The sequence below is a fragment of the Myotis nattereri genome (assembly GCF_964212035.1).
Source record: "Myotis nattereri genome assembly, chromosome: 19".
NCBI lineage: Eukaryota > Metazoa > Chordata > Mammalia > Chiroptera > Vespertilionidae > Myotis > Myotis nattereri.
Genome location: NC_138095.1, coordinates 4,195,769 through 4,463,785, shown reverse-complemented (window position 1 = coordinate 4,463,785; position 268,017 = coordinate 4,195,769). Strand labels below are relative to the sequence as shown.

General features: G+C 48.1%; 5 protein-coding genes across 8 annotated transcripts; 4 read left to right on the top strand and 1 right to left on the bottom strand.

Annotated features, from left to right (window-relative positions):
• Nucleotides 1–25,156: 25,156 nt before the first annotated feature.
• CABP1 (calcium binding protein 1) lies at nucleotides 25,157–47,354 on the top strand. 3 transcript variants are annotated; one of them, XM_081113444.1, is made up of 7 exons: nucleotides 25,228–25,963; nucleotides 39,037–39,216; nucleotides 42,172–42,202; nucleotides 42,456–42,599; nucleotides 43,577–43,686; nucleotides 43,905–44,052; nucleotides 46,898–47,354. In XM_081113444.1, exons 1-7 carry the CDS (start codon nucleotides 25,313–25,315, stop codon nucleotides 46,921–46,923), a joined length of 1,290 nt encoding a protein of 429 aa, XP_080969570.1. In that variant the 5' UTR covers nucleotides 25,228–25,312; the 3' UTR covers nucleotides 46,924–47,354. The 3 variants fall into 3 exon arrangements, with proteins under 3 accessions (XP_080969569.1, XP_080969570.1, XP_080969571.1); XM_081113445.1 differs by lacking the exon at nucleotides 25,228–25,963 and adding an exon at nucleotides 34,005–34,377; XM_081113443.1 differs by lacking the exon at nucleotides 39,037–39,216 and having other exon boundaries at nucleotides 25,157–25,963.
• Nucleotides 47,355–62,426: 15,072 nt separating this feature from the next.
• MLEC (malectin) lies at nucleotides 62,427–72,501 on the top strand. Of its 2 annotated transcripts, XM_081114252.1 has the most exons (6): nucleotides 62,450–62,836; nucleotides 66,529–66,812; nucleotides 68,772–68,950; nucleotides 69,754–69,930; nucleotides 70,037–70,094; nucleotides 71,541–72,501. In XM_081114252.1, the coding sequence occupies exons 3-6, from the start codon at nucleotides 68,786–68,788 to the stop codon at nucleotides 71,768–71,770; spliced, it is 630 nt and encodes a 209-aa protein (XP_080970378.1). In that variant the 5' UTR covers nucleotides 62,450–62,836; nucleotides 66,529–66,812; nucleotides 68,772–68,785; the 3' UTR covers nucleotides 71,771–72,501. The 2 variants fall into 2 exon arrangements, with proteins under 2 accessions (XP_080970377.1, XP_080970378.1); XM_081114251.1 differs by lacking the exon at nucleotides 66,529–66,812 and having other exon boundaries at nucleotides 62,427–62,836.
• A 13,932-nt stretch (nucleotides 72,502–86,433) lies between these two features.
• Nucleotides 86,434–99,863, top strand: UNC119B (unc-119 lipid binding chaperone B). Its single transcript, XM_081114184.1, has 5 exons — nucleotides 86,434–86,703; nucleotides 90,615–90,728; nucleotides 93,309–93,417; nucleotides 93,537–93,709; nucleotides 95,469–99,863. Exons 1-5 carry the CDS (start codon nucleotides 86,460–86,462, stop codon nucleotides 95,579–95,581), a joined length of 753 nt encoding a protein of 250 aa, XP_080970310.1. The 5' UTR covers nucleotides 86,434–86,459; the 3' UTR covers nucleotides 95,582–99,863.
• Nucleotides 99,864–102,920: 3,057 nt separating this feature from the next.
• ACADS (acyl-CoA dehydrogenase short chain) lies at nucleotides 102,921–109,343 on the top strand. The gene is made up of 10 exons (XM_081114060.1): nucleotides 102,921–103,092; nucleotides 105,109–105,260; nucleotides 106,302–106,451; nucleotides 106,630–106,741; nucleotides 107,112–107,263; nucleotides 107,536–107,706; nucleotides 107,829–107,966; nucleotides 108,305–108,400; nucleotides 108,529–108,585; nucleotides 108,722–109,343. The coding sequence occupies exons 1-10, from the start codon at nucleotides 103,059–103,061 to the stop codon at nucleotides 108,872–108,874; spliced, it is 1,215 nt and encodes a 404-aa protein (XP_080970186.1). The 5' UTR covers nucleotides 102,921–103,058; the 3' UTR covers nucleotides 108,875–109,343.
• A 27,842-nt stretch (nucleotides 109,344–137,185) lies between these two features.
• On the bottom strand, nucleotides 137,186–243,925 carry SPPL3 (signal peptide peptidase like 3). Its single transcript, XM_081113442.1, has 11 exons — nucleotides 243,374–243,925; nucleotides 174,029–174,106; nucleotides 164,491–164,579; nucleotides 157,037–157,156; nucleotides 156,236–156,314; nucleotides 154,857–154,969; nucleotides 147,989–148,095; nucleotides 147,253–147,416; nucleotides 146,347–146,546; nucleotides 145,338–145,447; nucleotides 137,186–138,889 (listed from the first exon to the last, which is right to left on the bottom strand). Exons 1-11 carry the CDS (start codon nucleotides 243,394–243,396, stop codon nucleotides 138,818–138,820), a joined length of 1,155 nt encoding a protein of 384 aa, XP_080969568.1. The 5' UTR covers nucleotides 243,397–243,925; the 3' UTR covers nucleotides 137,186–138,817.
• Nucleotides 243,926–268,017: the final 24,092 nt, after the last annotated feature.

Here is a 268,017-nt window from a genome sequence, read left to right as displayed (position 1 = left end):
CCCTCGGCAGACTTCACCTTCATGACGGCCCCGGCTTCTAGGACAGCAGCCCCTCACTGCACACCACAGCTTTTGTTCGTTTCCCTTCCCTCCAGTCCCTGCTTGGAGACACCAGGCTCTCAGCTTCCACCCTGATGGCCTTTCAGATGATCCCCACCTTGACTGGCTCCAGCGTCTTCCCGCAGGAGCAGGAGTTATTTGGGGAATTTGATGGCTCCCTCTGGCTGCCTCTGACCCTCCCACCAGGTGCAAGCACCTGTCTAGTCAACCGCAGGGTTCATCAGATGCCTCCCAACTGCTCTTTTTAAAAAATATTATATATTTTATTGATTTCCGAGAGGAAGAGAGAGGGAGAGAGAAATAGAAACATCAAAAATGAAAGAGAATCATGGATCGGCTGCCTCCTGCACACCCCACACCGGGGATCGAGCCTGCAACCCCGACATGTGCCCCGACCTGGATCCAACCATGACCTCCTGGTTCAGAGGTTGATGCTCAACCACTGAGCCACACCAGCTGGCCCGACTGCTCACTTCTGCACCTGCAGCCCTCAGCTCAGACCCCCGCCTGACCCCAGCTTTCGCTCCCCTCCTCCCTGCCCCAAGGCCACTCCTGTCTTCCCCCTATTCTGCAAGAGTGGGGCATGGCAACTGCTTCCTAACCCTTGACCCCCATCTGTGCCTCACAGCAGTGACCTCCTGCCAGTTCCAGGATTTTTCCTGACTTGAGCAGAATCTCACACACCATTTAGACACAAATACTTTTGGCCGGTGTTCCCAGCCCCTGTTCCTGTTGGACTCGTCCCCAGTGCCATCCGGCCTGGGCTGGGAGCAGCTCAAAAATCCCCGAGGATATTTCATGGTACATATATTTGCCACAGTAAAAGTCCTTGAGGGGACGCAGGATGCCTCCCCCTCTGCCTCGCTGTTATATCACAGTGTGTGGGGCCCACGTCACAGGACGGGGCGTGGGTTCTGCTATAGCTGCCTGTTCCTCTCCCTCCCGGCTCTGCGCTCTGCCAGGGCCGCCCGCGGGCCTTGCTTGCTTTTCAAAAATAACTCTTGAATCTCTCACGTTGGTGGGGGCTGCTTCCTGGTGTCCCGGCCTGTGTGCTAATCCTCCCTGGCTGGGGCTGATGCTCGCTGGTGGGGCTGGTCCTCCCTGGCCGGGGCTGATGCTCGCTGGCCGGGGCTGGTCCTCGCTGGCTGGGGCTGGTCCTCCCTGGCCGGGGCTGGTACTTGCTGGCCGGGGCTGGTCCTCCCTGGCCGGGGCTGGTGCTCACTGGCTGGGGCTGGTGCTTGCTGGCCGGGGCTGGTGCTCGTGGCCGGGGCTGGTGCTCGCTGGCCGGGGCTGGTGCTCGCTGGACGGGGCTGGTGCTCGCTGGCCGGGGCTGGTGCTCGTGGCCGGGGCTGGTGCTCGCTGGCTGGGGCTGGTCCTCCCTGGCCGGGGCTGGTACTTGCTGGCCGGGGCTGGTCCTCCCTGGCCGGGGCTGGTGCTCGCTGGCTGGGGCTGGTGCTTGCTGGCCGGGGCTGGTGCTCGTGGCCGGGGCTGGTGCTCGCTGGCCGGGGCTGGTGCTCGTGGTCGGGGCTGGTGCTCGCTGGCCGGGGCTGGTCCTCCCTGGCCGGGGCTGATGCTCGCTGGCGGGGCTGGTCCTCCCTGGCCGGGGCTGATGCTCGCTGGCCGGGGCTGGTGCTCGCTGGCCGGGGCTGGTGCTCGCTGGCCGGGGCTGGTGCTCGTGGTCGGGGCTGGTGCTCGTGGCCGGGGCTGGTGCTCGCTGGCCCGGCTGCAGCAGCTCAGGCACTGACAGCCTCTCCCTGCACCCACCACCTTCAGGGAAGCAGGGTGAAGGTTTGTGGCCGCGAAGCCATTCCCTTGCCGGTTCATTATTCATTCATTCGTGGATTCATCCAACGAGCATCTGCTGGTGCCCTTTGCCTGCAGACACCTCTGGGCGGCCTCTGCTGCTTTCCCATTAGCTCCCGAGTCACCTCTGTGTCTCTGCATTTCCACGTCCTTCTGGAAAGTAGAGGAGTTAATTAGGGTGGCCAGTCAGTCCCGAAGGAGACAGATGGCTGCTCGAACTGGGTAACTTGAGAAAGGGGGATAAAGGGACTTACTGAGGTATGGGCAGGGCGGGGGCTAGGGGGGGGGATCGCAGGGTGCAGCCGGGCTATCACGGGGGGACTGACGGAGCAGTTTCACAGCCGGAAGGAGTTGCACCCCCGAGCCAGCTGTGCCCTGTGGAGGGACACAGGCTGCCGGAGGTGCTCTGCCGGAGGGAGAGAGGAGTAAATATCCTGACCCCCCCTCTTCCTGTCTCTTCCTGTCCCTCCATCCCTCCTGGGGGCCAGGAAACAGGGAAGACTGTGAGGCTCACAGGTCGGTCTCCAGGGCACGGAGCAGGTTAGAAAGGGGGTGAGTGGGTTAGCTACCCCACTTTACACCCACCAGCAGCCCGCACGGGCCACAGGAGGGAGCGCGCTCACAGAGTGTTGCTGCTCTCACCGCTCGTATTCGCCACTTTCTGCTGTGTAACAAATTGCCCCGCCACTTAGCGGCTGCCAACGTGAACGTTTATCACCCCACAGTTTCTGTGGGTCAAGAACTGGGAACAGCTGAGCAGGTGGTTCTGGCTCACGTCTCCGGCGGCGGCGACAGTCCGGCTGTCTCTCCGTCGTCTAAAGGCCTGGCTGAAGGAAGGACCCACCTGGCTCACCCAGGGCTGGCAGCTGGCGCTGGCTGCTGGCAGGAGGCCTCGGTGCCCTGCCACCCAGACCTCTCCCTACAGCTGCTGCGAGTCCTCGTGATGTGGTGCTGGCTCCCCGAGAAAGAGAGATTTAAGAGGCGCAGGCTCAGTGTGTGTCCTGGCCTAGTCTCAAGCCACAGACCGTCACTTCGACAATAGGCTAGGCACCCAGGAGCGCCTCTTCCATGTGGAGGGGCCACACGGGCAGGACAGCCCGAGGCAGGAGGCCTTGGAGGCTGGCTACCGCGCTTTGTAATAATACACTTGCTCATTTGATCCTTTAAAAAATCCTACGAGATTATCTAAAAACAGCAACAAACAAAAATACCAAAACAATGAGGCAAGCATTATTAATTATTGTTATTATTTTCCCCACAGTTGTGTATTTATTTATTTTTTAAATTTTAAAGGAAGCATTATTATTATTCTCACTTTTCTGTGAGGAAATATGGGTGCAGAAAAGTGAAATAACTTACCCAATATTACAGTTAATAAGGGGCAAAGCCAGACTTTGAACCCAGGTGGTCTTTTTTTTAAAAATCAATTTTATTGGGCTATAATATACATACAATAAATATAATATACATACAATAAAAAAAAAACCCCGCTCCAGTGGAGACATAGGACATTATTTATCCCTCCCCAGTCCCCTCGTGCCCCTCTGCCATCAGAACTCTCCGGGGAATTCCTGAGCTGCTTCCTGCCACGATTGTTTTGTCTGTTCTAGACCTTCATAGGAATGAAACCATACGGAATGCTGCATTTGTGACTGGCTGCTTTTGCTGAACAAAAATGTTTGCAAGGTTCATCTACATTGTTAAATGGATTGGCAACTCTTCTTCCATTTTTATTGCTTAGTCGTATTCTGCTGCGTAGACATAGCACAGTTCCGTGATGTCATTCTCCGTTGAGTGACATTTGGTTGTTTCCAGTTGGGGCTGTTATGAGTAAAGCTGCTCTGAGCCTCATGTACAAGTCGTTGTAAGGTTATATGTTTTCATTTACTTCAGGTAAATAGCGAGGAGTGGAATTTCTAAATCATACAGTAAGTGTATATTTAACTTAATAAGAAACTGCCAAACTTTTTCAGCGTAATTGTACCTTTGACAGTCCCCCAAGGAGAGGATGTGAGTTCCAGTTGCTCCACATCCTCACTGACATTTTGTTGTTTCAGCCACTCTGACCTGTGTGCAGGGGGAGCTCGTGGTGGTTTCAATGTGCACCTCCCTGTCCACCAAAAATAGTGAGACTCTTTTCGTACGCACATTGAGCATTTACCTGTCTTCTTTTGGGAAGTATTTGGTCAATTATTTTGTGTATTTTTTTTGAATGTTTTTATTATCTTCCCATGAACTTGTAAGAGTTCTTTACATATTCTGAATACAAGTCCTGTGTCATACATACACCCATAAAATGAATGTTTTCTCTCAGTCTGGGGCTTGCAGTTTCATTTTTTAACAGTGTCTTTTGAAGAACAGAAGTTTAAACATTTGATGAAATTGTATTTATAAATTGTTTTGAATACACATGCTTTTTTTTTTTTTTTTTTTTGGTAGCCTAAGAAATCTTTGCCTATCCCTGGGCCACAAAGATGTTCTCTTGTTTTCTAGAAGTTTCAGAGTTAGTTTTTGTGTATGGTGTGAGGTAGGGGTCACAGTTCATTTTTTCGTCTGTACAGATATGTTCCAGTGCCAGCTTCCTTTCTTCATTGAAGCATATTGGCGCCTTGGCAGGAAAAATTGATTGTATGTATGTGATCTATTTTTGGACTTGATTCTGTTTCATTGACCTACATGCCTATCCTGATGCTAATACCACACTGTTTTGGTTCCTACAGATTTATAGTAATTCTTGAAATCAAATAGGATTTAGTGCTGTAACTTTGTTCCTATTTTTCAAAATTGCTTTTGCTGTTCTAGTTGTTTTTTTAAAAATTGTATTTCCATATACATTTTAGAATCTACCTGATCATTTCTACAAAAGAAAATAAAAACCTCCTGGAATTTTCATCAGGATAGTGTTGAATCTATAGATCATGGCGGAGGGGGAGGGGGAAATGACATTTTTTTAAAAAATATATATTTTATTGATTTTTTACAGAGAGGAAGGGAGAGGGATAGAGAGTTAGAAACATCGATGGGAGAGAAATATCGATCAGCTGCCTCTTGCACACCTCCTACTGGGGATGTGCCCACAACCAAGGTACATGCCCTTGACCCGAATCGAACCTGGTACCCTCCAGTCCGCAGGCCAATGCTCTATCCACCGAGCCACACTGGTCAGGGCCAGGGGAATGACATTTTATGTTGAGGAAGTTCCCTTCTGTTTTCACACTGCTCGAGTTGGTTTTTCTTTTAAAACCATGACTTGCCAAAACCGGTTTGGCTCAGTGGATAGAGCGTCAGCCTGCGGACTGAAAGGTCCCAGGTTCGATTCTGGTCAAGGGCATGTACCTGGGTTGCGGGCACATCCCCAGTGGGAGATGTGCAGGAGGCAGCTGATCGATGTTTCTCTCTCATCGATGTTTCTAACTCTCTATCTCTCTCCCTTCCTCTCTGTAAAAAATCAATAAAATATATATATAAAAAAAATAAAAAAAATAAAACCATGACTAGGTAACAAATTTTTTTTAAAAAAATCATGAATAGGTGTTAATTTTATTAAATGTTTTTCCACATCAATTGACATGACATGACTATGAAGTGAACCCAAATATATTATTAAAAAAAATTGAGGTGAGATTCACATAACATACAGTTAACTCATTTTAAAGTGAACAAGTCAGTGGTATTGTACAATGACCACCTCTATCCTGTCCCAGAACATCTGCATCACCCCCAAAAGGGAACTCTTCATCCATAAAACAGTTACTTCCATTCCCCCTCTTCATAGTCCCTGGCAGCCCTCGGTCTCTGTTGTTTCTATGGAGTTGCCTATTCTGCACACTTCATAGAAATAGAATCATACAACATGCGACCTTTTCTATCTGGCTTCTTTCACTTAGCATAACGTCTTTGAGGTTGATCACATTGTAGCCCGTGTCAATACTTCATTCCTTTTAATGGCTGTATAATATTCCCCTGTGTGGACATACCACATTTTTAGGCAGATATCTTCACAACCACTATTCTATGCCATCTCCCCATGTACTGGGTGCTCTTTAGCTCTACAGATACAGCAGGGAACAAAGGACAAGTTCCCTTGCCCAAGTGGAGCTTAAGTCTCCTCTGAACTCAGGAGCTTCTGTGGCAACTATGTTTGTCCAGTTCTGACCCAGGGGCCCTGCATGTTCCTGCGAATTTGTCTCCATTGCGCCAGCGTCTAGCCCAGTGCTCTCAGCTGACTAGATGAGCTTTAGCCTGGGAAGTCTTCCTAGGAGCAGCTTTTGAGTAGAGACTTAGGATTTGAGAAGTTGCATGGTTTCCTTCAGCCCACAGTGACTAATAGCAACAGCCATTAAGCACCGACTATGAGCCATACACTGCAGTGAGCACCCTGCGTTCCCCAGGGCAGCCAGTCGTGAGAGGCAGCGGGGGTTTGGATTGGAATGCAGACCCACACCGTTAACGATGGCCGTCCACTGCCTTTCCAAGTCTAGTTCCAGTGGGCTCTGTCTTCTCCGTATTCTGTCTTCCTTCTTCTGGGAACATCTGAACAGGACGAGAGAGGGACAGAAGGATGGGCCAGGCCCTGGCTCGGGACACACCGAGTGTTGAGCAGGACTCTTCAGCTCTTACCCTTCTGGGTCCTTTCAGCTTAGCGGAGACCTGGGCCTCCGGAGGTAGCACCTTCCGAACACCCTTCCCTCCTCCGGCCCCCTCGCCCCTCCGGGCCTTGGGCTGTGCCAGGATCCGCGGGGAAAGGAGCAGGATTTCGGCTAAATATAAACCAGGCTGTTCCAGTTTCCAAATAGAACAAAGGAGCAGGGTGTTAAGTTGATTTTTATAAATAAAGAGGGAGGGAGTGAGAATATTTTTTCGAGATGTTTAATAAAATCGCCTTGTTAAAGGCAGGAAAACCATGGGCTGTGGCGGAGGGTGTGGAGGAGGGAGGGGAGGGGGGAGGGGAGGAGGGAGGGGAGGGAGGAAGGGAGGAGGGAGGGGAGGGGGGAGGGGAGGAGGGAGGGGAGGGAGGAGGGGAGGGGGGAGGGGAGGGGGGAGGGGAGGGGGGAGGGGAGGAGGGTGTGGAGGAGGGAGGGGAGGGGGGAGGGGAGGAGGGTGTGGAGGAGGGAGGGGAGGGGGGAGGGGAGGAGGGAGGGGAGGGAGGAGGGGAGGAGGGTGTGGAGGAGGGAGGGGAGGGGGGAGGGGAGGGAGGAGGGTGCCTCCTCCGCCTGCTGTGACACTGCGGGTGTCCTGTCTTCTTCCTGGGACCAGAGAGCGGTGGGCAGAGAGGGGCGAAGAGGCAGGCAGGGCATGGGGGTGCCTGGGGGGTGGGCAGGAAGGCTCATCAGCGTCGTACAGTTTCTGAGCATTGAGCACTTTCTATATGCCAGGCCCTGTGCTAGATTTATGCCTCATCTCACCAAATGCCCACAGCGTATGAGGTTGGGATTCCAGTCACTGGGTGCTCTGTGGTAGCCCCTGCCTCCCTCTCTCACCTCATCCCCTCCTTCCCTCCCTCCGCTCGCTCCACTCGCACCGCGCCAACTCTACTCCCAACTCATTCTCTCTTTCTTTTTTTAAATCCTCACCCGAGGATATTTTTCCATCGATTTTTAGAGAGTGGAAGAGAGAGGGAAAGACAGAGAGAAACATCGATGGGAGAGAAACACATCCATGGGTTGCCTCCTGCACGAGCCCCGACCAGGGCCCGGACCAGGGAGGAGCCTGCAACCGAGGTACGTGCCCTTGACTGGAATCGAACTCCGGACCCTTCGGTCCCCAGGCCAACGCTCTATCCACGGAGCCAAACCAGCAAACTCATTCTCTCCCCAAGGCCTATATGCAGGCTTATCATTCAGGTCTCAGAGTCACTGTCCCTTTCTCCCCGACCACTGCTTCTAGAAGAACTCACCCCCCCCCCTCCACCCTAGTGATGACCACCCACCTTGCTTCATCTTCTCATGGACATTCCACTTCTGAGATGATTTGCTTGCCCAGAACGCCTCTCCTCTCCCTCCACCAAAATGAAAGCCCCACGAAGGCAGAGTTTTGTCTCGCACCCACTGCAATAGCACCAGGGGCTGCCTCAGAGCCGGCACAGGGCAGGCATTGCCGAATATGCACTCCCCAAACCGGCAGTCGCCAGCGGGTGGTCCAAGGACCGCTGGTGGTCCGGGAGGTCCGAAAGGTTGGCGACCGCCGCTTAGAACAAATGGAGAAGCGAATGGGACTCAGAGAACTGCAGTGACTTGCCCGAGGCCACACAGCTGGTAATGAGCCAGGAGGCAGCCCAGCCGGTGGAGGAGGGGACTAAGGGGGTCTCTCTGGAACCTGGGGGCTCCGGGGGGGGGGTGACCAGACACAACCCCGAGGACCAAAGGGGGTCAAGGAAGCCAACCTGTCCCCATCACCTTCATCCTTAACGTGTGGACTGTATAAAACTTATTAAACAGCCTCTCTGGGGGAGCCATTCGGTAGTGAGAGTGTTACTCAGTGTCACCCAAGGAGGCTTTGGGGAGGTGACAAAGGGGTCACTTTAGGAGCGGGAGGGGGTGGCTCTAGGAACCTTGTGCCCCCGCCCGCCTGGCCCTCCTATTTCCTCCTCCCCAATTCCATCTCTAGTTTTTCGCGTCCACTCACAGCGGCATGCTGGGCATGGAGTGAGCGAGGAGCAGTGGTTGTGCCTCCCCAGGCCTCAGGGGGTGCGGGGATCCTCTCTGCTGCCATGAGGTCCTGCCTCCCGGGCAGGGTGTGGTCTTGCACACGTCGCCTGGTCTCTTCAAGTCTCCGCCGTTTCTTCCTGCATAAGACGGAGCAGCCCTGGCTGGTCTGGCTCAGTGAATAGCGTGTCAGCCTCCGGGTGGAAGGGTCCCGGGTTTGATGCTGGTCACGGGCACATGACCAGGTTGCGGGCTCGATCCCCAGTAGGGGGCGTGCAGGAGGCAGCTGACCCATGATTGTCATCATTGATGTTTCTATCTCTCTCTCCCTCTCCCTTCCCCTCCGAAATCAATAAAAATATTAAAAAATGAAAGGAGACAGTGAGATTTGCTGGTCTCTGAAGATTAGAGGGACTGCGTTATATGTCAGGAACCCATACTTCAAGCACATGGTAGTTACTCAGTAGAATGCGTGAGCACTGTCATTTTCGTATTTATATGACACTTCTCTGACTGTAATCAGAGCACAGGGACTGCCACTCTGTTAACTGAACAGTTACTGTATGCCAGGCTCTGGGCCCAGCACTCAGTGTGGGGTACCTCGCTGACTCCCCGTATGAATGCTACACGAAGTAGGTGCTGTTATTCCCATCATCCCCGTGATTCTGAATGAGGAAAATGGGGCTCCCAGGAGTGCAGCGACTTGTCCGAGGCCACCCAACGAGAAAGTAACAAAGCTGGACCGAAGTCCAGGTAGGCCCACGTGCAGATCGTGGGCTTTTAAATATTCACAGTCCTGCCTCTCTGGACGAATGAGCCGAGGGCGTGCTGTGCTCTAGGAGGTAGACCTGGGATAAGGAGGAAGTGACAGGGCCAGCGAGGGTCCTGGTGAGAAGCAGGGGCCCAGCCTCCATCAGGAAGTCAGCAAGAGCCGGCCAGTGTGGCTCAGTGGTTGAGAGTTGACCTATGAACCCAGAGGTCACATGCCCGGACTGCAGGCTGGATCTCCAGTAGGGGGCGTGCAGGAGACAGCTGAGCAATGATTCTCTCTCACCATTGATGCTTCTATCTCTCCCTCTCCCTGCCTCTCTGAAATCAATAAAAATATATTTAAAAAAATAAAAAGAGATCATTAAGGGAGTCCGGGGTAGAGTGGTGTGTGGGGGAGTGAAGCCGCGGGGTGGGGGCCTGCGGCTCTGAGCCTCTGACTCATTCAGACGCAGCAGCCACAGGAGATGCTATTTATAACCTGCAGGTTCTTGCAGCCTCTGAGCCAGAAGCCGCAGACACCTGGGCCCTTCTCCCTGGGCGCCGAGGGGAAGGTGGGCGGTGGGGAAGGCCGTGCCTGAGCCCCCTTTCACCTTGCTCTGGACTCTCCGATCAGCACCAAATTCACTGCCCTGTGGCTCGCGGTGGAGGGGTCCAGCTTGTCAGCAGTGCCTTGCACCTGCGAGGCGTGAATGAGTGAGTGAATGAATGAGTGGCAGTAGCTTCAGGCTTCTTAATTAGGCCAGATCATGTCATTTCTCTGCCTCAAACTCTCCAGTGATCCCCCATCTCATTGCAAGTCAAAGGGAAGGTCCTTACGGTGGCTACAAAGCTCGCACAGGCCCTTCTGCCCTCCCCTCCTTGCTCACCTCGGTGGCCTCTTGTTGCTTCTGGGAGCATACAGGGTCTGTTCCTGCCTTAGGGCCGTTCCCACCTCCGGGAGACTCTTTCCACCCGGATACTGGTATGTCTTCCTCCCTCACCTCCTTCCAGTCTGTGCTTAAATGCTAACTTGTCAGGAGGCCTTCCCTGGCCATTCTAGTTATACTCATGCATTATACTCCTTATACCCTTTCCCGCCTTAATTTTTCTCCATGGCACTTGCCATCATCTAACATAGTACATATCACAGTAGTCCCCCCTTCATCTAGAGGGGATACATCCCAAGAGCCCCCTGTGGATGCCTAAAACCACAAATAGCACCAAACCCTCTACGCTGTGCTTTTCCCACACACACCGAACTATGAGAAAGCTCACAGCTTCTCTTCGGCGTATCTGAATTGTCAGCACCACCACTCTCGTGCTTTGGGGCCATTGTGAAGATAAGGGTTACTGAACACAAGCATCGCGGACCACAACAGTCTACCCGATCACTGCGATGGCTACTACGGGACTGATGGGTGGGGAACAGCTAGAGCATGGACACGCTGGACAAAGGGATGATTCCCGTCCTGGGGGCGGGCCAGAGCGGGGCGGCGAGATCATCACACTACTCAGAACAGCGAGCAATTTAAAACATATGGCCCTAGTCGGCTTGGCTCAGTGGATAGAGCATTGCAGACTGAACGGTCCCAGGTTCAATTCCGGCCAAGGGCACATGCCCCGGTTGCAGGCTCCATCCCCAGTGGGGGGCGTGCAGGAGGCAGCCAATCAATGATTCTCATCATTGATGTTCCTATCTCTCCCTCTCTGAAATCAATAAAGAAATATATTTAAAACATATGAGTTTTTTCTGGAATTTTCCACTTAATATTCTCAGACCCCAGTGGACCACAGGTAACTGAAACCGTGGAAAGCAAACCGTGGCTAAAGGGAGACTACGGTAATGTCTGTCTGCTCCTATTAGAATGCCAGCTCCGGGAGGACAGAAGATTTTGTCTGGTTTGGTCTCTGCTGTGTTCCTGGTGCCTAGAACAGTGCCTGGCACACAGATCGTGCTCAGTGAACACACCTGGGCTGCATGCACTCACTGGGATTGTCACGGACCTGCGGTGGAACCTTGGACAGCTCACTTCACCTCTCCCGACCCTAGTCTGTGAGACTCAGCCACCTCCCTGTGCAGGCAGCCCTAGGGCTCTCTCCCTTCAGCCTAACTTTTAGGATTTTTTCCACATTTGCTGATGGGAGAGCTGGCCAAGGCCTGGCTTGGGATGGTTCTGCCAGATTCAGCTTCTCTGTGAGTGTTCCAGCCTGTGAGCAGCGATTCCACCACTCTTGCATCTATGTTAGGGGTTGTGAGCAGCTATTCCACCCTCTTGCATCTATGTCAGGGGCTGTGAGCAGCTATTCCACCACTCTTGCATCTATGTTAGGGACTGTGAGCAGATGCATTTGTGTGAACGAGCCTCTACATGTGTGTGGGAACCTGGCTGAGATGGGACTTTCAGCAAAACGTTAGCCCTGGTTCTATTTCTGTCCTCCTGCTTCTTTTTGTTTGCAATGGAGCAGGAAGCAGACTTTTCCAAGGGCAGGGCAGACCCTCCTCTAACTGATGGGAACACCCACTGCTCTGGAGAGGCAAGGGAGATCCTGTTGGCTGTGAGTCCTCACACCTGTAACAGGCTGTTTCCACTCCGCAGGAGCCAGCTGTGAGAAAGCCGCAGCGGAGCTGCCTACCTTTCAAGGAGGGAAGCCCACAGGAGACCTGCAGGCTTCCGTGGGGATGCCAGGGCCATTTTTAGATCTCATCTGTTCTTAGTGGGAAGTCGGTCCAAACTTGTCCAGGTTTTATAGCAATCCCTGGCATGCCTTCCTCTAGCTCTTCCTTCAGGTCTTTGCTCAAATGCAAACTTCTTTTCAAAAATATGTATATTTTTTATTGATTTCAGAGAGGAAGGGAGAAGTAGAGAGACACAGAAACATCACTGATGAGAGAGAATCATTGATGGGCTGCCTCCTGCCCACTCCACACTGGGGATCGAGCCCGAAACCCGGGCATGTACCCTGACTGGGAATCAAACCGTGACCTCCTGGTTCATAGGTCAACACCCACTGAGCCACGCCAGCCGGGCTCAAATGCAAACTTCTCAGTGAGGCATTCCCTGGCCATTCTACTTAAACTTACACCCATACAATACACTCCTTATTTCCTTTCCCTGCTTAATTTTCTCTATGACTCTTACCACCATCTAACATATTACATATGTTATTACTGGGTTTTTGGAATTTTTATCATGTTCACACACTATCCAATTTAATTACATGATCTCTTCTGTTTTGGTATACCCCGGCTTACCTCGCTTACTCCTGGCATCTGGTAGGCATCACTACATTTTGTTGGGAGAGTTAATTTTCATAAGAAATGGGCAGCAGGCAATACTGTCATTCTATCGAAGATGAAATTGAGACTCAGTGGGGACATGACTTAAACAGCGAGGACATGAACCTGGGCAGGCAGATGGCTGGGAACTACTGGGGAAGGAGAGAGGGAACCTCCTCCCAGTGGCAGCCACATTTGGGGAAACAGACTTTTGAAAGATGAGTGTGGCCCTAATAGAGCTTGGGCATTTGGGAGCCAGAGAAACTTGGGTTCAATCCCAGGGCTATCAGTACCTGTACCTTTGTGTATTTTTGTTGTTTGTTGTTGTTTTTTAAAATATATTTTTATTGATTTCAGAGAGGAAGGGAGTGGGAAAGAGAGAGAGAAACATCAATGATAAGAGAGAATCATTGATTGGCTGCCTCCTGCACGCCCCACACTGGGGATCAAGCCCACAACCTGGGCATGTGCCCTGACCTGGAATCAAACCTTAACCTAGGTCTGCGCTCAACCACTGAGCCATCTGGGGGAGGGGGGCTGTACCTTCGGACAAGTCCTAAAAACCACAGGAGCCTCAGTTTTCCCATCTGTAAGATGGGCACATCAATCCCTACTACACTAAGCCGCTGAGAATGTTCTGGAGATAATGCATTCCAATGACCGGCTCTAGGCGGTGCTCAATATACCCCAGGCCAGCCCGTGGCCTCCTGCATCCTTCTCCTACCCCCACACCACCTCCAGAAGCAGCCGCAAGAGCCAGGCTACAGTGGGGAGATCACGTGATAAGTGACCCTCCGCGCATGCGCAGCCTCTGCAAGTCACGTGGCCGGTGCCACACAGCCGGCAGGTGTGAGGCGGGAGGGCCGGGAGGACCGTCTGCTCGCTCTGTGACCCTTGGGCCCGTCACCGAGATGGGAGCTCCGGCTCCGGGGCGCCTGCATATGCGCCTGAGGTGGAGCGAGAATGCGACACCTTCTGGAATCCCCACCCAGGTTCCTTCCGCCTTTCCGCTGCCGGGAGGCTTGGCTGGGCCCCGGAAGGAAGCGAAGGAACCCCGACCAAGGAATCGGTAAACATGGCCGCCATCCGGCAGGACAGCCTCCTGTGCCGCCCTTCCCATTGGTTCAGGAGGTGTTGGGGCGGGGACACCGGGCCTTTCCCGGAGTGCAAGCGAGGAGCACGGAGGCTGAGCTGAGCTCTGGGGACGAGGGGAGGAAGCGCGCAGGGACCTGGGAACAGGGCGCAGGTGGGAGGAGGCCCGGATGTGGAGGGCGCTCGGGCGGAACCGGCCGGGGAAGCATCTTGGACTTGAGCCTAAGAGCAGTGGGAAGCCCTTGACGCCGGGGAATAATGTGGGGTATATATATATATATATACTTTTATTGATTTCGGAGAGGAAGGGAGAGGGGGAGAGAGAGAAACATCAATGATGAGAGAGAATCATTGCTCAGCTGCCTTCTGCACGCCCCCCACTGGTGACCGAGCCCACAACCCAACCCGGTACCCAGAATGGAACCCCAAGCCCCTCATTCATAGGTCAGCCTTCAACCACTGAGCCAAGTCGGGCTAATGTGATCCTTACAGTCCTGTACGGAATAATATTTTTGCCTGGCTTGCTCGTAAAAAAAAAAAAAAAAAAAAGGATTTGAATTCCACACCTGCCTCACTAATTTTTATTGTTTAATTTTTTCATAAGTAGAAACTAAGGGAATGGTAGAATATGTAGTTACTCCAGGATGAAATGTGCTAGCAGATGCAAATTGCCTAGGCTTCTGTATGGGGTCTATAAATAGTAATTCCCTTATCTTTCCTCTGAATTCCATAATTTCTGCTATTCCAGGAGCAACGGAGGAGACCAATCTTCCCTACAGACTGAAGATGCATTTCATTTGAAGTGCACTGGATGGATGAAAACTCTGCATTGGTTCAAAGATCAGATGGTGATTATTTTACATAATTATTATTCAAGTAGTGAGCTCCCCACGATTATACAACATATTTGATATATAGACATACAATTTGTAGTCATCTTTTTTGTTGTTGTTAATCCTCACCTGAGGATATTTTTCTCATTGATTTTTAGAGAAAGTGGAAGGGAGGGGTAGAGAGAAACATCGATGTGAGAGAGACACATCGTTTGGTTGCTTCCCACATGCATCCTGACCGTGGTCAGGGATCGAACCTGCAACTGGGGTATGTGTCTTTGACCAGAAACGAACCTGACCCTCCAGTCTGAGGGCTGACACTAGGGCTGTATTCAACTGTTAAAGAGCACATTTATTGCATAAAACAAGACCAAGGTTCACAAAGTACAAGCCCATTTTTTGTCTTTTTTAAAAAAAATTTGTTTTATTGCTTAAAGTATTACAAAGAATATTACATATGTCTCCTTTTTACGGTTGATCTCTTATCACTCCCCCCAACCCTCCCTGGCCTTCCTGCTGTAGTTTGACAGTCTGTCCGATGCTGCTCTGCCTCTGTATCTATTTTTGCTCATCAGTTTATAATGGTCTTTATTATCTATATATGAATGAGATCATGTGATATTTTTCTTTCATTGACTGGCTTATTTCACTTAGCATAATGCTCTCCAGTTCCATCCATGCTGTAGCAAATGGTAAGAATCCCTTCTTTTTTACAGCAGTGTAGTATTCCATTGTGTAGATGTACCACAGTTTTCTAATCCATTCATCTGTTGATGGGCACTTAGGCTGTTTCCAAATTTTAGTTATGGTAAAATGTGCTGCTATGAACATAGGGGTGCATATATCCTTTCTGATTGGTGTTTCTGTTTTCTTGGGATATATTCTTAGAAGTGGGATCACTGGGTCAAATGGCAGTTCCATTTTTAACTTTTTGAGGAAACTCCATACTGTCTTCCATAGTGGCTGCACCAGTCTGCATTCCTACCAGCAGTGCACAAGGGTGCCTTTTTCTCCACATCCTCTCCAGCACTTGTCATTTGTTGATTTGTTGATGATAGCCATTCAGTCAGGTGTGAGATGGTACCTCATTGTTGTTTTGATTTGCATCTCTCGGATGATTAGTGACTTTGAGCATGTTTTCATATGTCTCTTGGCTTTCTGAATGTCCTCTTTTGAAAAGTGTCTATTTAGGTCCTTTGTCCACAAGCCTATTTCTATGTTAACCCTCATTGTAAGATTATCTCTTTTTGGCCACAGAGGAGGCTTTTGAATATTTGTGGGATTGATTTAAATAATGGAATATGTTTTCTGCAAAATCTTAAGCTAGGGGCATCAGTTCTGTAGTTCTCTCTTTATAGTTAACATGAATTTTGATGGCATGGAAAAGCTTGTTCTCCGAATTATATTTAGCTCATACAAACTCTACCGCACAATTATGTTGTAAAGAGGATTAGGTTTTATCTTTAAGTTGTTATAGCCTTGGGAAAAGGTGAACATTAAGAATAACTATAAAGTAGTAGCATATTGTATTATTAATTTCGCTGCTTTTTTTTAAACTTCAGTGCAGGGCTGAGAACAGACTGACACATGTGGTAGGTGTATCAGTCAGGGTTTGCATAAGGAAACAGATGGCACGCTCAAGTTGGATCGCAGAGAAAGGTTTATAAAGATTCGGGTAGGGTGTAGGGGAACCATAAGGATAGTACAGGACCCGGGGGCTGGTAACAGCCAGAGTCTTCACTACTCCTAGATCTGCACGTTGAAGGTTAAGAAATAACAGAACTCAGAAAGAGAGCTGTGTGTGGACAGGGCTTCCTTGAGAAGGAGCTGTGACCTTTTATTAAAAGACACAACCAACCTGAGGCTATCTGGCAGGGAGAGAACTGGGGAAGAATAAATCCTTCCACCGCATTCTCCTTCTGCCCTCCAATTCTTGGCTGTGCCCAGTGGGAAGCTAGAGGGCAAAGGAGTGGCTGGTGTAGTCCAGACGGGTTAGCACCCCAGGGTAGAGAGCAGGATGGGTCAACACTGGGTCTCGAGGAGCAAGTGGGGAAAGTCTGGTACAGGAGGCTTCATTTTCATGTTGAATGAAGACTTGACATTTAAATCTTCTTATCTTAGTGAGACAATGAAACCTTCAGGAATGGCGTTATGGCAGCAGGTTCAGGGTCATCACTGGTTCACTCTTCAGATCTACTGAACATACTATAAAAAGTATTGTGCTGGGCATTTTGAGAAAAGGTTCCCAGAAATGCAATGAATCTCTTTCCTGATGGATGTATTTTTAAAGAACATATCCTCACTCTATCAAAGCACCCCTTTAGTAAATATGATCCCACTGGTCTTAAAATCAGGTTTTTTTTCCCCCCAAAGCAGGAGAGTTCAGTTCAGGTAAAACACCCCGGTTCTGAGTCTTGTTTATGGCTGACAACTGACAGTTATGTTCCTTGCCACGTTGGTACCTTTTAGGTAGTAGTTAAATAGTCACTTTTCAGGCAAGAGGATCAAAATAGGATTTATCAGTGCAGTTCTGGAAATTGGACTCACTTTCCTAAGAATGGAGTCGGTGGTCTCCCAGATTCTGAATCTGTGAGACCATTCTTTTTAATGAGGTCCTCTTGGAAGAGGGGGGAACGAGTCGCCTTTAGTGACATGACTCTGACAAGCAAATCAATTCGTTCCATTTGTTTCCTCTTTGAAAACAGCAATCCTCGAGCGTTACATAATCCAATCTTCATGCCTCGCTAGTTTGTTCCGTCCTCCCGAGGAATCGGCAGATGGTGCCAATGCGGAGACCCGCGCACACGCCTCGCAAGCCTCATGGCAGCAGGGGAGTTGCTCACAGTGTCTGTCTCTTTGCCGTGGGGTCCCTTGCTGGCATTTGTTTCCCTGGATCCGTTTGCTCTTTAGCATTCCTCAGGCACCACTGGCTTCTTGCCTTGGGCTCTCAATCGGAATTAATTGGAAATACTGAACGCAGATAAAAAGAGAACAGACAGTGAAGTTGAAAGGGCAGAGAATTTGCCAGATCTTTCCTAAACGCCAGATCTTTTCCTCCGTGAAAAGCTGGGCGTCTCTGAGATTTTAGCTCCAGACCTCCGACTTCCTCACCCTGCCTGGTCCCTCCTGTACATCCTGTTAACCGGGTTACACGCAGTCCAGGGACAGAGCTGGAAGACTGGAGATCCGCTTGATCAGGGCTCTGAACTCCGCTCCCCCACAGTGCGTCCCATACCTGCGCACGTGTACCTGATTGTCCCCAGATAGGGCAGTTGTCTAGAACCCACCTTCAGGCCAGCGATGTCACCCTTGCTAAAGGGAAGTTATCTCAGAACTCTGTACGGTGAGGAGCCGTCAGCCAAAACCATAATGTTTAGATGTCCAGGCAAAGACATTGCTTGTATGTCTCATCTAAAAACCCAGAAATGGCCCGGCTGGTGTTGCTCAGTGGTTGGGCATCAGTCTATGAACCAGGAGGTCACGGTTCCATTCCCAGTTCGGGCACATGCCCAGGTTGTGGGCTCAGTCCCTAGTACAGGGCATGCAGGAGGCAGCCAATCGATGGTTCTCTCTCATCATTGATGTTTCTGTCTCTCTCTTCCTCTCTGAAATCAATAAAAACATATTTTTAAAAATAAAAAAGCAAAAACCCAGAAATGGCAACTTTCAAGGAAGCCGAAGCTTCATGGACATTCTGTAGTGGGTATATTTCTACTGATACTTTGGACCGGAAATCAGCTGACATGTTCCAGTGTTGCCTTTCAGTTGTTGAAATATTGAAATACTTTCACATCAGTGGGAAAATAGTTATTTCTTTGAGCTCCCAAGTGCCTCGCATCCCTCTGCTAATATTTGTCTGTTGAGAGGGTCTTATTTTAGGTAATTTCATTCATATAGTTGTACCTTTCCGGGCAGCAACATGAGCTTCCTTTGCTGAACCCATTTTGTTTCCAACCATGTGGTACCAGGAGGTCTGCTTGGTGTAGGGCCAGGCACGATGCCAAGTGCCACAGATGTAACCGCCCTGCTCACAGACTGCACTGCTGGCTGACTCCGTTTTTTGATGGAACCCCCAGGCAATTAACACATAGAACCTTCCTGCCGTGGCAAAAACAAGCCTGGTCCTTAAAGGTCACCTGTGCCTTTATGCTGCTGGCCTCTCAGCACCCGGATTGTACAACAGAAGCGATCTGTCTGAAGGAGAAAAACAAACTAAACCAGGGTGAACCTTTTTTCAGTTTCATTTCCCCCCACTGAGTCTCAGCAGAGGGGACTAATCTCATAAAAACAATAACTTTTTGCTCCTTTTAATTTGTCACTCCGTCACAAATATTAGTTGAGCACTTACTATGTTATTATGCGTCAGTCACCGTGTTAGGTGTTGGATATCCAGGAGTGAACAAAACAGACCCTGCCTCTGCTTTCATGGAACGTACAGTCCAGTGGGGGTGACAGATAATAAAGGAGGGTTGCATTTCAACTAATGGAAACTGCGTGGGTGTAATGGTGACTTCCGGTGGGTAGTATGCTAATCCTATGTGTCTACATTGTTAGAGTTCAGGGGTGTGGCATCTGTGTTGAAGGAGTAATGGAATGGCGGGGTGATCACTTCCTGCCTCCAGTCAAGATCTCAGAGAGGCTGAGACTGCTCTGGATTAGGGAAAGAAAGAGAGAAATATTCTGAATGAGAACCATGGCGACTATATATTCTAATATTTGGAGACCAGATATGCTGTTCTGAAAGATGGTAAATTCTGACCAATCAGTTATCTGTAGGAAGTAGAATTTCCTTCATTTATGCCTTTTCTCTCCTTTGTCCTTGAAACCAGGTAACAAATACACAACTTGCTAGCTCAGATGAGGGGTATGAACTGTACCCACAAAACCATGGATAGCTAACGGCCTACGTAGGAAATCAGCTGCTGACAACCCTGGCCTCACTGTCAGAGTTTCTTACCCATGGAGTCCAGCCACCCTGCTTTGAAAATTATAATTCATATCTCTAAGACAGTCCAGAGTAGTTGGCTCTACTTGTTAGTATTAATTATTTTTGCTCTATTTGTCCTCTTGCTTGATTTTTCCTTTTATTGAATTATAATTATACACACTGAGATGTACAGTCTTCAGTGTAGAGTTCAGTTTTTTAAAAAAATATAGATTTCAGAGAGGAAGGGAGAGGGATAGAGAAAGAGAAACATCAATGATGAGAGAGAATCATTGATCAGCTGCCTTCCGACGCCCCACACTGGGGATTGAGCCTGCAACCTGGGCATGTGCCCTGACTGGGAATCAAACCGTGACCTCCTGGTTCATAGGTCAACACTCAACCACTGAGCCACACTGGCTGGGCTAGAGTTCAGTTTTGACACATGCATATATTCTTGTAATCCACATCCCTTTGCATTTTATTTTAAAAAATCTTCGAATCCTGTTAAATGGTGAACATTTGGGCCCAAAGGCAGATTTCTGGAAAGGAATCCCCTATTCAGTTCACTGACTGTCCCCCCCCCGCCCAAATTATTTTTATCCAATCTTTTCCTGGGTTCCCCAATCACCACAGAGGACTTAAAGCCATAAGAACATTTTGTAATCCCAGCTTTCTGAAACCTAACAGAGATTTTGTCATCTGAAAACAAGGGAAAGATTAGTGCAGAATTTGGTTCTGACAACAGCAGAAAGGAACCAGCTAGACCAGAAACGTCACAGAGAATTAATTCAAGTACCACCGTGCAAATGCTCCACAACCTTTTTCAAGACTAAACTCCTTCCATTCAGAAGGAGTAAGACAGTCCTGGTCAGGAAAGATCGGTTTTTAAAGGAGTTTGCTACAGGGCTGTGACATTATTAAACTGCGACCTGTTCAATGAGAGACCCCTGTACATTTTAGGAATTTTGTCCTTAACCCTGTCTTCCTCCTTCTGAATGGATTCTCTTAGAAATGAGACATGAAGACAGCTAAACACACTGATCTCTCTAGACCAGCGGTTCTCAACCTGTGGGTCGCGACCCCTTTGGCAGTAGAACGACCCTTTCACAGGGGTCGCCTAAGACCATCCTGCATATCAGATATTTACATGACGATTCATAACAGTAGCAACATTACAGTTATGAAGTAGCAACGAAAACAATTTTATGGTTGGGTCACAACATGAGGAACTGTATTTAAAGGGCCAGAAGGTTGAGAATCACTGCTCTAGACTGATGTTGTGGTCCCAGGCCCATCTTCTCTCTTTTATTGCCCTTGTCTATGGGATGTCTTTCCAACATCTGCAAAATAGCGCTTCTTTCACCCAAGGTTATACAGTCAAATAATGACAATTATTTAATAATTACAATTTGTATAACATTTAAAGGCAAGCGAGAGGCTTTTATATATATATGTGTGTGTATATAAATATATATTTTATTGATTTTTTACAGAGAGGTAGGGAGAGGGATAGAGAGTTAGAAACCTCGATGAGAGAGAAACACCGATCAGCTGCCTCCTGCACACCCCCTACTGGGGATGTGCCCACAACCAAGGTACATGCCCTTGATCGGAATCGAACCTGAGACCCTTCAGTCTGCAGGCCGACGCTCTATCCACTGAGCCAAACCAGTTAGAGCAAGTGAGAGGCTTTATGTGAAAATGCTTTTAAAGCTATAAAGGTATATACAACCCAAAAACATTATTTAAAAATTGTTTCTATGTGGCAGGACACTTTGCAGTTACTATATTCCCATTATATCTCACAGAGAGGCCGTTTGCATTTCTATACCCAAGACTTTCTATGTCGTACTGATGGTATTTCTGAACTATTTCCTGAGTCTGAGCCAGCCTCTACATTGTCCTTACCTCTGCACCAGACTTAAAATCCATAAAGAAAGGCACTGTGTTTACTTATTTACTGCCCTGTTCCCAATGCCTACCACATGGTGGGTATTCAGTCAGTTTTGTTAAATGAATGAACCTAATTTCCTAATTGGTTTTGTCTTTAGCGTCCTTCTAGTCTACTCCACAATGAGTCAGCATTATCTTCAACAACACAGTTCTGCTAACGTCCTGTATACACGCATAAAGCCTTCAAGGACTCTCTATTGTTTATAGAAAAAAGGATAAACTCCTGAATATCACCTTCAGGATCCTTCACAGTCTGGTTCCAACCATCTTTCTAGGCTTGACTTTCAGCCCTTATTACCCTCCTCCCCAGGCCACTAAACGATTCCCAAGCACATTATGCAGTGTCACACTCCCAAGCCTCCACTTAAGCTGTTCCCTCTGCCTGGAGTGACCTTCCTCTTACCTTCCCTATTCATCTGGCGGACTTTCACTTCTTCAAAATGCAGCTCAAATGTTACCTTCTCTAAGCCTTCTCCAACTTCCCTAAAGGTTCTGCATTGGTGATTCCATGTGACCTAGCATGTCATTCCCATTATATTTTGGTGGGTTTTGTTATTTGTTGTTGCTGTTGCAAATTCCTTGAGAGCAGGGACTAAGTCTTACTGTAATTCTTTACATAGCTTCTGAATCTGGTCAGTTCTTCCCACCCCCCTCACGACCATTCTAGTCCAAGCTGTCACTCTCTCACCTGTTCCATGTGACAGCACCTGACTGGCTCCGTATTGCCACACTGCTATCCAGCAGCGGACTTGCTGTGAAGCAGCCAATGATCCTTTAACAATGTAAACAACCATATGCCACTCCTCTGCCACACACCTGCTAGTGGCTTCCCTTCAGACTCGGGGGTGGGGGGTGGGGGGGGACAAAGTCCTTGGCGCTCTGGCCCTTGTTTTCCTCTCCAGTTTCATCTCTCCCACCCCTCCCCCCTTGCTCAGTCCAGCCTCATTGTCTCTGCTTCTCCTCGAATATGCCGAGAGGTTCCCTCCTCTGAACTGTCTCCTCTCTGCCAGGAAAGCTCTTCCCCCGGTATACGCGTGGCTTGCTCCCTTCTTTCATTGTGGCCTCTGCTCAAATGTCCCCTCTCAGAGAGGCCCTCCCCAATCACTGTCTACAGTAGCGCTCTCCATGAAGCCCTCCTCTCCTGCCTGCTTTATTTCTCAGCACGACATGCCACAGTTTGTCACCATTAATTTTCCATGCGTTTATAGAGTTTATTTGTTGCTGAGGATGGAGACTGTTTTGTTCATCACCATGTACTAGTATGTCCATGGTACCTAGGACGGTGCCTGACAAATAACAGTCACTCAAGTATTTATTGAATGACTGGATAAATCTTTGTTCCTCGGTATCTAACACAGTGCCTAGTTCTAGAAATATTTGTTAAGTGAATGACCAAATTAACACATTTTATAAATGAAATGGAATCTTGGCACATATCCAGGATTATCCAGGATCTGTGTGCATATGCCTCATTCATTCGCTCCATGAACATAATCTTGGTTTATTTTCTCTAATTTCATAGGTGATGTAAGCAGGTTTTTCACTTTTTCAGGAATCAGTTACGGACAGAGGTCTTGCCCAGACTATTTACGGAATTTCAGAAAGATAACCTCTAGTGCAGTGGTTCTCAACCTTCCTAATGCCACGACCCTTTAGTTCCTCATGTTGTGGTGACCCCCAACTATAAAATTATTTTCGTTGCCACTTCATAACTGTAATGTTGCTACTGTTATGAATCGTAATATAAATATCTGATATGCAGGATGTATTTCATCGTTACAAATTGAACATAATTAAAGCATAGTGATTAATCACAAAACAATATGTAATTATATATGTGTTTTCTGATGGTCTTAGGCGACCCCTGTGAAAGGGTCGTTCGACCCCCAAAGGGGTCGAGACCCACAGGTTGAGAACCACTGATCTAGTGGCACAGCAGGGATTAACAATACCCTTCAGCCCATTGCATCTCATCAGCTCCTGAGGGATTCTGATAAGGACTTTATCTCCTGGGATTTACACGAAATGTACATTTGTCGTTAATCCTGCCCAACACTGATTACTCTGAGACCGGAACAGGTAAGACACTGATTGACCCCCAGACTCTGAGGGGGGGACCTTTACACCCTTCACATCCGAGTGGACATTGCAGTGAGGCTTCAGGGCAGTGGCACCCCAGCCTGCCTCAGTATTTGTTCTATAGGCACCTGCGTAGCTTGGATATGGCAATTCAGTCCCTTATAGTAGGTGATCCAGGGAACAGTTTGCTATACTTCTCTTGTTCACTTTGGCCTATGGGCAGTTGCTTTCCCTGCCCATCCTGTTTTTCTTTTTAAAAAATATGTTTTTATTGATTTCAGAGAGGAAGAGAGAGAGAGATAGAAACATCAATGATGAGAATCATTGATCAGCTGCCTCCTGCATGACCCCCACTGGGGATGGAGCCCACAACCCGGGCATGTGCCCTGACAGAATTGAACCTGGGACCCTTCAATCTGCAGGTTGATGCTCTATCCACTGAGCCATACTAGCCAGACCCATCCTGTTTGTTTGTTTTTTAAATATATTTTATTGATCTTCTGCAGAGAGGAAGGGAGAGGGATAGAGAGCTAGAAACATCAATGAGAGAGAAACATCGATCAGCTGCCTCCTGCACACCACCCACTGGGGATGTGCCCACAATCAAGGTACATGCCCTTGACCGGAATCGAACCTGGGACCCTTCAGTCCACAGGCTGACACTCTATCCACTGAGCCAACCCGGTTAGGGCTCATCCTGTTTTTCTTAATTCCCTGCACCTGGGTATGTACCAGAAGAGGGCAGTGGAGAGAAGGGTGAGCACTTGGCATGAGTGATGTGGAGCATATTGGCAGTCAGCACACCTGTCCTCCTATTGAGGCTGACCAGACTTGCCCTATTCTCATGCATGGGTGGCATCAGGGCCAGAGACCAGAACAGGGAGAGCCTGGGAAGTTCACCCCTACCCCCTTTAACTCTCAAGTCTCCTTGAGAGTGGTCGCCGGGTCCTCAAAAGAGGGAAAGGAACTAGCTTCACTCATGGGTGTCCTGTTCTAAGCACTGGGCTAGGCCTGTGTGCATGGTGTCACCGGTGTGGCCAAGCAGTTAGGGTTATCATCTGCATTTAACAGAAGAGGCACACGAGGTTCGGAGAGGTGGATGGCACTGGCCAAGTCATCCAGATGGTAAGTGGCAGAGCTGGGAGTTGACAATAAAATCAGGCCTCTGTGACTCCCTGGCTGCCTACCAAGTACCAAGAGCAAAACTGTCTCCCTCATCTAGAAGGACATGAAGGAGAGGGGACACGAGAGCTGAGGGGCAGCACATGGGTCCTACCTGAGACTTGGGCATCACCAGGCCCCGCAAATCCAGTTAGGCATGCCACCTGGCTGCTCTTCTGTTCCGAGAACTGGGAACTCTGTGACTGATTTACCAGGGTCATCCCGCCCCACTCCGTGACCCTGGGACTGGATGACGTACCCACAGAGCGGAGCCTGTCCCTCCACGTCCGTCATTCTGGATGCTTGTAAGCGGTGATGTCAGAGTGCTTCATCGTCCGTGGCTCTCATCCTCCGTTCCAAAGTTGTATCCCCTGGGGAGTGCATCCCGCCTGCATTTCTGGAGGTTCCGGGGGTTCGGCTTCCCGTGGGGGCCTCCAGGCGTGTTAAGGGCCAGTTCCGGCGATACCAAAGACTGGACATCTTTGGGGCCCTTGGCCAAACCCCTTCCCTTGTGCTCCCTGCTCCGTGCCGCAGCGCCCCCTAAGCCGCCAGGGGCCGCCCGGAAGCGAGGCTCCTCGAGCGCTGGGCGGGGAAAGGGGCGGGGCGAGGCAGTACCTGGGCCGCCCGGAGCTGGGGGTGGGCTCTCAGGGGACAGCCGGCGGGCACCCCCACAGATCTGGACCGCCAGCCACCGGGGAGCTCGGGACTCCGGGTGTAGAGGCTGCGCTATCACATGGGTGGCGGAGACGGGGCCGCATTTAAGCGGCCCGGGTACGGCGCCCGCCTCCAGCGCGTCCTCGGGCTTGGCTCCCGCCGGACGCCCTGCTCTCTGCCCACCGGGGGCCCCGCTCGGTGCCGCACCGCGCCTCCGCTGCCCGGCCATGCGAGCGCCGGCCCCGCTGCGATGAGCTCGCACATCGCCAAAAGCGAGTCCAAGACGTCGCTGCTGAAGGCGGCTGCGACGAGCGGGGGCAGCCGGCTTCCCCGCCAGGGCCCTGCCCGGGAGCCAGGGCTGCCTAGCCGCCGGCTGCCCAGCACCTGCCCCGGCACGCCACCGCCGTCCGGGGACCCCAGTTTGCGGAGGCCCCTGTGCCGGCCGGCGCCGCGAGAGGAGGGCGTGCGGGGAAGCCGCTGCGGGCTCCCCCAGGCGCACTGCAGGCCCCGGGAGGCGCTGCGGGCGGCCGCGGCGTCCCGACCTTCTCCCCAGTCGCCGCTGCCGCCGGCCCGCGGGCGGGATGGGGAGGAACGGGGGCTGTCCCCGGCGCTCGGCCTCCGGTGCGCGCAGCGAGCCCCGAGTCGCGGGGTCTCCGCTCCAGCTGCCGCGTCCGAGGCAGACCCGTTCCTCCACCGGCTGCGCCCCATGCTCAGCTCCGCCTTCGGCCAGGTAAGGGCCGCACCTCCCGTCCGTCCGTGCTCGCTGGAGAGGCGCTCGGGACCCTGCCGCGGGCTGCGCCCCCACAGCCGTCCTCCTGCTGCCCGGGCCCCCAGCCACGCGCCCCTGCCTGCGCTTGCCTCCCCCGGTGCCTGCTTCAGCACCCTGGGCGCTGTCCACGCTCCGGCCTCTTCTGGGGCGAGGCACCCTGCAAAGCCGCCTTCCACCTGCCAGAATGGGCCCGTCCTGGGAGGGATCGACCTCCGCACGCCACCTGGAGATTTGAAGGGGTCACGGAGGGGCGCTCTGAGCAGGGGGCGCGAAACCCTGGACTCTGGCCAAGACCACCAGTGAGCAACTCAGGAGAGCGAAGGGTTTGGAGTCTTGGGGTCAAGAGTGGGGGACCTTGGGGCACACAGCCTTGCTTGGGGATGAAGGACCCTAATCATTGCCTGTGGTGGCCACAAGGCCTGGGGAAAGTTAGGAGAGCTAAAATATGGGAAGAGAGAAGTGTCTGGAGGCATGGAGGGCTGTGCAGCTACTCCTCAAGCTGGAACTTTGGGGTGTTTGACGGAGGTTGTTGCTTCGGGCTGCCATTAGGATGGCAGTTGGGCAGTTGTGAGTCAGAGGATGTGGAGCAGTACCCACGGCCGCCTAGCTTGAGGTGGTGTGCATTCTCGGGTCAGAAAGGTCACTACGGAGTCAGCAGTGGCTCCTTTGGTTTCCTAGGCCTTTCTCTCAAGGGTCCCGGGCAGCTGGGCAGCTGCCCTTTAAAAACAATCCCTTAGTCGTAATCCAGTTTGAGGGTGTGCTGCTGGGGAGAGAGGCTCGGCGGAAAGGAACCTGTGAACTCCCGAGCAAAGCCAGGATAGCCTCTGGTTCTGAGCCCATAATTAAATAACTCACTGCACAGCCTTGAGACAGTTCTGCGGCAGCGGGGGTGGGGGGGTGGGGGGGGATGCAGAGGTCTGACCAGGCTGTTTGCACGGTGTGTGGGGAAGGCGGCAGAGCCTGGCTGTGCTAGCAAGTAGCGTAAAGCAGCCGTTTGAAGCTCCCGGCTTGCCAGGCTGGATCAAGATTCCAAGGAGGCCGTGTGTGGCTTCAGATCCGCGCATTCCTTTTCAGAGTACTACTGCACAGCGGCTGATGCCGGAGGAGGTCTGACATGAAGGCAGCTGCGCATGGATTTGGGTTGCACGGGGCTGCTGTGGTGGGGTGACAGGGCTCCAGCGTGCGGCTTTGTTCCGCGGGGAGTCCTCCGACTTCGCTGGAAACAGTTCTCCGTCGTGGAGATGTGGATGCAGAGCTGGGAGAGTTAGTGTGCCGACGTGATGAGGGAGAAGTTCGCTGCAGGGGCGTATGTATTAGTGAGCAGGTGTAGGGCATTAGGGCATTGCTCAGGCGTTGGCCTGGCTTCAGGGAGACAACAGTGAACAAGGTAGCTGGAGTTCTGGGTATTTTATGTGTTGTTGTTGTTGTTCATCCTCACCCGAGGATACTGTCCCGCATTGATTTTTAGAGAGTGGAAGGGAGGGGGAGAGACACAGAGAGAAACATTGATGTGAGAGAGACATAATGATTGGTTGCCTCCCACACTCGTCCTGACCAGGACCAGGGATTGAGCCTCAAGGTATGTGCCCTTAACTGGAATCCAACCTGGGACCCTTCAGTCTGCTAGCTGATGCCCTTGAAGCTTACAGTTTAGCAGTTTGGAAGGGTAGGTTATTGGCCCAGAATCGCTCATTTTCTGGTTAGTTTGCTGGTGATCTGGCTTCATTCTTCATTCTCAGCTGCCTGCTTTTCTCCCCACTTCTACTTTTTCAATCATTAAACGGAGAATATTCTCCAGCCCCATGTTCTGAAATGTCACCAGAGTCATCTGAGCCAGGAAGAGCTGGGAGGCCCATCAAATATTTACTCCCTCCTCTGGAAGCTCTTGCCCTTTGGGCTGCAGACGTTTTCTTTAAAGCTGGGGCACATTCAGTCTGGGCTTCCTGCTGACAGCTCTCAGGCATCTTCTGCACAGCAGCAGCAACAACAACAAAGCCTGGCCTGGGACTGGTGTCAGCCTCTTGCGAGGGGGAATAAGGCTTCCTTTCCCTTCTTCTTCTTTTTTTTTTTCTCCAAGCACCCGCACCGGCCACCGCACTGCCGCTGCCACCCTTCCCTTCCCTTCTTTCTGCATTTAGATTTCTGCCCGCGGAGACAGGGTCAGGACCAAGGGAAGGGAAATGGGCTTCTGAGTACAGACACTTTCAGGTCGGGTCTGCTTAGGCAAAATATCACCCTGGGGAAGTATATTTGTCATGTCTTCCAAGTTCATATTTCTTTTTTTTTTTAATATATTTTGTTGATTTTTTTTACAGAGAGGAAGGGAGAGGGAGAGGGATGGGGAATTAGAAACATCAATGAGAGAGAAACATCGATTCAGCTGCCTCTTGCACGCCCCCTACTGGGGATGTGCCCGCAACCCAGGTACATGCCCTTGACTGGAATTGAACCTGGGACCCTTGAATCCCCAGGCCGACGCTCTATCCACTGAGCCAAACCACCTAGGGCCCAAGTTCATATTTCTTCACTTTAAGGGGCTCATCCTCATTAAGCCTGTTTCTTTATCTGCAAAATAGGGATAATTCATAGTACCTCACCAGGTTTAGGGGAGATTATATAAGGTGATATGTACAGAGCTTGGACCAGTGTGTGGTTCAGACCAAAGGCTCTGTCAATGTTATTATTATTGCAGCTGCTGTTGATTAACCACCAAGGTCTATGTCAGGCCGTTTTCCTTATGTTTGTAATAGAATAGGGTTCAAAGTGAAGGTACTAAGATAGACTCCTAAATTAGGGGGAACAGCAATTAGGATTCTTCTAGTGACCTCACAGGGCATCCTCACTGCCTGCAGGGAGACTAAAGCATGGGATGGTGGCTGGGGAGACAGTAGAGCTGCAGCTTCCAATCCCAGAGCCGTCATTGCCTATTGCTGTGACCTTGGGCCTCTTAATTTCTCTTTCAGTCTGGGTTCATCCAGAAATGAGGTTGACAGAAACTACCTTGCACAGTTGTGTGAAGTATACAAGACTCAGTACGTCAAATGGCCTGGCTCAGAGCGGGTGCTGGGAAAAGGGCAGCCTTCGTTAGTGTTATTGTTATTTAAAGAGTAAGTGTCCCAATGAGGGCCTGTACTGTAAAAGCTGTCTCTGAGCCAGGTGAGGAAGGATGTTAAAGGAAGGAGCTGAATGGCAAAGGACCTTTTCTAGTACCCTCTTAGTGGCTAGCTGCGGACATGTCACCCGGAGAGAAGATGTGGTACCAGAAATTAACTCAGAATAGACATGACTTAGGGCAGTGCTTGGCACTGGGTCTTGGAACAGTCTTTCTGCTCCTTACCTTAAATTTGGAAAGTAACACCCCTTGTAGAGGAGGCAAATGCAAATAAAACCCACAGCTCTGTCCCACCCTTCTTTTTCTAGCTGTAGAGACTCCTCTTTTGAGTTGGGTATGCTATTCCAATTCCCAAACTGCTTTGCACATAGTAGGATCACTGTGATCCTGTATCCTAATGAGTGAATCAGCAAATGAATGGCTGATATCTCCAGACACGGACTGCAGAGGGTTCTTAGCTGGGGAGAGAGGCTATGGTGGCTTGGGTCCTAACAGATTTAGTCCTACTAGGCCTATGTTTTTAGGATGGGGACTGAGTATAGTACTCACTCCTGCCTGGCCACCTTTCTCCCTCTGCACTCTGAGGAGGCTGGTAGCCCTAATGGCCTTTTCTCTGGGGCCTGAAAAAGTCAGTTGTGATTAACATAAATCAGAGCGAGTCCCCCAGGTGTCTGCATTTGCCTCTAGCTGTTCTGGGGAAGCAACAAGCGTACTTGAGACCTTAGTCTAGAGCCCACTAAACAATTGACAAAAAGTATCTTCTCATTATCTTAACTTCATAGCAACCTGTGAAGGTTAGCATTATCATCCTCCATTTTAGAGATGAGAAGAGAGACTCAGGGGAAATGGCTAGTCCGAAGGTCCCGCAGGACTGTGCTGTGGTCTGCCTCTCTGAACAGCCTGCCTGTGCCACGCCATGCTGGTTTGGTGGCAAGTCACCTCAGTGTGTTTCCTATTTGTCAGAAGCAACCACAAAGTACCTCTCAGGTAACAACCCAGCTTTCCCTGAGCATCTTAGCACTGGGCTGCCATCCAAGGTCAAGTGCAGCGATAGAACTGATCAGGGCCACTGAAGACCAGTCTCCCTCCTAATCAGGAATAATCAGCAACGGCTTTATCCTTCTCATCCCTCTGATCCTATTATTCCATTCATGAGTCGGAATCTCACAGTGTGGCTTCCACAGGCCCGGGGCCTGATGCCTCAGTGAGCAGGAATGGGGGTGGGATGGGGCTGTGTGATGCCTTTGCTCCTTCTAGAACCTCCCACAGTTCAGCCCTTTAAAAATTTTCTGCTGCCCTGGCCGGCTTGGCTCAGTGGATAGAGCATCAGCCTGTGGACTGAAGGGTCCCAGGTTCAATTCCAGCCAAGGGCACATGCCTGAGTTGTGGGCTTGATCCCCAGTATGGGGCTTGCAGGAGGCAGCCGATCAATGATTCTCTCTCATCATTGAAGTTTCTCTCTCTCTATTTCTCCCTTCCTCTCTGAAATTAATAAATAAATATATTTTTTTTAAAATTTTCTGCTGAAGGTCAAGCCATCTGCCCCTTTCAATCACCAGCACCCCTCCCGCAGAGCCAAACACAGCTTAAGCAAGCTCTAGGTTTGAATCCCTGAATCCCTTCCTGCCCTGAAGACTCAAGTCAATACTGCATCCTCTTCCCTAAAGAATGATGGGTTTCTTCAAAGTACCTGACTTTTCATTTAACAAGTTAAGATCAGGAATTTATTATTTTAATCTTTTTTTTTCCGGGTGACAAAGGAGGGCAGAAATAATACCTTACGTTGCAAAGCCTTTACTTAACAGCATTTTCATATCTGTAGCTCATGGTCTTCACCATAATCCTCCAAAATTGAAAGGTCAGGTCTTATTTCCATGTTATAATTAAGGAAACTGGGATCCAGAGAAATCGAATCACTTATACAGGCCATGTGGTTAGGAAATGGTAAACTGGGCCTCAAATCCAGCCATTGGGACTCCACATTCTACATTCTTTAATATCATACTAGCATTTCTTTTCTTTTTTTTTAAATATATTTTATTGATTTTTTTTTACAGAGAGGAAGGGAGAGAGATAGAGAGTTAGAAACATCGATGAGAGAGAAACATCGATCAGCTGCCTCCTGCACACCCCCCACTGGGGATGTGCCCGCAACCCAGGTACATGCCCTTGACCGGAATCGAACCGGGGACCTTTCAGTCCGCAGGCCGACGCTCTATCCACTGAGCCAAACCGGTTTCGGCTATACTAGCATTTATTGAGTGTCTACTATGTGCCAGGCTTCATGTTGAGGGGTATGATTTATTATCTTATTTAACTGTCCACACGGTCCATTACAAGCAAAACCTCTGACCCATATCCAAATATCTACACCCAAAGTGAGCAGCATTTTGAAGAGTGTGCCAGGGCGAAGTGCGTGCCTTTCCTGCAGGAGACAGCCGTACCGGCATATCACAAGGTTGACAAGTGGGTGCTGTGCTCTGGAATGGCCTGCAGGGGGCAGGAGTGGGTGCCCTGGCCATACAAGACCAATGCTTGTGGCACTGTGCCAAGCCCTTTGCATGCATTGTCTCGTTAACTCCGAAGAGCCCTTGAGGGAAGGGTTATTAGAGTACCCATTTGATCAATAAAGAAACTGAGGCTCAGAAAGATAAACTGTCCTCAAGATCAGCCAGTAGTTGCTAGGCAGCAGGGCAAGATTGGAACCCAGGTCTGACTCTGCACTCCAAGCTCTTACCAGTAGGCTGTGTCAGTAGTTCTCAACACTGGCTGCAGGTTAGAGTTACCTGGAGCACGCTGATCGGCAATGTCTGGAGCCCACCTGTGCCTGATGAGTCAGCATCTCCGGGGAAGCTCCCAGTGAGTCTCATCGGCGGCCAGGGGAGGGAAGCTGCTTTACACTGTGCTGCCTGCCTGCTCATGTATCTGCTCATGTAGTTCATATGAACTGGGTTCCTGTGTGAAGCTTAACCCCTTTCCCTTTGGGTTCCTGGTGAGTTCTAGCTTTACTTTTCTTTCTTTCTTTTTCTTTTCTTTTTTTTTTTACTTAAAATTTTCAATTTTAATTTTTTATTGAATTTATTGGGGTGACATCGGTTAATTAAATTATATAGGTCTCAGGGCTAATTCTATAATACCTCATTTGTGAGCCCTAGCTTTTCAACAGAATCTGCAGATGGCCAGTTTCCTGGCTTTGGTCTGCATGTCTTTTCTGATCTTCCTGAATTAAGGCGCATCCCTAGAGTTTTTGTGCTTCCCCTTCATAGCATGTAACTAACATGTAATGAAGTCAGTGTGTTCCTAGCCGTGTAATAGCTCTTGCCCACCTGCTAGAATGGAAGCTCCTTGAAAGCAGGGACTGTGTTTCTCTTGTTCCCCAGGCTCTCACGGCCAGGCACAGTGCCTGGCACATAAATACCGGACAAATGATCCTTCTTTCTCCATTTTAATAATTACTTCTAGAGTCCCCGTATGTGCCATGCACTTTGCCATGTAGGCATTTTAAGTAAGAGAGAGGAAACCCCATTTTCCAGGCACGGAAACTGAAGCTCTGGAATGTGAGAAGTCAGAAGCCAGCAGAGCCAGGACTCAACCCCAGGCCTGCTGATCCTCTCATTCATCTCCATTGCCCTTCATGAATGACCCTGACCGCAGATGTTGCTTTAAGCTATTTCCAAGGAACACGGCTTTGAAGAAGGCACTTAAGTTGGCTGCTTGCTCTTTCAACTCCAACTCCCCAGTGTCTTCACTCCTTTCTACACGTTGGGCGAAAACAACTCCCCAGCCTCCTCCATCGGTCCTCAGGGGGTACCCGTCCTCCTCCCATTCCCGCTCCGGAGGTTTGGCCCAAACACGGCCGCTGAGTAGCCTGATTAAACCCTTCGCATGTCAATGACATCGTCAGCCAGCGGCAGCTCTGTCGACAAGAGCTATCCAGGGACCTCCTTCCCCGGCTCCCTGGGACCAAGTCTGTGGCACCTTCTGGGCAAGGCCTCCCGCTCATCGTCCCTAAGGGGAGGTCTGACCAGCCACTCGAAACTGGGCAGAAAGCCCCTGGGAGAGGAGCCCCTCTGGACTGCCCGCTCAGGCCTGCGTGTAAGGGAGTTCCATCTGGGGCGGACCTGCCTCTGGCGCCCCCTGCTGGGGAAAGCTGGGTGCCGGGAATGGGACTTCTCTCTTGGGTCGTCTGGCTGGGGCTGTAGATCTCCACTGGGACATGAGGCTTGAGATGACTGACATCACAGCTGGAGCCTGGAGAGGAGGCAGAGCCAGTCCCCTCAAAAGTCCATCGTGGGACCTCGAAGGCTGCTTTGCCAAGGGCGGCCTCTCTGCTCCACGCCCCAAGGAAGCTGGCGAGCGATCCTGGCTCAGATTAGGCGGAGGATTACGAGGTCAGTGCCCCTCACTCACGCCCTCCGAGACTGCGCCCTGGGACTAACTGCTGTCGGCTCAGCTGAGCTTCCAGTCCCCAGCCTCATCCCATTCCCGGGCCGAGGCAGGTGTGGGAAACGAGCGTGATGGAGACTCACAACTCCCCCAAGCCCTCAGCTGGAGCTGCCTGCTCAATCCAGCTGCACTTGTCAGGAGGCAGTCCTGTGTTTGTCCCTGTGTGCTTTCGTGTGTGTGTGTGTGTGTGTGTGTGTGTGTGTGTGTGTGAATGCAAGCACACAGCTGGGAGGCACCCTGGCTTTGGGGACCCAAACTAGCCTGATTCCCCTCCTGGGTCTGCTGGCCTAATTCCCAGCTGCAGCTGCCCTTGGGGTCCCCTCCCCAGGCAGTGTCTCCGCAGCTCTGGCAGCCGCGAGCGGAGGGGCTGCGGGAAGGGGCCTGAGCGCTAATCTGGTGGGGCTGATCCGGCCGCCTTCTCCAGCTCCGCCGCCCTCTGCCAGCAGCTCTCTCGGTGATTTTCTCTGTGCCCTGCACGCTCCCCTGCTGCCTTCATCTCCTTAAGAAAGTGCCCAGAAAGTTAAACCCACACACACACAAACACACACACACACACACACATACACACAATCCACCAAAAAAAAAAAAAAAATCAGCAGGAGCCGGCAGACGAGTGAGAGAGCACGCGCGCAGGAGAGAGGGCTCAGTCCTGGAGGAAGAGCGGCGCAGGCAGAGGGAGGCTGGGCTTGGCAGGACCGGGACTGAGGTCTCTGAGCCCCAAGAGCCTCCTCCATGGACCCCGGGATCCTGAGAGGCGCTGCCTCAGCTTAGGATGGGCAACTGTGTCAAGTCTCCACTGAGAAATCTCTCCAGGAAGGTATGTTCCTGGACTTCCAAACCTGGGCTGGGGGACTGGGGCATCTTCCCATCGGCCCCAGCGGTTGGGCATGGAGGGGTGGGCATCTGAGGCTTGTCACCTTCCCTTGGGCTCTGCCTAGAGCTGCTGCTCTGTTCTGAGCTCCGGGTTACCTCCTGTCACAGTTTCCTATGTCCCAGGAAGTGGGGACTTGGAGCTGCATGGGGAACTGTGTTTGGGAATCGGTACAAGATTTAGGAAAGAGCCACATGGCTGCTAGGAAGTGAGTGAAAAGCGTGGTCCTTAGGATGTCAGAGCGGACAGACCCCGTGGCACTGGCAGGACTGGAAGGGGGTTGCGCTTTGACATTGCTGCTGCTAAGCCTCCTCAGCAGGATGGCCTCTGACCCTCCCTGGTGGACCCTACACCTTCAGGGCTGCGGATTGTGAAGTAGATCCTGTTGCCACTGAAAGGAACCAGGTCAGAGAATCTCAACGAGGACCAGGCTGGTTCAGGGACCAGAACTGTCTCCACTGACAAAGAGGATGTCGAGTCAGGGGGTCCGCGTGTCCCTTCCTGTAGCAGATTTATTGGTCCCACACCAGCACGCTGTCTTTTTGCAAGAATTCCTTTTGGAAGCAAGTAAGCACTGGGCTGGCATCGATAGGGCTTTGCTTCAAGTGCACTCCGCCCGTGTGTCCAGCCCTCTGTGGTCAGGCCGTGTAAGACACTCCTCGATAGCATCTAAAGGAAGAGGCATGATAGGGACGTTTTCCTGCAGGGCTTCCATTTCCCAGACAAGGAGCTTAATTGCCACTGAGGTTAAGGGACACTTACCACGGTCTCAGGTGAGCTAACGGCACCTCTGCCCCAGCCCATCCTCACTCCTCCGTCCGTTTGGCAGCCTCTCCATTTAGGGCATCTCAGGCTTCTCTGCTGCTCATCAGCTTCCTCGTGTGGCTAAGCTGCTCACACCAAATCCCTTTCCATCTTTGCTGCTCCTCACATCCTTCTGAGGGGTGACTGTTTCTTCTGTGCACCCTCCCCCCATCACCTGCTATCTTCTTAGTGGAGTCTTTGTACCAGAAGTGGCCTCCACACTGTTGCAGAGGAACAGAAACTGATCAGAATTAGATTAAAGGACCACAGGGTGAAAGCCCTCCCCTGGCTCTGTCCAGAGCTTGAAGAGGTGAGTTTAAGAATAAGAATTGGCCTTTGGTTCCACCCCACCCATCTTCCTTACGTAGCAGAGGGCTTAAGAATCAGGCTTCTCAGGTCTCCGCTTTCCAGCTGTGTGACTTTGGGCGAGTTACTTGACTTCTCTGGGCCCCAGTTCTTTCTTTGGTCCATCAGGTATAAATACTAGTACCCACCTTGCAAGGTGACCGTGAGAACTAAAAGTGTTGTGCACTATATGCACTGCCTGGAATACAGTTCTCAGCAAATGTTAGCTAGTAACATTGTTGTAATCATAATTTTTCCTCTCTAGGTTTTCTGAAAAGGGGGATGGAGGAAAAAGAATATAGGAGAGGTTTTGAGTCCATGGAGTAAGGTTAAAGATCATGCAACTTACTGCATTTAATTTCATGTTTTTAAATTTAAAACATTTAAAATTCATTTGAGAGAGAGAGAGAGAAACATCGATTTGTTATTTCACTTACTTATGCATTAATTGGTTGCTTCTTGTATGTGCCCTGACCAGGGATCAAACTCGAAACCTTGGTATATCAGGACAATGCTCTAACCAACTGAGCTACCCAGCCAGGGAAATGTCATGTTTTTTATAAAAATAATAATTGCTTTTCCCTGAATATTCACAATGTATCCAACTTGTTATCTTACTTTCTCTTTTCCACCAAATAGTTCTTTTGGCTGAGGCCACACAGCCAACTGGACTCTGAGCTGGGATTTAAACCCTGGTCTGTGTGAGTCCAGAGCTGGTATTTTTATTTTTTATTTTTGCCTTTCTCTTCTTCCTGCTGTCAAAAACGTTATTCTTAGATCTCTGAGTCTGCCCTCACACGTCATCTGGTCCAAATTCCCACCGGCTACAGCAGTCGCCTCTCCTACCTCACCAAGTGCTTACTCACTCAACTTCTCCTGAATCCCTCAGTGCGGGCAGCTCTGACCTGCAGACTCTTGGCCAGCTCCGTTGTTAGAAAGCTGTTAGGTCCTGAGGCATGCTGGGCCCTCCTGTTGCTAGGCCACACTCAGGGGACAGCCCCTCGGTGCCAGGAGACATGGTCAGCCTGTGGGCCGCTGCCCACTTGGCTTCCTGAGTGGTACTCGGGGACCTGGTAATGGTGAGAGGCGGCCGCTCCAGGCTCTGGGCAGGCAGACCAGGCTGTCAGGTGCCATCACTGGCCGGGAAGAACAGCCGCTTCCCGGGGCAGCGTGGTGCCAGGCAGGATTACCATCAAGAGATGCGGTGGAAATTCCTCGGCCACCACTGGCGCGTTCTCTGTGGGAGCAAATTCTCCATCCTTCTCACTTCTTTCTGATTGGCAAATGTTCTCCCACTTCCTCTGAGGCCAGAAGTGACTGCCTCTGCACCAGCATCTCTCTGAGTTACATCACTGTCACCATCGTCCCCGTGGCAGCTCCATCTATCCTGCTCTCAGCATGCGGTAGGCGCTGTGCAATAGCTCATGGACTTCTCGCAGGAATCCTGTGTGTGACCATTGCCCATGCCCATGCCCATGGCATAGAGAAGGAAATAGAGCACAGACAGGTGACGTGACCTGCCCAGGTCACAAAGCAAGCAGGTGGCAGAGCTGGAATTGGGAGCCCAAAGTCAGTGTACAAAGCACCTATCAGTTCTGCGCCTGCTGCCGTGTCACCTCCTGGGCTGTGTCACTCTGAGCCAAGTGTGTCTGAGTCACTAGGACCAAAGGCTGCCTCTCCACGGGCACCTCCGGAGACGGCGTCGGGGCTAAGCCACGGGATCCCAGGCTTCCCGGGGGCCGGCCTCAGCAGGAGGCTCCTCTGGCTCTGCCCTCACTCTAGCTACGTCCCCGAGGCCTGTGAGAGTGGCCGAGGCTTTGACCTCACTTGGCATAAATCCGAACGGCCGTTGGTCCACCTGACACCCCTTATGCTCTGAGACGCCCTGAGCCTGGCCCTATGGCACTCACTGAACTTGGGCCTTGGGCTGAGGTGCTTCACCGCGAATCTGAGCGGCTGCGGCACCTTCGAGGAACCAGAACACTGTCTCCCTCCAGGCCTGGAAGGGGAAGGGAGTCCAGTGTGCAGCCCACAGTGTGGGGCGTTGGGGAGATGGCACATGAGAGGACAAGGCGAGACGGGCAGGTTGTTCCGCTTCTCAGCCCGGGAGGACAGGCCACCCCTCTGGGTGTGGCCTTCATGGAGCTAGAGCAGTGGTTCTCAACCTTCCTAACGCCGCTACCCTTTAATACAGTTCCTCATGTGGTGGTGACCCCCGATTTCATTGTTACAAATTGAACATAATGAAAGCATAGTGATGAATCACAAAAACAATATGTAATTACATATGTGTTTTCCGATGGTCTTAGGCGACCCCTGTGAAAGGGTCGTTCGGCCCCCAAAGGGGTCGTGACCCACAGGTTGAGAACCGCTGAGCTAGAGGAACGTGGCAGGAAGGAGAGTGTGGCGAGATGAAGGGGTGGGTGTGGGGCCCTGGGCGTCTTGGGGAGCCGGGTCGGATAGAAAGTTGTGTCTGATGCTGATGCTGATGCTGCCCTGGGGTGGGGGTGGGGTGGGGGCAGTCTGTGGGCAGCGCTGACTTTTTATAGCTGCATGGGAACCGTCAGGGAGGAGACTGGATTGGCCGGGCCTGGGGCACAGCTATATTCGGTAAGCAGCGGCCCCTGTCTCAGCCTCAGAGGTCGCAGGCAGGCCGGGCCCGGCAGGGAGCCAGGGAAGGCGGGAGGGGAGGAGGCTTGCTGGTGAGAGTGTCCAGTGTCGAGGTTGCAAATGGTGGGATCCCACCCACAGGCGTGCTTTGTGTCGCCCGCGCCCACCGGAAGGTCTCTGGGCTGGAGTTCCGTGGTGCTGCTCCTGACGACGGACTCGCAGCGCCATTGAGTCCCCGTCTCCCACCCCTTACACCTGCGCTTCATTTGTTAGCTGTGGCCCCTGTGTTTGCAACCTCCAGTCCAGCCCAGCCTGCTCTCCACGTTGCTGCTCTGATTGTCCTCACTGCCTTCCAGTGGGGTCCAGTGGGGTCCAGTGGGGGTAGGGGCAGGAGTCAGTTTGGGAACTTAGCCCCTGGGTTTGTGCTGGGACATTGGGGCAATGGTTGGAAAAGGATGTATTCCATTCATCCCTTAACGAAAACTTCCCATTGGTGGGAACAGAAGCCTCCTGCTGCCTGCTTTTCTCTCTGAGCCTTTGCATGCACGTGAGTGTGATTCTAGGCACACGTATGTGTCGTGTGTGTGTGTGTGTGTGTGTGTGGGTGTGTGTGCGTGCGCGCGTGCACATGAGCCACCTGGTGGGTGCCACACCCAGCTCTCCCTGGAGCATCTGCTTCAGTCAAGGACTGGAGACTCCATCTGTTGGACCAATTGGAGGCTGCCCCCGTGCCCCTGAGGGCTCTCTGAACCTGCCGTTGGACTCCCAGGGTCTGCTCTAGGAGGCCCGGCCGGGCAGGGAGGTGATGCCTGCCTCTCTTTTGCTTTTGCGTGGCGCTGGCTGAAGATGCGCCAGGAGGAGACCGCCAGCTACAGAGTGGTGCAGACCAGCGAGGAGGGGCTGGCGGCCGGCGGCGAGCTCCCGGGACCGCTCCTGACGCTGGCGCACAACTGCGCCGTCATGCACAACCTGCTGGGCCCGGCCTGCGTCTTCCTGCGCAAGGGCTTTGCTGAGAACAGGCAGCCTGTACGTAAGTTGGCCCCCGTGGAGCTGCTCGACTGGGCTTCACGGGCGTGAGGAGGTGCTGGGAAGAGGAGGGGCTCTGTACACAGAAGTGTGCCTCCCCCCGCAGACACACCTCAAACCCTCAGTCTGCAAATCTGACCCCTGAAGTTTCCCGCTCATGGCTGCAGCGCACTGCGGAGCCCACCTCCACCAGCAAGGAATGATGACAGCAGCCAACATTGTGGGGATTTTAAATAATACACGTGTTTTTATTGATTTTAGAGAGAGAAAGCAGAGGGAGAGAGAGAGGAACATCAGTCAGCTGTCTCCTCTATGCACCACATCCTGACTGGGAGTTGAACCTGCGACCTTTTGGTGCATGGGATATGCTCAACCAACCGAGCCACACCAGCCAGGGCATGTTTGGGGAGACTTTTTGAACACTTTCTGTGTGCCCGGCACTGTGCTAAGAGCTTTGGCCCATTGCCTCGCTTAAGACTCAGAGCCACTCCAAGAGGTAGGTACTATTACCCCATTTTACAGATGAGGAAACTGAGTTGGAGAAGTAACCTGCTGAAGGAACAGCTTGTGGGTGAGGGAGGGAGGACTCAGACTCGGGCGTCTGACTACGCCTCCTGTGCTCTGAGCAGCAGTGCTGAGCACACAGCACTGTCCGGAGGACTTGCTGCCAGGATGGAAGCCTGAGATCTGCACTGTCCACTATGGCGGCACTGGCCACGTGTGGCCGTGGAGCACTGGACATGGGACTAGTGCAGCTGAGGAACTGGATGCTAATTCTGTTTCATTCCCATTCGGATTAAATGGCCACGTGTGGCTTCTCTACTGGACAGCCTCCTGCAGGCCTTGGACAGCCACAGGGAGGGGGGAACAAGGATGGTGTCACAGGTGGAAATGTTTGTAGGTTCCATTTCCTGAATGCCACGTGCTAAGCGCTACATGTCTTGTCTCACGGTATGCTCACTGAGGCCCTGGCAGGGGCCTGGCACTGACCTATTTACAGGTGCGGAGACTGGCTAGGCCACAGAAGTGACCTGCTCCAGGCCCATGGCTAGGAAGCAGCAGATCTGAGCTTTGCACCTGGGTCTGTGTGACTCTAGAGGCCAAGCTCTTCCCCCGGCCATTACGTTGGAGTGAAAGGAGTATGTGTATGCTCCATTCCACCTGCCCCGCCCCCCCCCCCAATTGCTCATGGTCTTCCTGCCACCCGGAAGGGCATCTCTGGCTCTACTCCAAGCACAATACACAACTCCCCCACTCTGCACCCAGGGTGGGGGCGACCCAAGCACCAGCCACCGGGACTCAGCCAGCCCCCAGGCCCCCCGCAGCGGGGCACCTGGCTTTCCGCTCCCTGACCCTGTCTATGCAAGATGTATGAGGAGGTGCAGTGGGGGCAGCAGCACCTCACTTCTCTCCAGTGCCTCCGAGCTGGGTCCTGGAGAAGTGGGGGCTGCTGGAGTCTGACCGGTGGAAAGGACTTGCTATATCTGAGTAACTTGTCCTAGCGAGAGCCCTCCGTGTGTGCGTGCGCGGGCACGTCCTCGCTTGCTCGCTCGCTTGCACTTACTGGGGGTGTGGGCACCGCAAAAACCCAAGCACCAAGTCTGAGTTGGAGCAGCCAGTGGGTGACAGAGGCCCGATTAGGTATGCGAAAGCGTAACGACCCGCACGACCCGCACGACCCGCACCCTGTGCACCGAAGGCACCTAACAGACAGACACACCTCAGTGACCCACCCTCAGCCAGAGACGCCACCTGCAGGACCCGGAGCTTGCAGCTGCCGGGCCCAAGCACATGGACACGCTCCACACTGTCCGCCACCTACAGCCACTCCTAAGCACCGGCCTGTGCACCTGCTTGTTCCACTAGCTGTTGCTCAGGAGCCGCTTTCTAGAAGATTCTCAGATTTTCCAGAGTCAGGGCCCCTTGCCCTGGGGCCAGTTTGGAGTGGGTGGGCACCCTGGCCCTGTTGGCTAGAACAGCCTGTGTGCACAGCTGAGATGCCTCCCGCTCACGGTGGCACACCGCGTGTCTGTGTTCATGACAGGTGGGCCTCTACCTGGCGTGCTTCCTCAGGGCGGGCACACCTGCCCCATGTGCTCCCTGCCCAGAGGCAGAGAACTGTGCCATCTGGGGAGGGGGAGCCCCGTGGACCAGTTTGGGAGCTTACTAAGCAGGTCCAGCTGGGCAGCCATCCATGTCGTGCCAGTCTGTGTCCCTCCTGGGCAGGCCCGGGCAACGGGCCCCTCACCAGCTGGAGCTGCCCCCTGTGTCCTCCGGGCCTGCTCTTTCGAGACTCCTCTGCCATCTGCTGTGATGCCGAGACCCAGGGTCTCCTTGGCTCCCCAAGGAGAGCTGGGCCCTGATTGACGCTTTGGATGTGTGTTTTGGGGCCTGGCGGCAGCCGGAGGCACTGGCAGCCCCCAGGCTCCTATGCTGTGCCCGTGGCAGGGCAGGGTGTAGCATGGGGGTCAAATTGGAGAAGGTAGAGCAGTGCCCGGAAGCAGGGCGCAGCCCTAACCCTGCCTCCACACCTCGGGTCCTCCCCTCCGTCTCCCTCAGGCTGCCTGCCTGGTCCCTGCTTTCTCTCCTCAGCCCTCTCTGCTCCCATTACCTTGCAGGCCTCCTCTCCGCGGTGACCTCCCGCTGACGCTGTTTCATTTACAGGTTTTTGCCTCGGACCAGCTCTGTCCTCTGACACATTCTCGTGTCTGAAACAAGGGGCTGGGTGTAGAGGGCCTGTGCCCCGGCTGCATGGGGCTCTGGGGCCCTGGGCATCGGCCATGCTGTGGGAGATGTGGGGGTGCTCATTTCCCCCTCAAGGACACGGCCCAGGCATGCTCGGCTGCAGCCCCGCCAGCTCCACCAGCGCCTGCTGCCACTTGCATGGCCCTCAGGTTGGACTTTGTGACTCCGGGCCCCTGACAGCTGCTAATAGGACACGTTCTTCTGTTTCAGGACAGATCACTGCGGCCAGAGGAGATTGAAGGTGAGACCCGGCCCCTTAGGGGAAAGGGTGCCTCAGCCATCCAGGAAGCTGAGGGAAGGGAGACTGGTGGGAAGAGAGGCAGAGACCCCCTGACCTCCAGGGACAGGGCCTGGTAGGGAGCCGGGGTCAGAGGAGTGTACAGCCGGCAGCTCCGGCTCTGGCTGTCCACGCTCGTGGGCCCTATGTCTGCCTTTGGCTCCAGAGGCTCTGCAGCTCCCAGCCCCAGCCATGTCCACTTTCTTCCCTTCCCCAGAGCTCCGAGAGGCCTTCAGAGAATTTGACAAGGACAAGGACGGCTACATCAACTGCCGAGACCTGGGCAACTGCATGCGCACCATGGGCTACATGCCCACCGAGATGGAGCTTATCGAGCTGTCCCAGCAGATCAACATGAACCGTGAGTCCCTCCACTGGGCACTGGGCACCTCCCTCCCTCCCGTCCTCACTTCTGCAGCCCTCTGCAGTCACTCAGGCCTGGGTTCAAATTCTGGGCCCACATCTCCGCAGCTCTGTGGCCTGGGGAAAACCACGTACCCGTTTCCTCACCTGGAAAATGAGGGGTGTGTCAGGGGGAGAGAACTCAGGGAGTCACCGAGGGACTATATTTAAAGCAGCCCAATACCTGGCCCGCAGTGAGTTGAACAGAGATGCTGTTATCACTGTTTTCCTCTTGTCTGGGTTCTCAGGAGCAAGCCTGAGACAAGAACTTGAAAGCACAGGTCATTTATTTAATAGGTGATGAATAGGGAAGTGAGACAGGGAGGAGGAGGAGCCAGCAAAGGGTGTATTCTCAAGCCACTGACCCGAGTCTAATTCTGTTGGGGAACTTTGGGAGTCAGTGTAGCAGCTCCCCTCAGGGCTAGCCCATAGCCCTCACCTGGGGCACTTACCCCCCAAACTCCTGCCAGTCACTGGTGAAAGCTGTTGCTGAGCAGGCCTGTTAGCAGCTGCTAGGGGCCCGGAGTCACTTGTACCTCCTGAGAGAGCCTGTTGGAAGCTGAGCTTCCATTTGCACAAGGGTAAGGCTTGGAGCATGTGGGCCAGGCACCCAGAATTTCTGCTTCCCTCTCTGCCTTACTGCATGTGTCTCTGTCTCTGAAATTCTTTGCCTGTCTCTGTGACCTAATGTTTCTTTCTCTCATCCATATCTATCTCCACCCACTTCCTGATTTGTTCCCTTTGTCAACCCCTGGCCACTTCCCTGAGCCATTCTTTGACAAACTACCTGTACGTAGTCACCTCTCTGTCATCATTTGGCCTTTGGTTAAACCTTGGACCTGGCCCTGTGCAAGTCAGGGTGGGGTTGGTAGTACCTTCCATTGCCTAGGAGGGGAATGGTTAGATGGATGACCTAGCTCTTTCCTTTGTCCCCAGTGGGTGGCCAAGTGGATTTTGATGACTTTGTGGAGCTAATGGGACCGAAACTCCTGGCGGAGACGGCAGATATGATTGGTGTAAAGGAACTGCGAGATGCTTTCCGAGAGGTGAGTCGTGGCAGTGGACAGGCTGTTAGAAGCCCAACCCCAGCATGGCAACCTGAAAAGAACCCTGAACCCTGGGTCCCAGACCAGGAAGGAGCTTGGACAGAGAACAGTCTCCGGGGGAAAGGGGACAGTGACTCTGGAGAAGGAGCTCAACTTTGGGATCTGCTCTTGATGGTCTCCATGTTATAGCTACCTCTCCCTCCTCCTGCCCTGTCTAGTTTGACACCAATGGTGATGGGGAGATAAGCACCAGTGAGTTGCGAGAGGCCATGAGGAAACTCCTGGGTCATCAGGTGGGACACCGAGACATAGAGGAAATTATCCGAGATGTGGACCTCAATGGGGATGGCCACGTGGACTTTGAAGGTAGGTGGGCTTGAAAGTGGGAGAGAAAGGGACCATTCATGGAGCCCTCCAACTGTATATCCATCATGCAACCATCATTTCATTCCAACTTTCCACCCCCTACTCTTCCATCCTGCCATCCATGCACCACTTCAGTCTGCCTCCCATCTCTATATCCATCCATCCATCCATCCATCCATCCATCCATCCCATCTATTCACTTATTCATCTCTTCATCTGTCCTATTTATCCACTCATCCATCTCTAAACAAGTACCCATAGAACCATTTATCCATGCACTTATCTATCCACCCATGCCTAATTCTTCCATAATTCACCCATTCATTCATCCGTGCACCCATCAACCCATGTATATCTCTGCATGCATCTGTACTTCTCTACATTCATTCATATATTTATATATCTTTAACCACCTGCCTATATTTCTACCCATACTTCCATTGATCTAATTGTCTGTCTAGTCATTTCCCTATCAGTAACCATCTACTCATCCACACATCCGTTACTGTGTCCATCTTCCCCCACCCATCTCTGTCCATCTGTCTGTCCACATCCTCCATCCATGGAAAGTATTTTCTGAATGCCACATTCCTCACGATGACACTCAGGCCCCTAAAATCTGACCACAGCTCCCACCATTCCTTCGCTCCCACCGCACCTACAGCTGCACCAAAGTACTCGTGGTCCATGAACCTGCTAGGTTCCTGTTTAACACACGGTTCTTTTTATCAAGATGCCTTTTGTTCTGTTGTTCACTTGGGCTCAATTCTATTCATCCTTCAAGATCCAGCAGTGGGACACTTTGTTCAGCCCTGCGTCCCTGATTCTCCAGATTGAACCTTTGGGCCTCACAGCACCTCAGGGCCATCCTTGTCCTTCACACTGTCCTCCAAGGGCTACTATGGTCTCTCCACTTGACTCTGAACTTTTCCAGAAGAGGAACCTCCTTTCTTTATCACTGCATTTTCTACATAACTCAGTGCCTGGCTAATGCTACATGAACACTTTTTTTAAGGAATCAGAAGCAATTACAATAATTATCATTTATTGTAAGTATATGTACGAGTCACTGTACTGATTAGCTTTACATATTTTATCTCATTTAATTCTCACAGTCACTCTGTGGATTGCACTATTAGTACCGCATGAGATGAGGAAACTGAGGCTCAGAGACGTAATATAACTTGCTTGGGATTACCTAACCATGAGGCAGAGCTGTGTCATAAACCCAGGCCTGGACTCTCAGCCACGCATAACACGGTGCATGACACCATTTGGAACACTGTGAGATGCAGGGAAAAGACAGTAAGACGTTGACTCTGTACTCCAGATGCCTGAGTTCTAAGAAAGGCAGGATGAGTATGTGCCAGCCTGTGAGTGTGTCCGGAGCACAAAGGGGGGAGGACTTTTACGGAGAGTAGTTGTCCCTCACACTTGGGTAGAATGTGACTACATGGAGAGAAGGCTTTGCCACCACAAGATCCGAACATCTCCGGATGTCCTGTGTCCAGGTAAGTGGCCCTCACAGACGCCTGCTCTTCCCTGAAAGCCCAGGCCCCCCACTTATTCTACCAGCACGTATTGTACACCTCCGCGGGCTGAGACCGGACCCCCACCCTGAGGAACCTAAGACCAGCGAGGAAAACAGAAGCCAACAGTGTAGTTCCTGCTGTTCTGAGGGAGTGTATAGCAGGCGGTGGGGACAGGGGGGGCCCTGTGCCAAGCTGGAGGGGGATTCGGAAGGCTTCCTGGAGGAGGCTGTGAATAAGCAGAACCTAAGGAATGAGCAGGAGCTACCAGGGGAAAAGAAGGAAGAACTGTTTATCCAAATGAAGCCGGCACATGGATGTGTGTAGCAGCTTCATTCATAACTGCCCAAACCTGGGAGTAACCAAGAAGTGCTTTAGTAGATGAGTGGACTGTGGTCCACCAGACAATGGAATGGTATCAGAGAGAAGAAAACTTAAATCCATATTACTAAGTGGAAGAAGCCAATCTGAAAAGGCTGCATGCTGTGTGATTCCAACTATCACATTCTGGAAAAGGCAAAACTGGAGACGGTGAAAGGACCAGTGGTCGCGGGGGCTGTGCTGGGAGGGGGATGAGTAGGCCGAGCACAGAGGATTCTTAGGGCCGGGAAACGATGGTGTATACGAGACCATCATAATGGTGGATACGTGTCATTATACACTTGTCAAAGCCCATAGAATGGGCACCACCAAGCGTGGACCCTCCTGTGACCTGGGCTTGGGGTGGTACTGATGTGTCAATGTCGGCTCATCAATTTTAACAATTGTGCCACTCCGGTGGGGCTGTTGGTAACGGGGGAGGGTGTGCCTGTGTGGAGGTCGGGAGTATCTGGGAACTGTGCTTTCTGCTGAATTTTGCTGTGAACCTAAAACTGCTCTCAAAGAGAAAGTCTAGCTTGAAAAAGAGGAGGGAGAGGGGACAGTAGCCGGAGAGCTGGGAAGTGAGGAGGGAGAGGGAGCCGGCGGCACCTGAGGTGCTGGAAGGGAGAGCTGTGTGGCTGGGGCCTGAGATGGGGGTGAGGGGAGAGATGAGGCCGGAGAGGTCAGCTGGGGCCAGAAGTGGGAGGGCCTGCGGTCATGCCAGTATATGGGACCGTGGGGTCCGTGAGAGGTTTAAGAACGGGTCAGATATGCAGCTTGGAAAGCCCGAGCCGCTGCCGTGTAGAAGATGGACTGGAGGAGGCCGCCTGGGGTGGGGACCAGCATGGATTCAGGAGCAGGGGGATGGCGAGGGGACAGGTTGAGGGCGATTCGGAGGCAGGGTCCTGAGCTGGGCCCTGACGGCTGCTTTCTACCCCCCCTCCTGTACCCACCAGAGTTCGTCCGGATGATGTCCCGCTGAGGCCGTGAGGGCCCCTCCAGGACTGCCAAGCTCCCACCGGCGGGAGAAGAGGGGCGGAGCTCTTCTCGCTCCGCTGCTGTCGCTGCCGACAGTCCAGGACGGACTGGTGGAGGGGGCCTGCTTGCACCCCGGGGAGGTGCCCACCCCGGACCCCACTCTCCGCACTGTGAAAGACTCACAACTCCTGCAACTGGAAAGTGGGGCGCCCACCGACAAGGAGGCCACAGTGCCAAGCCACAGAGGTTATGCAAGGCGCCAAGTGCCATGTACCCAGCCGCTGCCGGCTGGACGGGCCAGGGAGCCCGCCAGCAGATCCCACATAGCATGTCTGCCCCAGGGCACAGCCTCTGTTGCCCTCCTCAGCGCTGCGCCCATCCCAGCTCGCCTCAGCCTTGTTATCTCAGAACCAATAAAAACATGCCCCAGAGCAAGGCCGCGTGGGGTCTTTCCGCCTTGGGCCTGGTCAGTGACGTGCTTCCTGAGTACCAGCTGCACGCCCGGAGCGGGCGGACCGTCCCTGCAGCCAGCAGGCCTTTATTGGGTGCCGCTAGGCACCCAGCCACTTCCTCACTGACCGGGAGCCAGAGCCCGGCACCTCCGGCTGCAGGGAGACGGGGTGTAGTAATTTAGCTGGGTGCGCAGCTGCCACAGTGTCAGGTTCTACAGCAAGTCCCTGCTTGATGGTGTCAATAGGTTCCGCTACTTTAAGTGAAACGACACATAATGATACCAGTTTTACCACAGGCTAGTGGGTCTAAGCAGGAGTTAAGTTCCCGAGCACCTCATCAAGGACCTGCTGTGTAAGAAAAAGAATGGATATTGGGTAAGCATCTAGAGGGGTCTGCCCACTTCCTGTCTTATTGGCGCTTTCCCACTGGTTAGGGAACAGACATAAGTAATTGTAATGCGACGTGATTACAGATTGTGGTGCTGCCATTAAGGAAAAAGGCAGAGACCGTCAGTCAGGTATAGTCAGGAGGCCTGGGGAGGTCAGGGAGGCTTTCCACAGGAAGTGATGACAAGGATTTTGCCCTGGAGGAAATCCCAGTGTGAGTGCGAGGGGACAGGTCTAGAAACAGCTGCCACCTCTCCACGAAGCAGGAAGCAGAAGAGCAGAGGAGTTAGGCTCCGGGTTTATTTGCTGTGTGACTTGGGGCCAGTCCTGTCCTCTCTCTGAACCTCAGGTCACTGAGATGTAACATGGGGATAATAAAGGGTAATGAAGTCCACACTAAGGGCTCTCAGGGCATAGCACTGCACACCTCCAGGGGCCGCTGTTGACATACTGCAGTGGAATTGTGCCACCTAACAATATTAATCCGTTAGCACCGTTGTAATTAATGCGGGTAAGTGAAGGGTTGAAGGAGCCCGAAGGGGAAGTCTGAGGGCAGAAGTTGCCTAGAGTCTTAGGTGTGGGGCATAATCAGAGCGGGGTATGGACGGACTCAGGCACCCAAGCCAGTGGTTCTCAAACTTCAGTGTGTGAAGAGTCACCTGGAGGGTTTGTTAAGCCACGGATCTGGCCTCCTCTGATGCGTGTGACTCAGTGTGAGGACTGGGGTCCATGAATGCGCGTCTCTAACAAGCTCCCGGGGGATGTGGATGCTGCCCAGGCTGTGGACCACAATTTAAATAACTTACAAATCCCAGGCTCGCGGAGGCAGGTGCCTTCCCAGGCAGCTGGGGTGGGTGCTGAGGGCTAACGGCTGGAAGTGGGAGGCGGTGGACAATCCCGGGCCCATAGGTTGCGGCTCAGGGACGATCCTTGTTCTGAGACCTGGCAGGGAATGTGGGCCCCTGCCAGAGGCCTGGGTAATCCCCATGTCCCTGTGGGCAGCAGGGCTGGGAGCTCCACTGCTAATCCAATCCTGAGACAGCCTCGGCTCTGTGCTCTGCAGCAGCCTGCAGCACTGCCTGCTCCCTGAGACCCCAGATCTACGGTGTCAGAAATGCAGTGTTTTGGAGGGCTTCTGTGGACATCTCTGTAGCTGACCGGATGAGCCCCTGCGGGCACCGTAGGAGGAGTAGAGCCAGGGCGTAGGGTCTGACCCTCCTGTCCCTGGTACGGCCTCTTGGGAAAAAGAAATGGACGTGGTGCCTTTGACCTAATGACTCGGCAATACAGCCAGGCCACTGTTGAGAGGGACCCTCCTGCTCAGGACAAGGGGGCCCGGAGGGGGCGGCCTCTGCCTCCTCCAGTGCTGAATCTGGAACTCCTTGCCTCGAGCGTGTCTTATATTTGGGGGGTGGGGGGGGGCGGGAGCGGCAAGATTGCTGACCGAAAGGGCTCTGCTGCTTTCCGAGACTGGGACTCAGTGTCCTAGAAGAGATTTTTTTTTAAATCCTCACCCAAGGATGTGTGTGTGTGTGTGTGTGTGTGTGTGTGTGTGAGAGAGAGAGAGAGAGAGAGAGAGAGAGAGAGAGAGAGAGAGAGAGAGAGAGAGGTGAGAGAGAAATCGGTTGCCTCCCATATACAGACTGACTGGGGATTGAACCCAAAACCTAGGTGTGTTAGGCGTGTGCCCTGATGGAATGAAACCTGCAACAGGAATTCTTTCTGCAACCGGCACCGCACAACAGCTTGAATACCTCCTCTGGTGGGAAGCTCAGTGCATGTCATCTTAGAAGAGCTCTCATTGTCTGAAACTAAGCCCAGAACTGCCTCCCTGGGACCTGTGAAGTCCCATTCATTCATACGTGCATTCAGTTGATATTTATTGAGCACCTGTTCTGTGCCAGGTCCTGTGCCAGGGTCCTTGTCCTCAAGGAGCTCAGACTCTAGAAGGGAAAACATAAGAAAACAGACAAGTATCATGTACTGGCACTGAGTTACACCCAAGGTTAGTCTCAGAGAAGTAAGGCACGTAAAGGCGCCCAGTCCCCTCTGGCTGGTGGGGGTGGTATGGAAGGGACAGGTTTGCTAGGACCTGAGGATCAGCTGTGCTGAAGGGAGGTAAGGGGAGGAGTGTTTCTGGTTGAGGGAACAGCATGAGCAAAGGCCCAGAGGTCAGGAGGAGCATGGCCCCTTTGGGAAATGAAGCAGAATTCCACCTGCCGGGTGCACTGGGCGGGAGGGAGAGGCGGAGAGAGGTGACGCTCATCAGAGAGACAGGGCCCGATCCCACCGCAGGTCTTGGAGTTGGGGAGACGCAGGTGGGACCCCTGTGGGGCTGCTCCTGTGTGAGCCAGGCCCAAGGCAGGAGAAACCTGGGTGCCCCCAACAGGCTTGCCTTGGGGCAGAGAGGGGCAGAGGGCGGAGCCATCCACAGGGCGGCTGAGGGCAGCCTGAAGATGTCCCCGCAGCTACGTGGCTGAGAGCATGGCTGTGACCAAAGGCCAGAGAAACAGACACTCTGTGCCCCTAACAGAAGAACACCGCCTCGGGGTCTGGCCAAAAGGGTCCAACTTGAGCCTGATCGCGCCCTGGAGCCAGCGGGCAGTTGGCAGGACACTCAGAGACCAGTGGGACGAGGATGGTGCTGCGAGCATTTCATGGGCAAAATCAGACTGGGAAACTCCACCGGTCAAATGGCTCCAATTCTTCAACAGATAAATGACAAGAAAAGCCAAGAGATGGCGGGAGGACTTGTAGGTTAAAGAGACTTAAGAGGTATCAGGTTAGAAAAAAATGGGCCTAACTAACCAGTGCCTAGGCCAGTGATGGCGAACCTTCTGAGCTCGGCGTGTCAGCATTTTGAAACTAACTTAACTCTGGTGCCGTGTCACATATAGAAATTTTTTGATATTTGCAACCACAGTAAAACAAAGACTTATATTTTTGATATTTATTTTATATATTTAAATGCCATTTAACAAAGAAAGATCAACCAAAAAAATGAGTTCGCGTGTCACCTCTGACACGTGTGTCATAGGTTCGCCATCACTGGTCTAGGGTGAAAAAATCCCAAGGAAATTATTCCTGTAAAAGTTCAAATAGCAGTTGCTTGCAGAGAGTGGAGGGAAGGGCCGTCATTGGGAGAGGACACAGAGAAGGGGGTGTCAGGCGAGGTTCTATTTCTTAACCCTGGGGTTAAGAAATACAAGGGGCCTGAGCTGAATTGGCTCACTGGATAGAGCATGGGCCTGCAGACCGAAAGGTCCCTGTTTGATTCGGTCAAGGGCATGTACCTCGGTTGCAGGCCCTTCCCGGGGCCCGGCCAGGGCGCAGGTAGGAGGTAACCAATCGACGTGTTTCTCTCACCTCCATATTTCTCTCTGTCCTTCCTCTCTCTAAAAATCAATGGGAAAATTGTCTTAGGTGAGTATTAAAAATAAATAAATAAAAAGAAATATGAGTATTTGCCTTATAATAATTAACTGAGTTGTACATTTGTTTTGTATGTTTTTCTTTTTGTCGTATTTTACAATAAAGGGCTTTGTTTTTATGTATTTTTACTTTTAAAAAATATTTTTATTGATTTCAGAGAAGAAGGGAGAGGGAGAGAAACATCAATGATGAGAGAGTATCGTTTATTGGCTGCCTCCTGCACACCCCACACTGTGAATCGAACCCACAACCTGGGCATGTGCCCTGACCAGGAATCAAACTGTGACCCCCTGGTTCATAGATCGACGCTCAACCACTGAGTCACCCCAGCTGGGCAGGTTCTTTTTGTTTGTTTTTTAAAGTGAGCGCAGGAGCCAGCCACCTGGATTCAAATCCCGGCTCTGCCACTCACTAGCTGTATCATCTTGGGTACATTTTAAATCCCTCTGGGCCTCAGTTTGTTCATCTGTAAAATGGGATGATGTTATAGGTTGTTTTGAAGATTAAACAAGTCAGTGCCTGGCCCACAGTAAGCATTGAAAACATTGTTGCAGTTATTATTGCATTGTTATTCCCTATTTTCCTACCTCTCTCTCCGTGTGTCCTCCAGCTTCTGTGACTCCCCTCTCAAGGAAAGAGAAGGGAGAGCAGCCATGGCATTCCTTAATGGCTATGGAAGGTGACAAGATAGTCCCAGCTTAAATCTGGGATCTGGCTCTATGGCCAGGGGGTGACTGTCCCCACAGAAGGGTCCTACAAGGTGGCCCCGGTCCTGTGGACTGTGCCTGAGGCTCAGGTTGCAGGAATAGAATATCCCTCACTCCTCTGGAGGGGCCTGCCACCTGCTCCCCTTCTCTGCTGATGCCTGTCTTTCCCAGAGCGAGGACAAAGGGACAGAGTATCATGAGCGAGGCCTGAGCTTTGGCGGTAACGCGAGCCTTGGTTCTCATCCCAGCTCCGCCGCAGAAGGGAGTTAAGGGATGCATGTGCTGAGAGTCCCTCTTCCTCTTTGAGCCTCATTTTCCCTTAATGATAATAACTGCACCTCCCTGGGGGGTGGGGGTTGTGATGAAATAATCCATGTGTGATGCTTAGTAGAGGCCTGACCAAGGCCTTCACACACACTGTTCTCTCGTCGTGGAGTGCTTTTCCCTGCGTTCTGTGCATAAGCTGGATCCTTCTCTATTCTTGGGCTCAGATTAAATGTCTCCTTGACTCCTATTGAAGGAAGGAAGCCGCTGCCACATCTCATTTGTGTTTTTTAAAGCATATATGAAAGTTATGGCCCTGGCCGGTTTGGCTCAGTGGATAGAGCGTCAATTCCGGTCAAGGGCACATGCCCAGATTGTGGGCTCCATCCCCAGTAGGGGGCGTGCAGGTGGCAGCCGATCAATGAATGATTCCCTCTCATCATTGATGTTTCTCTATCTCTCCCCCTTCTTCTCTGAAATCAATAAAAATATATTTTAAAAAAGACATTTAAAAAAAGAGAAAGTTATGACCCGATGTATTTATTATATTGCAATATAGTTCTATTTATCTGCTTGCTGTTCGGTGCCCCCTGTCCCTCACGAGAGTGTAGGCTCCCTGTTGGCAGAGACCATCTTTACGTCGTTCACTGCGGCTTAACTCCAGTGTCTAGAATGCACTCGGCAAGTATTTATTGAATAAATGAACAAAATCCACAAATATATAAATGATTGGCTTAAAATTTTTTTTTATTGATGAGAGAGATAGATAGAGAGAGAGAGAGAGAGAGAGAGAGAGAGAGAGAGAGAGAGAGAGAGAGAAACATCCATGAGAGAGAAACATTGCCGGGAATTGCTCAGCCGGAGCCGGGAGCGGAGGATGCCGGTGTCGGTGATGCGCCCTCGGCGGCAGGCGGCAGGCGGGCTGCAGGCTGTCCCCGGCGGCTCCCCTCCCGGCCTCCGTCTGCCTCCTCCACGTCCGTCCGGCCTCGGGGACCATTTCCTCGCGCTGCAGGGGCTTCAGGTCGCAGGCCGGGCCCTGGAGCGGGAAAGGAAGGGCTGCGAGCTGGACAGGCCTAATTCCAGCCTTCGATCATTTACAGCCTCGGGGGCCCTGAGCCAGCTGATGAAGCTTCGGCTTTCTCTCCTGCTAAAGGACAACAACATCAGCCTGGAAGAGCTTTAGTGAGCACAGCAGGTGAAGGCACGGAAGTCCGATGTGAGCGCTGGCACCAGTGTGAGCAGCTGCAGAGCTTGAAACAGCCACCGAGAACCAAACCCGAGGGGGGACGGCATTCCGGGAGAGACGGCGGCGCTTCTGCCAGCGTTCATTCTCCCCATCTTCCTTAGGAATAAAACTCCCAATTCCTGTGGCGTTTCGAATCCAGACTACATTTCCCAGCCTCCCTTGCCTCTTGTAGCTGTAGCCTTGTCTGTGCCCAAGTTCTGGCTAGTGAGTAGCAGCAGGTATGTGCAATTCCTGACGACGGGTCCCTAGAAGGAGAGGCCTGGCCGCCCTTGCCTTTCTTCCTCCTGGCTGCCGGCTGGAAGTGACCCGAGGCCCGGGCTGGGGCAGCCATTCTGGACCACGAGGAAGGAGTCGGTGCTGAGGATGGGGAATAACCTATAGGAGGGGCCCCGCCAGGAAGCCACCCCCACGCCTTGGAGGGCCTCAGTCCAGACGCCTTTAGAAGGGAGAGAGAAAACGTGTGTCATTACAGCCATTATTACTTTGAATTTTTCCTGCAACCAAATTTAAATATGACTCATGTACTCCAGAAAGGAAGAGTTCACACAGGCGTGATGTTTTATTTTTAATTGATAAACACTTACATAACACCTGCTATGTTGCTGGCATTCCATTAAGCCCTTCCCAAATATTAACTTGTTAATTCTCATTATAACTCGATGAGATAGGAACGACTATTGTGCCCATTTTACAGGTAAGTCTTGAAAATTACATGGAAAAGGGCAGGAAAAACAGTTCTTGAAATGTTCTCTTTTCAGTTCCTGCCTCTGTCAGTTCTTTCATTCAACAAATATTAACTGAGCACAGACTATAAGCCAGGTCCTCTTCCGGGTGTAACGGACAGAAAGACAGACTTGATGACTGGTCTCCGGGATCTTACAGTCTAAGCTGCACTGTCCAGTAGCCACCGGCCATGTGGGCCTGTTTAAATTAGTTAATGTAGTTCCCTAGACATACCAGCTACATTTCTTTTATTTTTGTATTTTTAAAAAATACATATTAATTTCAGAGAGGAAGGGGGGAGAGAGAGAGAGAGAGAGAGAGAGAGAGAGAGAGAGAAACATCAATGATGAGAGAGAATCATTGATCGGCTGCCTCCTGCATGCCCCCTACTGGGGATCAAGCCTGCAACCCAGGCATATATATGCCCTTGGCTGGAATTGAACCTGGGACCCTTCAGTCCGCAGGCTGATGCTTTATCCACTGAGCCAAGCCGGCTAGGGCCCAGCCACATTTCATATGTCCGATAGCCACACGTGGTTGGTGGTTACTTTACCGGATGGGTCAGATGTGGTGTGTTCCCATCATGGAAGCAAGTTCTGTTCTAAAGGCACAGCTGACAGGCCCTGGCTGGTTGGAGTGTTGTCCGGATACGCCAAGGTTGGGGGTTTGATCACCGGTCAGGGCACATACAAGAAAGCAACCAACGAATGTGTAAATAAGTAAAACAACACGTTGATGTTTGCCTCTCTCTCTCTCTCTCTCTCTCTCTCTCTCTCTCTCTCTCTCTCTCTCTGACAAACTGGCCATTTACAATCCAATAGGCAACCTCTGGTTATTCTATTTCTTCTTGTTGCTTCCCTAATTCGCCCAGTTCTAGGGGAGAGCACGGAAAAAAAGCAGCTGCTTTATTTATTTGTGGGTGATGGTTGGCTTTGTGTGAAGTCCTCTTCATTCATCAGCTCACCCTATTGTACAGAAGAGGAGGCTGAGGTTCAGAGAGTACACCTATAGTAGATAAGAAAAACTGCCCCTGGTGTTCCTGGTCTCATAAATTGTCCTCACCACAATTCAGAGTCTGGGAGATGATGAGAACAGCCAACACATGCGCTTGCGACGGTCAGTGGGCACTGTCCTGAAGGTGGCTCTATATGATCTGCACCCTCACCCCAGGAGACGGACAATCCTCATCACCTCGTTTGCAGGTGAGAAACCACAGTGCAGAGGGGGAGTGACTGGCCCAAGGCCGTCCAGATGGGAAGGCGCTGGGAGTTTCTGTCCTTATTCTGGGCAGCTCTGGCCTGGCTGGCGTCTTCCCTGTGACTCACATCCTCCTGGGGGAAGTAAAGAAAAGCCAAGTCCATTCTCCCTCCTGGGAAGTTCGAGACCCAGCCAGGTCTCTCTTGGTCCAAGTTGCCCGCTGGCCAGGGCCAGGCAACACCGTGGCTCCCCGCCTCTCTGGTGGCGCCGGTCCCCCTGCTGTCCCCGCCCTAGCGGCCCTGGGCTGGGACACTTGGCTTTGGGACCGGACCACCCACTTTCGAGTCCCAGGGCTGGCAGGGCTGGCTTAGCAGGAGGCAAGGCTGGCCTCCACCTGCTTTGTGTTTACCTTTTGAACTTTCATTGTGAGCTTATCTTTAAGGGGGAAAATATTCCATAACCTTAAAATAGGCCAGACTCAATTAATAGCGTGCTTTGTTCTCCCGATCCTTATCTGCACAGGAAGACCCACCCCTTTTCGGTTTTGTGGGTCAAGGTGAAACTGCCTCTGGGGGCTCACCAGCAGCTGTTCCTTTTCCACGTCTGAACTCCGGTTCCCTTTGGCTTCTCCCTCCCGGGTGGAAGGGTTTTTCCCAAATCCTTAGCCTGAGCCCTTCGCCAAGGCCTTTGCCAACATGACACGCTATAAAAATTTCTAATCTAGAAAGTGGAGCTAGGGAGGCTGTGGACCCGGGTCTCTATGTCTCCGAGCACCCACAACTAATATTTATTGACCACTTAGCTATGGGCTCAAGAATCCCATGTGCTTTTAAAACATGTCCTCTTTATTTTCCTTATGTAGAATGTCTTTTATTTCTCACAATCCTATGAGGTACATACAGTTTTTCTCTCCATTTCACAGATAAGGAAACTGCGGCTCAGAGAGGCGAATACATTTACCCAAAGTCACACAGTGGATAATGGTGGAGCTGTGATTTTCATCAAGTTGTGTCTGATAGGTAGCCTGGCTCAGAGGAAAAGTAGTAAATTAAGAGCCCCCCACCCAAAAAAACAAACAAACAAACAAAACACACACACACACACCAACAAAACAAAACAAAAAAAACACCCTCCAGATTTGGGCTCCTCAAATGTGTGGGCAAATCACTTCTGGATTGTAGCTTTGCCTCTGTGAAGTGGAGATACTGTGTCCCCAGCTCCTGGGAGTGGCTGGAGGATCAAGTGTCTGGGACCAGTGCTATGGAGAGCCTGCTCCATCAGGGCCTGCATTTATCAGGGCCTGGTGAATTTTATCTTTTTAAAATTCTTTTCTGAGTTTTCCACAAAATGCTTATCTTTCTTCCATAAACAGAAAATAATTTATATTCATTTTGAAACTATCTCATTTAATCTTTACAACTGTGAGGTGAATCTTTAAATTTTTTAAAATTTTTAATTATTTTTAATTATAGTTAACAGACACTATTATATTAGTCCCAAGTGTACAACATGGTGATTCGACATTTATATACCTTAGCAAGTGATCACCACAATAAGTCTAGTGACCTCTGTCACCTTGACTTAGGTTATAACTGGAAGTTTGTACTTCATAATCCCCGTCCCTTTCTGTTCAGCCCCACCTTCTCCCCTCTGGCAGCCATCAGTTTGTTTCTCCTGTCCAAGGTGAGGTGGATGATCTTAGTATTTGCATTTTAGGAGAGAAGTGATTAGAGAGAAAAGGAGTGACATAGCTGGGAAGCCACTGAGAAAGGACCTGAACCCAGTTCTGTATGTCTGTCCTTGTCATTCCACGAAGGACAAATCCTCCATTCTGAGGGGATGCTGAAGGGATTGAAGCTAATTTTTAAGTAGACTTTATTTTTTAGGTCAGTTTTAAGTTCACAGCAGGTACATAGTGTTCCCACATTACCCCACCATCCACTGCCCCCACTCTCTATGCCCCCCACCAGAGTGGGACACGTTGACAACTGATGAACCCACACTGACACATCATTGTCTCGCAAAGTCAGTTGACGTTAGGGTTCACTCTTGGTGTTGTCCATCCTGTGAATTGGACAAATGGGCTTGGACACATATCCACATCACAGTATCACACAGAACAGTTTCCCGCCCTAAGGATCCTCTGTGCCTGCCTGCCTCTCCCTCCCGCCCCCATGGAACCTGTCATACAGTCAGAATCCTAAGTATATAGCGTTTTCAGATGGGCTTCTTTCACTTAGTAACATGCATTTAAGGTTCTTCCATGTCTGTTCATGGCTTGATAGCTCATTTCTTTTTTTAAAAAAAATTTAAATTCTTTATTGTTCAGCCCTAGCCAGTTTGGCTCAGTGGATAGAGCGTCGGCTTGAGGACTGAAGGTTTGATTCCGGTCAAGGGCACATGCCCAGGTTTTGGGTTTATCAATGATTCTCTCCCATCATTGATGTTTCTATCTCTCTCTCCCTCTCTCTTCCTCTCTGAAATAAATAAAAAAATATTTTAAAAAAATGTATGTATTGTTTAAAGTATTATATACGTCTCCTTTTTCCCCCATTGACCTCTCCCTGGCTGCTCCTACCCCCAGTTCATTTCTTTTTTTTTTTTTTTAGCACTAATATTTCAACATCTGGGCAGTTATTATAGACTAGAGGCCTGGTGCACGAATTTGTGCACAGATGGGGTCTGGCCAGCTCGCCCTGATCAGTTCCACTGGGGCCTGGCCAGCTCAGGGGAGGGGACACAGGAGGCTGGCCAGCCAGCCCCGCCCCCTGGTTGAACTCCTGGTCGAACTCCCAGTGGATGGGGACAATTTGCATATTAGCCTTTTATTATATAGAATTATTTATTCATCACCTACTGAAGGACATCTTTGTTGCTTCCAAGTTTTGACAAACATGAATGAAGCTGCTGTGAAAAGACCATGTGCAGGTTTTTGTGTGGATATAAGTGTTCAACTGCTTTTGATAAGTACCAAGGAGTTCAATTGCTGGATCTCATGGTAAGAGTATGTTTAGTTTTGTGGGTTTTTTAAAACATTTCAAAAATATGTTTTAAATTTGATTTCTGAGATGGAGAAAGAGAGAGAGAGAGAGAGAGAGAGAGAGAGAGAGAGAGAGAGAAACATCAATGATGAGAATCATTGATCCACTGCCTCCTGCATGCCCCCCATTGGGGGTGGAGCCAGTAACCCAGGCATGGGCTCCGAACAGCATGTGCCCTGACCAGGAATTGAACTGTGACCTCCTGTTCATAGGTTGACGTTCAACCACTGAGCCACACTGACCAGATGTTTGTTTGTTTTAAATATATTTTTATTGCTTTTAGAGAGGAAGGGAGAAGGAGAGAGAAATAGAAACATCAATTCTGAGAGAGAATCACTGACTGGCTGCCTTCTGCATGCCCCACTCTGGAGATTGAGCCTTCAGCCTGAGCATGTGTCCTGACCGGGAATCGAACCTTGATCTTCTGGTTCATAGGTCGATGCTCAACCACTGAGCCATGTCGGTCAAGAGAGTATGTTTAGTTTTGTAAGCAGCTGCCAAACTGTCTTCCGAAGTGGCTATACAGTCCCACCGGCGGTGAATGAGAGTTCCTGTTGCTGCACAGATTTGAAGTAATTGTTATGTACAGCCAGCCCCAGCTGAAGGAGGTGGAAATGCAGCCGCTGACAGTGTCCTTGGCGCTCACGTGGGGATGACCTTGCCCAGCGGGCAGGAGGGGTCGGAGACTGGAGCCCATTGACTGTAGAGAAACGACCTGGGCCCGGGGCCACTTGCGGACTGACCACCTTCTCAGCTTTCCCAGAGCTCAGACTCACTGCCTTGTGGAGAGCCAGCCCCGAGAGCAGGTCTGGGCTATTTGGGGACTCCGGTAGGTCAGCATCTTTGGCTATAATTCTGCCTTGGGGTCAGACCCTCTAGTCCGATTTGGCAGCTGCAACCCTAACCCCTTTGTCTACTGCCCCCACCTCCATCCCAGCCCTGAGTCCTGCTCTTAACATCCCTTCAGCTTTTTATTTTTTTTTTTAAGATTTCTACTGTTTTATTTTTTAAAAATAAATTTATTTAATTTTCTACAGAGAGGAAGGGAGAGGGATAGAGAGTTAGAAACATCGATGAGAGAGAAACAATCAGCTGCCTCCTGCACACCCCCCACTGGGGATGTGCCCGCAACCCAGGTACATGCCCTTGACCGGAATCGAACCCGGGACCCTTCAGTCCGCAGGCCGACGCTCTATCCACTGAGCCACACCGGTCAGGGCGCCCTTCAGCTTTGAGAGAAACTTGATGCCCCACCCCAGCCACCCCCTCCCCCCAGGGGACTATCCCTGAGCCAGACTCTCAGATGAGACGTCACCCTGGAGGCAACACCTTCTGCTGTGGGAGCAACGCCTGCCATTAGAAAACGCGGGACTCTGTCCTCTGGGCTTCCGTTTTCTCAGCTGTAAATGGGAGAGTAAGTTCTGGGGCTTTCTGTGGTGTGATAATCTCAAGAGGTAAGGCAAGAGAAAGAGCTTGGGGAATTGAGGGCCCAATGCTTCTGTTAGCAAAGTCCTCGACTGGTACCACCCATTTCCCTAGCCCCTGGGCGATAGGGTACAGGGTGCGGGAGACATTGCCACTCTCAAGGGGTGCAGGGTCCTTCCGTAGCAAGGAGTTTGAGGAGGCCGCACCTTCTGTGACTTTACTTACCATGGGCTCCGGCCATTCCTAAAAAAACATAGCTCTGGGTGCAAGTTGCAGGAAGCAAAAACCCAGGGGCCCCTTTAATTCCAGGAGAACTATCAGGTGAGCGCGGGCCTGGGCCAGGGACTGTTTTAATGACCATTCTTGCACTGTTTTTAGTAATTAGAATTTTTTTCAAGTACAGTTTACATTCAATATCATTTTGTATTAGTTTCCGGTGCACAACATAGTGGTTAGATATTCATATACTTTACCAAGTGTTCCCCCTGATAGTTACAGCCCCGTGTTTCCTATGCTGTACGTTACAGCCAGGCTGCTTCCACTTTCTGACTGTTATAAATAATGCTGCTATGAACATTGGTGTATATGTTTTTGTGTGAACATATGACTTCATTTCTCTTGGGAGAAATGGAATGAAATGGATGGCTGCATTACCTTATCTTATCCCACATCCATCCTTTGAAGTGGGGACTATTATTATGTCTTTCATAGCTGAGAAAACTGAAACCCAGAGAGGCATGTTCCTTGCCAAGGCCACACAGTACGTGGTGGGAGAGGGCTTGGGATCCAGGCCGGCGAACCCAGATCCCACGCTCATCCTGCCTCCAGGGTCTCAGAAATTTCATTTTACTTGAAAGGCAGCCTCAGCAGCTGAATCTCAAAAATGGGCCCAAGCCCTTCATTACAGAGGCAGGTGTAGAGCCTGAAGGGCCCCGTGGGGTTAGCCACCAATCTTGTTCACCTCACCCAGCGACCAAGGGCATGGAGGCTGAGAGAAGGCTTACAGTTAAGGCCTTTTGAGGAAGGTTTAATCCGTTTCTGTGAGTTTTCTCCTGAATTAGGCTGCCTTGAGGATACAGTAGACGTGAGCTCCTGGACGCAGTGCAGTGTCTGGTTAACTGCCTGGGGTGGGTGGGCACGCAGCCCCATCACCTCCGCTCTGGGGGTTATTTAAGCTCTAACTTGTCAGGTTCCTCCAAAGATGACAGTTTTCAGAGAGAAGAGAGTGGGATTAGAAACCCGAGTGCAGGGCCCCAGGGAACGCTGGGAGGGGAACCGTGACTGTGGGAGGAAGCAAGTCCAGATCCTTGCAAAACAGGTGGGAGGAGGGGGAGGGGAAGGACCAGGAGGGAACAGTCCAAGTTACTCCTGTGTGACCTGGGGGGGGGGGGGGGGCGGGGCGGGGCGGGGAAGGAATTCTGATGCATTTAAACCCCCTATGGAGGGCGGGAAGGGCTAAAAAAAAAATCCAGTCCTATCGATACTCTCCATTTCGGCGCCCCATTTTGTTCCTTCATCGCCCTCACCATTGTTCTAACTAAATAATTAATGGAATCGTGGGACTGTGATTCTCATGCCGGATACCCGGCGTGTTTCTGTTCGCCAAATTTAACTGGGCTTCCTGTATTTGATCCGCTAAATCAAACCGTAGACGTAGGGTCTCTATAAATGTATGTGGAACAAGTAGGTAAATGGGTGCTTGCCTTGGCTGCGCTCTCAGCTCGTTGCGTGACCCTCTGGGCAGCACTCGGGCCTGTGTCTGTGTCTGTGTCTGCGAAGTGGGAGTTCGGGCAGCGATCGCAGCGCAAGGATCGCCAGTTACGAGAGAACTGACTGACCTGTCCCGAGAGCCTCCTGGGAACTCCGGTCCTGCCGGGGCGGGACCTCAGGACCCGGCTCCGCCCGCAACTCTTCCCTCCCGGGCTGGGGAAACCCCGACCCCGCCCCTCCGACGCCGGGGCCGTCCCGAGGCCATCGCCTTGGCGACCAGGGTAGCCGGGAGCCCCTCCCCCACAAAGCCACGCGTTTCCGCTGTGTTGGAGCATTCCGATTGGACGGCCGTCTGGACGCTACCACCAGCCCCGAGCCCGCTAAGGGGCGGGGGCGGGGTCTTCTCCTCGTGGGACTGTCCTGAAGGTCCGTGCATGTGGCCTCTCTGTGGGAGGATGGATTTCCTGAGTCACGCGGGGAAAAAGACTCTCAGGTCGGAAGAGTGTCCATTGCTTCTTCTAGAGCTTACGTTCATGCCTCTCCCCAAGAAAGAGGGTGAGGGACAGTCGGCCACGCCCCCTCCAGAGCTATTCGGTCCCAGGATCCGGAGCACCGGAAGTTCTGGCGACGTGTCGGTGCGCTCTGTCCTAAATGTTCCTCCCTAGGCCACCTTTCCTAGTCAGCTGCCGGATTCCGGGGCCGCCTGGGCGCTGCACCCAGCCACTTCCGTATTGAACCACCGTTTCAACCGAACTCCGAACCTCTGCGCGCGCTCCCTCTGGTGCCTGATGGTTGGGCCGGCGCCTGGGACTAGCCACGCCCTCCCCCGCTCCTGGCAGCCAATGAGCGGACGTCTTCCCGCGGGGTGTTGGGTAATTAATGAGCGCCGGGCACTGATTGGCTGCAGATCGTGGCCGGGGGCTGGGCGCCGGGGTAGGTTGTTCCTGAGGTGGGAGGCGGCCGCGGTGGCTGGGAAGTAGGCCTGAGAACGACATGTCCCCGGCGGTTGAGGCAGAGCAGCTCGTGGCGCTGTTTCTCTGAGTCCAGGGCGGCCTGGAGGCCGGCTGAGGACGAGGGTTGGCGGAGGCTGCCCCCGCGGTGGTGGCCGCCATGCTGGGGGCCCGGGCGGTGGAGGGAACCGCCGTGGCGCTCCTGCGACTGCTGCTGCTGCTGCTGCCGGCGCTCGGCGGGCCAGGGCTCGGCGTGGTCGGCTCGGCGGGAGCCGGGCTGCCCGAGAGCGTGATTTGGGCCGTCAACGCGGGCGGCGAGGCGCATGTGGACGTGCACGGGATCCACTTTCGCAAGGACCCTTTGGAAGGCCGGGTGGGCCGAGGTGAGAGCCCCTCGCGGAGCCGCGGGGTCCCGGGCCTGCGGTGCGGGGGCAGCTGGCCGAGGGCTGCGGGCCCCGCGCCCCTGCCTCGACCCTGGGGCCGCGTCCTGGAGCGAAGTTTCTCCGCAGTTCCCTCAGGGACCCGGTCACAGCTCACAGCCCGGCCCTGGCTCGAGACGCCACCAAGAGCCACTGAGGCAGAGAGTTGGCGAAAAGTTCCAGTCGGACCTCGCCGCCTGCATTTTCTTAACCCCTCGCCTCCACCCGAGCTGAGAGAAAAGTACGGGCGAGGGCGGCCTGCTGGCACCTCGAGGCCGCGCGGGTGTAGGTTGTCGGTGTCCCCGGCCCTGGGGTTCTCTCCGATCGAGCCGGTCCTGGTGATCCCTGCCGACCTCCCCCTGCAGGAGCGGGATGGGTGCTCGGCCAGACGGCAGGGAGCCTGGGAGAGAGTGGACCGGGAAGTTTGGGCACTGCCTCCTCCCGCCCCCCTTGGCGTGAGGACGGTGTGAGTTAAAGGTGGCCGCTGCAGGCCCCCCGGAGGGTGGTGGTGTGCAGCCGTCCTGCCCGGGCCGTGGGGTGTCAGCGGGGGCGCCGGCGAAGATCCGAATGTTCCGAGTGTGTAGGACCCACCCTGGGTGTCCAGGGAGGTGGCTGCTCCAGCCTGGGGGGGACTGGCTCTCACTTCACAGATGGAGCGGCAGCAGTCCTTACAGAGCCGCACAGGCCTCCAGGCGGGTGGGAGAATTGCCAGGGGAGCTGGTTAAAATGCAAACCCCAGACCTAAGAAATGAAACCGGGCTCCTGCACCAGGGCTTCTGAGGTCGGCCCCCGGACCGCCCTCTGGGGAAATGTGCCCTGCCTGTTCCTTCTGGAAGGGGGTTGGGAGCCGGCTTGAGGAGTTCCCTGCTTCATGCGCTGTGTGCTGGGTTCAGAGCTGCCACCCTGGCCACGTGCATCTCCAGACAACCAGGAGGCCGGCTTTCGGCGCTCCTTTCCACCGCGCCCAGGTTTGGCTTCGCCTGGGCTGAAGCCTTGAACCTAGTTATTCCACGTTTGTTGCAGCGTCCCGGAGCTTATGGCTTACATACATGTGCGGGCGCTGGGACACAGGGCTGTGTTCTGAGGTTCTGTGTTTGATTTGGAATTATTTAGCCCTGGCCTGGAGGTCTCAGGAACCTGGGTTCAGCGGAGTCCGGGCCCCAGTCTCCAGCAGCTGTACCGGCCGCCAAAGCCAGACTTCGCAGCAGGAGGTCAGGCCGTCTCCATCCGGGACCCTTCCTCTTCCTCCTGGGGGTGCGCCCTGAGGAAACTAGAGACGTTGGTGGACTTTGCCTCTGGAGACAGCTGTGGTGATGGCTCCTTTCACAAACAGACACCAGACTTTCCATGGGTCACCTGATCCTTCTAGGCCCATCGGGCGGAGGAGGAAGTTAGGACCACACAGGTGTAGTCCCCTGCTACTCCTCTTATTCAGAAATCCCGGTTTTAATTTGCGGGAACAGGTGTTGTTTTTGGCTTTTGGCTTGATCACCAGTCACCAGGCGCCCTGTCCTTGGGTTATTGGCTCATGGTGGCAGTTCTTTGGCGTTTATTGTGGCAACTAGAATTTCAAGAGATCTACAAAACTCATGTGTCCTGGAGTCCGAACCAGACCCTGGCCTCGAGGCACTCTGTCAGTGGAGTTCCCTGCTCCAGCCTGTCATTTGGGTCAGAACTGTAGCAGCGTTAAGGCTGGAGAGTGGAACCTGCTTTCCCGCTGCAGCCTGGACCAGCCTGTTGAGGGCTGCACCTCTGGGTGCCTGAGAGTAGCGTTTTGCTGGCATTAGGTCTGGGCTGAGATGTGATTAAGCTTCCACTCCCAGGAGGCGGCTCTCTAGTTTCTTCTGTGCTAAGGAGTGGCACCACCCAGGGAAGTGCAGCTGTTCGCGCTGCTTTCCTTGGCTGGCACTGTTTGGAGAAGGGTGTGCCAGCTTCTTGGAGACCTCTGCCTCATGTAGCTGCTCACACTGATTGCAGTAAGAGCTGCATGGCTTCCCTCTTCCCCCAGGCCTGAGAGACTGTTTCCAGCACGCTAAAGAAAGTTCATTTTACCTTGAATGAATTCAGGTATTTGTTGCCAAGTTAATCCCGATAAGGGGTTGGCCTGCTTTTGAACTTGCTGTTTCTCTGTAGTGTCTTTGTAGTTGAGCATTCATGTAACTGTGAGTGGCCCAGGGCACCCAGTGGCTTTTGCTTTCAAAGGCCCTTCATAATGTTTATGGAACTTCGTTTCTGCCTTGAGGATAGTCAGTGTTCTAGGAGGTATGGACAGCTTGGGAAAGGCTTTTTCAACTTGTGTGATTCAATAGATGAAAGTGCCGCTGCGGAGGAGCATGATTCTCAGGCGCGCTCCATGTGGGATTGGCAGGCTGCGTGCTCCGGGTGCTTTGTAACGTGCGTGTTCTGGGTTCCTCTGGATTCTAAGGAAGAAAAACCTAGTTATTTGACCGGAGGGCATAGCGCTTGGCTTGGTTTGAGGAGAGGCTATTTCCTCTTCATAGAAAGGGAGCTGCTAAGCATTTGTATTACCTTGAAAAACTTACTTTACCTCTGAGCCTTATTTTCCTTCTAATAAAGCATCATGCTTTAGAAATCAGTGATCTGAATCTGAAAACTCTCCTGTCCAGAGTAGGTTAAAGTGTCTTATCTTTTTCTTTGCTTGATGACCTTTAATATGGAATTAAAAGTAGGGTAGCCTGGCCAGTGTATCTCAGAGGTTGAGCACTGATCCAGGAACCAAAAGGTCACTGATTCAATTCTGGTCAGGGCACATGCCCAGGTTGCAGGCTCGATTCCCTGTGGGGGACATGCAGGAAGCAAATGATCAATGATATTTCTCTCTCATCAATTTTCTATTTCTCTATCCCTCTCCCTTCCTCTCTGTCTAAAGAAATCAATCCTCTTATACAATAAAAGGCTGATATGCAGATTGACCAAACTGCGGAAAACCGGTCGCTACGACCTGTACTGACCACCAGGATGCAGAACCTCAATGCAGGAGCACCGCTCAGCCAGAAGCCGGGCTCACGGCTGGCGAGCTCAGTGGCGGTGGCGGGAGTCTTTCCCGCTGCTCTGGCAGCCCTAAGGATGTCCAACTGATGGCTTAGTTGGACATCCTTAGCGCTCGGGGAGTGGGCCTCAGTCGGACATCCCCCAAGGGCTCCTGAACTGCGAGAGGGCACAGGCTGGGCTGAGGGACTGTGCATCCCCCCCACCCCCACCCCCGTGCATGAATTTCGTGCACCGGGCCTCTAGTAAAAACATTAAAAAAAAAAAAAGTAGAGTAGAACATGGCTGCAGAGGGGGCGAAAACTGGCTAGGGGCCTAAGCCTATCGGATGACTAAGGAAGACCCTTTTCTGGGCAGCCTTCTTTTAGCTGGGGCAGACTTTGGCCTTGGTGAGATAAGAGCTTGAAAGATAGGATGCCTCCGGTTTGCTTAAGGCCACAGGATTTCTTTAGAATTCTGCCCCTAATACTGTCACCTAAGATGCAGGCTTCATTTGCAGCCCTTCTAAGTAGCAGAATTCACAAGAGAATTTAGGTAGGTGAAATCCCCTTGTTACAAGTGAGAAAACACCCAGAGAAAATAACGTGTTCTGAATCACATTGTAGGTGGCAAAGCCGGGATTCAGATCTACCTCTGTCTTTCTCTAGAACCTGGGCTGGCTACCCATTGTCTAAGAAGCAGCGGATACAATGTAGGCCCCTCGGCCCTTCCTTTCTGGCTGTCTGCGCTGTATTGTGCCAACTTCAGCAGCGTACTGTGTGCACTTCACTGTTTTTAGAGAAATCTGTTCAGCTGTGAATACATAAAGGCAAAGGACGGAAGAAAAAGTCCCTTTCGCAGCTGTATCTCTTGGGACTTGGGCAAATTCAATTTTGCATGTAGCAGATCTCCTGGGAATGCCACTTGGACTTTAAAGGGCAAATATTTAAAGGTAATTCCAAGGTTGTTAAGTAGTTTTTGTTCACATGGCTGAGTTTTCTTAGTTGTTGGACTGAAACTGCCAGAGATTACATTATTGTTAATTTCTCATTTTTTCCACTCTGCGAGAAAAAAATAAAAGGTTTCCCACACATGCACAAAATTTTCTGTGTATCTAAAAAGCAAATCTAGTTAATGTTCCAAATTTATGAGGATCTTGGTCCTCATGGAAGAAAGAAATTCTTAGAACTCAGTTGAAAGAAAAAATAGCAGTCTTAATCTTTATAGGTTTTTGCCCGGTGTAATGTCGTGTGAGCCTGGGAAAGCGCTGGGCACGTTAGCAGGACATCCTTTGTAGTGTTACTCAGCTATTCTTTGGTTTCTTGAGGAGAAATAGGAAGAAGAAGAGTCTGAAGACAAAAGTGCGGCGAGCTTCCTGGTGCATTGTTTCCTCAGTGCATCGATGGCAGGCTCCTGTTCACTTGCAGGCACGGTTAACAGTTATGTTTATTATTATTATTATTATTTTTGAGGGCTTGACCTCAGTCATTGGATCTCAGTTATTCTTTTAAAACATTCTCTCCCTTGGAGTTTTGGTGATTCGGAACACATGCCCAGGGGTGGCCTCTCCTAGACCTCTCCCAGAGGAGCTAGGTGCCAAGTGTCTTCAGAGTCACTGTGCGAGATGGGAAGGTGGCCTGAAGTCTTCATTCTGAGCCGGGGGAGAGGCCAGGCCTGGGGACCGAGGTCACTGTTCAGTCACTAGTTTGGAAAGCAGACTTGGAGCACTGGAAAGCCTCGCTGTGTCCAGGATAAAGGAGTCAGAGAGCCTCCTCTCCGAAGGGGAAGCATGACTGCTCCGTCTGGAGCTGGAGGTAGTACCTTACATTTGAGGAAAGACCCCGTTTGCTAAGTGGGGGGAAGGTACACATATGCTGTATCCTCTCCTACCAAGTTCAGGGGAGGGCTGGGGGCGGTTCGGTACCGACCCACAGGAAGTGTCTTTTGACTTGTACCCTGTCTTATTCCTTGTCAGTCTGAGATGTGGGAAAGGTAGCTCCCCAGCACTGGGTCATCTTAAGCCAGAGGCGCCATAGGACCTTAGCAGGTGTTCTTTCCCTGCTGGGATGGCTCCAGCCCTGTGGGGGAGGAGCATGGCTTCACTGCCTTGCAAGCACCTCCTTGGTTGCCATTGGTTCGCTCAGCAAATCATAGCAGGTGCCTACTTATGTGCCAGGGACCCTGTTAGGTGCTGGAGACACAGGAGAAAGTTTCTTCTTTTCCTTTAACTGGGGGAATGCTCAAGAGAGTGGGTGAGGCTGAATTTTGTGAGTCTGGGAAGTATGGTGCTCGGACCTAAAGGAAATTAGAGAGCGTCACACCCTTCTTTTTATAAGCATGTTTCTCCTTTCCAGCCTTCGAACTTTTCGAATGAAAAATCATACGAAGCAACTAAAGCTGGTATCTTACTTGTGGTAAAGACAATGAAGAACAACTTTCCTAACAGATACCCTGTTTTATAGTCTCTGAGCTTTTCTAAATGGGAAAAAACCATTCATTGAACTTAATCTTCTTGTGGAGTTCCTGGCCACCCCCTTGTTTTATGAGGCTTCTCTGAAGCGCTCCCTCGCAGGGAACCAGGCAGCTGGAGCCTGGTGCTTTGTTCTAGTAATGAGTTGGACTTGTTCTCTTCCCTACACAGTTGAGAAAAAGTCATTTCTGAAAGAAGAACTTTTATAAAGTCCTGCTCTGAGGGTGAAGGGATCTGTTGGGGTGATTAGTGTGTGGTTTCTTTCATTTGACTCTGGCTTAATACTGGTTCTCGTGCCTTTGGGGCCAGGTGCAGAGCGGTTGGCGCCTCCACTGGGGGGTTATTAGCATCGCCCTGGAAATGCCTCTGGCTGCTCTGGGGTCTCTGCTTTTCTTTTATGTTTTGCCTCTGATGTGGTTTCTCTTTGTCTTTTGTCCCCAGCCTCTGACTATGGCATGAAACTGCCAATCCTCCGGTCCAACCCCGAGGACCAGATCCTATATCAAACAGAGCGGTACAATGAGGAGACCTTCGGCTACGAAGTGCCCATCAGGGAGGAAGGGGACTATGTGCTGGTGTTGAAATTTGCTGAGGTCTACTTTGCACAGTCCCAGCAGAAGGTGAGGCCTGGTCAGCCCCCTGCCCCCACCGTCCCCCTGTGAGACATTGCCACTTTTGGATAGTCTTCTGCTGTGGGCCTCCCAGAATGGAAGAACAGATGAGCTTTGAAGGAAAAGCTGGGTTCCTTTTGCCCCAAAAAGCTGGTGTCCCATTGCTCACAAGGCTGCACTTGCCATGGGGGTGGTGACAGAAAGCAATACCAGAATCCTAGCTCTTTACAGACTGATCCGGTTAAGGCCCTCCCTCCAGGTGATCGCTCCTTCTTTGTTGTCAGCGCCGTCTTGGTTTCAGCCTTGTTCTTTTCCTGTCCCCTCCTGTGAATCTCCTCCTCTCCATGTTGAACTTTGTGCTTGTATTCTGTTTCCTAAGGCCAGTATGAGGCCTCCCTGACAGAGACGGGACATGGACTTGATTTGGATGAGGTAAAGGACTCCAGTCACCCTAGAGCAGGGGTGGGCAAACTTTTTGACTCAAGGGCCACAATGGGTTCTTAAACTGGACCGGAGGGCCGGAACAAAAGCATGGATGGAGTGTTTGTGTGAACTAATATAAATTCAAAGTAAACATCATTACATAAAAGGGTACGGTCTTTTTTTTTTTTTTTTTTTTTTTAGCTTTATTCATTTCAAACGGGCCAGATCCGGCCCGCGGGCCGTAGTTTGCCCACGGCTGCCCTAGAGTATATCTAGCCCTGTTTTTAAGTTATTTTTGAACTTGAAGCCCAAGCAGGTGCCTGTTATCCAGCTGCTGAAAGGGTGTGAAACGGATGGTTTGGACACTGTCTCCTTTTTTATCTTGGTAGGTATTTGATGTGCGGTTGAATGGCCATGTCGTGGTGAAGGACTTGGATATCTTTGATCGTGTTGGGCACAGCACAGCTCATGATGAAATCATCCCTATGAGCATCAGAAAAGGGAAGCTGAGCGTCCAGGGGGAGGTATCCACCTTCACAGGAAAACTCTACATCGAGTTTGTCAAGGTAACACTCCTATTCTGCCCTCCCCGCTGAAGAAGAGCGCACAGGAATGGGCGCAGGGGAAACGCTTGCTGTTGTGTGGGGCTGACCACTGTTTCCCACTTCCTAGGGGTACTATGACAATCCCAAAGTCTGTGCGCTCTACATCATGGCTGGGACAGTGGATGGTAAGTTGTTTTTGATCTGCGTTTTGACTTGGGCTGGAGGATGTGGTTGAGAAAACCCTTGGGGAATAATGGAGCTGCTCACTACTTGGAAACTATTACTTAAAGCCAGTTGTAGAGACGCCAGCATCAGATTGCTGGGATGGAGTGTAGCGTGGTGCTGGCCATAAGCTTTAGAGCATGATCTGTGTTTAAATTTTATTCCTGCCATTTAATCGGCTGTATGGTTTTGGACAAGTTCCTTTAACTTCATTGTAAATTGTGATTAATAATGGTACCTGTTGGTGTGCCCTGACCCTTACAGTCATTTGGAATTGCCTAAAACTTTTCTTTATTCTGTTTCTTTGATGTCTATTTCTTCGGGGGGCGGCGGGGGGGACAAAGGAGTTCTTCATGGTTTCTGTGTTCTCTGGAGTTTCCATCACTGCCAGACTGCACTGGACAGAAGTTCATGTATTAATGTCTCCTTATCCTTGTGATCCAGCCTCAGGGGATAGTTCCTTCTCAAGGTTGAGACTATGTTGGCCTCCAGCTTCCCAGGCTGATTTTTGCAGAGAAAGCTTGTATTTTAATGACTTTTCTCCCCATTCCACCTCTGCACCTTTTCCCAACTCATCCTAAATGCACTAAGGATCTCATCCTGTTGTCTTTGTTTAATTTTTATATTCTCACCTAAGGATATGTTTATTGATTAAAGAGAGAGAAAGGAAAAAAAAGAGGGAGAGAGAGAAACATCTATGTGAGAGACAAATATCGACCTTTTGCCTCTCATACGAGCCCCAGCCAGGGACCAAACCCCAGCCTAGGTATGTGTCCTGACCGGGAATTGAACCCACAACATTTTGGTGCACAGGATGACACTCCAGCCAACAGAGCCACCTGGCCAGGGCTCATCCTGTTGTCTTGATGTCCCCCACATGCTGATATGATGACATCTAGGAGGATGTCTTGCTACCAACAGATTTGTAGCTCGGTCCCTCAGGAGGAGACAGGGCAGAGGGGGAGTATGTGTGGGAACTCAGAACTCTGGATCAGCTCTTCCTCAGCTGCTTTGTGAATCAAAAGGGATGGATTATGGGAGGGACGAGGAGGGATTTAGAAAGGTTAAGTTTGGGTGTTGTGTGTGATCCCTGTCCAGTCTGTCCTTTTGGGGATCTGGAGAACTAAGACTGGAAGCAGAGATACTGACCCTTCCGGTGTGCAGGGCTCTTACTACTTTTTAGTTAAATCTAAAGAAGGCTAAAAAATAAAAATAAAATCAAACATCTAAGGAAGGCTAATGTTTTTAGGAATCTGCTGTTCTCCAGGCCAGAAGCTATTTCTGCTCCTTCTGCTCCTTTGGAGCCTGGTTAGGTCATAGCTTTTCGTTATTGTGACTCATTTACTGTTCTTAAGGGTCTTACTTAAATCCTGTAGGTGTTACTTAAAGGGTATCTTCTTTTATGTCAGATGTACCAAAGCTGCAGCCTCATCCAGGATTAGAGAAGAAAGAAGAGGAAGAGGAGGAAGAAGAATACGATGAAGGATCTAATCTCAAAAGACAGACCAATAAGAACCGGGTGCAGTCAGGCCCCCGCACGCCCAACCCCTATGCCTCGGACAACAGCAGCCTCATGTTTCCCATCCTGGTGGCCTTCGGAGTCTTCATTCCAACTCTCTTCTGCCTCTGCCGGTTGTGAGAACAAATTGCCATCCTGAACAGGGTGGAAGGGTGTGGGAAAGAAACCAAACATGTTGGTTTGGTTTCTGTATTTTTCATAGTGATTAACAAAAACAAACAAACTAAAAAAACACAAAAAAATTAAAGGAGATAAAAAGAGGCAGATTGAGTAGATAGCAGCCCTCGTTCACCACCTGGTCCCAGACCTGCTTCAGACCTAGTCCTCTCTTTGTGGCTGGCCCCCAGCCATTTCTTTCTTCTCTAGGGTACTTAGGGTAAACTGGGTCCTACCTGTTCAAGGATCCTCGTCTGTATACCTAGTGGAAAGGACTCTGAACTTGGAGCAGACACCTCTTTTTTGGTTAGAATTGAACAGCAGGGAAAGGTCATCTCCTTACCCGAGAGGATCAGTGCTGGGAGTTGGGCATGTTCTGAAGTTATGTCCAGGTACATTTCCAGATGCCCTGGGATTGAGAATGTGTGGGGTGTGTGTGTGTGTGTGTGTGTGTGTGTGAAGATGTATAATGCTTATGATAAAGATGAAAACAGAATGGGGTTTTTAAAAGGAAAGAAAAGTAGATACTTTCTTACTTGGAAGCCTTTCTGGTTTTAGCCCTATGATGGTTCCACCTTCAGTGTTTGAGCTTTATCATTGCTTGTCTCCCTAACATGTGCCAGTCAGAGGACTGTCTGGTATCCAAGACGATTAGTTTATGTCAGGTCCTCAAGTTGCCTCTGACTTGTTACCACAACACATCATTTTTATTTCAGTGCCTGTTGGGGACTTGATTTTCTTCTCTCTTTTTTTTTTTGTTTTTTTGTTTTATTTCCTTAATCTGGCTCATTTGAAATCTCTTGTCTCTCTCAACCATCTCACTAAATTATTGCCAAGAAGGGAAGGAGATGTGAGGACTTGGGATTCCGTCTGCTTGAATATCTTATCATCTACCACTTCACCTTGATGGTACCTCCCTCCCTGGGTCTCTGAGCCAGCAGCCAGCAGCCAGGAAGACCTGACCCAGCAGTTCTGTTACTGGCCCCTTTGTGGGGTCTTGCTGCCAGGAGACAGAGACGCTTTCTAGCCTGCAGCAACAGAACACTTGACCTTAAGAGTCTCTTCTGGTCTTGGGATTAGAAAAGGCTTATGTTAGCATAATTTAAGAGCACCCTCAGAGACTTGAGTCCTACTAAGTGACTGACCACTGTTTAGAGTGTCTAGAATCTGATGTTCATTTACTCCTATGTCCTTCTTTGTCCCAATTCAACCAGTTTTGGGCTATGCCTAGAGCTGCCCCAAGGAAATTGACTAGTTGTCTATATCCGACCCAGTGACACTGCTCACTGATCTTAATAGTATGCCCCTCTGTCCATTCATTTTCCTATCCAAGTAGCAGTCAGATTCTTGGTGTGACAAGGCTGAAAGATTTCCAGTCAGCCATAGTCCTGGCGGTTCTGAAGTCAACCTTAGCATCTAAGTGTCTGTTTTGAATTCCCTGGAAATTTTTCTGCAGAAAATGAAGCTTCCCTGAATTCCTCTTTTCTGGTCATTGTCACCTTTCTCCCAGCTACAAGGAGTTTTGTAAAGGGAAGGCAGCAAGATTAGTTTCTGCTTGAGCTAGAGCAGCAAAGAATATCAGGCCAGATCGATATTTTTAAAGAATATGTTTAATTTTGAGTTTCTCCTTTGAGGTATGTTTTTGAAGAGGCTCCATCTTTGTTAGTGACAAACTAAGTAGCTCTTGGGCTCATATCCTGGGTTTTGGCTTTTACTGAGTTCTTCCAGGCCAGCATTTTGTTCTTTGATTGTTGTAGTTCTTTATTTTAGCTGTGACATAGGCCTCAGTGCTAGGGTAGCGAGTCAGGCGGCTGGACGGCTGCGGCCTGGGCTGCAATCAGAGGAACACTTTTTGGAGTGCTTCACAAGCTCCCTGCTTTAAAGGATGTCCTGTGGCCTTCATCCTGGGACCACCTGCCTGGGGCAGTGGACATCCTGACTATTAACGGCTCTGACAGTGGCTTTGATTCCCATTCTGTCACAACTCCCCAAAGCCCGAGGCCACTGCCAGAACAGTTGACAAGACGAGAAAGGAAGACTTGCTGCCTCCGTTCTGCCTTGTTAGTTTGCCTGGGTCTCTCTGAGGAAGGAGGGGTCCCTGCCACTCACCTCAACCCATCCCTTCAGTGACTCAGAGTCTCAGAAGGAAACCCTGGCTCTTGGGGCCATTTCCTAACGGTACTGTAAGCCAAGCAGCTTTGCTTCTGCCTCTGTTTCCAAGCCCACCCTTTTCCCCTGAGCTCAGGGATAGGGATGGGCACTTTCCTCTTTGGTTGTGTCTGAAAGGAAGGAACATCTTTCTATGGCTGACAAAAACTAAAGGGGAAATGAGGGAACAGGAAGAGATGGTGGGGGCTGGGGTCAAGTCCCCTGGAGCCAAGGGCTGACACAGCTGGCTCATGATGCTGAACTTGAAAGCTTTTTTTTTTATTTTACTCCTCCAAGATGATATAGGTACATGAAGTTTAGGTTAAAAGGGTGGGATGGGGCACTCTTTATTTTTATTTTTGTATTGTTTGGGTCAAGAATTACTCTGTAGTTCATTTTTTGCTTTTTGCACTGTTTGTTCCCGTGCCTGTATTTTGAGCTAGTGCTAGGACTGAGAGCCTGCACTGCGGGGGTTCTGACTGGGGTTGGGGGTGATGAGTGATGCCAGTGAGGGGTAGGGAGGAGAAACCTGGGCTCTTCTACTGCATCCATGCTCTGCCTAGGTTTTTAGATCCCCCTGAGCCCAGCTCGCCGAAGCTAAGAGCGGACGGCCAAGGTGGAACTCCTTTTGCCAGAAGTGTGGCTTCAGTTCTGAGTGGACCACGCAAAGGGGTCTGCTGAAGATGGGCTGAGAGTCTGCAGTGTAGCCCTGAATTGGGTCAGGGGCCAGCTGGCTTCCAAGGGGACTTTTTTGGGCTTCACTCATGCGGAAACATTGTTCCAGAAAACAGTCTGTGGGACTCATGTCCCCTAAACCACATCCACTTTTTTCAGAAAATCTCCACGATAAGGAGAAGCTGCTCAGTGGATACGTTGAGTTCCAGTGACTTACAAGATGGTCATCTTTAGGTGTGAGTAGTGTTAGGCTCCAGGAGGACCCGGGCCTGCAGGTCCGCTGTTGGTTTGAGCGTGTGATCTTACTCTCTGTTCCCACTGTTTGCCTAAGAAATACTGGCCTGAAATTGGGGATCACAGGGAGGTCACTTAGGCTTTAAAGGGATGACGCGAAGTTTGAGTAAGTTCACCTTCCTCTTTCTGTGTCTGGGATTGTTTAATCCCGTTTCGGAGTTGTGATTTGACTTCTTTATCTCTTTGGGGAAGCTTTCATTTTAAGGAATTTCACTTCCTTCTTGTCCTGCTTGTACCCTCCTGGGAAGGCCTGCCTATGGCTTTTGGAGTCTCAGTTGGAAGTCAGAAAACAGCAGCAGTGTATTCCTTTTCCTAGCACTTACATACCTTTCCCTAGAAATGGACTCACCTTGGGAAGCCCAGGGAAAGAATCAGCAGGTTCTCTACCCTCCCTGGGGATTGGGGACAGACCCACCCTGCTCAGCACGTGCCTTTTCCTCTCCTGCTCTGAGCCAGGGTGGGCATTCCCTCTAGATTCAGGTCTGGGCAGGGGTCTTTCAGTCCCTGCCCTGGGGCTGCTTCCCCATCCCTTCTTCCCCCTCCCCTTTGCTGGCTGGCTCTGACCTAATTCAAGTGTCTTGCCTTGAGGAGCCTTAATGTCATCAAGTGGCAACATGTACCACTGTCCTCCATGCCTTTCCAAAAGGACCGAGGAGAGCAGGTGAACTTTCCAAAGCGAGACTAACAGATGCTTCTGTTTAAAAAAAAAGGGGCTGTGCTTTGGATCCCCTTCTGCTGTGGCTCCAGGGGGGAAGCCTGGGATAAGGCTAGTGATAGTGCAGAAGCAGAACCGGTACCACCTAGGATCTGTTCAGAAATCTTAGAGAAATCTGCTTCTCTTCGATGGAAAGATAAAATTAGGGATCAAGGAGCTCTAAGAAAATTGCAAAGAAGCCTTAATGTTCAAGCTTCAGAGAGCTCAGAGCGATTTTTCCCTTTCAGTTCAAGCGAGGACTCTTTTCTCTACTGAGACCTCTACTGGAGCAAGAAGGCTAGACTTCCTCATTTTGTTACGAGATTGGCAGCAATAGGTCAGCTGCCCAGCGAGGGCGGGTTTTTTCTTTGTACATGGGTGGCTTGCGGCTGATCTGGTTAGTCCTTCCCCAGCTGCCTTTTGGCTAGCCTACTTTAGGTCGCCAAATCGTTTTGATAAGAGCAGATGATTTGGGGACGGGCTGGGTTGGCAGGAAAAGAGCAGGATAGATCTCGGGATGGGTTCCCCCCAGGAGTATAAAAACAAGGAACCAGGACTGTGCTGGCAGCCAGGGAGACAGTAGTGCCTGTTAGAGTTGGCAGAGAAGGCCTTGGCACCTCTTGCATCCAGGCAGTCTTGTGAGATGGGGGCATGTAGCACCAGGCAAAGAAGAACTCCATTCTCACCTCTATTTTGAGCTTCAGTGCTGCACTTCAGTCTGAGAACAACAACAACAAACTGGCGTGCGCTTTCCGCCTGTCAAAGGACAACTGTCGGAAAGGAGCCGAGTTGCCAGGTGGGAGGGAGCACTGGCAGGGAGAGACGGTAAATCTAGGAATGAGACAGTCCCGACTCCTCTTCTCTGGTGTGTTGTGATCCAGGGAATGAAAAGGCATTGGACCCTGGGTCAGTTTCCTCCTTGTGTTTTTTCCCACCAAGTTCTCCCACACTAGGACCAGCTGCCCATTCTGAGCTGAGGGCAGCCACTCAACCATTAACCTGGCTTGTCAGGAAGCCAACCCCGCCCCTCCAGATTGGTCCTGGCTGCTCTGTTCTGTACCAAGTTCTGGAGAATAGTGTCAAGTTCTTAGTAGCCCTCTGTAGTTCCTACTCTCGATTCCCATCCTCTCCCTGCCGTGGCGAAACCAACTCTGTCTGCAGCCACAACGCGCATTTACAGCGGCACAGTGAGGTGTGATAGAGGGGCTTTGAACCTGGCTGGCCCGGGAAAGCAGTAGGGGTGGATAGAGCTCTCTTTCCTTCTGGGCTGTCTCCACCTGTCCCTACCCCTTCCATGCCCCATCCTATTCCCACCAAAAAGAAAAAAATTCAGGATGTTTTTCACTGTCCATTGCTTTGTGTTTTAATAAACAATTTGCAGTGACACTCTGTGTTGGGATTGAGTTTGAACTTGATTGCAAAGAGGTGAGGTGATGAGGTGGGAAAAGGGAGACCCTGGGGTTCATTTGGCTGCACAGGTTCTGTGAAGAGTCTAGGAGCTTTTGTCCATTTAGCTACATCTCTTGCTTTTTAAGAAATTAATTTTTTTATTGATTTCAGAGAGAGGAAGGGAGAGTGAGAGAGAGATAGAAACATCAATGAGAGAGAAATATTGATCGACTGATTCCTGCACACCCCCTATTGGGGATCGAGCCTGAAACCCAGGCATGTGCCCTGATCGGGAATTAAAGGTTCATGGGATGATGCTCAACCACTGAGCCACACTGGCTGGACACATGTCCCTTGCTTTTCTTTTTGCTGGGATGTTTGGTTAAGGAACTGAAGTTCTGTAAAGCCATGCCTGGCCAGGTCAACCAACAGCAAACTCAGGGAAAAATAAACCTTTTGTTTCCACTTTCACTGGAACACCAGACCAGGACTGTCTCACTCCCAAGGCACAGTGAGCCCGTCTCAGCCTCTCCTCTCCTCTTTCCCTCAGCTTCCTCCATAGCCTGTGGCACACTAAGCCATGGGGCAGTTTTTTCTGCTTTCTCCTTTTCCGGTTATCGGTGTTGAGTATACATTGGGAGGGGCAGACAGAGCAGGAAGGATTTCCCTCCTGTAATTTATTGCCACATTTACAGCCGAGGAACAGAAACCCAAAAAGCTTTGATAATTTATCCCAAATAGGCAAGCCAGGACTCACAGCCAGTCTACCTGCCCGCAAGCCTGTGTTCTTCCCAAGGCTGTAAGAATAATGATTGTAGGTATCGTTTCCTGAGCCCTTGAAATGGGTAAGCAGACAGTGCCAAGCACTTTTACAGATGTTATCTGTTTAATCTTCAACAAACCAGTTGGTATTAGCCTTTGAGGTGAAGTTACTTGCCCAAAGCCACACAACTAGCAGGCAGAGCTGGGATTTTACACGAGTGCTCTTCTCTTAGTCATTGCTCTCTACTACCTCCCATTTCCCCATGATGCTCTGGCATGGCTCCAGAGCCTACCTGCTGTATTCCACCAAGCAGGAACGGAGGCTGCTGGTTTGGGGCGAGGGAGGGATAGTTTGGCCACGTCCCTCAGTTATTCCCTGAAGGGCAGAATTCAGTGCTCGGCTCTAAGAATGAGGCCAGTGTTGATGGAGTCTGTTCTCGGGGCCCAAACAAGCCAGGCGGCCCACAGAGCTTCTTTCTTAGCTCGAGCCCACCCGTAACTGGAGTTCTTTACTAATTCGGATTTAGCTGTTACTATTTCCAGTAGCTTTGCATGGGCTGCCAAATGGGGAAGAGACGTGAAGAAGCCCTGCTCTAGGGAGCTGCAGGGAGGGAAATTGTCTGACAAGATCTCGGGCCAAGTGCTGGGCTGGGTTAAACCACTGCTTGGTCCAGATCTTAATCTCGCTGAGGAAATCAGGCTCCGGGTTGGCTGGAGCCGGTGTGTCGGACCTTTCTTCATACTTCGTACCCCACCCCCCTCATCCCCCATGGAGGAAGAGAGATGAGTTTTTCCAACATTTACTGGAAAGTTGTTGCTATAGCAGTGGTGAGGGGTCAAGGCAGAAAGGAGGTGGAGCAGGGAGGTTCTGGAGCGGGCTTGCCTCTGCTCTCCAGCAACCTGAGATGGAAGGCACCTCGCCGCAGTCTCCTGGCCCGGGTTGGCTGAGTTGAGTTTGTTGCTAGCCACTTGTATTAGTAAAAGTAACCTCACTTGCTTTTTGGCTTAGGCCATATACTAGGACTTGCTCCCTGGGTTTCCTCACTGCTTCCACTTGAAGCCAGCTGTTGCTTCCCCGAGGCTGCGTCCCCAGTTCCTTTCCTCTCTGCTCTGACTTGAGTGCTCTTTTCAGTTGCTGCACTTTCCAACCCAGCTCCATGGCTGCTCCCTGCCCAGTGTGCCTGCCCTCAGCAGAGAGAGAGGTCCTGGGGAAAGAGGTCACTGAAATAAATGGCTGAGCAGCCATTCAGGAGACCCCTCCACACTGTCCCAGCACCAGCCTAGTCCCGTGGTCGGCAAACTGCGGCTCTTTGGCCCCTTGAGTGTGGCTCTTCCTAAGCCTTAGGAGGACCCTAATTAAGTTAATAACAATGTACCTTCCTATATAGTTTAAGTTTAAAAAATTTGGCTCTCAAAAGAAATTTCAATCTTTGTACTGTTGATATTTGGCTCTGTTGACTAATGAGTTTGCCGACCACTGGCCTAGTCCTTTCTGTTGCTGTTTTTCATCTCCCCTTCACACCCTTAGGGAAGATGTGTGACTAGCCTGACTTATAAATGAGGAGACAAAGGCTCCCAGAGTCACAGAGCTGGTAAGTGGCACCGGGAGGACAGGCTACAAAGGCTGTGCTCTTAACATCCTTTTTTTAAGAGAGAGAAACCATGTGAGAGAGAAGCATGGATTGGCTGCCTTCCATATGTACCCAGAATGGGAATCTAACCGGCAACCTTTTGGTGCTCAAGACAGTGCTCAACCTACTGAGCCACACCAGCTGGGCTATTATGTTATTCTTTCTCTGAAAAAGAAAGTGACCTTTTAAGACTTAGTGATATGAGAGAACCAAGATGGCAGTGTAGGTAAACGCCTCCTACAATCACATCAAAATTACAACTAAAATACAGAACAACCATCATTGAGAACCACCTGAAAGCTGGCCGAATAGAAATGCTACAACTAGAGAAGTAAAGAAGAAAGCATACTGAGACTGGTACAAGGGGCAAAGGCGTGGAACGAGCTGGTCTGACACCCATGTGTGGCGTTTCTTTAATCAGGAGGGATATCTAATAAATAAACTGATGAATAAAATAGAATCAGAGGCATGGAACAGACTGACGAATCTCGGAAGGGGGGTAGCGGGGGTGAGAAGAGATTAACCAGAGATCTTATATGTATACTAGAGGCCCAGCACACAAAATTCGTGCATGGGTATGGTCCCTAGACTAGGCCTCAATCAGAACCATATTCCCTGGCTACTGGCAGCCGGCCCCACTCCCTGCCACTACCCACCCCCAGTTCCCCATTCACCATCGTGCGATTGGAACCTACCGGTGTGGGGGCGGGACCAAGAGATTGGCTGGCAGGCCCTGATCACCCGAGATCAGGACCTGCGGGCTGGGGGTAGCTCTTGCGTTGAGCGTCTGCCCCCTGGTGGTCAGTGCATGTCATAGTGACTGGTCGGTTTGCCCTTCATTAATTTGCATATTACCCTTTTATTGTATAGGATATGTTTTACCTATGGACACAGATAATAGGGTGGTGAAGGCCTGAGGTGAGGCAGGAACCAAGTGCAGGGGGATAATGGGGGGAAAAAGAGGAACATCTATAATACTCTCAATAAAGATTTAAAATAAAAATATTAATTTAAAAAAAGACTTAGTGATATAAAATGTATAAATAGCCCAGCTGGTATGGCTCAGTGGTTGGTTGAGTGTTGACCCATGTACCAGGAGGTCATGGTTCGATTCCCTGTCAGGGCACATGTCCAGGTTGTGCGTTGAATCCCCAGTTAGGGGGTGTGCAGGAGGCAGCCAATCAATGATTCTCTCTCATCACTGATGTTTCTCTCTCTCCCTCTCCCTTCCTCTCTGAAATCACTAAAAACACTTTTAAAAATAATAAATAGAATACATAGTGCATTAAAAAAATTATATGGTATGCAAAATGTAAAAACTCATCTTTCTCGTTCCTACTGCTCTATTCCCTAGAGTAGTGGTTCTCAACCTGTGGGTCGCAACCCCTTTGGGGGGTCTAACGACCCTTTCACAGGGGTCCCCTAAGACCATCAGAAAACACATATATAATTACATACTGTTTTTGTGATTAATCACTATGCTTTAATTATGTTCCATTTATAACAATGAAATTGGGGATCACCACCACATGAGGAGCTGTATTAAAGGGTCGTGGCATTAGGAAGGTTGAGAACCACTGCCCTAGAGGATAATACAGGTGACAGTTTGGTGTGTATCTTTTATATGTATTTTTATATCTATGTACATATATACACATGTTTATATATTTAAACATATTTATTGTGCACATGTGCAAATTTCTTTAGAATTCCATTAAGGAATTACTGGATCAAACAGTATATGCCTTACAAATTTTGAAAGTACTGCCTTTGACAAGGCTACCTGAATTTTCACTCACCAATCTTGTGCTATATGACTTTGGAATATGCCAGAAACCCTTTTGGAAACAGATGGGATATAAATAATAAATTCATGCTTTTACAAAATAGCCCTCAGCCAGAGAAGGAAGTGACATGGGTACTAAGGAAATTATTAGCTCTCAGTCCCAGACTACAAGGCATGCCTGCAGTCCCAGCCGGGACTCACTGATGCAATGCATGCCACCTTTAGGGAGGCGGTAGGAAGGAGGACTGAACTTCCCAGCCTCTGCAGAAAAAAAGCCCTCTGATATCTTGCTTACCTTGGCTGCACAGCTCAGGGCCCCACCTGCCTGGCCTGATTTGAGGCAGACTGCCTGACTGCCCTGGAACACAGGCACTGTCACACCTCCCAGTGAGAAAACACGCAGTGAAGGAGAGGAGCTCGCAGAGCACCCAGGGGGGTGGAGGGAAGCCAGCCTTCTACTCCCATCCTCCCAGGCTCAGCCCAGGGAAAGCTTGGGGTTATTATTTAATACTAGAGGCCCTGTGCATGGATTTGTGCACGGGTGGGGTCCCTCAGCCTAGTCTGTTGTAATCTGGGACCCCTCAGAGAATGTCGGATCCCTGCAGGCTAGGGATTGGCCGAAACCTGGCAGTCTGATATCTCCCCCAGGGATATAGCAGTGCTGAAGTGGCAGGCAGCCAGGGAGGAGCCCCAGCCGGGGTGGGCACAGCTCCACTGCGGCTCATCCTGGCCCCCACTGTGCCTGCTGCAGCCCCCCACCGCTGCCCAGTAACGAGGCCATGAAGGCGGGAGAGGCTCCGCCGCCGCAGCTGTGCTCACTGGCCGTGAGCCCTGCTTCTGGCTGAGCGGTGCTCCCCCTGTGGGAGTGCACTGACCACCAGGGGGCAGCTCCTGCGTTGAGCATCTGCCCCCTGGTGGTCAGTGTGCATCATAGCGACTGGTTGTTGCAGTCGTTTGGTCGCTTAGGCTTTTATATATAGACTAGAGGCCCAGTGCACAAAAATTTGTGCACTCGGGGGGGAGGGGAGGGTCCCTCAGCCCGGCTTGTGCCCTCTCACAGTCTGGGACCCCTTGGGAGATAACGACTTGCTGGCTTAGGCCTGCTCCCGGGTGGCAGAGGGCAGGCCCAATCCCTAGGTGCAGCCCCTGGTCGGGCTCAGAGCAGGGCTGATCGGGGAGTTGGGGCGCTGCCCCCTGTCATGCACAGAGCAGGGCTGATCAGGGGGTTGAGGAGCTCCCCCCTGTCACTCACAGAGTAGGGCCGATAGGGGAGTTGGGGCACTGACCTCTGTCACACACAGAGCAGGGTGGATCAGGGGGTTGGGGCGCCGCCACTGTCACACTCGGGGCAGGGCCGATGGGGAGGTTATGGCTCTACCCTGTCACACACACAGCAGGGCCCGTGGGGGGGGGGGGGGTTGGGGCACCGCACCCTGTCACACACAGAGCAGGGCCGATCAGGGGGTTGGGGCGCCGCACCCTGTCACACACAGAGCCGCAGGGCGATCAGGAGGTTGGGGAGCTCCCCCCTATCAGGCACAGAGCAGGGATGATCAGGGGGTTGGGGCGCCTTCCCCTGTCAGGAACAGAGCAGGGCCGATAGGGAGGTTGTGGCCCCGCCCCCTGTCACACACAGAGTCACAGGGCGATCAGGGGGTTTGGGCGCTGCCCCCTGTCATGCTGATCCCGGTGCCGGGAGGCCTTGCGGCTCTGCTGATCCCGGTGCTGGGAGGCATATTACCCTTTTACTATATAGGATAGAGGCCTGGTGCACAGGTGGGGGCCGGCTGGTTTGCCCTGAAGGGTGTCCTGGATCAGGGTGGGGGTCCCGTTTGGATGCCTGGCCAGCCTGGGTGAGGGGCTGATGGCTGTTTTCAGCTGGTCACACACCCTTCAGGGTGGGGGTCCCCACTGGGGTGCCTGGCCAGTCTGGGTGAGGGGCTGAGAGCCGTTTTCAGGCTGGTGGGTGACTGAAGCTCCCAACCGCTCCTTTTTTTCTTTTTTTAATTCTGGGCCAGCATTACCTCTGAGCCTTGGCTCCAGCTCTGAGGCCTCGGCTGCTGAAAGCAGGTATCTGTTTTGTTTGGGTTCTATAATCGAAACACTGTTTCAACTCCAGCTCTGAGATCCTGGCTGGCTGAAAGCAGGTTTCTGGGGTTTTGTTTAGCTTTTATATTTATAACAGTGTTTCAAACTGCAAGCTCAGAGGCCGGCAAGGCAGGCGGGGAACGTTGGCTTCCTCCATCACTGGAGTAAGCAAGCCTCCTGTTCGCTTCAAGCTGCCTGGCTGCCGGCCGCCATCTTGGCTGGCAGTTAATTTGCATATCGCCCTGATTAGCCAATGGAAAGGGTAGCGGAGGTATGGCTAATTACCATGTTTCTCTTTTATTAGATAGGATGGTAAATCTCAATTTTCCTTCAAACGGGGTATTAGTATATGTACCTTTTTTTCTTTTTGAATATATTTTTATTGATTTTAGAGAAAGGAGGGAGAGAGAGAAACACCAATAATGAGAATCATTGATTGGCTGCCTCCTGCATGCCTTACTGGGGATCGAGCCTACCGCCTGGGCTTGTGCCCTGACTGGGAATCAAATCCTACCTCCTGGATCATAGGTCGATGCTCAAGCACTGAGCCAGGCTGGCTGGGCAGTTTATGTACTTTTTAAAAAACATTTATTTTTATTTTTATTTTTTGCATTATTTAAAAATCTTTATTTCTTTTAAAAAATCTTTATTTCTTGATTTACAAATTTGAAACATATATAATTTGTCTTCCAGATTATCTCTGTCAACAATTTTATCAAATGATTAAGTGCCACATAAAAAAACCTTATTTAAAAAGAGGCTTTTGATGTACTTTAGGGAGATTAGAAGCTACGATCCTAGTTTTTCCTACTCCTTTTTAAAAAGAGGATATATAAATGTATATTTTTCTTTTTTGTGTTTTCTGCTTTCCTAAAGACATAGGAGGGCCACAATTCATAGGTAAGTGACTAGAGAGAGTACAGGCCCCAAGTCCCTTGTATGGCAGTATTTATTTAAAAATTTTTTAACAGAAAAAAAAAGTGATTTAGATTGAGGTTGCTTTTAATTTTAAGAGAAAATAAGGCTACTTTGGTTAGCCTCAGCCTTCCAGAAATAGATCCTGAGATTCTTTTTATATAAATACACAAGCAGCCCTTGATCATACGCTTGTTGTGATAAAATAGTACAGAAGTAGTTCTAAATATTGACATAGGTGAATAAATCCCCCTTTAGTCCCTTCCTAGAGGGAACCGTAGTTAACCCTTTATATCTAAACCCCTTCCATTGCAGTTACAAATACACATCTATATTTATATACCTTTTATTTTAAACAAATGGGATTCTATTTTCCTGCCGGTCTTAATATATCTTTGAGATCTCTCCATGCTAGTCCATATAGTTGTATCTCATTCTTTTTAATAGCTGCATAACATGAATGCAACTGTAATTTATGGTAATTTCTTATTTTATTTTTGTTAATCCTCATCTGAGGCAAGGATATTTTTTCCATTGATTTTTAGAGAGAGCTGAAGGGAAGGAGGGAAAGAGAGAGAGAGAAGCATTGATGTGAGAGAGACACATTGATTGGTTGACTCCCAGACGCGCCGCAACCGGACCAGGACTGAACCTGCAACTGAGGTATGTGCCCTTGACCAGGAATCAAACCCAGGACCCTCTGGTTTGCAGGATGACACTCTAGCCACTGAGCAACACCAGCCAGAGCCTTCATAATTTTTAAAAATGTTACAAATGGTCCTGCAGTAAAAAAAATCGTAGTGCTTACGTGTAGGCTAAGTTCCTGGATGTGGAATGGCAAGTAAAGGGGTTAATACATTTGTTATCCCTAGAAAGAGAAAAGCTAGGGTCCAGGTAACTCTAGTCCTGGTGCCCTGAGAACAAAAATCCAGTGAGCACGTGAGTGGGACGTGGCTGTCTGTGAAACCCCCTCTTGGTGATTCACAATCAAATAGCATATTAAAAGTTCTGGAAATTCTTCAGTAACCAATCACTGCTGGGTGGTTTAAAAAGAGTTGTTTGCAAAGGGAAAGACTTTAATTCTTTGTACACATCTATTAAAATTTCCCTGATGGTTTGGTAAGTGCCACCGGTGGTAATCTCCCAAAGACAGGACAGCATTTAGATAGGAACTTGGCCACATACTGTCCCACTAGGCTGGGCAACCAGGGTGGAGTCAGGTTTGGATTTTGTCCAAGAACCAGGCTAGGCCTGTCAAACCCTCCCTTGCCCCTCCCATCAGTTGAGAGGGACTGGGCAAGTCTTGAGGCTGACCATGGGGAGAGTTTCACCCTGGCCTGTCTGAGAGGTGAAATCGGACCTAGCTGACACGCTGCATCAGTCAGGCCCAGGCCTCCAACACAGAAGAGTCGATCCAGCATTCCTAGATGAGGAGCCACTTGGGGTATAGAAAGGCAGCCTTCCCCTCATCCCTACCCATCTGCTCCAACTGGTGGAATCACGGTTAATCAAGATTCCTGCAGAAGTCACCCGTGAGCTCTCCCTGACCCCCAGACCACGCCTGTGTACTCGGGTAGCACCGTTGCTGTACGTGCCCCTCCAGCAGCCAGCACTCTGGGTGTCCTCTGGTTCATTCACACTAGTTGGGCTGGTCAAGAGGAAGGGCCACATAATGAATGACGTACTTCACAGTCTTCCCAACAAACCAGGAGCTCCTCCAGAGCAGGGCACCGTCCAGGTTTCCCTTCCCTCATTCACTCATGCATCCAACCACTCATCACTATCAGGGGACCGAGAGTGTGTGGGTCTGTGGCTAGACTACCCAGAATAGTGGTGAGTGAGGCCGACGCAAACCCCTAGCCTCATTCACTTTATATTTCCTGGAGCCCAGCCCCGTGTCCAGCCCAAAGGGTTTAGCAATGAGTGTAATTGGAAAGCTGCTTTAAAGCACTTTTACCTTGCGTGGCACAGATTAAAACCCTTTTCTCCAGATTTCCGCCTGGTCCACAGTTTATATGACAGTCATTTGACCGTACGAGGTGTTTTAAAAAACATCTGGGGTGCCTTTGGGGTCCCAATAGAGTATGGGGGTACTCAATTCCCAGACACGCCCAGGGCCCACCACCTGGCAGGAACAGGACTGGGGAAGGGCGGGCCCTCCGGCCCCGCCCCCCGCCCAGGGCCGCGGCCCCGCCCCCAGGCGCCGCGGCCACGCCCCCCTCTCCATAGTTACAGCGCTGCGGAGGCGGCGGCCATCTTGGCGCCGGAGCGATGAGCGGGTCGAACCCGAAAGCGCCGGGCGCGGGCTCGACCGCCGGGCCCCGGGGGCTGGTGGCTGGCAAGGAGGAGAAGAAGAAGGCGGGCGCCGGCGTCCTGAACCGGCTCAAGGCGCGGCGGCAGGCGCCCCACCACGCGGCCGACGACGGCCTCGGGGCCGCGGTCACGGAGCAGGAGCTGTTGGCCCTGGACACCATCCGGCCCGAGCACGTCCTGCGCCTCGGCCGGGTCACCGAGAGTGAGTGCGGGCGGCCGCGCCCTCCCCTCGCGCCGACTCGCGGGCCCTGCCGCGGAGCCCGCTCGCCCTCCCTCTCCGGCCGGGCCTGCGGGCCATCAGCCCCCGCGAGTGGCTGGAAGGGGACCCCGGTGCTTAACTGCCTCTCCCGGGTCCGGCCCCACCGGTGCCCGTGCCCGCTGGCCCTCGGCCGGGCCGTTCCCTCCTCAGCGGGCTTGGCTGGCTGGGGTCCCCTTCGTTTCACCGGACCCTCCCACCTGGTGCGTGGGCCGCTGGCCCTCACCCTGGAAGCCCCCAGCCATCAGTGATGTTCCTGCTCAGCCAGCCCCACCCGTCCGTCCGTCCGTCCGTCGCCCCCCTGCACCTTGACCCCTCCTGTTTCCCGGCGTTTCCCTCCACCCTGTCCAGCCGCCCTGGCCCCTGCCCCCTCTGGTCCCAAGCGTCGCCCCTTTGTTTTTTTAAAAATATTTACAAGAAATATATTGGATCTGGATCTGATGAGGGAGCAAAATCTTCTTTGGATTCTAGCAGCTTTCCAACCCTAATTACACCCCTTTGAGGCCAAGCAAAAATAATAAAGGAGAAAAAATAAATTTCTCCAAAAGACCCAGGTAGTTATAAATATATGGTATGAAACACCTAACAGATTGACTACCCCTGGTGGGGTCCAGCCCCAGCAGGCCCAGGGGTTCCCCAAGGTGTGGATGGAGTCGGTGAAGAAGGAATGACATGGAGACAGCATTCAGGTGTTCATCATAGCCAGGTTCTTCTCTCCAGGATCTCCAGCCACGTTCTGTCGCCAGGTTCTGTTGCCATGTTCTCTCGCTAGGTTCTCCAGCCAGGTTCTGTCTAGGATCTCCAGCCAAGTTCTGTCCCGTCGCCCCTTTGTGTGCAGGTGGCTCTGCCTTCTTCTCACGCGTGGCCGTGGCATTTCACGCAAATTTTAAATAGTGCCACATTAAAAAAAATAAAGTTTCCGTTTATGTGCAAAATCTGAAAGGTGAACCCTGCTTTCAACACTTGTTCGAGTGACTTGAGGAGTATGGCAGGGTTTCAGAACTGCCTTCCTGGCACGGTGCAGCTATCCTCACCTTTTCATTGATGAAGGGGCGGGTGGGAGAAGTATATTGCCAAACCCAAACCTGGATCGCCTTCGTTTCTTCCAAGCCAAGCTCTGACTTGACGTCCTTTCTCTTGCTGTCTCCCCCCCTCCCCCCCCAAAGAATTTAATTTACAGTCGCCTGGTTAGGCCCTGCTTGCCCGGCCCCTCCCCCTGCAACCCCAGCTCTCCTCTCCCCTCTCCCTGACGGGGCTCAGGCCGTCAGCGGTTCCTGCTGAATTGCTTTACTTGTCAGCCCAGGCGCACCTCACACCTCAGGGAGCAGGCGGCCCCGCCAGTGATTTGGGGATGGTGGGTGGGGGGGGGGGGGGCGGGGGGCTTGGTCCAGAAAGGAATTCCCATCTCCTAAAAGAGTTTCCATGTGATTTGGGATAGTTGATGTCCCCATTCTTCATCACCGAGGTGGGACTGCCCTTTGTGTACCTGAGTGTCTTAGAGGTCTGTTCACTTTCTTTGGAACATTGTGAGAAAGCTGCCCTGTTCTGACCCAGTTTTACTTGGGATCTGAAGGTACAGAAGTGCTCATCACCTGGTCTTTCTAACCTCATGCTTTCTCCTGGTATCCAGGGTGAAGTAGGCCATTCTAATACCTGGCCTAAAGCCACATTCTTGGGGCACCCAGGTCCTGTGCAGGAGCTTGGGATTGGTGCTCTGCAGCTTCTGGAGAACGCCAGGGGTCAGAGCTCGGTGACCTCGGGATTGGTTACTGTTGTGTTTTTTTTATGTTATTTGTTTGTTTATACTATATTTTTATTGATTTCAGAGAGGAAGGGAGAGATAGAAACATCAATGATGAGAGAGAATCATTGATCAGCTGCCTTCTGCATGGCCCCTAATGGGGATGGAGCCGCAACCCAGGCATGTGCCCTTGACTGGAATCAAGCACGGGACCCTTCAGTCCACAGGCCGATGCTCTATCCACTGAGCCAAACCAGCCGGGGCCTGTTGTGTGTTTTTTTTTTAATCCTCACCTGGATATATCTATATCTATATCTATATCTATATCTATATCTATATCTATACCTATATATATGTATGTGTATATGTATATGTATATGTATATATATATGTATGTGTGTATATATATATATATAATCACCCAAGGATATTTTTCCATTGATTTTTAGACAGAGTGGAAGAGAAAGGGAAAGACAGAAATATCGATGTGACCGATTGTCTCCTACACGAGCCCCAACCAGGGCTGGCGCCGGGGAGGAGTCTGCAACCAAAGTACATGCCCTTGACTGGAATCAAACCTGGGGCCCTTCGGTCTGTAGGCCGACGCTCTATCACTGAGCCAAACTGGCTAGGGCCCAAGGATATATTTTCATTGATTTTAGAGAGGGAAAGAAGAAAGAGAGAAAAATATTAGTGTGAGGGAGAACATTGATCCGTTGCCTCCTGTACACACCTTGACTGGGGACCAAACTCACAACCTCATGTGCCCTGACTGGGAATTGAACCCTCGACCCTTTGAGTGCATGGGACGACAGTGCTCCAGCCAACTGAGCCGCCCCAGCCAGGGCTTGTTACTCTTAAAGTCTGTTCCGTTCAGCAGCAGCCCTGTTATGAGTACCTGCTAAAAGTGCAGAGCTAATCTCGGCCTTCTTAGGAGTTACAGAAATAATCAGTAGCTCTCAAGTTTGCCATCTTACCGGAGAGACAGCTGGTAAAACATGAAACAAGTAACGCACGCAGGGGAGATAAAGTGACAGAAGGAGTTGTGGATAAGACGCTGTGAGGAGTTATCGAAGAAAGAAATCAGTGAAGTTTTCTATGATCAATAGATGCTATTTTGATTAGCTGCTCAGTTGTTGTGGGCTCTTCTTCACTTTGGCCTAAACCCCTCACCACCAAGCCTGTCCTGCTCCTGTGCAGGTGTGGCCCGCCACCTGGTTTTGTACGGCCACAAGCTAAGAATGGTTCTTCCATTGTGAAATAGTTGGGGGTGGGAGGAATACTATCTTGCAACACATGGTTCTATCAAATTCATGTATTTGCCCATAAATAGTTTTGTTAGAACACAGCCAGGCGCGTCCGTTTTCGTGTCTGCTGCTGCTTTTGTGCTGCAGTGAGAGCTGAGTAGTTGTAACAGACTGAGCGGCTGGCTGCAAAGCCTAAATGATTTGTGATCTGGCCCTTTAGGAAAAATGTGCTGGTCTCTGCTTTGTGATACTTTGGTAAATAAGCACTGTGTTAGCCATAAGTGTTTTAAAATGAAGTTCAAATAAATTCTGGCCACCCTGACCAGTGTTCTCAATAGTTGGTGTCACCCCGTACAGCAAAGGGTCACAGGTTCGAATCCCAGTCAAGAGCATGGTGTACCTGGGTTGCAGGTTCGATCAGGGCCCGGGTCAGGGAGTATGCGGGAGGCAACCAATTGATGTGTTTCTTTCACATCGGTGTTTCTCTCTCCCTCTTTCCCTCCCTTCCACTCTCTCTTAAAAAAAAAAAAAAATCAGTGGGGAAAACAAAACAAAATTCTTTCCTTTTGTGGCATCCAAGTTGGTCATGAAGGGTTTGGAGGCCATTTTTGAGGTATTTTCGAAGAAATCTCCTTTTATTCCTGTTTCTAAAAATGTTACGGTAATCTTTCATCCACCCCAAGTCCATGGTCTTTTTCCCCCCCTTAGGTTCCCAGTTCTCTCCACCCACAGCTTTTGCTTATAACGTAAGTTTTTGTGTATATTTTAAGTGACCTGTGTTAGGAAAAAACCCAAGTTTGCCTCCAAACTTGAGAAATGCATGGTGGTTTTGGAGAATTATTTAACGGCATGGCCTCTCTCATTTTCAGATTATTTGTGTAAACCCGAAGACAACATCTACAGTATTGATTTCACCCGCTTCAAAATCCGCGACTTGGAGACAGGGACAGTGCTGTTTGAGATCGCCAAGCCCTGCGTCTCAGGTAGGCCTCGGTGCGGCCATGGGCACCTGATAGGTGGAGTTGGAGTTGCTGTGGCCTTTGCATCCTGTGTCTTGGACTCCAGTGTGTGCCACTCCCACGACCTCCTCCCACAGCCTGGCTGCCGGGCATGCTGTGCTGGGGGAAGCTGGGTGGAGAGCCGGTGTTGGGGCTGGGCGCTGCGTTCTGCTTTCTGCGTACACCAGCTCATGCAGTCCTCACCCCTCTGGGAGGAGTCATTGTTCCCATTTTACAAATAAGGAAACTGAGGCCCAGAACTTCCAAGTGACTTTCCTAAAGCCTTATGCTCTTTCATCTTACCACGTTGCCTCCCCTTAGGAAAGGAACCCTTGAAATTGAGCTCTGATGAGAAAAGCTCACCTGAGCCTTGAGCCTGGGGACACTCTAGAAGGGTGATACTGAGGATTCCAGTCCAGATCGTGAGGCAGTTCACCTGGCTTCTCACTCTCTCTTTAAACAGTGTCTCATATTTCCCAGTAAGTCCTAGTTTGGATTTCAGTCTCCACCATTTTCTGGATGAACAGAAAGCCCAGGCCTATGAACTCACCTCCGTGGGGTTCTTTAAATGAGCCTTGACTAGAGCTTCCTGTGCTGTGATACAGTTTCAGGGGGGTTCATTTCTGGCTGGGGGACCACACTGTCTTTGGAGCACAGCACTGGAGGTTTAGCACCCCCTGGAGGTGGGTGTTAGAACACCAGCACAGATAACCCTTCAAAGGATCAGCGTGGTCTTTCTGCAAAGCTTTTCTCCTCTGACGTGCTCCTCAGAAAGGGCCTGTGAATTTGGTAAGTCCAGAGATTTTCCTGAGAAAGTCCGTCTCCAGTTAGTAGCATAGTCAAGGTTAGAGCCCTGGTCTCCTTACCCCACCCAGTATTTGTGTGTGTGTGTTGGCTCTTTTCATTTTTTTTCTTTAATTCTTTATTGTTTAAAGTATTACCATGCCTCCCTTTCCCCCCATTGACCTCTCCCTGGCACTCCCAGCCCCCAGCACCCACCAGTATTTTTTATGCTGCCGTAGTCTGGTACTGATCAAGGCACCCGAAGGCTCAAGCTTGTGGGTGCTAAGCTTGTTTGGGAGGGTCAGGGCCAGCTAGTTTCCTGGCTGGGGAGTTCACATCCCTTAGCCACGTACCTTATACGTAGGATGGTTCAGGGACCCTAGGACTCCTTCATGTGTGCGGGTGTGAACTAGAATGGGCGCAGAGCAGTCATTTCAGTGCAAAACTGAGCCGTCTCAAGGCTGTCAGCGGCAGATGCCGCAGATACACTTTGCTTTTCAGCCTCTCCAGTCTCTGCCTTTACGGATCTTGGTTGACTTAGACCAGGCTCACCCTGAGGCGGTTCCCTCCAGCAGCACTTATTCGGACGAGTTGGAATCCCTGAGAAGATTTGGTCTGGCGCTCTGTTTTTTTGTTTTTCTATTAATCTTCACCCAAGGATATTTTTCCCATTGATTCTAGAGAGTGGAAGGGATGGTAGGAGGGGGAGAGAGAGAGAGAGAGAGAGAGAGAAAGAGAGAGAGAGAGAGTAGAGGAGAGAGAGAAACATTGGTGTGAGAGAGCAACATCAATTGGTTGCCACCCACACCTGCCTGACTGAGGCAGGGAACCTGCAACCCAGGTACGTGCCCTGGACTGGGAATTGAACCGGAGACTCTTAGTGTGCGGCCACCGCTCTAACCACTGAGCAATGCTGGTCAAGGCTGGTCTGACTCTCTTTGAATCATATGGTGAGAGCCAGGGCTTTAGAGTCTTTGGGTACGAACTCTATTCAGGCTGGTTGCCCAGTTGCTCTTGGGCTTGTCACAGCCAGAGATGTTTGATGCTAAAAGACTTCTCTATTGTTGCACCCATGTTCAGCCTAGACCTAGAGAAAATATCCTTGCTGGACACTGGTGGCTACTAGAGGGAACTGTCTCTTTGTTCACATTAGGATGGCTTTCTGATTCATTTTACAAATCTTTCATTTCCTGGGTTCAGGAATGGACGAGACCAGAGAGATCATTACCTCACTCAGGTCCACACATTGGCTCACTGCCCTCTGCTTCTCCCTTTCCCAGGCTGCCGGTGTTAGGCCTGGAATAGGATCAGTCCCAGGAAGTACCGTGCTCCAAGGCTGTGGGCCAGTGGCTTCCACTTAATCAGCAGAATCCTTCTAGGAGTTTGTCTTTGCTGCCTGTCAGAAATGTTTGCATTCTCTGAAGGAGCCTTTTGACTAGTCTCAACTTTTGCAACCTCATTCTTTTGGTTAGTGGCTGGCACATCAACTTGGTCAACAGGCCTTTAGTCAGACGGACCTGGATTCAAATCCCTGCTCCCTCATTTACTGTTTGGTGGGGCTTTGGACATGTCACTAACCTCTCTGAGCCTGAGCTTCCTGATGGTAATAGTAATGCCTCACAGGGCTGTGTGAGGACTCTCAGCAGCCTTCAGCCCAGGACTGGCACGTGACAGGTGCGCAGTAAAGATCGGCCATCCTGCTGCTGGCGTTAGTACTGTTGATTGTGCTGTTTGGACTGTGTTGCTGAGATGATGCGCTCAAGATTCTGTGTCCGCTTTCAGACCAAGAGGAGGAGGAGGAGGCAGGCGGGGATGTGGATACCAGTGCAGGACGCTTCGTCCGCTATCAGTTCACACCAGCATTTCTTCGCCTCCGGACAGTCGGGGCTACGTGAGTACCAGCATTCCCGGAGGGAGGGTGCTCTGCTTATTGACAGAGAAGAGTGGTCTCAGCTGGTTGGCTTTAGAGGAGAGGGGACAGACGAGGGCTCACAGAGGTTGATTTTGCAGGGTGGAGTTCACCGTGGGAGACAAACCTGTGTCAAACTTCCGGATGATCGAACGGCACTATTTCCGGGAGTGCTTGCTGAAAAACTTTGACTTTGATTTCGGCTTCTGCATCCCCAGCAGCAGGAACACTTGTGAACATATCTACGAGTTTCCCCAGCTTTCTGAGGATGTCAGTACGTATCCCTGACTTGTACAGCATTCTAGGTTTTGGGCCCAGTGCCCGCATTCTGCAGAGGAGGGAAATAGTGACAGAATGCAGCCACCTCTACTCGTTTGGGCGCAGGCTTCTCGTTTCCTGCTGCTCCTCCCTAACGTTTCAGACTCGGACACTGCCCGCCTGGGAGCAGGCAGGTTTGATAACACAGGCCGCCCCTTTCCCACCCCTGCTGTGGGAAAGCGAGTGGCCGAGGGAGATAAGTGGAGGCCATGGCAATCCCGGGACTCTGATGGACTCTGATTAGATGAGCGCCTCTCCTATCCCCCGTTAGTCAGGGTTCCTTCCCACTGTTCTGCTCATCTGCTCAGCACTCTCACTTTTCCCTTAATCACAGCTAGAAAGGAACTGGCTAAGTAGAATCATACGTCTCAGGACCTCCTCTTGCTCAGTCTCTGCAAGTGGAAGTTTGATTCGATAAACTGTTAGAATAGATCCATAGGAGGCAGGGAGCTGTACAGGTTTCAGGTTTTGGAGCAGGAGAGACGGGGCACAAGCAGAGTCTTCGGAAGAGAAACCCTGAGGTTGTTTGGAGGAGGAACTGGGGCAGGCCCCAGAGAGAGGGGCCAAGGCAAGGGAAGAGGTGGGCCTCCGAGGGGAAGAACAGGCTTTTCCCGTTTCTGTGACTTTGGTCCCTCTCAGGTTCGCATCCTCTGTTAGAAAATAGAAAATGCGCTGGAACGATGAGGGTGTGTGTGGGATCCTGTGAATAGAGGAGTTGAGTTGGCCTGTGGGGAAGGTTCAACTTATACTGACTAGTTTTCTCAGAATCCGAAGGCGCTTACAATTGTCATATTCTGACAGCCAGGTACTCTTTACTCGTGTGGCAGTGCTGTTCCCGGGTAGAATGAGGACTGCGGGATGTGGGCGGGGGTCGAGGAAACCTCTGATCCTCGTTTGAACCCCTCCCTCAGATGGACTGGAATCCATAGCTACTTGTAAGTAGAGATTATGTGTAGCAGGAGGCCAGCATTCTGCATATAAGCCAAGGAACCGGTCGGGTTAGGGTTCAAAGAAACTCACACAGTCAGTGTTACCTGTTGAGGACATTTCCTCCAGAAGACTCAGAATAGCCACAGTCATTACCTCCAGGCTGGCCGGAGGAGTGACTGTGTGATCAGCTTACCACCATCTGGTACAGAGGTGGTACCTGAGCAAACAAGATTGAGATCTGGATCCCAAGACAGACAGACCTTTCGCTGCATCATTTCCAGGTTAACAGCGAGCCATGTCTGGAGAGGGCTCCTTGCCCCTCGTCCCCTGCACCTCACCGAGGGTTTCTCTGGTTGCCAGGGGTGCCCGTGGGCAGTGGCCACAGGAGGCACAGCTTTTTGTATTTGGACCAGAATGTAGGGGATCAGAGAGACACTGAGTAAACAAGTTGCTGTGGTCTATGTTGGCAGAAAGGTAGGCGCATATCCTGGGCGCCGACTCAGAATCAGGCTGGGTGACAGGCAGGGCCTGTCGGCGAGTTGAGTGCATCGTATGTGCAGTGGGTCTCAGGTTCCGTTTTGAGGCCTCTGTGGTCCCAGTTCCCCTCTCAAGGGCTGGCTCCCCTGTCCTGCCCTCATTATTCTGGGAGAGTGCACTCATAGTTCCCGGAAGGACCAGCTTACTAGTATGCCTGGTGGCGGGGATGCTAAGTGTTTTGTCACCTAGCTCATGGGCAGACTCACTCATTAAGTCTTGCTTGCTTGTTTGCTTTCCCTAACTTGCAGTTCGTCTGATGATTGAAAACCCCTACGAGACCCGTTCTGACAGCTTCTACTTTGTTGACAACAAGCTGATAATGCACAACAAGGCCGACTACGCCTATAACGGAGGCCAGTGACTGCGGGGCTGGACAGGGGAGTGCTTTGCTGCCGCCCATGGTCCTGGCGCCTGGAAGTGGTTAAAGCTGCTGTATGTCACGCACCGGGGACCTGGCCCCAGGAAGCCACAGCTGGGGGGCAGTTTCCGGTGCTCCGAGAGAGATGCCAAGCAGCGCTGTTTCCTTCCCCAGTATTTTCTCTTTCCTCTTTTCCCTGCCCTTTAGGTCAGAGGTCCTATATAGTAAAGACTAGGATAAGGTCCCTCAAATCCAGATTGAAAAAGAAAGACTATTTTCATGTAGTCATAGCTGCCTAGTGGTTGTCCTGGCCAGCCGGTGTGTCTGCAGGGCTGTGCCAGGCGAGGGGCTCGGGCCTTCTGTAGGTTCCCGGGTCCGTGAGCTGCGAGAGCAGCCTCTTCGGCTCCGTCTCTTGTTCCTGGGGTTGCCATCGGCACCGTCTGACCTCAGCCTGTGCATAGTTAGAAACCAAATGGGAAGAAACTTGAAAGGGGGTGAGGGGAGGAATGGCGCCAAGAGGTGAGGCCTGAGGCTGGTAAGGCTGCCACACCGCAGGCCCACTGTATGGAGCGGCTGCTCACCTGTCTGACCGGCACGGTCCCAGGCAGCCCTCCCGGGGCCCACAGGTGTCAGCTGGCACCTTCCGACCTCGTTCCGAGGGGAGAGGAGCTTGCCTGCTTCGGGCTCCGGACTCACGTACCTTCTGAAACGGAACGTCATCTCTCTCGAGGCCGAGCAGGCCCGCTGTGTGCTGTCTTTCCAGGCTGCCTTTTGGGAGGTTGTATGAAATGTCAGTGGTGGCCCTGGCGTATGTGACGTGCAGCGGGACTTCTGCTAGCACAGTCCCGGCTCTTGGGGCTGCTCTGGCTCACACTGGGGCTGGTATAGTCACTGACCAGCCGCCGCTTCAAGGCCGCGTTGGATTTCCTGCTCAGCATGGCCTGGAGGACTGGCTTTTCATGGGGATTTGCCTCTAAAACTCTGTGGACTTCTTACTTAGGGTCTCTCTGTCTGCCTTTCTACTGAAGTTGTTTCTGGAACCATCCTGGCAGGTCAGATCTAAGTAATGCATATCGGTCCTTCAAACTGCCAGTTGGAATCTTTTTGGGTGCGAGGCGCCTCAGCCTGTTTCACCTGTTCCGAGGACGAGTTCTCAGAAAAGCTTCCTTGCACATCCGGCTCCTCCCCCCTCCTCCGCGTCCTGTGGTCTGACCGGGCCAGTGACCTCAGGGGCTTGGAGGTCGCTGCGGTGGCCAGGCTTCAGCACTGATAGGAAGGCCACTCGGGAGGCCCCAGGGATGTGGGGATAGTGACTGGCACCGACTCAGTGACTGGCAGGAGAGCTGTTTCCCGAAGCGCGTGGGAGGAAGGCCGAGAGGGGCCAGGGCAGGAAGGGCCAGTGCTGGGCCACAGGTGCCCTGTGCGTTCCGGGACCAATGCTGCTCCCATTTGGGTTCTAGGGTGTGAGTGGTCTTGAGCCTCGGCATGGTGCTGTGTGCCAGGCCAGAGTCCGGGCGGTGCCAGATGCTGACGCTTTCTCACCGAGAAAGCCCTTGGTTAGCCCTGTGTGCCAGCACCGGGTCCGACCAATGAGGGGAGGGAGGTCCGGCACTCTGCAGACCGGGAAGTCTCAGCACTGGATCGGATACAAACCCAGGTGCCTTACGTGGGCTCTGCCCCATGCTTCAGGGGAGGCTGCCACACCCTCGCTCCCCGGTCCGCCCACAAGCGGACAGCAGCCCTGCCTCTTGCCCTCACTGTGGCTCCGCTAGCACCTCATGCCTGTTGAGCTTCAGAAGCCCCATCTGTGACGAGCCCAGAGCCCCATCAGGAGGGTTCCTACCATCTGCTGTTTAATTTGCGTCAGGATGTGGCTTCTGGAGCTGCCCAGAGCTCTGCTCAGTAGAGGGCGTCTTGGAAATGTGTCCCAGGGCAGCCTGGGTCTGGCTTGAATAGCGCTGCGTCCTCTTCCCCACTAGCTTGCCTTAGTCTCCCTGGAGACCATGTTGAGGCCAAGTGCTCCCACTGCCCAGTAGGACAGGGTTGGCATCCTGTGCAACTGCAGGTCTGGTGCTCTGTGCCTGAGACTCTGGACTCTTGGGTCCCGCTGCTCAGGGAAGCTTGAGAAGCATCACCACTCTGGGTGTTAACCAGGGTGAGTCTGAAGTTCACGTTTTTGTTCCTGAATTGGGCAGAGAAGTGGAAGTCATACTTCCTCTGAAAGTATCTGAACCAATCAAAAGTTGAATCAGGGCTAGAGGCCAATGCTAGTGAGGAACCTGGACTGTGGGTGATACGATGGGAGGAAAAAAAAGCCCTGCAGCCCTGGCTGGTGTGGCTCAGTGGGCAGAGCATCGGCCCGAGGACTGAAGGGTCCCAGACTCAATTCCAGTCCAGGGCATGTACCTCGGTGGCAGGCTTGATCCCCAGCCCAGCCCTGGTCTCAGGGTGTGTGCAGAGGCAACCAATGGATGTATCTCTCTCACATCGGTAGTTCTCTGTGTCTCTCCCCCTCCCTTCCACATTCTCTGAAAATCAATGTGGGGGAATATCCTTCGGAGAGGAATTAATAACAACAAAAAGGCCCTGCCTGCTCTCTCTTCGTGGAGAGGGACAGCTCCTGGAGGGAGCACCTCCCCAGGGCTGGCCGCCCGCCTGCTGCCCGGGCCTGCTGCCTCCTGCCTTGCTCTTGCCCCTCTGCCTTGGAGTCTCCTGGGAGAGCCTCCCTTCTCCCGTGAGGCCTTCGGGCTCAGATGGGCTTCTAGCTTCTCCAAAGAAGACCCCGCTTTGTTTTCGTCTGTGTGCTAACGAGTAACTAGGCAGTAATTAGTGCCGGCTGCCCTCTCCTCGGGTGTTGCTCAGTTATCTCACAGAGGCGGCCGTTTCCAGGGGCCGGTAGGACTTCCTGAAGACACCCGTCATCTTTGGGCATCTGATTCCCAAGTGAGGCAGGACTTTGGAACGTTGGGCCTAACCGTAGACTGGCGATTCTTAAAATGGCAGTGACTGGGGAATCTTCAACCTGGTTTTTTCAGTTGAGGGTCCCGGATTCTCTGTGTGAGAGGACATACGAGGCTGTGTCTAATGTACAAACAAGGTGAGTCCTGCCGTAGTGTGTCCTGCCAGCTGGGGGCTCCCAGGGCCTTTCTTTCCTCTGTGAAGGAACCTTCTGGTGGCCACCGGAAGGGTGGGGGCTGGGGACGTCTGTGCTAGAAATCAGACGCTGTGCCAGTGCGCCAGGATTCTGACACAGAGGCGCTGCTGAACCCGCGGAGCCTGCTCGGAGCCGTCACGTTACATTCCATGCAATAGGCCGTCTTCGCCACGGGTCTGGCGGAGGTGGGCTTACCGTTTACAGGGTCATGTACAGCCACTGAAGCTGGGCGTCTCCTTTCCCTGTAAGTCTATTTTTCACAGAATAGAAGCAACATCAGTGACCTGAGCTGTCCTCCTCTTACCTTCACCTGAGGCCCTCGGTCCAGTTTTCATTCTTTTCTGTTTTGCTAATTGTTTTATAACCACAACAAATGAGTACAGAGAATGCCCTGTTTGAAACATCACAATAAAGGTTCAAGATCAAGGTGTTCCTTAGGCAAGGCTGAAGATTGCAGTCTCTGGTATTTGGAATTTAGGCTGCAATCCTTATTTTTGGATGGATCACGGTGTGTGGGACAGTCCCTGCTTTTAACCCGATTTGAACAGAAGAATGGCCACGTGGCCCAGGTAGAAGGAGATGAAGTGTTTGGTTTCATGTGTCACGTAACTACCGAAGCTCCTCCCCACGACGTAGTGCCAGCTGGGGCCGCACATCTTGTCAATTTTTTTTTTCTCAAATTACAAGAGAAAGTAGAAGTGAGCCAGCTGGACTGTGGGCTCAGGAAACAAGTTACAGAGGCAGAAGGGCTCTTGGAGGGGAAGGAAGGCAAGGTAACGGGTTGGAGGGGAGAAGGGGGACGGGAAAGGCACTGCGTGCTCCTGAGAGGGAGAACAAGCCTCAGCTCCCCTCACTATGGTCACAGTGTCCTCCATGTATGTTCCAGCACATTCCAGGAGTCCCGCAGCGTCTCCTCCACACGGGCGGGTTTGATCACCGCCTTCCTGTCACACATGATTACCGTGGAGCAGGGCTTGGCCGGTGGCAACGGCCTCCTGGGGGAGGGGCTGGTGCATCTCCCCCATTCCAGTTTTTATTGTCTTTGTGTCCAAAGTAAACTAGGTGACTAATTTGTATAAAATGTTATTTTGCCACAAGAGACAGAAATAAAGATTTTCACAGTATATGTACCCTCTTGTCTCCTGACTGCGCTTCTTGTGTTGCTAGAGGGAGCAGGTATGGGGTGGGGTGGCCTTTCTGTAAAAAGTTGGAGCATAGCTGGTTTCCAGGGAGATTGGGGAACAGTATTGGGCTTTAGGTTGAATATATTTGCTTTATTTTGTTGGGGGCCTTTGAGAAGTAAAAATTTATATACATATTTAAAAGTTAAGGTATGTTTTAACTATAATAAATTCACCTCATTTAAGAGTACAGTTTTATACAATCATGATACAGGGCATTCCCATCACCCCAAAAAATTCCCTCAAGTTCCTGGTCAGCTCTCTCCTTCCACTCCAGCCCCTTGCAACCATTGTCCGATTTCTGTCTCTATTGGAAAAACTGTATACCTTTAATGTAAAATGTATATTCATGTTTAAGGTCACAAATGAGTCAATTTTAAAATAAGTCTGGCTCTAACTGGTTTGGCTCAGTGGATAGAGTGTCAGCCTGCGGACTGAAAGGTCCCAGGTTCAATTCCAGTCAGGGGCATGTACCTTGGTTGTGGGCACATTCCCAATGGGAGGTGTGCAGGAGGCAGCTGATCGATGTTTCTCTCTCATCGATGTTTCTGACTCTCTATCCCTCTCTCTTCCTCTCTGTAAAAAATAAATAAAATGTATATTTAAAAAAAATAAAATAAGTCTGGTTTAGCCTGGCCAGTGTGGCTCAGTGGTTGAGCATCGACATACGAACCAGGAGATCATAGTTCGATTCCCGGTCAGGGCATGTGCCCGGGTGCAGGCCCAGTCCCCCAGTGTGGAGTGTGCAGGAGGCAGCCAATCAATAATTCTCTCTCATCATTGATGTTTCTATCTCCCTCTCCCTTCCTCTCTGAAATCAATAAAAAAAAATATTTTTTTAAAGTCTGGTTTAGATGGTCTGGGAAACCTGAAGCAATTACTGGCCTCTGTCCACAAATACCACTCACTTATTCCTCCTCTGCGTTCCCTCTTTGCCTCTACAGCAGCGGTTCTCAACCTGTGGGTCGCGACCTCTTTGGGGGTCTAACGACCCTTTCACAGGGGTCGCCTAAGACCATCGGAAAACACTTATAATTACATATTGTTTTTGCGATTAATCACTATGCTTTATGTTCAATTTGTAACAATGAAAATACATCCTGCGTATCAGATATTTACATGACGATTCATAACAGTAGCAAAATTACAGTTATGAGGTAGCAACGGAAATAATTTTATGGTTGGGGGTCACATGAGGAACTGTATTAAAGGGTCGGGGCATTAGGAAGGTTGAGAACCACTGCTCTACACAGAGCTAGTGGCCAAGGGGGGAGGGGGGACGGGGTTAATGGAAAGGTGAGGAAGACCTCAGAACATTTGCCAAAGGCAGTCCTGCATTTGGCCCTTGGAGCTTAGGGGAGAGAAAGGCAAAGGTAACTGCTTCGGGAGAAGAGGGGGAGGGAAAGGCTGTGGGCTAGGGGCTTTCCTTTAAATGGAAGCATTTCTTTCAAATGAAAGGTAACATATTAAGGACTTTGCTGTATCTTTTGATTGATCTCCAGGAAGTAGAACAAGGTCTTGGCAGAAGACAAAAAAATTTAAAAAATAAACAATAGAGGCTCTGGCCAGGTGGCTCAGTTGGTTGGCGCAACACCAAAAGGTTGCAGATTCACTTCCTAATCAGGGCACATACCAGGTTGTGGGTTCAATCTCCAGTCAGGTTACGAACAGAAGGCAACTGATTCTCTCACACTGATGTTTCTCTCTCAAAGCAATAAAAACATATCCTCAGGTGAGGATTTAAAATAATAATCCTATATAATAAAAGCCTAATATGCTAATTGTCTGGCTGTCTGTTCAACCAAAGCCAAATATGCTAAGGCAGCTCAACCACTCACCATGATGTGCACTGACCACCAGGGGGCAGATGGTCGACCAGTCACTAGGATGTGCACTGACCACCAGGGGGCAGGCGCTGGGACCGGTAGGTTAGCTTGCTGCTGGGGTCGGGCTGATCAGGACTGAGTGAGACCCGCTGGACACGCCCTGGAGCTCTCCCCCAGCCACCCGACCCATGGGCCCCCATCTGGGCGGACCAGCCTGACCCCACCCTTGCACAAATTCGTGCACCAGGCCTCTAGTAATCCTGTCTAATAAAGAGAGAATATGCTAAATTGACTCTTATGCCTTCGCAAAGATGGTGGTGCCCACAGCCAATGAGGAGGGAATATGCTAATTGCCCTGCCCTCAAAGATGGCAACGCCCAGTCCCCTCAGCCCTGCTGGGGCGGCAGGCGCCGGAGGCACAGGCCAGGCTCGGATGGCGGCTGCCTGGCTGCCCAGGGCTGCCCGAGGCGCAGGTAACCAGGGCGTTTGAGGCTGGTGCTGCCGGCAGTGGCAGCAGCAGAGGTGTGATGGGGCGTAGCCTTCCCCTGATCACCAGTGGCCTCCCGCCCGAGGGCTCCCGGACTGTGAGGGGGGCAGGCCGGGCTGAGGGACCCCCTCCAGGGCATGAATTTTCACGCTGGGCCTCTGGCTAATAATAAAGAACAGAAGTTTGCTTCCCAGGTAGAGGCTGGGAAGGCCAAGATCAAGGTGCTGCGCCCTTGGTGGAAGGGCCCGAAGGCCGTGCAGGCGGCGGGCGGCTGGTGCGGGGAAGGCGCCCGGAGGCGGCGGGGGCCTGGAGGGGGAGCGCGGCGGTCCCTGTGCCCAGCTGTCCCCGGAGGGCGCTGAGGGCCCCGCGCATGGCCGCAGGGCGGTCCCCCGGCCCCTGGCAGGTGGCAGCGGCGCCCACCGGCACAGCCGCGGGGGAAGGACTCCGTCCGGCAGCCCGTCCCCGGGGCTCGCGGGCGGGGGCGGGGGCGGGGGTGAGGCCTGCGGGGGGCACCAGGCGGCCCGGGCGAGCCCTGAGCCCGAAGGAAGGCGCACCCCCGCGGGAGCCGGTGCCGAGGCCCGAGCGGGGGGCGGGGCGGGGGTCGCTGCCCGCGGCCGGGCACAGGGGCCGGACGGCGGCCGAGGCTTGGGGAGGAGGCCCCCGGACGTCACAGAGGCGGGCGGTCCCCGCCAGGAGGGCGGGCGGGCGGGCGCGGAGGCCCCGCCTCGAGGGCGGGAACGGACCGCAGCGCCGACCCGCAGCCGGAACCGGGCCGCGGAGGCTGGAGGAGCGGCCCGTCCGTCCCGTGTCCGTCCTCACGGCCGCCGCCGCGATGCTCGCCCGGATTTGCCGGCCCGTCCGCGGGGGTGAGTCTCCGGCCCGCGGCCCCGGGCGGGCGGGTGCCCGGCGGGGCGGCCGTGACCTTTGCCCCAGTTTGGCCCGGCGCCTGCGCGGCCCGGGCTCCTCCGACCCGCGCTCCGCCGACCCCCGGTCCCCCCATCTCCGCCCCCCGCCCGGCCGCGGCCGCACCGCGCCCCTCCCCCCTCCTCCCCGCGGGGCTGGGGGTGCGCCCTGCGCGGGGCCGCCCGGCGGGGGCGCCCCCTGCGCGGTGACCTTGGCGGCCGCTGCCTCAGTTGGCCCCTGAGTCATGGCCGCAGGGGGTGCTGTCCTCGGTTGTGGGGACCGACCCAGCGGCCCAGCGCCGGCCTGGAGCGGAGCGAGCTCAGGGCTGCACCCTCCCCGCTTCCCCTCGCGTGCAGCGGGCGCGCGACACCCAGGGACACCCAGGGCCCGGCCGGACCCATCGCCCCGGTAACAGCAGAGGGAATGCCCGCGAGGGCCGTGCCAGGCCTTAGCTACAGTCAGTTCCTTCCTTTTTCCCCTAAATCAGTGGTTCTCAACCTTCCTAACGCCGCGACCCTTTCATACAGCTCCTCATGTTGTGGTGACCCCCAACCATATAATATTTTCGTTGCTACTTCATAACTGTAATGTTGCTACTGTTATGAATCGTCATGTAAGTATCTGATATGCAGGATGTATTTTCATTGTTACAAATTGAACATAATTAAAGCATAGTGATTAATCACAGAAACAATATGTAATTATATATGTGTTTTCCGATGGTCTTAGGCGACCCCTGTGAAAGGGTCGTTAGACCCCCAAAGGGGTCGCGACCCACAGGTTGAGAACCGCTGCCCTAAATGTTTCCAACTATATTATCTCTTTATTTTGTTTTCATTTTTTGTTAATCCTCACCCAAGGATATTTTTCCATTGATTTTTAGAGAGTGGAAGGGAGAGAGACAGAGAGAAACATCGATGTGAGAGAGACACATGGATGGCTTGCCTCCCACACTCACCCCAATCCAGAATCAAACCTGGGACCTTTCAGTCCGAGGGCCAACACTGTCCACTGAGCCAAACCGGCTAGAGCCAGTTGGTATCTCCTTAAATCTCCCTCTCTCTCTCTCTCTCTCTCTCTCTCTCTATATTCATATATATATATATATATATATATATATATGCACACACACACACACAAACATATATGTTTTTATTGATGTCACAGAGGAAGGGAGAGGGAGAGAGAGAATCATCAATGATGAGAGAGAATCATCAACCTGTTGCCTCCTGCACACCCCACACTGGGGATCGAGCCTGCAACCCAGGCATGTGCCCTGACTGGGAATCAAACCGTGACCTCCTGGTTCATAGGTCAGTGCTCAACCACTGAGCCACACCAGCAGGGCAGTATCTTCTTAATCCTCCTCTCCCCAGAGACTCAATAATGTCATCCTCCACACGGAGTATTAGCTGAGGCTCAGTGAGGTTAAGACCCTTTAAGGGCACAGCGCTGTGCTCTTCTTGTGGACAGCATCATCATCATCATCATTCTTATTGGTATTTTACTGAGGATGGGGTGGGATCATGTATGCAGAGTGTTTAGAAAGCATTGAGGTCACAGTTCAATTCCCAGAGTGGGGCGTGCAGGAAGCAGCCAGTCAATGATTCTCTCTCATCATTGATGTTTCTACCTCTCCCTCTCCCTTCCTCTCTGAAATCAATAAAAATATACTTTAAAAAAAAGCATTATAAGCAGTTATCTTGGGGGTTCTCAGTAGCAGCACTTTGACATTTGGGCGGATAATTCTCTGTGGCGGGGACTGGCCTGTGCATTGTGGGATGTTTAGCAGCCTCCCTGGTCTCCTCACTCCATACGAATACCATTTCCCATTCAGTGAGGACACCCAAGTGTCTGCGGACAATTCCCATGTCCCTCGGGGGCAGCACCGTCCCTGGTGGAGACGCGGAGAGAGTGGGTCCCTGTTGTCATTAACCAAGGCCTCTCGCACCCCCTCCCGCTACCGCTCCTGCTGGCAGCTCTCCGCCGGCAGTTGCACACTGTCTACCAGTCCGTGGACCTGCCCGAGACACACCAGATGCTGCGCCAGACCTGCCGGGACTTTGCTGAGAAGGAGCTGTTTCCCATCGCGGCCGAGATAGACAAGGAGCACCGCTTCCCCGCGGCTCAGGTAGGCGCCGCCTCAGCAGCCCAGGGTGGAGCGTGCCCTCGGCTGGGCTCCGGGGGAGTGGTGATGGTGACAGCCAATGACACGGAGACTCCAGTCAGGAACCCGAAGGCAGGTCTTGGGACCCAGAAAATGATGCTCTGGAAGTTCCCCGGGTTCAGCAGGAGGCCCGTGGCCAGGATTTAAGTTTTGGAATAACAGTAATAGTGGTGGCTGGTGGCCACGCTTACCGGGTAGCAGGCATGGTGTTAATAATAACACTCAAAACGCGCCCTTGCCGCGTGCGGGGCTCTGTCCCCTGCTTGGGAAGTGTGAGCTCCTCTGTCCTCACAACAGTCCTGTGTGCTGCTGTCACATACGTTGATGAAACGCAAGTTGGTGAGAGGGTTAAAAACGTGCCCGTCTCCCTCGCCTGCGACATGAGGCTGACTCAGCACCGTTCTCGGAGAGAGGCTGCACTGCGGGGACGCACACACAGCACTTCAGCAAAGTGGGCCCGTTTCTAGGCCGGCACTCGGTAATTCACCACCACGAGCACCGTTACCCCAAATGAAACTCCCCCGCTCTCCCCACTCGCTCATTCTCTCGCTGTCACTGGGAACGGAGCAGTGAGCAGGCACACCGTCTGCCCTCGTGGTCAGGGAGAAAGACCTTAATCAAAACGAGCACAGCAACAGGTGACATTCCCGCTGCATAAGCACTCAGGGGAGAGGCACAGGTGTGGCGAGACTGGGATGACAGCCCCAAGAAGTGATGGCTTGAGCTGAGAACCAAAGGGGAGGAGGAGATAATACCTAGTGGACAAAGGTCATGTCTGACCGGGAGCAGCATGTGCAAAGGTCCTGTGGTGGGGAGGGGTGTGTGTGGTATGCTTAAGGGACTGAGAGAAGGTCACTGTGGTACTTTGCTGCCACGCTTCTCACCTTGGAGGCCTCTGTGCCTTCTGCTTCTCAGTGGTTGTGGCTGCAGAGGTGAGCGGTGCGGAGTGTGGGCCAGGGTGGCTTGAGGGAGGTGTGCTGAGGGTGGCTCCTTCCCTGAGACCAGGTGAAGAAGATGGGCGGGCTCGGGCTCCTGGCCATGGACGTGCCGGAGGAACTGGGTGGTGCCGGCCTCGATTACCTGGCCTATGCTATCGCCATGGAGGAGATCAGCCGGGGCTGTGCCTCCACGGGCGTCATCATGAGTGTCAACAATGTGAGTCCCTGTCCCAGACCTCGGGGACCCGGGTGGCGGGGGGCTCCCCTGGGCAGGCACTCACCACGTGTCCGGCTCCTTGGTCCTTCGGGCTCTGGAGAGAACAGGCCTTGTGGTGGGTCCTGGGCGGACAGGTGCCTGGGCTTGAGGCCTCCGACTGCTCCCTCTGCCCCCACAGTCCCTCTACTTGGGGCCCATCATGAAGTTTGGCTCCAAGGAGCAGAAGCAGAAGTGGGTCACGCCATTCACCAGCGGCGACAAGATTGGCTGCTTTGCCCTCAGCGAGCCAGGTACACAGTGGGGCCGCCTCCGTCCCCTCCCCTCGCCTCCGCGTCTCAGCAGCGGGTGACAGACTGGAGCTGCTGCCCCCGGGGAGGTGGGAGCTGGGGCCTGTGCTGACTGGGAGGTCACCTCCGCAGTCACCTCCCGCTGGCAGGGACGCTCGTGCTGGGGTCCCCTGCCTGAAGCTGCTACACGCCCCTCCTCCTCCCCTCCCCCTCCCGCCTCCCCCTCTCCCTGCACTGAATGCTGTGGAGCTGGCGTGGCCTTGGAGCTTCCTCTCAGGGGCCTGGGGGTTGAGGTTGGGCTCCGGCCCAGTTGGCACCGGTGCCTGTGGGTGGCGGGGGTGGAGGTGGCCTGGACGAGTCTGTGTGCCCGCAGGCAATGGCAGCGACGCGGGAGCCGCAGCCACCTCCGCCCGGGCTGAGGGTGACTCCTGGGTCCTGAATGGCACCAAAGCCTGGATCACCAACTGCTGGGATGCCTCGGCCACTGTGGTCTTTGCCAGCACCGACAGGTCCCTGCACCACAAGGTGGGGACGGGAGACCACGGAGGCCTCGGCCGTCATTTCAGTTTCTGACGAAGCTCAGAGCTTCGTGCTCTGGGTCCCTGGGAGCTTTCCCCCTCCCCTGCCTGCCACTGGCCCGGGACTGGTGTCGGCACCTTCCCCAGAGGGGCCAGCAGAGGGCGTCACGGCCGAGGTCCTGAGGGAAGTGAGGGGAGGGACCCGGCAGGTGGCTGGGAGAGGGGCGTGGCCCGGGCAGCCTCTGGGAATGGCACCGACTGGGTTTTCTGCTCTTCCAGGGCATCAGTGCCTTCCTGGTTCCCATGCCAACGCCCGGGCTCTCGCTGGGGAAGAAGGAAGACAAGCTGGGCATCCGGGCCTCGTCCACGGCCAACCTCATCTTTGAGGACTGTCGCATCCCCAAGGAGAACCTGCTGGGGGAGCTGGGGATGGGCTTCAAGATAGCCATGGTGAGCCGGGCGGGGGGTGAGCCGGGCGGGGGGGGGGGGGGATGAGCCTGGCAGGGGGTGGGCCCCTGGGTCGAGGCCCTGGCATCCAGCTGGCCAGCTACTGACTGGGGCGGTCCCCACAGCAAACCCTGGACATGGGCCGCATTGGCATCGCCTCCCAGGCATTGGGCATCGCCCAGGCCGCCCTGGACTGTGCTGTGAACTATGCCGAGAATCGCAAGGCCTTTGGGGCGCCCATCACCAAGCTCCAGGGCATCCAGGTACCAGGTGGAGACTCCAGGAGCCTGGCCTGGAGCCTGGGAGGAAACCGGGCGACGAGGAGCATCCTGCTCCCTGCTGTCCTGCTGCTCCCTGCTGTCCTGCTCCCTGCTGTCCTGCTGCTCCCTGCTGTCCTGCTGCTCCCTGCTGTCCTCCTGCTCCCTGCTGTCCTCCTGCTCCCTGCTGTCCTCCTGCTCCCTGCTGTCCTCCTGCTCCCTGCTGTCCTCCTGCTCCCTGCTGTCCTCCTGCTCCCTGCTGTCCTCCTGCTCCCTGCTGTCCGCCGCGGGAGGGAGGGGGGGAGGGCAGGTGCTGACTGGCGGCCGGGGCCTGGTTGTTGCAGTTCAAGTTGGCGGACATGGCCCTGGCCCTGGAGAGTGCCCGGCTGCTGACCTGGCGCGCTGCCATGCTGAAGGACAACAAGAAGCCTTTCACCAAGGTGCCTGGGAAGGGAGAAGCTGGGGTGGGGGTCCCATTCCTGCTGCTCCAGGGGGCTCTCCCAGGCCTGCCCTCTGAGGCAGGTGCGGGGCACGTGGTGCCGTTTCTGACCCCTGTCCCTGCGGTTAGGAGGCAGCGATGGCCAAGCTGGCTGCATCGGAGGCTGCGACTGCCATCAGCCACCAGGTGAGTGTCCTGGGCGGTGAGGCCGGGTTGAGCAGTCGAGCCGGCCGCCCCTCCCAGCTGTCCTTGTGTGGCTGATCCTGCCCATCTGTCCGCCTGGAGGCGTCTTCTCCCCCCTGAGCCCTGCCTGTCACCGTAGGCCATTCAGATCCTGGGTGGCATGGGCTACGTGACAGAGATGCCGGCCGAGCGGCACTACCGCGACGCCCGCATCACCGAGATCTACGAGGGCACCAGTGAGATCCAGAGGCTGGTCATCGCGGGCCACCTGCTCAAGAGCTACCGGAGCTGAGCCCGGGGCCGGCCACGCCCAGCCCGCGGCTGCGGACCTGACTGTGGGGAGGACTCCACAGGGGCCAGGCCACCGCCCAGCCCTCCTGGTGTGGCCCCAGACCCACCTGCCGGCAGCCCTGGGGAAGGCGAGGCGAGCGCTGTGCCCTCCGTGAGGACTCCGCCCCACGCTCTGTCCTGGCGCTCCCCCTCACCACGTGCCTTATTCTTCATCCGGGACGGCCTCCTGAAGCCAGGGCCGTGGGAAGGACTGTGGCCACTGGGGGCGCCCTGGTTGCCGTGGGCCCTGGTGCTCAGCAGGAGGCCAGGAGGGCCTGGGGCTGCAGCGGCTGCTCTCTTCCCTGAGGTCAGGGGTCAGGAGGAGTGGGTGGGGCTGGAGTCACTTCAGAGCAGCAGGAGCCCACAGAGGAGTCGGGTGGGTGGGACAGGGTGGGAACTGAGAGCAATAAAGCGGACCTGTCCGAGCCGTGTCCTTGCCTGTGAGGTTGCCTGTGGGCTGCCGGAGGCAGATGCTCCTTCCCACGGCTTTCTGACCAGCGCCTCTGCCTGTCGCAGGAGGGCCTGGCCGCCCGGAGAGATCCAGTGAGAGGCGGGTGACACAGGCCTGGCCGCCCGGAGAGCTCCAGAGAGAGGCCGGGTGACACAGGCCGGGAGGAGCCGCTCCGGGGCCTCCTGGGTGTCAGGAGAGTGGCCCCCGCTCTCCCCGAGGAAAGGAGGTGCCAGATGGGCCGGAGGGGGCTGGGGGAGGAGCAGAGCTGTAGAGGCCCCGCGTGAGTGCTGGGGGGGGGGGGCTGGAGCGGGCGGGGGCAGCCCTGAGCCTGCCAGGAGGTCCTGGTCGGGGACCAGGCTTTGGGCCAAGGTGCCTGGGGCTGGAGCCCACGCTCCATCGCTGTGGCCCGTGAAGGGAGCGGAGAGAAAACGAGAAGGAAAGCAAACACCAGGCGTTGCTGTGAGGTCTGGAGGGAGGACAGTGGGGAAATGACCCATTTGGAGCGACCGCCAAAGGGGCGCCGGACACACTGGCCATCGCCACGCGTGGACTTCTGTGCCAGGCAGGCTGCTGCGCCCCCGCCCCCACCGAGACGGCAACTCCAGCCTCCCACTTGCCCACGCGTGGCAAGGCTGGCCTTGACCTTGGCCAGATAGAGACCTGGCGGGCAGTGCCCTCCCCTAAGCACAGGCTCCCTCGGCCCACTCGCTGCGCCAGCACCTGGCCTCGGTGTCCTGGAGCCGGCGGGCGGGCGGGCGGGTGGGTGTGGGGGGCGGAGAGGAGCTCCCCACGGGGAATCAGGTCCTGATTTCCACCACCTGAGGGCAAGCAAGGGCGGGGAGGCAGCGCGGGCCAGCGCGGGTGGTGTGGGCGCTCAGGTGAGGCTGCGTGCGCTCAGGTGAGACCCTCCTGATAATGACGCCCGTGGTCGGATCCGCTGCCGCCAGCTCTGAGGCCAGGCAGCGCCAGGGCAGGGCCGGCTGGTGGGGCTCCTGCCCCAGGTAAGCGCCCCGCCGACACCCTCAGGCTCCTGGGCCCTGGCTCGGTGCGGGAGCCGGGTGGGTTCAGAGCTCCTCCCAGGAGCGCAGGTGTGACCACCTCACCTGGGAGCAGGTGGAGGTCTGACCCCTGGAGTCCCTGACCCCCACGATCGGCGGGAGGGTGTCAGGTGGCTCCACCCCTGGCGCAGCGGAGGGCAAGGGACAGGGCGGTGGGCGTCTTTGGGCCACTCTCAGTGCCAGGGGCTCGGGCCGAGACTCGTTTTCCTGAAGAGCCGGCATTGGGGACACAGTGCAGGGTTAGGTTGGTTTTACTGGTTTTAAGTGGAGGCGTGAGTCACGTCAGGGCTCAGAGGGGAACGGGGAGCTGAGCTCAGTCCCAGACGGGCGGCGCTGGAGCCCAGCTCTCCTGCGGGGCCCTGGCCCCTCCCGGCTGAGCATTCAGGCCCAGAGGCCTCCGGCCACCGGGGTCCTACCTGCCGGAAAGCACCTGGGTCTCAAAGGGCCAAGGCAGCCGGCGGGGCCACCCTGTCCCCAGGGCCCAGGGCTGGCCGCAGAGGAGGCTGCCCAGCCCAGGACCTGTCGGTCCAGCGGGGCCTTGCTCCCTGCTCTCTGGGAAGCGCCCTCAGCCCCAGGGCCATTGTCCTCCGTTAGTAGCTGAAGGGGCCCGGCTCTGAGCCAAGGCCCCGAGCACTCGGGCCTCAAGGAGCTCTCGTGGGTCGTGGGTCGGAGGTCTTCCCGGGAGGAGAGGCGAGGCCCAGACCCTCGGCTTTAACGGGGAGCAGGCCGGTCAGTTACAGGCCCCCCAGCTTAGAACTCTGCCCCCGAGTCCATTTGAACGAGAACGTCTGAGTCGGTGGCAGACATGATGTCCCCTTGTGCCCTGTTGTTCCTGCGAGGAGCAAGGACAGCCGCCGAAGGAGACGACCGGGGCGGTGAGCACAGCACAGTACACAGGGGACGGCTGCAGCGGCGCACCTGAGACCCACACAGTTCATTAACCAGTGTCACCTCGACGCATTCAGTGCTAACAAAGGTGCTGCACTGAAGTGAACGAATTCACAGCAAGTGGGCACATTGGCTTTAGATCTTGGGGACCACGACCCAGGTCCACTGTGTGAAAGGGTCCCAGGAAGAAGAGGAAAGGGGCTTGTGAGCTTTTGTTTGATTCCTCTGCTCCTTGAGCGTTTCTTCCTGGGAGTCAGTTTCCTTGGGGAGAAGGCGGATATAAAAGATGGCCCCGCGGAGCATGAGGGCGCCTGGGTTAGGGTCGGGCCCGGGATAGATGCCGCTTTCTGAGACGTGAAGCTTACACATCCTTGGAGGGTCTCGCTAAGGAACATAAGAAAAGCACAGAATGAGGCAGAGCACCTCCGACGGAGCTCATTAGTCCCACGGCAAATCCCGCACTGGCCTGGGGTGGAGCGTGACTTGACAGGGCAGGTGTGTTTTATCACGCTATCCAGTGGTCGGCAAACCGCGGCTCGTGAGCCACATGCGGCTCTTTGGCCCCTTCAATGTGGCTCTTCCACAAAATGCCGACTTCTGCGCATGGGCCACGAAGTTTCAATCGCACTGTACGTGCGCGCCTGCACATGGTATTTTGTGGAAGAGCCACACTCAAGGGGCCAAAGAGCCGCATGCGGCTCGCGAGCTGTGGTTTGCCGACCACGGCACTATACAGTGGGAAGGCTGGAAGAATAATTCCCTATAGCAATGAGCCTCGGGGTCCCTAAAGAAACAGCTGAGCCCGGCTGGCATGGCTCAGTGGTTGAGCGTTGACCTATGAACCAGGAGGTCAGGGTTCGATTCCCGATCAGGACACATGCCCGGGTTGCAGGCTCGATCCCCAGTGTGAGGCCTGCAGGAGGCAGCTGATCAATGATTCTCTCTCATCACTGATGTTTCTGTTTCTCTCTCCCTCTTCCTCCTTGAAATCAATAAGATTATATTAAAAAAAAAAAAAAGAAATAGCTGAGAACAGGTCTGGGCAGGAAAAATACGAGGATGTCCAATGCCAGGCTGGGTCGGATGCAAGAGGTGCCCCAAGTTGAGTGGGGCCGCATCGAAATGACACGAGAGGGGGGTCTTTAAGCTTTTTGTCCAGCTTGCCTGGAGTGTTCACATACTTAAATGCTAACACAACGCCATTGTTCCTAAGCTTAAAAATTTTTTTTTTTTTTATCGATTTCAGAGAGGAAGGGAGAGGGAGAGAGAGAGAGAGACATCAATGATGAGAGAGAATCATCGATCAGCTGCCTCCTGCACGCCCCACACGGGATCAAGCCCACAACCCGGCTTTGCCCTGACTGGGAATCCAACTGTGACCTGCTTCATAGGTCGACACTCCACCGTTGCGCCACACCGGCCGGGCACCAGGCCATTTTCACTTTGTGAGGTTGTGTGGGAGGGAACTGACACCCTGATCGCCAGCGAGGCTTGGGAGCTGAGCTGGATCAAACGGGGAGGTGGGGGAGTGCTGAGAAATTCTCCAGGAGGAATGCTGTGAGGAGGGCCTGAGGTGGACGTGCCTGACCCGGGTCATAGCCGTGACGGAGGGACAGCTGGTCGCATGCCCTTCGCTGCAAACGCGTCCTGTTTTCGAGAGAATCCGTAAACTGGTGAAGGTGTTTCTTCGTGAATATCTTGATTGGCTGTTTCTTACCCAAGGAAAAAATCCAGAGTTCACTGTTCTCAAATTCTGTGTGTTTTTTCCTTCTCCTCTGTGTTATATTTCATTAATGAAGTTAATGTATTGTTTTCTCTTGTGTAAATGGAAATCGCATATTAATTAAAAAAGGAAAAGGACAGGACAGTCACTCACTCAGCAGGACACTTGGCAAAGCCGGAAGCTTTCGTGTGGGAAGCTCCTCGGAGGCCTCTTTGGCTGCTTTGTCTCGGGGCTGCCGTCGCCGACCTTTTCGCGGCCCAGGTGCCCGTGTGCTCGGCTGAGAGTTGCTCCTCCTCCACGCAAGGACGGGCCCTGAGGCAGACCGACCTGCTCTGCCAGGACCGTGGGATCTGGAGGCATCCAGCCCGTTGTTTTTAGATTGTCCCAGGGCTCTTCGTGATTAGGTCCATGCAGCGCATTTGTGGCAGCGATAGTGTTGTAAAATCCGTATTTTTAAAAATATGTTTTTATTGATTTCAGAGAAGAAGGGAGAGGGAGAGAGAGATAGGAACATCAATGAGAGAGAGTCATTGATTGGCTGCCTCCTGCACGCCCCCTACTGGGGATCGCGCTCACAACCCAGGCATGTGCCCTGACCAGGAATCAAACCATGACCTCCTGGTTCCGAGGTGAGCCACGCCGGCGGGCGTGAAATCCCTATTTTATTCCTGACTTCAGTTGTTAGCATTTGATCTTTTTCTCAATCAACCCGAGTTTTGTCAATTACTTGTCTTTCTAAAGAACCAACGTTTGACTTTATTGACATCCGGTATTGTGTTTTTGTATTTTAGTATTTTTTAAATTGCAGTATAATTGACACACATTATGCTGGCTTCAGGTGTATAACAATGACTTGCTAGTATATGACACAGGCATACCCCGGCTTATTGTGCTAGCGTTATTGAGCCTCACAGGTGTTGCGGTTTTTACAAATTGAAGGCAAGACCCTCCACTAGCAAACGATTATACCTCGCTTTATTGGGAGAGATTGTGAAACAGCCGCCACAATAAGTCTGGTTAACATTTATCACCATACATAGCTACACATTTTTTTTTGTCTTGCGATAACTTTTAAGATCTATTCTTGTAGCAACTTTGAAATGTGCAATACAGTATTATTATAGTTACCATGCTATACATTACAGCCCAGTGCTGTGTTTTTAAAATGAATATGATTTAAAAATTCTGTTTCCTTCTATTTTAAAATTCAATTTGCTGTTCTTTTTCCAACTTCCTGGGATGAGTGTTCACTGATTTTTCAGTCTTTGTTTTCTCTCGTAAATGAATTTAAAGTGATGCGTTTCCCTGCAAGCACGGCCAGCTTCGTTCGGTAGATTTTGATATATTGTACGTTTCATTCTCAGTTTTCTGAATCCCACTGTGCTCTTCTCTGACGTCAGTTATTTAGTAGAGCATTTGTTTATGAACATGGGATTTACTTGGTATTTTTTGTTACTGAGTTTTTAAAATTGTGGTAAAATGCATATAACATAAAAATTGCCATGCCAACCATTTTTCTTGAAGAAGAAAGAGTGCAGTTCAGTGGCATTTAGTATTGCAGCGCTGTGCAATCGTCACCACTATCTAGTTCCTGAGCATTTTCGTCACCCAAACAGGAAACTGGATACCCATGTTCAAACCCAGTGTTTGGTTCCGGGTTGTTACAGGTGTTTCCTCCCCCGCCCTCTCCTTCCCTCCCTGTCAGTCACAGTGAACTGCCAGGTACCTTCTCATCCCACGCCCCACCTACCTCCCCATTCTCCTGGATTTACTGGTGTCCTTACTCATCCCAGATGCTTCCCTGAGGTCGTTTGCAGAGTAAATGCTCTGAGAGCTCAGAATATCTTTGTTGTCTTGCCTCTGGCTCACTGTCAAGGAGTCTGGCGTTGACGCTGTCTTTTCCTTCTCCACGGCAGGTAAGCTGCTCTTTATCTCTAAAAAGCTTCCCATTGGTTTTCTCTTCACTCCCGATGTTCTCAAGTTTGGCCATAACGTGTCCAGAGCCGCAGTTCTCATCATTGAGCCTGTTTATCGCTCCTTGAAACTTTGTCTTTCTCTTGCTTTAATTCCGCAACATTCTTGGGTGTTTATCGAAATGTTTGTCTTTCCATTTGTGTATTTTTTCCGTCTACACACTACTGTGATGTTGACATTCAGTTTCCGGCTCCCACGTGTCCTACCTTTTTCTTCTACATCTTCTGTCTTCCGGTGCCTCCTGGAGGACCTCTCAGCCGAACCTTCTATTTGACTGTTTCCCCTCCACTTGGTCAGTGACACTATTTATTCCATCTGTTGTGTTATTTCAACTGTTGTATCTTTCTTTTTTTTTTTTGGCATTTTAAAAAATATATATTTTATTGATTTTTTACAGAGAGGAAGGGAGAGGGATTGAAAGTTAGAAACATCGATGGGAGAGAAACATTAGTCAGCTGCCTCCTGCACACCTCCTACTGGGGATGTGCTTGAAACCAAGGTACATGCCCTTGACCGGAATTGAACCTGGGACCTTTTAGTCCGCAGGCTGACGCTCTATCCACTGAGGCAAATCAGTTAGGGCAATAATGGCATTTTCCTAACATTTTGACAAGTTGTATGAATCAGTCAAATATTGGTAATTTGTATAACTAGTCAAATATTTATCAATAAAACATTTCAGTTGTATTTCTACTGTAATTAATTATAAGTGTATGTAGCTATATATGTTTATACATACATAGGAATTGTTATACTTTTCTTTCCTAATGATAGTTTTTAAAAGAAATGTAAAAATATGATGTTGTATACAAACATGAAGTAGAAATTTTCAAGCCAGACAAAAGGAAACTTGATGACAATTTTGATACATAAGGAAGCTTTTGTGTATTGTAAACTCATAGCATTCTATTATCTTTATATATATGTATATATATTATATATATCTTTATATATATTATAAAATATAAAATATATTTATATTTCAGAGAGGAAGGGAGAGTGATAGAGACATCAATGATGAGAGAGAATCATTGCTTGGCTGACTTCTGCACAGCCCCTACTGGGGGTGGATTGAGCCTGCAACCCGGGCATGTGCCCTTGGCCAGAATTGAACCTGGGACCCTTTATTCCACAGGTCTTCGCTCTATCCACTGAGCAAAACCAGCTAGGGCATCTTCAATGCAAATTACATGACTTCTGTTAGTCTTATAATTATTAGCTTCAATCGTCCATACAAGAAATCGATGGCTAATAAGTTGTTGGGGTCCAGCCCCAGCAGGTCCAGGGGTTCCCCAAGGTGTGGACGGAGTCGGCGAAGAAGGAATGACACGGAGGCAGCGTTCAGTTGACCAGCATGGTTGGGTTCTCTCGCCTGGTGCTATCCAGGTTCTCTAGCCAAGTTCTGTAGCCAGGTTCTGTCACCAGGTTCTTCAGCCAGGTTCTGTTCTGTATCTTAGTCAGCATTTCCACTTAGTTCTTGACCAGGACGGCCTGTGCCTGCATCGTGTGACCACTGTCCGTCCGTCCTCTCTTCGTGAACATTTGTGGTGTGTATTTTGAGTTCTCGATCTGGTTCATTAATTCTGGGTCATTTGCATAGTTGGTTCAGCTTGTCTCTCTCTTAGGGGTCATGCTCACAGGTCTGGTTATTTGGCCTTTGAACCCATCTTCCCCAGAGGGCATCAGCGATTGTGACCGAGTGTCCATGGCTCCCGCTGGGTTGAAACGGGGAGAGAGTTTGGCTGCAAGGAGGAAGATGCGCTCAGAGGCACTGCCACCGTCTGAGCCTAAGCCCGAGCAGGCCGAGACGGAGCTCGAGCCAGTGTCCACCTGACCCCTGGGGACTGTACCCCAGTGTCCGCCTGTCCCCTGGGGGACTGTACCCCAGTGTGCGCCTGTCCCCCGGGGACTGTACCCCAGTGTCCGCCTGTCCCCCGGGGACTGTACCCCAGTGTCCGCCTGTCCCCCAGGGACTGTACCCCAGTGTCCGCCTGTCCCCTGGGGGACTGTACCCCAGTGTGCGCCTGTCCCCCGGGGACTGTACCCCAGTGTCCGCCTGTCCCCCAGGGGACTGTACCCCAGTGTCCGCCTGTCCCCCAGGGACTGTACCCCAGTGTCCGCCTGTCCCCCGGGGACTGTACCCCAGTGTCCGCCTTCTCCCCGGGGACTGTACCCCAGTGTCCGCCTGTCCCCCGGGGACTGTACCCCAGTGTCCGCCTGTCCCCCGGGGACTGCACCTCAGTGTCCGCCTTCTCCCCCGGGGACTGTACCTCAGTGTCCGCCTTCTCCCCCGGGGACTGTACCCCAGTGTCCGCCTTCTCCCCCGGGGACTGTACCCCAGTGTCCGCCTGTCCCCCGGGGACTGTACCCCAGTGTCCACCTGTCCCCCGGGGACTGTACCCCAGTGTGCGCCTGTCCCCCGGGGACTGTACCCCAGTGTGCGCCTGTCCCCCGGGGACTGTACCCCAGTGTCCGCCTGTCCCCCGGGGACTGTACCCCAGTGTCCGCCTGTCCCCCGGGGACTGTACCCCAGTGTCCGCCTGTCCCCCGGGGACTGTACCCCAGTGTCCGCCTTCTCCTCCGGGGACTGTACCTCAGTGTCCGCCTGTCCCCCGGGGACTGCACCTCAGTGTCCGCCTGTCCCCCGGGGACTGTACCCCAGTGTCCACCTGTCCCCCGGGGACTGTACCTCTTCAGCAGAAAGCTCCCTCCTCCCCCACCCTCATGGTCCCCAGCACTAGAGAAAAGAGGGATTGTTTTGGGGCCAGACTGTCTGCACATATTCCTTTTTTTTAAAAAAAAAATATGCTCAGATATGCATGTGTTTTTTTTTAATTAAATCTTTATTGTTCAGATTATTACATTTGTTCCTCTTTTTTCTCCCCATAACTCCCCTCCTCCCAGTTCCCGCCCCACCCTCCGCCCTCACTCCCCACCCACTGTCCTCATCCATAGGTGCACGATTTTTGTCCAGTCTCTTCCCACATCTCCCACAACCCTTTCCCCCCCAAGAATAGTCAGTCCATTCCCTTTCTATGTCCCTGATTCTATTATGATCACCAGATTATTTATTCACTTGATTCTTAGATTCACTTGTTGATAGATGCATATTTGTTGTTCATAATTTGTATCTTTACCTTTTTCTTCTTCTTCCTCTTCTTAAAGGATACCTTTCAGTATTTCATATAATACTGGTTTGGTGGTGATGAACTTCTTTAGCTTTTCCTTATCTGTGAAGCTCTTTATCTGACCTTCAGTTCTGAATGATAGCTTTGCTGGATAAAGTAATCTTGGTTGTAGGTTCTTGGTATTCATCACTTTGAATATTTCTTGCCATTCCCTTCTGGCCTGCAAAGTTTCTGTTGAGAAATCAGCTGACAGTCGTATGGGTACTCCTTTGTAGGTAACTGAGTTTCTTTCTCTTGTTGCTTTTAAGATTCTCTCTTTGTCTTTTGCTCTTGGCATTTTAATTATGATGTGTCTTGGTGTGGTCCTCTTTGGATTCCTCTTGTTTGGGGTTCTCTGCGCTTCCTGGACCTGTAAGTCTATTTCTTTCACCAGGTGGGGGAAGTTTTCTGTCATTATTTCTTCAAATAGGTTTTCAATATCTTGCTCTCTCTCATCTTCTGGCACCCCTATAATTCTGATGTTGGTACGCTTGAAGCTGTCCCAGAGGCTCCTTACACTATCTTCGTATTTTCGGATTCTTTTTTCATTTTGCTTTTCTGGTTGGGTGTTTTTTGCTTCTTCGCATTTCAAATCTTTGCCTTGATTCTTGCGCTCCTCTGGTCTGCTGTTGGGAGTCTGTATAGTATTCGTTATTTCAGTCCGTGTATGCTTAATTTCTAGTTGGTTCTTCATCATAACATCGAGGGTCTCATTAGATTTCTTGAGGATCTCACTACATTTATCGGCAGCTTCTAGACAGTTCTTAAGAGACCTTAAAAGTGTGGTTCTGAACTCAGTATCCTCCATTGACAGTTTTGTCCTGTTTCTTTGTCTCCGCATTTTTATGCTTTCTTGGTGCACCCCCTAGTGGTCTTTGTGCGCAGTCTTGTTGTAGTTAAGCCTTGATTGTTGTCAGCAATACCAGGGGTGATTTGACCTCCAGGCTAACTGGCTATGAGAGTCCGCTGTGTCTGCAGTGGGAGAGCTTCTGTGCTGGATCTCTAGGGCGGTGCTAATCTAGCGTTTGCCTGAGGCTATCCGGCAAATGGCTCTGCACAGGGCTTGGGCGGGGTGGGTCCCTGGGGATCTACAGGGCGGGCAGGAGCGAGCAGTTATGGCTGCTCTCAGTTCCGTCCCTAGGGGCTCTGCCTCACAGAGTCCCAGCAACCGCTGCAAACCTCGGAGAGAAAGCTGCCTTCGAGTTCTGACCGAAGCCAGACAGTCCTGCTTCTCCCATTTGAGTCTGGGTCCCTAGAGACTCGCCCGGATCTGGAGCTCAGAGTCTGAAACTCCCTCCCGATTGAAAACAACAACCGCGCCCTCCGCTGCCAGCCCGCTCCGCGCGCACTCCGCATCTTAGTATTTCACTTCAGCACTGCGCCTCCTCTGAGTCTGGGTATGATATTCTCTTTCCTCCTAGTTGTAGAATTTCCACTCAGCCAGCCTTCCTGTGGTTCTGGATGATGTCCGTTCCGTCTTTTAGTTGTTTTTTGAAGTGGTTGCAATCTCCGGCATTAACCTATGCCGCCATCTTTGTTTCCAAGCCCCAAAGGAGATTTTCCAGATATGCATGTTATAAAATTTATCATTTTAATCATTTTTCTGTGTACAGTTCAATGACAGTTAAGTACATTGGCCTGTTGGACAACCACACCACGTATCCATCTCCAGAACCTTCTCTTCAAATGAAACTCTGTACTCGTTTACCACTAACTCCCTTCCTCCCTCTCCCAGGCACCGGCCGCCACCACTCGGCTCTTTGTCTCTCTGAGTTTGTCTCCTCGGGGAACCTTATGTGAGTGAATCATAGTGTTTTTTCTTTTGTGATTGGCATGTTTCATGTAGCATAATGTCCTCATGGTTCATCCAGGTTGTTGCATGTGTCAGAATGATTTCCTTCATTTATGTGAGTTATCATTATGGTTTGGATTTGCATTTCCTCAATGACTAAGGGTGCTGAGCATCTTCTCTTGTGCCTACTGGTTATTTGTGTATCTTCTTTGGGGAAATGTCTATTCAAGTCCTTTACTTAGTCATGAATTTGGTTGCTTGGGTTTTTTTGTTTATTTGTTTGTTGTTGTTTTTATCGAGCTGGAGGAATTATTTACATATTCTGGGTATTAATCTCTTACTAGATATGTAATTTATGTCATAGTGACCAGTCATTCCCAGTAGTTCTGCTGTTAGGGTCAATTTGCATATTACCCTTTTATTATATAGGATAGAGGCCTGATGCACGGGAGGGGGCTGGCTGGTTTACCCTGAAGGGTGTCCTGGATCAGGGTGGGGGTCCCACTGGGGAGCCTGGCCAGCCTGGGTGAGGGGCTGATGGGTGTTTTCAGTCTGATCACACCCCTTCAGGGTGGCGGTCCCCACTGGGGTGCCTGGCCAGCCTGGGTGAGGGACTGATGGCTGTTTGAAGGCTGGTCAAGCCCCCCCCCCCACAGTGGGGACCCTCACCCCATGGAGGTTTGGCCAGCCTGGGTGAGGTGCTGATAGCTGTTTTCAGGCTGGCCACACCCCCTTTAGGGTGGAGGGTCCCCACTGGGGTGCCTGGCCAGTCTGGGTGAGGGGCTGAGGGCCATTTTCAGGCTGGCCAAGCCCCCCGGCGATGGAAGCTCTCAGCCTCTCCTTTTTTTCTTTTTTTTTTTTATTCTGGGATTTATTTACTTTCTATAATTGAAACTTTGTTGCCTTCAGTGGAGCTCAGAGCCAGCCACGGCAGGTGGGAAGCTTGGCTTCCTCCATCACTGGAGCAACCAAGCCTCCTGCTTGCTCCAACTCCATGGCTGCTGGCCGCCATCTTGGTTGGGTTAATTTGCATATAGTCACTCTGATTGGCTGGTGGGTGTGGCTTAAGGCATAGCAAAGGTATGGTCAATTTGCATGTTTGTCTTTTATTAGTGTAGATTGTCTTATTTACTGTCGCTTTGTAGTGAATTTTTAATTTGGGATGTGTGAGTCTTTCAACTTTATTCTTTTCAAGATTATTTTGGCTATTTGGGCCCCTCCCTGTGCAATTCCTTTGAATGTGAGGATTGGCTTTTCCATTTCTGCTCTCACTTTTAACACGGTGTCGATAAACGTGGCAAGTGTGGGCATCCCTGCCTTGTTCCTGATCTTGGAGGAAAAGCTTCCAGCTTGTTACCATTGAGCATAAGATTCAGCTGTGGGCTTGCGCACTTGGCTCTGTTATGTGGAGACACATTTCCTCTATACCAGCTTCATTGAGAGTTTCTGTCACAAATGGATGTTGAATTTTGTCAAATGCTTTTTCTGTATCTATTGAGATGACTATATGATCTTCTCTCTTCGGTGTTGTTAATGTTGCATGGCACATTGATTTGTATCTCGAATAAATCCCACTTCATCATGGTGTATCACCCTTTTGACATATTGTTTAATTTTGATTTCTGTTGGTCATTTTGCTATTTGTTTCCTATTTGTCCATCTGTGTTTTCTCTATTTATTTTCCTGCCTTCTTTAAGTTCATTAAATATTTTTAAAGTTAATTTTTAGAGGGAGAGAGAGGGAAACATTGATTTGTTGTTCCACTTATTATGTATTCATTGCTTGATTCTCGAGTGTGCCCTGACCAGAGATTGAACCACTACCTTGTCATATTGGGATGTTGCTCTAACCGACTGAGCTACCCAGGCAGGGCTCAAATTTAAATATATATATATATATATATATATATATATATATATATATATATAGAGAGAGAGAGAGAGAGAGAGAGAGAGAGAGAGAGAGAGGGATTTCAGAGAGGAAGGAGAGGGAGAGAGAGATAGAAACACCAATGATGAGAGAGAATCATTGATTGGCTGCCTCCTGCACACCCCCCACTGGGGATCAAGCCTGCAACCCAGACATGTGCTCTGACTGGGAATCAAACCATTACCTCCTGGTTCATAGGTCAACTCTCAACCACTGAGCCATGCTAGCCAGGCTCAAATATTTCTTAATATTCCATTTAAATTCCTCTATTGGCTTTTCTTAACTATATATTTTGCATTTTATATTTTTAAAAGTATTTTCCTTAAGAGATTACAGTATACATCCTTAGCATTTTATAGCCTACCTAGAGTTAATATTTTACTGCATCACAAAACCATAAAAGCATTGCAACTGTTTAAGTCCATTTACCCCCAGCCCATATTTTATTTTGTGCAATATTTGTTAGAGGTACAAGCCCCACTATGCAATGTAAAATTTTTGCTCGGTTATATGTATATTAAAGAAATGAGGCCCTGGCTTGTTTGGCTCAGTGGGTGGATAGAGCATCAGCAGGTGATTGAAGGGTCCTGGGTTCGATTCCGGTCAAGGGCACATGCCTGGGTTGCGGGCTTAATCCCCAGTAGGGGGTGTGCAGGAGGCAGCCAACCAATGATTCTCTCTCATCATTGATATTTCTATCTTTCCCTCTCCCTTCCTCTCTGAAATCAATAAGGATATCTTAAAAAATGAAATGAAGAGAAAAATCTTTTATATTTAATCTGTGTATTTATTCTTGTCAGCCATATTAGTTATCTGTTGCTGCATAACAAATTACCCCATAATTCAGTGACTTAAAAAAACACACAAAACATTCCACAGTCTCTGTGAATCGGGAGTCGGCCTGGGCTTAGCTGGGTGGTCCTGGCTGGTGGTTTCCTAGGAGGTTGCAGTCAGGTGTTGGCCAGGGCTGTGGTCACGTGAAGGCTGACTTGGGGGTCTGCTTCCAGGCTCTCACCGGCCGCCGTGGGTCCTGGCTGTTGGTTGGCTGGAGACCGTTTCTCACCACGTGGACGCTCCACACGCAGCTTGTGTGTCTTCATGACCTGGCCTTTGACTCCCCCACTTCTTGGTGTGAGGGACCCAAGAAATTAAGACGGGAATGTCTTTTTTTTTTTTTAATTGAGATGTAATTCACATACCATTCACATACTCACCCTTTGAAAGTATACAGTGTCATGGTTTTTAAAAATATATTCACAAAGTTGTGGACTCATCTAATTCTAGGACACTTCCATCATTCCCGGAGGAACTGTGTCCCTATTAGCTGTCCGCCCCATTCACCCTTCCCATGGCCTCTGACAGCCACCCACCTCCTGTCTGTCTGCTCTGCCGACTTCTGACATTTTACATATAAGTGAACTCATATGGCGCCTGGCCTGCGGTGCTTGGCATCTTTTCCTTGGCATAACGTTTTCAAGGCTCACGGTGGTGTTTCTGTGTCAGTAGTGTGTTCCTTTACATGGCTGAGCGGTATCACGTTGATGGACATTTTGTTAAACGTCTGTCAGTTGCTGGCACGGGGTTGTGTCCACCGGGGGGCTGTTATGAGTGGTGCAGCCATGAACAGTGCACAGGAGCCTGTGTGGACATGTGTTTTGTTTTCTCGTGTGCGTAGCCATGCGGGGTGGCTGAGCCGCATGTGCCTCTGCTCTGCTTTCTGTGGAGCTGCCACACCGTTCCAGGGCTGCACCGCGTTATAACCCACTAGCAACACACGGGAGTCCAGTTTCTACTCACCCTACTCACCCTACATATTGTCTTTTTAAAAAATATGTTGTTATTGATTTCAGAGAGGAAGGGAGAGAGAGAGAGAAACATCAATGATGAGAGAATCGTTGATCGGCTGCCTCCTGCACGCCCTCTACTGGGGATCAAGCCCGCAACCGGGCATGTGCCCTTGACCAGAATCAAACTCGGGACCCTTCAGTTCGCAGGCCAATGCTCTATCCACTGAGCCAAACCAGCCAGGGTCCTAATTACTGTCTTTTAATTGTAGTTATCAAATGGGTGTGAAGTGCTATCTCACACCCATTGTGGTCTAATACCCTGAGGACTAATGGTGTTGAGCATCTTCTCATGTACTTATTGACCATTTACATATCTTCTTTGGAAAAATATTAAAATCTTTTGCCTACTTAAATAAGTGAATTGTTGATTTGTAAGAGTTCTTTATATATTCTGGATATAAAATCCTTATGTGATTTACAAATCACTTCTCCCATTCTTTGGACTATCTTTTTACTGTCTTGATTGTGTCCTGTAAGTCACAAAAGTTTTCAATTTTGTTGAAGTCTAGTTATCGATTGTTTTCTTTGGTTGTATGTGCCTTAGGTGTTATATCTAAGAAACTTTTGCATAAGTCAAAGTTATAAAGATTTCACTCCTAGCCTTGGAAATGACACACTATCACTTCATATCCTGGTGGTCACACAGACCAATCCTGAAACAATGTAGGAGGGACCATATACAGAACATAATAAATGGCAGGAAGGATTGCTGGGAACCACTTTGAAATTACTACACAGGTTGTCTTGTCCCTTCCCGTAAATCAGAATTCCCACCCAGTGCCATTTCCCTTGAGCAGGAAGAACTTCAGGTAATTCTTGTCACTTGGATCTATGGGTGGTAAATCATCTTTTTTAATTAATTTATTATTATTATTATTTAAAATCTTTATTGTTCAGATTATTACAGATGTTCCTCTTTTTTCCCCCCCATAGCTCCCCTCCACCCGGTTCCCACCCCACTCCAGGCCTCCCCACACACCCCACTGACCTCATCCATAGGTGTAAGCTCTTTGTCCAATCTCTTCCCACAACCCCCTCACCCCCTTTCCCCCCGAGAATTGTCAGTCTGCTCCCTTTCCATGCCCCTGATTCTATTACATTCACCAGTGTGTTCTGTTCATCAGGTTTTTTATTCATTTGATTTTTAGGTTCACTTGTTGATAGATATGTATTTGTTGTCACTTTGTTGTTCATAATTTTTCTCTTTACCTTTTTCTTCTTCTTCCTCTTCTTAGAGAATACCCTTCAGTATTTCATATAATACTGGTTTGGTGGTGATGAACTCCTTTAGCTTTTTCTTGTCTGTGAAGCTCTTTATCTGACCTTCAATTCTGAATGATAGCTTTGCTGGGTAAAGTAATCTTGGTTGTAGGTTCTTGGCATTCATCACTTTGAATATTTCTTGCCATTCCCTTCTAGCCTGCATAGTTTCTGTTGAGAAATCAGCTGATACTTGTGTGGATACTCCCTTGTAGGTAATTAACTGTTTTTCTCTTGCTGCTTTTTTTTTTTTTAATATATTTTATTGATTATTTTACAGAGAGAAAGGGAGAGAGATAGAGAGCTAGAAACATCGATGAGAGAGAGACATCGATCAGCTGCCTCCTGCACACCTCCCACTGGGGATGTGCCCGCAACCCAGGTACATGCCCTTGACTGGAATCGAACCCGGGACCCTTCAGTCCACAGGCCGACGCTCTATCCACTGAGCCAAACCGGTTTCAGCTCTTGCTGCTTTTAAGATTCTCTTTTTGTCTTTTGCCCTTGGCATTTTAATTATGATGTGTCTCAGTGTGGCCCTCTTTGGATTCCTCTTGTTTGGGGTTCTCTGTGCTTCCTGGACTTGTAAGTCTCTTTCTTTCACCAGGTAGGCGAAGTTTTCTGTCATTATTTCTTCAAATAGGTTTTCAATATCTTGCTCTCTCTCTTCTTCTGGCACCCCCATAATTCAGATGTTGGTACACTTGAAGTTGTCCCAGAGGCTCCTTACACTGTCTTCATATTTTTGGATTCTTTTTTCTTTTTTCTTTTCTGGTTGGATGTTTTTTGCTTCTTTGTATTTAAAATCTTTGACTTGATTCTTGGGATCCTCTAGTCTGCTGTTGAACTCTGCATATTATTCTTTATTTCAGTCAGTGTATGCTTAATTTCTGATTGGTCCTTTTTCATATCCTTGAGGGTCTCACTAAATTTCTCGGAGGTTTCTAGAAGATTCTTGAGTAACCTTATAACCGTGGTTTTGAACTCTATATCCAGTATTTTGCTTTCATCCATTTCTTTCATTTGTGACTTGTTTCTTTTTCTCTGCATTTTGGCTGCTTCCCTGTGTTTGTTTCTATGTACTTGGTAGCTACTAAGTCTCCTTGAGTGGCCTTGTGTGGTAGGTGTCCTATGCACCCTTTGTGGGCTGTGTGCACAGTCTTGTTGTAGTTGAGCCTTGATTGCTGTGGGTATCACTGGGAGGAATTGACCTCCAGGCCAATTGGCTGTGATGACCAGCTGTGGCTACACTGGAAGATCTCTTGTGCAGGAGACATGCTTATGGGGGCAGGAGTTGCTTCAGTGGGGCTTTCGTGCTCACTGAGTCTGCCTTTGAGTGTGTCTCTATGGATGTGAACAGTTGTAATCCAGTATGGTCTCACTCTGACTCTGGGTACACTGGCTGTTGGATCTCCAAGAAGGTGCAAGGTCAGTCCTGTTTGGGGCCGCCCAGCAGGAGCTACAGAGAGATCTGCAGATTCCTCCTCTTTGTATGGGGTTTGGAAGTGCCCAGACGAGGCCCAACTGTGAAGCAAGGCAGGCTGCTGCTGCTGGGCCTTGGGCCTCTTTTGGAAGCTCTGGGGCTCTCTGACCTGGCTGCAGTTTGACAGCTTTTAGGTGGAGAAAGGATGGGCCATTCGTATGCAAAAGCCGATGCACACAGCTTAGATGGGGTTGTAAATTGGGTGGGACGGGGTCTCTGAGAATCACCAGGGTGGAGCAAACAGCAATGGCTGCCAGTCAGCCCTGCACCGGAGAGGTTTCCGTGTCTCCGCGTCCGTGCCCCACACCCCCCCTGCAGGAACAATGATTGTGAGCACCTCTGAGAGAAAGCCGCCCTCGCGTTCCTTTCCTGATGCCAGATAGTCCAGTTTCTCCCCATATGTGTCTGGGTCCCCCAGAGTCTCGCCCGGAACTGGAGTTCAGAGCAAGTGGGAGCTTGTATCTCCCTCCCGATTAAAAGAGAAGCACACCCAGGTGCCAGCACTTTCCGCACCTCCACACCTCTTACCGGGACTTCCACTCAGCCAGCTTTCCCACAGTTCTGGATGGTAGTTGTTCTGACTTTTAGTTGTAATTTTGGTGTGGTTGTGAGAGTCAGCAAGTATAGGTGTTTACCTATGCCGTCATCTTGGTTCTTCCTCCTATATCTTCTTAATTATAGTTTATGTGAAAATGGCAATATTGCACCACTTTTGAAGAATGTTTCCACTGGATGTAGAATTCTGGGTTGACATGTTTTACTTTCATAGCTTTAAAGGTGTCATTACATTGTCTTCTAGTCTCTTTGCTTCTGCTGAGAAGTCTGCACTATTTCTCACAATTGTGTTGTCATTCTCCTATGTAACGTGTCATTTTATCTTGCTACTTTCAAGATTTTCTATTTTTAGTTTCCAGGAGTTTGACTATGAAGTTTCTGGGTGCAGTTTTCTTTGTATTTCTTCTGCTTGGGGTTTGCTGTGATTCTTGTACTTTTCCCAAATTTGGAACAATGTGGCCATTACTTTTTCCAAAAAATATTTCCTGCCTAATCCTTTGTCTCCTTTCATTCTAGGACTACAGTTATGTGTGTTAGGCTGTTTGATATTAGTGCCCCAGTCCACGAGGCTCTAAAATTTTCTCCTCCATCCTTCTCTCTCCATTCTTCACATTAGATGTCTACTGCTCCACCTCAGGGCTGGAGAAGTGATGGTCAGCCCCAGGCCACCCATGCATTTACTGTGGCTGCTTTCACGCTGCAATGGCAGTGATGAAGAGTTACATTGGAGACCTTTGACCCATAAAGCGAAAAATCTTGACTATCTGATTCTTTTATTATTATTATTTTAAAAATATTTTTATTGATTTCAGAGAGTAAGGGAGAAAGAGAAAGAGAGAGAGAAAGGAAGAGAGAGAGAAAGAAAGAGAACTAGAGAGAGAGAAAGAGAAAGAAAGAAAGAAAGAAAGAAAGAAAGAAAGAAAGAAAGAGAAAGGAAGATCAATGATGAGAGAAAATCATTGATTGGCTACCTCCTGCACACCCCACACAGGGGATCAGGCCCACAACCCAGGCATGTGCTCTGACCGGGAATGGAACCGTGACCTCTAGGTTCTTAGGTCGATGCTCAAACACTGAGCCATGCCAGCCGGGCACTATCTGATTCTTTACAGACAAGGTTTATAACCCCCACTTTTTCAAGCTTAATCATTCTTTCTTTTTTTTAAAATATATTTTATTGATTTTTTTACAGAGAGGAAGGGAGAGGGATAGAGAGCTAGAAACATCGATGAGAGAGAAACATCAATCAGCCGCCTCCTGCACACCCCCCACTGGGGATATGCCCGCAACCAAGGTACATGCCCTTCACCGGAATCGAACCTGGGACCCTTGAGTCCGCAGGCTGACGCTCTATCCACTGAGCCAAACCGGCTAGGGCCTTAATCATTCTTTAATATGTCAGCTTTAATGTGCTATTAATTCCATCTGTTGAATTTACTTCCGGTATTGTATTTTTCATTTCTAGAATTGTTATTTGGTTCTTTTTGTTACCATTTCTCTGTTGACAATTCCTATTTGTTCATTCATTATAAGCATTTTTTCCTTTACATTCTTAGGCATAATATAATAATTGCTTTAAAAATCCCGAGTTTTAATTCTAACATCTGGGTCACTTCAAAGTCAGTTTCCATTAATTGCCTTTTCTTTTGAGTGTGGATCGCAGTTTCTTGCGAGCAGTTAATTTGGCTGAACTCAGACTTAAAACTGATTCCCCGTGGCCGGCGGCAGCTGAAATGCCTGTTTAGCTCTTTCAGCTGACTGGAGTCTGATGTTTGTATTTAGGGATCACAGATTCGGGCAGAGCTCATCACAGAAGGTGGGGTTCCCTCCCTCCTTTCTGGATTTATTCCCTGACTTTTTAGGTGCTGGGGTCACTCCGAACCCCTTCCTTTGGTTATTGAAGCCAGTGAGGTTGAGGTTTCTATTTGAGTTTTCCCCATGGGACCTGTGCGCAGGCCAAAGCCACAAACCTGGAACTCAGCAGTGCCTTCCCTTCCGCCTTCAGCTCCCGCGTGTCTCGGGAATCTGGTGGCTCTTCCCTACTTCCACCCGTTGTTCTATATCTTTCGTTGAGAATTTGTAGTTGTCATTTGTGGGAGGGTTGGTGCCTCTACCACAGCAGAAGCAGAGCCTCTCCATGGTTTTCGAAAGATATTTTATCTACAAAATTATCTTTAGCAGGAAGACTGGTCTGGCTTACAGCCCACCATTACGGGAGATCAGAACAGCAGCTGTTGTTTGTTTGTTTTTTAAATATATTTTTATTGATTTTTAGAGAGAGGAAGGGAGAGGAATAGAGAAATGGAAACATTAATGATGAGAAAAACATTCATCTGCTGCCTCCTGCACGTGCCCTACTTGGGATGGAGCCCGCAACTCGGGCATGTGGCCTGACCGGGAATCGAACAGGTGACTTCCTGGTGCACAGGACAATGCTCACCCACTGAGCCACACTGGCCGGGCAGCAGTTGTTTTCATGGTCTGTGGTCTTATGATAGTCGGGGGGATTCACGATTTTAACATTGAAATCTCGTTGCTTCGAGTGCCTCAAAGAGGTCCTATTTGCTAGGTCCTGGCTTGCCCCGCGGCCTGCATCCTGGCCCCTCTCGCCTACTGTGTGGGAGGCAGGACCGCCTGTATGAACAGTCCCCATGGGGGCAGCGTCCCTGGGACAAGGTCTCTGCGTGCCCTGTACAGCTGACTCAGCTCAGGGCCCAGGACCACCAGCTCGGCCCCTGACAGGGCTGGGGACCCCACTCCGGGCTAGGGACCCCACTTCAGGGGAGGTCGTTTGCACAGTCCTGCCCTGTTCACAGAAAATCCCTCCCTTTAGTTTAAGCCAAACAAGGTGTGTTTTCAAACCTGGGTGCGACCAGCTACTGACAGCCTGGCTGTAAGCTCAGGCCGACCAGAGGCAGGAAGATGAGGGTGGGGTGGGGAGGTTGGGGGAGTAGCAGGGGTGGGGGTGGGGTGGTGGGGGGGGACAAATGGCAACCAGGAGACTGTGCTCTGGCCTATGAAATGGGTAATAAGACCTGCCCCGCCTACGGCAGATCAGGAGGTTTTGCTAAGAATCTGAGATGACTGACATTTGGCCCACAACTGGGAATATACGCTGGATGTGGGAGGACCAGGGCTGTTGCAACCTTTGCTGTTTGCAATGGGCAGAGGGTGCCTTCAAAATGTTTTGGAGCCAATAGGCCAGTAAGTCATCCTGCCGTGAGCGGTGACTTGTCTGTGTTCCCAGGGGGAGGTCTGTGAGGAGGAGGGAGTGCAGGGGGAGGAGGGAGTGCAGGGGGAGGAGGGAGTGCAGGGGGAGGAGGGAGAGCAGGGGGAGGAGGGAGTGCAGGGGGAGGAGGGAGTGCAGGGGGAGGAGGGAGTGCAGGGGGAGGAGGGAGTGCAGGGGGAGGAGGGAGTGCAGGGGGAGGAGGGAGTGCAGGGGGAGGAGGGAGTGCAGGGGGAGGAGGGAGAGCAGGGGGAGGAGGGAGTGCAGGGGGAGGAGGGAGTGCAGGGGGAGGAGGGAGTGCAGGGGGAGGAGGGAGTGCAGGGGGAGGAGGGAGTGCAGGGGGAGGAGGGAGTGCAGGGGGAGGAGGGTGTGCAGGGGGAGGAGGGAGTGCAGGGGGAGGAGGGTGTGCAGGGGGAGGAGGGAGTGCAGGGGGAGGAGGGGGTGCAGGGGGAGGAGGGAGTGCAGGGGGAGGAGGGAGTGCAGGGGGTAGGTCAGAGGCCAGCCTTCAGAGTCTGTCCTGCGGCCTCCCAGGTGATGTGGGGCCTGGGGAGTGTGTGGAACTGACGGTTGCAGCACCTCCGCGAGGCGTTCTCATGTCTGTCTCACTCGCTGGGGCTCCCATCCCTGTCCCCGTCTGATCGGACCTCCTGGGCTGGTCTGTGAGGGCCCTGGCTGCGTGCCTGCTCCTGGCTTCACATTCTCCTCACCTTTGCCAAGCTGGCGGCCATGTCCGCAGCCAGATTATCAAGAGAAGGTTCGGCAGGGCTGGGCTGCAGACGGAGCCGCGGACAAGCTTCCCAGTTACCCTCAGGCCCTTCCTCTGCTCATCGGGGTGAGGGGCCACCCCAACAGTGAGGGACCTGCTTCCGCAGGGTCCCGGGTGCTGTTCCCAGCTGGCCCAGGCTCAGAGAAGCTCCGGAGGCTCCAGCCGCTCTTGCCCTCCCCGTCTGCGGACTGACCTGAGCCAAGAGGCAGGGAAGGGCACTGCTCTTAATTTTAAAATAGGCTGGGAGGCTGGCCCACGAGTCCTTTGATCCAAGGGTGTTGGAGAAAAACCTGCAGGCGGAGAACCCGGCAGCTCCACAGTGTAGCATCACCTTTCCCCCAAACAGGCAGCGGCCCCTGAAGGACCGAAGGAAAAGAGGGCAGAGGTAGCGCTTATCATGGAAAACCCAGGAGTATAGAAGAATGTCATCGTTTATAGAATCAGGTTAGAGGTGATATTGGTGTTAAGCAACCAAACTGTTAAGAACCCATTAGCAAACCTCTGCCAACTGGGTCATGAAAGGGCGGCAAGGCTTCTGCACCTGCCCTGGGCTCATGCCCAGGAGTCCGCGTTGCAAAACAGCCTCCCTTGGCCTCGTGGACCTGAAACACAACAGCCTCCCTTGGCCCCGAGGACCTGAAACACAACAGCCTTCCTGGCCCCGTGGACCTGAAACACAACAGCCTCCCTTGTCCCCGTGGACCTGAAACACAACAGCCTCCCTTGGCCCCGTGGACCTGTAACACAACAGCCTCCCTTGGCCCCGTGGACCTGTAACACAACAGCCTCCCTTGGCCCCAAGGACCTGTAACACAACAGCCTCCCTTGGCCCCGAGGACCTGTAACACAACAGCCTCCCTTGGCCCCGAGGACCTGAAACACAACAGCCTCCCTTGGCCCCGTGGACCTGAAACACAACAGCCTCCCTTGGCCCCGTGGACCTGAAACACAACAGCCTCCCTTGGCCCCGTGGACCTGAAACACAACAGCCTCCCTTGGCCCCGAGGACCTGTAACACAACAGCCTCCCTTGGCCCTGAGGACCTGAAACACAACAGCCTCCCTTGGCCCCGAGGACCTGAAACACAACAGCCTCCCTTGGCCCCGTGGACCTGTAACACAACAGCCTCCCTTGGCCCCGAGGACCTGAAACACAACAGCCTCCCTTGGCCCCGTGGACCTGTAACACAACAGCCTCCCTTGGCCCCGAGGACCTGAAACACAACAGCCTCCCTTGGCCCCGTGGACCTGAAACACAACAGCCTTCCTGGCCTGGCCGACCTGTAATAGTGGCTCAAGGAAGGCCCTGGGGCTCTGGGAGGTGCTCCCCCAATCCACCCCGTGAGGCCCTGGCTGGGTCCTCCCGAAGGGCCGGGGCTCCCAGACGTCCTAGGACCCACGGACGTGGGAAACCTCCACAGACTGGCATCGGCCGCTTGGCACCCAGGGCCTCCGTATTTAGGAAAAGGTGAGACCCTGGCTGGGTCTGGCTCTCTCGCCCCCTGGACCGGCCCAGCTCATGGTAAAGCTCCTGCTGTCTCTTTAGATCCACTTGTTTGCAAGCCTGGACGGGTGCAGGGGCCAGCCCCCCTCACCCCAAGCCGTGGGGAGAGCTGTAGGGAGGCCTGGGTCTGGCAGGGCGCGGACTGCGTCAGGCTGGCTGTGTCACTGCCGCCGCCACGAAGCTGGTGAACGGTGTGTGGAGCCCGGACAGCAGCGCCCGATGCGCAGCCAGCAGCCCTCACGTTCGGTGAAGACTTGAAAAGAGGCACCTCATCCCCCTCCTGTGACGTGGCTCCGCGGGGCTGCCCCTCGCCGAGGCTGAGCGGCCGCATGAGGGACGGCCGTCCTGAGTCCCACTGGGCCCCCCAAGGCCTCATGCCAGTCCCGGCTGAGGCCTCCGTGCTGTGCTGTGTTTTTAGTTTTAGCTGCTCTGCTGGCTCACACAGCCCTTCTCAGCCTTTCTGTTTGGGCGACGCATGGTTCCGGTTAAAGCCCTGGTGCCGTCTTCATCCCCACCCTCTGCCTCCGGGCACCAGGTCCTGTCACCCTGACCTCCTGGCCCAGGCCTCTCACCTGCAGGGCCCTCTCACCTCCTGGCCCCTCTCACCTCCTGGCCCAGGCCTCTCACCTGCAGGGCCCTCTCACCTCCTGGCCCCTCTCACCTCCTGGCCCCTCTCACCTCCTGGCCCCTCTCACCTCCTGGCCCAGGCCTCTCACCTGCAGGGCCCCTCTCACCTCCTGGCCCCTCTCACCTCCTGGCCCCCTCTCACCTCCTGGCCCCCTCTCACCTCCTGGCCCCTCTCACCTCCTGGCCCCCTCTCACCTCCTGGCCCCCTCTCACCTCCTGGCCCCTCTCACCTCCTGGCCCCTCTCACCTCCTGGCCCAGGCCTCTCACCTGCAGGGCCCTCTCACCTCCTGGCCCCTCTCACCTCCTGGCCCCTCTCACCTCCTGGCCCCTCTCACCTCCTGGCCCCCTCTCACCTCCTGGCCCCTCTCACCTCCTGGCCCAGGCCTCTCACCTGCAGGGCCCCTCTCACCTCCTGGCCCCTCTCACCTCCTGGCCCCTCTCACCTCCTGGCCCAGGCCTCTCACCTGCAGGGCCCCTCTCACCTGCAGGGCCCCCTCTCACCTGCAGGGCCCCCTCTCACCTCCTGGCCCCTCTCACCTCCTGGCCCCTCTCACCTCCTGGCCCAGGCCTCTCACCTGCAGGGCCCCTCTCACCTCCTGGCCCCTCTCACCTCCTGGCCCCTCTCACCTCCTGGCCCAGGCCTCTCACCTGCAGGGCCCCTCTCACCTCCTGGCCCCTCTCACCTCCTGGCCCCTCTCACCTCCTGGCCCAGGCCTCTCACCTGCAGGGCCCCCTCTCACCTGCAGGGCCCCTCTCACCTCCTGGCCCCTCTCACCTCCTGGCCCCTCTCACCTCCTGGCCCAGGCCTCTCACCTGCAGGGCCCCCTCTCACCTGCAGGGCCCCTCTCACCTCCTGGCCCCTCTCACCTCCTGGCCCCTCTCACCTCCTGGCCCAGGCCTCTCACCTGCAGGGCCCCCTCTCACCTGCAGGGCCCCTCTCACCTCCTGGCCCCTCTCACCTCCTGGCCCCTCTCACCTCCTGGCCCCCTCTCACCTCCTGGCCCCTCTCACCTCCTGGCCCAGGCCTCTCACCTGCAGGGCCCCTCTCACCTGCAGGGCCCCCTCTCACCTGCAGGGCCCCCTCTCACCTCCTGGCCCCCTCTTACCTCCTGGCCCAGGCCCCTCACCTGCAGGTGTTGGTGAGGCCGGGCCTGGTGAAGGGAAGGAGGGTGAGGGAGCAGGGGAGCGGGGTGAGGGTGTTTCTCCATCCAGAGCCACCCCCCCCCCAGCCCTGTTCGCCACCGCGGGAGGGCAGCACCTCCCCCCTGCAGGGCCAGGACCTGCCCATGGGGCAGGCAGCGGAGCTGGCTCCCATCCCGAGGCTGGAATGCTGGCAAGTGTCCACCGTGCTGCCCTCTCTGCGTCTTTGTCCTCCGGACACCCACCTCCTGCCTGCATTCCTCTCCAGGGAAGCCCAGGCCCACGCGGCCATTTCCCGACCCCCAGGCTCCGTCGTTCCCTCTGCCTGACTCCCTCCTTCGCCTCGGCCGGGCCGTCCCAGGACCTGGGGCTGGAGCCCGCTCTCCGCTCCTCCGTGTCAGGCCTCTGTCCCCTGCACACAGGGCAGGCTCAGGTTCCCCGAGGGGAACAGGCCAGGCTCAGGGAACAGGCCAGGCTCAGGGAACAGGCCAGGCTCAGGTTCCCCGACGGGAACAGGCTCATTGGAACTGAGAACGGACAGGAAACCCACGTTAAAGGAGCCCTGCGCTCAGGCTGAGTCTGCGGGCGGGCGCCCGGCGTCCTCCGGCCCTGCACGCCCCTGGGCTCCTGCTCCGCGTGGTGAGCCTGGGGCCGTGTTACGTGGAGCAGTGTGCTGGGTCACCTGCCGGCGGCGTCCTTCAGGGCCGGCTCCTCCTGCCCGGTGGCCCCGGACAAGGAGCTCTCCCGCTTCTGTTCTCGGCTCCGGTCCTGAGAAACAGCATCCCCAGCGCGCTCTGTGCCCAGGGCCCGGACGTGCGATCGAAGCTCTGGGCAGATCTGTGTTGCGTCGCCCGGCTGCCACCTCTCCCCGCACGTCCAGCCCTGCAGCCCCGCGTGGGGTCAGGATGGGTGGTTCCGTGGACGAGCAGGCGGCGCCCACACAGCTCAGCTGGAACAGCAGGGACTGGCCTCACGTGGGTGGGAAGGGCTTTGAGCTCCAGGGAAAGGTGCGAGGAGACACGTTATGGCTGTAAAAGACCGGGAGAGGCCCCCACCCGTGAGCAGTCAAGAGATTAGAGCCTTGCCCGCTGGTGTGGCTCAGTGGTCAAGCGTCAACCTATGAACCAGGAGGTCACGGTTCGATTCCCGGTCGGGGCACGTGCCCGGGTTGCAGGTTCGATTCACAGTGGGGGGCGTGGAGGGGGCAGCCGGTCCATGACTCTCTCATCCTTGGTGTTTCTTTCTCCCTCTCTGAAATCAGTATAAAAAAATTCAGAGTCTTGCAAATAGAAAACAGCCTATGAGTTACGCAGAAATAAAGATCATGTTAGACTGAGAAGCTCTTCCGAGGCGTGGCCCTCCCGGATGAGGGCCTAGACGGGCAGCGCTTCGGGACAGAGGCCTCGCTCGGGCCCTCGCTCCGGAAGCGAGTCACTGCGGACACCGCCGGGGAACCGCCGGGGAACCGCCGGGGAACCGCCGGGAGGCCCGGGCTGCTCCCTCCGCTGCTCGGCTGCCCTCGCACACGCTGCCCGGTGCGCGCCGTGGACGCACAAACCGCTCCGCCCGAGGCTCTGACGCCGTCAGACTCCACAAAACACGTCCACCCCCCGCGCTGGGCCTGGCGGGCAGTCATGCGAGAGCTGCTATGCACACACGGCAGATTCTATTTTTCACACTTTTTTGTGAAAACAGACTCTTCCCTCCACCCTTACGGAGCTCAGTCTTTGTTTTGCGTGGCCCAGGTCCTCACCTGTCTGACCGGCGGCCCCTCCCCGTGGGCGCGGCTCCCACAGGGCGCTGTGGGCTGTCTTCTCCAGAAGAGGCCCGAGCTTGGTGCCCGCGATGAACACGTGGCTTTGGATCAACTTTGCTGCCTCATCTTCATTAGCGGAGCTCCCACCGGCAGTCGCGTGGGAGACCTCGGAGCAGCGAGGACGGAAGGGGCAGGTGGCGCGGGAACCTTGTGCACACGCCTTGCCTCATGCAAGACTTCTTAGATCACCCAGACCCAGAGCACTGAGAAGCGGGAGACGAGGCCACAGCACCTCAGGCGGGGAGCGGGGCGCGATGCACGGAGATGAACAGCATGTGGTTCCCCCTCCCCCGGCCAGAGGGCGCCGCGTGCAGGACTCGGGAACTCCAGTGTCCGCTGCGGTCCCTGTAAAACCACAGGAGCCCTGCAGTTCCTCGGCCGTTTTAAGCCCTTGTTCGCCAGGAGCGTCTGGGGCCTTCCCCACACGCCACGCGTGTCTATAAAAACAGTTTCCCTAAGAGGCAGCCCTGACTGACCAACTTTAAAATCATTTTTTAAAATTTTTCGTGAGAATTTTCAGCTGAAAATATTCAAGAACACCCGAATTGTGAGTAATATATTTATTTTTATAATATTCATTGCAAGTTGATTTTTTAAATTCAAAATATCGTGGGGTGGGGATGGTTTGTTTGGAGGCGTGGCAGTGTAAGGACTCTGAACTAGCAAATGGAATCCAAATCACATTCAGGGGCCCCGTGTATCCCCGCCCTGAACCTGCACAGAATTTCTTGAGAATAACGAGAAATCACGGTCCATTCCTTGTCTGTAATTTAGTTTTTGTATGAGAAGTTAGAAGTAAAATGACCGGCTGCCAGGATGACATTTCTAACTGCTGGCCTTGCCTTCACCCGGAGCCATTCTGGAAGCCACCCCGCCCGCCGCTGCTGAGCCACCAGCCTCCTGGAGTCGGGAGAGGAGCGCGGGCACCTCGCCCGGCTGGCAGCTCCTGGGCAAGAGGCTGCCTTCTCAGTCCCGCCTGGAGAGGGCCTCCCATTCGCATTCCGGTGCCGACAGAGCAGGGAGGCGAGGAGCCTGGTACCAACAACCAAAGTGAAGATGAGGTGGAAAAGTCTAGAAAGGAGTCATTTATTTTTAAAAAACAAACGAAACAGAACACAAGGCGGCCCTCAGCAGGATTTGAAGACACAGAGGGACGCACACCCTAATGGCTTCCCATTCCCAAGGCCACAGGCCCACGGCTGTCACTGGGCCTCCAGGCACAGGACCCACAGCGCACGGCTCATCACGCAGGTCAGGGCAGGCCAGGAGGGTCCTGCTCGCGGGAGGCCAGGACTGTGCCGCTCCAGCCTCCGCTGTCAGAAACGCAGGCCAGTTCCAGGCTCCTCTCTGCCTCTGGGCACTGGGCACTTCCTTACCAGGCAGGGCTGCTAGACAAGGCGAAGGCGGGCGCACGTCACTCACACTAGTTACCATGGGAACGCTGCTGCCGGCAAACAGGGCCGCTGGCTGGGACCACAATTCCTGGAATGTGGGGAGAGGGGGGCACGTGACATTTGTCCCCAATACCCAGTTGTCACCACAGGTAAACCAAGACTATAATCACAACAGCAAGGAGAGGATTGTGTTGTTTTTTTTCCTTTTTTTTTTCCTTAAAGGAGTGAGGGCATGGAAAATACAGCACACCAATGAAACAAAATGCCAAAAAAATACAAAAAAATAGAAAATAGAAAAATGTATTTACAAGTCGTCCATTACTATGATCAGAAAGCACAAAGACGCCTGCTGCTACAATACATGCATCAGTCCAGGAAGGAAGGACTAAAACCCTGCAAGGGAGGAGCCTGCAAAAACGAAAAGGGCCAAAAAGGTTTATCTTTTCATCCCTAATTTGCTATACTGACCACAACCAAATGAGACCCCTAACGCCCATGAGTATATCAGTACAAATACTATACTGGTTTTTAACTGCACGCTCAGTCGTGGAGGGAAAGACAGCAGCTTATCCATGTACAAGAAAGCCAGAGAAAACGGCTCTACATGCTAACAATCACAGCGAGCCCCTGTCTGCTACACAGCATGATCTTAGCAGGTTTTAGGTTTTGTTTATTCATACATATCTATGTGCGTGTGTATGTATAAAACCGTGCCCCCATTCACTGCCGACACATCTGGGTGGACGTGAACGCTTTACAACAATCCATATGTGTATGTTGCAAGAAGTCACTCAATGTCTGTGGATTTAATAAGTCATTTCACACCACAGAAAATATTTAATAAATCCAAAAAAGGAAAGAATATAAGGACAGAAGAGCTCTGTCTCAGTTCTCTGAAACTGAGTCCCCATTGGAAGCTGATCCCAACGTTCCTGAAGGTTCACTGAGGGAACTTCACTCTGCTCCTGTGTTCATCCTTTTAGTGTTCCAAAGGTACAGAGCGACTCCGCGCCGCCGTCAGTTTTAGTCCCACCTTTGTCTCCCACGGTGAGTCTATGCAGGTCCATGAAACCGGGAGGAGGAGCGCCGGCGAGGCTGTCACTGCCAAAAGGACTCCACTTCCACCGGCGGGAAGAGGATCCGGCAGCGCCCCAGCACCTCGCTCCTGCAGACAAGCTCCCCGCAAACGCAAAATCCAGCCCACGTCAGGTCCTTAAACAGGTACGTCTCCGAGGACCAGGCCAACTCCAAGAGGAAACGCGTCGACAGAAAAGACGAGGATGGCCATCTGGTCACTGCGATCCATCATACTTCCAGGAATCGGGAGCTGCTGGCCTTGGAGTGGAAGGGCTCAGACCACATCCGCCGCAGGTCACCCTGGGAAAAGGAACTTGACTAAGTTACAGGTTTACACGGAGGCACACTATCTACAAGTCTTTTCTGATTCTCAGTGTCAGGCTGCTTCCCTGGAGACTGGAACAGTAACCCACCAGTCTTTGAAGAACTCACTGGAAGCCCTAGCTGGTTTGGCTCGGCGGATAGAGCGTCGGCCTGCAGACTCAAGGGTCCCAGGTTCGATTCTGGTCAGGGGCATGTACCTGGGTTGCAGGCACATCCCCAATAGGCGGCGTGCAAGAGGCAGCTGAATCGATGTTTCTCTCTCATTGATGTTTCTAACTCACTATCCCTCTCCCTTCCTCTCTGTAAAAAAAAATCAATAAAATATATATTTTTAAAAAAAGAACTCACTGGAAGAGGTTAGGCCCCTGGGGCAGGGAGGGGCTTTTACCAATTCGATCCTGGTACAAATTCTATCACTTACGAGTCAGATGACCTGAACAAGTTAATTTACCTCTGCCTGTTTCCTCATCTGTACAAGAGTGAAAAAACAGAAATCCTGGGAATAAGATAATGCTCTTAGTTGCCGTTTTCTATTTCTAAATGTCATTCAGTTTTAGATTCCACATAAAAGTGAGATTATATGGTATTTGTTTTATTTCACTTAACACCCTCTAGGTTTATCTATGTTGTGGCAAATGGCAAGATTTCATTATTACTGCTTAGTAATATTCCATTACTATGCAGATTTATGAATATTGATATACATTTCTTTATCATTCATCTATTGATGGACCTGTAGATTGCTCCCCCACTTTGGTTACAATTAACAAAGCAGTGCACATCTCTTTCGGAATGAGGGTTTTGTTTGCAGATAAATGTGTAGAAGTGGAATTGTTAGGCCGTATGGCAGGCCTGTTTGATTTTTTGAGAAATCTGCAGACTGTTGTGCACAGTGGCTGCGCTAACTCACATCCTACCGACAGTGTCAAGGCTCCTCCTTCCACATCCTCGCCGGCCCTTGGTACTGACTGGTGACAGCCATTCTGACAGGTGTGAGGGGCTTGCATTGCGGTTTTGTGTTGCCCTGACGATTAGTGATACTGAGCATCTTTTCAGTACCTGCTGACCATCTAGCTGTATGTCCTTTTGGAAGATATGTGCATTCAAGTCCTCTGTCCATTTTTAAAATCGAATTGTTTTTTGGTGTTAAGTTGTCTGAGTTCTTTATATACTTTGGATATTAACCCCATATTGAGTATATCATTGAATATCTTCTCCTATTCAGTAGGTTGTTCTTGCGTTTTGTTGGTTTCGTCAAAAACATTTTAGTTTGATGTAGTCCCATTTGTTTTCCTTTTGTTGCCCCTTGTTCAAGGAGCTGTATCAAAAAAGATATTAAGACTAACGTCAAAGGGTTCACTGCCTGTGTTTCTTCTAGGTGTTTCATGGTTTCAGATCTAACATGAAGTCTTTAATCCACTTTGGGTTTATTTTTATGTATGGTCTAAGAAAGTGGTCCAATTTCATTTCGTTGCATTTATCTGCCCAGTTCGCCATATACTGAAGAGGCTGTCTTTACCGCGTTATGTATCCTTGCCTCCTTTGTCGCAGATTAATTGGCCATGTAAGTGGGGATTTCTGGGATCTTTATTCTATTCCATTGATCTGTTTTTTAAATGCCAGTACTACACTGCTTTGATTATTGTACCTTTGTGATATAATTTGATATCAGGATGTGTTCTTCTCAATATTTTTTTGGCTATTTGGGGTCTTTTGTGGTTCCATATACATTTTAGGATTAGTTGTTCTAATTTTGAGAAGAATGTCTTTGGTATTTTAATAGGGATTGCACTGAATCTGTATGCTACATTTTAACACTATTAATTCTTCTATGAGCAAGGTATATCCTTCCATTTATTTGTATCCTGTTCAATTTTTTCTTCAGTGTCTTTCAGTTTTCAGTCTTCAGGTCTTTCACCTCTTCGGTTAAATTTATTCCTAGGTGTTTTACACTTTTTGATGCAACTGTAAATTTGCAATTTTACAATTTCTGTCTTCATTTCTTCCGATTGTTCATTCCTGATGTACAGAAATGCAACTACTTCTGTACAGTGACTCCGTCCTGCAACTCCATGAAGTCACTTGTTAGTTCAAGTAGTTCACTGGTGAGGTCTTGAGGGTTTTCTATAATAGCATCATGTCATCTGCAAATTGAGAGTTCTGTTTCCGCCTTTCTCATTTGGGTGCCTTTTGTTTTTTGTCTGACTGCTGTGGCGAGGGCTCGTACTACTATGCTGAACAGAAGGAACAGTGGGCACCCCTGCCTGTTCCTGATCTTAGAGGAAAGGCTTTCGGCTTCTCACCACTGAGTATATTACCTGCAGGTGCTATGGCCTTCAATGTATTGAGAGAGAGATATACCTTCTCTACCCGCATTGTTGAGGGTTTTTATCATTTATTTTGTTAATGTGATGCGATGCATTGACTGGTTTATGGATGGTCAACCATCCTTGGGATGAATCCCACTTGGTCATGATGTATAATCCTTTTAATGTACTGCTAAATCTGGCTTGACAATTTTTCTAGGTTTACAGAGAGTACTGACCTGCCATTTTCTTTTTTTGTAATGTCTTTATCTGGTTTTGGTATCAGAGTAATCTGGCCTGTAAAATGAGTTTGTAAACATCCCCAACTCTTCAATTTTTTTGAAATAGTGGATAAGTATTAATTTTCTTCTTTGAACACTTGGTAGAATTCACCTGCTCCTGAACTTTTATTTGTTGGGAATTTTATTATTGCTTCAATTTCATTGCTAGTACTTCAAAGCCTGTTTACATTTTGTATTTTTCTTCCTGGTTCAGTCTTAGAAAGTTACATGCTTCTGGAAATTGACCCATTTCCTTTAGATTATCGTATTTGCTGGCATATCATTGTTCCTAGTATTCTTTAACGATTCTTTGTGTTTCTGTGGTATCAGTTATAACTTTCTTCATTCATGCGGGCTCTTTTGGCTGAGAGGCAGAAACTTAGTTCTGTGAGTTCTGGAGGCTGGAAGTCTGAGGCCCAGGGTGACAGCAGAGTCAAGTTCTGCTGAGAACCCACATCCCGGCTCTCTTTGCTGTATTAATCTTTTCTACTGTTTTTGTTTCCTTTCACTCTCATCTTAACTATTTCCTTCCTCCTACTTACTTGGGGTTTTGTTTCTTTTTCAGGTTTCTTTAAGTGTAGAGTTTAGATGGTTTGAGAGTTCTCTTGTTCCTTGAGGGAGGCCTGTACAGCTATGAACTTCCCTCCTGGAACTACTTTCGGTGCATACCACAAATTTTGAAAAGTTGTGATAAAATATTCTATTAAATTAATCTCATCTAATAATGACATTGAAGGTCATTATTTCATTTATTTTCTGTCTGGATAATTATCCATTGATGTGAATGGGGTATTAAAATCCCTACTATTGTTGTATTAATTTCTCCCTTTATGTCCATTAATAATTGCTTTATATAGGGTGTCCCAAAATTCATGCAAGATTTGAATTCTGCGTGAGCATTAACAACAACAAAAAATAAAAGCCTAATTTTACTTGGTTTATTGAATCAGATTCTAATATCTGTTGCCCTTTGATTTCAATCCCTTCAATTTGATAAGCATTACCAATTACCAATTATGGCCCAGGAGCAGGGACAATGAAGACCACGGCTTTGTGTATGTGCCAGCAAAGCTGTGGAGGCCATTTACCCGATGTGCTATTCTATACATAACCCTATACTATATACTTTATGAATCAATAAAAAATTTACAATTTTTAATTATAAACCTGTGTTTTCTATCAAAATTACTTCTTGCGTGAATTTTGGGACACCCTATATTCTTTAGATGCACAGATATTTACAATTATTATATCCTCTTCTTGGATTACTCCTTTACAATTATGTAATGTCCTTCTTTCTCTTTTTTTAATCTATTTAATCTGACATAAATATTGTTACTTCAGCTTTCTTTTCATTTTTGTTTGCATGGGATATCGTTTTCCATCCCTTCACATTCAGTCTATGTCTTTGAAATTGAAGTAAGCAGCATTCAGCCACCCTATGTCGTTTTATTGGAGCATTTAGTCCATTTACATCCTATATAATATACTAATTAGACTGGACGGCGGAACGACCTTTCGGAATGACCAGTGGGCAGGGCTGTGGGGCTGAGAGGCAGCCGGGGCCGCGAGGGCCGAGCCCCTTGCACGAATTTTGTGCATCGGGCCTCTAGTTTAAAATAACTACTGATAAGCATGTACTTAGGCCATTTTGTCCAGTTTTGTACTTGTCCTCTATTCCTTTCTTCTCTTGATCTCTTCCCTTGTGCTTTACTGGTGTGTTTAGTTTAGGTTTCTTTTTTTTTTTTCTTTTTTAATTTATTTTATTGATTTTTCACAGAGAGGAGGGGAGAGGGATAGAGAGTTAGAAACACCGATGAGAGAGAAACATCGATCAGCTGCCTCTTGCACGCCCCCTACTGGGGATGTGCCCGCAACCAAGGTACATGCCCTTGACCGGAATCGAACCCGGGACCCTTGAGTCCGCAGGCCGACGCTCTATCCACTGACCCAAACCGGTTAGGGCTAGGTTTCTTTTTGTATGTATCTTTTGTAGGTTTTCGTTAACCATTTTAAACTGATAGGTGTTAAAGTACAGAGGGTGAGGCAAAAGTAGGTTTACAATTGTGGGTATGTGGAAGAGTTTATTCTTGTATTATTATGTATTAAAATAGAGGCCTGGTGCACAAAATTCATGCATGGGAGGGGGAGAGGGTGTCCCTCAGCCCAGCCTGCACCCTCTCCAATCTGGGACCCCTCAGGGGATGTCCGACTGCCAGTATAGGCCTGATCCTGAAGGGACTCCTGGCTTCTAACCACTTGCCTGCCTGCCTGATTACCCCTAACCACTCTGCCTACTCACCTGATTGACATCTGCTCCCCTGCCAGCATGATCATCCCCAGCTGACTTCCCCTGTGGGGCTGAGGGGACTGGGGGACAGGCTGGATGCTGCGGGGGACTGGGTGAGGTGGGACTGAGGTTGGATGAGGCAGGGCTGAGGGGGCTGGGTGCTGCCATCTTGTGAGGGTGTGGCAATCAATTAGCATATTCCCTCTTTATCAGACAGGATATTTTATTTTTATACTGGAGGCCCGGTGCACAGATTCATGTACCGGTGGGGTCCCTCGGCCTGGCCTGTGGGGATCGGGCCGAAACTGGCTCTTTAACATCCCCTAAGGAGTCCCAGATTGTGAGAGGGTGCAGGCTTTGCTTAATTAATTGTGTGCGTCTTTTGGGCTCATCTTGTTTGGAACTCTCTGTGCTTCCTAAGCCTGGATATCCGTTTCCTTTCCCAGGTTAGAAAAGTTTTCAGCCATTGCTTTTTAAAATTTGGAACGATACAGAGAAGATTAGCATGGCCCCTGTGCAAGGATGACACGCAAATCTGTGACGCGTTCCATATTAAAATGAAGTTTATGTTCCTTTCTCTCTCTAGAATCCCTATAATGCAAACACTTGAGCACCTGATGTTTTCAGAGGTTCCTTAAACTATTCTTGTTTAGTTAATTATCTCCTTTGTTGTCTTGACTTTCTATGTTAGAGAAAACTGCCACCTCCTGCAGCCTTTGGGAAGGGCTCTGTGCAGCAGTGTGCTGTGTGTGGACTGTGCCTGCAGGGTGGTTTCAGCAGGTCGGCAGGAGCTGAGTGGCTGCTTAAGGTCTGGGGCAGTGGCCTGCTGAGCTGGAGCACCGCCAGAGGGGGAGGCCAGGTGCGTGCAATAATGGCCTGTTGATCCTGCCTGCTCCTTTGTTCAGGCAGAAATAGCTCCAGCCATGTGTCCAGGAACACAGTGCAGAGACCTTGCAGGCAGGACAGAGCCCTACCCACCGTACGGAGGTGGAGAGAGGAAACGTCAATGATGGTGCTCACTGGCCCTCTGACCCCGGGGAACTCCTCGGCTCCCTACTCTTTATCTGGTTTGCCGTACTGAGTGGTCCCCTGTAGGAGAGGCCTCTGTGCAGGCGTTAAGTGCCTGGTAGTTTTGGAAAGCCACGTGCAGCCAAGCAGGCCCTACAGCACCCGGGGCACTAGGCCTGCCTGCAGAGCAGCTCGCTGGAGAAGGGCCAGGTGGGTGTGTTGGCCCTGCTGCTTGCTCCTACTTCAAACCTGAATGCAGAGCATTAAAAGAGCTGCTGGTGGCAACAGGGTGCTGCTTTTAAGAGAAGTCTCTGAAGCTGCAGGATGCCCGTTAATAACCCAGGAGCAGGGGGCGCAGTGGTCTGACTCAGTGCTGCCAGAATCTGGAAGATGCTAATATCAGGTTAATAAAATGAAAGAACAAGACCCCACTGTCAAGATCAGGGGCTTAGGTAGAACCACCTCCTAAGGAGCATACATACCCAAATCCAGGACCAATGCCAAGCTATTGCTCTCACGGGTTTCTAACTGCTTCTCACCTTTAAGTAGGCCATTGTGAGGAGTGGCAATAAGGTAAATGGCACCAAATAGAGGAGGGCAGGCTGCGCTGCTCGGTGAATGCGAGACGCCACGGTGGCAGTGAGCAGACCTATGAGGAGAGAGAAGCATTCGAGAGTTAGGGCAAGGGCCAGCCCCGAGCGGAGACTCACGTTAGATATATACAAGCTCTGGTGCCAAGACACATCCAGGTAACAGGCATATCCATCCAATGGGTAGGTTATAAAATGTCCAGTTCGAGCAGTTTAAAGAAACATGGACAGCAAGTTTAAGAGGAAACCCTTCAATTCCAAGGACCCGTGACCAACTCCCACTGCAGCCCCCAGTGTGCCTGGCCTCCCTGTCTGCTGTGCTATGGATGTCAGACTTGGAAGGAGCAGAGTTCAAGTTTCAACTCTGCTGCTTCCAAACCTTTGTAACCTTGGTTAAGACCGTTCACCTCATGGAGCCTCCCCCATTTGTCTGATGGGGTGACCCCTCTGCTCTGCCCCCTTAGAGTTTGAGACGGAAATGAACCATGTACATGAACGTGCAATGGAATTAGTGAAGTCCTGCTGTAGGAGGCACTGCAGTGGCAGACGGTTACCACTATTCCTACCTGCCGGTAGGTGAGCTGCTGGAGAAAAGCTAGCCTAGGGAGAGTCTGATGTGACAGAACAAATGAAGGGAAACATACACGACTTCAATAAGCTTGAGGTTTTTAATGAACCATGTAGACTGACCCATGATCACTGTGTGGTGGGTGTTCTTGGCTTTGAGGCCAAACCGTACTCTTACTACGATGTTCTTCGGACAGTGAACTGGGCTGGCCAGCAGTCAGCACCTATCATCTCATGGGCTTGAGGGGCATTTTCCTGGGTGGTTAGCTATTAACAGCAAGCAGTTGCTGCTCTCCTTCTATCCCGGGTCTGCAGCTAGAAGACCTGGTTTAATTACGGGGGGAGGACAGCCAGAGAGGGGGTCCAAATGCAGTGTCTGATTCTCTCTTACCTACAAAGTATCCGATGAGGGTGCAGTGGAAGTAGGAGACCTTCTGCATGCGTCCAGAGATGTTGGCGGGTCCAGAGGCGCCGCAGGAGTCACCGTTGGCTTGTTTTTTGTAGTTGTCATAACGAAGGACAAAGCACAGCAGGAGTCCGGGCATCACAATGTCTCCAATGCCCAACATGGAGAAGTGGCTGCCAGTGGAGCTGGAAGGCAGAGTCACAGGTCAGGGATGCCACGCTGTAAAACCCCCCTCTCCTCCTCGGGGCAGTGTCAGCTTTTTAAGAAGTCAGAGAACGTATCTGAATGGCAGATGGGAATCGCTACCGGTTGCATGCGAGGTTTTAAGAGTTTAGAGATTAAAAGCCACGAGAGCACTAGCAATAGAAGTCTTCCCCCCGCCCCTCAGTGCTTCGGGGAGCACCTTGTAGATGACGGCATAAGCACTGCCATCTCTAGAAATGCCAAGCAATTCACTCTGTGTCACACCTTCACTGCTGAGACATCAAATAAGCACCCAACTACTACCAGACACAGGAGATTAAAGCAACACATTAATTTTTTCAGGATTCTATTACCAGGAACTGTGTAATTTAAGCATTAGGCCGTATTTTTACAAATGTCTTAGAAGTAAAAAGATCCAGAATCTCCTGTTAATATATTTTGAAGTTGGCTGGAGAGAATTAATAGTAGTAACCTATGGTTACTTGACAACATTAAGCAATAATAAAAAGCAGCACCTGTATCCCTTAGTGATAAACCGTTGCAAGTCAACATTCTCTTCCTTTTGTAAGATGGAGACGCTGACTCACCCTTTCTAGTCTAGGATTAGACTGTGGACGACAAAGACCGACTAACAAGGCACCGGAAGGCCGTGCGCTGTCTGTCATGAGCCTGGCGTGTCAGTCCTACCTCGGGAAAACCAGTTTTCCAGGCAGAGACAGGCGAGGAACGTCACGCCCAACATTGGGCCCCAAGTGCAGCTTCCGGGAAAGCACATCGAGGGGATTGTCAGCCGGCTGGGTGGCCACCTTCACCATGACGTTGCTATTGAAGATGTAGGCGGAGAAAAACACCTGGCAAGGAGAGAGTCTCCTTTAAGAGAGGGAGCTAGAGCAACCTGTCCTTTTTGTTCGTAAGAGCAGAGCTGCACAAAACTGTGACGGCAAGCCTTTGTTTTTGTTAATCCTCACCCGGGGATATTTTTCCAATGATTTTTAGGAAGAGACAGAGAGAGAGAGAAACAATGATGTGAGAGAGACATTGATTGGTTGCCTCCTGCACATCCCCAACATCAGGGCTGGCGATGGAGCCTGCAACCAAGGTGCCTGCCCTTGACCGGAATCGAACCGGGACTCTTCACTTCTCGGGCTGATGCTCTATCCACTGAGCCGAATCGGCGAGGGCCATCAAGCTTTTGTGACTGCATGCTTTGAGGCAGAGAACTCTGCCTACTCTTTCTTCCACCATAACTATCATGTATTGTCTTCTGTAACACATGTCAATCAGCTGCCGGCTCACCTTGTAACACAGACAGCTCAGGACTGGAGGGAGTGGCTGTAGACAGGAAGTACCCCGGCCAGCCAGACTTTAGATGCTTGACCCCAATTAAACAAAAAGGAGAGCAGTGGCTTCAACAGACACTTACCCAAAAGACATCATAGATTAGGAGCCCTGAGAGAAGCAGGCAGGAGACCTTGAGGCTGGGCAGGCGGACGAAGGCGATCATGGCGACACAGAGACCCATGGCCAGGGCTGGGGAGGAGACAGCAGTCAGAGTGCAGCACGGCCCAGCCCCTTCCCACACGCTATTCGCTTGTAAACCCAACGAAGTTGTAAGTCCCCTCAAAAACCAGGCAGCCTTCAGCTCTGGTCTAAGAATGTACACCCTACAGTGCAGAAGTGCCCACATCAGCCCATTGTGACCTGCTGGTATTCGGGGAAATCCCTTCTCTCACACTGTAGGACCCAGGAGGTTCTGTTTTGATGAAGCTCCAAGACAGGCTCAGCCTGCGCCTTCTGGCCTCTGCCTCCCCCATCGCTGCAGATTCATCATCCTTGCTCCTTGCTTTCAAGTTAACTCACCCTCTATGGCATCCCCTTTCATTTACTCAGGGACACTGTTCCAGCAGTTCATTCCTCTATCCTTGCACCTCTCAAAATCTGGTACATGATGAGATTTTTAAAATTCTCTCTCCTCACAACTAAAATGTAAGGTCCTTGAGGGCAAGGCTCCCATCCTATCCCTGGAGTCTAGGACGGCCTGGCAGATGAATGGTCTCTCCTTGCCTCCAGTTCTCTCCCTCCAGTCTTCTGAGAACCCAGGCCTGATTCCTACAGATTCCTGTGGGTTCTCCCTGAAGCAGATGCCAGGAGAACTGCTTGGCCAGGCCCTGCAGGAAGGAACAGGAGGGCACTCTCCACTGAGCAGCCCTTGCCCTCAGTGTGCACTTCCTGCTGCTCTGAGGCCACTCGAATGGGATGCACTGTTCAACTCACACCATGTTCCTTCATGCTCTGCCCACAGGGCCCTGACCTGGGCTTCTTCCCTAGAAAATTCATCCTCGTTCTTAAGAGGCCAGGACAGAAAGCCTCCTGACCTGGCCAGATGAAGTTGCTGTTTTCTTTGCGTCCATTTACAATAGTACCATTATTTATACACACATAGTTTATTTCCTAAGCTGTGTGCTCCTAGTAAACAGAAACCATGGCTTATCTGTTCCTGTGGATCCCCAGCAACTGACAGAGTAGACATTCGACAAATATTTGTTGAATAAATGAAAAATTATGTTCTATCAGCTTCAAATTCCAAATTAGTCTAAGAAAAGTGAGTAAAGCCATATTACAGGTGTGTATCATTTTAAAAAATTCGGTAAATTGTCAACGTATGTAACAAAGTGAGCAGATACAGGCATAGCTGAGAGGCATTATGGGTGTGGTCGCAGACTAGACTACCACAATAAAGTGAGTATCACAATAAAGGGTCATATTCTTTTTGCTAGCGGAGGGTCCGCCTTCAGTTTGTGAAAAATGCAGTATCTGTGAAGCCCAATAAAGTGAAATGTAATAAAACGAGGCATCATGTATAACAGTTGGGCATACCCAGGATATAGCACTTCAACTAATATTTAGTGAGTTCCTACTTCAGGCATGGTGCTGCCGAAACAGAAAAGTAACTCCCATCCCGACAACAGAGAAGGGTTGGAAAAACAGTAAAATTAGGAAGAAAAACCATCTCTATTCTTGTCATTTTTATTATCAGGCATTCACTGGGCTCCAGTGTGTATTTTGGAGAGATGTAATGAAGACCCAATGCCTGACTTTATAATAATCTAGATGCCATTTTAGTAGGGTCTCCTTCAGAACCAAACTGGTAAAATATATGCCCATTCATGCCATTTCACAGGAATCTAACGGACTGTACTAGTCAATCAGGCTTTGCAAAGACTGAAACTTTTCAAGTTGCAAGCTGAAATATGTTCAAGGCGTGAAGAAATGTACTTAGAGCCCCTTATAATCAACCCCCACTAATTTTTTAATAACGAGGTTTGGCTGTGCTGTCAATAAGTAATCTGGCAGCATAAGCTCTGCTGGCCCAAGGAGCAGGAGTGGTCAGTGAGGAAGGGAGCCCCTGGGACAGAGGCTAGGAACTAATGACCAGAGACCAGACCAAACTAGGAATGCTGGCTGCAGTGATGTTGATCTTTTCAGGAACTTACAAGTGAGTACATGGAGTGGAAAGCATCAAGGGAACAAAGGAAGAAATGAAGACCTGCGGTGGGCAGTGAGGGTCAGAGGACCGTCTGCTGATAACTGACAGAGGGTACGGGAACCCACTGGGCAGACAAGCAAAAGGGCAGGCTCCCAAGGTTCAATGTATCTGCCTCTAACACATGCAGGTGACTGGTCCATTCAGAACTTTCCTATTCAATTGACCATTCAATCACTTAATCCTAAACCAGCAGGAACCTTGACAGGTCTCTAAAGCATCACTCAATGCCTAATCACTCATCTTATGCTAAACCTACTTACCTAGGCCAAACCAAGCATTGACAAGACAACTGCTCAGTGACAGAATTTTCCATGACTCTAGACCAGCGATTTTCCAACATTTCATCTCATGGCACCCATAAACTAATTACTAAAATTCTGCAGCACACCAAAAAATATATTTTTTTGCCAATCTGACAAGAAAAATAGGTATAATTTTGATTACTTCACACTGGACGGCTATTGTTGTGTTGGCTGTTGCCGTTTTTTAATTTGACAATCTAAGGGAAAAGAGGTCCGTGCCCCTAACACTCAGGTATTGCGTGTTTTAAACATTCTCGCAAAAATCGCTGCTCTAGACAATGTCATTCTCTCTCTAAGCTTCCAAACAAGAAACTCTGAGTTCATTTTCAGGTTATCACGTCTTCATTTAGGTACCTCACTTGGGAGCCACTGTGTGGTGTGAGTCCTTATTGTTACTGAAACCTCGGTGGAGCTTCCCCACACTTCCTCTCCCATGTCCTCTGTGAAAATCAGTTCACAGCATGTCCTGCCCTAAGGCCCCCAGGCTCCCTCCTCTGAGGGGATCAAGTCTATGACACAGCCATGCACCCTCCGGCACAGCTCACACAGAAGAGTGCTGTGCACACAGGCGTGGCCACAGGATCCATCTCCCTGTATCTCTATTCTTTTCTTTCTTTCTTTCTTTTTAAAAAATTGATTTGAGAGAAGGGAAGGAGAGGGAGAAACAGAAACATCAATGATGAGAGAGAATCATTGATTGGCTGCCTCCTGCATGGCACCTACGGGGGATCGAGCTCACAACCCGGGCCTGTGCCCTGACCAGGAATCGAACCGTGACCTCCTGGTTCATGGGTTGACGCTCAACCAGAGCCACACCAGCAGGGCTATTCCTATTCTTCAACCTCTCCTCCTCTCCGGTGAGCAATAACCTCTTTCCGTGCCAAACAAGTCTCCCCGCTGTCCTTGAAGTTCCATGTTTGAAGAGGCAGAAACCATTCCTTTTGAGCACTTCAGAGAAGGTTCTTAATATAAGTCTTTTGATGAGTATCACTCCTACACCCAAATGAATATTGCTACCAGCTATGTCTTACCACTGAAACAACTATTCATCTAGTTTGCCTCTCTTTTTCTTCATTCTTTCATTCATGTAATTCTGAACAATCTTCCTTTCTCCTAAGGCAGTGGTTCTTAACCTTCTGGCCCTTTAAATACAGTTCCTCATGTTGTGACCCAACCATAAAATTATTTTTGTTGCTACTTCATAACTGTCATGTTGCTACTGTTATGAATCATAATGTAAATATCTGATATGGAGGATGGTCTTAGGCAACCCCTGTGAAAGGGTCATTCGACCGCCAAAGGGGTCTCGACCCACAGGTTGAGAACCGCTGTCCTAAGGGCTTTTCCCAGCCCAAATGAAGAGAGATGATGCCTCCTCTTGCTCCATGCTGCTTGAGAAGCTCCAAGACTCCCTGATGGCTTCACCAACAAACTTACCTTCTGCTTAAATGTAAATGAAGCAGCAGTGTTAGGAAGTAAATTATTAATCTTAGCTACTTCGCTATAATTACTTTCAATTTATTATTGATATCATCTCTGCTATTACCTTGTCTTCCACAACCAGCAGGCGAAGGACAAAGACAATGACACCAAACTGAGCTTAACTGTTCTTAAAAAGGATCATGTGACTTGTAAGGTCTTAAGCAGTCTTGCTTCTAAGATCTCTAGATATTAGATAGACTCTGAGACTCTGGCACTTAGAGTCTAGTATCTTAAAACAAAACAACTAATTTCTAGATTTCTGACACTAAACATTTTCCGATCACAGCTTAGAGGCAAGTGCTGTAGAGTGAAGGGCTGGCTAGACATCTGTGAAACCTCTTCCAGTCTCTGGACTGGTCAGGGGATGAAGACTGTGACCCTGGTCAAGCGGTCCTTGAACACTACGTATGTGGGCACAGATTCATCAGCTTTTCGCTAACACACCACACCGCCTACTGGCCAACCCTTCAAGCTTCCCCAAATTTAAAAGGTTCATTTACCAGATGAAACAGAGTAGATTTAAAAAAGCTCTAGATTTAGTTCAAGAAATCTGTGAAGTTTCTTCTTAATGCTTCTTAGTATAACCCTGAAAATATACATCATGCCTAGCCCTAAAACAACCACATTTACCATTCTGTTTTCACTCTAAATTAACTTCAAAGAACAGGCTTTAATTAAGAAACACTCATTTAAAAAAACTACCACCAAATCACTGCCTACCAGATGATTTCTGATGCTGCAGAGAAGTCTGGAAAGATAATTTCTCCATCAGAAAAACATATTTGAGAACGTTAAAGACCATGGCTAGAAAGCTACATTTCCTATAATAGGAGAAAAACACACACTAATCATTAATCTGAAAAACAATTAAAAAACTCAAAGGCTCCCCCCCACCGCTTTTTTTTTTTTTTTTTGAGGGAAAACTCTATACTTGTTCACAAGGGTAGTTTAACCAATGCAACCTGATAGAAGAAGACATTTTTGGACAAGTATTGGGAAATAGCAATAACGACAGAAAATGATGTCAAAATCTCCCATTCGTCCTGGGGGGGTGATTACTGCTTTATGTTCACTCTAGTTGAAAAAGTGGCACCTGGAGCTTCACTGTCTCATTTCACATAACGCTTGTGCAGGTGGAGTAAAATAAGTGCTCAGTTTATACCTGTGCTATCAGTTCACCCATCCTGCTACAGAAATCGAGTTAATCTCAGGAAAAGTCAAACACACCAGCCACGGCGTCACTCTCAACACCTAGTATACTAGTATATAAAACAGGCATCACCCTCCTCCCACAAGCTGGGCGAGCAGCGAGTGTGAGTCCTGGATGTAATGTCTGTTTCTCAACTTACTCTTTATCAACCTCCAGAAGCACAGAAGTACCAAACACCAATTGCTAAGAATACCGACAGCACTGATACTCCATTTGGAAAATGTAGCAGTTCTGACAAGCACTTGAACATCTGAAACACTGTGCTTCAGAACGCTTATATGCACAATGGGCACTGAAGTTCTGAAGCAAATGATCACAGTGAATATTTTTTATATGGCAATGTCTGATGCTAAAATAAGACCAAAGTTGTCAGAAATCAGCCAAGGTGAATCACAGCAGGGAGAAGGCACTGGTGATTTTGACCCGGTCTTCCCATTCTGCGTCATTAAAGACTGAATGTAAGTCTAAAGGTTAATCTGACCTGTAACCTCAGGGAACCACTTTTGACTTTGAATATTTGGTATATGGTAGGCACTCAAAAAAAAAATTTTTTTTTAATAACCATGACAACAAATATATACAAACAAATGATGTATTTATATAGTTAGAAATATATATGTTTAAAATTTTTAACGTTATCAAACAGTAAAATTGAGAGTTGTTCTTTAGATGTATGATTCTGTGAATTCTAACAGATTTACAGAACTACCACCACACTCAGTGTTTGGAACAGCTGTACCACCCCAATAAAATCCCTGTGCTATTTCTTTATATTCAAACTCTTCTCTCCACATCATCACTTATCTATTCTCCATCACTATAATTTTATCTTCTTAAGCAAAAAACATATTTAAAAATAAGTAAAGTAAGTATATCATATATTTTGTATGTTTAAAAAGTACTTTTTCTGTAATTATCACCTTTGATTAAAATAACATATGCCATTCAAATATAATTTTACAGAGCTTACAATCCACTCTATAGTTTCTTCCCTGTTAATATGCAGCTTCTTAGAGTTTTTTCACTAGTTAATTTGGTACATATAAATTTCAAATCCTTCCACTGGTTAAAGTAAGTTATGAGAGAAAAAAATCTCTTAAAATAGAAGAGTAAGATTTTAGTTTCCCTTAGGTTTAAAATTTCTTCTCTATTAAGACTATGTTATTGATTCTGGACTACAGGGGGAAAAATAGAGTTTAAAATCCTTTTTGTTAAATTCTATCCAGTTTGACCATGAGCAGAAGGACACCCTTGGTTCTGCACTGTCCAGAAGAGGCGAATTCAGAGACACAAGCAGACCAGAGGGTGACTGGGCCTGGGTGGGGGCAGGGAAAGTAACTGCTGCTGGGGATGTGTTTAGAGCAGCAGTCGCCAACTTCCAGACCGCACGGACCACCAGCTGGCTACCGCTGTTTTAGAGGGTGGGTGATAAAAATGCACTAAAATCGACTGTAGTGATGGTTGTACAACTCTGTGATTATACTAAAAACCACTGAATCATACACTTTAAATAGGTAAGTTATATGCTGTATGTATGTGAATTATACCTCAAACAAGCTCTTCTTAAAAAATCTTTAAAATGTGGGTAAAAATAGTAAAAAAACTCAGTAACACCACCTTTGGATACCTAATATCCATGGTAATCAAAAGTAGTATGACTAATATACAGACAGCAGAGGAAGGGGGGACCCCAATGTAACTACCTATAAACTAAATTGGAATTTTAACTTCTCACATGTTAGTTACTCACCATCCATGAGAAGCCAATGGCCAGTGAGAACCCAGATGAGGACAAGCATGACAGACAGAGAGAATGATAGCAGCTCAGCAGCAGTGAAACGTCCACAGCAGCCAAAGGAAATCCTGGAAACACATGACATTTACTGGACTAATGGGCAATAAATGTTATTCACTAACCAAGCTCTCTTCATGATCAGGGTTCATTAGGGCCATACTAGAGTAGGAGGCAAGTAACGAGATCCCTGATATAAAAATACCCAAACCTCTTTGGAGTAAACCAGAGTCTGAACCCATCTGATAATGTACTTTTAAAAATATATATTTTTATTGATTTCAGAGAGGAAGGGAGAGGGAGAGAGAAACATCGATGAGAGAGAATCATTGATGGGCTGCCTCCTGCGTGCCCCCTACGGGGGACTGAGCCCGCAGCCCAGACGTGTGCCCTTGACCGGAATCAAACCCGGGACCCTTCAGTCGGCAGCCCAACATTCACTCTATCCACTGAGACAAACTGGCCAGGGCTGATAATGTACTTTTTATCCCAAATTATCAACATGGGTTTTTAGAAAGTTAAAGTGACAACATCAATCTTTGAAGATTCTAAGTACAGGGGAAATTCTATTGTATGAGGAAAATATTTAGGAACGTTACTAATTCAATTCATTTAGCAAAGATGAATTAATACTATAAGATAATAAAGCTATCTGATTATCACTAATTCCTGGGAATATCAGCTGCCTCAAGTGATAGTTTCCCAAGTGCATACAGCACCTCCATCAACAAGAGACTTCAGTTTCCATGGAGCAGCTGTAGGGGTTAAGGTGTGAACAATGGGACTACCCTAAGTGACTCTAGGGCACCAGAGATAAAAGGCAAAGAATGTCAGTCAACCACTATTTTCAGATCCCACTCACTCACTAGTAAAAGAATGAAAGTGGTGCTTCAAAAGGAAAATTCTCATCTTTCAATAAGCTAAGCAGGAAGCATATTACGACGACTCTGACTTCCTAGGATTTGTTTATATTTCCTCTGCTATAAGAAGGTGCAAAAGGAAGTGCTACTATCTTCCAATTTTAAAAATCAAACATCTCACTTCCCAGTTTTCTAGCATGTGTGAGCTCCAGTCAATACAAGACCAAGAAATTTAGACCTGGCCCTGGCCAGGTAGCTCAGTCAGTATTGTCCAATATGCAAAGGTTGTGGGTTCCAACCACGGTCAGGGCACATACAAGAAGCAACCAATGAATGAACAAATAAGTGGAACAAATCTCTCTCTCTCTCTCATCAATCAATAAAATTAAAAAAAAAAATGTTAGGCTCCTAATAATGCTAGCAAGTGTGAAAAAAAAAACACACAAGTTTGTAACTTAGGGGAAATTCCCAACTTACTTGTTCTGAGGTGAACAGGGTCTTGTTAAATACTGGCACATCGGGAGAAGAAGAAAAGCAAAAGCTATCGTTGCAAGAACTACAGAGAGAAAATGTATAGTTAAATTTTGTTATGTATGATTTATTTTTCCATTATAAAAAATGGCATGACTTATGGAAACTTAATCATTTCCCAGAATACTTTTCTTGGCACACAGATACAATCAAATTAACCAGAGAAGAAAAGTATTTCCCTTTAGCATCGCACAGATGAGCTCTCTTTTTTTTTTAAGTGCCTGATTTGAACAAAGTAGGGGAAGCACAGGTAGATTTTCTCATTCTCTTCTATCTCAATAAGAAAAGATAAATATCGGGCAAGGGGGTTAACTCCTAACAAATCTAGCATTCTGTTCATATACTATACATTTCCATCGCTGCTGAGCGTAAAAACTGATCAGAGAGCCGACAGTTGAATTGCCTTGATTTTCTATCTGTGGAAACATCAGTCAGGGTTGCCGATGACCACTCAGCCAAATGGCTTCTAGTGAGCTACCAGACAAGGAACCACAGCCAAAGCGATCTGCTCTGGTGTCATAAAGCTCGCGAGGTTTCAACCCCTGGCCTTCTGTTCAGACATGTTGGCAGGTTTGAAATATGTGTTTCAAGTGGCTCAAAGAGGGGTGAGAGGAGGAAAAGCCAGACTTATGAAGAAAAACTTGATGAATGGCATAGTGTATAAATCTTAACTTTTGAATGATGATAAAAAATGGTGAACACATTTCCTTTCAGGTTAATGTTAAGAATAGACAGAAATTAATTTACCTGCTGTACATATTGTAAAAACTACTTGAACTGAGTCAAAGAAGAAGAACATAACTAGGAGAGAGACAGATGCTCCAATTGGAAGGAACAGGGCCTGGGTAGAGTCAATAGTTTGGATACCTAAAAGAGAGAAAAGGGACATATTAATGTACAGCATGCCATGTACTTTAGATACATTAACTTATTAGAATGCAGACAGTTCTAGGGACTAGTATATAAGACACAGATTCTGTAGGCCTCCTAAATCTTTCTTGCCCGAGGAGACTATAACTACCTGCTCTCCTCAGAATGCCTTCGTTATAGTAGCTGCTCAAAAAATACTTGAACTAAAGGTGCTGACCATCCGGGCGACAGGGCGCCAAGAACAAAAACAGAAACGAAATCAAGAACATTCGAAGGTAGTAAACATTCAGAGTTGTCAATTTGAGTGCATTTGGGGTTTTGTGTATAGGCTTGGTAAGAGGTAGTTTAAACCCACTGACTGAAATTATTTCTCATCATCTGTGGGTTTAATGTGCTGATGAATAACTCTTCCTCACTGTTGCTAATAGTTGAGGACTGACTTTGGGGGTGGGAAAAGGGAGAGAACAAAACATCTGAAAACAGCAGATCAGAAAAATTATCTTGTGGGAACATTTTAAGGAACAAATAGTATTTAGCACAGTTGTTCGCTGTTCTTGGCTGATCATCAGAATCACCTTAGGGAGTTTAGAAAAAATTACAATGCCCAGGCCCACACCCAGGATGAACATAACTAGACACAAAGGGTTGCAATTAGCAACCAACATTTAAAAATTGTTCTTTGGGCCGAAACCGGTTTGGCTCAGTGGATAGAGCGATGGCCTGCGGACTGAAAGGTCCCAGGTTCGATTTCGGTCAAGGGCATGTACCTGGGTTGCGGGCACATCCCCAGTAGGAGATGTGCAGGAGGCAGCTGATCGATGTTTCTCTCTCGTCGATGTTTCTAACTCTCTATCTCTCTCCCTTCTTCTCTGAAAAAAATCAAGAAAACATATTTTTTAAAAAAATTGTTCTTCAGTAAACTTACCCGTCCCTAAGAACATTATTTAGGGATTTTGGTGAAATAAAATATTAAATATTTCTACAAAACAAAACTGCTTATTAGCTGGGTAGATGAGTCAAATAATTCACTTAGGAATAGAGTAATTCAATTTAGGAAGAGTGATCCATATGTCAAGACAAACGGAAGCCCTAGCCGGTTTGGCTTAGTGGCTTGAGCTCAGACTGAAGGTCCTGGGTTCGATTCCAGTCAAGGGCACATGCCAGGGTTGCGGGCTCCATCCCCAGTAGGGGGTGTGCAAGAGGCAGCCAATCAATGACTCTCTCTCATCACTGGTGTTTCTATCTCTCTCTCCCTCTTCCTTCCTCTCTGAAATCAATAAAATAAATAAATAAATAAATATCCCCAGCCAATTTTGCTCAATGGGTAGAGCGTCGGCCTGTGGACTGAAGGGTCCTGGGTTCAATTCCCAGTCAGGGCACATGTCCAGTTTGTGGGCTCAATCCCCAGTAAGTGGCGTACAGGAGGCAGCCCATCAATGATTCTTTCTCATCATTGATTTTCTATCTCTCTTTCCGTTCCTCTCTGAAATCAATTTTAAAAAATTAAAAAAAAAAAAAAAGACATACAGAAACGATCTGGAGAAGAGGTGGATGCTGTATCTCACTATAGCCCACGGATCATTTGGTAGGGTTGGGGGAGGGGGTAGCTAATGGACATTTATAAGACAAAACTCTATGAAATCTCTAACTATATTTCACTTAGTTTTGTGGGGTTTTCTTAGTGTTCTACAATAGTTCAAAGAACTAGAGTAGGCAAATTTCAGGTGCCTTTCACAACAGAAAGTAATGGTTTCTCAAATGAATAATTTCTATTATAAGGTAAAAACAAGTCTTTTAAAAAATCTATAAATCTTAAAATACATCCCCTTTTCTGTAAAATGAAGCATCATATAGTCTACAGATTAATTGTATTCGTTTAAAATATGAACAGAAAAACTGAATGGCTGGCTAGAACAAATACTGTTTAGTAAGTCAGGCATGACAAGTATTTGTTTATAATAAATCTAAATTTTAGAAATTCATTCTGCAATTAAAACGCAAAACTGAATACAAAGAACCTTTCTTGAATTAGACTGAATGCAGTTTTTTCTTTTTTGAAAGCAGAGATTTTTAACTGGGGTGTTAGACACTGCTCCCACCATTAGTGTTAAGGAAGGGTGCCCAAGAGAGCTTACCAAACAGCAGTGTCACACGACAAGTTAAGCCCCTTTAGTTGCCAACATATGCTGCCTAATACAGTGTACACAATTTTAATACCACACTTTTAAAGGGCTGTAGAAAATGGTCCTGAAGGGAAAGGAGCTAGTAATTAACAATTTTAGCCAAAATCCAGGGACATCAAAACAAAACAACAAAGCAAACAGAGCAGCCATAATTGGGAGGACTTAAGTGCAGCTGCATTATATTTAAAGCCAACATCAACAAAAGAAAAATGCCTGGTGTTAGAATTACAAATTATGTACAGAGACATGTTTAGCATTCAGTGAACATGGCTATAGGCTAATTATATGTCTGGTCATATAATTAGCAGACATCAAGCAACACACCAGTGTACTGCTGATAACTGTTAAGAAAGTTATTGATTTTGTACCTCCATGAGAGAAGCATGCTTTTAATCAAGTATTTACTGAACACCTATTATCTAGTAGGCAACATGAGGAATTTTAAAAAGTCATTTCCAGATCTTACAAAGTTTAGAGTGTAGATGGGGAGATAAAGATGTATGTCCTTCTTAATGAAGAGAATTCCAACTGTATGTTTCCATCAATCCTCGTAGTTAAAATAAATTACATGAAAAACCTAGGAAAGGACTTCAATTTATTAGATAATGGGAAGGGAGGGGCACTTTAAAAAACCCCACTTAATACTAATTAAATGAAGGACTGATGTGCCAGGGGTAAAAATCTTTATATAGACTTCCTGGGGCAGGCGTAGTGATGAGAAAGAGCAAGAGGAGGGAAAATTAGAGAGGACCCTGAGGGACCGCTCCCTCTCCTTTCTAACTCTTTTTATTGTAAAACACAGCACACGTACAGAGAAGAATATGAAACAAATGTGAGGAGCACAGTGAATCATCACATAGCTCATTTCTTCCAGGCCAAGAAATAGAACCTTGCCAACCTCAGAAGTCTTTCTTGTGCCCTCCTCGTCACTAATCTCTCTCTCTTACCTCCAAAGGGTTAGCTGCCTTTCATGAGTCTTTCTTCTTTGCTTTACTTTATATGTTTTCTACCCAAGCATGCACCTTAAAATACTACTATATATTTATTTTGCCTTTTTAAACTTATTATATACATGGAATTACGTAATATGTATTTTTTTGTGTTTGGCTTCTTTCCACTCAACATTGTGGGAAATATCCATGCTGTTATGCCTAGCTGTCGTTCACTCATTTTGATGTCTTGATTCTTATTTATTTTGGGAGTAGGCAACTACAACCTTTAAGAAACCTCTTTCTACCATTCACTTTCTCCTTCAAACGGTTCAGAACATTCTTGCCAAAATCTTTCTTTTTCTAAAGATTTTTAAATTAATTTTTAGAGAGAGGAAGGGAGAGCGAAACATCGAACTTGACTGCCTCCTGCACGCCCCCTACTGGAGATGGAGCCCTAAACCAGGGCATGTGCCCTGACCGGGAATCAAACTAGCAATCTTTCATTGCATGGGACAATGTCCCACCAACTGAGGGGCACTGGCCAGGGCTCTTGACAAAATTTCAACACTAAATCCTTTTCTTATAAGCTTCCCCCCAGTTCTACACTGCTGCTCATTTGTGACTTCAATCAGTTTAGCACCTACCCAATCTCTTCTATTTCTCTGTTCATCTTTCAGGCTATCATTTCTTTGATTTTTGATAAATGCATGCCATCCCTTCAGTCTGGAATGGTGTCATGCTCCATAATCAAGTACTGGCCTTCTCTACAATGGTCATTTCTTTCATTATGTGGAGTGTGGACTGCATTCTAGCTTAATCTGTGCTTATCTTTTTGGTATCCATGGCCCAGATTAGGCACTGAAGAAACATATTTGTTGAGGATAATTCAGCATAACATAGGAGGTAGACTTCAGAAAATGACCATTTAAACAACCATTTCCTGTTTTTTACATGCTGATTAATGAGAAATTAAAAACTGATGTTGCAGATATCTTCTTTCCACTGTATGGACTAACTTAACCACTTATTTATTTGAGGATAAAATTGTACTTAATTTTATTTCTCTTAGATTTCTGTGATGCAATGTAGAACAGATTTATAATCTGGTGTAAGTACATCATTTGCATATATGCTATATAATACAGGATTTTTAAAAGAGTTTCAAGAGTACTAGTATAGCCCTAACCGGTTTGGCTCAGTGGATAGAGTGTCGGCCTGCGGACTCAAGGGTCCCGGGTTCGATTCCGGTCAAGGGCATGTACCTTGGTTGCGGGCACATCCACAGTGGGGAGTGTGCAGGACGCAGCTGATTGGTGTTTCTCTCTCATCAATGTTTCTAACTCTCTATCCCTCTCCCTTCCTCTCTGTAAAAAATCAATAAAATATATATTTTTAAAAAAAGAGTACTAGTATAAAGTGATTTGGCTTACAATGTTGATAGATAGCAAGCTGCTAATAATTTAACCTGAAAATCAGATCTTGACACTAGGGTTTACCTGGCTCCTGGTAATTTACTGGTATGGCATTCTATCTCCTACAAGGATCTATGTTATAAGTTTAAGAAAAGACTCATACTTAAATGATTCTACTCACTGCATTTATCATGCACACTTTATACTACTGGGGACATTTAACTGGGTGAAACTGGGCAAGTACAATTTCACTGGTGGGATATGACAATAACTAGAGAAACTGAAGTAGCTATTAAGTGGTCTCCAATGTAACCTCTAAGATCCTCCATATTTCTATCTAACTTTATATTCGATCCGTAGAATTTCCTCCTTGCTCAATGGTGATGTTAACCTGTAGGTCATACTTGCTCTCTGTACCTGCTGTTATGTCCTTCCCACCTGGAACGACTTCTCCACCAATCCAAAAGATTCACTATTTCAAGTGAAATTCACCTTTTCTAGGAAAAAGAGTCCCTCACTAATCTGATTCACTGTTGCTCACCCTGACTTGCCTTTCTCTTTACGCTTTCTTTAAAAAAATATATTCTTATTGATTTCAGAGAGGAAGGAGGAGAGACAGAAACCTCAATGATGAGAGAGAATCATCGACTGGCTGCCCCCAGCATGCCCCACACCGGGGACTGAGCCCACAACCCATGGGAATAGAACTGCGACCTCTTGGTTCATGGGTCTACACTCACACCACTGAGCAATACCAGCTGGGCTCTCTTTACTCTCTTTGTATATATATGTCAAAATGACTTCACCTCTAGTATTTCCTCTGATCTGCTGCTGGTAAGTGCTTGTTCAGAAGGATTCTGAGGCTATGTTAAGGGTCAGAAGTATCTACTGTAGGTATCAGATGGGAAGCAGTGTTTGCTATGTCTGTCTTAGCATTTATCACCCTTTGGAAATGATTTTGCCCACACTGCCCCTGGGACAGCTTGGGAACCAGCTCTTACACTTTTGCATCTTTCAATATACTTCAGAGAATGCCGAATGCATAGTAGATATCCAATACCAATCTCTTAATATTATCAAACCAAATCTCCTTATTGCTAATTCATTTTCTTATAATAAACACTAGAGGCCCAGTACACGAAATTATTGCACGGGGGGAGAGGGGTGTCCTTCAGCCCAGCCTGCACCCTCTCCAATCTGGGACCCCTCGAGGAAGCACTGCTGGCTCCCAACTGCTCGCCTGCCTGCCTGCCTGATTGCCCCTAACCGCTTCTGCCTGCCAGCCTGATCACCCTCACCCCCTAACCACTCCCCTGCCGGCCTGATCACCCTCACCCCCTAACCATTCCCCTGCCGGCCTGATCACCCTCACCCCCTAACCACTCCCCTGCCAGCCTGATCAGCCTCACCCCCTAACCACTCCCCTGCCAGCCTGATCACCCTCACCCCCTAACCACTCCCCTGCCGGCCTGATCACCCTCACTCCCTAACCACTCCCCTGCCGGCCTGATCAACGCCTAACTACTCCCCTGCCGGCCCAATAGCCCCTAACTGCCCTCCCCTGCCAGTCTGGTCACCCTAACTGTCCTCCCCTGTAGGCCTGGTCCCCCACAACTGCCCTCCCCTGCAGGCCTGGGTCCCCCCAACTGCCCTCCCCTGCCAGCCCGGTCCCCCACAACTGCCTGCCCTCCCTTGCAGGCCTGGTCCCTCCCAACGGCCCTCCCCTGCCAGCCTGGTCCGCCCCCCCCCCCCCAACTGCCCTCCCCTGCAGGCCTGGTCCCTCCCAACTGCTCTCTCCTGCTGGCCTGATCGCCCACAACTGCCCTCCCCTGCTGGCCTTCTTGTTTGTTGGAGTGATGGTCAATTTGCATATTACATCTTTATGAGATAGGATTACCAATTTTCTATCACTATATTGAGGTACAATTTATAAAATTCACTCGTTTAAGTGTATAATTCATTTTTTGTGGTAAGTTTACCAAAGTGTGAAACCATCCCCATAAAATAATTTTAGTACACTTTCATCAACTCAAGAAGATTTCCTCATGCCAGGTTAGTTAATTATTCCCATCCCTAGGCCCAGGCAACCACTAATCTACCTTCTGTCTCTCTGTATTTGCCTTTTTGGAAATTTCATATAAATGACTCATACAATATGTATTCTTTTCTGTCTGGCTTCTTTTACTTAACAGTGTTTTGAGTTCCATCCATAGTACAGCATGTACTTCAATCATTTCAATGCTGAACAGCATTTCATGTATATTATACATAAATAGGCCATATTTTATTAATCCATTCACTATCTTATGGATCTTTGAGTTGTTTCTACTTTTTGGCTATTATAAATAATGCTGCTGAGCATTTGCCATATACCACACCTTCTGTGTATTTTTTTAAACAAGTATTCTTATAGGATTTTAAATTCAGAAGAGATACAGTACTTAATTTTTACAAGTACTTCAAGTAGCTATCTTTAAGAGTCACAGAATGAATTTATGATTTACTAACAAAATTATCAGCCTCAACAAAATACTGAAATAAAGTCATATATGGGCAGATAGTCAACTACCTTGCTTATCTTTGGGAGGATAAAGAACCCCAGCAGCCAGCTTTTGGGCATGAGTTAGAAGCAGCACACAGGAAATCAGCTCAGATTCAAAACATAATAACTTAACAAAGTATACCATACAGATTAGATCTTGTTACAGCAAACGTACATCTTGAACCCAGTGGATGAACTGGGTTACAGAAATAATCAAGAAGCGACGACAGGCATGAAAGTTAACTGACATAAAGCGCCTTACTATTATTGCTGCTGTTGCCACCGAAAGACCCCGAAGAACTGTTACTGTCTTTCTCTTTATCTTGATTTTCAAAGTCCATATTAAGGGACCTGTGGAAAAATTGAATAGGTCACTTTTAGTTTTGCTTTAGGAAGAAGTAGGTTTAAAAAGTCAGTAACAAAACAGTATTTTTAAAAGCTAAGGTAACAGGAGAGAAAGGAAGGTCTCTTTTGACCAATTCTGCAAAATAGTTCTTGCCACATTTCAAAAACAATCTACATTCCTTCCAATATGTCAGAGTTCAAGAGTTTTAAAAGCGTTCCACTGTGGCTGAATCTTCTAGCACACCCTTAATTACTTCCGTATGTGATAAATACCTAGAGGGAGAAACGTCGAGTCAAAGGACAAGCACAATTTTGAGACTTTCACATACTACACAACTACTTCCAGAATGGACCATTTACTCAGTAGCAGGCTATGAAAGTACTTGTTTCTCTATACCTTGTCAGCTTTCTCAACAACAAATATCAGTTTCTATTGTATCTGGGACTGTTTCAGATACTGGAAGGACAATAAATAGTGAGTAAAACAGGCTTTACGTGGAAAAAGGGAGGGACTGACAATAAACAAGAAAAGTATGTTAAGCACATGGCCTATTGATGGTAAGAGCTAAGGAAAAAGGGCAGGAAATGGAGAGATTAGGCTTGAAGTTTTAATAGGGCGGGCAGGGAAGGCTTCATTGGTGTGACTGCTCAGTCAAGACCTTAAGGAAGTATGTCAGTATGGGGGACTAAAAATGCCACCTGTGTTTCTTTTTTTTTTTTTAATTGTTTTATTGCTTAAAGTATTATAAAGAGTATTACATATGTCTCCTTTTTTTCCCCGGCCCTTGACAATCCCCTGACCTCCCCTGACCCCAGTGTCTTATGTCCATTGGTTATGCTTATATGCATGCATACAAGTCCTTCGGTTGATCTCTTTACCCCCCCCCGCTCCTGCCCCCCAACCTTCCCCAGCCTTCCCACTGTAGTTTGACAGTTTGAGGCAGCTCTGCCTCTGTATATATTTTTGTTCATAAGTTTATAATGGTCTTTATTATCCAAAAATGAGTGAGATCATGTGGTATTTTTCCTTCATTGACTGGCTTATTTCACTTAGCGTAATGCTCTCCAGTTCCATCCATGCTGTTGCAAATGGTAAGAGTTCCTTCTTTTTTACAGCAGCGTAGTATTCCATTGTGTAGATGTACCACAGTTTTCTAATCCACTCATCTGCTGATGGGCACTTGGGCTGTTTCCAGATCTTAGCTATGGTGAATTGTGCTGCTATGAACATAGGGGTGCATATATCCTTTCTGACTGGTGTTTCTGGTTTCTTGGGATATATTCCTAGAAGTGGGATCACAGGGTCAAATGGGGGTTCCATTTTTAGTTTTTTGAGGAAACTCCATACTGTCTTCCATAGTGGCTGCACCAGTCTGCATTCCCACCAGCAGTGCACGAGTGTTCCTTTTTCTCCACATCCTCTCCAGCACTTGTATTTGATTGGTGATGATAGCCATTCTGACAGGTGTGAGATGTTACCTCATTGTTGTTTTGATTTGCATCTCTCGGATGATTAGTGACTTTGAGCATGTTTTCACATGTCTCTTGGCTTTCTGAATGTCCTCTTTTGAAAGGTGTCTATTTAGGTCTTTTGCCCATTTTTTTATTGGATTGTTTATCTTCCTTTTGTTAAGTTGTATGAGTTCCCTATAAATGTTGGAGATTAAACCCTTATCGGTGATAACATTGGCAAATATGTTCTCCAATGCAGTGGGCTTTCTTGTTGTTTTGTTGATGGTTTCTTTTGCTGTACAGAAGCTTTTTATTTCGATGTAGTCCCATTTGTTTATTTTCTCTTTAGTTTTCAATGCCCTAGGAGCTGTATCAATGAAGAAATTGCTTTGGCATATGTCTGAGGTTTTGTTGCCTTTGGATTCTTCTAGTATTTTTATAGTTTCCCGTCGTATATTTAAGTCTTTATCCATTTTGAGTTTATTTTTGTGTATGGTGCAAGTTGGTGGTCTAGTTTCATTTTTTTGCATGTATCTGTCTAATTTTCCCAACACCATTTATTGAAGAGACTATCTTGACTCCATTGTATGTTCTTGCCTCCTTTGTCAAATATTAATTGAGCATATTGGTTCGGGCTGATTTCTGTGCTCTCTATTCTATTCCATTGATCTATATGTCTGTTCTTGTGCCAGTACCAGGCAGTTTTGAGAAAAGTGGCTTTGTAATACAGCTTGATATCTGGTATTGAGATCCCACCTACTTTGTTCTTTCTCAGGATCACTGCAGCTATTCGGACCACCTCTGTTTCAATTCAGACTTCTTTAACTCTGAACAATTTTATGTATATGAGCTTGCCCACTTATTTCTTTGTGAACTACCTGTTCAAGTGCTTAGTTCATTTTCTATGTTCTTTTAAAGGGATTTGAGGGTGTTTGTGTGTCCAAAAGAACTTCCTGTGTTGGTGGAAATATTCTGCATCTATACTGACCAATGTGGTAACATTAGCCACATGAGCACCTGAAATGTGGGAGTGCACTGAGGTACTGAATTCTACATGTTATTTAATTTTAACTAATTAAATTTAAAGAATTTGAGAGCTAAAACTATAAAACTCTTAGACGAAAACATGGGGGTAAATCTTTGTGACCTTGGATTTGTTCAAGCCATTATAGCATCGCTGATTTTCTGACCATTTGTTCTATTCATTATTGGTGGGGTGGGGGAGTGTTGAAATCTTCAGCTACATTTATGGATTTATTTCTCTTTGCGGTTCTATTAGCTTTTGCTTCATGTATTTAAGGTATTTTAATAGATGTATAAACATTTAGGATTATTGTATCTTGGTGCATAATTGATCCCTTTATCATTAAACAACCTTCTTTGTAGTAATATGTCTTGCTGTGGAAGTTGCTTTATCTGATATTAATATAGGCACTCCAGCTTCCTTTTGATGAGTATAAGCAAGGTTATCTTTTCTCAATCTTTCACTCTAAGTATTTTTTCTGGCTTTATATCTATAGCAGTGATTGGATCTTGTTTTTTAATTCAATCTGATAATTCCTACCTTTTAATTGGGGGGTGTTTAGGCCAGTTTCATTTAATGTAATTATTGCTATGATTATATTATCATGTTATTATTTGTTTTCTATTTGTCCTTTTTTTTTTTTTTTGGTTCCCTTTTTTACCTGCCTTCTTTTGGATTAATACAGTATTTTTTATTTTTATGATTCTGTTTTATCTTCTTTGTTGTCTTATTAGCTATAACTCTTTGTTCTTTTATTTTAGTGGTTGCTAAAGTTTATAGTATACATTTCTAACCCACAGTTATAGTATACTACTTCATGGACAGTATAAAATCTTACAGTGGTTACATTTATTTTTCCCCTTTCCAACCTTTGTACTATTATTGCCAGGCATTTTACATGTTAAGCTATAAACTCCATGATATATTATTTATACAATTATCTTTTAAACAATTTTAGGTCAAAAAAACCCAAAAACCCTTTTATGTTTATCAATGTAATTACCATTTCTTGATCTTCATTTTTTGTGTGTGTAGCTCCAGATTTCCAACTGATACCATTTTTAATCTACTTTAAGTCCATCCTTTAACATTTCCTGTAGTGAAAGTTGGTAATGAATTCTTCCAGGTTTTGTATACCTAAAAGTATCTTACCTTGTCTTCATTTTTAGAAGATACTTTTGCTATAGGATTCTATGTTGACAATTTTTCTTTCTGTACTTTAAAGGTGTTGTTCCACTGTCTTCTCGCTTGTACTTGAATTCAATGAGGAACTAGATGTCCATTCTTATTTTTATTCCTATGTACAGAACATATCTGCCCCCGGCCGTGCTGGCTGCTTTTTGGTTTTCAATTTTATCACTGGTTTTGAGCAATTTCTTCCTGTTTCTTATGCCTGGAGTAGGGCTTCTTAGATCTGTGGGTTATAGTTTTCTTCAAGTGTGAAAAATTTTAGCCATTCTTTCTTTTTTAAAATTGATCTTAGAGAGAGAGGAAAGGAGAGGGAAAGAGAACCATCAATGTGAGAGCAAAACATCAACTGGATGCCTTCTGACTCATCCTGACCAGGGATGAAACCCGCAACCCAGGCATGTGCCTGACCAGAAACCAAACCCACAGCCAAATGGTTCCATACTCCAACCAACTGAGCCACCAGCCAGGGCGTGGCCATTCCTCCTTCGAGCTCGTTCCTGTTCCTCCCTTCCCTTTCCTCTCAGAGACTCCAGTTACTCATACATTAGGCTGCTGGAGGTTGCTGTTGGATGTTCTTTTCATTAACAATTTTTTTCACTTTTTCTCTATTTCATTTTGTAGTTTTTGTTGTATCTTCAACTTCATGATTCTTTTCTTCTGCAATGACTAATTGATGTTAATCCCATCCAATGTATTTATCTGAGATATTATTTTCATTTCCAGACGTTTGATTTGGGTAGTTTAGAGTATCTAGCTAACTTTTTATACATATGTAATAATTATACTACCTGTTCTGGTGTACTTCTCTGTTAATTCTAACATCTGCGCCAGCTCTGGGTTGGGTTTGATTATTCTCATTATTGGTTATGTTTTCCTTTCTCTTTGCTCCCTGGCAATCTTTGCTTGTCTGCCAGACTTGGTGAATTTTACCTCATCTCAATATTTTTATATTCCTATTGGCTGCCTGATAATTTTATAGTACTATAAATCTTAAGCTTTGTTCTGGGATGCTGTTAGTTACCTGGAAATAGTTGAATTTGTTCAGGTCCTGCTTTATATTTATTAGGCAGGTCTGAAGCAGTGCTCAGTCTAGGGCAATTATCTCCTACCACTGAAGCAGGACCTTTCTGAATTCCTCCCGATGCCATATCCATCCTCAGTTTTTTCCACTCTTGCTGAGGGAACAGGTACTTTTCCTTTTGGTTCTTCCACATGGTTCTTTCCTCAGTCTGAGCTCATTTCCTCGCATGTAGCACCAATCCACACTGATCAATGCTCAAAGGGTCCCTCTGCAGATCCGGAGTTTCTCTCTTCGTAAGCTTTCTTCTTTTTTGTATTCTGACTTACTAGCTCTAGCTGCCTCAGCTCCGCCTCCTCACCTAGGGGATCTTTCTCCCTGAACCACAACCCGGAAACTATCTTTAATTTTTGTTTAAAGATTATTTTTGACAAAAAATTGTGTACAGATGGTTTCCAACTTTATGGTGGTTCAACATGACAATTTTCAACTTCACGACGCGCGCAAGTGAACCACATTCAGCAGAAGGCGGCTCTTCCCCGGCCTCATCAGAAGAGAAAGACAGGGGTGAGCCTGGTGCTGTCAGCCCGCGTCACCCAGCAGCGCTGCAGCCACCCTGGCCCAGCGCATTCAACTATGTGCATTAATGGCAAATGCCCACCCAACCACTCTGTTTTCCTTCAGTACAGTATTTAATTACATGAGGTATTTAACGCTTTACTACAAAACAGGCTTTGTGTTAGATGATTTTGCCTAACTGCAGGCTAATGTTTAAATGCTCTGAGCACACTGAAGGCAGGCTAGGTGAGCTACGATGTTCAGTAGGTTAGGTGTATTCAATTCATTTCTGATATACGAAATTTTCAACTTACGATGGGTTTGTAAGGAGGTAACCCCATCGTAAGTCAAGGAGTATCTGTATATTTAAGGTACACAACATAATGTCTTTATATATGTATACAATGTGAAATAATTACCACAATCAAATGAATTAACACATCCACTACCTCCCTTAGTTGCCTTTTGTTTGCGGTCAGAACACTTATTAGTAAGATCTACTTTCTTAGCAGATTTCAAGTATATAACACATTATTATTAACTATAGTCACGGGGATATATACCCAGTTATTTTTCTCTCCCTCTCCCTCTCGCAATGCTCTCCTGTAGGTCTGTCAAACTCTTTGGGAACTTACTAATAAAATGAGTAATTATGCTATTTTGTTTCTGAACAGCTGGAAGGTTAAAGAGAGATGGGTGTCAGCTTTAAGTAATATAGGAAATCTAGTAAAGCTCAGTAAAGGGATGGTAAACATAAGGACTCCTAAATCAAGGATGTGCTTTGGCTTTTAGAATCTAGTGTTACTTGGTATCATTTCCCCTCTGTACTCAGAGATGTGAAAGCCTGGTGGGACATAGCAGTCCACTTCACAAATGTTTTATCCAATATTTTATTTTATTTTATTTTAATTTTAATTTTTTTAAAATATATTTCATTGATTCTCTAGAGAGAGGAAGGGAGAGAGAGAGTCAGAAACATCGATCAGCTGCCTCCTGCACATCTCCCACTGGGGATGTGCCTGCAACCCAGGTACATGCCCCTGACCAGAATCGAACCCGGGACCCTTCAGTCCGCAGGCCGACGCTCCATCCACTGATCCAAACTGGTTTCGGCTATCCAATATTTTATTATCTGCTTTTCTTATGGAGTTTTCCAGCTCAAAAATGGCACCATCTTTGGATCCAGGTGTTTAGGCCATAAACTTTGGGAGTCATTCCTGACTTCTCTCTCATACCAACTATATCCATCCCCTCAGCAATCTCATCCCTAACCTACTGACACCTCATCCGCCACTATTATCCTAGTTAAAGCCATCGTCATTTGTCGCCTGTACTAGGGCAACAGTCTCTCCCAGGTTTCCTGTGACACAACAGTCTATTTCCCACACACAACCCAGACAACCTTTCTAAAACACAAACCGGACAATGTCATCCACTGCATTCAACTCTGTCGAAGGCTGATTTTTCCAACTGCACATGAACAGCCTCCTGGATGGATTGTATGCTAAAACAAGCCTCAACAAATTTAAAAGGATTGAAATCATTAAAAGTATGTCTCTTACCACAACAAAATTGAATTAGGTGGTTGAAATTCCTTTCAACAGCAGAGAGAATTCTGAAATATCCTTAAATATTTGGAAAGTAATTTAAAAAACCATAGGTCAAAAGAAAAAAAAATCACCAGGAAAAGTTAGAAAACATCTTGACTTGAATGAAATTAAAATATAACATTTAGAGGATGCGGTTCAAGCAGTGCTTAGGGGGAAATTTGCTGCTTTAAACACCTATGTTAAAAAAGAAGACAAGCAAATCTTGAGAGACAAAGCTAAAGATTAGTGGTTACCTAGAGTAGGGGGAGAGGGGAGGGGAATGACTACTAATGGGTACAAGATTTCTTTTGGGATGATGAAAATGTCCTAAAATTGGATTATGGTGATGTTTACACAATTTAGTAATATTCTGAAATCACTGAATTGTATACTTTATATGGAAGAACTTAATGGTAGGCACATTATACCTCTATAAACCTGTGCTGCTGTTGTTTTTTAAAAAACACACCTTATCAACACTTTGGGGGAGGGGGGATAAAAGGTGAAACAAACTGGAAAAATCACGTGGCCAATAAGCACATGAAAAGATGCTTAATAGCTTTTCAGCATCCTAATCCCGGTTATTAGAGAAATGCAATCGAAGCCACAGAGAAATCATTCCACACCCTAGTATCAGAATGGTTATAATAAAGAGAGACAATAATGTGTTTTTAAAACCTTGTACCTGCTACTGAACTTTATTCTTAAAAACGAATAAAATGGTAAATTTCATTTTATGTTTATTTTACCACAAAAAGAAAAACATCCTTACCAGTACTTTTAAAAAATATATTTTTATTGATTTCAGAGAGGGAGAGGGAGACAGAGAGGGAGGGAGGGAGGGGGAGAGAGAGAGAGAGAGAGAGAGAGAGGGAAACATCAATGATGAGAAAGAATCATCGATGGGCTGCCTCCTGCACACCCCTACTGGGGATTGAGCTGGCAACCCAGAGAGGAGCCTGCAACTGAGGTACGTGCCCATGACAGGAACTGAACCCAGGGCCCTTCAGTACACAGGCTGACGCTCTATCCACTGAGCCAAACTGGCTAGGGCTCCTTGCCAGTACTTAATAATAATAATAAGAAAAAAAAAAGTGAACAAAGCATGAAAAAAACAATGAAGAATTTTTCCACAAAAAGCCAGACTTCAGATGGCTTCACTGGTGAGTTCTATCATATATTTAAAGAAGAAATACAAGTTTATATAATCTTTTTCAGAAAACACTTCTAAACTTATTCAATGAGGGCAATTTAAATGTATAATTAAAGGCATCACAATTTACTTTTTTGCAGAAATATATTACTAAAGTATAAAAGACATAATGTAGTGGGACCAACACCCTAACAACTGGGACCCAAACCAGACTCTGTCACCAAATGAGTTGTGTAATCTTTATCAAGTTACCTCATCTTGTTGAGCTTCAGTTTCCTCATTTGTAAGACAATGAAGTTCACCAGAGAAATCTTTTCCATTGATATAATTCTGTGGTGCATTTATAAGCATAAATTTTGTTTAAAACATGCATGATCCTAAATTGGTATAACCTGCCTGTAAAACAATACAGCACTATATACTAAAAGCCAGTTTATACTCTCTGCCGAAGTATTTCAAGTTTTGAATATTTAACTTGTATAATTCAACCAAAGCAAAAGAACATAAAAAGATGGTTACCTTAACAACCCACATGTCAAACAAGAGTGGAATAAGACAGTACCGCAAAGAAATACCAAATTACTAGTACTAAAAATTAGTATGAAGATGATTGTGGAAAATATTTTTGTTAGGTGAAAATAATCAGAATATAAATGATTTAAACTATAAAAATGTAACCAGTATATAAAATAGGCCAAACGAAAGGTCACATATACTAATGAAAGAACAAATAATGCCACCTATATACTAAAAGCCTAAGAGATCGTCACATCCGAAACAACCGAATGGACGACCGAACAGGCTGAGTGGGGCAACAAGGCCAGTAGGGGGATTAGTGAGGAATGACCAAACGACTGAACAGCAGGCTGTGTGGGGCGACCAGGCCGGCAGGGGGGGGGTCGTGAGGGGCGACCAACCCAGCAGCGGGGGGGAGTTGGGGGTGACCATGCCAGCAGGGGGAACAGTTGGAGGCAACCAGGCCAGCAGGGGAGGACAGTTGGGGGCGACCAGACTGGCAGGGAGGGGCAGTGAGGGGCAACCAAAGTCAACAGAGAAAATACTTGGTAAATACTAATGTCCATAATTACGCTGAACCATAAATTATTTGTGTAGGTCAAAAAAGTTGACTATAGGCAATTTCACATGGCTCTATATTAAGAAAAACTTTGTTCCCTTTGAGACTCTAAAATCACTGTCAAGGATTTTCTCCTTAACTTTCTCAATAAGTGTGTTTATGGGAGTCATTATTCTCAGAACCAGAATTTAAGCAATTCATGTTTCCATTAAAATTCCAAAATCATGTAAGTAAAACCAAGAAGTCTTTTAACAGCAGCCAAATGAAAGAAGAAATATCAGAATTATCCCGTTCTAACTCAGTTCCTGTCAGTCATATTTCTCTTCACAGAGCAGTAAGTTTTGGTGCTAATCTCACCTCCCACTGAGATTAGTCTCACTTTGAGAGCATCTTACCTGAAACTACCGTAGACTATCAGGAGAATGGAAATCAGAAATGTAGACACTTGACTGGAATCCACCAGGGAATAGGCCCTAGAAAAATGAGAAAAAAATTAAATCACATGGCAGCAAGTTCTCACACAATTGACAGTCTACAAACTTCACTAAGTTGTTATTTCATCTTTAATATAAAAAGGTATAAATTAGCATGAACAAAGTAACATCATTAAAATGAGATATGCTAGTTTTCACAGCTATTATTAGTTAATATTCTCAAGATATTGAAGATTAATGTAAAAATTCCATTTCTGTATGACATACAGTAGATCTTATCCACACCTAATTTAAAAATTACCATAATATCTACCTATTCTGTACCAACGATGAAGTCTCAGTGAGTAAACTTTTATCAGTTTACACTTGAATTACCAATAGTATTTTACTGGTGATGAGGTAAGGCCTGTATCTCTCTCCCAAATTCTATTTCCATTTTTTTAAAAATAATTTTTATTTCTTACAGTATTACAAAGAGTATTACATATGTCTCCTTTTTCCCCCCTTGACATTCCCCCGGCCGCCCCTACCCCCAGTGTCTTGTGTCCATTGGTTATTCTTATATGCATGCATGTAAGTCCTTCGGTTGATCTCTTAACCTCCCCTCCCCAAGCCCTCCCCAGGCTTCCCACTGTAGTTTGACAGTGTTCAGTGCTGCTCTGCCTCTGCATCTATTTTTGTTCATCAGTTTATATTGGTCTTTATTATCCGTTTCAATCTCACCAGGGCTGTCCCAACCTCACTGGGGCCATCCCAACCTCACCGGGGCCGTCTTGGCCTCACCAGGGCCATCTCGACCTCACGGGGCCGTCCCGACCTCACCGGGGCCGTTTCTGGCTCACCGGGGCCATCCCAACCTCACTGGGGCTGTCTCGACCTCACCGGGGCCATCCCAGCCTCACTGGGGTCTATTTCCATTTTTATAACTGCCTACTGGTTCTCTCCATTTCGGAGTCCCACGGGAAGTTCTTCAAAGTTAACAGGTCCAAAACTAAAGTCATTCTTCCTATTTTCATACCTGGTCCCCTCAAGGAACGGTAACATGATCCCCTCAGCTGTCAAAGCTGGAAATCTGTTGCATTCTTTTTTTAATCCTCACCCAAGGATATTTTTCCACTGATTTTTAGAAAGAGTGGAGGAGAAAGGGAAAGACAGAGAGAAATATCGATGTGAGAGAAACACATTGATTGGTTGCCTCCTCCACACGCCCTGACCAGGGAGAAGCCTACAATTGAAGTACGTGCCCCAGACTGGATTTGAACCCAGGACCTTTTGTCCACAGGCCTATGTTCTATCCACTGAGCCAAAGCGGTTAGGGCAGTTTGTTGCACTGTTGCCACCCCTGATCTTACCTCCCACATGTAATGACAGTTTGGGTCCTGCAATTCCACACCCCCAACTCCCCTACTTCTCTCAATCCTACGGCCAATTCCTTAGCTCCCTTCCAGGGCTCGACTCTCAGAAACCTTGCTTGTAAGTCTGTCTCTAGGAGTTCACCCTCCCACTACCCATTCTTGTTTTGTTAGGGGTTTTCCTAAATAAATTTCTGTTTCTTTTTCATTTAAGCAAATATTTAATGATGCCTCTGTGCCAAACAGACACTCTGCTAGCCACTGGGGATATAGTAACAAATAAGATTGTCTTGGTTTCTCCCTGAATGTCTTTTCTAAAGGAATAAAAAATAAATTTCAGGCTGAGGAATTAAAAAACCAAACGTTCACAAAGCAAGTGAATATAATCATGGGAAATGTTGTGAAAGGGAGAAGACAGTGCAGGACACGACGAGAAAGTGTGAGTAGAACTGCGGAGGCTGCTCTCCTTAGGGAAGATGACAGAGACACACACAGGACTTGGTGATGGTTAACTGGACGAGGAAGGTTCCCAGGTTTCTGCTGAGCCGCGGGTGGACGGCTTGTACCATTTAGCAAAAAAAGGCAGCATAGGAGGAGCAGGTTAAAAATTGGGTTTTAGATGGTTGCGATGGTTGGATATCTGGGTCTACAGACCAGAAGCTGCCCTAAGCTATAAAATATATATTGGGAGCTCCTCACCTTCTATGTGGTAACTGAAGCCATGGTGTGGAAAGACTGCCTAGCAGCAGTGAGAAGAGGATCCAAGATAAAACCCTAAGAAACCTCCAAAACCTAAAGACCAGGCACAAGAAGGAGCTGCAAAGAAATCCAAAGAGAAACAGAGAAAGAGGAAGAAAACCCAGGATCACAGGATGAGAGAGTTTCAAAGAGGCAGCAGGATTGGATGGTGTCTGAATTTAAACCCTTGATCTACCCCCTACTAAGATGGAACTAGTTACTTAACCTCTCTAAGGTCCAGCTTCATCTGTACAATGGGATAATGACAACAACCTATTTTAAAGAGCTGTTAAAGAATTAAATGAATAATTCATATGGAGAGCTGAACACTGTACGTACTCAGCATTCATTGTTTGTAGTAGGAAGGAGAGGTCACCTGTGACAAAGACTGCTGAGAGGTCAAGATGAAAACTGCAGTGTCCACTGGATTTATTTAATGTGCATGTCACTGGTGACCTTAGCAAAAATAGTCTTAGTGAAGTGATGAGGGTCAGACTGGATTATCTCTAGATAATCACTTTAAAAAAAGTTTTTATTGATTTCAGAGAAGGGAGTGAGAGAGAAACATCAATGATGAGACAGAATCATCAATTGGCTGCCTCCTGCATGCCCCCTCCGGGGGCTTGAGCCCAAAACCCGGGCATGTGCCCTGACTGGGAATCAAACCATGACCTCCTGCTTCATGGGATGATGCTCAACCACTGAGCCACACTGGCTGGGCAATAATCACTTTTATTAGTTTCTTTAGAGCATTCTCACCATGTCTTATACAAATAGCAAAATATTAAATACACAGCTCTGGCCTTGGCCAGTGTGGCTCAGTTGGTTGTGCACTGTCCCATGCACCAAAGGTTGCAAATTCGATTCCTGGTCAGGGCACATGGTCAGGTTGTGGGTTCAGTCCCCAGTTGGAGTGCATATGGAAGGCAACTGATAGATGTTTCTCCTTTCCTCTCTCTCTAAAAAATAAAAACCCCCCCACACACATATTTAAATACACAGCTTTGTACTCCCCCACCCGTCTTTTACAGTATAGCCTAGAGACCTTCCTGTATCCATATGTGGAGAACTTTTTCTTCTTTTTCTTTATACATCCCCATTATATTCCGTTGTGTGGATACACTACGCTTTTCTTTTAAAACAAATCCCTTTTAAATGGGCATTGTGGTATCCAAAAATTCCTTTACAAACAATTCTTTATTAATAGAGACTTGTAAATTTACCTGCACTGCACACACAATGAAATGACATATCTGTGTAGAATAAAGTTCCTAAAATTGAGATCTGGATTGAAAAGGAAATGCACTTTGACAGATGTTACCCAACTGCCCTCCAGAGAAGTTAAATCATTTTGCACTCTCACCAGTAATGGATAAGAGTCTTTTCTCTTTTCTTCTCTTTTTTCTTTTCTTCTTTCCTTCTTCTCTTCTCTTTTCTCTTCTTTTCTTTCTTGTCTTCTCAACAGTAAGCATTGTCTAACTTTTGAATTTTTACCAACCTGACAGATGAAAATTGGTATCTCAATATGGTTTTCATTTGCAATATTTAATCTTCTGATGTAATTAAAAATTAATTTAAGATTGAGCAGCTATTCTTATGATTAAGGGCCAGTAGGCATTTTGAAAAGCAATTAAAATTTTTTTCCAGACTCCAGAGCTATAGAAATATAAGCAGCTTTTTTCCCCCTGAGGAACTTTGCTGGTGTTTTACTTGAATGACTTGGCTTTTTGGTACCCTTTGTATTCTGAAGCATTTGTCATTACCCTCCCAAGCTCAGTGTCTTAAGGTCTGATACTAGTGTTTATTGCGTATGCAACATCGCTCAAATCAGTGGAGACCCTGGACACTCGTCGCTTAAGACTTCTGAAAGTCTGAGCTGAATTTTTTTGAAACAAGCTCCTTCTACTTCACAGTCCTGTGCTGTGTTCTAGTCTGTGACTGACCATCTTAGAGTCACTGACTTTCTTCAGTCTGTTTTTCAAGGTGAGGGCTGCCCATGTACAAACACCTTACGAAGAGGCTGCTTAAGGGCCACCAGGTCAGGTCTCTATATCCTGGCTGGCGGTAAGCATGGTGCCCACTGCAGAACTAAACGCATGTTTCAGATAAAAAAAACACTCTCATGCTTAATGGTTGTTTATTGACGAAACAGTTTTTTGGTTTTGTTTTCTTTTTCAAATAAATCTACACAAGAAAATCTGGTCAAAATTGACTCCTAATGTAAACTGTGCCAACTAGCACATAATTAGAAGTTACAACTTATTTCATGGTATTATTTGAAATTTCATATGTTTTCAATTCTAACTACCCTTACAGAAGTTTTATAAAAAGCTTTTTTAGCCCTAACCGGTTTGGTTCAGTGGATAGAGCGTCGGCCTGCGGACTCAAGGGTCCCAGGTTCGATTCCAGTCAAGGGCATGTACCTTGGTTGAGGGCACATCCTGCACATTTGGGGATGTGCAGGAGGCAGCTGATTGATGTTTCTCTCTCATCGATGTTTCTAACTCTTTATCCCTCTCCCTTCCTCACTGTAAAAAAATCAATAAAACATTTTTTAAAAAAAGCTTTTATATAAAAAAAGTTACTTCTTAGAAAATACAGAACATGGATTAAAATTAATTTTGATTTTAAAATACTATCAGTTTTCCTTTTAAAAAAATTCCAAAAATAATTGTTCATTGTAAAAAAAAAAATTCAAATACCAGTAAATATACAAAGTGGAAGTACAAGGGCCTCCTCCCTCCTCTCTCTGCACGCCCATTCCCTGGTTGTAGACACTGTTTACAATTGGTATATGCATCCTTCCATATAAACTGTGTGTACAGAATGCATGCACACTACAAAAACAAAGCACACCTGTTCTTCTATAACTTGCTCTTTTTTAAGCTAAACGTGTATCAGGAGCTATTCTTTTCTACTGCTTTATGTTACTGGCCTTTTGCTATTAAGACATGAAAAACTTAACAATATAGAATACACTCTTTTTTCTTTTTAATAAAAATATTCTAGGTTCAATGAACACAACTTTTAACCACATCAACAATGTCTAGCAATTCTCAAGTCTGTATTAATAGCCTATCTTCCAATGTTTCTCACTTTTTCATCTAACTCACCCTTCTGAATTAGGAGGGTAGACTGTGGTTCCTAAACTCAATAGAAACAAATGGATGCCTTTGTTCATACCTCTCTTTTTAGTCAATTTAAGACTTAGGTCCTATCTGATTTGGCTCAGTGGATAGAGTGTCGGCCCTTGGACTGAAGGGTCCCAGGTTCAATTCTGGTCAAGGGCACGTACCTAGGTTGCAGGCTCAATCCCAGGCCCTGGTCAGGGCACATGCGGGAGGCAACCAATTATGTGTCTCTCTCACACCAATGTCTCTCTCTGTGTCACTCCCTCTCCCTTCCACTCTCTCTAAAAATCAATGGGAAAACATCTTTGGGTGAGGATTCACAACAACAAAAGATTTAGTGAAGATAGGAACATTTCTAGTGCCCTTTTACTTGTAGCCCCCCCTAATTCCTTCCCAAGTAGCTAATGGGCTGTGGGAGGTGCAGCAAGTGTTGCCAAAACAAGAACATTTGTATACATGTTCATCTACCCTTGTTTTAATCAGACTATAAAATAAAGCATCGGCCTGCAGGCTGGGTCTTCTGTGTCCTCATCCAGGCACGGGCGATCCACCAAGCCCCAGCTGTATTCTCTCGTCTGTCTTTTCTTCAATCCTCCGCCCCTCTTCAGGTTCACCCTTGGCTGTGCTGGTATGGCACATAGATGTTTCAGAATTTTTTGGATTTTACAAAGAAAATACCCCTATTGTGGCCTGGAGTGGTACTTTATAATCAAATAATAGTATTTCTGCAGTGAAACATATGAATAGTCCCACTAAGGATGATAAACAAAGATTATAAATAGCCTCATATCAGTTTATGTCACATTTGCTTCCAAATGAATGACAGGAACACTGAGTTTGCAGAGTTGTTGGTTTGGGGATTTGTGGACTGTGTGATTATCACCATTTTTGACATGAGGAGCGAGGTACAGTTCTGAACATAGAAAGCCTAATTCCAGAGTCTCCCAAAATGACTTCATCATCTGCCCCAAACTGGATGATAAATGGAGTCAGGAGGCTCTGATTCTTATCTTTTCTTATTTTTCTTTTCAATATTTTTTATTCATTTTTAGAGAGAAAGAGCTTCGAAGCGAGAGGGAGGAAGAGGAAAACGAGCCCAAAACTTGGGCTTGTGCCCTGACCAGGAATTGAACCCACAACCTTTCAGTGCACTAGTTGATGCCCAACCAACTGAGCCACAACAGCCAGGGCTTTGGTTCTATCTTTAATTATACTATAACTAGAGGCCCGGTGCACAAAAATTTGTGCACTCGGGGGGAGGGGGGGGGGAGTCCCTCAGCCCGGCCTGTGCCCTCTCGCAGTCTGGGACCCCTCGGGAGATAACGACCTGCTGGCTTAGGCCTGCTCCCAGGTGGCAGAGGGCAGGCCCAATCCCTAGGTGCAGCCCCTGGTCGGGCTCAGAGCAGGGCCGATTGGGGAGTTGGGGCGCCGCCCCCTGTCATGCACAGAGCAGGGCGGATTGGGAGGTTGCGATGCCACCCTCAGTCACGCTCCGGGTAGGGCCGATTGGGGGGTTGGGGCACCGCCCCCTGTCACACTCAAGGCAGGGTCGATGGGGAGGTTGCGGCGCCACCCCCTGTCACGCACAGAGCAGGGCCAATCAGGGGGTTGGGGAGCTCCCCCTTGTCACGCACAGAGCAGGGCCCATCAGGAGGTTGGGGAGCTCCCCCGTCATGCACAGAGCAGGGCCCATCAGGGGGTTGGGGCGCCGCCCTATATCACCCACAGAGCAGGGCCGATCAGGGGGTTGGGGCGCCGCCACTGTCACACTCAGGGCAGGGCCGATGGAGAGGTTATGGCTCTACCCCATCACACACAGAGCAGGGCCCGTGGGGTGGGGGGGTTGGGGCGCCGCCCTCTATCACCCACAGAGCAGGGCTGATCAGGGGGTTGGGGTGCCGCCACTGTCACACTCAGGGCAGGGCCGATGGAGAGGTTATGGCTCTACCCCATCACACACAGAGCAGGGCCCGTGGGGTGGGGTGGTTGGGGCGCCACACCCTGTCACACACAGAGCCGCAGGGCGATCAGGAGGTTGGGGAGCTCCCCCCTGTCAGGCACAGAGCAGGGCCGATCAGGGGGTTGGGAGGCCTTCCCCTGTCAGGAACAGAGCAGGGTGGATAGGGAGGTTGTGGCCCTGCCCCGTCACACACAGAGCCACAAGGCGATCAGGGTGTTTGGGCACTGCCCCCTGTCATGCTGATCCCGGTGCCGGGAGAACTCGGGGCTCCGCTGATCCCGGTGCTGGGAGGCATATTACCCTTTTACTATATAGAATAGAGGCCTGGTGCATGGGTGGGGGCTGGCTGGTTTGCCCTGAAGGGTGTCCCGGATCAGGGTGGGGGTCCCCACTGGGGTGCCTGGCCAGCCTGGATGAGGGGATGATGGCTGTTTGCAGCTGGTCACACACCCTTCAGGGTGGGGGTCCCCACTGGGGTGCCTGGCCAGTCTGGGTGAGGGGCTGAGGGCTGTTTTCAGGATGGGACTGAAGCTCCCAACTGCTCCTTTTTTTCTTTTTTCTTTTTTATTCTGAGCCAGCTTTAGCTCTGAGGCTTCAGCTCTTAGGCCTCCGCTCCTGAAAGCAGGTATCTGGTTTGTTTAGGTTCTACAATTGAAACTCTGTATCAACTCCAGGTCTGAGATCCCGGCTAGCTGAAAGCTGGTTTTTGGGGTTTTGTTTAGCTTCTATTTTTGTAACTATGTTTCAAACTGCCAGCTCAGAGGCCTGCAGCGGCCGGCAGGGAACTGGAGTCCTCCGTCACTGAAGCAAGCAAGCCTCATGTTAGTTTCAAGCTGCCTGGCTGCCGGCCGCCATCTTGGCTGGCAGTTAATTTGCATATCACCCTGATTAGCCAATGGGAAGGGTAGCGGTCGTACGCCAATTACCATGTTTCTCTTTTATTAGATAGGACTAGGCAGTTGATCTTCCCAGGGCAAGTCTTGCTATCTTTCTAGTCTCTAGAAAATCCTCTGTTGGCCTAGATCAGTGATGGCGAACCTATGACATGCGTGTCAGAGGTAACATGTGAACTCATTTTTTTGGTTGATCTTTCTTTGTTAAATGGCATTTAAATATATAAAATAAATATCAAAAATATAAGTCTTTGTTTTACTATGGTTGCAAATATCAAAAAATTTCTATATGTGACACGGCACCAGAGTTAAGTGAGGGTTTTTTAAAATGCTGACACGCCAAGCTCAAAAGGTTGGCCATCACTGGCCTAGAAGAACATGGACGCCCAACTAGCTCTTATCTTCAAGATTCTAGTTTTTTGCATTGTGTTTTTCTTCCAAAAATAAAGATATTGCCAGAAATATCCTTTCACAGATAACTGTCTTTCATTTGGCTGATCACTGGCATGTCATTAGCACTGACAAAGACGACACTGTTCCCAGGCTACTGAAAACAGTAATTAATTTTCTTCTTTTAATCACCCAATATTTACAGACTTAAAAGTGACTTATGTAAAACCTACATTACACCAGCAGAGACAGATAAAGCTGAGCCATTATACGGTTAGAGTCTCTGGTTGGTTTAATCAACCCCGAGAAAATTTTTCTCTTGGGTAACTTTTTTTGAAATGTGGCCAGTCTTAGGGTCCAACCCATTAGCTCTTTTTTTCTTTACCAAATAAACTGGTTTGTCCTATATTTGTTTATACCCTTGGTCTCCTGAAGTACACTCACTTTTTAACTACTCCACAAGCCCATAAAAACAAGCATACAGCTATTTAAAAAATGTCTAAAGGTTTTCATTGCTAATGATGATAGTGAGGAAGAGGTTCTTGCCTCTACCTCTCTCTCTTCTTCTCTTTGCCCAGACAAAAAAATTGAAGATTCATCAGCACTTCAGAAGTAAACAGAGATCCTAGCATTTAACTACAGGAAATAGGTCTGGGCTCTAGGGTAACACTAGAAGAAGGTAAGCAGGAAGGGAAAGGTATTCCCACAAAAAAGGGTGGATAGTCTGGCCAATTTTAGAAAATCAAAGCCCAGCGATCTTTATTTCACAGCCTCTCCCTACCTACACAAAGCATCAACAACAGTATGTCTTCTCTCAGGCTCTCCTACTGAGGTTTGTTTCCAGACACTCCAAATGCACAACAAAAACAGGAACGACACTACACTCTGAAATAAAGGAATTCTTACTAAAATGCAAGAAGAAACTAAAGACATGCATTTAGACATGCCAAAATCAGGTTAGCCAAATGTACTAACACAGACGTGAACACTTTGCTAAGTGATGTATTAGTACAGGTCAGCTGTTCAGCTGGAAAGTTTTATGTGGTCATTACAAAAACCACTAAGTCTTTACATTCCCCCAACCCTTAATAAACAGACACAAAGAGCTACCAGAAATTTCTCACATATATAAAATTATATTCTACACCCAAAGACTTTTAGAACCATGCTGGATTTTAGAAACTGCTCTAAAACTAAGTATCTATTTCTAGCTGCTATACCAGCAAGTGCTTATAACACATATCCTGTTAAAAATCATGCCAAACTGAAACAGAGAGAGTACTGTTCTGTAACGTTCTATGTGTCAGCCTTCCAGCTATACAATGAAAGCATTCTTGTCCACCCCACAGGCCAAGCAACTACTATTCCAACTCTGCACAGACACTGCCCTAGACCAGCACTTTGCAAAATGTTTGGTCTTGAGACCATTTACACCCTTAAAATAGAAGACCCCCGAAAAGCTTTTGTTCTTTTGGGTTAGAAGTATATTTATTACATCCTATATAATAAAAGGCTAATATGCAAATCAACTGAACAGCAGAACAACCAGTCGCTATGACATGCACTGACCACCAGGGGCTGCTTCCTGATGGTCAGTGCGCTCCCACAGGGGGTGCGCCATTCAGCCAGAAGCCCTGAGCTGGGTTCACGGCTGGCAAGAGCAGTAGCGCTCCCACCTCCGGGATATCCCCCAAGGGCTCCTGGACTGCGAGAGGGTGCAGGCCAGGCAGAGGGGGAACCACCACCACCACCACCACCACCGCCCTCAATGCACAAATTTCGTGCACCGGGCCTCTAGTTTGAAATAAAAGTATTTATTCACAAATTCATTAGAACATAATAAAACCATTGCCTGTGAACATAAAAAAAAATTTTAAAGGAAAGTAACTATTTTCCAAAGAAATAACAGAAATACTCTGAGATAAGGAGTGTTCCTTTACATTTTTTGCAAACATCTCTAACATCTGTCTTAAATAGAAGATAGTCTGATTCTCACATCTGCTTCTGCATCCAATCTGTTGCCATATGTTGTTTTGGCTGAACTCTGGTTGGGACAGGGGTGGGGAATCAGCCTTACACGAATGGGCAGTTGGAAAAGGGAGGGGCATCTTAGTAACCATTTCAGATAACTGAGGATATTCTTTGATACTCGACTAAAATTCAACAAGTGGTTAATTTTTTAAAGGTTAATTGTATTATGGAATCTGAAACCATATCAGTGATTTTAAAAAACTGTATTACATTTAAATTCAATACACTGTGCTGTACTTGGAATGGGTACCTATGGAAGATTTTGTGAACTCACACACTGTTCAATTGGAAGATACTAGTTCACTGAGTTATGCAGCTATTCCAGATGTTGTCATATTTCATTATACAATATCTGAAAAAACCCCACTTAATATCATTTCTGATGCTTATAATAAATCCAAATGTTCCCAAAATCTAATTTTCACTTAAAAGCTCAAAGTTTATCATTGGCAAAAACAGTTTTTTTGCATGGAAGTGATGGGCTCACTTTATTCATTTCTGAGAAACTGTCAAGTGTGAATAACTCTATAGTTTCTCCACTAGTTATTCTTCAAGTAAAAATGGTATTCCAAGAAAAAAGTAGCTAGTGCAACTAGCATCTCAAATAACTGCACAAGTGATTTTCTCAAGAAAACCAATGGTACTTTAGCAGGAGAAAATTTTAAAGAGAACTTTCCGTTTTACCATTAAAAATTGTGCTCAAAGGTTGAGATTTAATAAACATGCTAGTATTTTCACTGCTTTGTCCTAAGTGAAACCACCTTCAAACACACACACACACACACACACACACACACACACACACACACACAGAAAACTGTGTGTGGATGGTGGTAAAGAATACAATGATTACTAGTGCAGTCTGGTGCCACTGCCTTGATTCATGGTACAGCATAGTATGGTTTTACTCAACACTGCTTTTCACCTTAAGAAGAAAGTGTCAAAATGAAAAAGACAAATAACTTCAGTAGCAGTATGAAAATAATTTGACCATGACCCACTGAAAGAATATGAGGAACCCCCAGGAATCCCCAGGCCACACTTTTGAGAACTGCTGTCTTTTATACTTTTACCTATAAGCCCTGGCTATACAAATGGCTAGCATTTTCTCACATGCAGTTCTATCCCATCACAAACACCAAGAGGTAGTTACAACTTTTTTGCTATGCAAGACTTTGAGCCTCAAATATAATATACAGGAAATGACATATTCCAGGTCTAAGAAATGCTACAATTTTTCCCTTCATGGTGGAATACGTTGAAATAGGAATTTTTATTTAAAATATGTGCTATTATATAATGTCCACAATATTTCTCTTTCATAATTTAAGGGAAAAAAACAAATTTGTAAGCTTAGAAATGGAATGTTATTAAGTAAAATTTTAACAATAAACTAAATTTCACCTTTATGTGCAAGATACAAAAAGTGAATGAGACAGTCACTTAAGATTATAATCTAAGTAAGAAAGACACATCATACAAGGTGGCAGAATGTAACGTTTTAATAAAGAAATAAAGTGCTATGGAAGTGTTACGTGTTGCTGCATACCAGGAGTGGGCAAACTATGGCCTGCTGGATTCCGATGAACACAGCCAAGCTCATTCATTCAGGTACTGTCTATGGCTGCTGTAGTGCTTCAATGGCAGAGGTGAGTAGCTGTCACAGAGACCACATATGGCTCACAGAGGCCAAACTATTTACTATGTGGCCCTATGCAGAAAAGGTTTGTATCCCAGTGAGTGGATGCATCCACCTGGTGGGAGGACATCTTTTTCTTTCACAAAGGTGATTTATGAGCCTGAGCCCACCTGGCCAGGGAGACACACAATTTCTTATTTTGCACAAAGGGGTTTGTGTGTGTGTACAGACTAGCCAGAGTCATGAATCATGAACATCTCTGAGTCACACCATGAAGATGAAGTAGATTTCAATGTCAAAATATTTTTGGATTAGAAAGGAAGAATCTTCATTCTTCATATCCCTCCATTAACAACAAATGCTTTACGGAAAGAACATATATGAGATGCACCATATGTTAATATTTTACATTGGACTTCCATCAGAGATACTAAATCTGATGATTAAGCAAATTCCTATGAAAGGAGGTATTAGTCTCCAAGGCAGCAAAGGGGATAAGGAGTCACTTTGTTTTCAGACACGTTACTGCCTAGGGCAGTGGCCGGCAAACTGCAGCTCGCAAGCCACATGCGGCTCTTTGGCCCCTTGAGTGTGGCTCTTCCACAAAATATCAGCTCTTCCACAAAATACCGACTTCTGTGCATGGGCCACGAAGTTTCAATTGCACTGTACGTGCATGCCCGCACGTGGTATTTTGTGGAAGAGCCACACTCAAGGGGCCAAAGAGCCGCATGTGGCTCGCGAGCCGCGGTTTGCCGCCCATGGGCCTAGGGTAGACAAGAAAGAATTGAAAGGAGCTTTGGTAAAACAGAAAGGAAACACCACAGTACAGGCTTCCATGGCAATATGCTTCAACTCTTCCCTATGAATGACTCTCGCACGTAAGTCCTCATACTGCAATGTCAAAAGCACGTGCATTGCCTGGTTGGTGATGCTCAGTGGTTGAGGGTCGACATATGAACCAGGTGGTCACATATGCCCGGGTTGCAGGTTCGATACCCGGGAGGAAGGAAGGGGTGGTAGGGGTATGTGTGTGTGCGCAAGGTCGCGCGCGCAGGAGGCAGCCAATCAATGATTCTCTCTCATCACTGATGTCTCTTTCTCTCTCTCTCTCACCACCCTTCCTCTCTGAAATCAATAAAAAAAATATATATATTATTATTAACTAGAGGCCCGGTGCACAAAAATTTGTGCACTCGGGGGGGAGGGGGGGTCCCTCAGCCCAGCCTGTGCCCTCTCGCAGTCTGGGACCCCTTGGGAGATAACGACCTGCTGGCTTAGGCCTGTTCCCGTTCCCGGGTGGCAGAGGGCAGGCCCAATCCCTAGGTGCAGCCCCTGGTTGGGCTCAGAGCAGGGCCGATTGGGGAGTTGGGGCGCCGCCCCCCTGTCATCCACAAAGCAGGGAGGATTGGGAGGTTGCGATGCCACCCTCAGTCACGCTCAGGGTAGGGCCGATTGGGGGTTGGGACACCGCCCCGTCACACTCAAGGCAGAGTTGATGGGGAGGTTGTGGCACCACCCCCTGTCACGCACAGAGCAGGGCCCATCAGGGGGTTGGGGAGCCCCCCCCCCGTCATGCACAGAGCAGGGCCCATCAGGGGGTTGAGGAGCTCCCCCCTGTCACGCACAGAGCAGGGCTCATCAGGGGGTTGAGGAGCTCCCCCGTCACTCACAGAGTAGGGCCAATAGGGGAGTTGGCACACCGCCCCGTCACACACAGAGCAGGGCGGATCAGGGGGTTAGGGCGCCGTCCTCTATCACCCACAGAGCAGGGCTGATCAGGGGGTTGGGGTGCCGCCACTGTCACATTCAGGGCAGGGCTGATGGGGAGGTTATGGCTCTACCCCGTCACACACAGAGGAGGGCCCCTGGGGGGGGGGAGAAGGATTGGGGCGCCACCCTCTATCACCCACAGAGCAGGGCCGATGGGGAGGTTGTGGCCCTGCCCCCTGTCACACACAGAGCCGCAGGGCAATCAGGGGGTTTGGGCGCTGCCCCCTGTCATGCTGATCCCGGTGCCGGGAGGCCTCTCAGCTCTGCTGATCCCAGTGCTGGGAGGCATATTACCCTTTTACTATATAGGATAGAGGCCTGGTGCATGGGTGGGGGCCGGCTGGTTTGCCCTGAAGGGTGTCCTGGATCAGGGTGGGGGTCCCCACTGGGGTGCCTGGCCAGTCTGGGTGAGGGGCTGAAGGCTGTTTTCAGGCTGGGACTGAAGCTCCCAACTGCTCCTTTTTTTCTTTTCTTTTTTTATTCTGGGCCAGCTTTAGCTCTGAGGCTCCAGCTCTTAGACCTCCGCTCCTGAAAGCAGGTATCTCGTTTGTTTCGGTTCTCGAAACTCTGTATCAACTCCAGCTCTGAGATCCCAGCCGGCTGAAAGCTGGTTTCTGGGGTTTTGTTTAGCTTCTATATTTGTTACAATGTTTGAAACTGCAGGCTAAGAGGCCTGCAGCGGCCGGCAGGGAACGTTGGAGTCCTCCGTCACTGAAGCAAGCAAGCCTCATGTTAGTTTCAAGCTGCCTGGCTGCCAGCCGCCATCTTGGCTGAAAGTTAATTTGCATATTGCCCTGATTAGCCAATAGGAAGGGTAGCGGTCGTACGCCAATTACCATGTTTCTCTTTTATTAGTGTAGATGAGACTTAGTCCTGGCCAGCATGGCTCAGTGGTTAGAATGTCAGCCTGTACCTGGGTTGCAGGTTTGATCCTCAACCCGAGTCAGGAGCAAACAAATGATGTGCCTCTCACATCCACGTTCTCTCTCTCTCTCTCTCTCTCTCTCTCTTCCCCTCCCTCCCTGCCACTCTCTAAGAAAACAACTGGGGGGGGAGGGGGAATTCTCGGGTAAGGATTAACAAAGCAAAACAAATTTCTGTGAGTAGCACAAATACTGACCTGACCATTGAGCCTGGTAACATGGCGGGCACCTAAGAGCACAGAACCCCAGTTCAGGTCCCTCATGTACGCAGCAGAGCCAGCTGAAAGTCACATTCCCCGGCAGAACCTAAGGGCCCAGGCCGCCTCCACATAGCCCGATGCTTACCCAATCAACAAGCCCCAGAGCACCAGCCACCAGCCACATCCAGACACGCTCCTTCCGAAAAATGAACTGAGATGCTCTACTGACCTGACTTTAAAAACCCTATCCCATTTCCCCTTCCTCCAAATCTCACCTCCCAGCACCAAGCCTCTATGCTGGACTGACTTCACTCTTTTGACAGTAAAAAAAAAAAAGGTTTCCACACTCCGCTTTCAATCTTGCGTTTCATTTTTCCTGAACAGTTGGAACATTGGAAATTGGAGTTACTACAGGGAGAGCTTAGCGCTGAGGGAAAAAGGTCATTTGGGGATGCAACAAAGAAGTGTTAAATGCCGAGTACATATGCTTCTAATGCTTCTAACCATTATACCGTATTACCTCTCAACATAAGCAGAAGAGTATGAGGATTGAGAGCAGGCCATTTGGTCAGGAGAGATTACTGTGATTCCTAGAGCAGTTTCAGTAGAATGGTGAGTAGAGGGAAAGTGGAAGTAGAGAGTTCCCATCACTGCCTAAGGAAGTCTAGCACTAGAAGACAGAAATGAAACTGAATAGCAATGCGGAAAATAAACAGGTGACTATATTTCTTATTTTTAAAGTTAGAGAAAACCTATGCCACTTGTAATACAAGAAAAATAGAAGTTGTTAGAAGATTAAGGATAACCAGAGGAGGGAAATGATTATGTGGGCATAATTTTAGAGAAAACAAGAAAGAAGGGGAAATAACACCTTTTCTACTGAGCCCAGAAAGGTCAGATAAAACATAATGGGCTGAAGTAGAGATGAGGTTTGATAAATGTACTCGTGCAGCTAGAAAGTCTCAATCTCATCCATAAAATAGCAGGCACGCAGAGGTAGCTATTCAGTGAAGTGAAGAAGGTACAACAGGTTCAAAGAAAAGAGTGAGTTTATAAGTATCTCAAGCTGAAATTTCCGTAAATTCAAAGCTTGGTTTCATAAGATAAATTAATTACCTACTTTTATAAAATGTATGTTAGAGTTTCTTTATATTGAGTGAATATATAAAAAGGGACACTTGAATTCCCTTCAAAGAATAATGAGTGTCTAAGTGCTATGGAAATCAGCCAGGTCAAGATGCCAAAGAAAGGTATCAAGAGTTGGGTGAGGTGAGCTGTGGAAGGTTTCCCAGAAGACTGGCTGAAGAAAGGGCGATTTTTAAGCAGAAGAGATGGCATATATACTGGTAATTGAAAGGGTTAAAGAGAATAAAATGGGGCAGAGAAAAACTTGTTGTGCTTAGCAGATATCTTGCGGAAAGCTTGCAGCCTTGAGCACAGCACAGCTCAGATAACCAGAAGACACCTGGCATGGGAGGAACCAAGGACAGACCGGACCCTTACGTCAGCAGACTGGCTTGCAGACAGCAAAAGTTAATAAAAACCTCTCTTTCCCTGCTCTCTTCGCTGATGCCTTTCTTGGTCTCAGCCCACCTGCACCCAGGTACCTGGAATAAAATCTCTTTTGATACATTATCGCCTCATGTCATAGGTGCGCGACCCAGGCGCACTCCAAACCTTTCAGTAATAAGATGAAAATGCACCAAATTAGCTTGACTTAAGGAGGATAAACACCTAATAAAATAAAGAGAACCAGGTTAATGAAACATGTGGAGTGCCTTGAGAGGTGGTATAGTACAGTTAAGAAGACAAGTTCTGCAGTCAGATATACTGGGTTCAAAACCTGATTCTCTTTGCCAACTGTGACCTGGTGTAAGTCACTTAACCTTTCTAGTCTTCTATTTGTAAAATGAGGGTGATAATACCATCTTTTCAGAGTTAAGCTCTCAATGAAGTTATCTGGTAAATAGAGTGTTAATAACATAAGTTTACTGTTGTAAATTCTTCAGCTAGGGAACGATGAAATGAGAAGAATAAGGAAAATTATTTTAATAGCTCTATAGGGGTAATAACTAACATTTACTAAAGATTTGGCTTATTCTGATAATTTTGTCATTTTAACTTCATTACTACCAGGAATTAGTTAATTTTTATTATCCCTAATTTATATGTAAGAAAACCAAGGGATAGGGAGGTGAAATACCTTGTTTAACTTGACAAAGTTAGTGAGTGATAGAGCCTGGATTTAAATCCAGACAGTCTGGATAAGAAGCTCTGAAGTTCTTCGTTTGCTCTCAATAGCTGCCACTTTGGATCTTCCAAGTAAAGGTTTCCCTCTCTTAGTGAAAATGATCGAGGGCTGGCTGCAGACATTTGTCATTTTCCAGCAGACAAACCACGGTCAGCCCCAGGGCCCCATTCCCCACAGAGACCCAAAGCTATGCGGAGTGACTGCAGTGACTTAGGGCTGCCTGCAGCCGGAGGTGGGAGGAGAAATGCTAACTCCTGCTGAGGTTAAACTCCTCTGTGCCTTCCACTGGGCTATGTGCTCCCATTGGGCTACTTCATCCTCCAACTTCCTTCACTGGGACACTTCCAAGCTCATGTTCTGTTTCAACTTTATTGCCCCCACTGATTCAAATGGACTTTACCTGAATGAGATGCTACAAGAACATGAGGGAATGGCACACCTACTCTCCATACACATTGGCAAACTTCAATGTCACTCAAAACAAACAAACAAAAAAACCCAGAAACAAAAACCACCTCTTAGTGTTTCCCAAAATAGATTCTATGGGACAAAAATTTCTTAGGCAATTTATTTTATTTGCATGACTAAAAGCAGCGATGGACAAACAGATTTGGTAAATGCCGAGCTAAACAAAATTAACTTGACTGCTGGGTTTTGTTTTGTTTTTGTAAAGAACTTCCTAAAGCTCGTAATATATTTTGCCACAAAACTTCTCCTCCTCCCTTTTTTCTTAGCACACCTAACGGTTTTATGCCCCACAGCACACTCTTTAGGAAGCTTTGCTCTAAAAGAAGGAATCTTTAAAAAAAAAGGGGGGGGGGATATTTTTAAATCGTTTTTCCAATACAAACTGGGTAAAACATGATCGCTAACTCTTGATGCAGAAACTAAATATAAATAGTAACAACCATAATAGTAGCAAAGAATATTTGTTAAGCATTTATTATGTGCCAAGCATTCATTATACGGTACTTTAATTTCATTATTTAATTCTCATTACCACCCTTTTATCATCTCTAAAATGATGAAATTGATGAGCAGAGAGGTGTTCAATGACTTGTTCAATGTCACAAAGCTAGTAGGTGACAGAGTGGATCATATCCAGACAGTTTGAGCCCAGAGCTCTGAAGCATTCTGTGCTAGATATCTCCAAAAGCAGACACTTATCTGTCTAGAGAGGACTCTTCTGTCCTTAGTAATTATGAGTATTTAATATCCTTGTGGTTGTTTTTTGTTCCAGAGATATACACAAAGAATCAATGACTGAAGTCTTTCGTTTCACTCCTCTAAAAAATTCAGATGAAATAATTACAGTCCAGGACTTCAGGAGGGGAAAAGAAAACCCAATACAAACATACAGAAACTGAAACAAGAATGCGAAGGCATGAGTAATTTTACTTACAAATTTTCTAATTAATCTCGACAAAAAGTGAGACATTCATAAGATTAATGTCAAAAATTTTAAGTCACACTAAAAAAAAGACATTTTTTCCTTGGTGGCTACAAAGCAGTGGTTCTCAACCTTCCTAACGCCGCAACCCTTTAATACAGTTCCTCATGTTGTGGTGACCCCCAACCATAAAATTATTTTCGTTGCTACTTCATAACTGTAATTTAGCTACTGTTGTGAATCGTAATGTAAATATCTGATATGCAGAATGTATTTTCATTGTTTGCGACCCACAGGTTGAGAACCGCTGCTATAAGGGGTGCTGGATTCTATTCTATAATTGGAAATTTCTGCAACCTGTGAGAATATTTTCAGAGGAAACTTGATTTAGAAAGAATCAAATTCTTGACCAGAGTTTAAGTTACAGTGTTTTAAAGCTTATACAGATTTTCCAAATTCTCAGTTTTCCCTTTACACGTGGGTTCAACAAACACTCAAACAAATGTTATCTGGCCTCCCATAAATAATACACATCAAAAAAACCTTTAAAGGGGCAGTAATTCTTTAAAAAACATGAAGGCAACCAAACTATCCAAAAGGCCTAAGAGACCAAGACATAAAACCGCTATAATAATAACAATAATAGTAATAGCTAATACTGTGAGCGCTCTTACTCAAAGTATTAGCTGGTCTTATGTATTAGACCAGCAATTTTCAACCATAAAAAATTTTAAACATGCCACACCTTACTGTTTAGTCAGAGGCACTGACCTCTTTTCCCTTAGATTGTTAAATTAAAAATGACAACAGCCAACACAATAGCCATTTGGTGTGAATCAAAATTGTTTGTTTGCTTTCTTTCTTTTCTTTTTTTTTTTTTTGTCTCATCAGCAAAAATATATTTTTTGGTGTGTCACAAAATTTTAATAATTAGTTTATGTGTGCCATGATATGAAAAAAGGTTGAAAATCACTGTATTAGACATTGTACTAACTGTTTACAGTTAACTCATTTCATCTTCACAACATCCCTTTGAGGAAAGCTCTATTATTAGCAATTCTAGAGATGAAGATACTGAAGCACAGAGAGATGAACTAATTTGCCCAAGAAGAAAGCAGAGCTAGCATTCCAAACCAGACAGTCTGGCTCCAGATCCGGAGATCATGCTCTAAACCAGCCGTGGGCAAACCACGGCCTGCGGGCCGGATCCGTCCGTTTGAAATGAATAAAACTAAAAAAAAAAAGACCATACCCTTTTATATAATGATGTTTACTTTGAATTTATATTAGTTCACACAAACACTCCATCCATGCTTTTGTTCCGGCCCTCCGGTCCAGTTTAAGAACCCATTGTGGCCCTTGAGTCAAAAAGTTTGCCCACCCCTGGTCTAAACCATTTCACAATACTTCTCCCTCCTCAACTTTGCTTGTCCCTCCAACCTCAGCCCAGATCCTTGTTATATCATGGATTAAAACGCACTTTCTAACAGCTAACAATGAACAAAGCACACATGGACCATCTTCCAAAATAGGCCATAAAAACAATTAAAGACCAAAAAAAATTACACAAAATATGTGCTGCAACTACAATGAAATTAAATTAGAAATCACTCATACACAAATATCTGTGTAATCCTGAAATATTTGGGACAATATAAGAGATCACATGAGATATTCAAAATACCTTGAACTGAATGAAGATAACATAACAAAATATGTAAAATGCAGCTAAAGCAGTGTTTAGACTGCAGTGGTTCTCAACCTTCCTAATGTCGCAACCCTTTAATACAGTTCCTCATGTTGTGGTGACCCCCAACCATAAACTTATTTTCATTGCTACTTCATAACTGTAATGTTGCTACTGTTATGAATCGTAATGTAAATATCTGCTATGCAGGATGTATTTTCATTGTTACAAATTGAACATAATTAAAGCATAGTGATTAATCACAAAAACAGTATGTAATTATATATGTGTTTTCCAATGATCTTAGGCTACCCCTGTGAAAGGGTCGTTCGACCCCCAAAGGGGTTGTGACCCACAGGTTGAGAACCATTGATTTAGAGGAAAATATACAGCATTAAAGATTATACTGGACAAGAAGTAAAATCAATTATCTAAGCTTCCATTATAAGAAACTAGAAAAAGAAGAGCAAATTAAACTAAAAGCAAGTAGAAGAAAGGAAATAATATAGAGGAGAAATCAATGAAACAGAAAACTATAAAATTTATTTCTGTAGAAATCACCAAGCTAGTCTTAAAATTTTTATGGCAGCAAAGGAATTGGAATAACCAAACCAATTGCGGCAAGGGGGCAGGGGGTGTGGGTGGGGGGTCGGGCAGTAGTTGGAGGATTCACATGAACTGACTTTAGACTTTCTTTCTTTTTTTTTTTTAAATATATTTTATTGATTTTTTACAGAGAGGAAGAGAGAGAGATAGCGAGTTAGAAACATCGATGAGAGAGAAACATCGATCAGCTGCCTCCTGCACATCCCCCACTGGGGAAGTGCCCACAACCCAGGTACATGCCCTTGACCGGAATCGAACCCGGGACCTTTCAGTCTGCAAGCCGATGCTCTATCCACTGAGCCAAACCGGTTTAGGCCTGACTTTAGACTTTCTATAAAACTACATTATTCACAGTGTGCTATTGGTGAAGAATATGCATGCTGTTCTATGGAACAGAATAGAGATTCCAGAAATCCACAAAGTTATGATCAGTTGATTTTTGACACAGATGCCACGTGGAATGGAACTGTTTTTACAATGGTGTTTGAACAATTCAACGTCCTTATGCAAGACATACAAAACCTCATACTGTATATAAAAATTAACTCAAAATGGATCACAAATATCAATTTGTAACTGAAATCCATAAAGCTTCCAGGAGAAAATGGGAGAAACATCTATGTGACACTGGGCTAGGTAAAGATTTAAGACAAACACACAAATCATAAAAGAAAAATGGTAAATTGAACTTCAAAATAAAAACTTCTGCTCTTTGAAAGACATTGTCAAGAAAATAAAAAGATAAGCCATGGGCCTGGTGAAAATTCTGCAAATATGTATCAGATAAAGGAACGTTACCCAGAATATACGTGATTATCCCACTCAGTAAGAAAACAGACGACCACTATGAAAGAGAAAACAGATGACCCACTATTAAAAAAAAAGCAAAAGATCTGAACGGACACTTCACCAAAGAAGAGGTGTAGATGGTAAATACATACACAGAGATGCTTACATCATTAGTCCTTAAGAAAATGAAAAATTAAAACTTACACAGAGATACAGCTATATACCTATTAGGATGTTCAAATTAAAAAACTAAAAGTGACTGTAACAAGTGCTGATGAAGAAGCTAAGCTACTAGAAATTTCCAACATTGTCAACGAGAATGAAAAATGGTATAATCACTTTAGCAATAGTTTGGCAGTTACATATAAGGTTAAACAAGTTACCATAAGACCTAAGAGAAATGAAAATGTATGTACACACAAAATCCTGAGTGTGAATGTGAATGTTTATATCAGCTGTATCCAGAACTGCTAAAAACTGGAAATAATCCAAAAGTCCGTCAACTAGTGAATAAATTGCAGTACCTTTATACAGTGGAGTACTCACTCAGCAATAAAAAGATACAAACTACTGATTGATGCAGTGTAGATGAATCTTAAATACAGTATGATAGTCTCCGGACTACCAACCTGAATGCGCCCAATCTCGGAAATTAAATAATTATGCTAAATGAAAGAATTCATTTATATGACATCCTTGAAAAGGTAAACTAAAGGGAGGCACCAGTGTCACCCCAATAAATTTTAAAAAGGTAAAGACCCTTTGCAGAAGCTAGGAGTAGGAGGAGGGGACTTGTTGAATGCAAAGGGCATGAGGTAACTTTCTGGGGCAATGGAAATGTTTTATTTCTTGATTATGGTGGTTGATACAAGACTATGTGTGTTATCAAAATTCATAGACCTGTGTGCCTAAAGAGTGAATTTTACTGTTTGCAAATTATACCTTTTTTAAAAGTAGGGGGAAAAGGGGTGACTCTCTGCTGATGAATCAAGAACAGATTGTAGTGGGGTAAGGCAGAGGCAGAGAACGGAGACTACTGCAGTCATCCAGGCCAAGGACGATTGATGGTGGCTGGCACTAGGGTCAAAGTCCTGCTAGTGGTGAGAAGTGACCTGATTCTAGTTGTATTTTGAAGATAAGGTCGACAGGATTTTCTGACAGACTGAACATGGACCATGACAGAAAGAGCAGCCAAGGATGACGACGATGGTTTTGGTCCAAGCAACTGGAAAGATGGGGCCGCCACGCTGAGATGGGAAGCTACACACAGGGGGACATGTGTGCGTGCGTGTACTGGGGACGGAAGGGGAAGTCAGGAATTCAGTTCTAAGCTCCAATCTACTATAAAATGAAGATGTTGCCAATATTTATGTCAGTTTATTTTGTACACATTACTGCACTCCTCCGTTTCAGCTGCAAGTCCTGTTATATGCAGACTTTGTTGTGGCCCTGAGCATTGGTCGGCAAACTCATTAGTCAACAGAGTCAAATTTTTTAAACTTAAACTATATAGGTAGGTACATTGTTATTAACTTAATTAAGATACTCCTAAGGCTTAGGAAGAGCCACACTCAAGGGGCCAAAGAGCCGCATGTGGCTCGCGAGCCGCAGTTTGCCGACCACGGCCCTAGAGGAAAGCCCAGCCCTCATATAGTTCTGCTCACTGTGGCTCGATGGGTCTATCAGTCCTCACCCCCAAGTTAGCTTGCTCCTTCTTTACAAAAGGGGAAATGTATCTACTGCTGATGGCTCCTTAAATCGGGTCCCACTCACACCCCTGGAGAACAAATTCCTCCACGTCACCACGTCTCTATTTCACTCATTATGTCTCCTGTTTGCCCGTTTCTGTGAGGGAGAGGTTAGATACTTTGGGAATTCGTGTCTCAGCCACCTATATCTGATATAGCTTTCCCTCCCTATTGTGGTGTTTATCGTTTCTACTAAGTGTGTGCTTAACACACAAAAACAAAACAACTTTTCATCTCTCCAGGCAGGCAGTTCCCTGAAGCTCTGCTGAGCCTTTCTGCAGAGGCTCTCTATCCTCTACTTTACACTATCACTAATTTTTTTTTATCCTCATCCAAGGATATGTTTATTGATTTTAGAGATAGAGGACAGGGGACACACAACAATGTGAGAAAGAAGCACTGATTGGTTGCCTCCCATATGCATCCTGATGGGGGACTGAACTCGCAACCTAGGTATGTGTCCTGACTGGGAATCAAACTCGCAACCTTTTGGTGCACGAGGACGATGCTCCAACCAACTGAGCCTGAGCCACCCGGCCAGGGCTGAACTGTCATTTTCATCTGAGCGCTGGGAAGAAAGAATCTGGTAACAAAACAAAAAGGCCACTATGGATTCCCACAGAAGCTTCTTCCTCTGAAGGGAGAGCCAGTTCTGTTTCCTGCTGCAATTCTGTCACCTAGAAACCAAAATTCTCGGCTGACATAACATTTCAGGGCTGGTTTAATTCCTAGGAAACTATTCAGCACAGTTCAAAACATAAAAATCAGCAGCAGCAGCACTTGCCTTCATACCACCAACAATTTGAAATCTCAAATTGTAAATTTCTAAAAGTAATGACAGCTGCTTAGTTTATTGACCATTCAATATATGTAGGGTGCTATGTTAAGTGCTTTGAGTAAATGAGCCCAGTCAATACCCAAAATAGCCATTAGACAAAGTTATTATTGTTACTCCTATCTTAAACATGTAAAGTTACTAATTTCCCAAAAAATTAAAAATAAAGTTAGTATTTAAGAAAACATTCATAAAAACAGAAAGTAGTGTACCTACCTTAGAAGCACCAACTACCTACAATCTGGTTTGAATGACAAATATCTGTCGCACCGCAATTTAATGTCAGATCTGACCTGCACAGGAAGACTTTTTTTTTTTTAAATTTTTTTATTGATTTCCGAGAGGAAGTGGGGAGGGAGGGAGGGAGGGAGGGAGAGAGAGAGAGAGAGAGAAACATCAGTGATGAGAGAGAATCATTGATCAGCTGCCTCCTGCACTGGGGATTGAGCCCGCAACCCGGGCACGTGTCCTTGACCAAAAGCGTACCTGGGACCCTTAAGTCTACAGGCAATGCTCTATCCACTGAACCAACCAGTCAGGGCCAGGTAGACTCTTTAAATCGATATTTTACTGAGCCCTTCCAAAGCATAAGGGACGACTTTGGCACTGCATCAGCACTGCAGGGACATAGTAAAAACTTACAGCTCCTGACTTCAAGATTAGAATCTAAGTGGGAGATAAAATGCACATAAATGACTCTAAATGAACCAGAAAGAGATCTAACATTCAATAAAAGGAACAGACAACTACAGGAGAGGAGGAAGAGACTACTTCCAATTGCTGAGGTTACTGACATTAGCTTCTCCTGAAGAGTTAATATTTGAATTGTTCTCAAAGGATAAGGAGATCTGGCCTGGCCGGTGTGACTCAGTGATTAAGCGTCAACCTATGAACCAGATCACAGTTCGATTTCCGGTCAGAGCAAGAGAGTTCATGGGGTGGAAGGATGGATGGAGGCTTCTTTCAGGCCCTCTTCTGAGTATTTCTATTGTGACAGCAGACTCTGTGGTTAACCTTGTGCAGTAATTAAGTAGTGTGTTTATAACCTGAATCTCAATGGACTTTTCTAAGATTTCTCCTCAGGCTCAGGAAGAAGTAAAATAAGATTATGGCTTATAAACCAAATAAATGAAGTTTTATGTTAGTGAATATCTGTACCAATAGCCTCAAGCTTCACTATGCATAGAACCAAACATAAAGTAGAAAAGGAGATTCAAATGAACAAAATAAACCAAAATAATAATAAAAGATGTAACATTGATTTCAATGCTAAGTAGAGAGAAATAAAAAAAAAAAGAGGAAAAAGGAAAATATGAATTTAGTCTCTCTAGAGGCTGAATATACAGATTAGGTTTATTTTTAAGGTAGCCATTTAAACTGGCTTTTAGTCTAATGGGGAAAAAAACACAATGCCAGAAGCATCGAACCGACCATCCAATCTAAGTGGGAAGGCAGGGGAGAGTAAGAGATCAACCAAAGGACTTCTATGCATGCATATAAGCATAACCAATGGTGGACACAATAGGGGGGTGAGGGCATGAGCTGGGGGGGTGGGAGCGGCTGGGGAGAGGTCAATGGGAGAAAAAGGAGACATATGTAATACTTTAAACAATGAAGAATTTAAATTAAAAAAACAAAAACAATGCCAATATTCATAATGTTCCATAGCAGAGCACTGGTCTTCTTGTCCTCCTATCCTTACATACCATAACCACCTTGAGTATGTACCCTTGCTTTTAGCCACAGTGAATATGAACTGTGTTTGTCTTAACTGCTGAGATAAATGGGGATAATCTCTGGTTTGGGTAGAGAGTGATTTTGTAAGCAGCTGAATGTCTGGTGACAGAAAAGGAAAAGTAGGGCAGTATGCAAACAAGACAAAATAAAACTAGCCCTGTTTTTGTTCATCAACACTGAGTGGGATGAGAAGGTGGTCCATGGTACAAGAAAGAATGAATTCTGACTCCAGCTCCGATGAACTGAGCAGCTAGAATCTATTAAAGGGAAAGAAGATTCACTAGTATTGACTTAACAGAGAATCTCAAGGCTGTGCTAGTTGGCACTGTAAGCAAAATTGTACTTGCATATCTAATCTCATTTTTTTTCCAATGGCCATTTTCTAATATACCAGGATCAGGATATAAATCTCAAGGAAAGAGTCTGAGAAAACAAGCCAAACCACAGCCACTGGATCCTGGAGCCCTGGAGTGAGCTGAAGACTACGGGGGATGCATACGGGTTCAGAATAATTCTCATACTCACAGAACTAAGAACTCAAATAAATCCCTCAACATAGGAGGGGGGCCAGGAGATGGGTGGGTGAGCACTGCTAATTCTTGTCTGGTCTGAATGACTGAGAAGTTTACCCTAAAGTGAGCTAGCTTAAAAAGTATTATTTGAGAATTGCTATGCTATTTCAATCATCTGCATTTTTTACAAGGACTTATGAATTAACCTATATATTTACAATTTTAAAAAGCCAAAATTATACTTGTCTCATTTCCAAAAATCACACAAACCCAGTAGGTTACAAAGGGAAAAGGCTAGGTTTCTCACAGGTGCTTTACATTGCTGCTCTTTTAGTGGGTAAGTGAATAGTAAAGGAAGTAAGCACACTGTAAGGAGAAAAAATTCTTCAAAAAATTGTGCATAGACAATTCTTTATCACCTCTCTGTGTAAAAACACTAATGACGAAAAAGTGAGCAAACTAGAGATGATTTGTATAACATTGTTTTTCTTTTAAAAAATATTTCAGGGCCCAGGATGTAATGCAAACTTATGATGTAAATGCTTTTACATTAATAAAAGTAAAACTAAAGCTAAACTTACATATATCCCTGATAGTCTCCTCTCTAACAATATTACTAGATGGGTTGATCAACTCTAAAAGGCTTCACTGTATATCAAACCATCTAAGTGAGTCTTCTAAAGGTAAAAAAATTCTGGGAGAAACCAAGATGGCGGCACAGGTAAACACTGGAGTTTGCTGCCTCGAACAACCACTTCAAAAATACAACTAAAAGGCGGAACAGACATCATCCAGAACGACAGGAAGGCTGGCTGAGTGGAAATTCTACAACTAGAAGGAAAGAGAAAAGCATACCGAGACTCAGAGGAGGCGCAGTGCAGAAGTAAAATACTAAGGTACAGAGGCGCACATGGAGCAGGCTGGTGGCTGAGGGCGCGGTTGTCATTTTCAATAGGGAGGGAGCCTCAGGCTCTGAGCTCCAGTTCCAGGCGAGTCTCTGGGGACCCAGACTCATAAGGGAGAAGCGGGACTGTCTGGCATCGGTCGGAACTCGAGAAGTAAAATACTAAGGTACAGAGGCGCACACGGAGCGGGCTGGCGGCTGAGGGCCCGGTTGTCATTTTCAATAGGGAGGGAGTCTCAGGCTCTGAGCTCCAGTTCCAGGCGAGTATCTGGGGACCCAGACTCATACGGGAGAAGCGGGACTGTCTGGCATCGGTCGGAACTCGAGGGCAGCTTTCTCTTGGAGGGGCTTGCAGCAATTGCCGAGACACTCAGAAGCGGAGCCTCTGAGGGCAGCCATAACTGCTAGCCCCGCCCTCTTGATCCCGTGGGACCCTCCCCGCCCAAGCCCTGCAGGGAGGCTTTTGCTGGATAGCCTAAGGCAGAGGCTAGATTAGCACCTCCCTAGAGATCCAGGAGCCAGTGTACCCAGAGGTCAGTGTGGGACGATCCAGATTGCAGCTCCGTGGAACCATAAAGGACACACTCAGAGGGCAGACTCAGTGAGCATCAAAGCCCCACTGAAGCAAGTCTTGCCCCGGAGGGGTGTCTCCAGCACAGAAGTCCTCCCACTGCAGACACAGCTGATTCTCACAGCCAATTGGCGTGGAGGTCAACTCCTCCCCAGTGATACCTACAACAATCAAGGCTTAACTACAACAAGACTGTGCACAAAGACCACAAGGGGGTGCACCAAGAGTGTCCTCCTCAAGCAATTGGGGAGGCTGAACCACTGGGCCCTAAAGGACACTTAGCACAGAAAACCACTTTATCAACACAGGGAAGCATAAAAAATGCGGAGACAAAGAAAAAGGACACAAATGACAGAAATGGAGAAAAGCAAACTACTGGATATAGAGTTCAAAACCACACTTTTAAGGTTTTTCAAGAATTTTCTAGAAACTGCCGATAAACTTAATGAGATCTACAAGAAATCTAATGAGACCCTCGAGGTTGTGATAAAGGACCAACTAGAAATTAAGCATACACTGATTGAAATAAAGAATATTATACAGACTCCCAACAGCAGACCAGAGGATCACAAGAATCAAGTCAACGATTTGAAATACGAAGAAGCAAAAAACACCCAACCGGAAAAGCAAAATGAAAAAAGAATCCAAAAATACGAAGATAGTGTAAAGAGCCTCTGGGACAGCTTCAAGCGTACCAACATCCGAATTATAGGTGTGCCAGAAGAAGAGAGAGAGCAAGATATTGAAAACCTATTTGAAGAAATAATGACAGAAAACTTCCCCCACCTGGTGAAAGAAAGAGACAAGTCCAGGAAGCACAGAGAACCCCAAACAAAAGGAATCCAAAGAAGACCACACCAAGACACATCACAATTAAAATGCCAAGAGCAAAAGACAAAGAGAGAATCTTAAAAGCAGCAAGAGAAAAACAGTCAGTTACCTACAAGGGAGTACCCATACGACTGTCAGCTGATTTCTCAACAGAAACTATGCAGGCCAGAAGGGAGGGGCAAGAAATATTCAAAGTGATGAATGCCAAGAACCTACAACCAAGATTACTTTATCCAGCAAAGCTATCATTTAGAATTGAAGGTCAGATAAAGAGCTTCACAGATAAGGAAAAGCTAAAGGAGTTCATCACCACCAAAACAGTATTAAATGAAATGCTGAAAGGTATCCTTTAAGAAGAGGAAGAAGAAAAAGGTAAAGATACAAATTATTAACAACAAATACACATCTATAACAAGTGAATCTGAAAATCAAGTGAATAATCTGATGAACAGAATGAACTGGTGATTATAATAGAATCAGGGGCATAGAAATGGAGTGGACTGACTATTCTGGGGGGGGGGGGAAGGGTGTGGGGAATGTGGGAAGAGACTGGACAAAAATCATGCACTTTATGGATGAGGACAGTGGGTGGGGAGTGAGGGATGAGGGTGGGGTGGGAACTGGGAGTTATGGGGGGAAAAAGAGGAACAACTGTAATAATCTGAAAAACAAAGATTTAATTAATCAAAAAAAAATAAAAGATATGTGATTGTACACAGAAAAAAAAATTCTGTGTAATTATTACCCACTTCTACAAAATTTAGCCAACTGGCAGAACACTTTCCCAAGCTATTGGTTAAGCAGCTGAAATAGGTGATCTCTTCACCCAGCAACTGCTTAAAAGATTTGGGCCCAGTCCGGTTTGGCTCAGCATTATACAGCATCAGCCTGAGGATCAATTCTGATCAAGGGCATATGCCTGGATTGCAGGATCGATCCCCAGTAGGGGGCGTGCAGGAGGCAGCCAATCAATGATTCTCATCATTGATGTTTCTATCTCTCTCCTTCTCTGTTACTCTCCGAAATCAATAAAAACATTAAAAAAAAAAAAAAGATTTGGGTCCAGCCAGTGTGGCTCAGTTAGTTAAGAATCATCCCATGCACCAGGTTGTTGGTTCGATTCCCAGTCAGGGCACATGCCCCAGTTATGGGCTTTATGCCCAGTAGGCTACATCATTGATGTTTCTATCTCTCTCCCTCTCCCTTCCTCCCTCTGAAATCAATAACAACATCATAAATAAAAGATTTGGAAGTTATAGATTTGGAGTATATAGCAAACAGAGGTAAAATGAATTTTACTTAGAAAATCCAAATTGCCCTAAAAAACAGAGCCCAACGTATTCTGTATGATATATGCATGTGGGATCTGAGAATATGTCCAAAAATAATGTCTGGATTATGCCAGGCATCCTAGTTAGCTTTGAACTAGTCTAATCAGTGAATAATACATGTGGTCTATACCATTTGGGACTAGAAAAATCCAGTTTCGCTGAGATTCTTGAAAACAACTCTGGGTTACAGGCTCTAAATCTTCCCACACATACTTTCCCCTGAAAGTTTTCATATCCTCCAGCCTTATCACTTTTTTATGACAGCTACTTTATAACTCCAGCTTCTAGTATGAAATGTCTTTTTGTTCTTTTGTGTGTGTGTGGTTTTTGTTGTTGTTAATCCTCACCTGAGGGTATTTTTCCATTGATTTTTAGAGAGTGGAAAGGACTGAGGGAGGAGGAGGAGAGAGAGAGAGAGACCATGTGAGAGACACACTGATCAGTTGCCTCCTGCACACACCCCAACTGGGGCCAGGGATCAAACCCGCAACCCAGGTACATGCCCCTGACTGGGAATCAAAGCCACAACCCTTCCAGCACTCTAACCACTGAGCCATACCAGCCAAGGCAAGCATGAAACGTTTTTATTTGAAAATCTAGAATTGAAAGGATGTTGACAAGGATTCCATAAAAATAATTATTCCTAACAACGTAAACAGATATGCACTGTAAACCTAATTTTGCCCACCCCTGGTATACAGGCAAACTGGTCAGATGCTTCCTCTGGCTGAATCACCCAGCCACGGAAAACCATAAGTTTACATTTCAGATTGGTTCTGAAATATTACCCTTTGGTGTGCAAATTTAAATTCATAAGGCTTGAAGAAACTGTTGTAAAGTCACTTGCTAGACCACACTAGGTTTAGAAACATGATGGATGATCAGTCAAGGACAGCTCCAGGGCCTACCAAGGGAACTCGGTTCCTGGAACACTCTTATCTTATGCAGGGGTTTATGAGTCCTCCCCACAGCTCATTCTCTAGAGCAGCGGTTCTCAACCTGTTGAGAACCTTTCACAGGGGTCACCCTCAGTCCTTTCACAGGGGTCACCTAAGACCACCGGAAAACACATATATAATTACATATTGTTTTTGTGATTAATCACTATGCTTTAATTATGTTCAATTTGTAACAATAAAATTGGGGGTCACCACAACATGAGGAACTGTATTAAAGGGTCGCCGCATTAGGAAGGTTGAGAACCACTGCTCTAGAGCCATCTGCATGTTAAGGTCAAAGGAAATCTTCTCAACATATCCACACCATGGAAGTTTATGACACAGTGTAGAAAGTCTAAAAAGCCAATTAGTGCTATTCCAGACTCCACACTATGAAAAAGAACTCTGAGTCTCTGACAATGGACTAATGCTTGCTTTTTTAAATCCTCACCCGAGGGTATGTTTATTGACTTTAGAGAGAGAGGAAGGGAGACAGTAAAAGGGAGAGCCAGCCAAGTGTGGCTCAGTAGTTGCAGGTCAACAGATGAACCAGGAGGCCATGGTTTAATTCCTAGTCAGGGCACATGCCCGGGTTGTGGGTTCGATCCACAGTACGGGGCTTGCAGGAGGCAGCCAATCAATGATTCTCTCTCATCACTGATATTTCTCTCTCTCTCTCTCTCTCTCTCTCTCTCTCTCTCTCTCTCTCCCCCCCTCTCTCTATTTTAAAAAAAAAAACAACCCATAAAAACATTTTTTAAAGAAAGAGGGAGAGAAACATCTATATGAGAAACATTGATCGGTTGCCTCCCATACACACCCAGACAGGGAATCAAACATGCAACCTAGATATATATGTTATATATATGCCCTGATTGGGAATCAAACCCACAATCTTTTTGGTATACAGGACAATGCTCCAACCAAGTGAGCCACCCAGCAGGGCTGGACTAATGGCTTCTTTTCTTTCTTTTTTTTTAAATCCTCACCTGAAGATATTTTTTCCATTGATTTTCAGAGTGGAAGGGAGGAAGAAGGGGGGGGGGGGAGAAGAGAGAAGTAGAGAGGTAGAGAGAGAGAGAGAGAGAGAGATTGACATGAGAGAGACACATTGACTGGTTGCCTCCCGCATGGGATTGAACCCGAAACTGAAGTATGTACCCTTGACAGGGAATCGAACCCAAGATCCTTTGGTCCACAGGCTGACACTAACCACTGAGCAACTGACCAGGGCTGGACTAATGGTTTCTTAAAGAAACTTTCTTCCTTTTAACTCGAGTAACATCCTAAGTTTGTTTGCTATTGCTACTGTAACAAATTACTACAAACTTAGGGACTTAAAACAACACCGATCTACTCTCTCATCATTCTGGAGGTCATAAATCTGCAATCAGTCTTATGGACCAAAAACCAACTGTTGGCAGGGCTGGCTCCTTCGGGGGGGTCTGAGGGGAAAATTAGTTCCCTTGCCTTTTCCAACTTCCAGAGGAAGCTTGTCTATATGCTGGCTCCCATTCCCTTTTTATATCACATCACTCCAACCTCTTACTCCCATCATCGAATCTCCTACTACTCACTCTGATCTCTATATAAGGACCTTTATGATTATAATGAACCCACCTTCATTACCCAAGATAATTTCCCATTTCAAGATCCTTAACTAGATCACATCTGCAGCATCTCTTAGCATTCTCACGGCAGCAGGAATTAGGATGTGATAACTCTCACAGCTCCTAGTCAGCCCATCACACACCTGTATAAAATTTTTTTTTTAATTCTGTAAAGCACACTTACCTACAATATCTCAGTTAATCCTTATGAGGTGTTACCATTCTTATATTTATGAATAAAGCAGGTTTAGAAAAGTTAATTCCTCAGCCAGTCATATAGTTAGGCAAAGAACTAGGACTCAAAACCAAAGCATATGGCCCTAGGTCCACATACCATTACCACATACTTCCTTCTCCTCCTGTACTGTTTATAATTCCCTGGCCTTTCTCCTCTTATTTTCTTGAACAACTTTTTACCATACCTAAATAAGTCCAAAATAAAATTTACCAAAAACAAACAAAAAACATTTAGCCCAAACCAGAAGTTCCCAAGAGAAATTCCTAACACTTCTGTTAGAGCTACACTTCGTAAGAGTGTTTATGTCCTAACAACTTAATTTAGCACCTTATGAGTATTTCACAACTTCTCAATTTGATTCTTAGAATCAAGTTTGATACTTCCACCCTTCCTGTTTCACACTAACTTTTTATAAAGTGCTTGCTTTATTCATGACAATGGCCAAAATCCCAGCTTTGCAAAAATATGACATCAGATCAAAAGGAATGTGACTGAATGCTGAATTGTGAACTTTCATAAGCTAGCAGTTTGTGATGTCTGACAGATGTCACTGTGTTTCCCTGGAAAATTAAAAATATCGTGTGATGCCCATGTGAGTCTGCTGGGGCACCCACAGGGCCTGGGCCACTGTTTGGAGCTGGGGGCCTATGCATTTCGTTATGCAAAGTGCACAGCTGTATCTCCAGATAATGAGCTAAAACATGCAATGGAGGGAACTCCGGTTTATCACATATACAGTATTTTGCATACCAACTTGACATTTTCTATTAAAAATATATTCTTTATCACCACTGCATCAGTTCATCCAGTTTTCTCCTGAGAAAGGCGAGCAGATGAAGGAAAATGTCTGTATATAATAAGGATTTCTATTTATAACTCTCCAGGAATATAATATACCTAAAGGCAGAGAACTCCGGTGTTAGACAAATAAAATACATTGACATTTTCATCTGTCCAAAGGAATTAATTTACTCATTCAAATGTCACAAAAACAACCACGACACCAAACATCAAAAAAAAATAGTTATTTTCATCCTAAGAAACCTGAAGCACCAATCAGAAAGAATGTATGCACCCCTATGTTCACAGCAGCACAATTTATAATAGCTAAGATCTGGAAACAGCCCAAGTGCCCATCAGTAGATAAGTGGATAAAAAAAACTGTGGTACATTTACACCATGAAATACTGTGCAACAGTAAAAAAGAAGGATCTCTTACCCTTTGAGAAAGCATGGAGGAACCGGGAGAGTATTATGCTGAGCGAAATAAGCCAGTCAGAGAAAGACAAGTATCACAGGATCCCACTCATATGTGGAATCTAAGTAACAAAATAAACTGATGAACGGAATGGACCCAGAGACATGGAAGCATGGAACAGAGTGTGGGATCTCAGAGGGAAGATGGGTGGGTGGTAATCAACCAACGACCTTGAATGCATAACCCATGGACACAGATTAAGAAGGTGCTGAAGGCTGAGCGGAGACAAGGGGTGGGGCCTGGAGGGAGTCAATGGGCGAAAAGGGGGGACATATGTAATATTTTCAACAATAAAGATTTTTAAAAATAGTCATTTTCACTAACATTAAAAATGTACACAATTTAGAAAAATAAAAAACTGTAATACAAATTGTCATCCTGGTTCTTTTTATATATTTTTTTAATTGATTTCAGAGAGAAAGGGAGAGACAGAAACATCAATGATGAGAATCATTGATCGGCTGCCTCCTGCACATCCCACACTGGGAATCAAGCCTGCAACCCAGGCACATACCCTGAATGGGGATGGAACCGTGACCACCTGGTTCATAGGTTGATGCTCAAACACTGAGCCATGCCTGATTCTTCTGATATTGTTTTAAGAGTGATTAAAGAGAGAAGATATGATACAAACCAAAGCACGTGGAGAGACAGTTTCAGAATTTGTCAAAAATGCTGCAAATTCATGGATCTAGATGAGTTATTCTCAAAGTCAAGGGTGCAGCAGAATCACCTGAAGGGTTTGTTAAAATAGAGATGGCTGAGTCCACCCCAAAGTTTCTGATTCAGAAGATCTGTGGCAGAGCCAAGAATCTACATTTCTGGAAAGTTCTCAAGTGGTGCAGATGCCGATAGTACAGGGACCTCACTTTTAAAACCACTGTTTTTAACCCCAGCAGGGTGGTTCAGTTGGCTGGAGTGTTGTCCCAATGCACCAGGTTTTTGAGTTCAATCCCCGGAGGGCATACAGGAGTCAACCAGTGGGTGCATGGCTGGGAGGAATAGCAGATCTATCTATCTATCTATCTATCTAATATCAGTGGAAATCCTCAAGTGAGGATTAATAAAAAATAAAAGTAAAGACAAAATAATAAATAAAATTAATCAACAAATTAATTTTTAAAAACTTTTAAATCACCGTTTTTAGATAAAATTCACCTTTTCGTGGCAATTCAGAAAAGTTAGAGTGCATTATGAAAGCTGGTGAGGGAATAAATTTGCATGTGAAACAACACAACAACACCAACAACAAAACAGAAAAAGAAAATAATTCTTTTTTCAGTTCATTTCAGTTCAATTCTTCCTCAAACAGAAGAAAACTGAGCTACTCAAATTGAGCTCCTTGAGGTTTGTGCAAGTTACCAATTCACCCTTCACTGACAGCTCTGCTAGGATTAAATGTGATAATATTTGTAACAGCCTCCTGTGAGGAAACTACAGCTTGGAAAAGCCCAAGCGTTCACCATCAAGTGCCAAGTTAATTGTCAACATTCAGTGGGAAAATATTAAATTAATTTTGTAAAAAACATGGCCCATCCACCGAGCTTTTGACTACTGAATAAACTAGTAAGTTTGGGTAGTACATGTCAAATTACACACTTAACAGTTAGATAACTAAATCTAGTCCTGCTGACATAAAATAGAAGTACGCAAGCACAGTAAAAAAAAAAAAAAAATCAGGGGTGATGTGCTATGTGGTCATCTCTTATAGCAACTACATCTATAAATCAGTAAGAGTAACTGACAGGCAAGAGTTTGAAGTCCTACCACAGCCTTAACAGTCAAATAAATATTAAACTATATTCAGTATGTTTTATTAAGGCACAAAAGTATACAATTATTACCAAAAAAAAATTCTAGAAGACTCAAAATGGCTGCTATCTGAGTCAATCTAAATATTAGTTAGCCTGAATACCCCAAAGTCTAAGCCTCATTAAATTACAGAACTTTGCAAAGGTTATGAACAATGAAAAGCTCAACTTCCTGTTTTTCCTATTCCTTTTAAATAATAGCCATTGTCAAATGTTTCCAAAGCAAGGCTTTTAAAAAAAATTTTTTGGTATAACCAAAACATGCTCAATTGAGAGAAACAGTGCAATAAAAATAACATTCTTATACTGACAATATTCATGCTAGTTATCTGGACCAAGTATCAAGTCAGGACTTTCAGTACAAGCATGTAACTGGTGATGACACCCCCACCCCCGGCAAGGGGAAGTAAGACAAAGAGAAGAATGCAGAGCTTCTCTGGCCCTACCTTTAATATGCAGGAAAGGGGAGAGGAAATCAGGATCCTTCCAGCTACTGTACTTCTCTTTGAATGGAGTGATCACAAGACCCCAGAAGTACAAGAATGACTAGAAATTCAAGGAGACTATCAATGATTATAGCCTTTTCCTGCCACCATGATGAGCAACAGCAGAGTAAAAACAATACTTAGGTGATGGAAAAGCACTAAAATAGTTCAATCCAAATTCATAGTTGTAATAACTTATAAAGTAGAGCCTCAATATCATCTGGACAGCACAAAAAATAAACATAAATAACATAGTTTATTGGAATTTTTCAACTACCCAACTAGAAACTGACAAATATATAAACTAATTTTGCCAAGTAAATCATAGGTCCCTGAAATCAATAAAAAATATATAAACCAGCCCTGGCCGGTTTGGCTCAGTGGATAGAGCGTCGGCCTGCAAACTGAAGGGTCCCAGGTTCAATTCCGGCCAAGGGCATGTACCTTGGTTGCAGGCACATCCCCAGTGGGGGTGTGCAGGAGGCAGCTGATCGATGTTTCTCTCTCATCGATATTTCTAACTCTCTATCCTTCTCCCTCCTCTCTGTAAAAAATCAATAAAATATATTTTTAAAAATTAGGCCATATTTAATTTTATATATATGTATATGTGTGTGTGTGTGTGTGTGTGTGTGTATATATATATATATATATATATATATATATATATATTAACCAATTAACTGCCATGTGTCCAAAATGGAAACCATCCCCACACACCACAATATTTTGATTTTAATTTTAAAAATCAATTTGCAATGAATATTATAAAAATAAATATATTAGTCACAATCTGGGTGTTCTTGAATATTTTCAGCTGAAAATTCTCACGAAAAATTATTTTAAAGGTGGTCAGGCCTGCATTTAGGGAAAACCTTCCTTTTTTATAGACGCATGTGGCATGTGGGAAAGGTCCGCTGCTTGCGTCTACAGACACAGCATACAATGGGTTAAAAAAAGAAAGAATAACAATTAGCCCCTACGCAGAAGCAATTGTCCCACACTGTTGAAAAAATCTTGACACACCTGTGGACACTTGCCTAAGGGCAATTCAAGATGGAATAATATCAGTCTGTAGGCAGAGGCGGTCTCTGGAGGCTTTGAGTCTTTACCTCAGCTAATTAGTCAGAAACGGCATTTGTCACTGTCTTGCACTAGAGATTGAGAGTTGTAGCAGATCTGTCTAACCCAAACAGGAAGCCAAAATGAGGAGACAAAGTCACAAACCCAAAGAGGAAGCCAAAATGAGGAGACAAAGAAACAACTTCCAAATGAAAGAACAAGAGCATTATCCAGCAGAAGAGATAAATGAAATGGAGATAAGAAATTTTTCCGATATAGAGTTCAGAATAATGATGGTAAAGATGTTCAACACATGACAAAAGATATAGTAACTATGAAAACAGAAATAAAGCATGACATAGCACAGCCCTAGCTGGTTTGGCTCAGTGGATAAAGCATCAGCCTATGGACTGAAGGATACTGGGTTCAATTCCAATCAAGGGCACATGCCTGGGTTGCGGGCTCAATCCCCAGTAGGGGACATGCAGGAGGCAGCTGATCAATGATTCTCTCATCATTGATGTTTCTATCTCTCTCTCCCTATTCCTTCCTCTCTGAAATTAATAAAAGTATATTTAAAAACAAAACAAAAAAATGACATAGCACAAATAAAGAACACATTGGAAGGAATACACAGCAGATTAGGGAAAGCTGAAGATCGAATCAGTGAATTAGAAGACAGGGTTGAAAAAAATCACTCAATCAGAGAACCTAAAAGAAAACACTATTAAAAAACAAGAGGACAGCTTAAGGGAGCTGTGGGACAACGTGAAATGTAACAATATTTGAATAGCAGGTGTGCTGGAAGAGGCAGAAAGGGAGAAAGGCATAGAGAACATGTCTGAAGAAATAATGGCAGAAAACTGCCCTAACCTGGTAAAAGAAAAAGTCACACAAGTTCAGGAGGCAGAGAACCCCAAGCAAGAAGATCCCAAATAGGCCTGCGCCCAGACACATCATAATTAACGTGCCAAAAATTAAAGACAAAGAGACAATCTTAAAGGCAGCAAGAGAAAAGAAAACTCTTACGTACAAAGGAGCTCCCATAAGGCTGACACCTGATTTCTCATCAGAAACTCTACAATCCAGAAGGGAATGGTATGAAGTACTCAAGGTAATGGAAAGCAAGGATCTGAAACCAAGATTACGCTATCCAGCAAGGCTATCATTCAAAATAGTCAGTCAAATAAAGAGTTTTCTGGACAAACAAAAAAAAAAAAAAGGCTAAAGGAGTACATCACCACCAAGCCGGCCTTACAAGAAAGGGTAAAGGGACTGCTGTAATAAGAAATACAAAAACTTAAGGAAACAGTGACTCTAAAGAACACACTGGATCAGGTGGATTTAATTGACATTTATAGAGCATTACACCCAAAGTAGGAGAATATACATTCTTCTCAAGTGTACATGAATCATTCACAAATATAGACCACATGTTAGGAGACAAAACAAGTCTCTACAAATTCAAGAAGATTGAAATCATATCAAGCATCTTCTCAAATCACAGTGGAATGAAATCAGAAATCAACTACAGTAAAAACATTCAAAAAGATTCATACACATGGAAGCTAAATAACATGTTATTAAACACCTAGAGGCCCGATGCACAAAATTCTTGCAAGGGGCTCAACCCTCACAGCTGCGGAGGTGTGCCTCCACCCTCCCAGGCACGGCAGCTTGCCTCGACCCTTGCAGCCCCAGCTTCGTCCAGAAGGACGTCCAGAAGGTTGTTCGGCTGTCCGGTCTAATTAGCATATTATACTTTTATTATTATAGATGAATGGGTTACCAACAAGATCAAGAAAAAAATATGAAAACTTCCTGGAAACAAATGAAAATGAACACACAACAACCCAAAAATCTCTGAGACACAGCAAAAGCAGTCCTGAGAGGGAAGTTCATAGCACTATAGGCATACCTCAGAAAAACAAGAAAAATCAGCAATAAACTAACCCTACAACTTAAAGAACTAGAAAGAGAACAACAAGAAAAGCCTAAAGTAAATACAAGGAAGGAAATATTAAAGATTAGAGCAGAAATAAGTAACACAGAGACTAAGAAAATACTATGAACAACTATATGCCAACAAGCTGGACAATGTGGAATGGACAAGTTCCTAGAAAAATATAATCTCCCAAAACTAAATCAGGAGGAATCAGAAAATCTGCATAGGCCAATAACAACTGATGAAATAGAAGCAATAATTTTTAAAAACTCACAGCAAACAAAAGCCCAGGTCCGCACCTCTTCACAGGGGAGTTTTACCGAACATTCAAAGACGAACTACCACCTCTACTCCTCAAACTATTTCAGAAAATCCAAGAGGAAGGAACACTTCCAAACTCTTTATGAGGCCAGCATTATCCTAATTCTAAAACCAGATAAAGATTCTACAAAGAAAGAGAAGTACAGGCCAATATCCCTGATAAACATAGATGCTAAAATCCTCAACAAAATATTAGCAAATTGCATCCAGCAATATATTAAAAAGATCATACACCATGAGAAAAAAAAATCATACATCATGACTAAGTGGAATTTATTCCAGGGATGCAAGGCTGGTACAAAAAAACTACTAGATTTAATAAATGAATTTGGCAATGTAGCAGGATACAAAATCAATACCCCAAAATCTATGGCTTTTTTATACACCAATAATGAATTCTAAGAAAGAGAAACTAAACCAGCAATCCCATTTACCATTACAACAAAAAAATTTAAGATACTTAGGAATAAACTTAACCAAGGAGGCAAAAGACCTGTACTTGGAAAACTACAGGACACTGAAAAAAGAGATAGAAAATATAAACAAGTGGAAGAATACACCATGTTCATGGATTTGTAGAATTAGCATCATTAATGTCCATACTACTCAAGGCAATCTGCAGATTCAATGCAGTCCCTATTAAAATACCAATGGCATACTTCACAGAGCTGGAACAAAAATTTATATGGAATAAAAATTTATATGGAATCAAAAAAGACCCCAAATAGCTGCAACAATTTTGAGAAAGAAAAATGAAGTTGGAGGAATCACAATACCAGATTTCAAGTTATACTACAAAGCCACTGTAATCAAAACAGCCTGATACTGGCACAAGAGCGGGCATAGAGATCAATGCAACAGAATAGAAAACCCAGAAATCCACCCAAGCCATTACGCTCAATTAATATTTGACAAAGGAGGAAAGAGCATACAATGGAGTCAAGAGAGTTTCTTCAATAAATGGTGTTGGGAAAGTTGGACAGATACATGCAAAAAAATGAAACTAGACCAACAACTTACAACAGACGCAAGAATAAACTCAAAATGGATGAAGAACTTAAACGTGAGAAGGGAACCCATAAACATCTCAGAAGAATCCATAGGCAGCAAAATCTCAGACATGTCTTGTAGCAATATATTTACAGATACCCCTCCTAAGGCAAAGGAAACTAAGAAAAAAATAAACAAATGGGACTACATCAAAATAAAAAGCTTCTGCACATCAAAAGAAACCATGAATAAAACAAAAAGAGAGCCCACTCTATGGGAGAACAGATTTAGCAATGATACAACATCTGATAAAGGGTTAATATCAAAAATATGTAAGGAACTCATACAACTTAACAAAAGGAAGACAAACAATCCATTTTAAAAATGGGCAAAGGACCTAAATAGACACTTCTCCAAAGAGGACATACAGATGCCCAAGAGACATATGAAAAAATGCTCAAAGTCACTAATCATCCGAGAGATGCAAATCCAAATGACAATGAGGTACCATCTCACACCTGTTTGAATGGCTACCATCAACAAATCAACAAATGACAAGTGCTGGCGAGGATGTGGAGAAAAGGAAACCCTAGTGCACTGCTGGTGGGAAGGCAGACTGGTGTAGCTGTTATGGAAAACAGTATGGAGTTTCCTCAAAAAATTAAATATGGAACTGCCATTTGACTCAGTGATCCCACTTTTAGGAATATCCTATAAAACCAGAAGCACCAATTAGAAAAAATGTATGCCCCCCTATTTTCATAAAAGCACAATTTACAATAGCTAAGATCTGGAAACAGCCCAAGTGTCCATCAGCAGATGAGTGGATAAAAAAGCCGTGGTACATTTACACCATGGAATACTACGCAGCTATAAAAAAGAATCTCTTTCCCTTTGAGAGTGCCCAGAGGGTGAATCATGATTACTTTAAGACAGCACTGTCCAAGAGAACTTTCTGTAATGAAGATGCTCTGTATCTGCACTGTGCAATGAAGTAGCACTTGAAATGTGGTGAGTACAACTAAGGAAAGGAAATCTATAATTTTATCTAGTTTTAATGAATTTAAATTTAAATAGCCACATGTAGCGGATGGCTACCTTAATGGACAGCACAGATCTAGGCAAATCCTGGAAATTTGTCCACTTGGCAGTGAACTGGCTTAGGCTTACGATGCAATTCTGGCCAAAGAGGTAGTAGGAAAAGGTTTCCTTTAATTTATAACAACAACAACAAAAACAGGAAGAGAAGGTTCATTTTTCTGCCTCTGGGTATAGTCTTGACGACCTGATTTCGTGAACTTTCTGTATTCTGGTACATTAAAATCCACTCGTCTATCTTGCACTTTGGCTCTTTACTTAGCAAATATTAGTTTACTGATTTATGTGGCTCTTCAAAATGTTGATATATTTCATTATTCAATATCAGGAATTCATATTTGTTAATATTACCCTGACCTCATCAGAGAAGTCTTTAAATACTGGGAAGTTGTCAAGCTCAAATTTTATAACTGGCAACAAATAATATCGGTTCTTTCATTTTTGATAAAATGTCCGCCAAATACCCGAATCTGAATAACCATAGGTTTTCTGTCAATCACTCTTTCAAGTAAAAATAGTGTTCCACAGCCCAGCCGGTGTAGCTCAGTGGTTGAGCTGCGGACCTGTGAACCAGGAGGTCATGGATCGATTCCCAGTGAGGGCACATCCCAGGTTGTGGGCTCAACCCCCAGTAGGCACATATGAGAGAGAGAAAGTCTTTCAGTTCCTAAATTATAGTTTATGTTATCTCTGGTACAGTTAAAATGAACACTTCATGACTAAGAACCTGTAACTGCAAGCTCATCCTAATATATAAAAAGCCAGGGGCCAGACGGATGACCGAACAGCAGGCTGCATGGGGCAACAAGGCCGGCAGGGGGGTTAGTGAGGAACGACCAAACGATTGAACAGCAGGCTGTGTGGGGCGACCAGGTCAGCAGGGGAGTTAGTGACGAACGACCAAATGACCAAACAGCAGGCTGCGTGGGGTGACCAGGCCGGCGCGGGGGGGCAGTTGGGGGCAACTAGGCCGACAGGGGAGGGAGGGCGTGCAGTTGGGGGCAACCAGGCCAGCCGGGAGGGGAGTGAGGGGGCAACCAGGCCAGCAGGGGGGACAGTTAGGGGCGACCAGGCCAGCAGAGGGGGGGAGTTAGGGGCGACCAGGCCAGCGGGGGGGGGGGGGTGGCAGTTGGGGGCAACCAGGCCAGAGGGGGGGGCAGTTGGGGGCAACCAGGTCAGCTGGGGGGTGGGCAGTTGGGGGCGATTAGGCCAGCAGGCAGAGGCGGTTAGGGGTGATCAGGCTGGCGGGGGTGGGGGGGAGGTTAGGGGCAATCAGCAGACAGGCAGGTGAGCAGTTAGGAGCCAACAGTCCCAGATTGGGAGAGGGATGTCCGACTGCCGGGATCAGGCCTAAAGTGGCAGTCAGACATCCCCCAAGGGGTCCCAGATTGGAGAGGGTGCAGGCTGGGCTGAGGGGACACCTCCCCCACACACACACACGAATTTCGTGCACTGGGCCTCTAGTATATAAGAAGTACTGCGGTTTAAATATTCTTTCTTAAATATCTCTAAATGAATGTCTTAAATCTTTCTGTTATATGTATAATTTTACATCATACACACTGAAATAAAGCTATTTACTTGTCCTGTGAACAAAGTGTATATGCAATTCACCTCCAGAAAAGCACCTACCTGTCCTTTAGAATTTACTTGCAGTAAGATGACCCTCACTTTCCAAAAAGCTACACGGCTAGTCTGTTAGGTAATTCTACAGGCTGTGTCTTTACTTCACCAAGTTAGGATTTCATTTCCTGATTAGCATTGCTTGAGATTTGACACAAGAAAAAACACAACCTTGAGTGGCATTTCCCAAAATAGTGTTGAGAGAGAAATGTTCCAGGTATTAAGATGCCAAGCAAACTCTTCCCTTTAGCAAGTGAGTGTCTTAACATTTAAAGAAAATTACACAAGTTTCTTTTTTACTGCCCGATTTCTCAAAGTTCATAATATGCTAACTGTCTACGAATTTCCAAGACAGGAATTTAATATGCAGCCTTTCTCAAGCTTACTTGATTCAAGGTTCCCTTTATTCTTGGAAAACCAGTAATGGCAAAGAGCCCTGGTTTTGGAGTCAAAAATACCTGTGTTCAAACTCTAATGCTGCCACTCATTAACTATATAATTTCGGATAAGTAATCAGTTTTTCAACTGTAATATGGGGGAAATATTATTACCCACATTTCAGAGGACTGACTGAAGGATAAATTATAAACAAAGTGTTAACTACGTGCCTGATAAACTTTAAACAAAATAGCAATTCGTCCTCCTGAGAGCAAAAATTGGTATTTATTCCTATACACTCCATCTTCTTTTCCCTTCTTTTTGCTTTTTCCTTTCAGTTTTCATTCCTTGGATTAATACTCCTATTTGGTTGTCCTTTAACTGTTAGTTAAGGCAGCCAGTCAAAAGCTCTCCTACACATTGGGGAGGCAGGTGGCCAATGGAGAAAAAATGAGACGTATGTAATACTTTAAAGCAGCGGTTCTCAACCTGCGGGTCGCGACCCCTTTGGGGGTCGAACGACCCTTTCACAGGGGTCACCTAAGACCATCGGAAAACACATATATAATTACATATTGTTTTTGTGATTAATCACTATGCTTTAATTATGTTCAATTTGTAACAATGAAATTGGGGGTCACCACAACATGAGGAACTATATTAAAGGGTCGCGGCATTGGGAAGATTGAGAACTACTGCTTTAAACAATAAAGAATTTAGGGGGAAAAAAAAAAGCTCTCCTACACACTGGCTCACATCTTTCAACTGAATACTAGGACAGAATGAAAAGAAAATAAGTTAGTGGGGTCAAGATACATTAAGTGACAAAAAGCAAGATATACGATCATAGTACGTATAGTGAACTAGCATTCTTTTTTTTTTTTTTAATCCTCACCCAGGGATAATTTTTCCATTGATTTCTAGAGAGTGGAAGGGAGGGGGGAGAGAGGATTAGGATTAAGGTTAGGGCTGAGGAACCTGCAACTGAAGTCCGTGCCCTTAACTGGGAATAGAACCCATGACCCTTCAGTCCACGGGCCAACACTCTAGTGAGCCAAACCGAGTAGGACCTGTCATTCTATTCAAAAGGGATTACACAAAAGAATGAAGTTGATGCTTATTATATACAAAAATTGACTCAAAATAGATCAGAGTCATAAACGTAAGAGTTAAAACTATATGCCTTGGTCAGAGTGGCTCATTTGGTTAGGCATCATCCTATGCACCAAAAAGTTGCTGGTTTGATTTCCAATCAGGGCATATGCCCAGGTTGCGAGCTGGATCCCCAATAGGGAGCATGCAGGAGGCAGCTGATAGATATTTCTCTCTCATCAATGTTTCTCTCTCTCCCCTTTCCTCTCTCTCTCCCCTTTCCTCTCTCTCTCTAAAGTCAATAAAAACATATTTAAAAAAAAAAACAAAAAAACAGCCCTAGCTGGTTTGGCTCAGTGGACAGAGCGTTGGCCTGGGAACTGAACAGTCCTGGGTTCGATTCCGGTCAAGGACACATGCCCGGGTTGTGGGCTTGATCTCACCACGACCAGAGAAGAGGTAAAGCTTCCAATTCTGTCCCCACTGGTGCAACCAACTTGGAGCTTAGTCACTGCAGACTGTGCTCTCAGTCGAGAACAGGTAAAATAGCCCTTAAAAATTAATAGTTTATAATACCAAAAATTCAAAGCATTTCAAACTCAACAACTAAAAGACAATGTTTTACTTAGTAAGGTTAAGGCTTTCAAGCATATTTCAAAACTGAAGAAGTTAATGAACAAGTGTCAAAATATAATATATTTGGGAATTATAAAAATCATAATGTATATCAAAAACTCAACACAGCCCTAGCTGGTTTGGCTCGTGGTTAGAGCGTCGGCCTGTGAACTGAAAGGTACCGGGTTCGATTCTGGCCAAGGGCACATGCCCAGATTGCAGACTTGATCTCCAGTAGAAGGCTGTGCAGAAGGCAGCCAATCAATGATTCTCTCTCATCACTGATGTTTCTATCTCTTCCTCCCTCTCCCTTCCTCTCTTAAATCAATAAAGAAATATATTTTTTTAAAAAAAAACCTCAACAGCCAACAAACAAGTTGTTTACCTAAAATATAGTATTACTCATTGTATTCTTTAATTCCATATTTGTGTACTGAGGACCTATAACACATAAGGATTTCACGTGGCCTTCAAATTCAAATCCCTGAACTCACAAATGGGCCCTGGGTCCACACTATCATAAATGCCGAGAATTCAAAGATGAATGCCGGAGGACATGTCATATAAATTAAGTAGAGACCCTTGTCCTCTTGGTCAGAGAATTTCATTCATAACACCCTCCTCCGAATCTAACAGCACATGAATTCCATTTATAATAACTGCATGTCAGTGCTCAGAAAACCAGAGCAATAGCTGATGAAACATCCAACAGTCAGTGATGCTTAATGCAATGGTCAAATCTGGTGAAAGTATTTGTGTCTAAATATGCAGCTGTCCATATCCAGTGTCACTGGAGTACTGATCAGTATTCTCCTTATCCCTAAGCCAACCTTGAGGCAATGACCTAGAACTGATCTTAGACACCAAGAGGTGACAATTCCATTGCCTTCAGGGGCTAGGTAAATAATATAAACTGGTGATGTAGAGATTTGTTATACAGCAAAAGAAAGTGGTGGGGACTTAGACAAATTATAAAATGTAAGTTATGAGTAAAGGCACTAAATATTAAGACACTTTTAACCAAATTCAGTCTCTCTAATAATTGAATGATTGATTGGGACATATAGTCTATACAATGGCTCACTGAAATCTTTATCTCTTTTATTTTTAATTTTATTTATTGACTAGAGGCCTGGTGCATGAAATTAGTGCACTGGGGGAGAAAAGGGAGGTCCTTCAGCCTGGCCTGCGCCCTCTCACTCCTTACCGCCTGCCTGCAGCAGAGGTGGATATGGCAGCAGCTAGTCACAAGTCACTACTGAGCTCTTCAAATGTGGCTATTCTAACTGAGAAGACTTTGCACTGAAAAAATAATGTAAAATATTGTGGCCCAGACAGTGTTGCTCAGTGGTTGAGCATTAACCTATGAATCAGTAAGTCATGGGCTCAATAACCGGTCAGGGCACATGCCTGGGTTTTGGGCTTGATCCCCAGTAGGGGATATGTAGGAGGCAGCCAATCAATGATTCTCTCTCATCATTGATGTTTCTCTCTCCCTCTCCCTTCCTCTCTGAAATCAATAGATATATTTTTTAAAATGAAAGAAAATATTGTTAACAATTTTTTGTATAGATTACATGCAATCAATGGCAATAAGTATTTTTTATATACTGGGCTAAATAAACTATATTATTAAAATTAATTTTGTTTCTTTTAAAAAATATTTATTTTTATTGATTTCAGAGAGGAAGGGAGAGGGAGAGAGAGAGAGAGAAACATCAGTGATATAGAGGAATTCCTCCACTGCCCCCGGCCCCACAAAAACAAACAAAAACTTCAGCCATTACACCAGTCCCAGTCCCAAGACTCAGGATGATGCAGCAAGTTCACTTACCCAAAGAGCAGGAACTAGTTTAACAATCACTGAGGCTAACTTCTTCCTAATAAGTCTAGCAGGTAAAAGAAATGACTAGCCTCAAGAAAAATCTGTGAGCCAAAAGATTACTTTTCCCTTAATGTTAGATTTTTTAAATTTTTATATTGATTTTAGAGAGACATCAATTTGTTGTCCCATTTATTTATGCATTCATTGGTTGATTCTTTTTTTTTTTTTTTTTTTAAATATATTTTATTGATTCCTTACAGAGAGGAAGGGGGAGGGATAGAGAGTTAGAAACATCGATGAGAGAGAAACATCGATCAGCCGCCTCCTGCACACCCCCCACTGGGGATGTGCCCACAATCACGGTACATGCCCTTGACCGGAATCGAACCCAGGACCCTTCAGTCCACAGGCCGACGCTCTATCCACTGAGCCAAACCGGTCAGGGCAGTTGATTCTTTTTTTAAATAATGGTATTATTGTTTACTTCTTATGGTTATTGTTATTTTTATTTACTTATTTATTTTATTGTCTAAAGTTTTACATATGTCTCCTTTTCCATTGGTTGATTCTTGTATATGTCCTGACCCTGGTTAAAACCTGCAACCTTGGTGTATTGGACGATGCTCTAACCAATTAAGCTACCTGGCCAGGGTCAGTGCTAAAATTTTTTTTTTAAAGAATAGTTAACTGATTTTCAGAGAGGAAGGGAGAGGGAGAGAGAAGGATCAATGTGAAAGGGAAACATCAATCTCGGCTGCCTCCTGCACAACCCCTGCAAGGGATCCAGCCACAACCTGGTTATGGACACCACCCGACAGAGCCACACTGGCCAGGGCAAGGTCAGATTTTTAGGTAACTAAAACTGAGGTTCCACTTTGGTACGACACCATTACGAAGAAACCGATCTATCATTTTAAGCCCATGCTTTTTTTCTCTATAAACCCTTAAGTATAAACACTACACAAATAAAAAACACTTCACACACATTAGGATGGTTTTAATAAAAAAAAAAAAATGCACAATGGCAAGTGTTGGTAAGGATGTAGAAAAATGAGAACTCTCATACATTGCTGGTGGGGAGATAAAATGGTACAGCTGTTTTGAAAACAGTCTGGCTCTTCTTCAAAATGTTAAGCACAGATAAATCCTATGATCCAGTAATTCCACTCCAAGAGAAATGAAAACACACATCCGCACAAAAACTTGTACATGTATGTTCACAGTAGCATTAGTCATAATAGCCAAAAAATAAAAACAACCCAAACATCCATCAATGTTTGGTGAGTGGAAAAATAGAATGTGTTCTATTCATACAGTGGAATATTATCCTATATAATAAAGGCTAATATGCAAATAGACCGAACGGCAGAACAACCAAACAACCGGTTGCTCTGATGTGCACTGACCACTAGGGGATGTGTGCAGAACATGGAGGGCGTAGCAGGATGGTGGAGCAGGTGAGTGGGGTCTCCAGACCAAGGCGGGGCACCGGTCACTGTCATCGGGGCGAGCCTCTGGCAGTTACTGAAAATTCTTTGCTCCAGCACGCCGCAGTCCCGCCCAGCACTTGCACCCGCTGCTGGTGCCAGAGCCGCCACTCAGGCCCACTGCCAGCACCTGGTGCTGGCCCCAATCACTCGGTGCCATCAGCAGGTGTGAGCGGCAGTTGCCAGCCCCAATCCACCTCCCCCTGCTCCTGAGGGGAGAGACTGGGGCCAGCAGCCACTGCTTGCACCCACTGCCGGCGACAGCCCTGCTCGCACCCACTGCCAGTGCCGGAGCCACCGCTCACACCCACTGCCAGCGCCGGCCCTGCTCACACCTGCAGCTGACACCGCTGCTCGCACCCCTGCCGGTCCTGATTGCTCCTGAGGGCTTCTCCACCTCCCCCTTCTCCTGAGGGGTCATCAGGGCAGCAGCAGCTGCCGCTCGCATCCGCTGAAAGCATCGGCCCTGCTTGCACCCACTGCTGGCGCCGGCCCCAATTGCGCCTTCAACAGGTGCGAGTGGGGCCAGTACTGTCAGCGCATGGGAGTGGCAGTGGCAGGAGCAGGGCTGCCCATGGACAGGTGACCAGGGGTGCGGTGGGAGGAGCTGGGCGGGGGCACAGAGGATGGGCCGAGACCTGCCCCTGTGCCCAGAGTTCCTTTCAAGGTGCACGAATTCATGCACTGGGCCCCTAGTTCAGCAATAAAAAGCCAGGAGGCACTAGTACATGCTCCAATAGGGGGAAGCTTGAAGACATTAACCCAAGTGAAAAGTCAGAAGACCACAAATTGTTATTCCATTATATGAAATAGGCAAAGAAACCAAAAGTACATCAGTGGCTGCCAACGGTTGGAGAAAAGGGGGAAAGGGAATAATTACTAATGGGTACAGAATTTCTTTGGGGATGGAAAAAAAATGTTCTCAACTTGATGTGGTGATGGTTGCACAACTCTGTGAATGTAAAAACCACACTGAACTGTATACTTTAAGTAGGTGAATTGTATAAAGTATATGAATTATATCTCAAAAAAGCTACTTAAAAATATAAAACATTAAAATGAAAACCAGAATGCTATAGAAAGGGGCCCGACTATACTTCATTTTAGAATAGACTGAAAAAGTGAAAACTAGCCCAGCCAGTGTGGCTTAGTGGTTGGGTGCCAGCCCATGCACCAAGAGGTCGCCAATTCTCGGTCAGGGCATTTGCCCAGGTTGCAGGCTCCATCCCCAGCGGAAGCCATGCAGGAGACAGCCAATCGATGTTAATGCAATGATGTTTCTATCTCTCTCTCCCTCTCCCTTTCTCTCTAAAATCAATAAAAACACACCTTTTTAAAAAGTTCTTTTGTAAAAAAAAAAAAAAAAGTGGAAACTAGCCATCTGAAAGGGAAGAGGAAACTTCAACTGTGATAGATTGCATTACTGGTCAACCCATGTTCCTTACCCCCGAGTCTACTCCTCAGCCATGGAAATTTGCAGCTCCTCCCACTAAAGGGGCAAGGTTTAATTTTGTGGTTATCTTTGATTTCTACCATGATCTGCTTCACCTGAAAGAATGGTAGTGTGCCAGTCTGAGCCTGAACTCAAGAAGTCTTACACGTTTCCACTTGCCCTCTTGTGCCCCAGCTACTGCCATGAGGTGAGCTTACCCTGAGCAGTTGCTGCCCATTCAGCCTAGGCCCCACCAGCCAGCTTACTTCTAGATCGAAAGAAAGAAGCAAAGCTGCCCCAGGCATCCTGCAGATCTGTGAAAATACTTGATTACTGTTTTAAAACACTCAGTTTTTAGAGTAATTTGTTATGCAGTATTTTAACAATAGCTATCCAATACAATAACCAATTCTCCCACTGTATTTTTTTTTAATACATTTTATTGATTTTTTACAGAGAGGAAGGGAGAGAGGGAGAGAGTTAGAAACATCGATGAGAGAGAAACATCGATCAGCTGCCCCCTGCACATCTCCCACTGGGGATATGCCCGCAACCCAGGCACATGCCCTTGACCGGAATCGAACCCGGGACCCCTCAGTCCGCAGGCCGACGCTCTATCCACTGAGCCAAACCGGTTTCGGCACCAATTCTCCCACTGTATTTTTTAAAGAGGCTTCATAAATCAATGATTATCAAGGTAGATCAAGCCCAACATACTGAATAGTAGAGTAATATATGCTCAGTGTAAGAGAGTAATCTATGGAGTATATGGATTATGCCCCAAAAGTTGTTTGTTACCTGTCCCTTTAAGCTCTTACACTGAGGGTTGATAGCAACTTAAGATATCACATACTCTCCCATCTTACTAATTTCACTTTTCTTAGGGTTATTTGAATAACACCTATTGATATGAATAACACCTATTTTTAATAAACTATGTGCCAAACCACTGAGGATAAAGACATGAACAAGTCCAGGTGATGTGACTCAGTGGTTGTATCAACTTATAAACCAGGAGGTCACGGTTTGATTCCCGATCAGGGCATATGCCCGGGGTGTGGGCTCGATTCCCAGTGTGGGGAGAGCAGGAGGCAGCCCATCAATGATTCTCTCTCATCATGGATGTTTCTCTCTCTCTCTCTCTCTCTCTTTCTCTCTCTCTCTCTCTCTCTTCCTTCCTCTCTGAAATCAATAAATATATATTTTTAAAAGAAATAAATTTAAAAAGCCTTTAAGAAATAGGAAAAATATGAAGGCAAAAAATTATTTTTAAGTGTTTTAGCATTTTAAACAAAAGTTTAAATACAAAGAATATGAATTTCTGAAATAGTAGCAAGAGAAAGCATTACACTGATCAGAAACTAGTTTCCATATAGCTTACAGCTCATGCCTCAAAGGAAGTTTTCCACAAAATATTTTCAGTTGAGCATGTTAATAAAACGTTTCCCCTAAAACTGTTTTGCTATTGGGGAAAAAGAAAGGCAGAGCTTCTCCACTTTAAAGAAAAATAATATACTTCACATACTTAACATGTGCCTATTTGGGAGACAAAGTGTAAGTAAATGGTAGCAGTCAGGCTGTGGTCAAGCTGGAGAAGGAGACTGCAGGTACATGGAGACTACTCTAAAGGGCCCCTGGGCCTTGTAACTGTTACCTTAGGCCAGGGATGGCGAACCTAGGGCACGCGTGTCAGAGGTGACACGCGAACTCATTTTTATGGTTGATTTTTCTTTGTTAAATGGCATTTAAATATATAAAATAAACATCAAAAACATAAGTCTTTGTTTTACTATGGTTGCAAATATCAAAAAATTACTATATGTGACACGGCACCAGAGTTTAGTTAGGGTTTTTCAAAATGCTGACACGCCGAGCTCAAAAGGTCCGCCGTCACTGCCTTAGGCCAAGCATGTCAAATTCAAAGGCTAACACGGGCCAAATAAACAAGGTGTAAGTGTATGTGGCCGCAAAAAAACAAAAGCTTCAATTTTCATAGAAAAGTAGGTTTATTTCGATAGAGACATGCTGAATACAAAAGGCTGAAATAAATGAGTCATTGTTAACATAAAATAATAGGACATTTTAATAAAAATTAGTATCTTTTCTTGAACATTAACTTATCAGACACTGAATAATGGCACAAATTAATAAGTGTAACGCAAATAAACCTATTTTTCTTGTTCTCCAAAAGCGAAATACTCCCTGTTGCACACACAAACAAGTCAGTCCAAAACTAATGACGTGGCCATCGGCTGCTAAAATATTCGCTCCTAGTATTAGTGGAAATGGTGCGCCTGTGCGTAAGGCACGTAAGGGAAATGAATGCAACACGATGACAGTAATCCATCATTAGGGAGCATTGTCCTTTGTTATTAATGATTATGTATAACAGGATACTGTAGAAATTAAGTTACAAAATTTTATCAAAACGTTTCTTACATACCTTTATATTGGCTGGGCCACAAAAATATTAGTTATGGGCCGTGAGTTTGATATGCTAGTTGTAGGCATTCAGTTACAGGATGAACCACTTTCTTTTCTTTTTTAAAAAAAATACTTTTATTGATTTTGAGAGAGAGAGAGACTGATGTGAGAGCGGAACATCTATCAACTGTCTCCTGCACACTCCTTACTGGGGACTAGGAATCGAGACCCCAACCTGGGCATGTGTCCTGACCGGGAATTGAACCGGCAACCTTTTGATGCACGGGACAATTCCCCACCAACTGAGCCACATCGGCCAGGGCCAGGCTGACCCACTTTCCTTCTTTAAATTCTGTATAACTTGCTGTGTTAGACAAATTGGACCATAACACTTGGTCCAACTTAACAGTAACAATTTTACTTCGTATTTTCTTTTCTTTCTTTTTTAAAAAAAATACATTTTATTGATTTTTTACAGAGAGGAAGAGAGAGGGATAGAGAGTTAGAAACATCGATGAGAGAGAAACATCGATCAGCTGCCGCCTGCACACCTCCTCCTGGGGATGTGCCCGCAACCAAGGTACATGCCCTTGGCCGCAATCGAACCCGGGACCTTTCAGTCCGCAGGCCGACGCTCTACCCACTGAGGCAAGCCAGTTAGGGCACTTCATATTTTCTTGAAAGAACAAAGAGATGTTAGGTAAGTATTCTCTCCTCTCTTCTATGTGCCCTGGCATATTTTTAGGGAGATAATCTATTCTAAAATCCAGCATATTTCTCCTCTAAAATATTCATTCTTTAAAAAAAAAAAAAAAAAAAAAAGCTGAGCATCTACCATGTGTAGGTCCTTGCACCATGAAATTGATGACTTGGATTCTATCCTTGCAAAGTTCAAGGTCGGAAGACAGCCACATAAATAACTCAATACAAAGTCAGAAAATCTTAAGTGCTGCCATGTGACAGGATCAGATAAAGAACTATCAACATCAGAAGAATATATCCCTTGGGCCAATCAGAATGCTCTGTTACAAAAGGTCAGAATTTCAACTGAACCTTGAAAGATGGGTAGGACTCAACATATTTAGAGACTTGGAAGAAAGGCTAACCAGGTACATGAGTCAGCTTAAATAAAACAGGAAACAGTGAGTAACCAAGTCTGGCTGAAATAACAGAATTGTAAAGGAAATGGGGGGGTTGTAGAACAAAAAAAGGGGAAATATGGAGGGGGCAGGCTGGAAGAGGTTAATGGAGAGAAAAGGAGGACCTAAGTAATACTTTCAGCGATAAAGTTTTTTACAAAAGAAAATATAGGCAAATGGGATTATAATGCCAGATTGTTTTAAAAGTCAGATTTTAGAGGTTGGATTTTATACTGTAGGCAATTTTTTAAAAGCCTAGAACAGTGATGGCGAACCTATGACACGCGTGTCAGAGGTGACACACGAACTCATTTTTTTGGTTGATTTTTCTTTGTTAAATGGCATTTAAATATATAAAATAAACATCAAAAATATAAGTCTTTGTTTTACTATGGTTGCAAATATCAAAAAATTTCTCTATGTGACACGGCACCAGAGTTAAGTTAGGGTTTTTCAAAATGCTGACACGCTGAGCTCTAAAGGTTCGCCGTCACTGGCCTAGAACATCCAAATGCAATACAATACAAACTAGTAACAATGTAAAGACCAAAAGAAACAGACTAAATACTGTATACATATCAAACATTCATTCCCTATGAAGTTCTCATTACAACTCATGAAAAATCCATCATTTAAAAAAAGAAAGAAATCTCTAAACAAACTACAGTTTAAAAATCTCTCTTTCCAAGATTAATGTCTCCTGGCTGGCTGCACACACACAGTTCCCCCCTCACGGGGAGAGAAAGCAAAGGGCCCTATGACCCTGTTGTCTCTAACAGCCATCCTTCCCTCTGGTCTTCCTACCTTGCTTCTCAAACAAATGGCCAACACCCAAAGGATGCCTTTATTTCTTCATTACCCATTCCTAATTTGGCTTTCACCCTCACAATAATGACTTCCTTTTTAAGTTCAATAGCCTGTTTTTCCTTTTATTTGAACCTGCAGCTTTTTACACTCCTGTCCCTAAAAGTTCTCGGTGGCTTTTCTCTCATCACCAGGGCACTTGCCTGATTATCCTGCCTCTGGTGGAGCTTCTTTTGGCTCTTCTTCCTCCCATTTCTCAATTGTTAGTTTCCCAGGCCTCAACTTCTGGTCTCCATTCCCTCCGCTCTATGCACTCCCTCTTGGTGAACTGACATATCTCAAATCCTTAACTGCTTCAGCTACTCTAGCTGTGGCCCCACGTGGCATTTCTGTAATAAGACTAGATTGAGCACCTATGAAAAAGCTATGTATGAAATATTTTAAGGTATGAGTGCTTGTAATAATCAATGGCTTTGATAAGAGACTTTGTTCTCTAAAATTAACTTTCACTTCTAACAGTACTCTTTTGCAAGCATTTTTGAGAAATGAATGTAAATTTCTAGAAGTTTATAAAGTCAAAGCATATAATCAAAGGTTTAAAAGTTAAGGCTGTCAGGCAAATCCTGAAGATTTAGTCAAATCTAGAAGGTCAAACTAGACAACTCTGGGCAAAAATTAAGACAAGGAAACTACAATACAAGTTAAGCAATTACTTAGGTCAAAAGGTCTAGATAACCAGGTGCAAATCCACGCCTGAAGCTCTGAGATGAAGGGAAGAGGGTGTGCCGGCAGATTTGGCGTGGAGGAAGAAAACAGATAAGAAACTGCCAACAGCTCCTCCTCAGGCCTCTGAGGGAGGAAAATTTCCTGTATATTCCAAAGAAAACCAAGAGAAAGATCAGGATTATATACACCAATGCTCTTTCCTCATTTGAATAAATTTTGAGGGGAATTGCCTTCAAAAGATCAAAAGTATATTCTGAAAAAAATTAGCCTTTATTTAATTCACAATATTTCATTTTACGGAATGTAGCAATGGACAATGAAACTTGTGACTAAAAGATGACTTAAACACATTTCACAAAGTACACTATAACTCAATGACAATTTGCAAAAATACTCGTATTTCTTTTACATGTCATTATTTGAACATGTTAATAGAATTCTCACTAGAATGGATATGTCAGGTTTAAATGCTGGTTAAATTGTGAAACAAGAAATATCATTGCTGTAGTAAGGCACTCTATCTAGGACCTATCTGGATAACAACGTAGAGAACAAATAACTTGCTTTTATATTGCACTTAGCAATTTACAGAACATTTTCCATACGTTACCCACTGAGTCCTCACCACAACCCTGTGGAGCAGCGGTTCTCAACCTTCCTAATGCCGCGACCCTTTAATACAGCTCCTCATGTTGTGTGACCCCCAACCATAACATTATTTTCGTGGCTACTTTGTGACTGTAATTTTGCTACTGTTATGAATCGTAATGTAAATATCTGATATGCAGGATGTATTTTCATTGTTTGTGACCCACAGGTTGAGAACCGCTGCGTAAGGCAGGCATAACCACTGTACAAAAGACAACACCAGGACTAAGACAAGACTAGGTCACAATCAGAGATGACAATCACCCTAAAAGTAAAGATATCCCAAGAAACCAGAACAGAATTAGAGCCTCATATCTTAGAATTTCAAATAAAAATTTAATAGTTTTTGAGTGATCACTTACAATCCATAGAATTCATAAATGTGTAAAAAACAACAACCAGAGCACACCTTTTTCTTCACTATCAATACCAGAACTCCAAGAAAGAGAGTATCAGGTTTTCCTACCAGGTTAGGACGAACCCCACAAACCAAGAAATGGGATTTTCTACTAGGTCTCTATTAGGCTAATGCATATTCATTGGTCTAATAACTTAAAAATATTTTCAAACCTAACTTTTTCATAGCAACTCAATCTAGTCTTACCACAGCAAATAATGGGTCTGTGTTATTTTTAAGCTATGGCCTTAGTGAGACCTATTAACAAAATCTGAGAAGTAACAATTCACTGCAAGGATCACAGGAACTAATTGTATAGATTTCCCCTATAACACTGAATTTGGTCACCCAGAGCCCCTCTAGACAACTAAAAGGTTAAAGAGCAAATGAGCTCCTGGGAGCCCTGCACACCCCTCCCCCAACCCACCCCTCATTACCTTTGTCCTTTCTCTCCTAAGCTTCAAGCCGCCCCCCCTAATGTTTCTATTGATTTTTTTTAGAGAGAGAGGAAGGGAGAGGGACAGAGAGAAAGAGACATCAATGAGAAGAGAAACACTGACCGGCTGCCTCCTGCACGCCCCCCACAGGGGACTGAGCCTGCAACCCAGGCCTGTGCCCTGACAGGGAATCGAATTGGTGGTCTCTCGGTTCCTGGGTTAATGCTCAACTGCTGAGCTACACCAGCCAGGCTCCAAGGGTCCTTTATTAAAAAATCCTCACCGAGGATATGTTTATTGGTTTTTGAGAGAGACAGAGACAGAGACATCAATGTGAGAGAGAAATATCTGAAAGAGAAACATGGATCGGTTGCCTCCCGTGCTCCCCCGGAAAGAACCAGCAGCCTAAGTCATGTGCCCTGACCAGGAATCCAACCTGTAACCTTTTTTGGTGTCCAGGATGACAGTCCAATCAACTGAGCCCATAAATAAACTTTCTCTTATTTAAAAAAAAAAAAAGAGTCCAGAAGAGCAGCAGTTTGCCTCTAACTCTTTTAAGTGAGGATTAGAATATATGCTACAACTCAAAGTTGCAAAAGTTTCTTGATTTATACATACAACAAATAAAACCAATATTATCCTTTAACTCCTAAGAAGAGACCATGAAACTTCTTCAGACACTAATTACATAATCTTAAAAATCAAATTATCCTGATGGCTCTACTGCTGGGGATATATCAATCACATAAAGTTTCAGATGCCAGCCTGACCGGCGTGGCTCAGTGGTTGAGTGCCCACCTATGGACCAGGAGGTCATGTTTCCATTCCCAGTCTGGGTTTCAAGCTTGATACCCAGTATGAGGCGAGCCGATCAATGATTTTCTCTCATCATTGATGTTTCTACTAGAGGCCTGTTGCACGAAGAGATTTGTGCAATAGGCCTTCCTTTCTCCTGGCTGCTGGCACCGGTTTGCCTCCGGCACCGGGGGCCCAGGCCTTCGCTCTGGCAGAGTTCTGGCCAGAGCCGGCCCCAGAAACGTCAGGCTTCCTTGCTCCGCCGGCCCCGGAGCCGTGAGGCCTCGCTGCTCCACTGGCCCCAGGCTGTCAGGCTTCGCTTCACCACTTGGAGCCTATGCATGCAAATTAACGGCCATCTTTGTTGGCAGTTAATTTGCATATCGTGCTGATTAGCCAATGGGAAGCGTAGCGAAGGTACGGTCTATTACCATGTTTGTCTATTATTAGATAGGATCTCTCTCTGTCCCTCTCCCTTCCTCTCTGAAATCAATAAAATGTATTAAAAATAAATAACATAAAATCAACAAACATATCCTCAAGTGAGGAGTTTACAAACAAATAATGTAAAAACACACGAGCACTGGGCATTTTCATTCGTAGTACTGCCTGATAAATGACAGGCGGATATGGTTACAAGCACTCCAGCTATTTCCCCCCGAAGGCTTTATAAGAAACATTGAGGGAAATTCTTTCAATACAAATTCATGCTCTTAGCTTTGGCTAATTTTAGTTGGAATCACACATCACCAAAACATTATCATAGCATTTTAACTACAGGCAAAACATGTTTTTTTTTTAAATGAGCATTTTTCACTAGACACACATTTCCCACTAGTTTTTCTCTGAAAAACTTTGATCAGATGCAATGATCATACAATCAGATATGATTATAACAGACAGAGTGCAATGATATACTACAATAATCTGAGAGTAGAAGTGACTTCCATTAGTTCTAGAAATATGTGTTATTTTTATTTCAGGTTTAGCACTATTTGCAAATACCTGACAGGACAGTATCAGTTATCACAACATATCGCCTCCATATAACGCAATCCTTAGGTTAGATCTTATGTAGGTCTGGAGGAAGCATTCTCGTTCATCTGTTTTTCTATCCCAGGAAATGGAAAGAGTTCTAAAATATAAAGAATCTTAATCTTGTGTAACTTTTAGTTTGTTTACTGTCTGTCATCCCCTCAGATACACAGAGATCAGACCACGAAGAGCCTTACCAAGGACTTTGGATTTTACTCTAAAGAGTAGCCAAAGGCCACTGAAGAGTTTTAAGCAGAGAACTGACATGATCTGACTTAGGTTGTGAGGAGGCCACAGAGGAGAATGGCCACTGTGCGGAGAATGGCGGGAGCCCAATGACGAGGTTAATAGGGAACTCAAGTGAAAGAAGGCAAAGTAGTAATTGTGGAAATGGAAGGAGACAGATTCAATGCCAGAGTTTTATTGTCAAACAGTCTTGACTCTGCACCCTTTTACCATTTACATCCTTGGATAAGTTACTTAAACTTTTTGAGCCTGTTTCCTTACTTAGCAATGTTTGCAAAGCCTTAGTACACAGAAAACACAATAAACTATTATTCTACTTTGGTAACAAAATCCATTTGCAGGAGATTCACATGTCCTGACTTCCTTTATCCTCCTAAACCAGTGATGGCAAACCTTTTGAGCTCGGCGTGTCAGCATTTTGAAAAGCCCTAATTTAACCCTGGTGCCGTGTCACATATAGAAGTTTTTTGATATTTGCAACCATAGTAAAACAAAGACTTATATTTTTGATATTTATTTTATATATTTAAATGCCATTTAACAAAGAAAAATCAATCAAAAAAATGAGTTCATAGGTTCGCCATCACTGTCCTAAACCAAGCCTAACATCAGTAATTTTTACCAAAGTTCAAGTTCAGTTATCTATAAGTATTACACTGACTCCATCAAGAGGCAAATTCCTGTTTCTCACAGAAATTACACTAACACAACCCGTCATAAGTTTACATTGAGCAAGGTGTTTTTCTCAAATTAATAAAAGTCTAGCTGAAACCGGTTTGGCACAGTGGACAGAGCGTCGGCCTGCGGACTGAAAGGTCCCAGGTTCGATTCCGGTCAAGGGCATGTACCTGGGTTGCGGGCACATCCCCAGTAGGAGATGTGCAGGAAGCAGCTGATCGATGTTTCTCTCTCATCAATGTTTCTCTCTATCTCTCTCCCTTCCTCGCTGTAAAAAAATCAATATATATTTAAAAAAAAGTCTAGTTTGCACCTTCAATTTGTGTTTTCACGTGCCTTCTTTCATTTCCTCAGTATTTAAGAGTAAAAAGAATACAAGCAGAATATTGTGGTTAAATCATGATAAAGCTTGTGGTGTTACTACCAATTATTGTCATTTCTTCTGTTAATAGCTTTTATATAAAACTTTTTTAAGGGCATTTCTTATTCTTACAGTACTGAGGACACCAGAAAACTAAGTTACCAAAAGCTTTCTTTTATAGGTATATGGGCTGTAAACATCTACCTGGAGCTTCCTTATGCTTAATTATTCATTCAACAAATGCTGAACCACCCTAAAGTCTCCTGTCGTGTTCAGTGACTCAGTATGTACTAAGCAGGAGCGATGGGCAAGACAAAGTGCTGGGCGCTATGAGAGGACAAAGATCAGTGTGGTAACATCCTTATCCTCAATGAGTTTACAAACCAGTGAGGAGACGAGGTACTCACAGGTGAAAAGGAAGAAGTGATGCAGACAGAACTACAAGTATTAAAAATAGAGACATCACTTTCTGTTGGGTGGTCAAAAAATGCTTCACAGCTAGGTGGACTTTGAGCCAGACCCTTAGGTAACAGGACTTTGACAGAATTTGCTAGGAAGGAAGCAAGCACAAAAACAAGAAAACAGGGAGAAACCAAGATGGCGGCATAGGTAAACACCGGAGTTTGCTGCCTCGAACAACCACTTCAAAAATACAACTAAAAGACGGAACGGACATCATCCAGAACCACAGGAAGGCTGACTGAGTGGAAATTCTACAACTAGAAGGAAAGAGAAAAGCATACCAAGACTCAGAGGAGGCGCGGAAGTAAAATACTAAGGTGCGGAGGTGCATGCGGAGCGGGCTGGAGGCTGAGGGAGCAGTTGTCGTTTTCAATCGGGAGGGAGTCTCAGGCTCTGAGCTCCAGTTCTGGGCGAGTCTTTGGGGACCCAGATTCCTACGGGAGAAGCGGGACTGTCTGGCATCCGTCAGAACTCGAGAGCAGCTTTCTCTCAGAGGGGTTTGCAGCGACTGCCGAGACACTCAGAAGCTGGACCTCTGAGAGCAGCCATAACTGCTAGCCCCGCCCTGCTGATCCCATGGGACCGGCCCCGCCCAAGCCCTGCAGGGAGGCTTTTGCTGGATAGCCTAAGGCAGAGGCTAGATTAGAACCTCCCTAGAGATCCAGGAGCCAGGAAACTCAGAGGTCAGAGTGGGACCATCCAGTTTGCAGCTCCATGGAACCATAAAGGACACACTCAGGGGGCAGACTCAGGGAGCACCAAAGCCCCATTGAAGCAAGTCTTGCCCCGGAGGGGTATCTCCAGCACAGAAGTTCTCCCACTGCAGACACAGCTGATTCTCACAGCCAATTGGCGTGGAGGTAAATTCCACCCAGTGATACATACAACAATCCAGGCTTAACTACAAGACTGTGCACAAAGACCACAAGGGGATGCACCAAGAGTGTCCTCCTCAGGTAATTGGGGAGGCTGAACCACTGGGCCCTAGAGGACACTTAGCACAGAAAACCACTTTATCAACACAGGGAAGCATAAAAAATGCGGAGACAAAGAAAAAGGACACAAATGACAGAAATGGAGGAAAGCAAACTACTGGATATAGAGTTCAAAACCACACTTTTAAAGTTTTTCAAGAATTTTCTAGAAACTGCCGATAAACTTAATGAGATCTACAAGAAATCTAATGAGACCCTCGAGGTTGTGATAAAGGACCAACTAGAAATTAAGCATACACTGACTGAAATAAAGAATATTATACAGACTCCCAACAGCAGACCAGAGGGTCACAAGAATCAAGTCAACGATTTTGAAATACGAAGAAGCAAAAAACACCCAACCAGAAAAGCAAAATGAAAAAAGAATCAAAAAATATGAAGATAGTGTAAGGAGCCTCTGGGACAGCTTCAAGAGTACCAACATCCGAATTATAGGGGTGCCAGAAGATGAGAGAGAGCAAGATACTGAAAACCTATTTGAAGAAATAATGACAGAAAACCTCCCATACCTGGTGAAAGAAAGAGACTTACAAGTCCAGGAAGCGCAGAGAACCCCAAACAAGAGGAATCCAAAGAGGACCACACCAAGACACATCATAATTAAAATGCCAAGAGCAAAAGACAAAGAGAGAATCTTAAAAGCAGCAAGAGAAAGAAAGTCAGTTACCTACAAGGGAGTACCCATAAGACTGTCAGCTGATTTCTCAACAGAAACTTTGCAGGCCAGAAGGAAGTGGCAAGAAATATTCAAAGTGATGAATGCCAAGAACCTACAACCAAGATTACTTTATCCAGCAAAGCTATCATTCAGAATTGAAGGTCAGATAAAGAGCTTCACAGATAAGAAAAAGCTAAAGGAGTTCATCACCACCAAACCAGTATTATATGAAACTAGAGGCCCGGTGCACAAAAATTTGTGCACTGGGGGGGGCGGGGGGGGGGGAAGAGGAGGGTCCCTCAGCCCGGCCTGTGCCCTCTCGCAGTCTGGGACCCCTCTGGAGATAACGACCTGCTGGCTTAGGCCTGCTCCTGGGTGGCAGAGGGCAGGCCCAATCCCTAGGTGCAGCCCCTGGTTGGGCTCAGAGCAGGGCCGATTGGGGAGTTGGGGCGCCGCCCCCTGTCATGCACAGAGCAGGGCGGATTGGGAGGTTGCGATGCCACCCTCAGACACGCTCAGGGTAGGGCCGATTGGGGGGTTGGGGCACCGCCCCCTGTCACACTCAAGGCAGAGTCGATGGGGAGGTTGTGGCACCACCCCCTGTCATGCACAGAGCAGGGCTGATCAGGGGGTTGGGGAGCTCCCTCCCCCCCCCGTCACGCACAGAGCAGGGCCCATCAGGGGGTTGAGGAGCTCCCCCCTGTCACTCACAGAGTAGGGCCGATAGGGGAGTTGGGGCACCGCCCCGTCACACACAGAGCAGGGCGGATCAGGGGGTTGGGGCGCCGCCCTCTATCACCCACAGAGCAGGGCCAACCGGGGGTTGGGGCGCCACCACTGTCACACTCAGGTCAGGGCCGATGAGGAGGTTATGGCTCTACCCCGTCACACACAGAGCAGGGCCTGTGGTGGGCAGGGGGGGTGGGGCCCCGCCCCCTGTCACACACAGAGCTTCAGGGCGATCAGGGAGTTTGGGCGCTGCCCCCTGTCACGCTGATCCTGGTGCTGGGAGGCCTCGTGGCTCTGCTGATCCCAGTGCTGGGAGGCATATTACCCTTTTACTATATAGAATAGAGGCCTGGTGCACGGGTGGGGGCCGGCTGGTTTGCCCTGAAGGGTGTCCTGGATCAGGGTGGGGGTCCCCACTGGGGTGCCTGGCCAGCCTGGATGAGAGGATGATGGCTGTTTGCAGCTGGTCACACACCCTTCAGGGTGGGGGTCCCCACTGGGGTGCCTGGCCAATCTGGGTGAGGGGCTGAGGTCTGTTTTCAGGATGGGACTGAAGCTCCCAACTGCTCCTTTTTTTCTTTTTTTTTTTAATTCTGGGCCAGCTTTAGCTCTGAGGCTCCAGCTCTTAGGCCTCCGCTCCTGAAAGCAGGTATCTGGTTTGTTTCGGTTCTCGAAACTCTGTATCAACTCCAGCTCTGAGATCCAAACTGGCTGAAAGCTAGTTTCTGGGGTTTTGTTTAGCGGCTATATTTGCTACAATGTTTGAAACTGCAGGCTCAGAGGCCTGCAGCGGCCGGCAGGGATCATTGGAGTCCTCACTGAAGCAAGCAAGCTTCATGTTAGTTTCAAGCTGCCTGGCTGCTGGCCACCATCTTGGCTGACAGTTAATTTGCATATTGCCCTGATTAGCCAATGGGAAGGGTAGCGGTCATACGCCAATTACCATGTTTCTCTTTTTTTTTATATACATATATTTTTTTTTAAATATATTTTATTGATTTTTTACAGAGAGGAAGGGAGAGAGATAGTTAGAAACATCGATGAGAGAGAAACATCGATCAGCTGCCTCCTACACATCTCCTACTGGGGATGTGCCCGCAACCCAGGTACATGCCCTTGACCGGAATCGAACCTGGGACCTTTCAGTCCGCAAGCCGACGCTCTATCCACTGAGCCAAACCGGTTTCGGCACCATGTTTCTCTTTTATTAGTGTAGATTAGTGTAGATGCTGAAAGGTATCCTTTAAGAAGAGGAAGACGAAGAAAAAGGTAAAGATACAAATTATGAACAACAAATACACATCTATCAACAAGTGAACCTGAAAATCAAGTGAAAAATCTGATGAACAGAATGAACTGGTGATTATAATAGAATCAGGGGCATAGAAAGGGAGTGGACTGGCTATTCTTGGGGGCGGGGGAGAGGGGTGAGGGGGATGCGGGAAGAGACTGGACAAAAACTCTGCACCTATGAATGAGGACAGTGGGTGGGGAGTGAGGGAGGAGGGGGGGTGGGAACTGGGTGGAGGGGAGTTATGGGAGGAAAAAGAGGAACAAATGTAATAATCTGAACAATAAAGACTTAATTAATAAAAAAACAGCATGAATTTATGTATAGAGGCTTTTTTTAAAAAAAATATATTTTATTGATTTTTTACAGAGAGGAAGGGAGAGAGATAGAGAGCTAGAAACATCGATGAGAGAGAAACATTGATCAGCTGCCTCCTGCACATCCCCCACTGGGGATGTGCCCGCAACCAAGGTACATACCCTTGACCGGAATCGAACCTGGGACCCTTGAGTCCGCAGGCTGACGCTCTATCCACTGAGCCAAACCGGTTTCGGCTAGAGGCTTTTTTTAAATGAGAAATTTAAACCTGTAAAATTATAATAATAAAAGGGTAATATGCTAATTAGACCGGACGTCCTTCTGGACAAAGCCAGAGCTGTGAGGGAAGCCCAGGTTCCGGGTGCCAGCAGGAAGCTGGTGCCGGCAGCCAGGGGAAGGAAGGCGTACTCTTGCACAAATTTCGTGCATTGGGCCTCTAGTATAGACTCTATATATATAAAAGAGTAATATGCAAATCTACCGAACAGCAGAACGACCAGAACAACCACTCGGCCAGTAGCTATGAGGCACACTGACCACCTCTTGGTCCCTCCCCCCAGCTGGCAGGCTCCAATCGCCTGATGGTGAACAGGGAACCTGGAGTGGGTAGCAGCAAGAGGCGGGGCTGGCTGCCGGCAAAGGAGGAAGATGGCCCTGATCACAGGCCAGCGCACAAATTTCGGGCGCCGGGCCTCTAGTAAAATCATAAACCTACATGTACTCATCCTGAGCTTCAATAATTATCAACTCATGGCCAATCTTGTTTTATAATTTGCATGTCTTATTACACAAAAATCCTAAAGAAGCATTTTCATATGCTTCTACATTCTTCACTGACTCCATCTCAGATAAATCTATACTGCCAAACTACTCTCAAAAAGGTTGCTTTTCCTGCCCTAGCCAGTGTGCTCAATGGTTAGAACATTGGCCCACAGATTGAAGGGTCTGTTTTGGGATGCATGTGGGAGACAACCAATCAATATGTGTCTCTCATATCGATGTTTTTCTCTCTGTGTGTCTCCCCCCCTCCTTTTCACTCTCTAAAAAAACCACTGGTGAAGATTAACCAAAAAAAAAGCTGCCTTTACTAAAGGCCATATAACAAATAAGGTGGGAGAGTCTATTTTTAAACAAAACAATCAACTCTTGATTACTTGCAAAAACCAAGGGAACAGTAACAAAGATACTGCAAAATGATAGATAATCCAAAACTCAGTTTACATGTAATTTTGAAATACCTTTTCCATACTATATTTCAGTAAGAATAAATAAAATGGGAGAATTCATGTCAAACAAAATAAATCATCACAGGTGCAATATCTTGGACAAATCACTTGGTCTCCTGGGCCTAAGTTTCCTCATCTATAAAACAGAAAAAGATCACCTACCTCAGGGCCCTGTAAGCACTGAGTGAGTCTACAGTAAGTCCTTACGTCACACTGTACACAGGTGCTACACCTTTGAGCTAAATGATGTACAACAAACCTATTGTACCTATTGTAGGCTAACGGGTACAAATGAGAGCTAAGTTCCTATGGCATGGCATGGTTATACCAAAACGACACTGAGTACAAGGGCATTACTTGAGGACCTGGGATACACTGCATGCCACACGGTAGTTCCCTTGGGGATTACCCAGACGACAGAAAGAGCCACAAAGCAGGCTGGTTTCCTCAGACACCACCTTCTCAACATGATTCAAGAACTTTTATCCCAAAACATGCTAAACCTGAGGGGCTAAGCATTATGGTTTCAAGGAACTTTGTGAAACAAATAAAGTGAGCTGAGACTGAAGAAAGTATTTTAGTAGGACAATTCTTGCAAACTGCCAAACTTCACAAAATAACCCCCTAACTACTGGAGCCGTCCAGCATCACACAGAGGTAGCTGTGGCCAACCCACCCAGTAAAACATTCTCATTTCCCCATTTCTTTAATTACTCTCTCAAGCACCCACGCCTCTGCCCAGCAGTGAACACAGGAGGACAGCCACACCACCTTCAGCGTGCCCAGTGCTAAGGAGCTCAGAATGACTTACCAGTTCTTTCTCTGTCCACAAGAAAGCTCCAACTGTAGGCACCCTGTCCCTGGAGCACGCCTGGACCCCTTTTCTTGGGCCTGTATCTCTGCTCTCTTTCTCCTAAACTCTAAGGGTCCCCACAAGACTTGCAGCCAGGGGAGCAGTGGGCAGTGGCAGCTCCTCCGGGGCTAAGCCCGAACCAGCCTCCAAGCCTCGCTTGCTCTGACTTTTCAGTGAGCAACAGCAGCCCTGCCTTGGCCAGCTCTGTCACTGTGATGTTTCCATCTCGGGGAGTCCACCCAGCCCTGCAGGGCTCGCTTCCCTCCTATAACATTTCTAGAGGGTCAAAGCAGCACCACCTAGGCCAGTGATGGCGAACCTATGACACGCGTGTCAGAGGTGACACGCGAACTCATTTTTTGGTTGATTTTTCTTTGTTAAACGGCATTTAAATATATAAAATAAATATCAAAAATATAAGTCTTTGTTTTACTATGGTTGCAAATATCAAAAAATTTCTATATGTGACACGGCACCAGAGTTAAGTTAGGGTTTTTCAAAATGCTGCACGCCGAGCTCAAAAGGTTTGCCATCACTGACCCAGGCTCTCTCCTGTTGCTTCTCCTATCCTAAGCCCTTCCTTTGTGTCACTGTCCCCAGCTTTTTAATAAACAAACATACTCTTAAAATATAAAAAAAGCTGGAATTGTAATCTTGTGTTCCATATCACCTGAGAGGCAGTTCACTATTGCTCACAACTATCAAATTAATTTACACACTTTTAAAAAACATGTCTTTATTGATTTCAGAGAGGAAGGGAGAGGGAGAGAGAGACAGAAACATCAATGATGAGAGAGAATCATGGGTGGGCTGCCTCCGGCATCAAGCCCACAAACAGGGCATATGCCAGGACTGGGGATCGAACCTTGACCTCCTGGTTTATAGGTCGACGCTCAACCACTAAGCCATGCCAGCAGGACTTATTTTACACGTTTTTTTAAAAATACATATGCAGTCACAACTGTTCACCAAGATTTTAATTCTACTTTTAGCATTACTTTCTTCCAATCTCTCAGCTATCTTCTTGAAATTTGTATACACATTGCTGAAGTTCCCTTCAATCACCAATCCTCTTTCCCTGTGTGAAGACAGGAGTTCTTAACTTATCACTAACCCCCCCCTCCCCCAAATCATCCACTCAATGAAAACCTTCTACCCCAAACCATTCTCTTTTTTTAATATAATTTTATTAATTTCAGAGATGAAGGGAGAGGGAGAAGGAGAGAGAGAAACATCCATGATGAAAGAGAATCATGGATGGGCTGCCTCCTGCACGCCCCCTACTGGGGATCGAGCCCACAACCTGGGCATGTGACCTCCTGGTTCCTAGGTCGACGCTCAACCACGGAGCTTCGCCGGGCGGACTCAAACCATTCTTCGTTTTCAGATAGGGCCCATTTCTCTGCTGTTTCCCTAAGATAATTATAATGTAATAAAATACAGCACTGAACAGTCTGTGTGTGCTTTGTATTCATTTAATCCTTAAGCCTATGATAAAGGGAATTCCCTATTTTATCCATAATGAAAAAGAAACGGGGAACTTTAGTTGTAAAGCAAGGGAGTGGTGAGCAGACCTCCAGCCCAAGTCTTCCCGGTCCCCGCGCCAGGCACTCGGACCCACGATGCTCTTCCCGAAGGCAGCGGGCCTGCGGGTCCCACACCACACGTGCTTCCGAGCCACACCTGCCGACCCGCTCTCGGGCTGCAACCCCATCCCCAGCCCCCGTCACCCCTCCTCCTGCGGCCTCGCCTCCAGCGATCACCTGCACCGCGCACGCCTCTCGGATCCTCCCCCCGCCAGCCCCGGCCCTCAGCACGGACCGCCGCCGCACAGCCGGGCCTCCCGCTCCGAACCTCGGCGCGCTGCCGGGCAGGTCGCTCCGCTCCGAGGCCACCGACGCCTCAGTCCCCGCCAGCTGCTCAGGAACTTCAAAGCCCCATAAAGACGACTCGCACGCCCCGACCGGGAGCAGGCCGCTCCGAGTTCTGAAGAGCAGCCTGCGGGGAGGCCCCCGTCGCCGACTTCCTTCCCAGAAGTTGGCTCTGCCAGGGGCCCCCTCCGCGGTTCTCCGCGCCGCGCACCGGGCCGCTCCGCCCCCCGACCCCCTCACCCGGCCCAGCCTCAGCAGCAGCCCCAGGGGGGGGCGGCTCCGCGCCCACAACTTCCAAGTTCGGCCCCTGATCGCCTGTCCTCACCCAGCCCGGGGCCACCTCCGGCCCGGCCCGGCCCGCTCCACCCGCCGCTGCTCCGGCCCAGGAGCCGTGCCCTCCAGCTAGTTCCAGGCGCCCGCGGGCTCCCCACCCCGGGGGGCAGGCGTCCCACCCCGGGGGGCAGGCGTCCCACCCCGGGGGGCAGGCGTCCCACCCCGGGGGGCAGGCGCCCCTTCTCCATCACCTGCTCCGCCCGGGCCCAGAAGACTCCGCCGCGCCCCCGCCGCCGCCTCCATCCCCCTTCTCGGACTCCGGGTCCCGGCCGGCCCGCCCTCCCCGGGCACGACCCACCCCCTCCGGTGGGAACAAGGGGGGCGTGCACCCCAACACGCACCTGTTCCTCCTCCTCCTCTCCCCGCCCCCCCCTCCGCCGGCCGCGCCGGCGCCCCGACCCACCGCCCCCCCCCCCGGCCGCGCCCGGCCTCCCCCGACCCCGCACTCACCACGAGTAGGTCTGCTCCGCCATGGCGCTGGCTCCCGGGGCTCCGCTGCAGGCTGCGGCCGGGCCGGCGGCGGGGGACGACGGGCGACGGGCTCGCTCGGGCCGCGAGCGGAAGGCGCGGCCGCGGCCCGGCGCTGGCTCCCCGCTCGCACGGCGGGCGGCGGGCCGGGAAGGCGGCGGGCGCGGAGGCCGGGCTCCGAGGCGCCCGCTCCCTGGGCCCGGGGCGGGGCGGGCTCCGCTCTCGGGGGGCCTCCCTCACCGGCGGCGGCGGCGGCGGCTCCGCTGCGGCTCTAAACTCAACATGGCGGCGGCGGCGCTGAGAACAAGGGGCCCCGGGCGGGCGGACCAGTGGGCCCGCGCTCACTGCGCGCTGGGCCACGGGAGCGCCGTGCTCGGGCGGCGGCGGCGGCGGCCGGGGGACATGGCGGGCGCGGAGGTGGCGGCGGCGGCGGCGGGGGCGCCAGGCGGTGAGGCGAGGCCGCTCGGCTCGCACCGCGGAGGAGAGGAGAGGAGAGGAGAGGAGGGCGGGGGCCAGCCTGGCTCCGCGTGGGTCACGTGCCCAAAACACGCTCACGTGACGCGCGCGCCCCGCCCCTCGCGCCGGGCCCCTGCGCGAAGACGTCGGTTCCTCGGTTCCAGGCGACTGTTGCTCGCACGGCTCCGGGAGGTGGGGCGGCCTCTCCACACGGAGCCGTCGCCTCCGGCCCTCCCTCCCCTTCTCTACCCTTCCCGAGGGGCTGCCGCAGCCAGCCAATCAGGAGCCCCGATGCGCGTCGGTCGGCTGCCACTCAGCTGTCAGCTGTCAATCAACAACCTGCGAGCGGAGGGTCCTCAACTGTTAGTCAAGCTGTCAGTCCGCAGGCAAAGCGCCGCATCCCGCGTTCCGTATTTCGTCTGTTCCTTGGTCCCATTCATGCGTTTAGCAAATGTTCTAAGCAACCAACCTTTATTGCGCCCGGGTTCTGCGCCACATCGTCTAGGGGCCAAGTTGAATACCCCATACTTGCCTTCATGTAATCCATCAACAGATATGTATTGAGAGCCAACTATCAACTCATTCTGCTAGATCTCTGCCCTCTGAACGCTTACGTTCTGGAGGAAAAGACACGGACAGTCTAAGCTGACAAACAAAACTAGTGAAGATCGTTTCAGATGCTGCTAAGTTTTATGAAGATGATAAGAACGGGTAATAGGACAGAGGATGTGTCGGGGTGAGGGCTACTTTTGATCGGTTGGTCAAGAAAGGCCTCTCGCTGAGGAGGTGACATTTGAGCTGTCACCCGAAGAATGAGCTAGACCACAGACCAGCAGAGTGAATCTGGAGCTTAGGGGGAGAGGAGGGAGGGATGAATTGCACCCCAGGGCATTGGGGAGTGAGTGGTTCTCCAGGAATGGATGAGGCCAAGGCTTGCCTGGAGAGAAGGCATTCTAGGAAGAGAATGAATGAAAATGATCAGTGCAGCTCCAGGTTTCAGAAGCACGCTTGGCAACAGACACGCTAGCCCCCTAGACCTCAGGCTCCAGGGGGAGCGGAGCCCCACGCCTGAAAGCAGCATGCCCCGCTCCTCGGCAGCTCGCCCCATGTCACGCCAGCACCCAGCTCTGCTCCACGTTCCCAGGGCCTGCCCAGCTCCCGGGGAGCACCACACCCTGAATCTATCTCCAAATGGATCAGCTGGCCATTGCCCATACAGCTGCTGCTTGCCCGTTCCCCTAGGGGAGCCCTTTGATGAGAGAGCCAAGTACACTTTTCCTTCAGAAGCAACCTCTCCTTCCTCCTTCCCCCACTGCCAGGTGCCAGGGCCAGTCAGGTTCTCCATTTTCCTGCAGCTCCACCGGAGAGCCCTGGGAGGCACCAGCTGATACAATCAAGGTCCCGGAGAGGGTTGAAGTAGGGCCCCCCAAATCGCCAAAGCACCAGAGACCTTCCTCTGACCATTAACAGGAAGACACCAGCCTGCAAATATCTGCCCAGCACACACGGCACTGGATGTGCAGCTGTCGTGAGGAAATGGGAAGGCAAAGAGCTTACATTCTTTTTTTTAATGCTAACACTTTTTAAAATTGATTTTAGAGAGAGAGGGAGGGAGGGAGGGCAAGAGAGAGAGAAACACTAATTTGTTGTTCCACTTATTTATGTATTCATTGGTTGATTCTTCTCTATACCCTGACCAGGGATCAAACCTGCACCCTTGGTGTATTGGAATGATGCTCCTACCCGGCCAGTGCAAGGAGCCTACATTTTTGACGTTAACTTAGTTCTTACAACTTTGCCAGGTGCTCTTACAGAATCCCAGCTGTACCTTGAACATGAGACACAGTCATTCTGAGTCTCAAAGGGCCTGAGTAAGGCTTCCGACCCCATGGGAAAAGCCATAAGCCATCGGCACCCGTGGCTTGGGAGATGCTGAAGCGAGTCTCTGAAGAGCTGAGAACAAACATCAGACAGGGCGCTAACGAAACCAAAAGGCACACTGAGCCCCTGGGCGATTCACCTGGGCCTCACTTCCCAGTGGGTCACGGAAGGCAAACCAAGTGAGAAGCTGGGTATTAGGTGATGGAACGGGAGATGCCGAGGGAAGTCAAGGCCCTCCCAGGAGCAAAGGAGCCACTCTTTGCGCTGAAAAACCAGCTGGTGAAAGGAGGGAGAAGCGTCTGGGAGAAGGGATGGGGTCAGAATGAGAAGAAAGGATTTCTTCTCTTCATCTGAACCATAGGCTCTCCAAGCGTCTCTTGGGAAAACATGTGGGTACCGACCCCAGAAGAAGCCCGACAGCCTTTGTCAGGGCTGGGGAGTGTCCAGCCACGGAAATCCTGTGTCCATGGTCCCAGGAAGACGAGTGTGCGCCCAAAGCCTGGTGGCTCGCGCCTCTCGGCTAAGGTTGCCCACATGTAGAGGCACCTCCAGGTCCGAGTCAGGGTCTCTGCCGGCCTCTGAAGTCCCCCAAAGGCCGGGCTGAAACCGATCTGACGCCTGAGGGTTGCCTGGAGGCTGCCAGCCGGGGCACTCGGGGAGTGACTCTCAGGTCCTCTGCCAGCAGCACTGGCTCCAAGCCGCAGCGGTCCCCAGGCGTATCCATGGCACCGCTGGGCCTCAGCCGGGCGTCAGGAGTGCTTGGCAGGCGATGAGGGCATTGGCTCCCCCGGCCCCACAGGTGAGAGGGCCGAGCTTGGGCAATGTTTGTCGAAAGAGGCCATGGAAGTTCCTCTAATTATCACCAAGATAATTATAGGATCTCGCCTTCTACCAAGTGTGTACAAGAGACTTGGTGCGTCTCCCCACGTCATCTGCCTTAGGCACAGACTCGGGGGAGCAGGCATTGCCAGATCTGGCCCAGCTGCCTAGACACTGCTCCTGAGGGTCAAAGGCTCAGGTGTGACAGGTCCTCACCTGTCCCTCCTTCTCTCACCTCTATCCTCCACTCCCCCCCCCCACACACACACACGCATTCCATGGTGAACTGCTCACAGCTTCCCAATGGACTCATGTTCTTGTTTTTGCTTCCAGACCTTGACCAAGCCCAGAAGGCATTCCATTGCCTTTAACTGCTGCTCATAATTTTGAGGCCTGGCCTCTAGGAAGTCTCCCTTGACCAAACCGAGGCTGGTGAGACACTCCTCCCCTTACTCCCACGGACCCCTGCACTTACCTCCACAGTGACACTGAGCACAGTGAACTGGCACTACCTGTTTCCTTGTCATTCCCTCCCACTGGATTGTGAATGCCTCGGGGGAAGGGATGTGACTTGTTGCCAATTACGTCTTCAGTGCCCAGTGCAGAGCTTCGTGCAGAGCAGAAGCTCAAAGATTGTAGAATGAATGCTTGAGTGAGTGAGAAGGCCAGCCAGGTTCCAGAACAACTGGTCTCGCCTGATATTCCCATGATTACCTCCCTCATCTCATATCCAGCTTCCTCTCCCATCCCCTTGCAACTCCCTGCCCGATTGAGAAAGAGAAAATCCTTAAGGGCAGAGACATCTCCACATTATGGGAAGACAGAATATTGGAAGTCAGGTATATGGCGAGCTTTCTGTCCTTAATTTTAATTTATAGATGAGAGAGAGAGAGAGAAAGAGGGAAAGAGAGAATCATGGATTTGTTGTTCCACTCATGCATTCATTGGTTGATTGTTATATGTGCCCTGACAGGGGATCAAACCCGCAACCTTGGCGTTTTAGGACGAAGCTCTAACCAACTGAACTGCTGGGCCAGGACATATGCTGAGCGTAGTACTCATCAGGTCACTTATAGTCTTTGATCATGGGTTTTTTAAAAATATACTTTATTTTTATATACCAAGAAAATTGATGGCAAAGTACAAATTCCCACATACTTCCTCTCCCACAACACACAGTTTACCTTATTACTGACATCTTGTATTCCTGTGGTACATTTGTTATAATTGATGAGCCAATGATGGCACATTATTATTAAAAAACCCATAATGCACATTAGATTTTACTTTGTGTCATACAGGCCTGTGAGTTTTGACAAACGTATAATGACACGTACCCACCATTACAGTGTCATACAGAATAGTGTCAGTGCTCTGAACATCCCCTGGGCTCCACCTGCTCATCCCTCTCTCCCCCAGCTCCTGGTAATCATTGATCTTTGCACTGTCTCCACAGTTTTGCCTTTTCCAGAATGTCACACACAGTGGTTGAAATCCTATACCGTGTGTAGCCTTTTCAGATTGGCTTTTTTCACTTAGCGATATGCTTCTAGGGTTTCTCATTGTCTTTTCACAGCTTGATAGCTTGTTTCTTTTTATCACTGATTAATATTCCCTTGTATGAATGTACCAGGAATTGTTTATTCATTCAGCTACCGAAGGACACTGTGGGTGCTTCCAAGGTTTAGCAAATATGAATAAAATGGCTATAAATATTTATGTGCAGATTTTTGTGTGGACACAAGTTTTCTTTTCTTTTAAAAAATATTTTTTATTGATTTTTAAAGGGAGAAGAAGAGAGATAGAGAAACATCGATGGGAGAGAGAAACATTGACCAGTTGCCTTTCACGTGTGCCCTGACAGGGAATCAAACTAGCAACCTTTTGGTGCACAGTATGACGCTCAACCAACCGAGCCACTCTGGTTGGGCTGGACGTAAGTTTTCAACTTATTTAAGTATACCATGGGTTTTTTAGAAGTATTTTGTTTAATTTCCAAATATTTGGGGCTTTCCCAGATATCCTATTGTTATGACTTCTAATTTCATTCTTCTAAAATTTGTTCATTTGTTAAACATGTTTCGCCCAGCGACTATTCTACGTGTACTAGAAAAGAATTTGTATCCTATTATTTTAGGTTGTAATGTTCTATAAACAGCAATTAAGTCAAGGGTTTACAGTGTGCAGGTCTTTTGGTATCGATCACTGAGAGAGATTTTAAAATTCCTAATTACGATTGTGCTTCTCCCTTGAATTCTCTCCGTTGTTGCTTCCTGTGCTAGACTTTGTCAGTGGCACGTTGGGTCCACCCTGGATTCCACTATGTCCCTCTCAAGGGTGTTGGTCTGGTTCTAGCAGGCGATTAACTCGGCTGGACTCAAGCTCTAAGCTTCGTTTCTCTTATGAAGGGAAGCCCTTGACATTGTCACTCAGGTCTTCCACTTCCAGCTGCTGACTTCACTGAGGCCCCTGGAGGCTCCTGTGCATGCACGTCATTCAGTGGACAGCCAGGATTTGGACATAGTTTATGTGCAAAATGTGGAACTCAGCTCAGCTCATTTCTTTCTGGGATCACCTTAAAGTTCCAGAAGTGTGTTTGCAATCCCGAACTCTTGACACGTCACACCAGTAAAACCAGCGTTTTCTGCACCTCTCCACCTCCCACCCAGATGAGAGAGCGCCTCAGGCAGGAAGACAAAAATGTAAGCCCCATCCTGTCTCCAGGGCGGGCTTCCCTCACAGCTCTGCCGCCCTGTCAAATCGTCAAATCAATGCTCTCCCAGTGCTATCAAATGACGGTTTTGTTTGTTTGTTTGTTTGTTTGCAAATGTTTTGTTCAGATTGTGCAATTCTAACCTGAGGGAGTGTTATTCTTACCAAGCTACTCTGCTGTTACTTCCTCTTCTGGCCTTTAATCCTTTCATTCCTTACAGCACCCCTTAAAGTCACCATATAATTAGCCCCTATTTTTAAGCTGAGGAAACTGAGGCTTAGAAAAGTGCAGCCGCCTGGCTGGTGTGGCTCAGTGGTTGAGTGTTGACCTATGAACCAGGAGGTCACAGTTCCATTCCCAGTCAGGGCACATGCCCAGGTGGTGGGCTCGATCCCCAGCAGGGGGTGTGTGGGAGGCAGCCTATGGATCAATGATTCTCATCATTGCTGTCTCTTTCTCCCTTTCTCTTCCTCTCTGAAATCAGTAAAAATACATTTAATATTTTTAAAAAGAAAAGAAAAGTGAAGCCATTTGTCCAAAGTCACACCCCTAGTGCAAGGCCTGTCAGGACTTGAAAGCAGCCGGATGACATGGCCCTACCCTCGCTCTACCTGACAACCATTCCTAACCCCTGCGGGGCGGGCTGGACTGCAGCCGGGAGCCCCTGGAAAACAGGGAAGGCCGGAAGAGGTGAGAGCCCTCCAACCGTATTCAGCCCAGAGCAGCAGAGCCGTTTGAGAAACGATGAAAACAGGGATGCTAGGCCCCACCTACTGGACTAGTGTTTCTGGTGTGAGGACTCGGAATCCACTGTTTCCTGATGATTCTAACGCCCCGTCAGGTTGAGAACCACCGGAGACCCCGCAGCCCGGATTCTCACTTCCCGGTGCGCTTCGCCGGCGGTGACATCGGTGCACGTCAGCCCGGGCCCCGGAGTCCCTCCACGCAGCACATCTCGGCTCTGCTTCCAGTTAGCTGTGTGGCCGCCGGAAGCCCAGGCCAGACCAGGAGGACCCAAGAAAGGCAAGCTCCGAACTACCCGTTTCTTTTCTTTCTAAAAACGTTTCTATTGCTTTCAGAGAGAGGAAGGGGGAGAGAGCGATGGAAACATTAATGATGAGAATCATGGATCGGCTGCCCACTGCACGCCCCACACTGGGGACAGAGCCCGCAACCCAGGCATGTGTCCGGACCAGGAATCGAACCGTGACCTCCTGGTTCATGGGTCGACGCTAACCACTGAGCAACACTGGCCGGACCTAACAACCCATTTCCAGATACTGGTGAGCAGTGTGGGAAGCTTGGCCCCTGTCTGGCAGATTCTCTTCAGGATTCCTCCCCAGGGAAGCATTCCTTGGGGCATGGCACGCCCCAAGCTGAGTAGGCACTTCTGGGCTCTTCTGCCAGCCAGCGTGTCACTCAGCCTCCAGCGGACGTCCCATCTCTGGGTGTCAGTGAACACAGGGCCACCACAGTTCTCAGAGCTGGGGCGCGCCCCTGGGAAGGAAGGGAGGAGGACCCCTACCTACTGGGGACCCTCTGTGAGCCCGGTGCCGCACTTTCTGTGTCTTACCGCCTCCACTACTGACGCGCCATGCCCAGCACGAAAGACTCTTCCTAAATGTTTCATCGTGACCATAGTAAGATAGCTGCCCTGTGCTGAGTGCTTATTATGCGCCAGCACTGCTCAAAGTGCTTTCTGTTTCTTACTCACGCAACAATTGCTGGATTTAAACATCAGATGCCACTCTGAGGCTTGACGCTTTATTCCTATTTTACAGAAGAGGAACCTGAAACGCAGTGAAGGGAAAGAGACAGTCGGAGGGCAGACAGGGCCAGGGGGCCAGGCTTTGGATCCAGGGAAATGTGACGCCCAGAAGTGGAAGGGAGGGTCTGGCTTGCGTGAATGAGGGGGGTACAAAGGAAGGAATCAGGGGACTTTGAAGGAGGCACTTCTGAGGAGGCAGGACAAGGCTGGTGCCAGGCTCTTAGAGCAAGTGTTGCAAATGCTGCAGGACAGTCCCGGCCGCTCCCCAGAGAATTGCTGACATAGGTCCTCAAGGGCCCTGCCCCTCCCCACAGGGAGAAGCAAAATGAACCTTAGATTTCACCACAGCCAAGGAGGGGTGTGTGTGCAGGTTTGCGGGGGGATGGCTGCTGCCTCAGTCACCACAAGCCCAATTCCCATGAGCATTTCTGGCCGGATCCCTCCGGAGGCCTGGCTGGGGCTGTGTGTGTGTGTGTGTGTGTGTGTGTGTGTGTGTGTGTGTGGCAGGCGGCTCCCAGTGCAGCCCACAGTCACTGAGTCACAGGTGACGCAGCCTCCTGGAGCCTGGGCCTCCTGGGCAGGTAGGGGCACATCCCAGACCCACGCACTCAGCCCCTTTCCAGGGTGAGACCTGGAGCTGGCGTGCACTCAGCCCCTTTCCAGGGTGAGACCTGGAGCTGGCGTGCGGAGCTGACCTGCCCTCCTGGCAACCCACTGGGTGGGCCTGACCCCCAGGTGGGTCAGGGGCCCAAGGACAGGAACAGCTGTGCCGCCTCCGCCCCAGGACACGAATGACCAAGGCTGCCCTGTCCCTCAGCCCCGCCCCCTCAGCCCCCTGCCACCACACGCAGCTCTCCCGGTTTACCGCGATCCTCCCATCACCTGCATGTTATCTCTCCTCGCTGCGCACCTGGCACAGAGCTTGGCACGGAGCAGGTGCCGAGGAGGTGCGGTGAGCCATGAGCACGACGGGCCGCGGTGCAGCCACGCCTGCGCCTGGGTGCCCAGTCCCTGCCGCTGGGCCGGCAGATCTGTCCTGGACACGGGTCCCTTCGCCAGGTGGTCAGTGGGTGCTGGACTCTGCCCGGCGGTGGCTCTCTCTGAGGCCCTCGGCCCTCTGCCCACTGTCCGTGCGTCGCAGGCCCTGGGCCCCTGCCAACCTCCCCGGCCCTCCTGTCCAGGAGGCCTTTTGCTGACCCCTCCCTCTGGCCAGCCCTCACAGTGTTTCCCGCTGAGCTCCTTCAGAAGGGGGGCCCCTTGGAGAGCTGTGGGGGCCCCACGTGAGCCCCTTCTTGTCTTCACACCACAGCCTTCTCCGCCCCAGAGCGGACAAGGGGTATGTGGGGGATGAAGAAGGACAAACAGGCTCAGACGGCTCCTGGCACAGCCATTCTCGCCACTCCCAGGCCCTGTCGGCCCCCCTGCCACGTGTCTTCCTTCTGTGATCCGCTCTGCGGCCCCTTTGCTCCCTTTAACCAGCGTCTGCTGGCCCGGCCAAGCTGGTTTGGGCTGGTTGAACCTGTCCCAATTCCCAGTTCAGGCACTGGGACAGGGTGTAGGTCTTTCCCAAGAAGCCCATGGCTCTCATGCAAGTCAGGGGGTGTGGCCGTACACATGCCCTGGCGTCATGCCCACCCCCTCACACCTGACGCTCTGGTATTTGAGGACCAGTCTCTTTGCTGTCCATGAGCCCTTCTGGCGGGCCCCTGGCCTGAGTGCTCAGCCCTGGCTCAGCCAAAACTTCCCCACCCAGGGCTCTGCCCGCAATCAGGAAGCTGGGGGCACGAATGCACATTTTCTAAGCCCCAGCGAGAGCCAAGCATCCCGCTGCGCCCTTCCAAATTTAAGATCTCAGAACCGCCTTTAGTGGTTCTCAACCTGTGGGTCGCGACCCCTCTGGCGGTTGAATGACCCTTTCACAGGGGTCGCCTAAGACCATCCTGCATATCAGATATTTACATGACGATTCATAACAGTAGCAACATCACAGTTATGAAGTAGCAACGAAAATAATTTTATGGTTGGGGGTCACAACATGAGGAACTGTATTTAAAGGGCCAGAAAGTTGAGAACCACTAAAGATTTAGGCCCCAAATCTTTAATAAACTCTTAGTGAACACCTACCCTGTGTGGTGCTTTTCTTTTTTTTTAATACATTTTTATTGATTTCAGAGAGGAAGGGAGAGGAGGAGAGAGATAGAAACATCAATGATGAAAGGGAATCATTGATTGGCTGCCTCCTGCACGTTGGACCGAGCCCGCAACCCAGGCATGTGTCCGTGACTGGAATCGAACCTGGGATCCTTCAGTCCACAGGCCGATGCTCTATCCACTGAGCCAAACCGGCCAGGGCACGTGTGGTGCTTTATTGACCCTTCTTTTTGACAGCGTTCTTGTGAACTGCTATTTCCATTTCAGAGCCCAGGAGACTGAGGCCAGGAGGTGAAGGAGCCTCCCCGGGCTATGCAGCGGGAAAATGACTTCAAATTCTGTGCTCGTCCCACCCGGCCACCACCTACCCCCAGTGTGACCGCAACGACACATGCTCCAGGAAAGCAGACAGGAACTGCAACATGCTACTCACCGAAACAGGGTGCAAACTCCAGTGTGTCCTGGGCCCAAATAGATCATTTCAGTGAGTGAAGCCGTCCAGGTGTAACACAACAGGGATGAGTGGAGACTGTGGGTAACTGCGGCACCTACAACAAGGCCTGGTGGCCAGTAGGCCCTTAACAAATATTTTCGGAATGGATATGTTATATGGTACATATCAAATATTACATAAAAACGACTTTGACTATTTTTATTGATTTTTTAGAGTGAGAAGAAAGGAGGGAGAGAGAGAGAGAGAGACATCAATGTGAGAGCCAAACATCAACCAGCTCACTGTTGGGGACTGAGCCGGCAGACTTTTGGTGCATGGACAATGCCCAACCAACTGAGCCACACCATCCAGGACAAAAAAAAAAAAAAATGACTTTTAAAATTAAAAAACAAGTCTTAGCCAGTTTGGCTCAGTGGATAGAGTGTTGGCCTGTAGACTGAAGGGTCCCAGGTTTGATTGCAGCCAAGGACACGTACTTTGGTTGCAGGCTCCTCCCTGGCCCAGGCCCTTGTTGGGGCTCATGCAGGAGGCACCCAATCAGCGTGTTTCTCTCTGTCTTTCCCTCTCTCTTCTACTCTCTCTATAAATCAATGGAAAAATATCCTCAGGTGAGGATTTTTAAAAAACAAAACAAAACACAAAAAACATACCTAACAATTACTGGAGGTTGCGCTGTGCCAAGTCTAGCTGAACACGTTATGGCCATAAGATCTCATCAAATCCTCACAAATCCTCATTACACAGGTGAGGAAACAGACTCAGAGAGCACGTCACATGTCCGGGTCATAGCTAAGATGCAGCAGAAGCAGGACGGGAGCTTAGCAAAGACATGAGCTGGAATAACCTGGAAGTGAACTGGGGACAAAGTTGGGCTCAAGAAGCAGTGGGGCCAGCCCTGGCTGGTTTGGCTCAGTGGATAGAGTGTCGGCCAGTGGACTGAAGAGTCCTGGGTTCGATTCCGGTCAAAGGCACATGCCCGGGTCAGGAGCTCGATCCCCAGTAGGGGGTGTGCAGAAGGCAGCCCATCAGTAATTATCATCATTGATGTTTCTATCTCTCTCTCCCTTCCTGTCTGAAATCGATAAAAACATATTTTTAAAAATATATACGTAAAAAGAAAAAAAAGGAAGAAAACAAACAAACAAAACAAAGAAGAAATATATATGCGTATCAATAAAAAAACAAGACGTTGCTCTTAGAGTCCAGTTAAACATAAAGAAGAAGAAAGAAGCAGTGGGCTGAAGTGAGGTCACGGAGGGGAGACGCTGTGCCAACGCAGGGCCGTGCTGTGAGAGCTGGGGCTGGCGGGCGGGTCAGGTTCCCTGGGGACTCCGAAGCCACGCGGAGCAGGCTGCATGCTGCAGCATGTGGGCTTGTCATGATGCACGCAGCTTACGATGCACTGAAAAGTGCAGAGACAGCAGCTCAGCGCCTCACAGACTCACACCCAGTCCACCCGAGGCCCAGAGAGGGCAAGCTACCTGCAGAAGGACACGCAGTCAGTGAGCCACTGCGTGCTGCCCGCCCGATCCCTGCCCCAGCAAGGCATCCACTCCTCAGCAGCTGCGAGTGCTGGCTGCTCCTGCTCCGGAGAACTGCCCTTATTCAGGGGCAGGAGGTTGTGACCCCCCCTGCTGCCCCCCTACCCAAGAGCCTGCCGTTGATGGTTGATGACTGATACAGGGACACAAAAGGTTGGACCTCCCACCTCCTAATTCAAACCAGCTAGGGCTTCTTGCCGTCCTTCAGCGAATCTTGGGTCAGACGTGGCCCAAGACAATAACATTTTACGGGAGATCCAAAAGTTGTCCACGTCAACATCGAACACGTCCCCTCCCTACTTCAGCGGCTGGGAATGGCGGGAGGCAGGCGAGGGGCTCCCCCACGCCCTCCCTGGCTCTGGCTCTGCGGCTGGGCACCTGTCGGTGCTCCCAAGGCACCACACGTGTCCCTGTGCGCCGCCCGCTTCCCTGTTTGTGTGGCTGCTTGTTGACCGTCCCTCCCACCTGATCTGATGTCCTCCGAGGGCACGAGGCACATCTGCCTCGTCTTCTCCCTCATCCTCATCCCGGGCACCTAGGGAGTCTGATAAGTCATTGGTGATCATCCCAGACTCCCGAGCGGTGAAGAAGGCTCCTTCCGGGCAGTGGACACGCCGTGACTGGCAGCGTTGTGGCCGTGGTGGTGTTCGCCACGCTGCGCTTGCTCATCATTCTGGGGCGCTACTTTGCCAGACACACAGGTACATACTTCACTCATGAAGCCAAAGGAGCCGATGACGCAGCAGACGCAGACACAGCCATCATCCACGCAGAAGGAGGACAGAACAACTCCGAAGAAAAGAAAGAGTACTTCCTCTAGAGCAGCCTTTCCTTTCCATGAGGTGTCCCGCTGGCCCTATTTAGATGATAAAGAGACAGTGATATTGGAACTTGAGAGGCATTTGTGTAAAGAATTTTTAAAATTAAAAATAATAATAATCATTGGCGAAGGATGCTCCTTGCCGCGCTGATTTGCACCAGGAGAGTGGGAGCAATGTAACGGCCGCACAAGGGGTGACTGAGGAAACCCTGGGCCGTCTCCACAACGGATACCATGTGCCCATTTAAAAGGAACAGAGAAGGTCTCCGTGGATTGATACAGAGCAAGCTCCCAAGTGCGAGGTCAGGTGAAGAGAGCCTGTGCTGAGCAGCACACAGCAGGCCATCTTGTATTGTAAAAAACGCACGTACTAGTTACACACAGACATTTCACCGCAAGGGAGGGTGGCGCCCTAACCCCACGTGGTCCAAGGGTCAACTATACTTTCAAAGAACAAAGCTCAAGAATATTGAGATACCAAAGCATCAGCACCCACAGGTTAAATCTCCCAGCCCCCATAGCCAGCGAAATAAAATGTGCCCCTGCCTCCTGGTCCCTACAACAGTGGTTCTCTCCACAGAGGAAGCTGGGCGTCTAGGAGATGGGGTGGGAGGGAAACTTTGTAATCAATACCCGTTGTCTTTTTTAAAAAATATATATTTTATTGATTTTTTTACAGAGAGGAAGGGAGAGGGATAGAGAGTTAGAAACATGGATGAGAGAGAAACATCTATCAGCTGCCTCCTGCACACTCCCTATTGGGTATGTGCCCGCAACCAAGGTACATGCCCTTGACTGGAATCGAACCTGGGACCCTTGAGTCCGCAGGCCGACACTCTATCCACTGAGCAAACCAGTTAGGGCTACCCTTTGTCTTTTGAATTTTGTACCCTGTTTATACCTTATCTATTAAAAGAATACATAATATTTAATCAATTTTTTAAAAATATTTTTTTTTATTGCCCTACGAGTTTGGCTCAGTGGATAGAGCGTTGGCCTGTGGATTGAAAGGTCCCAGGTTCGATTCTGGTCAAGGGCATGTATCTTGGTTGCAGGCACATCCCCAGTAGGGGGTGTGCAGGAGGCAGCTGATTGATGTTTCTCTCTCATTGATGTTTCTAACTCTCTAGCCCTCTCCCTTCCTCTCTGTAAAAAATCAATAAAATATATAAATATATATATATATATGACAGAGCATCATTGATCGGCTGCCTCCTGCACGCCCCCTACTGGGGATGCAGCCTGCAACCCAGGCGGGACCCTTCAGTCCACAGGCCAATACTCTATCCACTGAGCCAAACTGGCTAGGGCTATTTAATCAATTTTTAAGTGTTCCTTATTCCCAGAGAGAGAGAGAAACATCGATGTGAGAAAGAAACATCCATCAGTTGCCTCCTGCATGGGGATCGAACCTGAAACCTGGGTATGTGCCCTGACCAGAAATCAAATCTGCCACCTCCATTACACGGGATGATGGTCCAACCAACTGAGCCACACCAGTCAGGGCAATTTAATCCATTTTGAATGAATGACGTGTGGGGCTGGAAAAAGAAGCCCTATTCGTTGGTGCCTATATGAGAACCACTGGTCAGCTGAGCTTGCTTAAACAGCAGATTTGATTATTCATTTGATTTCATAGATTCACATGCAGACAGAAGCTCTGGGCCCTGCTTTCCTGATGCCTTAGGTCAGAGAAGTCAGAGAAAGCTCAGGGCAGCTCCCCGTCATTGGCAAACCACTTGGGAGCCAGTATAATGCAGTAGAAAGAGCATGAGACTTATTTGGGAATATGTTTTTCCAAAGTCTAAAAAAACATGCAAGTATTTGACCTAGAAATTCCATCACTGAGAATTCATCCTAAAGGAATAATTAAGGATTATGCATAAAGGTTTAGCTGTGAGGATATCCACTGAAGAATTGCTTATGATAGTAGCAGGGGGTCGGGGAATGGAGAGAACCCTCAGTAATGGGAGACTGACTAAATGAATTAGGCTGCACTCACCCAAAACATTGTACGTATTCCTTATGCAGTTTTAAAAAGTTGTTTGCAGAAAGGAAGAAAGAAAAGAGCAAATGAAAGGGATGTCTAGTGTCAGGCAGAGCTTGGTTCAAATTCCTGCTGTATACCTTATGAGCTGTGTGACCTTCATCTACTTAATTAACCTCTCTGAGCCTCTGTTTCCTCATCTATAAATTGGGTATACTATCAAATATGTTAGGATTGGCTCTCTGCTGTACTAGGTACCAGTTAATAATGGCGGATTTTGTAATCAAAGAAAACACGATAATTTCAAGAGAAGCATCAAAAGTGCCTTATTCAAAGTCATGTCCATCACTAGCTACACATTTCCCCATCTTTCATGTAATTAGTGGATACCGTCCCAATAGAACTTTTCTTGTTTTGAGGCAAACCATTCAGAGACCCAATCTTCCACTTCTTCGTATGTTTTGAAGTGCTGCTCAGAAAGTACGTGTGCCATCGATCGGAACAAGTGGTCATCTGAAGGAGCAAGGTCTGGTGAATACGGCGGGTGGGTTAATACTTCCCAGGCAAGATCTTTTAACGTGTCTTTAACTGGTTTGGAAGTGTGTGATGGTGCATCATCACGAAAAGCAAAATTACTTTGCCATGTCTTCTGGAACATTCTGATGGTTTCACGATCAAAGCGTGGTTCACATTGATTATTTGTTGTCGGTAGCGATCAGTATTAACGGTTTCACCTGGTTCTAGAAGCTCATAATACCCCACACCTTCCTGATCCCACCAAACCCAGATCAATGCCTTCTTTCCAAAGCGATTTGGCCTTGCAGTCGATGTTGATGGTTGACCTGGATCAACCCATGATTTTGTGTGTTTGGGATTCTCAAAATAAATCCCCTTTTCATCACCAGTCACATTCGATGCAAAAAAGACTTTCTTTCTTGTCCTTGAAGCAACATTTTACTGATGACTTTTCCGTTTTCCATTTGTCTTTCGTTCAGTTGATGTGGCACTCACTTTCCTTCCTTTAAAATCTTTCCCATTGCTTGTAAACGATCGGAAATTGTTTGCTGAGCAACGTTTCATCTTTCTGCAAGTTGTTTTGAGTCTGACACGCATCTGCATCCAATAATACTTGTCACTGTTGGTCTTCAAACTTTCTCGGTTGACCTGGACGTTCTTGGTCTTTCACATCGAAATCATCACTTTTAAAGCGTGTAAACCCGCGCTCACAGGGATCTTGAGATGGAGCATGTTCACATAAGCTTCCCGAAGTATAAGATAATTTTTTCTTCAAAATAAAGTAATGAATTAAAACTTCCCGCAAATGCTCTTTTTTTGGCATGAAATTTGACATTTTTAAGCGTAAAAATATCTATGATGTTAACACCTTCAGCAAATTTGACATATGAAGTTTTGAAGCTTGCCGTCAACACAACAGAATAGCATACATATCAAATCGCATATATGTCAACATATGCGTAACTCCACCTATTGAAAAAAATCCGCATTGTTAACCGGTCCACCTAGTAACTAACTAATAACCACAAAATCTCACTGGCTTAATGCAGCAAAGGTGATGCACCCTCTGATGCAGACATTCCGGGCAGGTGGGCTTCCTGGCAGCCTTCTGCCAACTGACGGACTCGGGGATCATGTTCCTTTCCACCCTAAGGCTCCACCATCTCACACTCTGTGTTCCCTTCCACGTGGACATGACCGAGAGATCGGGTGTGTTACGGCCAGGCCTGGGGAGCGGTGCACCCTTCTGCCCACATTCTATTAGCAGCACGAGGCGCATGCCCTGTCTCGGTACAGGGGCTGGGAAGGGTAATCTAGCCGTGCCCTGGAGGAAGAAATGGCTTTGTCTCTGACATGCACCTCATGGCTCCTCCGAATGAATGAGTGAACTTACATGAAGTGGCCGATAGGAGGCGCTCAAATGCACCAGCTGCCTTCTCCTTCCCTGCCCTTATGACTGATTCTAGGTGCGACTCCCCTGTCTCTTCAAAAATTGATGTCTTGCCCTAACCGGTTTTGTTCAGTGGATAGAGCATCGATCTTCGGACTGAAGGGTCTCAGGTTGGATCTGGTCAAGGGCACGTGGCTGGGTTCCTGGCATGATCTCCAGTAGGGGGCGTGCAGGAGGCAGCTGATCAATGATTCTCTCTCCTCATTGATGTTTCTTTTTTCTTTAAAAAAATTTTTTTTTATTGATTTCAGAGAGGAAGGGAGAGGAAGTGAGAGATAGAAACATCAATGAGGAGAGAGAAACCTTGATCGGCTGCCTCCTGCACGCCCACACTGGGGATCGAGCCCACAACCCGGACATGTACCCTGACCAGGAATCAAACTGTGACCTCGTTCATAGGTCGATGCTCAACCACTGAGCCACACCAGCCGGGCTCATTATTGATGTTTTCTCTCTCCCTCTCCATCCCTCTCTGAAATCAATAAAAACATATTTTTCAAAATTTGATGTCCTTCTGCCCTGGCCAGGTAGCTCTGTTGGTTAGAGCGCCGGCCCAATACGCCAAGGCTGTGGGCTCAATCTCTGGTCAGGGAACCTACAAGAATCAACCAATGAATGCTTAAACAAGTGTGACAACAAATAGATGCTTCTCTCTCTCTCTCTCTCTCTCTCTCTCTCTCTCTCTCTCTCTCTCCTCCCTTCCCGCTCTCTCCAGAACACAAAGAGGTCATTTGAGCCCACAGTGAGAAGGCAGCTACTTACAAGCCAAAAACAGAGGCCTCAGAATGAAACCTACCTCGCTGGCTCCTTGACCTTGGCCTTCTGGCCCCCAGAACTATGAGAAGTACACTTTCTGTTGTTTAGCACGTTAAGCGCCCGTCGCTCACCGGTGACTGACACTATACTTTCCGTCCGGAAGACACAACAGGCTGGGCGCTTAACGTGCTAAGCTACTTGGCTTATGGAATTTGCTACGGCAGCCAGGCGGATTAAAGACATAACAGAACTCACCTACACTGTTTCTCCAGGACTAATACCCACAAAGCACCTTAAACTGTGCCTGGCAGGCCCTATTAGCGGTTCGGATTGTCACACCAGGTGGAAGTATTTGTGGAATGAATAAACAAATCTACTTTGCAAGTTTCAGTTCTTACATACTGGTTTTCTTAAAGTGAACTTGCCTGCATTATTACCCAAGGGTATTCAGACACAGATGAACTCCTTAAAAAGAGAATTTACAGCCCTGGCCGGTGGCTCAGCGGTTAGAGCATGGGCCCGAACACCGAAGGGCCTCCCGTGAAGGGTCACCGGTTCCCACTCCCGGTCAAGGGCATGAACCTGGGTTGCAGGCTCCATCTCCGGCTCCAGCTGGTGCGTGTGTGGGCGGCAACCAATCAATGTGTCTCACATGGATCTCTCTCTTTCTCTCTCTCTCTCTCTCTGCCCCCCCTTCCACTTTCTAAAAATCAATGGGGGTGTGTGGAAATCCTCAGATGAGGATTAACAGCCCCCCCCCCCCAAAAAAAGGGAATTTACAAAGACAAAGGCATGGCATTCTGACAGGCTGCGTGTCTGCCTTTTCTTCTGGAATGTCCACCGAGCTCTTTCTGCATCCAAAACACGCTGGTCCCCGGAAGTCGCCGCTGTCGGAAGGAAGAGAAAGCTGTTTCCTCCATGGGTTTAGTCCACGGGAGGAAACAAAACTAATAGGATCATAGGTATAGCTGGGGGCAGGGAGGGGGGGGCCTCAGGCCAGGGGCGGGAGAAGCAAGTTGGCACCTTAGTTTCACTGGCCTTCGGCTGGAGTCTTGATGACATCTCTGACCTCAGTCCCCTCATCTAGAAAATGGAGCTGTTCCTATCAAACACACAGAGTTGTGGGGAGGACCAAATAAAAGCTTTATTTAGTTATTAAAACATTTTATTTTTCTTCTGTGTAGGCAACTTTTAATCGTTTTTCATGGGCTCTACAATTATTTTTTCTGATATGAGGAGGAAAATTAAAACATTTCTCTGTTTATTTATTGAATTTTAATAAGAGTTTATCTGAGCCAAACTGACGACGTATGCAGGGAGCAAGATCTCAAATGCTCCCAAAAGCATTTTTAAAATTTTTATTTATAGATTTTTAGGAAGAGAGAGAGGCCCTAGCCAGTTTGGCTCTGGATAGAGTGTCAGCCTGCGGACTGAAGGGTCCCAGGTTCGATTCCAGTCAAGGGCACATGCCTGGGTTGCAGGCTTGATCCCCAGTAGGGGACATGCAGGAGGCAGCCAGTCAATGGTTCTTTCTCATCATTGATGTTTCTCTTCCCCTCTCCTTTCCTCTCTGAAATCAATAAAGATATATTTAAAAAAGAAAAAGAAAAAGAAAGAGAGAGAGATTGACTTGTTGTTCCACTTATTTATGCATTCATTGGTTGATTCTTGCATGTGTCCTGACCAGGGACCGAACCCACAACCGTGGCGTACCCAGACAATGCCTCAACCATCCGAGCTACCCGGCCAGGGCCCCAAGCATTTTTAAAATGATAGTCTTTGCTGTCGAATCACTAGCTGTGCTAGGATAGTGCAGGAGGCCCATGACTGGCTGAGCACTCAGCATCCGGACGCATTCAGGCTGAACATCAACTCCTTGCCCCCGGCGCAGGCTGACCTCACTCTGCTCGCTTTATGTGGCCTGTCTGGCCCCTAAAGGCCCCTGAGTTTGCAGCCTCTGGTCTAAGTAAAAGTTCTGTGAAGTCAGATGGTATCTGGATGCTTTGCTGCTATTTACTGAGCCAGACAACAAGCTCTCCGTGTAACAGACGTATCACCAGGGCTCCCGACTGCCCAGCCTCTGCATGGTGACTTACGGGCAGAAACATGTCATTGGGAGGAATTGAAATCTTTTCCCATTCTCTCAAAAAATGCAAGGCCTGAGTCTGTTTTTGCAAAGAGCTGTGTTGTGGTATAATTGACATACAGCGCACGGCACGTATGTCACGATGTGACGTGTGTGATTTGACCAGTTTGGACATAAATGTACGTGAAACCACCACAGTCAGGATCAGAGAGATGCCTGCAGCCGCAGGAGTGTCCTCGTGCCCTTGTCGTCCTTTCCTCCGGCCTCTCTCACCTCCCCCACCCCCTCCCTCGGAACCATGCGCCTGCTTCCCATTGCTGAGGATTCGTCTGCATCTTCTAGGCTTTTATGCCTGTGAAATCATCCCGTATGCCCTCATTTTGGCCTGGCTTCTTTCACTCAGCATAACGGAGACGCGCTCAGGAGTGGTGTGTCTGAATAATTCATTCTATTTTGTTGCCGAGTCACAGCCGATGGCATGGGTCGGCCACACTGGCTGATCCCTTCACTGGCTGACGGTCCTTGGGTTTGCTTCCCGGTTTTGGCTGCTGTGAGTAACGCTGCTGTGAGCACCTGCGGCCCGGGTTTCATTGTGGACATGTTTTCCCTTCTCCTGGGTAGATACCTGGAAGTGGAATGGCTAGATCATACGATAATATATATTTAACTTTCAGGTGTGGTGTTGGAATAAGAACATTTTCTTTCCTTTTCAAAAGTTTATTTATTTATTTTAAAATTAATTTATTTTTTAATTTTTCCCTTTTATAAAATGTATTGGGGTGACACTGGTTAACAAAATTATACAGATTTCAGGTGCACGATTCCATAACACATCATCTGTACACTGTATTGTGTACTGCCCATGGAGTAAGCATATTTTTTAAAATATATTTTAATTGATTTCAGAGAGAAAGAGATAGAAACATCAGTGATGAGAGGGAATCATTGATCGGCTGCCTCCTGCACACCCCACACTGGGGATCAAGCCCGCTGCCCAGGCATGTGCCCTGACTGGAAATTGAACCATGACCTCCTGGTTCATAAATTGATGCTCAACCTCTGAGCCACGCCGGCTGGGCTGGAGTAAGCACATTTTCAATGAGTAAAACTTCTTTATTTCTTTATTTCTTTCTTTATTTATTTTAATATATATTTTATTGATTTTTTACAGAGAGGAAGGGAGAGAGAGATAGAGTTAGAAACATTGATGAGAGAGAAACATTGATCAGCCACCTCCTGCACATCTCCCACTGGGGATGTGCCTGCAACCCAGGTATAGGCCCTTGACCGGAATCGAACCTGGGACCTTTCAGTCAGCAGGCCGACGCTCTATCCACTGAGCCAAACCAGTTTTGGCTAGTAAAACTTTTTTAAACACTCCTCTTAGAAGATAAAAGAACTAAAAAAGAGGGAAGGAAGGAAGGAAGGGAGGAAGGAAGGAAGGAAGGGAGGAAGGAAGGAAGAAACGCTACAAAAGAAACACCCCTCTTCCTCCCGAGATCTACCCGAGGAGGAGAGGCAGCCCTTAGAAATATCCTCAGGCCTGGGACTTCCTAACCCCAAACTTGTGGCTGACGCGAAGGACATTTTATAGGAGATTGTGCCCTTCACCTTGAGCTGGGCAGACTCATTGCAGAAGGGGCCTGGTCAGCTGCCTCTACTCGAACACCCGCTTCCTTGCGGTTTGGGAGTGGAAACTCCTACCACAGGTGCTGGGAGCATCATTTAATTCTTCTGAAATCAAATTGTTCCTGGAGAAAACCAAGATGGCAGCATAGGTAAATACCGGAAATTGCTGCCTTGCACAACCACTTCAAGAATACAACTAAAAGAATACAACGGACATCATCCAAAACCACAGGAAGGCTGGCTGAGTGGAAATTCTACAACTAGAAGGAAAGAGAAAAGCATACCAAGACTCAGAGGAGGTGTGGTGTGGAAGTACAAAGGTACGGAGGCGCATGCGGAGAGGGATGGCAGCTGAGGACACGGTTGTCTTTTTCAATCAGGAGGGAGTCTCAAGCTCTGAGCTCCAGTTCCGGGAGAGTCTCTGGGGACCCAGATTCATACGGGAGAAACTGAACTGTCTGGCACCAGTGGGAACTCGAGGGCAGCTTTCTCTCAGAGGTGCTTGCAGTGATTGCCGGGACACTGAGAAGTGGGGCCTCTGAGGGCAGCCATAGCTGCTTACTCTGCCCTGTTGATCCCCTGGGACCCCACCCCACCCAAGCCACAAGCCACACATGGAGGCTTTTGCATATGAAAGGCCTGGCCCTTTGCAATCTGAAAATTACCTAACAAATTGCAGCTGGCCCAAGGCCCCAGGCAACTTGCATTGCTTCACACCTGGCTCCTGCTGGATAGCCTCAGGCAGAGGCTAGATTAGCACCTCCTTAGAGATCCAGGAGCCAGTGTGCCCGGTGGTCAGAGTGGGACCATCCAGATTGCAGCTCCTCTAATCCATAAAGGACACACTCAGGGGGCAGACTCAGTGAGCACCAAAGCCCCACTGAAGCAAGTCTTGCCCCAGAGGGGTGTCTCCAGCACAGAAGTTCTCCCACTGCAGACACAGCTGGTTCTCACAGCCAATTGGCCTGGAGGTCAATTCCTCCCAGTGATACCTACAACAATCAAGGCTAACTACAACAAGACTGTGCACAAAGACCACAAGGGGGTACACCAAGAGTGTCCACCTCAGGTAATTGGGGAGGCTGAGCCACTGGGCCCTATAGGACACCTAGCACAGAAAGCCACTCTATCAACACAGGGAAGCAGCCAAAATGTGAAGACAAAGAAACAGGACACAAATGACTGAAATAGAGGAAAGCAAACTACTGGATATAGAGTTCAAAACCACACTTTTAAGGTTTTTCAAGAACTTTCTAGAAACCGCCGATAAATTTAGTAAGACCCTCAAAAAGACGGGTGAGACTGCCGATAAATGTAGTGAGATCCTCAAGAAATCTAGTGAGATCATCGAGGGTATGAAAAAGGACCAACTAGAAATTAAGCATACACTGAGTGAAATAAAGGATATTATGCAGAGTTCCAACAACAGACTAGAGGATCGCAAGAATCAAGCCAAAGATTTGAAATACGAAGAAGCACAAAACACCCAACTGGAAAAACAAAATGAAAAAAGAATCCAAAAATACGAAGATAGTGTAAGGAGCCTCTGGGACAGCATCAAGCGTACCAACATCCGAATTATAGGGGTGCCAGAAGAAGAGAGAGAGCAAGATATTGAAAACCTATTTGAAGAAATAATGACAGAAAACTTCCCCTACCTGGTGAAAGAAAGAGACTTACAAGTCCAGGAAGCACAGAGAACCCCAAACAAGAGGAATCCAAAGAGCACCACGCCAAGACACATCATAATTAAAATGCCAAGAGCAAAAGACAAAGAGAGAATCTTAAAAGCAGCAAGAAAAATAAAGTCAGTTACCTACAAGGGAGTACCCATAGGACTGTCAGCTGATTTCTCAACAGAAACTTTGCAGGCCAGAAGGAAGTGGCAAGAAATATTCAAAGTGATGAATACCAAGAACCTACAACCAAGATTACTTTATCCAGCAAAGCTATCATTCAGAATTGAAGGTCAGATAAAGAGCTTCACAGATAAGGAAGAGCTAAAGGAGTTCATCACCACCAAACCAGTATTATATGAAATGCTGAAAGGTATCCTTTAAGAAGAGGAAGAAGAAGAAAAAGGTAAAGATACAAATTATGAAAAACAAATACACATCTGTCAACAAGTGAATCTAAGAATCAAGTGAATAAATAATCTGATGAACAGAATGAGCTGGTGATTATAATAGAATCAGGGGCATAGAAAGGGAGTGGACTGGCTATTCTTGGGGGGGGGAAAGGGGTGAGGGAGATGCAGGAAGAGACTGGACAAAAATCGTGCACCTATGGATGAGGACAGTGGCGGGGGGCGGGGGTGAGGGCAGAGGGTGGGGTGGGAACCGGGTGGAGGGGAGCTATGGGGGGAAAAAAGAGGAACAACTGTAATAATCTGAACAATAAAGATTTAATTTTTTTTTTTTAAAGAAAAATGGGTGGCGGGAATTGTTCCTGACCCACGACCTCCACTTAGGGTGGCACTCACACTCGAGTCTTAGCTCAGGGCTCCCTATGTTTCATCTTGTACAAAGATTGTATGATTCCTTTAGGCACAGATACTTGAGGGGGGCCTTCTGGTCTCTGGTTCACCCTGATATCCCCTCCGCTCAAGCCTACAGAACCCCCCAGGCTGGCAAGACCACTGTTTCCAGGCCACACTTTGGTGCGGGATCTTTGTTCAGAAGCTATTCCAACCCAGGACCCAGCCTCCCCAGGTGCTGCCGATCCTTAGGAACCCAGACCACGTCTCCAGCCTTGGGGGGGTCTCCCCTTTCCCGGAGGAGGGCCCTGGCTCAGCCTCCACCCCCCAAGTTCCTTCGCCCACCACAGCCCAGCGAGAGCAGATGTAGTCCCGCTCAATGGGCCTTTAGAAACAGTGGCCTCTCTCTCAGTCAGGGGGCGTGACCCAGGCGCCCCTGAAGTGCCAGCCCTGTGGCACCCTTCCTCCCTGCACACCCACTTCTCTCTCCTCCCTCCCATGGCCTGCCCACCCCCACCCCTCCCCATCTCGGTGAAAATGTCAGTGGCCGAGAAGCCCCTTTTGTAAGTTGGTAGGTACACAGTCCCGGGGTCGCTGACTGCCAGAGGCCTTTCCCGGTTCCTGCTGCCTCACCGAGGGGAGCAGGGGGCCGGGCTCCCAGGAGCTGACTCTGGGGGGGGGGGGGGGGGGCGGGCTGGGAGTTGGGGTTGGATCCGTGTGGGGTTTCTATGCCAGGCAGCTGGGTTTCTCTCGATGAATATTTCAAATCAAACATGTCTCAAACCACAAGGACTAATTCCTTCTGAAAACACCGCTGACCCTGCCTTCTGCGTGGGAAATGCTCATTCCTCCCGCATCCAGCGTTCTGGTTCAGTTTCATGAGAACCGTCACCCAACCTTATTATGGGGACAATACCCCTCCCTGCTGGGGTCCATTACAGAGGCTGCTCACATCAGCAGTTCACAGCGAAGTCTGTGCCGTGTGTGTGTGCGTGTGTGTGTGTGTGGAGTGTGTGTGTATGTGTGTGTATCTGTGGTGTGTATGTGTGTGTATCCGTGGTGTGTGCGCGCGCGATGTGTGTGTGTGTGTGTGCGCGGTGTGTGTGTGTGTGGTGTGTATGTG

Excerpts from the sequence above, each read along its gene's own strand:
- SPPL3 (XM_081113442.1), bottom strand. The coding sequence starts at position 243,396 with ATGGCGGAGCAGACCTACTCGTG. Across the intron at positions 146,547-147,252 it reads GGAAAACTGGTTTTCCCGAG|CTCCACTGGCAGCCACTTCT; the intron begins GTAGGACTGACA and ends TCTGCCTTCCAG. Across the intron at positions 145,448-146,346 it reads CCTCATCGGATACTTTGTAG|GTCTGCTCACTGCCACCGTG; the intron begins GTAAGAGAGAAT and ends CTCTCCTCATAG.
- MLEC (XM_081114251.1), top strand. The coding sequence starts at position 62,614 with ATGCTGGGGGCCCGGGCGGTGGAGGGAACCGCCGTGGCGCTCCTGCGA. Across the intron at positions 68,951-69,753 it reads TTGCACAGTCCCAGCAGAAG|GTATTTGATGTGCGGTTGAA; the intron begins GTGAGGCCTGGT and ends TTATCTTGGTAG. Across the intron at positions 69,931-70,036 it reads TCTACATCGAGTTTGTCAAG|GGGTACTATGACAATCCCAA; the intron begins GTAACACTCCTA and ends CCCACTTCCTAG.
- ACADS (XM_081114060.1), top strand. The coding sequence starts at position 103,059 with ATGCTCGCCCGGATTTGCCGGCCCGTCCGCGGGG. Across the intron at positions 107,264-107,535 it reads ACAGGTCCCTGCACCACAAG|GGCATCAGTGCCTTCCTGGT; the intron begins GTGGGGACGGGA and ends CTGCTCTTCCAG. Across the intron at positions 107,707-107,828 it reads TGGGCTTCAAGATAGCCATG|CAAACCCTGGACATGGGCCG; the intron begins GTGAGCCGGGCG and ends CGGTCCCCACAG.
- CABP1 (XM_081113444.1), top strand. The coding sequence starts at position 25,313 with ATGGGTGGCGGAGACGGGGCCGCATTTAAGCGGCCCGGGTACGGCGCC. Across the intron at positions 42,203-42,455 it reads GCGGCCAGAGGAGATTGAAG|AGCTCCGAGAGGCCTTCAGA; the intron begins GTGAGACCCGGC and ends TCCCTTCCCCAG. Across the intron at positions 43,687-43,904 it reads TGCGAGATGCTTTCCGAGAG|TTTGACACCAATGGTGATGG; the intron begins GTGAGTCGTGGC and ends TGCCCTGTCTAG.
- UNC119B (XM_081114184.1), top strand. The coding sequence starts at position 86,460 with ATGAGCGGGTCGAACCCGAAAGCGCCGGGCGCGGGCTCGACCGCCGGG. Across the intron at positions 86,704-90,614 it reads CCTCGGCCGGGTCACCGAGA|ATTATTTGTGTAAACCCGAA; the intron begins GTGAGTGCGGGC and ends TCTCATTTTCAG. Across the intron at positions 90,729-93,308 it reads CGCCAAGCCCTGCGTCTCAG|ACCAAGAGGAGGAGGAGGAG; the intron begins GTAGGCCTCGGT and ends GTCCGCTTTCAG.